Source organism: Bactrocera dorsalis, chromosome 5, assembly GCF_023373825.1.
Source record: "Bactrocera dorsalis isolate Fly_Bdor chromosome 5, ASM2337382v1, whole genome shotgun sequence".
Lineage (NCBI taxonomy): Eukaryota > Metazoa > Arthropoda > Insecta > Diptera > Tephritidae > Bactrocera > Bactrocera dorsalis.
In genome coordinates this window covers 28,433,036-28,656,083 of record NC_064307.1, presented here as the reverse complement: position 1 = coordinate 28,656,083, position 223,048 = coordinate 28,433,036, and the positions used below count along the sequence as shown (strand labels likewise).

Sequence of the window (223,048 nt, the reverse complement as noted above, 5' to 3'; positions counted from 1 at the left end):
GTATTTGAGAAAAGTTGTGCGAGCAATTTCGATTCGACATTTTATTTCTTTTGAACAATCCCAACTTTCATTGATCTGACAACCAAGGTACTTGAAATTTTTGACTCTTTCTATGGGACTATTATTAATCATGAGGTGTGTGTCATTGTATATGTTTTTCCTACTAATAATCATATACTTCGTCTTGTTTATGTTAATGCGTAGGCCATATTCGTCACTACGTAAGTTAACTCGGTTTACAAGTTCTTGTAATCCCATCAAGCTATCGGCTATAAGTGTTGTGTCATCTGCATAGCGTATATTATTTATGAAAATACCATTCACTTTTACACCTTCATCAATACTGCTTACCGATTCTTGAAATATTACTTCCGAATATATGTTAAATAACAAGGGTGACAGAATGCATCCTTGTCTTACACCTCGTGAAATAGATATTTCTTCGGTTATATCACCATTGATGCTTACATGGGCAGTTTGTTGCCAATAAAGATTTCTTATGCAACGAATCTCTTTGTCATCTATTCCCATAGAATAAAGAATTTCCATAAGTTTATCGTGTTTAATGGTGTCGAAAGCTTTCTCATAATCAATAAAGCATAAAAATACATCTTTTTGGACATCTTTACAGTTTTGAACCAAAACTTGTATACAGAACAATGCCTCGCGTGTTCCAAGACCTTCTCTGAAGCCAAATTGCGTCTTGCCCATTGACTCTTCACATTTCTTATATATTCTGGCGTGAATGACTCTTAGAAATATCTTGAGAGCATGTGACATTAGACTAATTAGTCTGTACTCACTACAATGTTTCGCATTATTTTTCTTAGGTAGTGGTATGAACGTTGATTTTAACCAGTCTTTTGGATATTGGCCATTGTCATAAACTTGGTTAAAAGCTTTACTAATAGAGTCATATTTTTGTCATTTATTAACTTTAAAAATTCAGCTGGAACCTCATCCGGACCTGTTGCTTTGTAATTTTTCATTGATTGTATAGCTCTCTCTATTTCGCCTTTCGTAATATAATTGCCAGTTGGTCTGTGATGGAGATGATGGTTCTGGTTTGATCTACTGTCATCCGAAAAAACGTTTTCAATATATTTCTTCCATATACTTTTCTTTTCATTTATGTTAAATACCACCTCATTGTTTTCATTTATAAGTATTGAGGGCGGATTTTTACGATGAATACCTGCGGCTTCTTTCAATTTTTTGTGTAAATGGAAGGTATCATGTAAAGTTGTAGTCTTTCGATTTCTTGGCATTCATTGTTTATCCAGTTTGTTTTTGCATTACGGATGATCTTCCTTATTTCTCTATTCAGTTGTCTATACATGTCAGTGTTTTTATTTTTATATTCCCGGCGTTTACTTATTAGTTTTAATATGTCATCGGTCATCCAATTATTTTTATTATTTCTTTCTTTCTATTCCAAGAGAGTTTTTTGCTGTAGTACAGATTATCTCTTTTAAATCGCTCCATATTCTTTCTGCACTTCCTGATGGGATATCATTTATTTTGTCATTAATTTCACTTTCAACTAGGCGTTTTACACTTTCGTCTCTCAACTTATCTATATTTAGCTTAATTTTAGGCTTACTTTTTTTAATTACTGCTAGCCTAATACGCAATTTTGCCAATAGCAAGTTGTGATCCGAAGGTACATCCGCTCCTGGATATGTGTTGACCTTTTTTATTGAGGAACGGAAGCGACTATTTATCAGAATGTAATCAATTTGATTTCTGATGATATTATCGGAGGCGTCCGATGGAGATTTCCATGTATAAAGTCTTCTGGGAGGCAGGCTAAATAATGTGTTCGAAATTATTAATTTATAGTAATAAATAAATAAACAAATATGTACTATTTTGGTCTACCACGTTTTGCCATTTTTCCGCTAGAGACATTATTCCATCGGTGTAAAGCTTTCATCAATGTAAATCGAAATTTCGAAATTTCCAGAACGGAAGTGAGCGAACCATTGTTGTGCTCCACGAACTGATACAGCATCGTCTCCGTAAACTTCAAAAATTTCATTAGTGACTTGCGTGGAATTCTTCCCTTTTTTATACAAAAATTTTAAAATATTACGAATTTCTTCATTATTTTCTGTTAAAAAATGAGAGGTGTAACTTTTTTTCAATTTCTCCGAATTCAATTTTTTATGATTAAACGAAGCTTAAAATCTCACGTTTCCAACACTATATGGCATGATACAATGTGATTGGTAGCACTGCAGATATACGACTCTAACGACATCTATTGACAAAATATGAAAAGACTTTTTCGACTACCCAAAATATGTATCCTGTGGATTAATTATATTCCTTTTAATTCCACATAGACCTCAATTACAGTTTGTATTAAAGTCTTACCATAATGAAAAGTCTTTACTGGATGCGAAAGGAATTCGAATTTATTTCATTTTTCATTTTATATAAATATGCCGTTGTTTTCTTGGATGTAAATTTGTCTTCGCTTTCGTGGGTTTAAGATATGTTGCACTGTCCTCAATATGTATTCTATAATAGTTGCTGTAACTTATCGGTGCTGAAATTAATATTTATTAAATTTAAATAGTTTCAGGTGATTTAGTTTCTTGCTACATAAAGCTTGATACTTAATTTTATAAGTAGTTTCCAGATTTCCCAAGGGTAATCAAAACATCAGTTTTTAAATTTTCCATACTTAAAATTGGGAAACTTTTTGAAAACTGTATAAGATACGGACCAATTTTATCTAATTTTTTGATGCAGTAGTCTGTTTTTCTTCTGCTGTCTTATATACTTGTATATATGCATAAATGAAGCATTGAAATTCAGTGTACCCAGGTAGTTGGCCTAATGGAAGACTGACCATTTTTAAATTTTGGTAGTCAGATAGTCAATCAAAAAGTGGATCATATTGCTTAATTTTTTTAAAACAAGATCCACCTTTTGATATTTTGAAATAGTATCGTTAAATGAGCAATGGGTACAACTGCATGTTTATCAGCAATATATTCTTCTTCTTTACTAGCGTAGACACCGCTATCGCGGTTATAGCCGAGTTAACAACAGCGGTTCTTCTCCACCCGGTCTTTCCAACGGAATACTTTCAAACCTGGAGCGTTTTCATCCATAGGATTGTGCGAAAAGCTGTTTGAAGCTGAAGGAGACTATTTTGAATAAAATAAATTGATTTTATCATTTGTTCTGTTTTTTTTAAGTCCTGTTTACTTTGGAACATTGCTTGTATATCAATGTCGTTTTATATCTCAAACAGCTCATCGTTCCATCGACTGCGATATTCGCCGTTGACAATGCGTCCATAAATTTTCCGCAGAACCTTTGTCTCAAAAACTCGTAATGTCGACTCAGCTGATGTTGTCATCATCCATGCTTCTGAACCATATAGCAGGACGGAGATGATAAGGGACTTGTGGAGTTTGGATTTTTTAGTGAGAAAAGACTTTACTTCTCAATTGCCTACTCAGTCCGAAGTAGCACCTGTTGGCAAGAGTTATTCTGCGTTGCATTTCGAGGCTGAAATTGTTGGTGGTGTTAATGCTGGTTTCAAGATAGACGAAATTATATATGACTTCGAAGTTATGACTGTTAACGGTGACGTGGGAGCCAAGTGGAGAGTGCAACGACTGTTTGTTTGATTACTGGTGATATTTCGTCAAGCCCTCGTTCACTACCGGACTCATTCCCTTCGCTTCTTTATCCAGTCTGGAGAAAGCAGAACTAACGGCGCGGTTGTTGAGGCCAATGGTGTCAATATCATCGGCGTACGCCAGCAGTTGTATACTCTTATTGAAGATTGTACCTCTCTATTTAGCTCTGCAGCTCGAATTATTTTCTTCAGGAGTAGATTGAAAAAGTCGCCCTCTGCTCGGAGAGGTCCTTCGCGATCCTGACGAAGCTTTTGATATTACTCAACGTCAGCGTACACATCCGTATTAACTTTGCGGGGATACCAAGTTTAGACATAGCGGCATAGAGGTAGTTCGTTTTCATGCTGTCGAAGGCGGCTTTCAAATCGACGAAGAGGTGGTGTGTGTCGGTCTTGTTTCACGTAAATTCCAATCGTCGGACATGCTCCTTATCAGTTCTTCGCCACATTTTTTGAATAGTTCATCCCGTAATCCGCTTTGTTATTCCTCAGACGGGTAATTGCTATTCGAACTTCTTCATTATCGGCCAATGGAACGTCTGCTCCATCCTCATCGATTGTGGAATTGGGTTTACCCTCTCCTGATGTTAAGCTTTCACTGCCATTCAGCAGGCTGGAGAAGTTTTCCCTCCATAATTTCACTAGATCTCCTCTGGGGGTTCGGTTCTGTTAGTCGCCGCATTTTTTCGTAGAATTTTCGAGCCGATATTTGCCACCGCTTTCTTGGGTTTGAGACATGTTGAAATCGTTCTCAACCGTACTCGTAAGAGTACTGTTAAATCTCTAGTAAAACATATTTTAAACTTTGCTTACAGCTGTTCATAAACAATCTTCATTATTCATCTTTGTACCTTGAGAGCCCCAGTTTCATTACAAGGCTTGGAAGTCAAAGTTTCTTCAGAGCTTTCCACGTACATATGTATTCTTCCATGAAACTGTAATAGGTTATGTAAAGTTTTTTTTGTATTTTAATTGGACAATTCATACAGTTTCAAAATTTTGACAGTGCCGCAGGATATCTAGAGGTTTAATGAATCAAATTACAACATAAAAGCAGCAGCACCAAATACACATTTTTTGTGTTGACTTGTGTAATTGTTTGATGTTTGCCGTAGACTCTTTTTTGATGCACATTGGCGTCACTATCTTTTGTACTTTATATAAGGAATTTTCCAAACCACAAACGAATAATTATGCTTTCTTAACACGCAAGAATATTTTTATCCAATTTTTCAAAATACCAAAATTTCATTCAAAAAATCAATCTCCTGAAACAATTGGCCAAAAGCTTTGAACTTATGCATGTGTCGAATAGTTTTCATCCTATTTGCCCTTTCATAGAAACGATACGAACTTTGGTATTATAGAGGTACAACAAGAACATGTGTGAGGTAATATTTCTAGGAAATGTGTGTATACACATTGCAAAGTAGATGCCACTACATTATAGATTAGTGGAAATATAAACTCTTTAAAATTTCATGCTGAGTCATTTTTTAAAATTATTATCTATGTAGTTAAGGCAATCGAAGATGCCCAAGGCATTGTTGTTCTAATCATAAACGCACTATGCTTACTTCTCAGTGAAATTTCTCCACAGAATCGGTATGCACTATATTTGTATCATCTAGTATATAAATATACTCAATGCATTTTGCTACATAAGCTCATATGTATGTGGGAGTGGAACCTGTGGGTCAAAGGTCCACACGTAGCGGACGTGCCTTTTAAATGCACCTCTGACCAAAACTATTCGAACATATGATCAATTCGAACTACACTCGAACAATATTCGAAATATACGGTCGAGCATAGTAGACAATAGTTGACTAGAACAGTAGAGTCAGAGATAAAGAGATGTTTAACTCCTCTCTCACTGGAAGTGAGAGAACAATTGCTAAACGTCAAAACCTACTGAACTTTGACAGCTAATCGAGTTCAGTAGGTTTTGACGTTTATCAATTGGAAACGAGCGATGGCCAGATTGAAATCTTACCAAAAAAATATGTAAACGGAGGGATTTGTTGCATCGTTTAAGACCACTTATAAAAATGAAAAACAATGAAAATTAAATAAATTTGTGAAATTTAAAGGTATTTGATGAAAGGTTTTGTAATTTGAGGCATCATAGTATTGTTTTCAATGGACAATGATTAAAAACATTTAATGATTGAGAGCTAACAGGATTAAATTCTTTTATTGGGTATTGAAAGGTCAAAATTCAGTACTTGTAATATACATTAAAAAGATTTAAATAGTTTCTCCATATAATAAATAACCACTACATAGTAATTTTTATTCGTACCAAATGTTGGGTGTTTTAATTTAAAATGCCCAAAAATTCTTATTTTGTTCGATCTGGCCATAATGGAAAATGTTATAAAAAACGCTTATTTTGAGGCGCTCTCACACTGGAATAAGTTTAACAACCCTTTATCCCTGGTAGAGTTGAAGATGGCAAGAAGGGCAGACCAGCCGTTGCCTGACAAGTAAATTAAATTGAAATACATATGTATGTATATACGTTAATTTATATTAAAAAGTTTAAATGTAAAGTGAATTAAAAGTAATATTCTAGAATAAGTCGAAATGTGTTAAAATGTGTAAAATTAATGAATTTAATAAATCAAACAATAACTGAAACTACATAATAAGTCGAAATGTGATAAAATGTGTAAAATTAATGAATTTAATAAATCAATGAAAAACTAAAACTACAAATGGGGACTCAACCGAGGTGTGTGAGCCGTGTCTAAAATTAAAAAAAAAAAAAAAAAATAACAGAAAAGTGCTGAAACGATTTACATAAATTCAGTGATGAGTAGTACATACATATATATGCAACATTCCGAGCATGTGTACATAAGTATGTAAGATGTGTAAACGGGGTATGTAAGTTTCCAAGAAGTTCAACATCAATTGGACGATCTTCGGAGAATTTTCAAGTGAAGCGACCGTCGAGGCAAGTAAGTTCCCAAGAAGTTCAACATTCCGAGAATCATGCAACACATCAATTGGACGATCTTCGGAGAATTTTAAAGTGAAACGACCGTTAAGCTAAGTAAGTTTCCAAGAAGTTCAACATCAATTGGACGATCTTCGGAGAATTTTCAAGTGAAGCGACCGTCGAGGCAAGTAAGTTTCCAAGAAGTTCAACATTCCGAGAATCAGGCAACACATCAATTGGACGATCTTCGGAGAATTTTAAAGTGAAGTGACCGTTGAGCTAAATATGTATGTATCACAAAGTACAGTAATCCAAATTTTGAGAAAGGGAGAGAAGCTTTCTGCGAAGTGCGAGGCTGCAAAGATTTAACTAACGGTGGCAAGCAAAAAAATACAATGAGGCAAACAATTCAGAGAAGTAAAGGAATAATGTATGTATGTATGAAATATTGAAGAAATGTTATTAGAGCTAAGTACCAGAAGAAAAAAAAAATGTAAATGACAAAAATGTATGTTTGTATAAATTGGTATACATAAGTTTGTTCATGTAATATTAATGTACATTCCAATAAGAATTAGCTACATTAACAAATACGGTGTAAAACATGGCTGTTAATTTGATTTGTTGATATGTGTGTATATCAGAAGAAGTCAGTAGAAATACTTAAAAGTAAAATTTGCATTTATTAAAATGTTGTAACTTAAAATGAATAGGTATTTAGTTATGTACAATATTGTTTAAGGAATAAGTTATGTTTTAAGATGTATATGTATGTATATCTTTTAGAAATTGTAATCGACCTAACAGGCAAAGACGGTGGACGTGCAGGATATTTTGAGTTTGACAGTGGTAGCTTTGAAGCATAAGTTGCGAGAAATTGGACTGAGTGTTCAAGGTAGGAAATGTGAATTAAGAGATAGGTTGCTATTACATTTCGGACATGTGTCGGAGGATGAAGATGAAAGTGAAAGTGAGTTACGTTCAGTGATAGAAGTGGTAGAGGCACCAACCTCTCACCAAGCCAATATAGTGTCCAATCCGCAGTTCACACTGAGGGATGTGGAAGGAAGTATTTCATTGTTTAATGGTACAGATGAGCTGAGTATTGATAAATGGCTAGAAGAGTTTGAGGATAACGCGGTAATTTTAAATTGGAGTAGTTTACAAGAATTTGTGTTTGCAAAGCAGCTTCTTAGAGGAGCAGCCAAATTGTTTGTGCGTAGCCAGACAGGAATAAGAAGTTTTAGTTCTTTAAAATCAGCGTTAAGAAGTGAGTTCGGTGTGAGACCAACGTCACTCGATATTCAACGCACATTGCAGAATCGTCGTAAGAAAAATAATGAAAGTTTTCGTGAATATTTGTACACTTTGATAGAAATTGCCAAGCCAGTGAATTTAGATGAAGAGAGTCTAATTTTGTATTTTATTGAAGGGATCTCGGATTCGAAATTAAATAAAACAGTTTTATATCAGGCACGAACAATTCAAGAGCTCAAAGAGCAGTTAAGAGTATATGAGAGGGTACATGATTCTCGACAGCCATCAAGCAGAGAGAAATCATGGCACGGCGCATCAATGCCAGTAGAACCAAGGGTCGAAAGAAAGTGCTTTAATTGCGGAAGTGAATCTCATTTGGCCAACGGTTGTGATAAGATAAAGCAGATAAAGTGTTTCAAGTGTGGAGAGATAGGTCATCGTCAATTTGAATGCGATCGTAGAGGCGAGATGCATATTAAAACAGAATCAAAACGCAGCAACGCTTTGACTGTTTGGAGTAAAAGTCAAATTTTTAAACCAATAAAGATGGGTGACTTGATAATTAGTGCTCTAATTGATACGGGAGCTGACGTGTGTTTGATGAGATATGACATGTATAAGCGTGCAGGGATTTCGAAGCTTAGTGATAGTCGTTTGACCCTGGGAGGCATTAAAGGCAGTGAGGTATGTACACTAGGTAGTTTTGAGGCAAATATCGATGTGGATGGGATTAATATCGAAGTAACTTTTCATGTTACTGAGATGAATGATTTGCCATGCAAAGTCATTCTGGGAAATAATATTTTGAAGAGTGTAAATATTTGTTTTAGCGAAAAGGGCGCTGTATTCGGCAAGAAAGAGCTGAAAAGTTTAAGTGATGAAGATAGTTTAGAGACAAGGCATGTATGTCAAAGTAGAAACGAAGACGATAAAGGGTTTAAAGTAAAGAAAGAAGAGGACAACGCAATTGGTAGTAATTTGGCTTTAACCGAATTTGCTGCACTTTGCGAAGCCCTTGAAGAAAAAGATACCAATCCAGAGCCAGCATCAAATCTTGATTTAGGTAATTTGAACGTGAAGATTCAGGCAGTAGATGATACTTCTTTTTACCAAACACCAAGACGTGTTTCATGCGTGGACCAGAAGAGAATAGACAATTGGTTCAGTGAAAGACAAAACAACTCTGAGTATGCTTTTCCAGTTGTTTTGGTTTTAAAAAGAGATGGTACGAAAAGGCTTTGTTGTAGCTTTAGGAAAACAAACAAAAACATGATACGTAACAATTTTCCAGTGGTGACATTTCAAAACTGGTTAAAAAGAATATCTGTAAGATACAAAGAGAAAACAAGCATAGACGGCAGGTATGAAGTTCAGGAGGTGGGCGAGAACGAAGGGCCACGAAATACTGTTACTGTAGCAGAATATATGAAGGGGTGGAACTCTTCATTCGGGGCGAATGACGGTGCAGGACGGCCGATTGTGGGAGTGGAACCTGTGGGTCAAAGGTCCACACGTAGCGGACGTGCCTTTTAAATGCACCTCTGACCAAAACTATTCGAACATATGATCAATTCGAACTACACTCGAACAATATTCGAAATATACGGTCGAGCATAGTAGACAATAGTTGACTAGAACAGTAGAGTTGAAGATGGCAAGAAGGGCAGACCAGCCGTTGCCTGACAAGTAAATTAAATTGAAATACATATGTATGTATATACGTTAATTTATATTAAAAAGTTTAAATGTAAAGTGAATTAAAAGTAAATTCTAGAATAAGTCGAAATGTGTTAAAATGTGTAAAATTAATGAATTTAATAAATCAAACAATAACTGAAACTACATAATAAGTCGAAATGTGTTAAAATGTGTAAAATTAATGAATTTAATAAATCAATGAAAAACTAAAACTACATGTATGTATAGTATATGCTATATATGTGAACATAAACCACCGCTGAGGTATTACTGAAACTAGCTTGCTGTAATAAATTGTGGCATTTATATACGGATATGTGATAAGAACCTTTACGAATTACATCAGAAAATATGCAGTGAATTTATATGTAGACTTATGCAAAGGTACACTCTAACAAATAACAGTAGTAAAAGAAAATGAATAGGTAAACTGAAAATCTGTAGTACTATGAAAGTTAACTCAAACGTTTGTCCATATTTACTTAAATGTTTTCAAAACCTGTTTATAATAATACAATATTTTATAACAGTGCAAGTAATATTAATTCTAACAGAGGATTCTTTCTAATAAAAGTTACCAACATCATATATAGCATACATGTATATAAATAAAATTATATTAGTATAAATAATCAACCAAATTTAGTATGTGGAATTCCCACTTTTATATTACGGTGTAAACTTCCCATATAACACAATTTTAAATTCTACTTTATTCTTTCACTTTCCAGTACAAAAAACATGAAATCATGAATAATATAATGGGGTAAAACTTTGCACGAATAATGCGTTTAGAGTACTACTTGTATATACCACCTTACGGCCAAAAATTGTCCAATTTCGTTTCGGGCCAACGATTTTTAAGACTGATCGTATATCTTTGTCCAGGATATAAAAAGAGAAACATATTCAAATTAGATTTGGAAATAAGTGAAGTATTCTACGAAAATACCATCTCTATAATAAACTTCTGAAAAAGGGTCTAAGGACGGCAAATTATGAGTTTAATAAAATGATATATAATGTATTTGCTCATATGCTTTTCAAATTGATTAGATTTTGTATGACTTTTGTGGGAGGGAAAGAAATTGATTAAAGCGAAATTTCTAGAAATTATATTTATATATTTAAACATCATCCGCAAATTTTTTGGATACGAAACCTGTTATATTCTGCCTTTGGAAAGCAATTTCCCAAAATATCTCGCATTTGCATTTGCCGGACGGCGGGCAGGATGCTAGTCGCAATTTCTGAAACAAAAAATTCAAATAGATTCATAATTTTAAATAACTTATATTCTAGTTAAACTAAAAAAATTCCAAAAATAGTGTAAAATTCTACAATTGTTTAAAAATTGAAAAAAAGTGGTTTTAAAAATATGTTCAAATTTGACTTTTCATAGCTTCTTTTAAATAGAAAATAATTTAATGCCAAAGATAAGAAACTTTGCACCAATTTCATACGACGTTTAGTTTTTTTTTTCTATCCTGCCCGCCAATTAAGAAAAATCGGAAAAATGAAAAACCGACAAACTGCGCGTCTAAGTCTGCCCAAGCGCTCATATTCTCCTCTAGCTTCGGCAATATTTCGAATTCCCATCTATAACTTTGGGGACATATTGTTATATAATTTTAAAAGAGATTTAAGTACAAAAAAATCGATTTTAATTCAGCTTTTAACATTAATTCAGCTTTTAACAGATTAAACAAAATGGATTTTTTTACCTGAAAATTTTGATAAAAATACCCACTATTTTAAAATGCCACAGATAACCGTTTGAAGTACTAATTTTTGGCCATGAGAGTACAACAATTTAGAGTAATAAAATATATAGAACTACGCAATCAAAAGTTTCACACCTAACGGTAAAGTGCTTATGTAAATGTTTGCTAAAGTTCATACGTCATGAGCACACCTTAAAACCCAGGTATTTTCAAAGAAATGATGTAGGATTTAAGTAGTGAGAATTAGATAATTAAATATTAACATACATAACTGCATTATGAACATATAATACGGTTAATTCATTCACGGTTCCGTTACACCTAAAATGAGTAACCATAATATGGCGTGTGTGCATATAAAAGTAATTCAAAGTATGTATATTTCGGGGGTTTCTCCACTACTATGGTTTTTCTCCAATTTCCCTCATAAGGTTTATCTCACTTGGAGGTACATAAGTGCATATATACATACATACGTATTGCTACTTACAGTATACATCATAACAATTCAAAGTTTTTTTTTTGTTGTTTGTGTTTGCTCTGCACGAAACTGATGCTGAACGCTTGGACATTGCAATATGTAGAATATATGCTTTTAAAGCACTCTTGTTTCTTCTCTTCCTATTTTTTACTGGGGTTTCACCGTAAAAGCTTTTTGAACCTACAAACAAACCTGTATCCGTGTATGAGTATATGACCATAGCGTGTTGATTGCTGCTCTTTCTCGCATCTCATTGCTAGCAAACGGGAGAATGGTCAGTAGCTGTTTGATCGCGTAGTAGTTGTAATTGTGCGCTGAGCACTTTCAAAAATCAGTTCATCGGGAACCTCAAAAGCGGGTGCACACTTGACTCGTGTTACTTTCGTGGAAATAAATTATTAAAAAATAATAAAAAAAACAAAACAAACAAATAATAAAAAGAAAATATAATAAAACTGCCACAGATTTGCTCAAAATACAAATTTACCAAAGTCATAAAATATATTTTTGTACAAAAAAAAAAACAAAAAGTGTATTAGCACCGCTATAATACTCGTAGATAGCATATACATAATTTCGCAATTTTTATTAGCGTTCGTTTGAATCTAAAAGAATAAGCATAATAATGGCCACAGGGCAGCAGCCAAATGGATTACTAAACACTAAAACCGGCTTAAAGGGAGAGGTAAATTAATTTATCATTTTCTTTTTCCCTTAAACTATGACTAATAATATTGTGTGTGTGTGTGAAGTCAATAAAGACAATGCATGTGTATGTGTGTTTGTTTGGATTGCCGGTGATCATGCCACTAAATATAAACGCTTTTAATTGGCATTAAGCGTTCATAGTTGTATGTTAACGTTAAATACAGTAATTAATACTGAATTATAGGCATTTTTCTGTATTAAAAATTATTTTTAGTTTACGATATTTGATTATGTAAACCTCAACTAGTAAATTTACAAAGTAAAACATTGTTAAAATTCGAATGGCTTAGTGTTGTAAGTAGTTGCGTGTATATATCAGACACCGCATTAAATACTATTATATTTGTTTAAGATTTGCGAAATTACTTTATAATTATAAAAAATATGTACTATTGTTTGGAAATCGGCCTTTTGTGGTTATGATGTCCACCCCACGCTAATTATCACACCGGAAGCGGTCATGAAATCAAATACTGAAAAAGCTCACCTTATTCAATTATATGGAAAATTGTTATATCATCCTCAGCTTTATCAAGACGCTAGCTCAGATTTATAGGAAACCAATTAAGAGTTCCCACATTAAGATGTAGCGAGTATTAAAACAAAAAAAATATTTCTTAATCAGTACCGACTGATCATGCTGAAAATATTTTTTATAGACATACATAAATATTTTTTATATACATATATACATATGTACATATCTACAGAAGAGTTTTCAGAAACTCTTCATACATATTAACAGCTTATTAATATAGTGTAATATCTCACTCAAATGATCAGGTTAAATGAATATAGGAAACTGTCTTTCCGTAAGCTTTCCTTAGCATGCAACTTGTAATACTCATGTCTAGTTCACATAAATATTTTGAATAAACAATGATCAATTAAAAAATATAAATAAATTTACATCAGGAAGAATTCTGGTTCAAAATCTCCCAATGAACATAATTTCATTATATCGGGTGGGCCATATAAAATTTTAAAATATCAAATATATCGTTATTGGATCGTATATCTTTCTATGATGAAATGGCAAACCTTACTGAAGAGAAATGTCAAAGAGTGGGAAAATTATGGCATCGTTTGCTGTACCTATCGGTCTACTTTTCTAGTGCCATATTAAATATCTATCTGATATATACATATATATACAAAAACAATCAAGAACGATGAGAGATAAGATGATAAACTTCTATACGTTAGGCCATCTAACGTTTTAAATTTGAATTATCTATATTTCGACATTGGAAACGTCAAATACCATTCGGAAAGTGACAGATATTCAGTAAAAAGTCTAAAATTTACGAAATGGGTCGCTATTCATTATTCTACAGTTCGCAGATTGGGCAGAAGATCGTTTGACCGAGGATGGTCAATTTTACCGAAAAATCATCTTTTCGGACGAGACTCATTTCCACCTCGATGGTTACGCTAACAAGCATAATTGTCGCATTTGGGACACAGAAAACCCGCACGTAATCGTCGAGAAGCCAATGCACCCAGCACGAATCACTGTATAGTGCGGATTTTGGTCTGGTGGAATCATCGGCCCATTTTTCTTCGAAAATTAAGAAGGAACCGCCGTTCGCCGTGGTGAGCGATATCGCGCAATGTTAACCGAATTTTTCTTCAAGCAAATTGAAGAGGAAGACTTGGACAGCATTTGGTTCCAGCAGGACGGCGCTACGTGCCATACAGCAAACGGTACACTCAATCTTTTACGCCCTATCTTCGAAATTTAAAATTTTATATGGCCCACCCTATAAAAATGATAGTGATTAACAGAGGGAGCGGTTTAACCAGATTCTAAAAGTGATAGAAGATTGGTATCAATATTGTTGAGATTGTCAAATGATGGCTGATTACTGTTGGTGCTTAAAAAGATATTACTACCTGGAAAATTGTGAGAGAAAAACTACTAAAAGGCGGTTCATTTAAATATATTGTAGCACATGTTTCACAAATTTTTCTCTCCGTTTATTTGAATATTTATATCCTTACTTTTTTTAAAACAAAACATTATAAATATAACTGTTGTTTGGTTTCCTGTTTTTTGATTTTAATAGTGTAAAATGGAAATAAAGATTTCAAAATATATATGAGAAAATCTTACAAAACCATTGATAGTTTCAAGAGCTGTGGGCTCTAATAAATATTCAGAATTTATCTTGTATTTAGGGCAACAAAAGCACTGTAGACCAGTGTAATTTCATGAAGTTTGTATATTAGCTATAAACTTTGTCTCGGACAATAATCCATGCCAAAAAGTTTTCTTGTGTCTTCAGTTTGTATGGCAGCTATAGGGGTCCTATATGCTGTTTCCGATGAGCTACTCATCCTAAGGGAAAATTTAAGATCGGTATCTCAAAAACCGAGTGACCATTTTGTGTTTATACAGACATACAAACACTTGGACATGGTAAAATCGACTCAACTCTTCTGGGTGTTACAAACTGCGGGACAAACTTTACATACCTTGTTCAAAGTATAAAAATGTTAACGAGAATACTGTAAATTAGGCAGAAAAGGACCGTATAAATATACCATATTTGTGAAAAAAGAAAACGCTATTAGTGCAGATATGTGACATTAGAAGATACATCATTTCCCTCCGATCAAAGTCATGCAAATATATCGTATGTTGTGAATTGTGCGTAGAAAGTGCGGTTTCGAGAAGAAAATACACCGTGTCATAATTCAATGAAATGTATGGCGAAATTGCATGATGTGTTCTTTAAATTGGATTTCCATACCGCATATTCTCTGGATTGCTTACTTCTTCGAAAAAAAGGTTTTAAAAAGAGAACTCTTTTTTAGCCCAAAAACAGAATTCCATGAATCACGTTTTTTTGTCATTTGTCTCAGAAATTGTTGCATGTATAAACCCCATTAAACATAATATATGTATGTAACATGTATGTACATTGTACAAGTATATAAGCAAACAAAAAATAATTAAATTATTGAACGATAAATTGAAACGTGTATAATGATTGTTCCGTTATATAATGCTGAACATAACATTGGTTGCTGTTATAATTTCTTATATGGTGTAATATAAGTGCATATACAGACAGCTGTGTTCATTGAACTAGCAGTGCTGCAGATGCGATATACAACTTCTCTGTTTTTACATATTCCCTTTCGTAAGTTGTTCGCTTGCATATAGTTTTTGTAAAATAGAATATAGAGATAAGAAAAAAGAAAAAACCATTAGATTTGCTTAGCTTTTATTAATGTTTTTTGGAATTTTGGTGCATTTTCGCCTGTTCACTTAAAAGCAGATTTTGATTTCCGCCAAAAAGTGCCGAAAAATTTTGTAAATTTGTACAAAGTGAGTTTTATTTGTGCAGTTCACAAGTCTCATAAAGTTGTAAGTTATAACGATTCAAAAACAAAGCATTGAGAATTGTATGAAATCCAACAACAATTTTTTTAAACAAGTGTAAGTGATTTTACGATGCTTTACGACAGGTTGTGAGTACCCCAATTGAGTTATTATTATAACTTAAGCTTACTTTTAACCGTTGAGCTTAAATCTGCACGAAATCCTCAACCTGCCTAAGATGCGGTTTAGAAGACGGGGATTGCTTTAAAACATAAATTATGATATCCTCCCAAAGTTTTCTGTAACTTTGAGATTTGTGATTTGAGCTGGTAATACCATAGCCAATAATATTTTCTTGGCCGAGCCAGTTATTGGCCAATTGCTGACTTTTGGCAAACTCCTACTGGGCTTTCATATGTCTTTGGTTAGGTAAATTCACCTTTCGTGGGTTTCAAAAATTCAAATTTTCATTCCGCAGTCATCATAGAATAATTTATACCGCGAGCCTCCAATTCAACTAAGATTTTATTAGCCTAGAGGATACAAAAGGAGTGTATTTCTTTACTGATACCATACGGCAGTCCTCTAACTTTGCAGATTTCGTAGTTTATGGCATTGTATGTCATCTGGCTAGAATATTTTAAACGAATTTTTATTTCTATATATGTTTTTCCCTCCTTTCTTAGCTCAACAGTAAACTGCCTTTCTTCCCTAAAGCTGAGAGGTCTTGTTAGCATTATAAATAAAAATTTTCCATTTTTATGGTACATTGTAACTTAAATTATAATAATATACCCAAATTAACTCATTTTGTAGAAATTTGCAAATTTTTTCGGCACTTTTCGTTCAAAAAAATCAAAAACTGCAATTTCAGTGAAGAGCCATAAATGCGTGGATATACGCAAAAATATCAAATAAGCATATAAATTAGGCAAATCTAAGGGGATTTTCCTTTTTTCTTAACCTTATATTCTACTTTACAAAAACTACATGCAAGCGATCAACTAATGAAAGGGAATATGCAAAAACAAAAACGTAAAATATTTTGCTTCTGCTGCGCTGCTATTTCAATGAACGCAGCTGTATGGCATATGTATGCATATACAATATGCCAATCCACATATACTGTTATCGAAACAATTTGTAGCATTTGCTTTTATAATCAAAATAGAAATTCCTAAATTCCACTGCTCACCGCTCTACATGCGTGTTTGTAACATAATCATTATTAGTTGGAGAGAAGGTTGATTTTTATTTTATTTTTTTTGTGTCATTTAGTAATATCGCGTGAGGTTGCTTTCATATGGATGTTTATGCAAGTGTAATGTATATGGAACATAATACAACATACTTATATCAATATATTTAAACGAATAGCCATCAAAACGAAATTATTTATTTACCATAGCAATAGAATCTTCTAATTCTGTCCCACTTATGTTATACTACGTATAAAGATTCGGGTCACACAATCTAAGATGCACTTTATTCTTAGTAGAAAATCAAAGATATCATTTATGTTGCTAACTTTTGTAGCAGTAAAGTTTCTGGTGGGAAAATCGAAGTTAAATCTTAAACTGAGTAAATGGTAGAAGAAGTTCTCTCAATTAAAAAACTCCAATAAAAAGGTTTCTCATCTTACCGGCTTTGCCCGATTTGCAGAAGCTATAGCTACTAAAGTGAAATTTTAATTCCATGCGACATGTTCTCCCAGATAAGACTCTTTTTAGAGAGCAGCATAGCTTGGCTGCAGTTAACACAAACAACCATTTTTATTATACCATAGAGCATGAGTGGAGTCTGCGTTAATTTATAGGTTTTCTTTAATATTGTTATTTGAGAAAAATGAGGCCATATATGTAGTTTTAGTTTTTCATTGATTTATTAAATTCATTAATTTTACACATTTTAACACATTTCGACTTATTATGTAGTTTCAGTTATTGTTTGATTTATTAAATTCATTAATTTTACACATTTTAACACATTTCGACTTATTCTAGAATATTACTTTTAATTCACTTTACATTTAAACTTTTTAATATAAATTAACGTATATACATACATATGTATTTCAATTTAATTTACTTGTCAGGCAACGGCTGGTCTGCCCTTCTTGCCATCTTCAACTCTACTGTTCTAGTCAACTATTGTCTACTATGCTCGACCGTATATTTCGAATATTGTTCGAGTGTAGTTCGAATTGATCATATGTTCGAATAGTTTTGGTCAGAGGTGCATTTAAAAGGCACGTCCGCTACGTGTGGACCTTTGACCCACAGGTTCCACTCCCACAATCGGCCGTCCTGCACCGTCATTCGCCCCGAATGAAGAGTTCCACCCCTTCATATATTCTGCTACAGTAACAGTATTTCGTGGCCCTTCGTTCTCGCCCACCTCCTGAACTTCATACCTGCCGTCTATGCTTGTTTTCTCTTTGTATCTTACAGATATTCTTTTTAACCAGTTTTGAAATGTCACCACTGGAAAATTGTTACGTATCATGTTTTTGTTTGTTTTCCTAAAGCTACAACAAAGCCTTTTCGTACCATCTCTTTTTAAAACCAAAACAACTGGAAAAGCATACTCAGAGTTGTTTTGTCTTTCACTGAACCAATTGTCTATTCTCTTCTGGTCCACGCATGAAACACGTCTTGGTGTTTGGTAAAAAGAAGTATCATCTACTGCCTGAATCTTCACGTTCAAATTACCTAAATCAAGATTTGATGCTGGCTCTGGATTGGTATCTTTTTCTTCAAGGGCTTCGCAAAGTGCAGCAAATTCGGTTAAAGCCAAATTACTACCAATTGCGTTGTCCTCTTCTTTCTTTACTTTAAACCCTTTATCGTCTTCGTTTCTACTTTGACATACATGCCTTGTCTCTAAACTATCTTCATCACTTAAACTTTTCAGCTCTTTCTTGCCGAATACAGCGCCCTTTTCGCTAAAACAAATATTTACACTCTTCAAAATATTATTTCCCAGAATGACTTTGCATGGCAAATCATTCATCTCAGTAACATGAAAAGTTACTTCGATATTAATCCCATCCACATCGATATTTGCCTCAAAACTACCTAGTGTACATACCTCACTGCCTTTAATGCCTCCCAGGGTCAAACGACTATCACTAAGCTTCGAAATCCCTGCACGCTTATACATGTCATATCTCATCAAACACACGTCAGCTCCCGTATCAATTAGAGCACTAATTATCAAGTCACCCATCTTTATTGGTTTAAAAATTTGACTTTTACTCCAAACAGTCAAAGCGTTGCTGCGTTTTGATTCTGTTTTAATATGCATCTCGCCTCTACGATCGCATTCAAATTAACGATGACCTATCTCTCCACACTTGAAACACTTTATCTGCTTTATCTTATCACAACCGTTGGCCAAATGAGATTCACTTCCGCAATTAAAGCACTTTCTTTCGACCCTTGGTTCTACTGGCGTTGATGCGCCGTGCCATGATTTCTCTCTGCTTGATGGCTGTCGAGAATCATGTACCCTCTCATATACTCTTAACTGCTCTTTGAGCTCTTGAATTGTTCGTGCCTGATATAAAACTGTTTTATTTAATTTCGAATCCGAGATCCCTTCAATAAAATACAAAATTAGACTCTCTTCATCTAAATTCACTGGCTTGGCAATTTCTATCAAAGTGTACAAATATTCACGAAAACTTTCATTATTTTTCTTACGACGATTCTGCAATGTGCGATGAATATCGAGTGACGTTGGTCTCACACCGAACTCACTTCTTAACGCTGATTTTAAAGAACTAAAACTTCTTATTCCTGTCTGGCTACGCACAAACAATTTGGCTGCTCCTCTAAGAAGCTTCTTTGCAAACACAAATTCTTGTAAACTACTCCAATTTAAAATTACCGCGTTATCCTCAAACTCTTCTAGCCATTTATCAATACTCAGCTCATCTGTACCATTAAACAATGAAATACTTCCTTCCACATCCCTCAGTGTGAACTGCGGATTGGACACTATATTGGCTTGGTGAGAGGTTGGTGCCTCTACCACTTCTATCACTGAACGTAACTCACTTTCACTTTCATCTTCATCCTCCGACACATGTCCGAAATGTAATAGCAACCTATCTCTTAATTCACATTTCCTACCTTGAACACTCAGTCCAATTTCTCGCAACTTATGCTTCAAAGCTACCACTGTCAAACTCAAAATATCCTGCACGTCCATCGTCTTTGCCTGTTAGGTCGATTACAATTTCTAAAAGATATACATACATATACATCTTAAAACATAACTTATTCCTTAAACAATATTGTACATAACTAAATACCTATTCATTTTAAGTTACAACATTTTAATAAATGCAAATTTTACTTTTAAGTATTTCTACTGACTTCTTCTGATATACACACATATCAACAAATCAAATTAACAGCCATGTTTTACACCGTATTTGTTAATGTAGCTAATTCTTATTGGAATGTACATTAATATTACATGAACAAACTTATGTATACCAATTTATACAAACATACATTTTTGTCATTTACATTTTTTTTTTCTTCTGGTACTTAGCTCTAATAACATTTCTTCAATATTTCATACATACATACATTATTCCTTTACTTCTCTGAATTGTTTGCCTCATTGTATTTTTTTGCTTGCCACCGTTAGTTAAATCTTTGCAGCCTCGCACTTCGCAGAAAGCTTCTCTCCCTTTCTCAAAATTTGGATTACTGTACTTTGTGATACATACATATTTAGCTCAACGGTCACTTCACTTTAAAATTCTCCGAAGATCGTCCAATTGATGTGTTGCCTGATTCTCGGAATGTTGAACTTCTTGGAAACTTACTTGCCTCGACGGTCGCTTCACTTGAAAATTCTCCGAAGATCGTCCAATTGATGTTGAACTTCTTGGAAACTTACTTAGCTTAACGGTCGTTTCACTTTAAAATTCTCCGAAGATCGTCCAATTGATGTGTTGCATGATTCTCGGAATGTTGAACTTCTTGGGAACTTACTTGCCTCGACGGTCGCTTCACTTGAAAATTCTCCGAAGATCGTCCAATTGATGTTGAACTTCTTGGAAACTTACATACCCCGTTTACACATCTTACATACTTATGTACACATGCTCGGAATGTTGCATATATATGTATGTACTACTCATCACTGAATTTATGTAAATCGTTTCAGCACTTTTCTGTTATTTTTTTTTTTTTTTTAATTTTAGACACGGCTCACACACGCTCACACCTCGGTTGAGTCCCCATTTGTAGTTTTAGTTTTTCATTGATTTATTAAATTCATTAATTTTACACATTTTAACACATTTCGACTTATTATGTAGTTTCAGTTATTGTTTGATTTATTAAATTCATTAATTTTACACATTTTAACACATTTCGACTTATTCTAGAATATTACTTTTAATTCACTTTACATTTAAACTTTTTAATATAAATTAACGTATATACATACATATGTATTTCAATTTAATTTACTTGTCAGGCAACGGCTGGTCTGCCCTTCTTGCCATCTTCAACTCTACTGTTCTAGTCAACTATTGTCTACTATGCTCGACCGTATATTTCGAATATTGTTCGAGTGTAGTTCGAATTGATCATATGTTCGAATAGTTTTGGTCAGAGGTGCATTTAAAAGGCACGTCCGCTACGTGTGGACCTTTGACCCACAGGTTCCACTCCCACATATATTAAACATCCGACCAGATATTAGGGCACATAATTTTTATTGAACTAATATTGACAATGGTGTTATCAACCGAACATTCCTAGTCTTACTCTTACTTAACAAAAGGAAAACCGAAAATTTATAACACTAGCCTGAGGTTTTTTGAATAATTTATAAACTGATTAAGAACTCATATTAACAGAACACGTAAGCTTCTCTTGATCCTAAATTTTAAAGTAGATCCGAGTAATAGTTTCGAAGATACAGCCTTGAGAACGCTCGAGGATAACTAGGTTAAGTGCACCGTCTTTAAACGCGTTTTTCTCGAAACTGTGCGAGATCTTCATGAAATTTTAAACAGGTCTTTGAGGTATAATTCCTAAAGACTTAGGCGAAGAATTTATTTTTCGATTACAACTAGATGTAAAAAATGTCGCGAAATTTTCATTCATTTTGTAAAAATGTCTGCCAAAAATCGAGTTTTCAGTTGTTTTTCTTCGTCCAAGTTCTAAGCTAAGGTTTTAACTAAAACATGTATTCATTTTCATTTTAGATAATTCAATAAGAAGTTATCCTGCCAACGCGAGCGCATCTTTTTTCCGAGGGGTCACCGGAAATGGCGTCGCAATGGCCGATTCAGAATTTCTGGTGTATGCTTATAACAATAAAAAATTGTGTTAAAATATTTAATTTTTTATATGAAAAAAATATATGTAAGTATATGTAGGTCTTAATGTTGGTGCCTTCAAAATAGTCTCCATTCGATGTTATGCACTTGTGCCAGCGCTTCTTTCAATCGTCGAAACTCTACTCAATTTTGATTTTTGGGATAGCCTTTAGCTCTTTCCGTAATGTGTTTTTAATGATGTTATATGTCATATGTTTGTAAAAGGACGTCCTTTTTACAACGGTACTTTTTATTTTTGGATATTAGAAAAAGTCACAAAGAGCCATGTCTGATATATATTAAGGATGGGGCATCGCTGTTGTACTGTATTTGGTCAAGCATTTGCGAACAAATTCTTTGATCCCTTTTATTTTAACAAACGAAAAACGAAAAGCTCATACTTTTTTACATGTCTAACATTAGCTGCTGCTATAGACAAAGTAATTAACGAAAACAGCTGAATATTGTTTGGTACTACAGGGGCGTATAACATAGTACTAGAAATTTTAACACCTCGTACATATATAAATCATATGCAGACGGAAAAACTTTAATTATATACCCTTTTTTGATTTCAATTTTCTCTTTTGCTAAAAAATTCTATTATAATCGCCATGTCTATTCAAAATTTTTATTACACATACATTCAAAATTCGAAATAATTGCAGGAACTTATTGATATGGATGTTGACCACACGGAGAAGCACTCGCTTAACCATGATTTTATGGACTCGGAACGCAGTGAAATAGATGGAGCAATGCGACATCCAGGTAAATCCGATTATAAAAATTTTAACTAACCAAATATCGAAACGTTACAGTTGTGCACAAATTATTGTATAGAATTACTATTTGAATGCGTAATTATTTAAAGATTTGTAGATTACCCCCAGAAATTACAAATTTCTACCAAAAATTCCCATTAAAAAATCAGAATAGCGAACTACGCAAATATGTAAGTGTTAAATCATGAAATAAATTCAACTGCGCTAGATATTGACACGCTTTGTCAGCTTTTATTTTCAACCAGGTGCATTTGCAGTAATTATTTACTGCATTCATTAAATGAGAATATTAACACACAATACGTTACTGAGTGTTGATATGCTTGGTTGGATCGACGAGTGAGTGCTAGTACTCGCCAATTAGTGTGAAATATAAAAGTCATAGTTAATGAAAATAATGTAATATCATAATGTAATATCATATGCACTTGTATAACGAACTTTAAAATACGGGTTATTCCATTTAGCGATATTACACTTCCAACTAAACGGCCAACTAACTTCTCTGAACCTTAAATATAGCTTCCTTTAGGTAATGAAGGGAGAGATATTTCGCTTATAACAAGCGATGCAGATCATAAATTGACGGGTAAAGACTGCCTTTTGGGAACTCAGAAAATTACCTTAGTTGAATCTGATGTATCGATGCTATCATTTTAAATCCATAATAAACTTGATTAGGCATTTCGTTTATATTTCCTTTAATTCACTTACGCATTGCTGAGCGCGGCGAAAAACCGGCGGCGTAAATGTCAGAGCTCATTAACAATTTTCATAATCGGAATACAGTGAAGCTTTTGATATTACCCCCGGAGTTGACTGTTGTGGTTCACACAACAGCTGATATTACCCAGGCTTACAAAAAATATGTCGATAAACTCAAAATTTTTTGGTATTTAGAGCACATATAATATATGGTGACAATCTGAAAGAACTTGAACACTAGCAAATAGCTTGTTGTATTCTAGAGCTTCAACTCTAATATGATGGATGATAAGGCATGACATTGTGACACAGTACGATCTTCATAAGCGATCCGAACTGTCAAAAGTCATTCCTTTAACTCGTTAATGACGTCGCGAACTGTGGGTTCGATCAAACACACTCCAAAAAGTAAAGGAAATAAATGACGTAATCCATATTTATATCAATATTGCCATATATACCCCGATTCATTGTCATTTGATTCGATAACATCACCTACAAATTTAAATGTTTCCATAAAATCTCTGCTTTCGCAACCCACAGACCACCTATAAGCTATTTAGTAGGTGAATTAATCAAAATATTTTGCAAAAACGTATTACGCATTCATTTAAACACAAAACTATGTTTGTTGTATAAAAATCTTTAATAATGAAATAAATTTTGATAGAGGAACTCGATGCTCTGGAAGAGTTAGCTACCGTGGATGTAAATGCTTATGCTCATAAGAAAACCTTGGCACAGGGTATGATGGATTTAGCATTACTCACAGCAAACGCCAATCAGTTACGCTATGTGGTGGAGACCTATAAAAATCATCCTTATTTCTATCCCAGTTTGGTATTATTGATACTTAGTATTGGCTTCCAAGTAAGTTACTTTTTTATACCACACTTTTAGACACAGTGTGTCTAATTTCGTTTTTTTTCAATCCTTTTAGATAGCCGTGGGCGTTGGTTTGATACTCAACAGTCGTTACAATATTGAAGACAAAAAGGAAGTATGTCATGCGGAGAAAGTTAGCAATTACACAATATGCGGCATTTTTATCATAACTGTGATCAATGTCTTCATCTCTGCGTTTGGTGTGGCGGACGCGCCTGATGGCAAGTAATAGTGGAAACCGCTCCAATCCAATCACCAGGATGCATAAAAGAATGTGATATTCAAGATTATTGTTTGTTTTGTAACGATAAATATCTCATTTTATATAAAAAGTGTATTACATAATTATATTTATGTATATAATATGTATGCAATTATAAATTAACTTAAGTAATCACAAATTACTATAATTGTTTTATAAAAATTGTAAAGTAGCATTTATAAGTATACTTTTTAATTAGACATGATCATTTCTCGAATGCTTTATGCACATCAAACATATGTATATTTGTATATCACATGTATAGAGTATATTCTTAAAATAATTCGAAAGTTGATGTAATACATATTTTTTATATTTTTAAATGGAACATCTTTATTTATTGTTGTTGTTGCTATTCATGTAATCCATGAAATAATATATTAAAACAGTGTGCTTGTGGACCTCCGAAATTTTTTAGATACCTCAAAAATTGTACGTCCATTTAATACTCTTGTTGCTAGAGTTAATAGTTTTTGTCGGAAAAATGTGCGGCGCCGCCCTCTAATAATTTTAATGTACATATCTCAATGAAAATAAGAGAGCGTATTTTACTCATAACAGTGCATATTTGTGCCTAAAATAGATAGAATTGGGCAAAAACTTTACCTAGCCCTCATATAATTACTCCATATGATTGGTGATTGTATGTGAAGAACCTTAATGAAACCCAGAGAACATTTTTTAGTATGTGCTATGAAAATAGTTAATATATAAAATCTGGTCGATGCTGCCCCAACTCCCATATACTATACTTACCTAATCCCTTTCGTTTTTCTAAAAAACCTTATGCCGAATATGTCGATCATTGTATAAGTTATATTAGGTTGAAAAATATCTCCCTTCCGCCTTTTTGTCTTTTGAATTTCGCAGCAATGTATAAAGCGTTACAGAGCTCGTATTTTGACATAACCTACAAAACGACACTATGCATGATTAGTTTGGATACTACGTTCAACAGTTATAGACGTGTAAACATGGAGTTCACTAACGCCGAAATTCGCGCTATTTTAAAGTTTTCCTTCGTTAAAGCTAAATCCGTAACAGGGGGGTATTATAAAGTTGCCGTCTAGGCATGCAAATTAATATAGAGCATTGAATAAAGAGCAAAACAGCATAAAATAGATATTTGACAACCTAATAAATTGGTGATGCTTTTTTGCTCTTTATTCAATGCTTTAAAAAAATTGTTGCAGTGATCGGATTTAGTTCAAATATGCGCTATTTCGTTCGGTAATCTGTTTCCATCTATATGGCAACTTCATAATACCCCCCACATACTCGTAGAAGCCCCCTCCTTATTTGCGAAGAACTCGGACAGCCACTTTTCACAAGCCTTTTTTAAGGTCAACTTTACACCAACAAGGGCGTTCGCCATGGACAGGAACAGGTGGTAATCACTTGGCGCTGTGTCCGGGCTATATGGTGGATGCGATAAAGCCTCCCATTCTCGCGTAGCTTCTGACGAGTCATCAACGAAGTGTGCGGTCTGGCGTTGTCTTGGTGGAACACTACACGCCTCCTGTTGTCCAATTCTGAACGCTCGCCTGCTTCAAGCGGTCCAGTTGTTCGTAGTAGATTGTAGATTTAACGTCTGGCCATATGGGAACAGCTAATAGTGGATGATTCCCTTCTAATCCCACCAAACACACAACAAAACTTTCCTGGCCGTCAATCCCGGCTTGGCCACTGTTTGGGACAATTCAATGGCCTTCGACCACGATCTTTTAACTTGATCGACACGTTAAAGAATGAATTAAGAATTTCAAAATTATGACAGTCTTACTATTTTACGCTCATAGTAGTATTATCAGTATTAGTATTATCATTAGTTCATGTTTTTGTTTTGGGGTATATGTATTATACCATATTCAACATGTTATCAAAAAAAAGACCCTTTGCGATTCGAATTCGTTTATTATAGTATTATGAAATGATCTTCGCGTATCAAACTACAAAACTCAATACATGTTTCTAATTCATTTGTATACAATTGCGTCTTTGGAGAGTTATATTTTTTCAGTTCACGCGCTCGTGATATTCTGTATTGGGCAATGAAATGAAATTGTGTGCCATAAATAAATATTGACTAATATTAAAGATGAGAAGTTAGAATAAGGTGCCGATAATTTGTATTTTGTTTCAATTTGTAAGGTAACGATTATTTTAGAGCTACACAGTTTAGGTTTACCAGACGCTATTATCATAATGTGCGAATCTGACCACACATATATAATTACTACTTACGTAGTACATATATACTACTTATATTTCTTTGTTTTGCAAAACATCCAGCTTTTCTTAAAGAAAACACAGCGCTTATTTGTTCCACATACATATCCATTTACATATATTATACATCTATTTATTAAGGTTTACTGTTGTCCATATTACAAAAAATGTATTAGTTTGCATTCTACTCGGTTAGTTGGTATGTCAATGAAACTACGTGTGTCTAAAGTACTATATATATCTAACAACTAATATCACAATTATTTAATTGATTTCGTGAATGCCAATGAAGTGAAAGTTGTGCGGCTCCAGCAAAAGTGAAGAATCCTATTAATGCTATGCTTTCCTTACGCTTGTTGTAAAGCCACATTACAAGAGTTTCAAACATATTTATTGCTTATCTAATAATTCGAAGTCGCACACCAATGAGAAGTGATCCGACGGATACTGGAAGCTCGGTGTGCGATTTTTGCCAACTTCATCGTCTCGAGGAAACTCCAAGCAATTGCGAACCTACAAAAGAAAAAATATAAAATAATTATGCTGTATATTTTGATAGTTGAGACGAAGTAATTACACACCTTAAACTGCTCGGGCGTGTAGAAAACATAATCGATTGTGTGACATTCTTCGCCATCTTCACGTATTTTCCATGTGGTATATGGCGGTTCACATTGTATTGATTTGATTACTTTATCATCGCACAATTGTACATGCTCTGCGTCAGCTTCTTCCTCTTCCGCCGATCGCGTCTGAGCATCATCACTCGAATCTATATTGGCCTTGTGCTCCTCGGCGCTGTCATTATTACATTCATCGCGTTCGGCTTTGATGTCTGCATAAGCACTGGCCAATTGCAACTGCTTGCCGCTCAAGACTGTCGCATATACAGGCTCTGTAGGTTCAGCATTGAAGTCGCCGCAAATCAAAACGGGTTTTTCACCACAGAACTGTTTCACAAAATGCAATAGATCGCGACCTTGCTCATTGCGTAGTTTTGACAGCAATGAACCGTGACGTGCCTTAAGGTGAGTTGTACAAACGCAAAACTCTTTACCAGTACTTTTCACGGCAAGATTGACGACAATTGCCACTTGATTGCTTTGCACGCGCCACACCTCCAAAATGCGCGTGTCAAAGTTCTTCAATTCAAATTTGTCGCGTCTAAAGAATATGGCGCAACCATCGGGACCGTTGTTCTCCTCAATGTATAAACATGGCGAATCGGGTTTCGGGAAAAATATGCCTTCATAGTTTTGTGTGCCCAAAATTGTTTGTAGAAATTTGAAGTGATCCACTTCCTGTGGGTTGCATAACAAAAAAAGATGTTTGTTTATGAAAGTGTTCAGAAAAAAAGTAAAAACTACAATTAAAACGTAAAAAGTAAAGTCTTACCTGTAAACAAATAATATCTGGATTGTATTGTAGTATCTCTTGTACGATCAGAAATTTGCGATTCTCCCAAGTCAGCGCCTCCTCTGGGCAGCGCACGAAACCGTCATTGTTCTGTCCCAGCGCTACACACCAGCAAAAAAAAATGCAAAATAAGAATATAAATATTTTAAAATTCAAAAATGTTAAAAAATGCATGCGAGTGAATATCTGTGCCTCATGAATTCTTTATGATCTTACACGCGGCTGGCAGACAAAGACAATTTGAATATCCTGTTTAGAACTTACTTTGTGATAAAATATTCCACTGCAAAACGCGTATATGATTGGGTAACGTCGAGGCCACGCTATAATCTGAAAGCGTAGAAAAACAAATGATCATTATCATCACTGAATTCATAAAACAGCTGGACAGTCTCGTAATCGAGAATGTTTGTAAAATGAACTTTGGCATATTTTAAGCAGGATCTCTAATTGTTTGTTGTAGTTACAATGCATATGTAAATATCTAAATAAGTAGATGTCTAAGTAACTAAGCTCTGACAAAAGTTACTTTTAAATCTGAATTAAATGACTGGTACATAAAATTGATATGCACTGATTTCAATGACAAGTTTTATGAATGTTTTTCTAAAAGACATAAGTGATCCAACTCTGGACGTGATCCAATGTGGAACTACTAATTTTTCAAATTCATAATTGTATATTTTTAATTTTTTACTACTAATTTCAATTTTATTTTTTTTTTTTTTGTTCTTTGTCACTACTAATTTTTCAAACTTACAATTTTATAATTTTATATTTTTTTATTCATATAACTTAATCATTGCGCATTTTCATTTTACTCAATTTTCTGCTTAAATGCGGGATTTCAACTCACCTTTGGCTACTGTATTCAACTTCAATGAGCGCAATCCGTCAGTTACGTCACTAGTTAAAGATGGCTTGATAAAGTAACGGGATAGCAATTGTGGCTGATGTATACCCCTCAAATGTTTGACGTGTTTCAACAGCTCCGTGGTATTCAGACCTTTCGGTATCTCTAGGCTGTCATCCTGCGAGTCGACATTGTTGATTTTCGGTGCTGAGTTGAATGAGCCCATCCTAGAAAAGTAAGAAAACAAAAAATATAAATTGACTGGATTCACAAATAGTACGCTGTGATTACAAATCGGTTATTATTCAGTTCAGAGAAAGGACATGTTGAAGGTGAGGGTAAGTTCACAGGTGTGTGTATTTTGTTTATAGCACTCCGGACAACATTTTGCAAAAGCTTTCGCTATAAATGTCAAATTTGTGTATTTTTCTTTGGAAGTTTTATTCAAGGCTTGTCTTCAGACTTAACTACTAGCCCAATATCAAAAGTACATTATCTCGATAAATGCGTAAAGCTATGTCTTTATAATTATGAAATGATTATCAAAATATTTCTAATTTTATTTCTTAAAAACAACAAGATTCTCAAAAACATAAAGATGTTTACAAAAAACCATTTCAATGAGTAAAAGGAAATTCAACAGGCTCTGTTCTATACCTAAAAGCATGATTTACACTCCTCAAACGATGGAAATTGCATAACCTTTCGATTATATTGCATGATCGGTGGTTGGAAGTATTTGAAAATACTTAAATGAAGCTCTTACTCGATAATATTTTTAATTAATTTTTAAAACCTTAATTGGAGTCATGACTAGTATTAGAAGATGCGAGAACCTACTTAAATAAAAATATACGGAATGAATCTAAGATTATCGTCAAGGGAATTATTATTTTTCGGTGTGAAAGCATCACAAAAACGGTATAAGAAGCTTTATTCATACGATCCAATAAAAAGGAGCATTTACATTTTGGAAATTTAATACAATTATATGTAAAAGCAACTAATTCATCAAGCTGAATTTTCCAAAAAATATTCCCATAAAAATTGTTTACTAAAAAGTAGTTACTTCATTAGGTGTGAGATGTTTTGAAAATTTGTTTATTTATGCTAACGTAGACAGAATTAAGACTCGTCTACTAATTTTATAATAATAAATAAATTTATTAATTACAGCTCTTCTTCATTTTATAGGAAACTAATATTTTTATAGTGAATGTTTGAATCATACAAATTAAATGTTTATTTTAATTTTTAAGTATATATCGTGCCCTAAAATGCAAAATAACGTAACCTCTCTTTTTATAAGCTTACAGGCGAAGGAAAAACGATATCATAGAAACCACTCATATTGAAAAAAAAAAATTGAGTTAAGGTTATATATTGGTTATATCTAACAGCGGAAGCTGAAAATTTTATTTTATATACATTCATATATGCAATATGATTTAGTGAATCCTCAGCAATAAAAAACTCAATTTCATTTTTTCGATGATACGTTGTTTAAGTGACGATATGTAAGTATATATTGTATATAAAATGAGTGTGAGTTATTAAAGGACTAAAAATATGGCTTTAAAAAAACAAAAATTTTCTTGGAAATATTTGGTGATATCATTAACTTTATTATTAAATAACTAAATTAATAATAATTTATATTAAGAATATTATTTTTAATTTTATAAAACAATTTATCATTTTGTTTTCAGATTTTTATGCTCACACGATTTCTGAGTAAAAACACGAATCTGTAGAATCTCGCAACGATTACTCGTAAATATTTTGGTTCTTGTGGTTATGACTTGGTAGTGTACGCAATCAGACATGCATAAACTGAATTCATTCAAAAAACATATATAAATAAGTGCATACGTTTGCATATATTTGTACTCACAATGCTTTGCGTAAATATAAAGTTGCCATAAATAAACTATGGTTATGCCTTACGCACATGATAAGCAACGCCTTTCTTCTAAAGAAAGTATAAGTATTACAAATCAAGTTTTGCTTTTAAGAATGAAGTAGCAATTTAAATGAAAGTGCGAGTTTTTTGGTGAATGCTAAATATAAATGACGGATTTACAGTTATAACCCCATATTAAAAAAAACACAAATTAAGTGCATACTGTATAAATGAAAGTTTTCAATATAAATACTTATTTATTTACGGATTATCGTAAGCGATTTTTTATATATATGATGGTACTTGCAAATGTAAATATTTTCTTGGTTTATTAGGTTGCGCATTTAGGAAAACACTGCTGATTAGTTAAGAAAGTTTTAAGATAAGATTTGCTTTTATTTATTATTTATTTTATTTTATTATTTGTTACTGTTAATTAAAAATTTGGATATATAAATTTTTTTTTAAATAAAACAAATTTGATAAAAAATTTAATACACTTTTTATAGCAACTATTACAATTAATTTCATTCCATTGCTTAATACAAGAAATAAATATGGATAAACTGAAATGCAATAAATATCAACGTGGGTTATTTCTGTAAATACGCCAAACCATAGAACATTTTATAATACATTAACTAATTTTTAGCAGTTTATCAAAATTTCTCGCGATAATTTTAAGAGAAAGGTGCCAGTGGTCTAGTGGTGACCCTTATTATATTTCTTTATAGCGAGTTAAAGCTTTAGTTCAAATGAAAAGTAATTATTATTTGTAAGACGCTGTAAAAATAGTTCAACTAAAATATTCTAGATATTATTTAAGCTAAAATATAAATTTGATCTTTTGAATTCGTTTTGAAAGGACATGGAACAAAACTGTATAAAAAATTTATGATCTAAAGGAAAGGATTTTTTTTAATAAAATTTTTATTTCTATTTCCTGAAGTATTGATTATGATATGATATTTTATAAAATTGATCATGAAATCCGAAATTAAAAAATCATCATGGAAATGCATATCATTGCCGAAAAGGAATAACATGATGTTATCTCTTTTTTGTTTGTCGATTTTAAGTGATTGCCCTTTTTCATTTCAAAGTCGCAAGAATAGCTATTATTTACAGTCCCTGTTTTAAACTACTACATTGTTCAATTTTTTTACGACTAAACTAACTAATCTTTTTAATATCACGTTGCCCTCAGTGAGGCTCTCTCACCGTAGTTGTGAGGGTTTTAACAGCCCATTGCCTTATTGGCATCCAGGCAGCAAGACTGGGAACCCTACCTTATGCTATCTTCAGAAGCTGTATAGTATAACTCAACACTATTTTTTGGCTGTCCCGCGTTTGGGAGGTCAAAACTTAAACACTTAGGAACGCATACCTTCTGACATCCCACCAAACTGACGAGAACTAGCCTGTGCAAATTTGTATTAGCTACTAAGCGTTTTGTTAATTTATAAGTTCGAACACAGGAATAACTCTTGTGACTTCACAATTATCACTATATTTTTCTGATTTAATCGTCAGTTTAGATGATGCACAGACAGACAAACCGACGGATATGGCTTAATAGCCTCAGCTCGTCACGCAGGATGATCATTTGTAAATACTTTCTAGAGTATTCCTTCCTTTCATTTTGTTATTTACAAACATAGGGTCAGACTTCATATAACCTGTTCAGGGAATAATATAAAAAAATCATTTGCCCATTTCATTTGTTGACAAATACTTTACTGAATTAAATAGTTATTACCATTCATAACAAATTTCATACTTCATTTCGATTTTTTATGAATCAAAATTTTTTGTATACTTTTCTTTAAACATCACTTAATACACCTTTTTTCAATCGAAATGTCATTGAAGCTTCTAAACTATGGATTTTATAGTGCAATTGTTTTTGATAGTTTATTATACTATATATTTTAACAAAACATTGTGGGCAAAATAAAGTGCTTCAAATAAAAATATATGTACATATATAATATTTTTATTTGTGTATGTATGCATGCATAATAGTTTATAGCTGCAGAATTTTTCAGTAATTCCACAAGCACTAAGAAATTGCCGGCTTCGATTTGTTTTCTCTTCTGCTTAGGCTACAACTTGTCTAATGCCAAAAAAGCAGAGAGGCTAGGCGTATGAGTAATACATGAATGAACAATGTCTGCAAACCTGATTTCGAATACAAAAAACTACTTGGCAGCTCAACCAAGTGGCGTCAATGAGTTGGGAAAATCCCAACCACAATTCAATGCAGGTTTACAAACAATAAAAACAAAATCAAAATAAGAATATAATCAAATAAAACGGCACTTATGCTTTGCCAATGTTTACCCCATTGTGTTCGAGTGCAAATAGCGTGAAATAAAGAATATAAATTACTTTAATTATTTACTTAATAATTTCCTAATTTTCCAACTCAAAATTACCTAGTCAACATTACTTTCTGCAAATATGACTTGCGATCATTTTTGCAGGGCATTTTATTGGCGCGTTTTATATGCATAGCTTCCTCCATTTTCACAAATAGACTGAAAACACGTTCCTTAATTGTTCAAAATTCACTTTTACTTTCAATAAGCCGCACAATTATTACGTTATACTTCAAAAGTTCACGATTTATTAAAAACAATATTTTGCGCATGCGCTTTGTAGCTGAATTGAGTAGAGTTTTTAAACGAAATTCAATGCTTTACTCGTAGTCGGGTAGTTGTTTGTGTTATTTGAATGTTCTTAGACATTTAATCAAACCGTTCTTGAAAGCCGCTTGGATGAAACTGACTCAAATCAAAATGTGACTTATTAGAAACTGGTATTTCAATAAGTATTTAACTGCTATTTTGTTGGGTTCGAAATCGCTTCGATTTTGATTCTCACGTGTGCCAAACAACAATGAGAACACGGTTGACATCTTGTTTCGAGTTTACTTCGGCGTCAAGCTGGACAGAGCGAATGGAGCGCTGCTGTTACGTTTTCTTTTTTCTTTCATTTTCATTTTGATGTTCTTTTAATGCTTTGTTTTTTTTCGTTGTTCTTTTTTTGTAATTTTGTTTGTTTTCATTCCATGTTCTTTTTGTACTCCTTTTTTGTAGCTGTATTTCCATATTCTTTGCATTGTTTCCATAACTTAGGGTGAGTGGTTGTACAGATAAATGGATTTATAAATGGAATACATATATACATGTGATCCTACACACAAACATATGTATGTATGCACGTTAGTATCTTTTTTAAACGCACATATGTATTTCATATTCTCCGGACAAACGCTGGGTCAGCCGCCGGACAGCGACGCTGAGTACTGGACCACATCTAACTCGTTTAGTTATGCATGTATTTCCATATGCATATGTGTACATACACATAAGTGTAGTGTTGTGCAAAAAGATATCAGGCTGTTTGAAACCACACTCTATATATTTTATATCGTCACTTAAAATGTAAAACAACGTATCATCAATAAGTTCAGAAATGAGTTTTTTATGGATTACGATTCATTAGCATAAGCTTTTAAGCTTCCGCTACACAATATATCCAATATATAACCATTTTATAACCAAAACACACATTTTGTTTCAGTATGAGCGGTTTCTATTATATCGAGTTTCCTTCACATTGCATGCGACGTGCCATTTTTTTTATAAATAGCCGCTTAAGATAATATAAAAATACTTCGAAAATTATGTTGTGGTCAAATTTAGTAACATTTTATGAACATTCGCCATTCAAAAAACCTTGCGAACTCCTAAAGCGGACCTGTATTTAATCTTTCCCCCAAATTTTTATAGAAATTTCTCTGCAAAATATACATTTTCTTGGTTATATATATTTATTCTGAGTAACACTTACTTACTATAGTACTTTTATATAATTTTTTTTTTTTTTAATTTTATTTTTTATTTACATTTAAAAATGTCGCAATTATTTTTTATGTGAGGGAAATTTTATACAAATATTGGATAAATGTTCCAAAAATTGTATAGTGTTCAAATAAAAGTTGAATCCAATGTTTCTGTTTATCTAACGAAGGTCAGAAAAGTCATATTTTTAATTATTAAAAGTAAAATTTCGAAATCGATTTTGGAAACCTTCAGTTCTAAACAAAAAAATTAATTAAAAATTTTGCAAAACAAAACTGAAAATCCTTCGTTCAAGACCTGTGTAAAACTTCATGAAGATCGGTTGAGTAGTTCTCGAGAAATCTTGCCAACCGACTTCAAAAACACAGTTTCGAGAAAAATGTATTTAAAGACGGCGCACTTAGCCTAGCTAGCCTCGAGCGCACAAGTTCTCAAGGCTGTATCTCCGAAACTATTACTCGGATCAACTTGAAAATTTACGAAAATATTCTAGAAGCGTTGTAGAATTTAATAAAACAATAAAAAAAATTCGATTTGTTGAAACCTGTAAATTCATTTAAGCCCTGCTCTGGTAACTATTGTTTACAGAAAACAATTTTATTTATATTATTTTTCTCACCACTGTACATATATTTTGTACACATTGACACACATGCATAATATGATCCATGTGGGCGATAACTTTGAACTCAACCACATGCATATATGACTTCACCACACCTCACAGACGACCCCTCTGATCCAGTCCGACTACACGTATAGGTAAGTCACCCACCACTGTCTGCGCTCCGTCCGCCGGCATGAGCTCGCTGAGCGCGTGGCTCACTTTTCACAATGTCCAATACTGTTATAAACCTAAATACATATATATGCAAATATATATATATGTATATCTGGTATACATAATATGTAAATATATTTGTTTAATTATATTCTTCGAATTTGCACCCACTCAGAGTTATTGCAGTCAATTGGTTGTTGTTGTTTCGGAATATGTTTTTGTTTCTGTTCTGATGGTGTACGTCGTCGCCGCATTGGCTCTTTCGCTATAAATATTTACAGTATTGTTTATTTTCATTTTGTCTATAGGCAAAAACAGTACCAACAACAATATATTACACATATATACATACAAATGTATATATTTATATTTATAAGATGCGTCGCGCCAAAATTTTACTCGCGAATTCAAACAAAGCCACTCAAGTCATAGTAATCTGCATGGCATTTACATATGTACATATGTATGTCGGATGTGCATATATGTATGTATGGAGCTTGGCGCAGTCTAATGAAATGCTCGGGATAAATTCGATTTTTAGTTGATTGAGCTTTGGCATCGTTCTTGTAAATATATTGGTGTATATCTGTATGCATGCACATGAATGTTTGTGTGTACAAATGTATGTATGTAACATGCGTGAATACATTATTTTAGCGCAAAAGAGTTGTTGTTAAAAAAATGCTAATCCATTCTTATCAGCCGAATATTATCAGCATTAAAACATTTTCGACTTCTATTCAATATTTGTTGTGGTCGTGGGTGATCGTACGTAGTGGAGGTCGAATGTAGAACATTTTCAAAAACAATGTTGAATTTAAATTATTTTTTGAATGTATATGTATTTGTATGTGCGGATGTTTCAACATTTGTTTTTTTTCTATATGTGCAACAGATTTTGTGACGATGGCTTTTTTTTATTTTAATTTCTAGCAACATTATTTGGTAACAAAATAAACATTTTCTTTTAACCCCACTATATGTGAGTAGTGAATAACTTTGACATTTAGGAATTGTGTATTTGGGAAAACCAAATTCAGCACTTTTATTTGGATTAATGGCTAAATAACGGCGAGTTGTTCAAAATAACAACGCTTTATATCATTCTCATTCAAAAGGGTAGTCTTTTGGTTGAGCCTTGAGATTCATCTTATATGTCTGTTGGCTTTAATAAGAAACATTTACTTATTTAAGGAACAGAAAATTCATATGAGATTTTTAAAACGCCATCCGGTAAGTAAATTTTTCAGCCGTTTGTCCAAAAGGTCTGACCTTGATAGGCATTTCTTGTTAGATTATTTGATTAGTATACCAGAAAATTTTGGAGAAAAGAAAAACTGAAGAAGAGTATGACGAAATCATTACTACACTGCCCGCACTGCTCATTAAGGGGTTACAAGGGTTTACGGGTTTCATAATATCAATTTTATCTTATTAAATTCTACAACACCTCTGGAATATTGTCCTAAATTTTCAAGTTGATCCGAGTAATAGTTTCAGAGATACAGCCTTGAGAACTTCTGCGCTCGAGGTTAGCTAGGCTAAGTGCGCCGTCTTTAAACGTGTTTTTCTCGTAACTGTGTTTTTGATGTCGGTTGACAAGATTTTTCGAGAACTACTTATCCGATCTTCATGAAATTTTACACAGAATTTTGAGATACAATTCTTAAAGACTTGGACGAAGGATTATTTTCGATTGCAACTATTTGAAAAAAAGTCACGAAATTTTAAATTTTTTTAATATCTGCCAAAAATCCAATTTTCAGTTGTTTTTTACTTTATATGATCTTGTAAGGTGTTCTTATGACAATGCGGCGCATTTTTTTTCGAAGGGATCACCGGAAATGGCATCGCAATGGCCGAGTTTAAAATATTTTTTTCCAAAAATTTCAGAATTTCTTTGTTAAAAGTGTATGTTTGTAACAATAAAAAATTCTAATAAAATATTTAATTTTTAATATGAGAAAAAAATTGTTTAAAAAAGGCCTGATGTAATCCCTTACGCTATATTAGTATGATGATTTTGTCATAAGCATTATTTCATCAAAAAAACATTGCAGTGTTCAAATGGATGACAGCTATATGGGATACTTAGTTGTTTGGAGAAGAACACACCTTATTGAATGTGCGATTCCAAAGTCCAGCCAGAGTAAATCACGGACAAAAATTTGAAATATTTATATTACCTCCAAAGAAACTTAAACGACATTCCATTTTTCGGATAGCAATACAGCATCACATAAACGTTAATAGGAGGGAGGCATATGGATACATAGAAGAGGTGTGAATGCCAATTATGCATATCACTGAATTAAGAAATATATTTTATAAAATAGTTTTTGTACCAAAAACAGCAATTGTATGCTCAAAATGGCATGTAATTTTATAGCTGTGTATGTATCTATAAAATATTGAATGAATAAAAGAATTCACAAATCCTATTTAGTTTTATTGTCACAATTTGTAGTCATATACAGAATGTATCATCATTTAAATCTAACAAAAATGGGACTTTTTTCTTAAAAAATACCCGGTTGCCAAGTATGGTGACATATGAGACAGAAAAAAAAATATATATTGTATATTCTCTAGTATTTAAATTCCACGAGAAATTTCACTTTCATCAACAATATTTGTCTCTTGTTGAAACACATTAAGAATTTCATATATTTTTATATATTTATACTGTATGAGCATGAATAACACAAAGGATGACTCAGAAATAATTGATCCAGTTAGCCTTACCTTGGTATGGGCACTGCAACTCGGCGACGCGTGAATGTGCGCAACGTCACAATGAGACGCGATGACTTAAGCAAAAACTCCATATTGCAGTTTATTTGTTACAATAATGCTTGTATATTTGTGTGTGCGTGACAGCTTTTAGGCACAAATTGATTGCGTCAATTAAAAATACTAATTACCGCTGCTTAAATTTTTGGACTTAATGTATATTTTTTTATCCGAAAACATAAATCAACAACATTTTATGGAAATCCGTATTAATTTGGCAACAGTAGTTATCAGTAAATGTGTGCCACGAAATATATTTAATCAATTAACAGCAAAGGCTGACACAATAACTGCTTTATATGTTATACTAGTGATTATTTGATAATTAAAAAGTACTTGTGTGACGTGCTATAGACATTGAGAGTATCATAATGTCAAATAGTTTCAGTTTTAGCAAATGATCCTAGAAGAGAAGAATTGGAAATATAGAAATAATTATATAATAACATTACAAACATTCGTGAAAATATATTACGACTTTAGTGGTTTGCAAGCATGTTGACCCTTTGGACTTGCACTGACAACATTTTAGTTAAATAGTTGCATGGCACAGATAAGCCACACCATATGTGCCGCTTCGTATGTTCGTAGGCTTGAGCGAATGACTTTTAGGCGCGTGCAATTGCCACATACATATTTACATCCGTTCATAAGTGCATGCGCAATTAAGTGAAATATTATATGCCATATTGTTGGACTAATTAACCTTTTGTACATTTGCTCAGGAATGCATGTACTCGTTTGTATAAATATGTATGTTTGCTGTGATTTATTGTAAGCGTGTACCTCATATGCGTGTCAATCACTTTTCATGTAAGATTAACAATTGCTTACTCAGTATTATTATTTAATACTAATACATATTTGTATATTAAAGGATTTCAAACTAGTACGAATAGACTAAAACGATTTGGAATATATTTAAGTCCACTTCAATTACTTTTAAGGGTCACATTTTATTGTATAGTACTTAAAAATTAACTGCTAGTACTTAAAAGTCGAATATGGGTAATGAAGAGGTAATGAGCGACAAAGCATGTACATATGTATGTTGAGTTCACATATTTGAAAAGCAATTAAAATACGGATTTGTGATTCTAAAACTAAATAAATTTTAAAATAATTCTCATTCGAAATCTAAGTTGCATTACATTTTCATTCCTGAAAATAAATATATTTTCTTTAAAGATTTGTAGTTTAGCATTTGTTGGAACTACAGGCCGTATGAGTAACACACCTCCATATTTTAACAATATTGAATGAGCGAAAAATATTGAAAAAATTAATATAATCATTTTGTTTTCTAGATTTATATATGGCTTAACACCTTATTTATCTTAAATATACATATTTCCAAATAAGAAAATTCACTTACAAAAGTGTAAATACAAGTAAATGCTTCCTTGAAAGGAATGCCACCATGTCGTATGAGTAACATCTTTCATTCTAAAAAGTTCTTTTAATTTCTTTCATGACAATTTATATCTCTGAGCGACAGTTAAAAAACTAAACATTAAAAATAAGTTTGTATTCAACCTAAGCATTCATAAAACAATAAAAACTTTATCTTTGGCTGTCACAAAGCTATAATTTCTTTCGCAGTTCTGAAAGCGTAACCAACGCCAAAAGTTTTGCTAGTTCTTTCTCGCCGCATTGGTTAATATAAGCAACTTTCAAGTCGAATTGAAGTTACTTAATAAGGACAAAGTAAGCAAAGGACTGAGTTTGGATGTAACCGAACTTTTTATACTCTTGCTGCTTGTAGGGACCAAAGTCGATCTAATAAATATATAACTCACACACTGAACAACATAAGGTTTGTTAGAAAAACGAAAATTTATATACTGTGTTGTATATAGGAGCAGGGGTAATTCGTATATATATTATAAGACCAACCGGAAGTTTGAAAATTATATATTAGGTATATGGCGTCTGAGGAATGTTGTTATCTATTTTTAGCAATACTACATTTACTACTATTAATACCCGACATACTAATAATATGCTGCCTAAGTTTCATTAAGATATGCTTACCATCGCATATATATATATACAGAGTAAGGTCAGTCGAATGTTCGAAAATCGTGATATTAGTTTTATGGCGGTAGGAATACATTGTTATAACTAAAATACGCTTTCTCGTCTAAGATATCTCACCACTGGACGATATATGCGGAATAAAGTAATCCGGAAGTTCGGAAACCTTTTTATTAGATATATGGTGGTTAACAGATGCATTCACCCATTCCATACATATAGACACATTGTTATCAGGAAAGTGTTTGCTCCAAATTTCAACAACATATCTTACAGATTGATACATATTTTCGATAAAATGTTCAATGTAGGAGCTGGGATTAAAATATTCGATATCTGGGGACTTGAACAGTTGTTGTTCGATTTCGACAATTTTGGTCATAAGGGGGGCTTACTTTGTATGCACTATTCGAATACAATTTTATTCCGTTACATTCAATGGCACCTGATCCGCATACTGGAAAGTGAATGGATTATATGGAATTTAATTGTGTTATATGGGCGGTGCCACTTCCATCGTCTTATTTCTATCTCGACTTCTATAAAGCCCTATCATACTACTTTGAATGTAAAATTTAATGTCTCTGACGTATTTATTCATTGCTTTATCACGCGTTTAGTAGATTTTAACAGTACCGTTATACCCACATCGAACTCAACAAATTTGATCCCACTTCTTTGTCGAAGAACACATGGACTAAGTTTCATTAAAATATCAAGTTATATGTAGTAATCTATGCCAAATTTCATAAAGAAAGTTATTAAATAAAAAAATGTCTTCACAAGAACTTTATTTTCAGGGATCAGTTTGTATATATCAAAGGTTCCAGCGGATCCTTTAGAAGAAAAGGTTGTTTACAAAACTTCAGATTGTTATTCTTATATTGACATAAATCGATTTAGCAGCCGTCACGATGATCGTTTACATAGTAGATACTTTATAGGGTCTACGAAGATTTTTTATTGCTGTTCCAAATTGGTGTGATTCTAACAATGGTTCTCAAGATTGTTTTGTTCTGTTGATCCTCTAATCTTATTAGTGTATTCATTACAATAAGCATTCAAAATCAGTCTAAAAATTTAGTGTGATCTTTCAAATTTTCAAGGCTTCCCTAAAACTGAGATGGAAATCAGAAGCGACAATTACAAAAGATTATGATAAGGATGATTATACATACCTAATTACTACGTTATTATACTTTTTTACTGTGTTATATTATATAAATGTTTTATAAGTAGATAAGGCGGGAATTACCGCAGGAGTGGGGTACCTTTCTTTAGTGCCGTAAAAGATCGCGTGTATCTCGAAAAAGAATATTTTTTTCTTTTGTGCATTCGTAAAATATTTAAAAATATACGCTTTAAATTTTAAAACAGTTAAAAAAATCTATTTTTTAATTGCCAAAAATCGACTTTTATACACTGTAACACTGGATGTGCACGTTAAATCATAGCACACTACATTGTTTTGTTTAAAAATGAAGCAAAACATACTTTCCACAAAGAAAGTCAACACTGAGTTCATCTACTTACACTACTACCAGTAGCATTATCTGTGCAGCCATAATAAAGTATGCCTGAAAAATCTCTAAATGAAGTACATAACAATATAACAAATATACAACTTTATGCAGATACTTGTCAAAAGACAACCTTGTCGTAATTAACCCATTATTTCTGCTCAAAATAATGTGATATGTGCGCAATCGCAATGATATATAATCAATCTAAAATTATGCACGGTAAAAGATACGATTGGGTACTTATGTTTCTACATAAATATTTGTTGTATAAACAGAACAGCGTAAAACATATATACCTACATACATGCATATGGACACTATGAGTGATTTGCGAAACGTTGTAGAAGTTTGTATTTTATATTAAGCGACCTTGAACTTGAGGCTTACTTTTTGTATAATTACTTTATATTTGCACACACATATAAGTACATATTGTGCGTTAAATTTTATCTTCCGGATATTTTTACAATAATTTCAAAAGATTGTTGCTCTCATTGCTGCAGCATAAGCACTTTTGTATACTTAAAAAGCCAATTATTCGAGATATTATTGAATATTGTTGTTGTGTATATACGGAATAGATTTCTTGTTATTGAAATATCACTGCAAACGAGTGACCTTTATAACAAATATTGCTTGTGATCATCAAAAATTACTTTATGCATAAATATAAGTACGCATATAATTGCAAAATAAATACCTACACATACACAATACCTATATCATACAATAATTTTTTGCTGTGCATATTGTACCTTTAATAAATTAAGGTCAGTAGACCTGGTCTATTGAATTATCCGTGAAAAGCAAAAAACAAAACTAAGCTGAGACAGGTCTTTGACCTAAAACAACACATTTTTAAATATTGAAGCAATAGAATACTAAGAGACATACAGAATTTAGACTTATCGAATAGGAATTGTATTTAGTTCGATATGAATGATATGGCCTTTCTAAGAACAATAGTTTCATTAACTTATCTTTCAGCGGGTAAAAATAATACGTACATAAAATAGTTGTTACAAATTCAAGCAAGTAAGAAAACAGAAATCTGCTTCTCACTAAAGGCTTAGAAAAATAAGACTAGGTTTACAAAGGTAATGATATAGACGAAAATAGTAGAATAGTAAAGAAAAAAGTATCAATGCCAGAACTATACGAGTATTAGAAATATAATTTCGCACATGTTCTTTTCTTCCCAAGCAGCTTCTCATTTGTCGGAGCAGCCAATATCAGACCGATCCATATAGGATATATTGTATGTGGCTGATATACAAACTTGTTAATCAGAAAATTGTTCTTATGTAATTTTTTTTTATTTGACGATGCCACGAGACTTTGCTACAATTTCCGAATATACTGCTTAGAGCGGACTACTACAGCATATACATATAGTATATGTATACCATACAAACTGACCGATCATAATCAAGTTCTAGTAAGGCAAACTTTTTTATTTGACTTGATACCTTCAGGTCGATCGAAGACCAATCAACAACAAAATCACTTGAGTGTTTTTTATATCAAACAACGTTGATAGAAAGAACTAGCAACAAGCTTAACAGTCAATGCCTGTTAGCTGACCATCAGTTCATCAAATAATTGGATCTTTTTCAGTATTTCTTTTGTTATGAACTTTATTATTCTGTTAATTAGTTATCAAAATTGAAGCTCATATCATATCATATCTATGAACTGATTTTTAATATTTAGATAAAGAAGAAAAACGGAAAACCATTAATTCTTCGTTAAAAGTACCTCGGAAAGAATTTTGTGTGCGGTTGTCAATGCAATTTCTTCAAAGAGTTAATCTTTAATTTTTTTACAATAAAAGCATATGCAGTAAGTGTTTCAATCAATATATATTGTAACAAAAAAGTACCCGGAAATTGTAATTAAACTCCCAGTTAAATGATATTTTAAAAAAAATATATTATATAGGGTCTACGAAGATTTTGCTAAGTTTTTTTTTACAGCAGCTGCTTAAGTGGGTACATCTCAGTAATACGTTGCGACTTTTACAATGGGTAAAAATATCGAAGAAAGAATTTGTCCGAAATTTTGAATTTCTAACCAAATTTCGTCTGCGGACTCCTTGCGAATGTTAGAAAATGCTTACATTGCTTGAGTTTTATCAAAAACATAAGCATGCGAGTGGTACACCACTTCAAAGACGTTCGAAGAATGTTGAAGACACGCCTAGTCCTGGACTAAGTTCGACCTTTTGAACTGGTGAAAATATTAAAAAATATAGTGCTTGAAAATCGGAAGGCAAGTATTAGAGAGACAGTAGGAGAGCTCGACACCTGTCGCGAGATCGTTCGAATGATTTTTCAAAAAGAATACGATTGTGACCGAATTTAGTGCCAAAAACACAATGAATGCAATAGATCAACCACCGTATTCACCAAATTTCGCTCCGTGTGAATTTTTATTGTTCCCCAAACTGAAATTGTCGCTCCGTGGAAGGCGTTTTCAGTCTATCGAAGAGATAAAACAAAATGCGCTGAAGGAGATGAATGCCATCCCAAAAAGTGCTTATGAAAGGTGTTTCGAGGTTTGAAAAATCGTTGGCATAACTATATTACATCTGTTGGGGATTACTTTGAAAGCGACAAAATAAATATTGATGAATGTATACATAAAAGCATATATTTGAAACAATAAATCGGGAACTGATTCGCAATAGCTAAAGAAGAAAAACTTAAAATAATTATTTCTTCATTAGAAGTACCTCGGAATGAATTTTGACTGAGACTCTAAATGTAATTTCCTCAAAGATTTCAACTTTAGTTTTTTTACAAGGAAAACATCTGTATATGTCATAAAGTTTCCATGAATATATGTATGTCCTCATTATATAAATGTTAAGTAAGTCAGTAGTAAATGTTAGTAGTAGAGAAAATTTAACTATTTTTAATTATTATAGATATTTAGAGCCTGCATCTCGAAAATATCTACCACCCAAAAATTACTCCACTATTTATGATTACTCAAATAGTCATACTATAAAATTAACATAAAACATTATCTTCTCATTGATTAATCAGTTACGTCTCAACTGAAAACTCTACCATATAAAATCTTTCGTTATTTCAGGCCAAAAATTATCGCAGAGCTACATAACATATATATACGTACGCCATACCCAAATGAAAACCGGGTTGCTATCAAAAACTGAAGCCATATTTGTAGATATATCTCAACCGGAGAGACGAAAAGCTGGTATTAATTTTGTGTATGAATTGCCACTTATCGTAACGACGCCTAGTCGTTTAAATGGTTATGTGATAAGTTACTTAAATTACATGGCAATTACCTCACAAGATACAAAAGCAAATCCCGCGGTGGCTCGTAATCGTTTACAATATTCTCCTGTTGTTGCTGTTGTTTTCTGGTAGCCACATTGTCTGCATCGACGATACCAAAATCGTCGTCATTGTCACTGTCACAGTCACAGTCACAGTTGCAGTCACTGTCACTGCCATTTTCGTCGTCGTCATCGTCGTGGTCGCGTTCATCGCCTTCGTTATACACATTTGCGGTATCGTCGCTACGACGCTCGGCGCATACAACGTGATAGTTGTTGTCTTTATCGTTGTTGTTATCAATGCGGCTGTTCACATCGATCGAATGAAACACGTTGTTGTTATTGTTGTTGGAGTGCGTGAATGCGTTATGTGCTGGCGCAAAATTGGCTGGCGGCACACCTTTTTGTTGGCTTTGTTGTTGTCGCTTTTTATGTTGCTCTCCACGTCGTCGATGTCGGTGCTTTTCTTGTTTCGCTTTTTGCTTTTTCGTTAGCGACACACAGCCGTCTTTGTTTGCCACTGCTTCGGCATCGAATGCATGCGCCGTTACATTGCTCGCCAACGCTGCTGCTGCGGCCGCTTTGGCAGCATTCGCATTGGCGTTCGTAATTTCCAGTTGTCGCGCCGCCAGACGTTGTTTCATTTGCACCGTAGAGGTCATTGCTGAGGTCTTTGCCAATGCTTCCGCAATTGCGAATTTCTCACGGAAGTCCTTCAGCATGGCCATCTCATGTTGATCAACGACTGGGCCAGTCGTAGGTTTGTCGTTGTGACAGTGAGTGGGACCACCATCGTAGCGTTCGTCGTCTGGTTTGATCGTGGCGGTTCCATCAGCCAGATCACGTGCTGGCTTGCTTAAATTATTGACAAACTGAATGAATTTGTTCGTATCGTTTCCAGCCTTTTCCTTTATTTCGTCAACAAAACTGGAATCACTGTCCGTATCGTTCGTGTTTGCTGTTAAAATATCCGTGAGAAATTTTTTACGCTGAATGGCAATACATGAGGGCGGGCGCATACTATTCGTAGGCGTCTCTGCTATAGTGGCGGACGTGACTAGCTGATTGGGGAGAGTTATTGATCTTTCTACAACTGCCGCTACTCTATCGACTTCATCTACACCGCCCACCTTCTGTTCATCCATTGAATTGGCACATACTGTATCCACTGAGTGAGTGTGTTGTAGTTGTGGTCTTTGCTGTAGACATGTCTCTTTCACATACTCAGCCAAAGTCTCCTGAGATTTCAAGGCCACCGCGGATGGCGGCTCTAAACCGGCCAAACTCAAACGCAATCGACACTCATCTGTGCATAGCCGACGACACATCTCATTGATGGCCGTGGCGCGTGCGCCCATATCGCCTGGCGCACTATCAGTACACGTCATACAGGGTGTATAGAAAACTGAATTGCCCACTATAGATACGGCATGCTCATTATCTGAGCCATCATCACCATTGCTGCTACACTCTGAGACGAGTAAGTCGTATTCCTTTTCAAGGTTGAGCTCATCACTCGAAGAGTGCGCCTCGTCATTTCTGTTGTCCTTGTCAGCGGCATGGTGATCATACGTCTTGCTTGAGTTAGAATTGGGTTCTAGTTGAAAAAATAGCGGCGGCCGCTCCTCATCCGGTGTACGTCCATCACTCATGTAACTGTTACGCATAGAAGACATGGTAGGTGGCGCAAAATGTAGGAGTAACGATGTGACGGGCATAGCTTTACCCAGTGTGGGTGTACGGCGGTGACCATAACGTTTGGTCCCCTCAGCACCCAGGGTATCTTCCTGTTGCGATTGCATGGTATGTTCCAATTGAGAGTTGACCTCAAGTTAAGAATGTGTGTTAGTATATAAAGTAGCAAAACAAATTTGTTAGAAGTTCTCCATACAATCGATACAGAAATTTTGTATTATGAGTTGATTTGATTTGCTCGTCTTAAGTAATTTATATTTTTAATAATAGTATTTATTTATTTTATTTATTATTCACTGGCTCTTCACATTATTTATGAGTTTCTCTCTAATCCCTTTTTTTTATTTTTATATTTTAAATCCACAAATTCACTCAATACTGTTTATAAATTTATGTTTTAATTAAATAAAAATCTCGTTGATCTTCACTGTTCCTTTAACCGTTTCTAGTTATTTGTCAACTGTATGTCAGCTAAGTTCAGCTTTATTTGGTTCCGCACAATTCAACTCGCGTGTGCACTTTACGTTTAGAACATTGAACTAGTAATCCGAGCAGCAAGCGGCATTTCTTATTTATATTCGCTAGATCGAGGCTAACAGCATTCACAACGTCGGCTAGCAGGCTGGCTAACTAGCTAGCTGTTTGGCTTGGTGGGCTGCTAGTCATTGCACAGTGATGCAAAGTTGCCTGTTGTGTGAAAAAAGTTTTGCACGACTAAAGCTTTTCAGTATTTCAGAGCCAACTCCAATGCAATGAGCACTGTAGATGCTGTCATACTTCTTCTTCTTCTTTATTCGTGTAGACACTGCTTAGGCGGTTATAGCCGAGTTTACAATAGCGCGCCAGTCGTTCTTCCTTTTCGCTATTCCAATTGGAGATTCCAAGTGTGGCTAGGTCCTTCTCCACCTGGTCTTTCCAACGGAGTGGAGGTTTTCTTCTTCCTCTGCTTCCCCCAACGTGTAGAGAGTCGAATATTCTTGGAACTGGAGTGTTTTCATCCATTCGGACGACATGAGCTAACCAGCGTAGCCGCTGTCTCTTAATTCGATGAACGTGGTACATACATATATTTTGTACAGCTCATCGTTACATCGACTGCGGTATTCGACGTTGCCAATGCGCAAAGAATCATACATCTTCTGCAGAACCTTCTTCTCGAAAATTAGTTGTTGTCATCATCCATGACTCTGCAACGTATAACAGGACAGGGAGGATGAGTGACTTGTAAAATTTGGTCTTTGTTCGTCTAGAGAGGTCTTTACTTCTCAATTGTCTACTCAGTTCGAAGTAGCACCTGTTGACAAGAGTTATTCTGAGTTGGATTTTGAGGCTGACATTGTTGTTGGTGTTAAGGCTGGTTCCAAGGCAGATGAAATTATCTACGACTTTGAAGTTATCACTGTCAACAGTGATGTATTAGTTTTGCTCCTTTTTGTGTTGACAAAAGCTGCTTTGAAATCAACGAAGAGATGGTGTGTGTCGATTCTCTTTCCACGGGTTTTTTCAAAGATTTGATGCATGGTGAATATCTGGTTAGTTGTTGATTCTTCAAACCTAGAGCCACACTGAGAAGTTCCAATCAGATTGTTAGATGCTGTCATTAAGTACCATAATTAAGGTGATATAAGTCCGTTACCTCACCTTAAGAGGTCAGAAAATTGGTACTCCTAATCATTGAAAAGATTAATCATAATGAGAAAAACTTCTGTGTAAAATACACTTTTAGGAATTGTTCGTATCCACTTTGTTAGAAAAGAAGTAAAATGCAGGTAATGTGGCAATGTGATTATATTAAATATTTAATTTATTATTATTTTGTCATGTTTCAAAATTGGTTTTCATATTTTTAACTGGATTAGTCTTCGGTTTTGGATTTAAAATTCTTGTAAGTTAGTTTCTAACTGACCCCAAACCTCGGCATTAATATTGATCCAACAATTTTAATCTCCAATTTCTAATAATCCATTTTTATGACAATTTTATACGAAGGTTTGCTACAGTAATCATTTTAAGCTCCTTAATATTGGAAAGTCATTCAAAATTATCCGATTTTTTCATCGAAAATAAATTTAATCATTAGTTAGTTTTAATCATTTAGTGATATTTTTCGCTTTTAAGAAAACTCTAATATTTTATTTTATTCGTGCTCAAAGTGTATGCTGGACCACAGTGCAAGGCGTCGTTGCCATATAAACTTCGTCATTGTTGCAATTATTGCTGCTGTTGTTTTTGTTGTTATTATGTGTTGTCCGAACGCACACATACACTGTCAGCATACTATACAGTTACCTATAGGTAAATATCGCGTCGCTTTATGTCAGACTGTCAAAAAAGCCAGCTGTTGGTAGTGTTTTTGTTGTCAGTTGATTAGTTTGCCAAAAGTGCTATTGAATTTCTTATTGTCATTGTTTTTGTTGGTCAACACTGTAGTTTTTTGCGATTTATCATTACTTCGCTTTGATTGAGTTGTTTGTGTTTTTGTTCATTACTTTGTTGTGACTTTGGCGTAATATCAGTCAAAATAGTAAGCAAAACACTGCAACTAAGGATGAACAAACAATTTTCGCGCTTTCTCAGCGAGTAATTATGAGTTGGTCATTAAGGATACCTAACATCTACGTAAGTGCGGTACAACAAATGTAATTGTATTCTTACCAAACATTCTTATGTTTGTAATACAATTGTTTTTATATTTTTAAACTTGTTTGGGCATTATAAAGTATCTACGAAAAATTGTCATTTAGATACTTACTATAAGCAAAGCATTTGTAGAATTTTTTCGCCGATAAGAACGTTTGCACATATTTATGTAATAAGTTTGATTACGTACATAATTATTGCGAAACTAGTCACATATTAAATCCTTCTTTTTCAAAATGTGCATTCATGCTGCCTTTAACTAACCAAATATCCGGTTCCGTACACACCTATTTCTATTTATTCATATTTGAGAAATCGACTGTGTAAAGATTACAAAACATACATACATACTTTTGCTAAATATGTTTTGTGAAAATTTCTACATAAAGTGTTGAAACGGAACAAATTTCTATTAACTAGAGATATAATAAAATGAACTAGCGAGGGCTAAGTACGAACGGAAAACAACTAAATATTTTTATTTTTGTGTTTTTATGAACATGCATTTATATTTATGTAAAGCCTTAACCTTGTATAAAATAATTCAAATCGGTTTCCGTTGATAACCTCTCTCACAAGCCTAGCAATTTTAAATATTTAAAAAATGAGTACGAACTCAAACTATTTTGACAAAATAATTAACATTACCACATAGCACTTTTATTCGCAGACCTCATCGAATCTTGACTTCCTTAGCAGCAATCTTTCAAGTAATGTATTTCGGATTTGAATGAACCTAGCTTAGAATAGGATAACAATGTGAAGACGGAGCTCAATCGAAAATTAATGCAAATGAGACAATAACGCCTTATGGATAAATATATAATATTATATTACACATTTCACTATAATAACGGGTCATCCAAGTAGATGTACTTTTTTCAATACCCGTTTTTTTGACAGATCACGTGTGAGTCGTGTCAAACTGTCATGTTTATTTTGTTCAGTATTGTTTGGCATTTTACCATGGAAAGACTTAGGCCTTTACAAATAATTCAACTTTATTATAAAACTTCGCGTTTCGCTTCGCGCTTCGCTCAAATTATTGTCAATATACTGAGCGTGATATTCATATCTTGATACCCAGCATTCATTATTGGATAATATTCGACCGAATAGATCACGTCCAGCACAGTGTATATAACAGATGTAGCTGAGAATGTAATCGAAGACTGTGGAGAGTCGATTCGGCGCCGTTCCCAGCAACTCGGACTGACGTATGGAACGACTTAGCGCATTTTACGTCAAGATCATAAGTTGAAAGCGTAAAAAATAAAGTTTGTACAAGAACTGAAGCCCCTCAGTCTTCTCAAGTGACATCACTTCGCTCTTTGAGCTCTTGAAAACTTCCAAGAAGATCCGACGTTTTTGAGCAAAATTTTGTTCAACGACGAGGCCCATTTCTAGCTCAATGACTATGTAAACAAGCAAAATTGCAAATTTGAGACAAAGATTACTGGTGAGATCCGTCAATGCCTGAAATTAAAGCTCGTGATCTCGGTGAAATTTGGTATCAACAAGACGGCGCCACTTCCCACACATCGCATCAATCAATGGATTTATTGTGAAAACACTTCGGTGAGCAGATAATATCACGTTCTGCACCGGTCGATTGACCACCAATATCGGGTGATATCTTTCTTCTGTTAGGATATGTAAAGTCTAGAGTCTATGCAGACAATCCCGCTTCGATTCAGATCTTGGAGCAAAACATTACGTGTGCCATTCGACAGGTGCCAGTCAAAATGTTCGAACGAGTCATCAAAAATTTGGCTCAACGAATGGACTATCTGAGACATAGCTGCGGCCAACATTTGAGAAAGATAATCTTCAAAAATAAATGCCAAATAATGTTCTTTCGAATTTTATTGTTTTTTTTTAAAAAGTAGGAATATTAGTATGATTTGTTTGCCACAGATGGCAGGCTTCTCAAAATAGTTTTTTCGCTGAAATCTCAAAAAGTTTGGAGCAAAACTCGTATATAATAGTTAGAATTTGTTTCATTCTCTGAACCATTTTGTTTACAAATTGTATTTATTTGATTTGTTATTTATCAATTGAACGAGTTATTCAGTCTATGGAAGCTGCACATTAGCAATTGTATTGTAAATATGTACATATTTATAATTATACAAAAAATATGTTGTTTAAGTACGATCGATATTTTATTTATATTCATATTTACTAATTCTTCTTTTTACTTGAGTATTCGCAGTTCAAGGTAAATTTCGTGCAGCACGTGCCATTGTTATTTTTTAACTAATTTCTTAATTAATGATTCTTAATTATACCTACATACTTGTATATTGCGGTAAAGCTGTTTTGAATGTGACAGCAACTATTAAATAATTGATAGCAGTCTAAATATAGTACTAATAGAAATTTCAAGTTATAGATTGGCTTACGATATGATGCGGCACACCCTTTCAAAACGAGGATTAAAAACATCTGTGTACCATATTTTCGCACCACAAACAAGTATGCGGCAATTTTTATAAACCAACATTTGGTCGAGAGCTTAAATGATTTATTGAGCGATATATTTAATATATTTAGATATTTTTAAAGTATGATGAGTTGAGTTGATTAAGCTTCGTCCATTTGTCTGTTTGCAAAAGGCCTCTCTAGTCAGCATGATTGGGATTGTGGAGATTGGAGTGGTTCGTGGCTGCCCGCAGGGTTGCACTCTATGAGTGTTGTGCTTATTCAGATGACCTTCTTCTTCTGCTTGAAGATCTTCAAGCGGTTTGAGTTAGAGCGGGCGGGAGGACAATTTTTACAAATTGTAAATACTTGGAAACACCAAGTGGGGGTGGAAATATCGTTGGAAAAAATAGTGATAATGCTGCTTAAGGATAGATTGTCGCCGGTTCGTCCACATTTTGTCCGGATAAATGGTGCCAGCATTAGGTATATGACGCAAGTCAAAAGGTTTTAGTGTGTCTTTGCTGCGAAATAATAGTATTTCCGACAATGAGGTGGAGAGGGAGGCAGGAGGTGGCAAGACCATGGGTCAAATCCCTGGTCACCAGTTCAGAGCAATATGCAGGCTCAACTGATAGTAGTTTCGGTTACGAAATCTGACCGGATACTTAATTCTGGTACCACGGGAGCAGGAGCCCTAACTAACTGCAGTGGGAATAAGCTCAGATCGAATCAACAACCTTTAAAAGGAGAGTTCTGTTGTCATTTCATGTTTTGTTTTCGGTCTGGAAAATCAAAAACCGAAACAAGTAACGAAATTCAGCTGAGCGAATCAAAAAAAAGTATAAATTGTTAAACTGCTCCTGAAAAGGTATATGACCGTTTTGTTCATTTTTCTGTTGCTAACTCACGGTTAAATGGCATAAAGTCTTAAGGCAAATAAACGATCCGTATAAAATAAGACCACATTTCTCTTATTATAAATTTTAATTATTTTAATAATCTATCGTCTAAATATTATTGCAATTAAAGCATATTAATTATTGGTCTGAACTCAATGTACTAGCTAAATTAAGTAAATATTTATAAAATTTATCAAGACATATTGTGGAACTGTTTCAAGTCATACATACATACGTACATATTTATATGAAAATTGGACATTAATTTACGGTAGGCGCTGCAAGCTAATAAGCCTTGGCTATTTTTATATTCTCTCGTTTCTCTTACACTAAACCTGCTAATAAATATTTTACATGCCTTCCTACGTATTAAAAGCATAACACACCCACACGCCTACATATATATTTTCTAAGCTGTCGTGATTTATAGCATTAATATGTAGTAAACGGCATTTCAGTTGCATTTCAGCGATTGGCATTCTCGAAACACTCAAGTGCACTTTCACATATTCGTAAATAAAACTAATTTATTTCCGGCAAACAATTACATTTACCCCCAAAACAAAAACAAAGCAAAATGTAATAAAGCACGAGCAAAATGCAATTGAAATGCATATGACTACACCTAATGTCTGATCAAGTTATCTGCATTTGCGAGTATATAAATATATTTACTAAAATAGATAATAAGGGTATTCACAATGAACTCGTTAATTAGGTAAAAAGCCAAGAGTTAAGTATCCAAAATATTCAGCAATATTTGATTAAACTATTATTATGTGGTTGATTTTAAAGTAGAACTCTATATGGAGCGCAGATAATTGGATGTACATTAGACAAAAAATCAAACGGAAATTATAAATAAATTCCCCGGGTGAATGATATTTCGAAAAAAAAAGTATTTTGCTAGGACTGTGCTTAATTACTATGCGAAATAGGAGCGCGTTCCATGTACCAATTTGTTTACAGTAGCTGCTGAAGACGGTACATCTCAGTGCTGCTTTGTGATTTTTACAATGAATAAACATATCGAACAAAGAATTTGTCTCAAACATTGTAGTTTTATCAAAAACCAAAATTTTCGAGTGGTACAAAGACTTCAAAGACGGTCGATAGATCGTTGAAGACATGCGTTCTGGACGACCCCCTTCAACTGATGAAAATATTAAACAAGTGAAAGATATGGTGCTTGAAAAACGTCAGGCAAGTGTTAGAGAGGTGGCAAGAGAGCTCCATATCTCTCGCGAGTTCGTTTGAATTATTTTAGCGGATATTTTGGGTATGAAACACGTTCTTGCTCGAGTCGTCTCGATAAAAGGGAATTTTTTTCAAGAAGAATACCGTAAAGAGGTCTCTTTGGACAGGGTTGATAGTGCGAATTCCGAGTCCACATTCATGGAGAGGATTATAATAGGTCAACAATCATCGAAATGTAGAGAAAAGAATGACTCGAAACCAAAAAAACACCTCAAAGCTGTTCAAAAACGAAGGGAATCCTGATTGTTTTTTTCCAATATTCATAGTTTGCCGTTCCGGATATACAGACGGTCAATAAGAATTCTAATTTGCCATATTGAAGCGTGAGAACATCCGTCGAAAACGGCCGGAGCGGAAGGCCATCCCAAAAATTGCTTATGAAAAGTGTTTCGAGGACTGGAAAAATTGTTGGCATAACTGTATTACATCTGGTGGGGATTAGTTTGAAGGCCACAAAATAAATATCGATGAATTAAAACAAGGAAATTGGTTGGCATATGAACTCAAGTCAAAAGACGCTGCAAGACCGAATGCTGTTGGAACGCTAAAAAGGAAGTCGTTTTTGATCGGATTGTCGCTGGATATGGAAAATATATCCATTATGACAATCTTAAAAGCAAAAAATCATATATTAAATCTGATCAACCAGTCAAAACAACGGCAAAGCCCAATATCCTTGTCGCCAAAGTAATGCTCTGTATTTCGTTGGGTTGGATCGTGCATTATTATAAGTTTTTAAAACCGGGAGAAACCATTAATGAAAGCTACCTACAATAACTTATCAAAGCAGAATAAGCGGCTAGACAGGCAAAAAATGTCTATAATAACAACGTTCGATCTAATGTTGCAGAGTGGTTAAAAACTATTTGGAAAACAGCGGCTGGGAAGTTTTGCCTCACTCATCTTATAGCCCTTGCTTTCCATTTTCCCTTCTTGTTACCATTTTCTCCGGTCCACGTAGTATGCGGATTAGTCAGAACAGCATATCAAACACTGCATTTATTCAGATTGATTATAGAGTATAGATATGTACTTCTTATATATGTAAGAAAAATTGGCAGCTTCTGACAACTGAACTAAACTTACTAACTGATGGGTAATCATCTTACATGAAGCCAGTCATAAATCTAATCGTACTTATGCTTTTATGAAATACATATGTACATATATAAACGTGTTTATACTCATAAGCCGTTTATTCATGTTTACTCTTTCAAATTCGCTTTAATTCGCCTATCTTTCTTATCATAAGCATTTCATTCTAAAGGTTTTCTGCACTTAGATACAAATTTTTTTTATACTTGTAAACTGCTTTTTTTACATAAAATTAAAAAACAATTCATTTAAGTGTCACCTTAGTGGTAGAAACGAGTAAAATCTTAACTGATTCTGCCTAGAAGTATGCCACACAATATTTCTTGTTTCAAATAAAAAACAATATACATACAATATAAGTTTGTATGTATATGTATAAATGTGCTATTGTAAATATACAAAAAACAAATAAATTTATAAGAAATCCATTTCGCATAGTTACAACAAATACATACATGTACATAATATAGTTCAGACAGACGCTCACTGATATATATATTAAGCTGTGTATATACATCCATAAATGTATGTATGAGCAATGAAAAAACAAGTGTTTTAAGAAATAAGTACTTTGAAATGCAGATAAAACGCTAATACTTCCATCTGACAAACTTAGCTGCTGATAAGCGGTACATACACACCTATGAATATATGTACATATATGTATGTATGTCAAAATGACTGAATACCATTCAAACCTTTTGTATATTTTATTTATGTACGGTATAAATTTATTTTATTTTACTAAAATATCAACATGAATACATTCATATATATAATAGTATGCAAGATCAACTTCTTTTAAGTAAAATACGTCAAATAAAGTAGCTGTTTTGTTTGAAAAAAAGACATATGTGACCTTCTGAATTATGGTGGCTGTTATCAGTTACCGCTACTGCTTTCACAAAATTTATTTATGTACGTTTGTTTTCAGAAACACTCACCGTGCCAGACGCTTATCGATCTTTTGGCCAATTCGCTGTTGCATGTCTCCCAGCGCGTAAGCAAAAATAAAAGCATTACAAGTACACTTATGTACATATGTATGTATATGTATTGGCGCATATAAAAATAGTCATACTATTTCATACTGTTGAACAATTGCAAAATATATACATATGTACATACATATACATATATAATTTCACATGCAGTATCTGTTATTTTATGATTTTCGAACTTTTGCGTATTTCTTTAGTTTTTTCACAAACGCACTTTTTCGTTGCCAACAGACCGACTTTTGCTTTGCTAAGTTTGTACACAACGCGGCGAGTTTTTCATTGAACTTGTCTGCTTGGTGTGTCTGAGAGGAAGCAGAAACTATGGGAAATCACAGCCATTGCGTTTGATTTCGTGATCTAATTATAAACAATAAGACAAGAAGAAGATATGCATATAAATATAGGCAATGTAGCCACATCGGTGAGAATTTACGAAATTTGGTGCTTTTTTTGTATATTTGTTTTGGCTGTAGTGCAATAAAGAAATATACAATTTCTTTTTGTTTAGTATTTGCTCCATGCTTCATTAGAATAGATAATTACTATATGGCCATATAGCTCATAGCTTACTCTGTTAAGAGCAAGTACGACGGGTAATTTAACCAACTGCCTAATACATATTGTATAAATGGCGAAACTACCTGCATGTCCTGTTATATCTCGGAATAATGTTCTACTATTTATGGTTTCCGAAACGAATTATTTTGCTATTTTAAGGCATCCTCTCAAGCTCTAAAGGCTGAAAGTACCTAAAACAAATATTCTCGAACTTCCTGCTAACTTTCTGGCAGGTAAATCTTTCGGTAAATCTGCAAGGTTACTTAATGAAACTTATCGAGCTTTCTTTTTAAGATCATAGTATATTACAATTTCCTATCTCTACCTCCCATATAACCAATAAAGGGATTTCAAACGTCAAATTTGGCTTTAAAGCGTATATATTGGTCAATATGTAAGATATCTTAGTAAAATTAGGTGAAGTAAATATTGGCTTGATCACAGTTTAATATAGAAAATATGTGAAATCGATCTACAAATTACCCCAGCTACCACTTACTAAATAGACCGTGGTTTGCCAACATCTGAAAATATTTCCAAAGTTTTGAAGCTAGCAAATTGCGAGGGTAAAAAATGTTCGGTTACAGACGAATTTATTACTTTCTCCTTGTTATTCAATTTATTTTTACATTCTCTGTAAAGTTTCCTTCTGGGTTTATTTTAAAAAATGGCAATCACCAACTTCAGAAGGGTCATAAGTCTTTCGCAAAACCAATTTTCATACACTTGAGGTAACACTCGTCGGTAGTTATAAAATTCATAAAGAATGTATAGTGATTTATGGGGAGAATATTTTGGGTAGTAAAGATAGGTCCTGACTTCTTAATATTATGCCCAGACTAAACTATTAAAAGTTGTTTTTCCATTATTATTATTAGATTGGCTTTTGACAAATTGGTCAGTTTTTATGAGTGTTATTTTATTATCTAACGGTACACAGAATTATGAAGATATTTTCTAATTCAATGCATAGAGAATTCTTAAACATCATGCGGTCGTTTCAACAGACGTTTTATTAATTTTTAATACAATATAACGGATTATCCAAGTAGAGGTACTTTTTACAATTGCCGTTTTTACGACACGCATTTGTCGTGTCAAGCTGTTATCTTATTTTTACAGAACTGTTTGGTATTTAAGCATGGGAATGGACAAATTGTTCAACTTTATAGAGTGTATACGAAGACTGTGGAGAATCGATCCGGCGCCGTTCATAGCAACTCGGACTGACGTATGGAACGTTTTGGCACATTTTACGTCGAAATCTCAAATTAACAGTAAAAATGCCATATATGAGACGAAGAGCAACCTAAAGATTTTCAAGAGCTGGTATTTTATCCAGAAAGAACAACGGTTTGGTATGGGTGAGAACGTAACCGTCAATTGCGCCATGATAACCAACTATTTGATGGCCTTAAATTGAAGGTCTTGATCTCGGCGACAGATTGGATCAATCAATGGATTTATTGAAAGAACACTGCGCTGAGCAGATAATTTCACGTTTTGAGCCGGTCGATTGGCCAACAAGATTGTGTGATATCACTCCGTGAGCCTTTTTCCTGTGGGAATGTGTAAAGTCTAAAGTCTATGCGGACCGTCCCGCTTCTCTTCAGCCCTTGTGTAAATGTCATTCGCCGGTTACCAGTCGAAATGCTCGAAAATTGGACTCAATGGATGGATCATCTGAGACGTAGTCGCGGTCAACATTTTAAAGCGATAATCCACAAAAAATTAATACCAAAGAATTTTCTTTCGAATGATAATAAATATTTTCCACTAATTTGAAATGGAAGTACTTAAATGTTATAGTTAACAATTCTCTTCATGTAACGATCTATGAATTTGAAGATGGTGAATCCAACACACAACTGGCGTACAAACAAATTGAAATAAATATTGTATATCTCTTCATTTAAAATTAACTAGATAACTCTGAAGCTGCTAACGAATGAACATTTTTTGACATTTAGCCCCCGGATTGCTCAAAATTACCGAACCGGACCTAAAATTTCATGGAATCGATCGAAGATAGGTGTTTCGTAGAAAATTAAGCTTATTTACCTAAATGTTGTGATAATTATTTAAACTTTCCTTAATTCAAAACAATTCCAGCTCACTTTAGGAATATGCGGTCATACAGATTGTAGAATTGCCAACCACACTGAGGCGAAGCTATTATCTTATGAATAGAAAATCCATAAGTAGCGAGTAGTTTATATATGTACGTATATAAGGAAATTATGTAGCTTTGTTCTGCATACCATGTTGCTGCGTTGCATATACATAACTAACATTAATACATACATATGTATATGGATTTATATGTAAATTATATGTAAACAAATTCAACACGCTCGCCCACTATCAGTCGTAAATGGGTTCATTATGATGTTATGCTTACCATTTCCATGGATTGATTTCAAAGTGCACTTGTTTCGAAACAAGTAAACAAAACCAGCGCGAATTTCTTGAAACCGGATAGAATCGCTTTTATGCGCTTAGAAGCACTTTTTCTGGAGATTTCACTTTAATTGTATAAGCTGATACAGCAGATGTTTTCACAGATTCTAATGATTAGCACGTTATTAAGCAAATGGATGCACAAATTGTGAAATCCTTTGAAAAAAAGTCCCTTTTTCTTATTAGGAGCGCTGCACAGTTACACTTTTGCTTGTGATACACTCTTTGGAGGAAATACTTTTTTCACTAAAGGCACACATGACAAACAATTTGCAAACACTATATGAAGAGTAATTTTAGGGATCCAACAACCGAATAGCACCGGACTAATGGCGAAACTAAAGTGTACAACAGCGTTGTGGTAAACCTTGTGAGATCACTATGCGCACTCAATTCGAAATCAACTAAGCTCTAATGAAAACATTGCAATCACTTTTATACATAATACAAGCTATATACACACATACATCATGCAGAACATACATATAGCGCGACACGCTTGTCGGCGTTCTCTGATAAGGATAATCAAGTATAAATACTCGCTTTAAAGGAACGAAAGCAAAAAGCGCAAATGAGAGGCATTGTGCTGACAACAGCAATACTGATGGTACCGAGATTTTATTATATAAGTAAACAGAGCGTAAAATGATTGAGGCGCTTCTGGCAAAGCTCCCGCTGGTTTTTTTTTCTACAGATGTACATCTGTACTTACTACAAAGTGATGTGCGCTGGTTTACTCACACCAATTTACCCTTTGTTGGCAATCGCCGCGAGCATTCTCAGGCACATGCACATACGGGGTGGGTGGGATTAGCCCGCATATGAACTCTAGTCATGCACTTTATTTAAGTATGGTAAAGGGGACCTATAACTGCATAAGTGGGGTCTACGCCAATAAAAAAGAAGAAGAAATAGGCCTAACATCTATTTAGAGTAGGACAACAATCATTATATGGTAGGCATTTTTTCAAGCAAAGATCCGTAAATTTTAGCAAATACACCAAGAACTGCAAACATTGAATATTGTGAGAGAAAGCTTACCCCAACTTAATGTTGCCAGGTTGAGTAAAAATTCTTGTTATTTCGGTTATGTTGATCCGACCGTCTTGGGATCAGTTGTCGTGGTTAAATCTTCTGGTCCGTACATTAGAAAGAATATGACGAGATTTTACCGTAAGGGCTAATCCACGCAGAAATTGCAAGGCTAATTTTATTTAAGTAATTTTTCACGAAGGAAGAAGAATTTCTATGAATAAAACATAGTTACACCGTTTATAACTAAGACTGTATCGATTTCTTTTATTCGTTTCTGATTCAAATAGCAAAATATCTCCTAAAATATCGAAAAGTCTCATTTAAAAAAATCAACCTATGAAAGTTATAATGGAAAAATAGAGAATGGTATTATAAAGTAAAATATAAAAAATGTTTGAACTATACAGGTCATGAAAGAAAATAAATAGTTTCATCAAAACAAATACATATGTATGTATACTGCCAATAGTATTGTACCTACCAGATTTTGGTGCTATTATTATCTTTTTTATTTTTATAGGAAGGAAGGAATCGTCGGAGATCCTATAAAGCATATATAGTAAACAATCAGTCTGACTAACTGTGTCGATTTGGACATGTCTCTCTATCTGTCTGTATATTTCTTATATATTTCTTATTATATTTCGATTAGCGAGTAAGAATATATTTTAAAAATAAAATAGTTACTAATTTATCGAACCGCCCTAGTATATATATGTAAATTTCTATATTAATTTGCCAGACACGCCAGTTGGGGTTCTACGATTGTATGTACGTCATGTTATATTTAAACAGCAGCACGATAGACTGATCGATTAAGTGATTCAGTAAATCATTGATTTTGAAGAAAATTTATAAGTAAGTAAGGCATGGAGATTTATGGTGTTACGGTGTCACAGAAAAAGATTAGTGTTACCAAAAACATAGATAAGTATATATGTATGTATATACCACAGTTGAAATATTAATTTTTCCGAAAAATGACTAAATCCTTATAATTCAAGAAGAAGTATGGAACTGAAATAATACATATGTATAAAATACTTTAATTAAGATCCAAATTCACCCAGAGACCTTCTGAACTTTGTACGACGTATAGTTTAGTTTTTTAGTTAGGAAAAGAAAACGTTTGGGAACTTGAAAATGAAAGCACCTATCATTCAATTACTCTTCACCAAATTACCTGGTTATCTTAAGTAGTAAAAATCGAATACTTAGACGGTTAATAATTTTAACTAAATAACGTGTTGCTTCAATATTGATTTGGAAATTGAATTCACAATGCATATGTAAATGAAACTTGAAAGAGCTTTTAAACCCTTTAACTTTTTAAACTCGCTTCTATCCTTTCCAGTTAACAATTTTATTGACTTGACATTTATAGAGAACCTTTTATTCAGCACAATTGAAACGATTGAAACTGCCAGTGAATCATTTTCGTTGGGTATAGAAATTCTATATGTGTTAAAATAATATTCTTTGTTGTTACGCAGATAACTTTCAGGGCTGCGTTTGCAGTCTTCGGCTACATACATATATTATCTTACAATATATATGTACATATGTATATATTTTATATGAATTTGTGTTATCAGTGGCAACATAGTTCATAGACTTAGATTATTGTGTATGTCCCCTGCGCGATTTCATTACCTTTATGTTTCTACATTTGGAGGTATTGGTATATAATGTTTACACGCAATTAACCAGACGGTCAAGTGAGTTCGCCGCTAGTATATACTAAGTATACTAGTATATGTAAGTATATATGAGCATATGAATATTTGTGCAGCACCTATGCACTTACAATGTTATTGACACGCGCACGCTTTCTATAGTATGTATTTTGGTTTCGGTTCTCGATGCTGTGGTATTTAGTGGAAAAGAATGTTCGCCTATAAAATTTGTGCAGATGTTAAAAAGAATAACCAACAGAGGCTTAGATTAGATTTGGGTGCAAAATTGCAAAACTCATGTGCGAAACGGTAGATCGGAAGTACACAAAATTCATATTGGCACCCGATAGAAGGGACTGTGATGACATGATGGGAATAGTAACAGGTCACTCTCTGGTGGCGACACATGCCTACAGGTGGGGGCTGATATATTGAGAGGCAGGAAATGCCTAGAGCAGAGCACCAGGGCAAGACTACGCTGTAAGAATCAAGGGTAGCCACTGTATGATACATTAGCTCCTCCAATCCATCGATAGTGCGGCCACAGAGTCTGTTAAAATTCGCGTCAAGGCATCTTAAATGATGACCACTCCTCTAGAACTTAGCAACTGAACTCCGCTTATGAAACAAGTTTCCGATGACTTTGTGGCCGTGCGTTTTGCTACTAAAATACTCGTGTTCGTGATGAAGTAGACTTTCCGTTATTGTGACAAAATTTAATGAAACTAATTGTTAATTTTTTTTCATGACAAAAATCGCCAGACAAACTTTTCGCGTCGTAAACAAACACCTGCCAAACGCGCTCGAATTAGATATTCATATGAACATAAAGTAAGTTGTGAAAGTATTTAGGAAAATAATTTCTATCGAATTTGTTTAAATGCACTAGTTCGGGTCAAATTTCATCACATTGTATTAGCCGGTGTTCATCAATTTTAACCACAACAACAGTATTACCATAACCAATCTTCCTCTTCTTTATTGGCGTAGACACCACTTACGCGGTTATAGCCGAGTTTACCATAACCAATAATAAGTTTATACAAATCATAAATTTAACACACCTCTTATCTAATAATAAATTGCAATTAATGATGTCTGTAATTGCGTAACACTAAGTTAAGTTCTTACAAATCCCACAAGTATTGGTTTTCTAAAGATAATCTAAATTACGAACTATCACGTGATCATTATTAAGAATTTACCCATTTACTTCCAATTTACTTGTGCTTAAGGTATGTATGTACGTATATATACTGAATATATATATAATTGGAAACATATTTACATATAGTACATATGAACTACCATATTTATTTAGGTACAGAATTCATATGTATTGTTTTATTCCAAATTTGTCATCACTCACTTTTTCTCGGTGTGTTATAATCACATCTGAGTCTGCTTCCATTTCTGATAACATTCCTCTACAACGATTCAGTACGCTCTACTGGGGTGCGATAGGATCAGCTTTTATTGAATTTCGTATTAATTAAATTTTTTTTGCGGTATTTATCGGTGTGAACAGGTTTCTGGCGGTAACCGCCTACTGTAAACTATCTTCTAAAATGACTAATGTGATGAAAATATTCATTCATGAATATTACAAATCCATAAAGTTAGGAAACTCTTTACGTTTTGTGACAGCGAATTCTTAATACTAACAGGTTTTCACTGGATATGCTCTTAATATGAGTGATAGAACACTATTTGAGCCTTATTGTATGTGGCACTGAAACGTGGTCCGCTCTATACTATTCCATATAGAAAACAGGTTTAAACTTTAAGATAATAACTCCATAATTCAGCCACTTATGGTGGACATTGCAGAATACATCGTTCATTCAGAAGTTGATTTCTAAAGTGATCCCTTTTAGAAAAACCATTAGAGGACAGATGGTGTTTCCGGTGTTTCCAACACACAACAGGTCTTCCTCTACTTCAAAGACTACCAATCAAATATCTTTAGATCAGACCCCTTCAGATGATACCTAACTTATGTAGTTCAGAGTTAATATGGTTTTATGGCAGTTTCTATTAGCAGGGAATGTGCCAAAATATTTTCGCGCTAGAACTAGAAGAATACTACCAGCGATCAAACAAGAGAAGTCTTATACTTTTCTGAACTTCGGTTTAATTCATATTATTTAACAAGCAAGGAAGGAGCTAAGTTCGAGTGTAACTGAACATTTCATACTCTTGCAACTTGCCAAGATCAAAGCTAGTGAAAAGACTAACTTAGTTGTTGGAAAAACTGTATATTAAAAATATTGCGATAGAGCTCAACATTCATCTTTAGATGAAATCGTAAATGCGTTCCAATCAAATTTGTATCTTCTTAACTTACTTTATAGACCTAGACTAAATTAGTTTCATACCTATATACCTACATACCAACGGAAATAATATCGAAATAATCATCAAATAAGACATAACTGACAGGAGTGAAATAAACTAGATGTTTGAAAACCTGGTATTAGTTATATCTAATCCCTTCTAGAACAAGCTTTTATCCGATGTTACTCATTTTAGGCACAAAAAGACACGCTCTTTTAATATTATTAAGGCTGGGGGCTTGAAAAGTTTTGTTCCGATATGAACAATTTCTGATCATAAGGTGGCACAACTCGAAAGCACTATTCGTGCAAAGTTTTATTCGGACGCATTGATTGGTTCTTGATTTGTATACCGAAAAGTAATCGTTTGCATAGGCGGACAGACGGACGGACAGACATATGGACAGAAAAGCATACATACAGTCATTCGGATTTCAATTCGTTTTGTTTTTTTTTGATTATTTAGATATATATAACCCAATATCGTACTATATTAATTTTAGGTGATACAAACAACCATTAGGCGAACAAAACTATACACTCCATATTAACATGCAAGAGATCAAAATTGGCTTAGTTAAATGAAAGGAACGGAAATAAAGGGGGTCTTCGCAACTATGTAGACAAAACAGAGACTCACTGTGATATAATAAATTATAAATTTTGGCCTCAGTAAAAAACGACGAACTGCCTTAGACTTAACTCTGTTATAAATAACTATGTATGCATATGGAAGCTTAAAAAAGTCTATCAAAATAAAACGAGTGAAAATGTATTTAATAAATAGTCTTACTTTGTTATTACTGTAGAAATAAAATATACATTAATTGTGCAATTTTATTTTACTGCAGCATTCAGGGGTTAAGCATGCTGATAGCCCATGCATCACCTTGTTGTCAGAGTAAAATTGCACATGCGTACGGAGAACTTCACTGGAGAGCTTTGCTGCAATAGCAAACACCAATAAAACTTGAGAGAATAAAAGGGCTCTCAATTAACTTTGCAGCATTTTAAATGAGAATTACTGCTACTCATAAAGAGGGAACGGAGCACAGCTGTAAATTAGTGGAGCAAAATGGTATCATTTGTTTATATTTTGTGTCAGGAATTGGAAACAGTAATTTTTTGTCCACATTTTTTACTTAACTAACAAATTAACTTACTTAACACCATTTGCAAGTCATCACATTTATTGAAAGTATATTTTTTTCATAAGTATGACATACATATGTATACATGTACATGCATATATACATATATAGCTCTATATTTCGACCTTTAATCAAAAGTCCAGCAGCAGCAAATATTAGCTGAGAAATGTGCATGTTATACGTGCTATCATTGGGTATCTTTTAGGTTATTATTTTGTTTTACTCTCTATAATTTTTTTGTTTGTAACTATTATGTTGGAAAAGTAAACAAATGATCGAAAGTATAGCAAGTATGTAATAATATACTTTTATTCCATACGATAGGGTGTCCCGTTTTCTACCGAAGCATTTTTACTTTTATATTGGGTTGTCAAAAAAGTCTTGCGGTATTTTCGTAGTTGGCGCTGAAAGCGCGTAGTTCTAGTTTTATTCGTCGCATCGGGTCATGCTATTACCTGTTTGGAAGCTCATTTCACGAGCTAACACGTGTTTGATTGATTGTCGTTTCTTTTAAGTCGTTCGTGAGTTATAGCGTCGCAAACATGGAGCAAAATAAAGAGAAAATACGGCATATTTTACAGTACTACTACGATAAAGGCAAAAATGCATCTCAAGCCGCCAATAAAATTTGTGCAGTTTATGGACCCGATACAGTTTCCATTTCAACGATGGTTTCAACGTTTTCGTTCTGGTGTAGAGGTGGTCGAAGATGCGCCACGCTCCGGAAGGCCTGTCGTCGAAAATTGCGATAAAATCGCTGAATTGGTCGAAAGAGACCGGCATAGTAGCAGCCGTAGCATCGGTCAAGAGCTGGGCATGAGTCATCAAAAATTCATTTCAATTTCAATAAAAAAAAAAAAATTCAATAAAAATACCGCAGGACTTTTTTGACAACCAATATATGTTGTATATATGTTATAGGGGTTTCGACGTTTCCTTCTGGGTGTTACAAAATTCGTGGCAATTTTAATATGCTCTGTTCAGGGTGTAAAAAAATATAGAGTTTATTTGCTTTCGAGGTGCCAAGTAACAACTTCGATTGTTTTCTTTTGAGGATTAGAATGACAATAAATTCAACTAAGTAGACCAACTGACAAATTACCATAGAAGAAAAGCTTTATTTACTATGCACTGTATTTTCATGAGGTAGTAAACAAAGCACACCCACCCACACACACACACAACTTAATCTTAATCTTATTGTCTTAAGTGACATATACTCTCTTACTCTTACTCTCTCATAAATTCAACGCGAAAATTTTGTTGCTTCATTTATACATACATAATTATTTTTGTACAACTAACGAATCGAAGGAAGTTTTAAGAAGATACGTATGTCACACAGATAAGGCCCACCCTTATGTGCATTCCATAATAATACACGCGTTGTTTTGTCGATATACTTTTACAACGTTGGCGCACAGTATGTTTGTGTGTTTGCATATTGAACAGGCAAAACTTTCTACTGCAAACACCAACGTCTTAATGAAATTAGGTAATATGCAAATGAGGACGAATAATGACTGACAGAGTGGTGAATGCTGAGTGCCGCTATGTCAAAATCAAACGATGAAAGCTGAAAACTTATCGAAGAAACCTACACACACACATTTATATTGAGTATTATAATAAATTTAATATTTTTATTGAAATTTATTTTATTTTTTCACAACTCACATGAATTTTTTGAAGATTTTGTAAAGTGCCACCACGTAATGGACAATCGTCGAGATCAGGAACATATTGCAGCCACATTCGAAGCCGCGTGCTTAGGCCAATTGATTTAATTTCCGTTGCCCCTATGCACTTGCACTCAATTAGCTTAATATATTTTGCTACACTTGCACTGAAAACATGTGCATATTATTACAGAAACAATTTTCAATGCTTTTAGGCGTCGGCAGCACTTTCCACGTGACACTTATCACTCACTAATCAATTCGGTTGTATGTTTCGTCACACTATTACTTCACAAATTGTATTCATCCGATTCATAATTAGCGAAATTGAGAAAATGGTTGGAAAAATCAATTAAAAATGTTATAAGCAATCACAGGCAGCTGTTACGCGACGTGATGCGTTACAATGCTTCCGATATTTGGCAATGTTTGTGCAGAACTGTCATCAATGTCATTTCCGTAATAAGGCGACAGTAGCAAGCTGATGTAAAGTAAGACGTCGAGTAACGCGCGAACACTAACCACGCCAGAGACATGCAAGAGCGAACTGCTTTCTCCGGCTGAAACACTATACCATACATCGCTTCTTATTACAACTAATGCATTGCATTGTTGGTAATTTTTATTAGCGTCTTTGATTGGTTGAGTGCGTTTGGCGTCTATGATGACGTTAGCTCCAGTGAGTGCAAGAAAGTGAATTCACAACTACAAATTTGCGCTTTTTCAACTTCTTCGCTTTTGTTTTTTATTTCTTTGTATTATATTTAGCGTCTATAGAGAGCGGTTAAAACTAAAAAAAAAATAAAAATAAAAATTATGATCGACAACAAAGAAAAGAAATTTCGGCGGTACCTGATAGATGATTACTTACAATAATTCATTATTCATTATAATTACCTATAATAATTCAATAGATGATAAGAGGTAGATTTTTAAAGAATTTCTTGTGTGCAAGTCCGTTATAAACTAAAATTCCGCTTCTAGTTCTCAGCGAATTGGCCAACTGCTCCGCTGACGTCATGGTTGCTGGTTTTTGGAAGGGTTTTCAATTACAATGGTAGCAATATATTGAGAAGTTTTTGTTTACAAATGATTTCAAGTTAATAGCCTCACACCTAGCGTGGTTCAATCACCGCTTGTGAGTAATTGTGAGAGGAATTTGCAAAAAAGTCAAATCAAAGTGACAGAAAGGAGCGATTTTATTTAGAAAGATCAAGATACTAAGGCATTTAAAAAAAGTATATTACACCTACTTTTGACTTTTCCGCACTGAACGGGAGATAATGAGTTTGCACGAGGTTTGAAACACTCGAAAGAAAACGTTGGAGACTTTAAAAAGAATATATACATATAAATGATGAATATAGGATATAGCGCCATACTAGCTGATCGAACAAAATGCAGTCCTCGTGTGGAAAACTTCTTTAGATGACAAGATATCTTCGGTCGAAATTAAAGTTTTTTTATTTGTTATGTACGCTTGAAGCCTTCCGATGTCTTATGTTCTGTAAGCAGTGAAGTATCCATGAAACTAACATGGCCTGGTTAATTGATCCTAAAAATTTCTACTATCTTTAAACCAAAAATACTCAGAGCTGACAGTTTGAATTTTTTTATATTTTGAAATAGACCTTCTTAACCGTATTCTCTAAACGTCAGCTGATAGTGCTTTGGGAAGAGACAAAGAAATACCATTTTCAACATATGTACATACATATGTTAGATAGCAAATGGACGATGGGCCATTACTAACGCAAAAAAAGGTATAGTTATGGGACTCAAAACATGCAAAGCCGTCGAATTCATTCATACCAAATCGTGTTTGAAACAGAATCATCTGTCAGCAACATAAAGAGATTATATTAGATTATAGTTTATTGTCTTAAGGGGGTATTCTGGTCTAGATGCATGAATTTTAGGCATTTTTTAAACTAAGATAAAAAAAATGAAAAAAATTTTTTCTGTCCATTTTTTATATGTCTTTTATTAACATTTTATTAATATAAAAAAAATGCAAGAAAAAAACCAAAACTCGTCGAGATACGGGCCGGTGAAGTGGGGGCTTCAAAAAAACGGTGCGTCCTGGTTGACGTGATTTCAACCCTTGTAGAGATCTAAAACACAAAAAACAAGAAGATTCTCCATTAGTAAGGATGTCGTTATCGGGTTGACCATTTTCCAAAAAAAAAAGAACTTGAGATATCTTGTCAACCACCTCAAAAAAAGTAATTTCGAGAAAAACGCGTTTAAAGTTTAGGAGACAATTCTAGTGAACACTGACGCCACGCCACAAAATCGGCTGTATCTCCGAAAATAAGTCGAATTTTGAAAAATCCTTCCAAGGTTATATTTTTGAAAATTTTGATTTTCAAAATATGCAAAAAAAATCGATTTTTGCAAAATCCAAGACCAGAATACCCCCTTAAGAATTATACAATTTTTTACGCAATATACAGCAAACTTGATGTCCTATAAAAAAATAATTGAGAACTTACGCTAACAAACCACACTATGTTCACAAATCACCTAAAACCTATTCATCATACACCACAAACCCTTGTAGACTTTTCTTTAGATGAGAATAAAATTTCAGATTCTACAAACTAACAGGGTCTGTTAAGTCGCTAAACAGTGCTTTTACATTTGCGCTTAAATGTATGCTTTATTTTAATACTTATAGAAAAGCATAGATATTAATCAATAGCATATTATTGATGTTAGGTCCTCAAATAATCCAGTTAATTTGAGTACCGCCATTGCTATGAGTCATTATAAAACACATGCGTACTCCAATCCACAGAAACATTGTAAGATCCAATTAAAATACTTTTAATTCAATTCAAATTAAACGAGAAACATTTCATACCTTGAAAAAAATAATTAAATTATTTTTTCTTTAGGCTTGGAAAATTTATTAAGGGGGTATTCTACTCTAGAATTTTGGAAAATTAAGAACAAATCCTCCAAAGGATTTTTAAAAATTAAAATTATTTTAAGAGCTACAGTTACTTTAGTGACTACTACTACTACTTTTTCCCACACGGTACCGGCATTATCTCAAGTTCTATACAACCGATATACTTAAAATATTGTGTGAACCTTCTTTATATAATCCTTTACCCTTTATCTGTATATAATCCTTAATCCTTTGTTTTTAATATTAAAAAAAAATCAGGAATTTCAAAAAAAAAAGCGTAAAAAATGATTTTTATTTTCAGGCAGTCGCCATTTTTTTCGTGTTCCCTGAGGTAGGGACTATAACAGCATCCTTACTGATTAAGAATTTTTTTTGATTTTTTTTCAGACCACCAGGAGAGTCAGGATCAATGCCACCAGGATACGCCATTTTTTTACACCTGTCTCTCCCACCCCACTCTAATTATTTTAATTTTTAATATTTTTTTTTAAATTTTTTTTTCTGTATTCTTAAGATATTAATAAAAACACCATAAAAAAATGGATAGTAAAAATATTTTTGGTTTTTTTTTTTAAATAAAATTCAAAAAACTGCCCAAAATTTGATTTCTAGAGTAGAATACCCCCTCAAATATTGCCATAGAAACTATACTCATCCTAAAAATATGATGCATTATTTTGGCGCAATGGATGTATTCCTGGGCTATCTTGGTTACTTATAGATTCTTTCCCAGCTATAAAACTATTTTATTGACATAGATATGTGTTAAAATAGTACCGTTGTTGTTATTATTTTCAGACAATGAAACGCTGCACCAAACAAAAATTGTTATTAATTATTGTGGTGGACATTTATTTAAGCTGTTCTTTCAGTTTTTTGGTACAATTTCACAGCAATTTAATAAATACAAGATTCATACATATATATAGATATATTTATATAAATACATACATAGTATATGTACATTTGTACACACATACATATATGGCGATAAGGCAACACGTATTTGATTATAATCATTTATTTATAAAAAACAGAACATTTATAAAAATAACAGTAAAAAAATTGTACAATTCAAGTACTTTGCCTATCCACACTCTTTACAGTTATTGTACATGAATTTTTAATGAGTATATACATACATTAAACTTTTTACTAAAGAATTCTATTTATATAAAATGCATATATAAATAATTATATCACACTTTAGAAGCGATGAAAGCAATTCAATTGACAACAAAAACGTTTTTTTTTTAAATTCATATGTTCGCTGTAGTTTAGAAATATATTATTTTTTAATTCACTTTTTGTTTTTACTTTGGTTTAAAGGTGACTAGTACGTCATATTATATCCAAAAATTTGTATTTTTTACATTCGAATAAAATATTATTGAGATAAGTTTCAAATTTAATATCAAAGAACACCAAATGGCGTGTATGGTTTGATTGTTTTAAACTTTTTCATTTTTTATTTTTTAAAGCCGTATTGTTTAGAACATGCCCGGACGGTCGGTTTCATTATTTGCTTGCTTTTCAAAGAACATGGCATCCTGAAATAAGTAAACAAAATGTTTTATTTTAATTATGAATAAGCAGTAATTCAAGTTTCGACGAAAATATTTATATTTATGTATGTATAATAAAACTATATATTTGGAATAAGCATATTGGATGCTAGCTGAATACTCTGTCTGCAAGCAACTAATAGTTGTAACATTTATTCATATAGAGGTATATACACATAAATAAATACACACGTACATTTATTAGCCAACTACTGTTTATACATTTTCTAATAATTAATTGTTTTTTTTATTTTACCTCAGTTCTCAAATTCTTCGACGCACACGATTTATCAGTTTCAAACGATAAAACTTAACGCTATATCGCTATTCCGTATAATATATATGTATATACACAAATATGAAATTGGTATGCTCTAGTAATCGGGTCCAACCGAAAAGCAAACGAATACTTACAATAAGGAAAGTGGCACCCAAAAGCACAGCCTTCATGCGCACATCCAAGTCCATCGGAAAGGTAATACCAAAGAAATCTGCATCGGTGAATATTTCGCGCGCTAAACCAGACCATTGTTTTGAAATCTTCCCCACAGCCTCGCCGGTTAAAGAAACCACCTATAATGTTAATGAAAATTTTTATATTGAATAATAATGAATGTTACCAGCAAATCGAAAATTTTAATTTTTACCTTAAATTCCACATCGCCGCACATTGAAAACGTGCAAATAGGTCCTTCGATGCGTAACACAGTATCGCCAATATGATTTTTAATACGAAATGATGGCGAACAAATGGACCATTCTTGCTCGATGGTGCCAATTACATTGCCCGGCGGTGCGGATACTTCCATTGTTTGTAGGCAACAGGGAAAACAACATGCCGAGCAGGCTAATGGGCGATACATATGGATGACTTCATTACGGAAATTATCAAAAACTTTCATATCAAAAGGACGTGCGGGGCCACACATATTACGCGTGCAGCAGTCGTTGTCCTCTACAGCGTAATAGACTTTTTGGCCGAGCGCATTTTTTATGGAGAATTTATTATTGGTTTCGAAGCCGGTGAAAGCTTCAAGTAGTTCGACTTTTTGTTTAACCAAAAGCTGGTCGACCATCGTAAGGTACTCCAAGCCGCGTGGACAATTCGGTATTCCGGCGGGTATACTCATCCAGTCGCCTGAAAATAGAAGCAATGTTGAATTTATTTTTAAGATTTGAATATTCATCAAAGGACAATCAAATAAGAACGGTATCGTCTATTCGGACAAGAAAGGATCACTATCCATTTAAGGATAGTCGAGTCGTAGCAAATAAATCTGATTATATTAACACCAACAGCAATCTCAGCCTCGAAATCCAGCGCAGAATAAATCTTCCCAACAGGTGCTACTTCGGACTGAGTAGGTAATTAAGAAATAAAGTCCTCTCTCGACGAAAAGAGACAAAACTCTATAAGTCACTCATTAAGACCGTCCTGATATATGACGACGTTGCGAGTTTTCTAGAGAAAGGTTCCGCGGAATATTTATGGTCCTTTGCGCATTGGCAATGGCGAGTACCGCAGTCTATGGAACGATGAGCTGTAGGAGTTATAAGACGATATTGATATAATTCAGCGAATTAAGAGACAACGGTTACGGTGGCAAGGTCATGCCGATGAAATGGGCGAAAACGCTCCAGATCTGAAAGTATTCGACGCAATAGCGGCCAGCGAAGCAGAGGAAGACCTCCACTACGTTGGAAAGACCAGGTGGAGAAGGACCTGGCTTCGCTTGGAATCTCTAATTGGCGCCAAATTGCGAAAAGAAGAAACGACTTGCGCGTTAAAGTTAACTCGGCTATAACTGCGTAAGAGGAGTCTAAGCCAGTAAGGAAGAGGAAGAAGATATCCGATCAAGCATTATCCGCAACAAAATATCGCAAAATTATTTGCAAATTATTTTATACATAAACGCATGGCTATGTTTCACCACCACCACTCAAACCACCAGTATTACCCATCTTCTCGCTTATATTGGGTAGTCGAAAAAGTATTTTCGTATTTTGTAAATATATGTCTTTGCAGTCGTATATCTCCAGTGCTACCAATCACATTGTATCATACCATACAGTGTTGGAAAGGTGAATCGGGGAAGTAGGAAAAAGTGTGAAAACAGTGAAGAAATTCGCTACATTTTGAAATTTGTGTATAAAAAAGGGAAGAATGCCACGCAAGCCATCAATGAAATTTGTGAAGTTTACGGAAACGATGCTGTATCAGTTCGTGGAGAACAACAATGGTTCGTCCGCTTTCGTTCTGGAAGTTTCGATTTAAAAAAAAAATAGATAGTTGAAGTTTGATTAGAAATACGAAAAAACTTTATCGATTACCCAAAATATTACTAATACTCATCAGAAAAGAGACTAGAATTAGAACAGTAAATAAAATGGGAGGAACTGAGACTGAATGGGTGAGAACGTATATAACTTCGTTCGCACAGGAAGACTTCGCAAACTTGTAGTTTATAGGTGGGGGAACGACGAGGGAAAACGAAGGGACCTGGAAGGAAAACACGCTTTTTCATGTTGTGTGTAACGGTTTACTGATAAGTAATTCGGCATTCCTTTTCAGTTGGAAAACATATTCAAAGTTCTGATGGAATTTGAACCGGACTGGACCACTGATTTAAGAATAAAAGACATATCATTACTACTAAAGCTATAGATTTATGATGTATGGTTTCAAGAAAGTCTTCTATTGAACTTTGCTATGGACCACAGAACAGATGGAACTCTCAATCTTCGAAGGCAAAGAAATTGAGCTCTTGGAGTCAATGGTTATATAGATTCAATAGGCGCCATCGATTGCAGTTAGTATGGGGGAGGATAGATCCAACTTCGGAACAAGTCAAGCCAATGACGAAAACTCTAAAAACTTATGCTACTGGATAGGAGTTTATAAATAAACAACATGTTGTCTTGATATTAGCTCCAAGCCTTTTGCCGACGAATTTAAATTTGGTTCTTTAAAACACAGACTACAAATTTAAGCATTCGTTTTCAAATTAAATTAAACGATTAACTGAATGCAGTAGTATAATAATATAACAATGTTAATCTAGCAAGTGTGATAAGTTTAGTAGTACGAGTGCATTGTTATTCTTACGTAAGTAAATATGTATGCAATGTAAACAAAAATGAAAGCATTACCATTTGAATAAAATAAAAGTATGCCAATTAAGCGACAACAATAGAACATCACTTGATCACTTGAGTGTACTGTATTATATGTATGTACATATGTGTGTATATATGTAAGGTACAGGCACATACGATCAATTGTGCTAGAACTTGGTTAGATTTCAAAGTCAACAGTAATTTAATTAGTTTCGTATTCGGCTTTCGTCATATGTGTGTAATAGTTATCATTCTTAGATATTTGTCTGATTTGATCTGTTAACCCACCGAACACCATTTTGATCATATCAAATCTTTCGATGAAAAGCTTTAGAATGCAACAATCTGAGAAAAGAACAACGGTTCCGATTCCGACAAATGAGCAGTTTCTTGGTGAGAAAAGGCCGTGCGAAAAGTTTTTAGTCGATATCTCAAAAACTGAAGGACTTGTATAACCATGCCCTTCCTCTTCCTGACTTCAGATTACCCGTAAAATATTTTTCCTTTCATTTTTATTATTTTATTTTTCTTTTCCAATGAATTTCAACAAGTTATGATTTTTTTTCGCTTTTTACCATTTTCACTGGTCTATTGATCATTTACAATGATAAAGTCTCAACAATTTCTCCCTTGACTTTGAAATTAATGAACGTGTGGCTTTAATCTAAAAACCAAATCGTGTCTACCGAAACATATTTTTCGCTTAACAAAAATAAATTGTGCAAAAGCATTTCCTATCCACTGATTGTATCTTATCGACTAGCGCATTCGAAGAGAACAATCAAGAAATTGTACAGATATAATTAATGCAAAATCATTGTTTTGATAAGACAGGTGTTCTGTTTAAAACACTACAATAACCGATTATAAATTGATAAGCAACCGTTCTACCTAAAAACAGAAAAAAAAATCAAATACTTAGGGGACTTACTCACAACTGTTAATTGTTTAAATATTGATGAGAAGCAAGAGTAATTAAATAGTTAAAGAAACATAATTGGCATATAAATTTCATTTACCACTAAGAAAACTGGACACATTTACTGTTTTTGTATTCAAAATATTCCCGATATTGTTTCTTATATCTTTATTCCGAGATTCAATCATTTAAAGTTGTGTCGATAGCACAAAAACAACAATTTGTGAAAAAAATTGGAATTTGTCAAAATCAGCTGTTTTCTTTTGTACCTACATTTTTTTTTTATTAAAAAATAAATTTTTCAAAAAATTCAACCAATGAAAGTGCATTTTTGAGTAATAACTGAATACGAAAATACCAGATTGATCACTCCCAATACGGTTTTATTTATCGTTTCTATTTTAGTATTTGAATTTTAAAATTTTAACGAATAGCTGGCAACGGGTTAAAATTAATATTATTCAAACAATATTTGTGTGTATTTATCCAGTATGTACAACGAAAACATCACTTTAATGCCTTTAAAAGCCATCAACATACAGACATACAGAAGTACTACGACAACCGTTTGAAAGATAAATGTCTTTGTTCTTAATTTATAACGTCATAAAAGCATTTTAGTGATAAGCAGTCCTTAGATAATTGTTTTAAGTAGCACACTTGCAACTGAAGATTAATGAAGATAAGTATCCTTAGACTTAGGTTCAGGGTTTATTGAAATGTGTGTGCATTTGTTATGTGCACAGGTCTTTATTTAGATTCAGAAACTTTTATCTCTTGTTTTTTCATGCACTTGCTCTCACCTCTTATCCTCATCGCTTAGGAAAAATTCATATCCTTTCTGTTTTGCAGATTTATTAAAACGCAACGAGCGGCGAAATTTCTTTGCCAAAGGTTTGTTTGTCTCACGCTCAACAATAACCTTTAAATGTCCACTGCGTCTGCGCAGATAATCGTATTTCTCATACAAACTATGCCAAATGATACGCAGCACATTGGCACCTACATCAACGATACCGTTACTATTCGAGTTGCCAGTGTTAGGCACGTTTTGAGAAGCTGCAGCTGGACCATGCAACTCAACCGTGGAAGCATACAAATTTTTAACCGTTCGAGATTCACACATTATGTTTGACTAGCGTTCGTTGTGATGACTACACTTGCTTTGACACTCTTTAATTAGTATAAAGGTCAAATTGTACATTAAAATTTTGTTGTGATTATGTTAACGCATGGTATTGTCTAGCTGGACCGCCGCCGTCACACTAAATGTCTGTGGACGAATTTTCAGCCGACGAAGGCATAACAACCATCACAAGCGCTTATGACTGACGGCTATGCGCGCGTTTATCACTTAATTTGCTCAATTAAAGAACTTAGTGATAAGATGTGAAGGTATTCATACGGCAGAATTTACAACGCGCAATGTAAACATAACACATATGACTTTATTATTTTATAGAGTATGCTATTTGTGCGGAAAGGCTGGAGGTTGCGGTGAAAGGTGAGCGGCGATTTAAATTGTAATTACTAAAACTGATGGTTGTATACTAATTTCAACAATTGTAAAAATTTGTAATTGTTCTACGTGTGGAATGTGAGGGAGGGGAGGACTTTTACCGCCATTGCATTTTAGGCATACTTTGTTTTTTCTTAGCAAAGTAGGTCAATGCTCTGCTTGACTAGCACACGGGTTGGTGTTTTTATGTAAAATTTACACACACTCAATTCGAACTCAAAATATGCATGAAAAATGCAGCTTCTTTATTGATTTGTCTTACTGTGGCTCTTCATTTAATGTACACAATACCAGGTCATTGACTATGTGCATGACGAGACTATCACATATTTCTTAGCCCGTCTTATCGCGAGAAGAAACAAGTGAGAGCCTTTCAATAATGACTTCAATGGTCAATGATGATTAAATATATGTTATGCATATAAATGTATTTGATTACATATTAAGAAACTTGGAATAGTACTTTCAAATGTCTATACCTACATTCATAGATAGTAACTGTCAATCGACCATTGTACCCTAGCTATCTCTACGGTTATTCCAAAATTGTAATATGTTTTTAAATACATAATTACAAATATGTATGTATGTATATATATATATATATATATATACGAAATGAGATGCTATATTTATTTGAAACACTCGGGACAGAAGAAAAAATATTTAATTCCAATGTATGTGCGATGAGAACAATTAATATTGTTTTCCTGGATCATATACAGGTATGGAATATTTTATAAACTAGGCTAGTGGAAACCTAGATACTATTTTATAGTCTTAATTCCGAAAACAAAACAAAAAACAGGTTTCCATATATTTTGTAAACGATTTGTAAAATAAGAAGACTTTATACAAGAACTTATTTTTTTTTTTTTTAACAGCCCTTGGTCGGATAAAATCCGAGTCATTTCCGGTGCGTAGAACCGGCTGTCGTGGGAATTGCTTGATTTTTGTCATACACTTCGTATGGCAACTATATACTTTAGTGGCCGATATCGGCGTTTCCAACAACTGAACAACTTCTTGGGGAGAAAAGAAGGTGTGCAAAATTTCAGCTCGATATTTGAAAAACTGAGAGACTAGTCTGCGTTTATACATACTTATAGAAGTAAATTGAGTCAGCTCGTCGTGTTGAGGCTGATCATTTATACATACATATGTATGTATGTATGTATGTTTTATAGTGTCTCAGACGTTTCCTTCTGGATGCTACAAACTTCGTGGCAAACATAATGTTGTTGCTGTTCATGGTATAAAATTTAGTATGTATGTATCCAAATCGTGATATACAATTTTAAATATATCGAATGAATATACATACATATGTACATATATAATCATTATCTTATTATAATCATTTTGACATTACAATATAAAAGGAGCCGATATTTGTGCATAATATTTAAACGACAGTTATAAAATACAGTCAAATTAAATTACTAGATTTTACACTCCGTCGTGCCTTATTTGAATTTTGTACAACAACAAAGTAACTTATATTTGAATATTCTACTATGTGTTCTCTCAAGTGGGATCAGTGGCTTTAATAGATAAGTTTCTTTGTTTTGAAATTAACATTCAGTTCTTTCAATATGTCACCCATAGCAAAGGCATTGAGTAGTTCTATGAGTCAAAAATAAAATACGTGACGTCAGCATATTTTTGCAGTGTCTAAAAGCTTATGAGATTAGTGAGATTTTAACATTGTAATAATAAGAACTCTTAAATAACAGTTAAGTAAGCAGACTTAAAAATATAAATGTTGTGTAATATGTTGTGGTTTTATATATATGAAACATACTTTCAGTTGAAATAAAAAAGTTTGTAAATGTGTACCAAAACCACTTTCGAAAATGCGAGCATTGCTTCAATCAAATTGTTATTAGTAAAACATATGTATGTAAGCACTCACCAGCTGGTCCCATTGGTTGTCCCGGTGGCCCCATCGGTTGCGCTGGTGGTGGCATTCCTGGTTGCGTTACTATTGGACCTTGTGGCCCATAACCTGGTCCTGGTTGAAAGCCTCCACCGCCATTGAACTGCGGCTGTGGATTGGGCATGCCGCCATAAGGTGGTTGCTGACCGCCATAAGACGGTTGTTGACCACCATAAGGTGGCTGTTGTCCGCCATAAGGAGGTTGTTGTCCACCATATTGGGATTGTTGACCACCGTAATTCGGTGGAGCCTCACCGTAGGGAGGCATTTGAGGAACGGGCGTATAACCACTTTGCGGCTGTCCTGGCACAAAACCCTTATCAAACAAAGAAGGCAACATTAATAATTAGTATAATAATCTTAATCAATCTTATATGTATAAATGTGAAGATTCTGTGTAAAAGAACAAAACAAATAATGATTTCACAACCGGGGGCGTTCATCAAAATATATATGTATAATCGTAAATCTTACAATAAATACTGGCAACATTTAAGATAAAAATTTTATTATTTTATTAAAACTAGTTCTTATCTGTTATATAATATATATCCACGTAATCACATGGCCGCACACTAAGGTGAAGTTTCTTTCAAAATTTTAAATTATTTTGGGATCATATATTCATATAAATCTAATACAGTCAACGCTCAAATTAGAACCACTTTGTTATACCCTGAACAGGGTATATTAAGTTTGTCACGTAGTTTGTAACACCCAGAAGAAAGCGTCGGAGACCCTATAAAGTATATATTGTATATAAATGATCAGTGTGTTGAGCTGAGTCGATTTAGGCATGTCCGTCTGTCTGTCTGTCCGTCCGTCCGTCTTTGAAATTATGCAAACGACATTTTTTCTTCAAGAAGCTGCTCATTTGTCGGAAATGCCTATATCGGACCACTATAACATATAGGTGCCATACAAACTGAACGATCGGAATCAAGTTCTTGTATGGAAAACTTTCACATTTGACAATGTATTTTTACCAGATTTGGTATATATTATTTTCTAAGGCAACAATGTAATCTTCGAAGAAATTATTTAGATCGGCTTACTATAACTATATCTGCCATGCAAACCGAACGATCGGAATCAATGGCTTGTATGGAAAACTTTCGCATTTGAAGCGGTATTTTCACGAAATTTGGTATAGATTATTTTCTAAGGCAACAATGAAATCTCCGAAAAAATTTTTCAGATCGGATTACTATAGCATACAGCTTCCATACAAACTTAACACATAGTTACTAAAAGAAATGCACCTGTGAAGGGTATATTAGCTTACGTTTTTTCTATTTTACGTTTTTCGTTTTTTCTTGTTTTATTTAATTATTAAATTGTGTACTTTTGTTCACTATTAATAAAAGTCAAAAATTCAGCACAATGCATATCACATGATCATGTTCAATTAAAAATAGCAAACACATGCTTGTATCTTAAGATTTTAATTAGTGAAAATCCTAATTGGTGAGCGTTAACTATTTATACCAAATGCATTTTTTTAATTTACATACATAAAATATATTTATCAATTATTTCGAAATAACATAACAACTGGAGAAAAAAAAATGCCTATTTAAATTAATAAACGTATTTATTTCGGTAATAAAAGGCACATTTTATGCTTTATACTATGTTATAGCATACTTTTCAGAAACAGAATGTCTTCATATAGTGGAATTTACTTTAGGATTAATAAAATAAAAAAATATGAAAAAACGTTAACTTTAGCTGCACCGAAGACATGATACATTTCTAATAGTATATTCGGGTATAAAAAAGATCTTTATTGATTGTGATAGGTCAGTTTGAATGGCGCCAGTCTATTATAGCCGTCCTGAACAATATGTTCTTGAAGGTATCTTGTCTAATAAAATAGCTTTTTATAAATACAAGGGCTGAATTTTGATCGGCTGATTGTTCGCGACTTCGCATTTAATCAATTTTAAATCATAACGTTTTCGGGTAATAAGACTTACTTTCCACAGGTTTTCGATTGAATGCACAATTAAGAAGATAGTACTACTAGTCTTTTAGAGAACAATAATATTTTCTGATTCGCGTCGCTTCACAAAATATTATGCTTTTTCATAACAGCCTTGCAAATCAAGTTTTTGTGTTATTTTACTAGATTTCTGAATCTCACTTCATTACTTGCAAAATTTGTATTTGTCTCCAAGCTACAATGTGAATATATTTTTTTTTGAAGTAAGAAGAGTAAGGATTCGGATTCAAAGGTGAAACGAAATAACTGTACAAAAAATACTTCTTCATTATAGCAGGACTAATTTTTATTATTTTCCTAATATGCGGCTTTATGTCATGAATAGCCTTCTGTTATTTTTTCTAACACGACTGTATACATTTTCTTTTCACAGAATTGCATTATTCATCTTGAAACTGACTCAAGTTTAGTACCAAAATAGCTGCCAAGCCCAATGCAGACTAATATTTGATAATTTTTTTTATAAATCTGTATCAAAAATTTAAGTATAACTAATAAGCCACATACATATGGGAACGCCCCGTTTTGAAATTATGCCAGTGCGTTACTTACATATGCTCCCGGTGCTGACGGTTGATACCCTTCCGCTTGAGGCATGTTAGGAACATTTCCTTCTGGTGGATATCCAGCTCCAAATCCCGGTGGTACATATCCGCCCTTATTTATATTACTCATTGGCATTGACATTGTGCGTTGAACAACTGACTAACAAGAAAATTTTTTCAATTGGGCTTTCTCTGGCAAACTCTCCCACTTTTTAATGAGACACAAACAATTTTTGTACCTAAAATGGTATTGGTTATTTCGTCATCGTTTTGATATGTAAACAAAAAATGTTTCAAACTACTAACGATACTACGTTCCAGCCTAAGTAAATGTTATACTCGTATCACTGCACAATAAGTAATTAATTCTTCCAAAATTAGGATAATATTTATTTCCAATGCAAATAAAAAACACTTGCTAGATGGAGAAGTGTTTTACTTTGAATAGTGTTGCCAGCCGAAATCATTTATACCGCCAATGGGTATTCACAACTCAGGTAAAATTACGTATTTCATGAAAAGTTTATATGACGAAATTGAAGAAATGTTAACTGCTTTTATGAGAATCAAAAATTCTCTTCTCCAGTGTAAAGTAAAACACAAACAACACAATTTCTAATTTATTGCAACTTTTATTATCATTTGTCAAGTGATTGCATAAGTAGCATCATTATCAATATTTCAAATATTTGCAATATAAATATAGCATTAACCTTATTATTTAGATTGTAATTGTAAATATTAAAAAAATATATTTTCAAATAGTGTAAAAAAGGCTTTTCTCGGTGTCTTATTTGTGAGCAGGTGAGTTTGTAAGTACTTCGTTAGCATTAAGATGAAGAAAAGCATAAAAGTGGACGCTTTATGGAAGAAATAATGTTAATGTGCGCGTTGAGTATACGTATTTTGTATAAGTCCTTTATATTGAAGCAATATATGCTGTACTGGCTAAGCTCAAATTATCATTTTTAGCAGTTTCTTAATATTCAAAATGCACCATGTCCTGTAAAATAAAAGAATTACATTAAAAACAATAAGCAATAAGAATTATGACAGATTTGAAGTACAATGAGAAAAGTTGCGGCCAAAATAACTGCCTTCATTCGCACATCTAACTCGATTGGAAATTTCACTCCAAAATAATCAGCATCAGTAAACATTTCCTTGTTAATACCTGTCCACTGCTTTGAAATTTTTCCAATCTTATCTCCATTCATAGCAAAAATCTAAAAAACAAGAAAAAAATGTTAACTTTATAATATTAATTTACTCTTTACAAGAAGTCATAAAGAACCTAATTTTTGGGGTCCGATTTGAATTTCTTCGGAGATTGTACAAATGTTTTAAAGAATTCAAGCCAAATTTCATTAGAATATCTAGTCAAATAAAAAAAAAGGTTTCCAATCAAGGATATACTTTTGTTAATTCAATTTGCATGGAAGCTTATAATACAGATGTTTGAAATCGGGGATTATGACAAATGAGCAGCTATTTGTGAAGAATAGGACGTGTACAAAATCATAACAATCTGAGGTGCAAGGTAGCGTATTTACAGATAGACGAACATGGTTCGACTCAGCTCTTCGAAATGATCATTAACATATACAAAAATGTTTATAGGGTTTTCGTGGCAAACTTTCTATCCTGTTCTGGTTAAAAAAAAAACATTATGTGCTGATCCTGATAAATTATTGTTTTTTATATATTTTCATAGATATGCATTTATTTTTAGATTGCTTAGAAACTTTAAATTACTTACATCAAACTCCACATTCGCACAGCATTTGAAAGTGCAGCGCGGCCCACGCACACGCAATACATTTTCACCATAAGCATTTTTAATTAAATATAATGGACGTAATAGTGACCATTCTTGTTCCACACTGCCAATAACCGTTCCGGGTGGCGAAGACACTTCTAATGTTTGCAGACAACATGGAAAGCAACAGGATTCGCAACGTAGTGGTCTATATATATGCAGCACTTCATTTTGAAAGTTGTCAAGAATTTGAATATCGAAAGGCCGACAAGAACCGCACAAGTTTCTGGTCAAACAGTGTGTATCTTCCACAGCCAGGTAGACATTTTCGCCAGCAGAATTCTTTATTTTTGATTTGTTTTTCATTTCACAGCCAAAGAATACTTCAACCAAATCCACTTGTTGCTTTATAAGCAACTGGTCCACGGCTGTTAGATACTCTAGACCAGTTGGACAGTTAGGTATGCCAATAGGAATGCTCATCCAAGCTTCTATTGGTAAGGAATCAATAAACTGTTAGTAGACCTACTTCAATAAAATTCCGTACTTAGTTATGAAAAAAAGTTACCTGCTGGTGACATAGTGGCTCGTGGTTGTCTCACGATTGGTGGAGCATCTTGAGGCACCCCTTCGTAGTCCCGATTTTTTTGCATTCTGAATGTTGATTATATTTTTTTGTGGATGAAGTAATCGTAAGCGATTTAAATATTAATTTTCTTGGGTGTTCAGCATTCACAAGGTTCTACGTTTTTTCAAAACTTTTCTTATCGAAGTTATAAGTTTAGTTTTATGCCGATTTAAATAGCACTGATTAACGGTTTTCGTTATTGTTTTAATAAATTTTAAACAATTCGTTCAAAATTAAAATAACTAAATAAAAATGCGTAACAGACACTCCTTAAACAAAAAAGGGAAAATTAAACCACAACAACAATTCAATAGGCAGGAAGAATGATAGAAACTCTTGATAAAAACTTAAGTTAAATGCGAAAGGGTGTACTGAAAAGGGAACATATTTTTAGTTTTGTTAAAAAAGTTTTAACTATAATAAGATGTTTCTGCACAAATTACAAATTGATTACGACCTGCAGTTTATAACTCTTTTTAATTATATATACATTAGTTTTATTATTTTGTGAAATAAATATAAAAAATGGCTTAATGAGTTGGTGTAGATCATGACAAATAATGCAACCTTGTGTTTTTTGCCGGTTGCACTGTGCCAATCTTTATCTCGTTGTTTTTTACTTTATTATTACATTTTATAAAGTGAGTGACGCTAAAATATTTATAGTTTCAAACAAAACATTTAAAAATCTGTAAACTAGACAATAACCTTTGAACAAAGTGTGTATTTCAGATTTATAATTTCTTAAAAACTAATTAACAATGCTATTTATAATGCAGTTTCCCTTTGTTATTGTTCCCTTATTTGCTTCCGTCATCAAAGTATTAGTTACCTCTCTTTTTTCCTTTAATGTGTAAAAAACAATTTTAACTGATAAGTTGTTATTACGTTAAATAAGCCGGCATCAATCAAGAATTTTATCAACAATACACGCATGAGTACTATAATATAAGCATATATATGGTGACCACGCATAAGTTCGATTAGATATCACCATTCAGTGGCTAAAAAGTGTTTGCGTGGCTTTATACATACGTGTTAATACTGTTACAAATTAGTATTTACAGATTTCGGATGCTACCACACACAATGTTGTCGAAACTTTGTATTCTTATACTGTGTGCAGTATTAACAGCGGGTAATAAATATGCCGAAAGTGGACAATGCCATTCGTTTGCTGGAGGCTCTGTTTATCCTTCCGAAGGACCTCGTGGTGACCACAAGTTGCAAACCACTAAAGCTGTCAGTACGTATTATGAATATATTTGTTTTTGATATATTTATAGTGTGTTTACTCTCTTTGTAGTATCTAAGGCAGCTCCCACTTTTGAAGGAACGGCTGTTGTGAAAGGAGAATTTGTCAAATTATCACTTTCCCAATATCATGGAAAATATTTAGTACTTCTGTTTTATCCACTTGACTTGTGAGTGAAAATTTATATTCACTATCCATCAAATTGCATAAACGAATACATTTTTATTTTCAGCACCTTTGTGTGTCCCACTGAAATTATAGCGTTTTCTGATCGCATCGAAGAATTCCGGAAGATAAATGCTGAAGTCGTGGCGATTAGTGTAGATTCACATTTTACACATTTGGCTTGGATAAACACACCCCGAAAAGAAGGTGGTCTTGGATATGTAAAAATTCCACTGCTTTCGGATTTAACGCATAAGATTAGCAGGGATTATGGAGTTTATTTAGAAGATTTAGGTCACACACTACGTGGTCTATTTATCATTGATCATCGTGGAATCTTGCGGCAAATTACTATGAATGACTTGCCAGTGGGACGTTCAGTAGATGAGACACTTCGTCTGGTACAAGCATTCCAATATACCGATACACATGGAGAAGTTTGTCCGGCTGGTTGGAAGCCTGGTGCAGAAACAGTAATAAAATAAAATTACACATATCCATAGTTATAAACTAACATATTTTATTTTCAGATTGTTCCAAATCCCAAAGAGAAAACGAAATATTTTGAGAAGATTAACAAAACTCCATAATATTGTAAATTCTTTGCTTCCCAATTCAATTTTTTGATACCAAAATAAATATGTATATTTCAAATTTTCACTAATGCCGTTTCGAACTTTTACTACTACTTCCCCCACTTTTAGAACCTTCTCCTCTTTTACGTTTGTTAAGCGGATTTCTAGGATCATATGCATCGTACCAATCATCACCCTTAGTGGACGCATCCTTCGCCAATATGGGTGTCGCTTCCTCGAACTTTAATGTGTGCGCCAACCAATCGTCGCCCTGAATTTCTTTCTCTATGGTTCCATCATCTAAAGACTCATTAGTTTCACTCGATTCAGATTGCTTCTGTTTAAGTGCATCCAATTTATTTCGGAATTTCGATAGTAAGCTTAAAGTAAAATCCTCTCGGCTGGCACCCTTTTTTGGTATTTTTGATTTCAAGCCACTGTATTTCACTTTTTCATCGACAAAATTTTTTATGAATTCATTATCTTCAGCGGAGTTAACACTTAGTTGGTCAGTTTTACTCTTCTCCGTTTTTTTATCACCCAAATTTTCTCTTTGACGTTTTTCAGTTTGATATTGTTTCTTCAGGTTTTGAATTTCTTGTCGAATTTCATTTCTAAAAAGTATTAACGTTTTATTTTAAAATAATTGTAAAAATGTTGAAATATAATTTGTGTGTACCTCTTCAATTCGCTTTTTATTTTTTGCTCCTGCTCTTGTGTCAACAAAACGTCTTCATCAGAGTCAGACATTTCCTCTTTTATTTCAGCTGCCTCCGTTTTAATTACTTTTTTAGCCTCATTTGTCTTTAGCTGCAATTTATCTTTGATTCGCTGCCGACGCTCCTCTATATCATCATCATCCACTGGTTCTTTTTTGACACATGCTAGTCTTCGTTCCTCTTCCAGCATGTCTTCATCATCTGACCTCACGTTGGTATCTTCGATACGTAAAGCATCCTTGCTAAGTTTGGGGTCATCTACCACATCGTGCATTGATTTTGCCTTTCCGGCATTTTTTTGTACAAATTGATTAGTTTCTTCTTCATCTTCCTCTGCTTCTTCACCAAATGAAAGCAACCCAAAATTTCTGTAAAGAAAGCGGTTTAGAAAACAATTTCACGCCATATAAGAACTTAATTTAATTACTTGACTCCCTTTTCACGTTTTTTAGTCTTTTCTTTTTTAATTTCTTTTGCTACTTTTCGTGGCACTATATCGTCAAAAGGATTGCTTAATATTTCAGCGCCTAATATTCTTTGAGGATACATGGGACGTTCATTATGATCCACTAAACCCTCCTCCAGTTTTAGCATATTGTACAAAGTATCACCTGTCACCTTGCCGAAAAGTGTGTTTTTGTTTTGAAGCTCCGGTGTGGCGGCCAAAGTGAAGAAAAACTGTGAGCCATTATCATCTTTATCGGCATTTGCCATTCCAACAAGTCCACGCCGCGCATAACGTAGACGAGAATGAAATTCATCCTTAAATGTGTGACCGTAAATGGATTCTCCACCAGTTCCATCGCCATTGGGATCACCACCTTGTACAATGAAACCTTTGACTACGCGATGAAAAATTGTGCCAGTGTAGTATCCTTCCATACAAAGTTGTATAAAGTTGCGACATGCTTTGGGACATTCTCGAGACCATAATTCTATATCTATGTCGCCAGCGGTAGTCTTGAGGAGAACCTATGAATGAAAATTAATTTAATGACCATATTGATATAAAAAAATATCTTACCTTTCCTGAAGTCGGTGGTTCCTGAATATAAATATTACTCATTGTTAAATCGTTTGTTTATAGTTTGATTTTATTATTTATAAGTTCTGATAAATATTAGTTATTCACAATAGTGAAATAGCGATACCATTCCCAGCTGTTATATTCTGACGTTAAGGTGTCCACGCAGTCTTAAAAGTTTCATAGAACTTTTTTAGTTGCGCATCTTTATAATCCAAGTAATAATCTTTAACTATTATGTAAAAATTAAGAAATTTTATTAAAGTAATCACTGTGATACAATAATTAAACTATTATATTTGTTTCTAATAAAGCAAATTTAATTTTCCATAAAAAAATATAACTTACTGGTCGATTTGCCTTTTGCAAGGACTTTGTTAATATACATATGTATGTAAATACAACCCTGCATATCAGCTGTTTATAAACAAAACAGAAGTATTTAATATTTAAGCGTCAAACACGATTTCCTAAAGAAGAGAGAATTCTCAATAATATTACCTTGTTTGGCTAATTATATTATATTTTGGGCACCAAACTGTTTTGAACGATGTCTGACGAGGCCAAAGAAGGCGAAGAATTCACATTGGAAGCAGATTCTGAACTGCGTTTTGAAATAGAAGACAAGGATGCGAAAGTTTTCGTTACAGTGGGTTTAAAAAATTATAACAATTTTCATAATATAAATGTGCAATTTTTAGCTCATTTCTGGTTTTGCCGAAATGTTTGGTACTGAATTGGTTAAGAAGAAAAAATACGAGTTTCTAACTGGCGCGAAAGTGGCAATCTTTACCTATCATGGTTGCGTATTAAATGTAAATGGCAAAACTGATGTTAGTTACATTTCGAAGGAGACGCCAATGGTACAATACTTAAACTGTCATGCGGCCTTAGAGCAAATGCGTGCTAGCGCTGAAGAAAAGGATGAACGTGGACCGATTGCAATGATTGTAGGACCATTAGACGTCGGAAAGAGCACACTGTGTCGCATTTTTCTTAACTATGCTGTGCGACTTGGAAGACGTCCACTATACGCTGATATTGACGTCGGACAAGGATCTATTTCTATACCAGGTACTATTGCTACAATACTCATTGAACGTCCGGCCAGTATTGAAGAGGGCTTTTCTCAGACTGCACCCCTAGTGTATCACTTCGGTCATAAAGGCCCAGGTAGCAATAATGTACTATATAAAGCGACAGTATCGAAAATGGCAGAAGTAACTCTGGAATCCATGAATGTCAACAAACGAAGTAAGTAAATGTAAATTTTGTCCGGTAACATATCTACATGTACATATTTTTAGCGAAACATTCCGGCATGATAATAAACACCTGTGGATGGGTAAAGGGTGACGGCTACGCTCACTTATTGCACACAGCACAGGCTTTCGAAGTCAACGCTATCTTTGTATTGGACCAGGAGCGTTTGTATAATGAGCTTTTGAGAGATATGCCTTCGTTTGTGCGTGTCGTGTTGCTGCCAAAAAGTGGTGGTGTGGTAGAACGAAGTCGAGATTTGCGTAGTGAACAGCGCGACCTACGTATTAAGGAATACTTTTACGGCCATCGAACACCTTTCTATCCATTTTCATTTGAGGTGAAATTTCAAGATTTGAAGCTGTACAAAATTGGCGCTCCGCCGTTGCCAGATTCCTGTATGCCTATTGGTATGAAAGCGGAAGACAATAAAACCAAGGTTGTGGCAGTAACGCCCAGCCCCTCATTGCTACATCATATATTAGCGATTAGTTTTGCTGAATCGACCGACGAAGACGTGATTGGAACTAATGTGGCTGGTTTTGTTTGTGTGTAAGTACTCCAAATAATTGAACTCCAATAATTGAAACATAATTGGAGACTTTTTTCAATCATTTCAGTACTGATGTGGATATGGATAGACAGACTATAACTGTTCTTTCACCACAACCACGGCCACTACCTAATACCGTGATGCTATTATCGGAACTGCAATTTATGGACATTGTCTGAAACCATTAACTAAAATTTGTTGCAAATTGAATTATTTTATCAATAAATAAAATATATATTTTTTCATTGAAATAAAAAGGTTGTATTTGCATATGTAATTATTCAAATATTTTACAAATCTTTTTTGCAAGTTCAGCTTATGTATTTATGAAGTGGGTGGCTTTTGTACCTTAGCAAGTTCTGCTTTGAACTTCGCTATGGTTTCACGTGCTAGTTTTAACTTGTCCTTTAGAGAGTTTATTTCACTTTTTACTTTTCCCTTTACATCAATTATATTTTCCAAGGTTTTCTCTTTCTTCGTTTCAACTAGAGAAGACAAAAATTAATATTTTCAAAAAAATACAGATTATAACACTTACAGTCGGTATCGTGTGTGTATGATCCACTTGTTAATGGTTGCACGTTCATAAGAAAATGTTGCATTAGCTGTGTGGGCTCTTGGAAAACGATTTCCTCGTACGACTCGGATACCAAATGCACATTAGCAGCGCCCATCCGTTTGGTATTGTCCAAATTTGTGCTCGATAGCTCACCATCAACCACAGGGCTTTGGAATAGCTTTAATATATGATAGCAAGTTACCGGCCTTTCTGTAGGATCGTGGAAATATATTTTGATGACTACTTCAAATTCACCCCAACCGGTTTCGGTAATTTCATAAGGCGGTTTCGTTACAATTCGATTTGGATTGGCATAACTTTCGTGTAATTTAAAGTGAACTTTTTTCACGTAAACTGACATATCCTCATTGTGATACGGCTTTACATATACTTTCCATTGATGTGTGTGCCCATCTTCGTTCTTTTTGCCAAAGGATCGTGCAATATTACCATATACAATTGGCTTAACTATAACCAAACCTTTTACGCGACCGCCTGAATCTGGGCCAAAATCCGTGGGTATATTAAGGCTGTTCATGTTTAGACTGCGCTTTAATTGACAATTTTACATTTAGTTAAAATTTCTTGTGTTTACCTATTTAGACAACTGTTTTTATTGAATTCGCTTTTACTTGTCAAACTGTGACACAAAACAAAATTGATGTATAAACAAAGAAATAAAATATGTTGACATTCGTGTATGTTTGACGGCACACAACCCTGTGTTGGGCTGCTCCCAAATTTGAGAGTGCGTATATCTTCTTCAACTTAATTTTTTTAAACTTAATTACAGCAATAAAGAATAATGATAGTCGTATTCAAAAACTTTCAGATATTTTCGAATTTCCCTAGGGGCAGTTTAATATAAAATATCTAAATAAAACTGTTTAGTGCAACCCTGTGTTGCAATGCTGCCAACATTTTCTTTCTTTTGTATGATATTAAACACTATTCTTATTGGAATGTCAAGTTAGACAAGAGAGCTATTTGAAGAGATCTCAAACTCTTGCATTCAAATTCGATTCGAACGTGGAGTTGTGTAGAACAATATTTTGTTGCAGCGGTGTGACGGTTTTTATTATTTAGTGTAATACACATATTGTGCTATAAGAATTCTTCAAGATATTATAGAAATCCATTTTTTAAGGAAAAAATAATTATACACATGCTTGGGTTGGGTTCTTTACCCTAAATAAATATCGGTGCGCGAGTGCTGTAAATTGTGCTGGTGTGTCAAGCTAGTGCTCCGCTGGGCAGCAGAAGTAAATTTCACTGCCAACAGCTCAAAGAAATTTGTTAAAAAGTGGTTATCAGGTGGACGCCTAACAAGTGCAAAATTTGTTTCATGCATTCACCAATGTACTAAATGAATTCTAGCTGAAATCTCTATATTTAATTATATTATACAATAATGAATGCCTTTGATTTGACGAGAGCGCTGCTTTGTTGTGGAATTTTTTTCATAAGCTGCAACATACGGAATGTTACTGCAGGTAATTATAGAATTGGAGAAAAGGCATTTGTTTTATTTCTGGGGTTTTGTTTTCAAACTTATAGGAAAAAATATGTGGAAAAATAGTTATAAAATTAAAGCACTGACATTTATAATTTTTTTGGGTGTGACTCCACATTGAGATCGTAATGGCGATGTCTCATCATTCGTTGCTCTTGCTGTGGTTAATTGAACATGGCTATTTACGCTCACATATATTGTTGGTAATAAATTATTTGTCCATACTCGCTCAAAGCCGTTTACGTGTGATCAACGCGGAGAGCGTATTAAAGCTGAACTTGTCCGCTCTAGCGCTAGATAGCTTACGAACTAGGTAGTCAAAACAGAGAGTATAAAAGTACCACCCATATTTTGATGAAGGGGGAAAGGGGATATCAAGTTTTATTGGTTGTTCTCGTTTTTGTTTTTAAATATTATGTATAAAAGCTAATGACCGCTGATTCATAAATCTGCCTTAACTAAAAATTTCATAATAAACATGATCCTGTAACTTTTTTATTGAGAATATTTAAAATATTTAATTAAGTACATAAATTTGCATGTACATATGAACGTAGTGATTGCAATAATTTGCTGCTGGATATGTATACACTTTACCAAGGACAAATCGGCACCGGCGTTTTATGACATACTGCCGGAACATTTAATGCGCATGCGAAATATTTCGGTCAAAGGTTCAGCACCACGTCAAACACGTGAATTTAATGTTGGTATTACAGGCTTTGCTATTCTGAGACCATTTATGTACATATTTAAAAAAACGTCTGCAATGCTCCAGACAAGCTCCTTTGATTTTACATGTGGGAGGGTTCGTAGAAGCTAATGGTGACTTCGATTAAACAACTATTGGCATATTTGCAAACTCCTAGACAACAACATAATTGATCAAGCAATAGTCAAACATTTACATATAATATTATGTATAGTACAGATGTTCATAGATATTCATGAATAATAGTTTTAAATGGAAATCGGGATAATCCATTTCATGTATATAGTTACATATGTTATGAATTAAACTTCATTACAAATGTTTGATCTTTGTTAAAACCATGTTATTTTATTTTAAAATTTTATATTAATTCTGTTTTGCTATTCTTATTGCGAATATCATGCATACATATGTATGTAATATATAGGAAGCGTAATAAAATAAGTAAAGAAAGCTTAAACCCCACATATGTACATATAAGAATTGTTGCATTATACTTTTGTTGGTCGCACTTGAGTAGTGGCACTTAGCCAGGATAAGGCAACACGAACATAAAACAAGCCAAGCAGTATACACAGGCGACGGCGACAGCCAGATTGTCTGCACTACTCAAAAAAGGGTGGTTTATTTTGCAAACGAAGGTAGGGTGTTGTTAGTCTTGTTTACATAAATATGAGTAAGTGGAAGTGTGTATATAATATGTTTGGGAAGTGTTCATGAGCAAGATAATGCCCATGGTAAGGTACATGCCCAAGTATATTTATAAATTATAATATTTAAAGAAGCTTTGTATCACGTTTCTGTTTACTTGTCAAAATCAAAAGTTTACTGGCTTGTATGTAGGCTGTCGACCACGAGAGTAGGTAGTTGCTTTAGAAAATTACACAACTTAACAAAAATGTATGCAACAAGAATACCAATAATTGGTTCCTCCTATTTTTATACAAGAAAAGAAATGTGAGAGCTTGTTCCAATTTTTTAATTAAAATAAAATAGCAGAAATGAAAACTTAATTACAAGAACTGACAACTTCAGCTGGATGAGTGCCAGAAAAGAAAACCTTGTGTTTAGGAATGTGGGTCACATTATAAGCAAAACAAACAATAAATTTATAAATTAAAAATACATAGTTAAAACTTATATTTGTTGCGTTATTTCTTAGATGTAAAATTTAAAATTTTGCTTGTTTTCAGATTCCTACAATGACTACTTCTCTGATTACGATTGTAATCAACCACTTATGGAGCATGCTGTTCTAACGGCCACTTCATCTTTGAACGATAGAGGTCCGGAAAAGGCGCGCCTTAATGGTAAGTGTTGATGAAATGTTGCTTGCTGCTTGTTTGATATATGAAAAGATTAATTCTATAATTTATACATGTACATACGTATGTATGTATGACCATTTATCAGACACCTTGCTAGGGGGTTTGTCGATTTATAAATTTGTTTTTTCACACACTCTTTTATTTTCATTAAGAATTCCACTATTTTTTCTAAACAAAAAGCTGTACGGTAAAATGTGCTTTCAATAAACTCATAGACTAAATATACATATGTACATACATACGTATGCTTGCATTGGCTGTAAAACAGCAAATAATTTTTATTTTTATCATATAATTTATTATGAATCATAAAATATTGTGAAAGCGAGTTCGTGTGTTCAAAATTATACTGAACTAAAGTATCATACAATAATTTATACATTTAAGTACAGTGGCGAAGTTTCTGTGTGAGCGGATAATGGAAACATACTTTTGCTTTTTTTAGTAAATGGAACAAATATTTTTGTTTTATACGAAATTTATCTTTTTAAATCTGCTGTTTATAGTTTATTTATTAAATAGCTTACCACAAACAAGTGTCTATTCGACACGATGTTATAGTGTTTTGAAATTTATTACTTCAGTATTGTACGCAATTCTATATTTCAAAAACCATTTATTGATATCGCATTTTAATATTATTTATTTTTAGTTTTACTACTAAGCGTACCTGGTTCTTTTAAATGAAATCAACTTATTAGTTGTGTGCATCATATATATTACATACATAAGTATATATTCTGAATTTTATTTTATTTTATTTATTGTATTAGTATTTTGTTTTCATAAGTAATTATTAACCACCATTAAACCATATTTTGCTTCATACGAAGTAGCTTTTTAGCACAATCTGCCCTCACTACGGTATGTTTACATTTTTTATCGCTTTGCGCTTCAGAGGTTGGTAGCACTGCATGTGCTCATTTCGCTCTCTTACACATGTTATTACTCATTGAGTTTTGTTTTGTGCACATTTTGACATTTCAACAGTTTCCAATTGGAATCAACTTGTTTGTGATGTATTATTTGTAAATTTGATTTTAATAAAGAAAATTAAATAAAATTTCTATAAAATAGTTTACAAAAGTTTAAGACAATGATGCAACATAAATGTACTCGTTGGGCCGTTGATTTGGCTAGCTGGAGTCCAACATTACCGCAACTAGCACAGGCGGTCGCTGTCATACAGCCTGAGGAACGAGATCGATTGATGAAATTCGTATTTCTTGATGATTTCCTTTCCTCCCTAGTTGGTCGCCTGTTAATGCGAAAATTCGTCAGTGTCTATAGTGATGTCGACTATAAGGATGTGCGATTTGCACGTGATGTACGTGGAAAGCCTTACTGGTTACAAACAGAAGATAAATGCCGCAATCAACTATCGTTCAATGTATCACACCAGGGGAAATTTGTAGTGCTTGCAGGCATTTCTGCCGAAAGTGACATAGAAACACCTGCAACTACCGCCACTTCAAAAGTGGGAGTTGGCGTTGATGTTATGAAAATTGAATATAGCGGAGGCAAAAATCTAGCTGAATTCTTTCGTATAATGCAACGCAAATTCTCTGACAGTGAATGGCGCTATATACGTCACCCACAGCATAATGAGGCCGACCAAGTGAAGGCGTTTATGCGTCATTGGTGTCTCAAAGAGGCGTATGTTAAAGAACTTGGTGTGGGCATAACTGTTGATTTGCAAAAGATAAGTTTCTCTGTGGATACTACGCATGAGTTGGATGTTGCGGCTTCACCATTAGCCGGTACAACATTACGCCGCAATGATTTACCCGAAAATGATTTCTACTTTGAAGAGCATTTGCTAGATCCAAAGTATTGTGCAGCAATTGCGTTTAAAAATTATAAGCCAGTACTGGGAAAATTTGAACTTGTAAAAATTGAAGACCTTTTGGTGGCGACAGAAAAAGCAACAGACGCTGAGATAGTAGAATACTGTAGAGAAGTTTTAAAAAAAGAACTGAAGCGATAGTTCCTGCTTGTATTTATACCACAAGATAGTTTTAGGCATAAAAGTGTTTTTGTATTGCTGATGTATGTACATGTGTGAATAAAAATATATTTTTTATATTAATTGCTTTTATTGTAACGTGAATTATTTTAGCTGCATTTACTTACATACATACATATATAATAATCAGCGGCATTATAATTTGTTTGGTATTTTACTTATTTTCGTTTGATGTTGAACACTTTAAAATTTTATATAATCTTTGTATAGTAAGATTCGCTGTTGAACAAAATTTTATATAGAAATTCATTAGCCCGATAAAAACGTTATCTGCATTATCCCTCTCATGTTTATTTCTTATAGCATAAAAGTGCACCATATGCATGTGCTTCGTTCTGAAAAATATGTTCGGATTTTGTAGCGTTGCTTTCCACAATAATCTATATCAAATATCTTGAGACAATTTGTTAAATAAACAAGTTTTTCGTATTTGGACTTGATTTTGGCTGATAGTTTCGATAGTTGATATGTAGCGTTTTGTAGCGACAGAAAACATTCCTGAAGTAATTTCAAGGAATGGTGCCGAGTTAGCAGTTATTGTCCGGATAATAATCCGGGTCCGTTCCGGTTACTTAGACCCGAATGTTGTGGGAACGGTATGGTAGTGGTAAATTTACACCAATATTCGTAAAAAAAATTTCACAAATAAATGAGTTTATAATATAAGAACGTGATTTTGATAGATCACTTTGTACGGCAGTTTAATCTCATAGTGTTGGATCGATATCATCAGTTTCGAAAAAAATGAGCAGCTCTTGAGGAAAAAACGTGGGGAAAGTTTTAGATCAATATCTCAAAAACTGAGAGACTATTCCGCATATGTATGTATGTATATACAAATACGCAGACAGACAGACGGACATTTATACTTTTTGGGACTCCAATGTCTCCTTCGGTGTTTACACACTCGGTGGCAAATTAAATTTTCCCTGTTCAGGGTTTAAATATAAGTTTTAAAAGAACAAATCTCTCTATACATTAAATCATGAGAATATACAAACATGTAAAATATGTATATGAAAAATGTACCCTAACCTCAAATTATCAAAACCACTAACTACTTACAGCAATTATTCAGCTAACCCAAAACTATTTCATGAAACTTAATGAAGCGGAAAATCCTTAAAACAAATTCTACGAATTCTTGCTGTGATATGGAACAAAAAAAAAATTATCCCACATTTTAGCGGTCCTTCAAGCTCATACTAGCTCTCACCTGCCGTTTGCGGTAAGCGATCAGTTCAAATCATATTCAATGAACTTTAAACATTTAAATGCAACACGGAACCCTTTCAATTGCAATTTTGCTTTCGGCCGCTGCACCATTTATTATTTATTTTAATTGTTGTTGTTGTAAGTATACACGGAACGACCACAGTGCCCCGTGCCGTCGTTGCCTCTTTGCATTACGAATTTCTGTCCTTGTGCTAGCTTTACCCTTTATTCACGGTAAGTGGGCATGTGAATGTACCATTTACATTTGTCTCCCCTAGTTGTGTGAAAATTTACAGCATTTTAGTGTTCCTTGTAAGCATTGAATTGCTAGCTGGCAAGCATATTTGTTATGCCGCATGACCATTTAGTTTTGGCACTGCTGTCAAGCCCGAAAAGGAAATATCAGCAATTCAAACCTGAGCGACCTTTCCAAATAAAATTGTAAGTACAAGAATATAAGTATGTACATATATACATACATAAGTAAGTATGTAGTTACTGTATATACACGTATTTCGATGCTGTGCCATATTGCAATGGCAATTTCGTGTCCTTTCCAAGAGCACTGCAGCAGAAACCAAAGCGATAACAAGAAAAAACTGAAAAGAATGATTTCATTTTCAAATATTGTACTATCCCCCTAGTTGGCAGGCATCCTATAAGGGTAGTTTGCTTGTTTCACGACCCTTTTAGTTGCTATTGTGTTCAGTTGTAGCAAATTTGGGTGATTTTGATAATCATTTCAATTAGTTTTCTATTTTATTTTCACTCCTCTTGCTGCTTTCTTCTTTAGCCTGTCACCTATTCAATTTAAAATTTATTGTCTTTTCACAACTCGTCCGTAAGTCTGGTCGTGCTAGCATTTGGCACCGCAATTTCCGACTCCTACAATAACTGTTGTTGTTTGTTGCGTAGCGCGTGCTGCATTGGATACACTCCCTGCTTCCTAAAATCCATTTGTTGCCATTTCAATTGTAGTTTCTGCTTGGGCTATTTGTGTGCCTTCAGTCGTCATTGTCATTAGGTTTTGCCTTTTAATATTTAGGGATTTCGCGTTCTTATTGTGCGAGTGTTTGTATGTGCCGCCTCCCTTTGGTTAATTCATCGTTTCGGCGTTCACGTGTTTCCATTTGTGCGACACAATCGTTAGAACGTTTTTGATAATGCGGGGGTGTCACGCTTACAAATCAATCGATACACTGGTTTGCTCTGGGTAAACAAAACTGGTAACTAACTAATTGTGCATGACTTTATGTCATTCAGTTGAAAGTAGGATACAGTTTACAAAGTCATTCAACTGTTTGTGATTTATTATTGCCAGGGTATTTTTGTAACGTTTGACTTGATACGGCAAATGATCCTGGCTGTAGTGCCGATATTTAACTGTATATTTTACTCTTTACCTTCTCTCTTCGATTTATTTAAAGAGTTATATCCACTTGCAAATCAGAAAAAAAAGTTTTTATTTGTGAATTTTTTTTTTGAGAGGCATTTTATTTAATTAATAAATAAAAATAATGCATATTTATAAAATTTAATATACTTAATCCAGCCATAAATTCTGTTACAAGTTCAGGCCCTTTATATAGATGAAGATTTTTAGACCCTCCACAGGAGCAGAATCTTGCTAGAAGATTCAATATTTTTCAACCAAGAGAGTTTTGCTTAGCTACTTTACTCCGCCTTCTAAAACATGCTCCTGGTACACTTTTATCCAGTTTTAACCTACAGAAGTGAAGACGTGTACCACCTTTCAAGATATGGACTTTTTTTGTACTTTTTGTATGCATAATAAACTTTGTTTCAGAATTTATGGTAAGACTAAGTACTCTAATAATTGGCGATTCATTTTGAAAACTTATGGATTCCCTTGATCTAAAAGTCGATCTCCAGGAGGGCTTCCGTAAAGGCTATCTCTCGGACCTTCCTCGCTTCCTTGCTGTACAGAACTTAAAACTCTCCGCACTAAATATGAAGCGATCATATTCACAAACTGGACTTAGGAGTTCAGATTTGACCTTAATATTGCTGTCGATGGCATTAATATTCCTTCACTCCTCATAAGAATGCGATTATCGCCAAAGTACCAATATGGTCGCCTGAAACGCAGACGAGGAAGCTTCACAGAAGCTTGTCAGAACACTGCACTCCGAACCTTGACAGGATGTCTTTTGATGTCACCCATCCAACACTTGCATATTGAGGCTCGTATGATCCCAGTTAAGGAGCATAATGAACTCTTTTACAAACGGTTCCTGCTGTGGTGCTTTCTTAGAAATCATCCCTGCAGTCACCTACTTGGATTGGAATCGCCTCCTAGGAGTATCAAGAGGTCATTGATCGACTACGTCGACGACATCAAACAGTACGCCGACCAGACTTCGGAGGCAACTAACTTCCGACAAGCACTGACTGCCATTCACAGTGGAGCCATTAACACCTTTATCGACTCCCTCTCAGTGAATGGCGCACTTGTAGTGAAACTAACACCTATTGCAGACAAAAAGCTAGAGTTGCCGCGAGAAACGAGAGTGACCCTTGCGCGACTTCGTTCTGGATACTATAGCAGGTTAAAATCCTACTTATCCAGAATAAACACCGTTCATATCCAGTATATGTCCTGCGTGAAATAAGTTTCCGCATGACTATGGTCACCTCTTTGTTTGCCCCACCAACCCCACTCATCTGACACCCCTCTTCCTTCCTCTCTTTGGTCCGATCCCATCGAAACAGCACTTGGGCCCTCCGTTGGATGACGTCGACGACAACTTAGCTAATCCTTACTACATAATTTGGTACCCGTTACAACAACAACATGGAGCTCTGTCGACAAGTTTGAACCCAAACCAAAGCTGTGCTTGATAAGTGGGTATAAAGGGACATGCAACCCTTTTACAGGAAAAAAACTAAGTTGGACCAATATTTTGGTGATTTAATTTAGTTTTGAGCAGTGAAACTATTCTATTTCTCTAATAGAAGTTTAATAACATTTTGTTGCAGTTGTTGTTGCAAAATTTTTAGAGAAGAAATAAACTATTTGTAATCAAAGTCATCTTACGATAGTTCCAGCAAACAAGCTGTTGCGACGGGGTGGGACCAAAGAGAAAAATACGTTAGCTGTGCTTTACTTTCTTGTACCTTTTTACTTCCAATTAGTTAATCTAGTATGTAAATATTAATTATTAAATATATTTTAGCTTACTTATTTAATTTTTCTAGAAATCGTAAAATATTATTTTATATAGTGTTATCTAAAAAAATCGTAATTTCTTTATATCTTCAGTTTATCTACCATTTCAATTTAGAGTTTTATCGTTTGTCTTAATTTTCGTAGTTAATATTTTTATTTACCATTTTTTTTTTTTTGACTACTTCCCTACAATCACGCCCGCATATGTATGTATGAATACATATACTTTTGTATAGCCGGTACTTCGTGGTCGGCGAAAAATTCCGATTTCGATCAACGTCTTATCATCGATTTGGGTTATGTGAGAAATGTGACACACATCGCGCTGCAAGGACGACCGCACAGCGATGAGTATGTCACCGAATATTCAATTAGTTATGGCATATCTGATTTGGAGTTTGCCGACTATAAAGAACCAGGTGGCAACATTAAGGTAAGCCCCACATTAATAGTCAACAACACACCCGCATTTGTACTTACATACATACATACATACCAACATATATTGAAAATGGTTTATTAAAAAGGTGAATGGCTTCAAAAAACTGCGCATAAAAGTAATTAAAGATAACAAAAATGCGTCAAACTTATTATTAGGGAAAATATGCATGACATATGTTAAAAGGAATTGCATTCCAATTCGAAATATGACACAAGACTGACATATGCAACGCCGCTGTAAGTCGCTGCATTTACATATTTGCAGTGGCTTACTGCAAAATGGTGCTTGGGCGCACTCAGCAGGACTTACCACCACTTTTTGCTCACACGCATTTCCTCTTTTTATGTAACGGTAATATTGTGCTAATCCGTAGTTATGCTGCTAATGCGCTTATTGTAATTATTCGCTTTGGATTTTGTATAGTATTTTCTTTTTTAGATTTCTGTAGTGTTTATCTATACTTTTGTTGTAAATTATAAAAAAAAAAAACATTTTTTGGTGCTTTTAACATTTTGTGAAATATTTTTATTTTGATTATTCATTAATTTTTTTTTCATGGTGTGCGTGAGATTAGTGTTTGTATGGTGTGTGTTTAACAAATTATCAAAAAAGTTAACATCCAATCATAAACAATGTAATTTCAATATAAAGGGTGCATAGAGCGGCATTGTAGCGTTGCAAGAAAATAAAAATTGACTTTTGAAAGACAATAAAAATGTCAAATTGTCGTATTTTATCACAAAAAAAAAAATAATAATAAAAAAACGCAACTCAACGCAGGTGAGAACTCGCTGCACCCTTTATACCCCTAAGCTTATAGTTATATACCACACTGTCTCACTAACCCCAACACACTTTCTTCCATTTATATTAACATTTAAACACACAAAATGCTGCGTAAATAACAAATAACACCTTAAAAACTAAAGGCGACTCCGCTTGGACACCGATCGAGAATACTTACAATCACTTTCTAACACTCGATCTGGGTGAAGCACGCAAGACACGCAAAATCGCCACAATGGGCCGTAAGCATACGCAAGAATTTGTTACCGAGTATATTGTGCAGTATTCGGATGATGGCGAATACTGGCGCTCGTATGTGAATCCATCGAATGAGCCGCAGGTAAAGTACGAGTATTTACAAATGATGATAGAAGATGTTTGTGGATAGTACTAGATCAGATAAATACCTTAGAATTGTCGTATTGTCTTGTCCCATTGTTCAATCCTGTTTTTGAAGTAATGATTTTGTTTTTTTTAACAAATTATTTTATTTCGTTACAAATTTTCTATAACTTAAATAAATTATCCAAAAAAGAAAATCACTAGTTTACAAAAATGTTCAACTAAGTTCAAGCTGTCCGTGCGGAAAACGGAAGTCTAAGCGTTTTAAATCTTTAAAACATTATTAACCCCGTTCTTTAAAATTTTTAACCTCACATTTCAAATGAGGCAATAAGTAATTTATAAAGTAGTTGAGCAAAAATATCACCTTATTTAGCATTTTATTTCTCTTAAGGAGTTGCATGGATTTTCTCGGGTAAAAAAAAATGTTTTCAAAAAATTTTTTCAAATATAAAAATTAAATATTTGATTAAAATTTTTTATTGTTACAAATACACACTATTAGCAAAAAAAATCTGAAATTTTTGGAAAAACATATTTTAAACTCGGCCATTTCCGGTGACCTCTTGGAAAAAATATGCGTCCGCGTTGGCAGTATAACTCTATGGGAAAGTGAAAAATAACGTTTTTTAGTCAAAAACCTAGAACTTCGAATTTACACGAAGGAAAAAAACTGAAAATTGGATTTTTGACAAATATTTTTACAAAAAAATTAAAATTTCAGTGGAAATTTTGCAATTTTTTCTTTTTTTTTTTTGAATAGTTGTAATAAAAAATCCTTCGTCCATATCTTTAAAAATTGTATTTCAAAGATCTGTGTAAAATTTCATGAAGATTGGTTGAGTAGTTCTCGAGAAATCTTCTTAAGCGACTTCAAAAACACAGTTTCAACAATATACTCCTAGAACAATTGTCAATTAAATTCTAATCCTTCCGCTTATGCATTCAATCACTGTTTTGAGAATGGGTTTAAAACGATCTTTGCAGCTCTGACATTTTTTTCGTTCCTTTTTCCTTTCGAAACAACTCCTTATAGATTATACTTTTAAAAACTTAAATTATGTAGATCAGGTATATACATATAATATAATATTTTATTGTCGGTTATCAAGGAAGCTAATATCTTTCAGAGACCACATAGCGTTATTATCATAGGTTGATATTTTGCTTTGGGGTGTTTTTTCATATTTTTCGAATCGTCATTTTTTTATATTAGATACATTTTTTTATTATGCAAATGTAAACTGCTAAAAAATACTTACCAAATAACTTATCATTTCTTTTAAAAACGAAGTTCCAAAATATTTTTTTTCTTAGTTTCTATTACTGAAAAACTGTATATTTGTTTAAAAAACACAATTGTCATGGTAAACTCAATTAACTAGAAAGTTATTAAAAGACTACTCCAACAAAAAATAAAAATAAATTATTTTTAAATTGGTTTTGTATTTCTTTAATAAGTTCGCTTCGTAAAGATCGCTTTCTGGAAAGAATATAACTTTAATTCGGTCCCAATTTATTTATACATTTTTTATTTGTTTTTTTTTTTTATAAAAATTTAAATTTTCATTTTAACTATTAACTGTTTTTATTTTATTTATTTTTTTTATGCATTTGTTTATTTTTTTAATTTAATTTTGTATTAACTTATTTTTTTTATTATAATTTTTATTTGTTCATTTGAACATTTTTATTTGTGCTTTTATTTGATCTATAGTACTTACATATGTATGTATTTTGTATTTGTGATTCTTCCTTTGTATATTTGTGTGCTTTGTCAAACACATTTTATATCATTCCCAACTAATACAGTCGGTGAAAGTTGACTAAAATCAACACTCTGCATGTCCTTACACTCTTCTCGGTTTTGGTGATTATGTTTTGAATGTTATTTGTATCATTAATTTTGAGGTTATATTTATTACACAAAACATAAATGCACCCACAGATGTTCAAGGGTAACTCCGATGGCAATTCCATACACTACAATGTGTTCGAGGTGCCCATAATTGCGCAGTGGGTGCGCATCAATCCAACACGCTGGCACGATCGCATTTCAATGCGTGTGGAACTCTACGGTTGCGATTATGGTGAGTCTGACAGACATGATATTTGCTTTACAACATCAAAATCTAAAATTTTTTTAATTTCAACAATTTGCTCATTTTAGTTGCGGAGAACCTGTACTTCAACGGCACCGGCCTAGTCACCTACGATCTGCAGTATGAGCCAGTAGCGTCCACACGTGAATCCATACGTTTCCGTTTCAAAACCGCTTTCGCCAATGGTCTGCTTATGTACTCACGTGGCACACAGGGCGACTATTTCGCTTTGCAGCTGAAGGATAATAAAATGATATTGAATCTGGATTTGGGCAGCAGTTTGATGACTTCGCTCTCTGTGGGCAGTCTGTTGGACGACAATGTGTGGCACGATGTGGTGATTTCGCGCAACCGCCGTGACATTATATTCTCGGTGGATCGTGTCATAGTACGTGGCCGCATTAAGGGCGAATTCACGCGCCTGAATTTGAATCGTGCGGTAAGTAGTGAGGTTATGTTTACTTTTTTGTTTTTAATTATGAAATAAAATTGTTTACTACTTTTAGCTCTACCTCGGTGGTGTACCCAATATTCAAGAAGGCATTATTGTAACGCAAAATTTCACCGGCTGCATGGAAAATATATTCATTAATTCGACGAATTTCGTACGCGCGATGAAGGACAGTTTCGAATATGGCGACGCGTACCGTTATACAAAATACCACACCGTTTACGCCTGCCCCTCGCCACCCATTTACCCGGTTACGTTCACCACACGCGGCTCCTATGTACGCATCAAGGGCTATGAAGCGCAAAGCACAATGAATGTTTCCTTCTTTTTCCGCACTTACGAAGATAGAGGCATAATGCTGCATCATGATTTCGCCTCGGGCGGCTATGTGCGTGTGTTCTTGGAATTTGGCAAGGTGAAAATCGATATGAAACTGGCGGATAAGCCACGCATCATACTGGACAACTACGATGAACAATTCAACGACGGCAAATGGCATTCGTTTGTGTTGACAATGGGGCGTAATCGTTTGGTGCTTGACATCGACCAACGGCCGATGACCACCACGAAGAACATACAAATATCGACGGGCAAAGTTTACTACATAGCTGGCGGTGTGGATAAGAATGGTTTTGTGGGTTGCATGCGTATGATATTGGTTGATGGCAATTATAAGTTACCCAAGGATTGGGTGCAGGGCGAAGAGGTGTGTTGCGGTGACGAGGTGGTAGTGGACGCCTGCCAAATGATTGATCGTTGCAATCCAAATCCATGCCAGCACAGTGGCGTTTGCCACCAGAATTCGATGGAGTTCTTCTGCGACTGTGCCAACACAGGCTATGCGGGCGCTGTGTGTCATACATGTAAGCTTATGAAGTCCTTTATACGCAGTGTTTGCAAATAATTGTATATTTTTTGCAGCTAACAATCCACTATCGTGCCAGGCCTACAAGAATGTGGGTCACGTGAATCAGCGCGTTAATTTGAAGATTGATGTTGACGGCAGTGGTCCGTTGGAACCCTTCCCCGTTACTTGCGAGTTCTATTGTAAGCACAAATGAAACTTTTTTTTTATATTTTTGAAGTGTACTCATACTTTTTGTTAACCGTTTCGCCTTTCATAGCCGATGGTCGCGTCATTACTACACTCAGTCATAGTCAAGAGCACACAACCACTGTGGATGGCTTCCAAGAGCCAGGCTCATTCGAACAGAATATCATGTATGATGCCAATATGCTGCAAATCGAGGCGCTGCTGAATCGCTCACACACCTGCTGGCAACGTTTGAGCTACTCATGCCGTTCATCGCGTCTCTTCAATTCGCCATGTTAGTACACGCTTTTTTTTTGTCAAATAACTGTTGCTAAAACTAAACAATTTCCCACATACTACTTACAGCTGAAGCGGGCAATTTCCGTCCCTTCTCTTGGTGGGTTTCGCGCCACAATCAACCCATGGACTATTGGGCTGGCGCACTGCCCGGTTCGCGTAAATGTGAGTGCGGCATTTTGGGCAAATGTCACGATCCAACAAAGTGGTGCAACTGCGATTCAAATAGTCTCGAATGGACTGAGGATGGCGGCGACATACGTGAAAAGGAACATTTGCCGGTGCGCGCGGTGAAATTCGGCGACACTGGCACACCGCTCGACGAGAAACAAGGTCGTTACACTTTGGGTTCGCTGCGTTGCGAAGGCGATGATCTCTTCACCAATGTGGTGACATTCCGCATTGCCGATGCCACCATTAATTTGCCACCATTCGATATGGGTCATTCGGGTGATATTTACTTGGAGTTCAAGACGACACAAGAAAACGCTGTACTCTTCCATGCAACTGGACCGACTGATTATATCAAATTGAGCATAAACGGTGGCAACAAATTGCAGTTCCAATATCAAGCGGGCAGCGGACCTCTTGGCGTCAATGTCGGCACAAGCTATCATTTGAACGACAATCAGTGGCACACAGTGAGCGTGGAGCGCAATCGGTGCGTAGCTCTCAACTGCTTTTACCTTCATTTATCTAATAAATAATGAAATATTTTGTAAAACTCAACAGCAAGGAAGCGCGTCTCGTCGTTGATGGCTCCATCAAAGCGGAGGTGCGTGAGCCACCTGGTCCCGTACGCGCCTTACATCTCACTTCCGATTTGGTAATTGGCGCCACGACCGAGTATCGTGACGGCTATGTGGGTTGCATACGCGCTTTGTTGCTCAACGGTAAAATGGTGGATCTGAAACAGTATGCCCTGCGTGGTCTGTATGGCGTGAGCGCCGACTGTGTGGGCCGTTGCGAGTCCAGTCCCTGTCTAAATAATGGCACGTGTATCGAACGTTACGATGGCTACTCGTGCGACTGCCGTTGGAGCGCATTCAAGGGCCCAATATGTGCTGATGGTAAACTTACAAATTTGCCTCGTTTATATTAAGTAGCGCTTGTTAAACTTGTTTTGTTTTTGTTTGCTTAGAAATTGGCGTCAACTTGCGTACAAGCTCTATTATACGCTATGAGTTTGAGGGCTCCTTCCGTTCGACGATTGCTGAAAATATACGCGTTGGATTTACAACAACAATACCCAAAGGTTTTCTTCTCGGTTTGTCGTCAAATTTGACTGGTGAATATTTGACAATACAAATATCGAATTCAGGTGGGTGTAAAGGGTTTTTTTTGAAAAGCCGTCACTTTTATTGATTTTCGCATGCTAAACACAGAATTTGCCTTTGCAGGTCATTTGCGTTGTGTTTTCGATTTCGGCTTTGAGCGTCAGGAGATTATTTTCCCCAAGAAACATTTCGGTTTGGGTCAATACCACGATGTGCGGTTCTCACGTAAAAATGGCGGCTCCACGGTGGTGCTCACAGTGGACAACTACGAGCCAGTCGAATATAATTTCGATATAAAAGCCAGCGCGGATGCGCAATTCAACAACATACAATACATGTATATAGGCAAAAATGAGTCGATGACAGACGGTTTTGTGGGTTGTGTGTCACGTGTGCAATTCGATGATATCTACCCGCTGAAACTGATGTTCCAACAGAATCCACCAGCAAACGTCAAATCACTGGGCAGTAAGTATACCAAATAAACTCCTTTTGAATTTTGTAAATAATAATTATTCCTGCTTTTCCTTCTTTTTTCTCCGCAGCTCAATTGACTGAAGACTTTTGCGGCGTGGAACCCGTTACACATCCGCCCATTGAAATCGAAACGCGTCCACCACCACTTGTCGATGAGGATAAATTGCGTAAGGCGTATGGCGGCTTCTCTATTATACTAGGCTGTGAGTTCTCACAAACATTTGTCTCTAAAAAAAAAAACAATTTTACTTTCATACTTCGCTTTCGTTACAGTCATTTTGGTTATACTGCTGCTGCTATTGCTGCTCATGATCTTCTTAATTGGCCGTTACCTGCACCGCCATAAAGGCGATTATCTGACGCACGAAGATGAGGGCGCCAACAACGCCGATGACCCGGACGAGGCCGTGTTGCACTCGAGAACAGGCCATCAAGTGACAAAACGGAAAGAGTGGTTCATATAGTTCGGCATGCAGCACATAGGCAATTGGAGCACGTAGTCGACGCGGTAGCTACAACTCTACACAGCCTGCTGCAACCTTGCAATCACAACTATACAACGCACGTAAGCGTACGCACCCACACACACACAAACTGACACGTATGAAAAAGAGAAACTGTTTAATGTGGTTTTCAAAAGCAAATCGATGAATTAGCATAGCGTAAAATGTATTTTACACATAATAATTATGTAATTATATTAAGCATGACATGACAAACGACGACGCAGACGTTTAGCCATAGAGAAGTATAACGGAATGCGTGTGAAAATTGAAAACGAAAGTAAGTAGTTGTAGCAGTTCATAAAAAAAACTTTGGCTGAAACAAAAGTAATATTCTTTAAGTGAATAGAGACTCTTTTAACGGTACACGAAAATCAATATATGACGATCAAAAGTAAATCACAGTAAATTAAGCGAAATTAAAGTGTAAACAATTCTTATTGGACGTTGCGTGTCACACTGCCAATTTTAAAAATAAGCAAAGACCAGTTGGAAGTGGTTCAACTCGCAGCAGGATCTTAGACGTCGCGGCATTCCTAAAAAGTCAAGTGTACTTATCTACACAAAGTGAAACAAAAAACAAAAGGCATACACCATATACAAATATTGCCAAAAATGTAGACCCACTTACTTTTGCTTCCAACTGGATGTTTGAATAATAAATTTTTTGTCGTAATTTGTTTTGCTGAATTTTTTGTATTATGCTCGCTTGCTAACTTTTAGTTCGTCGTTTGGTTTTATGTTCACATCGTATTTCTTAATGTTTTTTTTTTACAAAATAACCTTTTATAGGTTAGTTTTTGAAAAAAAAACTCAAAATATAGGCATCTCTCAAAAGTAAATTTATACCGTCCATTTTCTTTATTTTAAGTTTTTTAGTAATCTAATTTTTTAAATTTAATTTGCGTGAAAAAAATATTATTAAGCAAACAACAACAACAAGTTAAGTTGACGTACCGAATCTCTACAGTTTTTATATGTAAGCGCTTTGAATTTTTTTATATTTGTTTATTAATGCTTTCGCTGTTATATGAAGGCTTTTGTGCTTTAAGTAAGAAATTTAATTTCACAAATGTCTTTTAAGTAATAAAATTATTAGCTTGCGCTTTTCCACTTTTTCCGGATGACTTTGCAGTGTGTGTTGTAAAATTAGTACTGTCATTTATAACGGCAATTTATGAAACGCATTAAATAACGCATTTGATTTGAATTGTTGTTATACCCATACATTCCATTAAATCCTAAACAACTTTCACATCGACATGAGTTCTAAGTATTCATACATACTTAAAAAATTATCCTTACATTTTACGATGAAGAAAAAACGAAGTCATGAATTTTTTTCAAATGTATTTTTTAATTATTTTTTTTAAATGTATTTTTTAAATTTTTTTTCGAGTGTACTTTACAACTTAACAAATACATAATTAAATTTTTTTTTTTCAAATATATAAATTTTTTTTTTCAAATGTATTTTTAAAAATTTTTTTCAAATGTATTTTTTAATTTTTTTTTGAATGTACTTTACAACTTAACAAACAAATATATATTTTTTTTTTCAAATATATTTAATTTTTTTTTTTTCAAAAGTATTTTAAAAAATTTTTTTCAAATGTATTTAAATTTTTTTTTTCAAAATATTTTTTCAAAATTATTTTAAATGTAGTTTTTCAAATTTATTTTTAATTTTTTTTCAAAATATATTTTTTAAAAATTTTTAATCATTATATAGAAAATATCTGTATTCGCGTTGTGTCTAGGAAAGAGAAATAAATTGTGAATCAAAAAATTTAAATGGCAACACTAATATAATTACTTGTACAAAATTTTTAAAAATGTAAAATAACACAAAAATAAAAAACAACATTGATAATTGTGCGCCTAATTATTTGGAATAAATATATATTACTACTCTTACAAAATATTTTGTAAAAACTTGTAATCTGAAATTGCTGGGGTTCCAAACAAATTGTGTAAATTGTCTATAAAATTTGATTTGAAACAATAAAATAATTAAGCCTAAAAAACTATTATGAAATTCAGCTATGCATTTAGGCACAAAAAATAAGTTGTAAAAAAATTACAACGTACATATGAAGTAACAACAACGTATTAGAAGTATGCATATGTTCATAGATCATACTAAGTTATGAAATAGTTATTAATTTTTAATAAATTTTCATTAATACACACACAATAAATGCATTCCTTTTATTTAAACTTAATAAAACATGTCATAGATTCGGGTTTTTTGTAGGAATGGTTTAAAAACATCTAAGTGGCACAGGCTGCCAGTATATGCATGGAACACCGGATTTTAAACATCAAAGTGATGTGGAACGATCTTCATGGAACTCTCTGGACCATAAATCTTCCGCAGAACCTTTCTATCGAAAACTCGTAACGTCGTCTCATACCTCTGCACCATATAGCAGGACAGAGATGATAAATGACTTGCTGAATTTGACCTTTGTTCATCGAGAGAAGACTTTTCTTCTCAATTGCCTACTCAGTGCGCACCTGTTGGCAAAAGTTGGGAGGTTGAGGGAGGGTGGGGATTGATTGATCATAATTTGCTTCAAATTATAGTTACCTTAATCCCTCCCCTCGCGATATGAGAGTGCATTGCGTTGTTGGCGTACCACTGGTATTGACTGGAATCAACTCTGTTAGGGAAGTGGTGCTGGATATATCCCTTAGAATGTTTGCAGAGTTGGAGATGGACGAGCATATTGCTCGTCTTTATGAGGTAGTTTGGGGGGTAAATAATAGGGTTCTTAGGAGGTGTAAAAGTTTTATAGTTAGGAAAATTAAGTGGTGGGCGGGTTAATTAACCTTGAAGAGGAGGACTGTCAGGTGATTGTTGTGAAAGTTTCAACGCGCCCCACGGTCCAATTCTGAAAGGCTGTCCTAGCTTAGGTACGAATTTAGTGGTGCGTTGAGGGAGTATAAAAATATGTTACTTAAAATTAAAGAAGAAGATTGGAGAAGTTTTGTTAGAGAGAATAGGAACGATATCTGTGGTATAGGAACTGGCGGAAATTCTGTTATCGTCGTGGAGAGAGTGTCCTGTGGTTCTGCTAGGTGCGTTCTTTCCCAGGTCGGAGGTAAAGACACCTCAAGCACAATAGGTACCTGTCCATCCATTAAATAATGGGGACTTACTTTTCGGACAGAAAGACTTCTATAGTTGGCATGAATGAGTTCTATCAGTGGTCTATATATTTGCAATCTCCTCTGGATGCAGTTTTGCATCAGTACTTTCGGCAACGAGATCTGATCTGATTTTGGTAACACGAGGATTAGGACCCTTGGAGTTCGCTTCAAGCTACTCATGCGGATTGTCCCCTCAGGGAGTATTTTGGTGGTTGTGGTTAAAACCCGAATTGAATGTGAATTTGCGTTACAACCGGGTGCCGGACCCAAAGTATGACTCTACCAAAGTGGTTAGTGTGTCCATTTCACACTGCCAATTGGTACTGAAAATGCCTAGTATTTTCAGGGCGCTGATCAACGCATTGATTTGATCCGCTGCGCTTTTGAGCACCGTGTCGTCAATCAACGTTAAACACACGTTGTCCCAGTGACGTACGAACCAAGTCGCGAAAGCGTACTGGACTCCAAGTTTTGGAGATATCAGTCTAAAATTTGGCAATCATCTTTTAGTTCTCAAGAAGCTGTTAATTTGTCGGAACCACGGATATTGGGGCTTTATAGGACATAGTTGTCATACAAGCTGATCCATCAAAATTCTTCTATGGAAAACTTTTTTATTTGGCAAATTATCTACACGAAATTGAGCATAGATTATTGTCCAAGATAATCTCCGAATAAATTATTCAGATCGAATATCTATGGTACAGATAGCTGCCATACGAACTGACCGATCAAAATTAATACAATTACAGGGTTTGTCCGGAAAACAGTTGGACAGAGTCGATTTAAAAAAATTTATTGAACCAATCGTTAGAATTCTTTAAAAATCTTCAAAACAGGCTCCTTCTGCGCTGATGCAGCGCTGCCAGCGCAATTTCCCAGCATTGAAGACGTCACGGAAAGCATTCTCCGGAGTAGATTTGAGAGTTGCAAGATGCTTGAAATCCCTCTGTCGTCTGAAAATGCTTGCCTTTCATCGGCAAGGAAACATAAAAGTCCGGGGGGTTACATCTGGGTTGCAGGGCGGCTGCGGAAGTGTTGTGATGTCGGCCTTGTTTAGGTAACTGTTCACAAGACTACCTGAGCCGGGGCGTTGTCGTGGTGCAACTTGCAATCGGCTGCGATGTCTTGTCGGATCCGATTGACCCTACATTTGAGTCTCTTGAGGACTTCCACGTAAAACTTGGCGATGACGATTTGTCCAGGAGGAACAAATTCATGGTGGACGATGTCTTTGGTGTCAAAGAAGACAATGTGTATAGTTTTCACTTTGAATTGGCTCGTTCCTCCGGTCTTCATCAGCGATCTCTTCCCGGCCTTCTAAAAAGGCCTGGTGCCACCGAAACACACCACATATGGGTAAGCTTGCTTGATCATATCAAACGTCTCTGTCGCAGATTTACCGATTTTCACGCAGAATTGAATCGCGTACCTCTGCTCTAAAGAACGCTGCATTTTCGGCTTGCACCACTCACAGAAACGCGTCGCGAAAATGTATGTCCTGACTCTCCAGGTGCTCGGAAACAACTGACAGCCGTTTGTTAACTAGGAACGTCCTTCACCGAATCGAGTCGGTGCGCACACGCTGCCACGTACAGTCGTGGCTGAAGAAAATCAGTCCTATAACTTTCCGGACAAACCTTGTATCTTCATAAATTTTTTTTTTACTTATTAAGTAACCTTAAATCGACTTGAAAGTTGTTTAAATAAAACAAGGTGACTAGGAAGAACCAGGACAAAAATTTTCTTTTTGGATGCAAACCGTTTACGTTGTCAGATGAAGTTATTCATATAGATGCTATAAGAAATATACCGGTGGTAATATCCTTCATGCTACCGAAGTTCAAATATTTTCTTGTTTTATTGTTTTTACTTACCTAATGTACCAATGGTATTTTCTTTTTATAAATAAATGATTACCATTTAATCAAGAATATTGATTTTTAATCACTATAAGATCGTACACTATACCCGTAAAAAAAGGGGAAATAAATTAAAAATAACCAAAAGCAATTTGAATTAAAAAAATCTTTGGTTTGTTGAGCTTAATGCTTCTCGTAGCCTACTCTTCATGATATTATATACACATATATTATTTACTACTCATAAGCTAATTTTATATATTGTATAAAATTGTTTATACTTACTACTCGTTGAATTTAATTAGAACAAAAGTCGTTCGCTACAGATCAATTAAACCCAAATTTATTTCGGAATTTATGTTTAAAATATCTAACTTTGTATGTAAGTATCTATGTTATTAACGTTTATTGTTTTTTTCATATTGTTCATAGTCAATTATTGTGCTAATTATTTAAATTATTTCTATTATGTAACAATATCATACATAAATATCGTTTTTTGTTGCACACTACATATGGTTGTTGGTATGCACTTATTTTGAGTTATTACTAAGTATAATATTTCAATATAATTGTTTCACTACACATAAAAACTAATTTTGATTCTCTAAATCCTAGGGAGCTAACCATCTTGTGTGTCAATGTAAATCTAAGTCAATAAATTAGAAATATAATAATATATATAAATTTGGTTTTTCGTGGTAAGACTCTTCTAACATGTGTTTAATTATTTTTACCAATTCTTATTATTTATATTGTATATATACTTTGTATATTTGTATATGTATATGTTTAGTATATATGTATATGTGTTTGGAGATATATGTTTTATTATTTAATTTTAATTTTTTACAGTACATATTTCTCTTTGTGTGCGTTATGCACGATTTATCGTTATGTTTGTATAAAAAATGTAAAAAAACATCGTAAAATTAACAAAATCTACGCTCTAATTTCCACTGTGAATAAATATGCAAATTTGAAAGGCTAAACCAACTTTTTCCCTTGATACAATTTTTTTGTAATTAAATGTATGTATTTATGTTATTAGTGTCTGTGTCAGTGTCTGTATTCACATGAGGTCTTCTAATCAATGCACATATCCCAATTTATGAAATTTTTATTTGATTAGAGAAAGGTTAATATTTTTGGTAATTTATCGCTACAAAATTAAATTACTTCCCCAGTTATTTAGTATGTATTTATTCATAAATTATTAAATTTGCGTTATTTTATTAATTTTCAGATATATTATATTCACATACAAATATGAGTATTTTATTTATCTGTAGTGTTTATAAATTACCCACAGTTAGACTAATACTAAAAAATAATATTGAAACTAAATGAAGACAAAAATGAAAAAATTTCCAATGAAATTGTTTTGGTTCGAAGTTAATAGTAATCAGTCACTTCTCCTCACACTTGGCGATAGATAAATAATTTATTACTGTTCACAGGTATACTTTCAACCTTTAATTATATTCATATTTTTTGCTTAATTCCTCGAAAGCAATATCATTAGACTCTCTTTTCACTCAACTACTTATGTACTTTTGCCAAAAGTAGCAGTAATTAACGCCCTGATCTGCTTTGTTCTACCCTTGGTTAGCTGGAAACATTGCTTGGTCTAAAAGTCCAAAGTGCTAACCATCGAGAGAACTAAGACTTCCTAACAATTTGATTGATATGACATATAGTGCTGTGGTCAAAAATTGTAGGACTTTTTAATTTAAAATTTGAGTACGAGTATTATGGGTCACTTGCGCGAGGCTATTCGTTAAAACTATATAGAAATATGGGCCGATAACTCATGGTTTTTGCACCACGATTACGCACCGTCGCATACTGCATTGATTCTTCGTGAGTTTTTCGCCAAACTGTCAACCGGCCATCTTATTCGCCTGATTTAGCTCCGTGTGGCTTCTGGCTTTTCAGCAATTTAAGCATTTTAACTAGTGTTTCGAGGAATGAAAAAAACGTTGGCACAAGTGTACTGGGACCAAGGGGGGTTACTTTGAAGGGGACGATATATTTTGAAGTATAAATTCAAAGTTTTAAAATTACGAACAAAGACTTACTATTTTTTACTCATAGTAGTACCAGGTTGTTCAATAAGTTTTGTAGTTTGATAAGAGAGGGCGTTGCTACTAGCCATCTTTTGTTTTGTTGGTACACACTTTATATGAACGTATGTGAAGTTTCATTTCAATCTGTCAATTCATTCTTTGTTTACAAGCCATTTAGTGTCGCCGTGTCACAGTATTTTTTACAATGGAAAAAATTGAATATCGTGCAGTGATAAATTTCTTATTTTTGGAAGGTATAGCACCAAAAGAAATTCATGAACGAATGTTAAAAGTGTATAATGATTATTTTCCTACATTTTGAGCAGTAGAAAGATGGGTTGCTGAATTTAAACGTGGTCGTATAAGCCTTGAAGACGATGCACGTCAAGGACGTCAAAAAAGTGCATCAACGCCAGAAATCTTAGCCAAAATACAGGATACGGTTTTGAAAGACCGTCGATTGACTAAGAGAGATTTAGTAGAGGGTCTATACATTTCAATAGGCAGTGTGAGCGATATCTTCAGTGAAATTTTGAGTTTTAGAAAGTTGTGTGCACAATGGGTGCCGCATTTGCTAACAATGGAACAAAAACATATTCGAATGCGACTTTCTCAGCCACGTTTGGAGTGTTTTAAAGAGGATAAGGTGGATTTTGTGCGTCGATTCATCACTATGAATGAGACATGGGTCTATCACCAAGATCCTGAATCAAATTAAGAGGCTAAAGAGTGGTGTGAACCTGGTTGTTAGGCTTCGAAACGAGTTCATGTTCTGTAATCGGCCAAGAAGGTTATGACATCAGTTTTTTGGGATGCGAGAGGAATTTTGTTTGTGGATTACTTAAAAACTGGTAAAACAATAAAATTTTGAATATTATCGCAACCTTTTGGACCTGTTGAAGAAAAAAATTTGTGAAAAAAGACTCGGTTTGCAGAAGAAAAAATCCTTTTTGATCAGGACAATGCTACGTTTCAGAATAGCATATTGACAATGGCTAAAGTCCATGAATTAAAGTTCGAATTGTTGTAGCATCCACCGTATACACCAGATTTGGCCTTCAGCGATTTCCATGTGTTTCCAGAGCTCAAAAAATGTATGCGTGGCAAGCGTTTTTCATCAAATGAAAAGGTCATAACGGCTGTTGAAGCGTATTTTGCAGACCTTCCGGATTCTCACTTCAGGGAGGGGGTCCACAGAATGGAGGAGCGTTGAAGCAAGTGTATTAATGTTCAGGGATGTTATACTGAATAATAAAGTGTATTTTGAATCATAAAATTGTGTTTTCTTATCAAACGACAAAACTTATTGAAAATCTGGAATCACTAAGCTCTAGAGTAAATAAGTTGCTGTACTACTTCTGAACTAAAGTTCTTTTTTATCACTGTAAATCATTAGAATTTTATTATTATAGTATTAAATACATTGAACTTACAATTTGTTAACAAAAAAAAATATTTTTTAAATGTTTTCTCTCTTTTCAATCGTATTTTTCGTGCTACCAGGAAAATATTATAAATTCAGACTAGAGTTGTAATTTTTTTTTTAAGTTTGGAACTTTAGGCTTCAGATATGAATTGGAATTACCCCCAAATACCAAAATGTATCCGAAAAACGGCATTTTTTGCGATTAAGAGATTTTCTCAATTCCACTCGCATTGATGTTATTGGCATCGTCAAATGCAATATGTATGATAGGGTAGACCAAATTGTGCAAATGATTTTCTGTGTATGCTTTTTTTCCAAATTCATGGAAATCGCTACGCGAAAGCCAATAAAATAGAAATTAATTTGAAATAATATGGAGAGATTATGGGCAAACTTATGTCAGTAAAACTTTATTTTAAACTTTATTTTTAAAATATTTCATGTCTTCTTGCTTTTAGAATGTTATTTAACTATTTATTTCTTTATGGATAATTATATATATACATATGTATTTTGATATTCTTTATATGCATGTTTGTAGCAATATGTCGATATGTGCTCAATTCTTAAATTTCGTCTGCTTAAATTTGAATTGGTTTTTTGTAACTTTATATTTATTTATACGAAGATTCAATTAATTCAACACTTTATTGTAGATTATTTGCATAAAGTTATGATCTGATTGATAAAACATATTTCACGTTTTCATATTTCAGTTCAAGTTATATTATTTGCATTAAAAAGTTTCCTCAAGTTTGTAAGATTCTTTAGATTATTTAGTTTCATCTGAGAGTTTTCAATACTGTTCGGTTTGTTTTTGTGTTTTTGTATTACACGGTGTAGATGTTATTGAAATAAAAATGTTTTGCCATTGAAATCAATACTAACAAGCAAATAAAAATTGTAAATGTGACAGTGAAAGAATTTGAGTATTTCTAAAGAGTGTCAGCGGAAGTATTCTTTGCAAAATATGAAACGAATTAGACACTCAGTAAGTGTAGGCTGAGAACGTATTGAAAATAAGTGTAATTCAAATGCTCTAGTAATAAGGTAAGATTTTTTTTAGTTTTAGGCGTTCTCTAATTTTTGATTGCTGTTATCAATTGTTATCATGTGATAGACTATGTTATAAATACACTGTATTTCTTAGTGAGATTCCTTTAACAATCGGAAAATAAGGTTAAAACTACCGGCTGTAAGAATAATAAGCCAAGAAATTTGTAGATTTCCACCTCCAAGCTCCGATATCTTTCTAAAAATTGTCTGAATTTTTAAATACATTGGGACAAAAAAAGCACCCGGAAATTGTAATTAAATGCCCCGGGTAAATGATATTTCAAAAAATGTATTTTGCCAAGTTGGTAGGACTGTCCTTAATTACTATGCCAAATATGAGCGCGATCTGTCAACCAGTTTGTTTACAGCAGCTGCTTAAGTCGATACACCTCAGTAGTGCGTTGCGATTTTTACAATGGATAAAACTATCGAACGAAGAATTTGTCTTAAATTTGGTATTTCTAACCAAATTTAGTGTACGCAATTATTGAAAATGTAACAAAAGGCTTACGCTTATTCAGTTTTATTAAAAACACAAGCATACGAGTGGTACAAGGCCTTGAAAGATGGTCGAGAGATTGTTGAAGAGATGCCTCATTCTGAACGACTTTCGACCCCAAAAGTGATCTTTTGGCTGATGCCCAGAGTAAACTAAAATTAAAGAGGGAACACCTCTCCAGCCTACTGAGTGGCAGTGAAAGCATAACAACAGGAGATGATGAACCCGATTCCCCAATCGATGACGGTGGAACGGACGTTCCATTGCTCGACCATGAAAAAGTTCGAATAGCAATTACCTCCCTGAATAACGACAAAGTGGAAGGAGCTCTCCGAGCCAACCGAGGTTTCAGACAAAGCGACTCCCTGTCGTGCGTCTATATCAATCTACTTTTAGAAAAAATAATTGGAGCTGCAGGACTGAATCGAAAAGGCACAATACAAGTATTTTATAAGAGTGTACAAGTGCTGGCGTATGCCGAGGATATTGATATCATTGGCCTCAACAACCGTGCGGTTAGTTCTGCTTTCACCAGGGCAAGACGAGATATCTCCTGTCATCGAACAAACAGCCGTCACACTCGCTCCTTGGCTACCACGCCACTATTGATTTCGAAGTCGCAAATAATTTTGTATATCTTGGAACCAGTATTAACACCAACAACAGCCTCCAAATCTAGAGCAGAATAACTCTTGTCAACATGTGCTACTTCGGACTGAGTAGGCAATTGAAAAGTAAACCCCTCTCGCAACGAAAAGATCAAACTGTACGAGTCACTCATCATTCGCGTTCTGATATATGGTACAGAGGCATGGACGATGACAACGTCTGATAAGTCGACGTTACGAATTTTCGAGAGAAAGGTTCTGCGAAATATTTATGGTCCTTTGCGCATTGGCAACGGTATTCGATAGACGACATGGACATGGTTCAGAGCATTAAAAGACAGTGTCGTCCGAATGTATGAAAATACTCTAGCTCTGAAAGTATTCGACGTAGTACCCGCCGGGGGAAGCAGAGGAAGACTTCCACTTCGTTGGAGAGATCAGGTAGAGAAGAACCTGGCACTTGGTATCTCGAATTTCAAGAAGAAGAAGGATATGGTGTGCTGCTTGCGTAAGATAAGTATTAAAGAAATGGTAAAATAGCTCGACATATCTCGCGAGACCGTTCGAATTATTTTTGTGGATATTTTGGATATGAAACGCGTTCTTGGTCGACTTGTCCCGTTAAAGTTGATTTTTTTTCAAAAAAAGTACAATTGTGACCGAATTTAAAGCCAAAAAAGAAATGAATATCATCGATCAAACACTGTATTCTCCAGATTTGGGTCAGTGTTGTTTTTTTTTTGTCCCCCAAACTGAAACAGCCGTTTTGTGGAAATCGTTTTAGTCAATCGAAGAGATAAAACAAAAGTTACTGAAGGAGCTAAAGGCCATCCCAAAAACTGTTTAAAAAAGGGTTTCGAAGACTGGAAAAATCCTTGACATAAGTGAATTTCATATAGTGCAGATTACTTTGAAGACGACAAAATAAATATTGATGAATAATTAAATATTTTTAATAATTACCGGGTACTTTTTTGTCACAATGTATACAGACCAAACAACATACGTTTTGGACAGTGTCTTCATCTGTTGTTATAAAATCAATTGTATTAGAATTAAACAATATTTATGCATTATTAATGACGGAAGTTTCACTTCTTCTATCAGTCATCGGCTTTTCGTCTCCTTGTCGCGCTCTATATTGGGCACTGTAGGCTCAAGAAATACTAGTTCAACATTGGCATAGTCTCTTGCGTAAGTTGCCGGTTTTGCGACATGGAACAAGAAGCTCCAGAACACCTGATTCTAGTTTGCTTAGCAATTTGTAGAAACAGGTTCAAGGCCCTAGGATCTGTCTACGTGGACAGGGATCACATCACCTCCATTAAGCCCAGAAAGCTCCTGGAATTATTCAGGCCGCGGCATTTATGTGACCATATGTGATATAGGAGAGGACGCAATAGATCATGCGTCGCTGTGCAAAAACTCGATTATTTTCTATCTTTCTATCAGTCAAGTATTGTAGAAAATATTCTACCAGAAGAATATCGATCTTTTCTATTAAAGTTAAGTGTTTTGTTGATGAGATTGGTTTGAAATCGGATGTTGTTTCATTAAGCTAGCTTTTAGCATCACGTTTCTATAAGGCTAGTTTTCTTGCCAAACTTTCATACTCTCTATGGAAGACTCAGAAGCGTTAGAAAACTTAATACGTATACAATTCTGATCTGTGGAAAGTGTGGCTGCGAAAGAAGAAGCACGGATCTGCTTAAAGGCTGGAACATCTCCCATGTATTTTCTTTCGACAACATCATAAACCACTATAAAATAACGATTTCTTGTTCTTGTAAAATTAAAAATAATTATGTAGCCAAACTCGCCATCTATATATGATATTGAGAGTAATATTGATAATCGTACTATTTGAACTTTGGACTACATATTTTTTCGATGATGCAAACTCGAAGTTTATTGAAGAAAACTCGTTGCTTTCTTTATTCGAAGTAGAAAATGTAAATACTTTTGATTTTACAAAAGATAACATTAAAGGTAAAAGTAGGCGAATTTTAGAAATTATCTAATAAAATACGACTCAATATTTTCTCTGGTATGCATAGGTATAAAATTGCCTGAAGCTCTTTGAATCACAACTGATGGTTTGTTTGGTTCTATTATAGCAATATACCAAATTTTTGGAAGAATAATAATTAAAACGATAACAGGATCCCTGACGAGTGTCGAGTGTTGCTGTAAATTAAAAATGTTAGGCGGGCTGTTCTAAATAGTCCAATAGGGCTTATGGGTTTCAATTTTTGGCATACAATAATAAAAAAAAATATTTAGGAAGTGGTTTTGAACATAAATTATATTATAAATGTATTTCTTTAACTGCATATATGTATCACTATTGATGTGTAATATTACATACATATGAACCTACTTACATATAATGAGTAGGTACGTTTCTACTTGTGTTATGAGTCTTTTGAGTGTTATCTACGGTGTACAAAGTTGTGCTATGATATGACTCCATTTTAATATTTGTTCTCTAAATATATAAAATTTTTGAAACTAAGTATTCCTAATATAGAATATAAGTCTAATATTGTAGATTTCGTTAATTATAATTGTTAGCTATTCCATTTAATACCTTATACATCTATAATCATTCCGTCAAATATATTTAAAAACTGAGTAGCTGAATTGTGACATTGGCACACGGAATATTTGTTATTCTTTTAATTGGGGATGTTTTTTACGTGGCTGAAAGCATGCCCGACGATTGCAACCTATGTAAGTGTGCTCTGCCCAAACCACAAAAAGGGGGATCCCACAATTTGCGCCAACTGCCTCGGGATAAGCATGTAAGGTTCTATTGAGCGTATTGTGCGAAAGATTAAAGCCCACCGTCAACAAAGTCATTGGATCTTATCATTGTGGCTTCAGGTCTGGAAAATCAACAACTACCATAGATTCACACACCAACTCTTCGTCGATTTCAAAGCTACTTTTGAAAGCACGAAAAGGAACTGCCTTTATGCTGCTATGTCTGAATTTGATATATTATTTTTAGTGAAGCAAATTTTCTTATTGTGAAAAAAATGGATAAAAAGTAATTTCGTGTGTTTATAAAATATTATTACTTTTTGAAGGGAAAAAACACAGTTGGAGCAAAACCTTGGCTTGATTACAAGTTTCCTTACACTGCACCAAGAAAATCAAACATCAGGAATTGGTATGCTAAGTTTAGAAGTGGTGAAAAGCGCACCGAAGACGGAGAAGGCAGTGTATGCTCAAAAGAAGTTGTTATCGACGAAAACATCCAAAAAGTCCAATTCGTATTTTGGAAGATCGTCAAATGAAATTGTTCGATACAGCAGGCACACTAAATTTATCAATTGAATCATATCATTCACGAATGTTTGGGTATGAGAAAGCTCTGTACAAAATGGATGCCACGTGAACTCACTTTTCACCAAAAAGAAAGACGAGTTGATGATTCGGAGCAGTGACTGGAGATGTTAAATGTTATTAAAACCACATTTTTGCGCCGATATGTGATAATGAATGAAACATGGCTCCATTATTTCACTCCGAAGTTCATTCGGCAGACATCCAAGTGGACTGTACACGACGAACCCGTGACAAAGCGTGGAAAAACTCAACCTCGAATGAGACGGCTATGGTGTCTGTATTTTTGGATGCGCATGGGATAACTTTTATTAACTACATATGTACCTTAAAAAAAGAAGAACAATCAACAGCGACTGTTACATAGCGTTATTGGACCACTTGAAGGACAAAATCGCTAAAAACGTCATCTTTTGAGGAAAAAGGAAGTGCTGTGAAGGAAGGCAATGTATCGTGTCACTAGCCAGTGAAAAGAATAGGAAAAATCCATGAATTAGGCTTCGAATTGTTTCCGCATTCACCGTATTCTCCAGATATGGTCCTTTGGAACTATTTTCTGTCCTCAGATCACAAAAGAATGCTCACTGGTAAGATATTTTCGTCGACAGAAGAGGAGATTGCCGAAACTTAGGCCTATTTTGAAGCAAAAGAAGTTATGGAAGCTTTAGACGAGTAATTATCAATCTGTGTAGCCTAGCGTTGAGATGGAGCACAAGTACTCTCTTATTGATCACCACCTCGGCGTAATTGCTCCCTTTAGACTAACGCGTTGTTGAGAGTATACTTAACGAATTAGATGCAGGGGAGCAGCTCATTATAGATGATCTCCTACCAATACGCCCAAGTACTTAGCCAAGCCTTCTTGGCCGTGCATTTTGGCTTGACGTGATTAAATCACAAAATCCGTTTTAGATAGTGATAGATTTTGTTACAATTTGCATATGGGATGCATTAACTCATGTTTAACCTTACTTAAATGGTTTCAAACTGATTTTGCAATCGAAACAGTGTTTATATGTATGTTGGCCTAGAGCGTTTTTTCATCAGTATTTTTAACAATTAGCCATCTAGAGCGTAGCATAACTTTGATATCAGAACTACCGAACGGAGTCCAGAAACCAAAATTGCACTTGGTGGGCTGTTATAGTATCAGGAATGTAAAAACTATTCACATTTTCAGTCGACAGGGTTGCGTTTTCGTCATATCGTAGGAACACTGTAAACTATGGCATTTTCTCCTTGCTCTTGTCCGTTTTTGACACGTGCTCAGAAAATACGGAATCAAGCGACCACAAAACTGACAATGATGATGGAACGGACGTTCCATTGCCCGACCATGAAGAAGTTCAAATAGCAATTACCCATCTGAAAAACAACAAAGCGGCTCGGCCCGATGGAATTCCGGTAAAGCTATTCAAATACGCCGGCGTCAGCATGCATCAGCTTCTTTGTAGAAAATGGCCGAACGAAAGGAATTTAAGTGTGCTCAATCCACAAAAAAGGATACTTCACAATCTGCGGCGAATACCGTGGGATAAGCCTCCTCAATTGCCTCCCCTAGCGAGCGTATTGTTTGAAAGATTAAAGCCCACAGTCAACAAACTGATTGGACCTTATCCGTGCGGCTTCAGGCCAGGAAAATCAATAACTGACCAGATATTCACCAATCGTCAAATTTTGGAAAATACCCGTGAAAAGAGGATCGACACACACTACCTTTTCGCCGATTTTGGAGCTGCTTTTGATAGCACGAAAAGGAGCTGCCTCTTTGCCGCTATGTCTGAATTTGGTATGCCCGCAAAACTAATACGGCTGTGTAAACTGACGTTGAGCAACACCAAAAGCTCCGTCAGGATCAGGAAGGACCTCTTCGAGCCGTTCAATACCAAACGAGGTTTCAGAGAAGGCGACTCCCTTTCATGCGTCTTCTTCTATCTACTGCTGGAGAAAATAAGTGGAGCTGCAGAGCTAAATAGAGAAGCTACAATCTTCTATAAGAGTGTACAGCTGCTGGCATACGCCGATTCAATATCATGGGCCTCAACAACCGCGCCCTCATTTCTGGTTTTTGCAGACTGGATAAGGATGTAGAGTTGAGCTATATAAAGGTAAGAAAAGACAGAGTGTGTGACTGCGGATGCATGTAATAATTGCTATATTTTCAAGAAATGAAATTCAGTGTTTAAAAATATTTGACAAAATGCATATGTATACGTATGTGAATGACAGCTAAACACCCTCTCTTTTCTAATATTAAATATTGTTTAGGTTCCTAAGGAACCTAAATAATAATCACTACAGGTATGAAATTGAAATAAATATGATTAAATTTGTTAAAATCTAAGGATAAAAAATACAGTTATCACAAGGTTAGAGAGGGGAAAACTTTGTTCTTTGGTCTACACTAATATATGTAAATATATATATATCTATGTATATATATATATATGTAAGTAAATAAGTACGTATTGTATATATTTTGTTTGTATTTGTTGCTAAAACTAACTACATCTAGACTTACACGCCAACGTTTAGTTTCAGCAAAAAGTGTGTCACCGCAAGCTTAGAACTCTTCAGCGGCATCCACCACAACAAACGCGTGCAGTTCAATTCAACACTTGGTTGTTGTTGCTGTAACTCAGACAGACGTATATATGTATAGTATATACATTATTTACCTTACACATTGAAGTATAGTCGAGCCATCAGATTCATGCGTCTCGTTGCGCGCGCTTCCTCCTCACTATTCATCATCTGCAGGTATTGGAAAATTCTATCTCACAAAATCGTACAGACAACAAAGAGCGCCAGCACGAAGAATAACATCGCCACAATGTCTTTGTGCAGATTGCGGTCACGGTAAAAGGGACGCGTTGTGTACGATTCCTTGCGCGTCTTGCGGAAGAGCCACAATGGTATGATTAATTGCAGTATATCTGGCACCATAAAGCCGATATCTCGTACTATTTGATGTGCATAACCTTCGCCACGCACCACATTCATGAAGAACTGGTCGAAACTGCTGGCTGTGATGTGGAGTATGGCAATGCCAACAATGCAGAATACTTTCTTCGATGTGACCGTGTTAGTAGCGTTCGCGAGATGCATGACCAGCAAGGAAGATATCAATTCGGTTACCTGTAATAACATGTGAAAGGCAGAAATTACAGTTAATGCAAATGTTATTAGGTACAAATATATTATTGGTATTAGGTTGTTTTCTTATCGACTCCTATCTGTCCGTATAGTTTAGTTTTTTGTTGAAACTAAATCGACTCTTTGTGTTGTTCATGAATACTTCTCCAGTCGTCATCCCCTTCCTGAACCTAGTATATGAACGATTTTTTAACCGAGCGATTTTTGTGAATTAGATAGAGAAGCGAGGAAAGAGCATGTAATGAAATATCTCACGTCATCCAAAAAACGACCTGGCTAACAAAGCTCGGTAAAGCGAAGTCTGTACATAAGGAAGCGCTTACTGAGAGACCATTTATCAGGAGCGCAACATGCTTATTGTAGAGGAAAGTCGGTGGATACTGCCCCTCATACTATCGTGTCATGGCTTGACGAAGCCATTAGAGTTAAGGAATTCGTTGTTGGGACATTCCTTGATATTTTCGGATTTCTTAATTGCTGTAGGATTTCTTAACTCCAATAAAACGGAATGGGGCTACGCACGAGCTTGACGAAATGTGAGTAGGGGAACCCGACAAGGTGTAGTTTTCTCTCCTTTTCTATGAATCGTGGTAGTTAACGACCTGCTTAAAAAACTTGAAGATCGTGGCTGCCGGAAGTAGCGCTTATGGTCAAAGAAAAGTTCCTCAGTACCATGTACGAGTTGGCGCAGGGGTATCTCAGCGTCGTAAGAAAATTGTCACGACATCAACCCACATAAAATCGAGATGGTTTTATTTACTTTTATTTTTAGAAGGTACGTTTTATTTAATTGAAGATAAAAGATCCCGTGGCGCTTATCCTGGATAGGAAGCTTTCATGGAAGCCGAATATCGAAGATAGTGCAAAAAAGGCGTCATGGCTCATCAGCATGTGTGGTGCACTACGGACCACTACAACCATGGCACTTAACGCCATCTTGCATATATTGCCCGTAGACATTTTCGAAAGGTGTATGGCTGCGAAAGTTGCTATCGGTCTCAGAGAATCTGGGTTCTTAAAAGAACACGCCCGAACTATGGCGGCTTCTTCTATGCTAATATACGGCGAGAGATTAATGGGTGGGAAGAAGTTGTTGGAGGAGAGGTGTAGTGTGCTTCCTTACGGATGGGTTGAGGCTTCGGGGAAAGGCTGGTGGAAGGATTTAGTGACAGGAGCTCTCTATCAACTCCAGCTTCCGACTTCCTGAGTATTACAGTATTTTCCAAGCCGAGGTCGCAGCCATTAAGGCAGCAGTAGATTTATTGCTCTGGAGTGTAGCCTCCTTCAGAGAAGCTCAGATAGCAGAGCGGCGATACTAGCTTTGAACTCATTAACAGTGCGTTTAAGGTTGCTTTTGTGATAAGATTGGTATAGGTGCCAGGCCACAGCGGAATCGCAGGAAATTGTAAAGCTGATGAGCTAGCAAGGAAAGGCACCCTAGAACCGAACCCCCTGCCAAACTCACATAGGCGATTACCGAACCAAATGGGAAGTAATAAAGAAAAAGTAAAAATAAGAAGAAAAAAATTGTTACAATAAATTATATTCAAGATCCTATGTTATTTATTTATTTTACACATCAGTGGGAATATATTTCAAATTGCAGCGAATCTATAATGCGGTGAAATTTGAACTCGATTTTAGCCTTCTAACAATATAAATGTAACAAAGCGCAAAAACCCAAGTCGAAAAATAGTTATGAATGAATAAAAAAGCTTAACCGTTTTTCCTAAAATCTTGAAATTCCACTTTGGTCTGTTTTTTTGCTCTAAATTAAACGCTTTTTATCCAAAATATCATAAGCAGTTCATAAGCTGGTAAGCCAAGTGAGTTATCGGTTTCGAAAAAAGTTTGGCTAGTGCAACTTTGGCTTTCAGAAAGTTTGGGTTTTCTTTTACATTTTTCTCTGTTATGCTGCCAAGAAGAAAAATATGTGATGATTTCATTTCAAATGTATGTGGGCAGAAAAACTTTCTGTAGGTACGATGGAAAATGTGAAAAGACAATTTTCGTTGAACTTTTATATTAGTCAAAAAGAAAAGGACTCGCTGGAAAAATGGTGCTTATCTTACTTTTCTAATATATTCAAAAACTCAAATATTTATATATGTATATGTGGTCCGAAAAGTTCTTAGACTATAAAAGAGAAAATGGTGATTTATTTTTCCACAAAAATGTATTTGTCGATGTAGATCATACTTTGTTAATCCTAAGAAACCCTGGTTAACACTTTTCTGTGCTGTGGGACAATCTTCGCGTTCTTCGACACATATTCGCCAATATCACATTGTGGTTTTTGTCGTGAAATTTGCTATCTTGGAATCTGATTTTAGGGCATCTGATCGTGGAACGTTCAAAAAAGAAATTCCATTAAATTTTAAGTACGGAATCAAATTCCTGGTGCCGAAACGTTTAGAATATTGGAAAGGGACTCCGGTGATAATTGCTTGTCGCGAGCAAGTGTCTTTGATTTTGGTACAAATTGATCAAAGAAGGCCCAGAACGCGTTGATGACGAACCATTCTCGTCGGTCATCAACATCAACAGATGATCAATCGTCAATAAAATAAAAGAATTGGTGCTTGAGAATAAACAATTAATAATTAGAGATTTGACTGGCTTTTTTGGAATATTGAAAAAATCAGTCAAAACCATTTTAAAGATAATTTGAGCCTAAGAAATGTAAAAGCTCGATTAGTTCCAAAATCACCAAATTTTTTCGAAAAACAGCGTCGCGTTAACGTCCTTGAAATAATTCTTTCCGACTACCAAGATGTCATGAAACGTATTATTACTGGCGAAGAGCCTTGAATCTATGTTTACGACCAGGAAACAGACGATCAATCGGCCAAATAGCGTGGCAAAGGTGTGCCGAAGCCTAAAACCTCGTGAAAGTATATGGTATTTGACATTTGGATTGAGTGTTTCAAATTTAAAGCGTTTCTGCAAGCTATCTAGCATACAGGAAAATACGAAAAGTTACTTACTGACTATAGATCAATAATTTTTTTAACTTTTTGGAGAAGCATTTATAAACGATGTAGTTTTCGCCTAAACTTCAAAATCCGATTGTCTTAAACGATCGATTGTGACATTTTGTCATAAATATAACGGAACATTGTTAACCTGACAGCGCTGGTCATCAGGCTCATAATAATGTTTTGATAGAGTACAGAGAGTATTGAGGCCTTATGTTCCACCTAGGAACTACGGGAAAATATATGTAGAGAGTATCAGGATCCAGGAACTATAAGATTAACTCCTCTATAGAAGAGTTCAGACTTTAACTGGTGTAGTTACTTTTAGCTATTGGCTCACCGATTCCGACAATTGTTGACAAAAACAATTCAATCAAACTTTTAAAAAAAAATATGGTTAATCAAATCTCAAGCATTCTAATGACAGATAATATTAAAGCTTTTCAAACCGCAACATCAAAGCAAATTTATGTATCTGAGATATACACAATACAACAATCTAATATAAACCCAACCAAAAGTGAATTTTTATGAAATATTACACACAGTTTTCCTCGTCATATTTATTGGCTCTTTACCTTGGCTATGCATTTTATTAACTTTAATTAATATCGTCGAATACAAGTACAGCATAAGGTGAGCGTTTAATTAAGTGCTTCATATTTATAGCACTTATTTATTGGTAAAGCTAATTATGGTAGTAATGTACACACCTGTCTATATATGTAAATGAAATGCAATGCACTTATATGTACAACTATGCACATATGTATGTGTGTGTGTTTGATTATGTGTCAGCCTTTGGAAAATCGTTTGTGTAGAAAATATGTGTAATTAGTTTACATTCAACGAGCCACTTTGCGCGTAAGTAGAGAAACGTGTGTACAGTAATGATCCAATTAACAGGTACGAAGGCAATGAACAATAGATCCTTTGTTTTAGTGCGACGAATGAGTTACAGATAGTAGTGTGTAAAACCAAATATTTGTATAAGGATATATAAAATTTGTATACAAAGATTAGCCCATATATTTTAAGACTTTAGTTTTCTTAATTTTATTGATTGCTATGGTAGATGATGCGAACAAATTTTAAAATTTAACTGCTAAGCAACAGACAAAAATTATTGGCTATTTGGTTTAAAAGATTTACTTACTATTTAAAGGTGTGGTTCACAACTGTCTTTAGATGGTCTGGCCTGAAAAGTTATGGTCCGCGTCTGACAATTGTTAGTGCAGAGATGGCATACCTTAAAACAATATGTTGCAAAGGTAATGAATTTTATCAAATTTGCTATCTTTGTCCATATTTGGGCGGTCCATATTTCTTCAAAAATGATGCCGGTGAGAACGTAACCGTCAATGAAATTGAAGCTTGTGACCTCGGCGACATTTAGTTTCAACAAGAGACCGCTACTTCAATCAATGAATTTATTGAGAGAACACCTCGGTTACGTTTTGGGCTACTGAGACATAGCCGCGGTCAACATTTGAAAGGGATAACCTTCAAAAAATAAATGACAAAGAATGTTCTTTCGTATGATAATAAACATTCCCCATTATATTTGAAATTTCTGCGTTTATTATTTAAAAAAGTAGAGAACCTCGAAATGGATCACTCTTAGTATATGTTAGTTGGGTTCGTTCGTGGTCAGATTTCTCATGTGTTCGTAATGAAGCTGTTAATAATGTCCAATATTACGAATATACGTTTACTTTTGTTAAGATATTGATACAATTGGTATAAAGTACACCCGAAGTTTGAAAGGTCTGAGCCGAGTAGGCCTTTGTGACATTTACTACTTTGGCCATATAAAGGAGCGCAAATTCGGTGTGGGATTCAAGGTGGGAAAGAGACTCCGTCGTCGAGTTCTGGCATTCACTTCGGTGGATGAACGTATAGCCACAATCCGAGTCAAAGTGAAGTTTTTGAATATATCGCTCATTTCCGCCCACGCGCCGACGGAAGAGAAGGACTATGACATCGTGGCGGGGGCAGCTCTCATAAGATCTCTTCGTCGATTTCAAAATAACTTTTGAGAGCACTTTAAAGAGCTGCCACGATGTCTAAATTTGATATCCCCGCAAAATTAATTCGGCTGTGTAAACTCACGTTGAGCAATGCCAAAGTTTTCGTCAGGATCATAAAGGACTTCTCCGAACCGTTCGATATCAAACGAGATTTTAGAGAAGGAGACTCCCTATTGTGTGACTTCTTCAATCTACAGCTGGAGAAAATAACTTGAAATGCAGAGCAAAATACAGAAGGCATAATCTTCTAAAAGAGTGCAGTTCTGTTACCTCCTGCTTGGACAAAGAAGTGAAGCAAATTGGTCTTGTAGTGAATTGCAGTCATAACTTTGAAGTCAAAGATAATTTCGTCTATCTTGGAACCACCATCAACACCAACAACAATATCAGCCTGGAAATCTAAGCAGAATAACTCTTGCCAACAGGTACGACCTGAGTAGGAAATTAAGAAGTAGAGTCCCCTCTTGGCTAACAAACATTAAACTCTACAATCGGTGTCTACGTCAGTAAAGAAGAAGAAGAAGTTATAGGGTAAGTAGGTATTAAAGTTGGAGGTTAAAGGCTAATATTTTATTAACTTATTTCGTTTTTTAACCCGATTAATTGGTTGTTTTGGCATACAAACAACTGCATCACCTGCGAATTTAATCTCTTTCTTCTCCTCAGGTAAATTTGTACACGATTATCTAAGGCTTTGAGATCTTAGTACACATTAAATTCAAAGCACTATGCTAAACACTTAAAATTTGACTCTCTCCACCCGCGTTTCGAATTAAATTTCTTCAAATCGAGTGAAAATTGACACATTTAGCTCCTGCAGTGACATATTTACTTAGCATTTGAGAGCGAGCGCTAAAAGTGGTTCAGTCATTGCCTTCAGAGATTATTATTACTTACAGCAATAGACTCACACACACACACACACACACACCTACACACACAAACGCCCACATGCATATGCATAACTGTAGAGGACTTACCGTAAAAAATAGCTGATGGTTCCATTGCTGGTAATAGTCATCGTTGTAGTAATTTATGTACGCCCACCAGGCATAATAGTGTGAAAATATCGACAGCGAGAAGAGCAACAACATCGAGTAGCGACAACGTTGTTGCAATATCAACGCAATCAACTGTTTAATGCATTCATAAAGCGCAATAACAGCGAATACAGTGAGCAGCCACATTTTGAATGAATTTTGTGTGACATTGAAGTAGAGATGCTTGTACGATGCAACACCCGACTCGTAGGGCCCTTTGAATATAGTGTCCCAGCAGGAGCATGTACAAAAGTGCTTATCAACGTAGCGCGAGTAATTTTCCCAAAAGTAGGCCAACACCAACATGTGTGCGGGCGGTATAAGAGCGGGTGCCAAACTGCCACAGGCGGCGGGCAACCATTTCGTATCGAACATTTTTATGCCTTCCCCTCTCGGTTACCTTCTCTATGTGTAGTTCAAATATTTTAAGAGTGTCGCTGTGGTTGGCGCACCCACTTCGATGTTGGCAATAGGTTCCTAAGTTTCGAGTGTTGATCGGGTAGCGACTGCCTTAAGTGGTTGAGCTGGTGGCGCGAGCTCACTTAAATCGGCGTAGAATGCATTAAAAAGCCAGTTACAAGCATTATTTAAATTTATTTCTGTGCGATTGCGTAGCTGTTGTCTGCTGGGCTGCTGTGCTGCCTGTTGTTGCTCCTTTTGGTAATGATGATGGATGTGTTGCACTTGTTGAAGACGAACTGTTGACATTGGCGTGATTGACGGTGGTGCAGATTTTCTACTAGATATGATGATTGCTGTCGACAGTCACGCACTCGGCGTCATTACCCAGCCTCTCACTTACTCATATGCACATATATGTACATCCATACAGTAATGCGGTATTTGTATCTTCATGCGTGTCTTCTTGGCGGGTAATTCCTGCGTAGTCGCACGTTTTGGATTTGCCTTTATGAATATTTCATATTGCCAATGGCTTAAACGGATTTGCTCATTTAAACACTTGGAATATTTGCCATCTATGTATGTATATGATAGGGTTCTTTATTCCTTATGTATGTAACTGCTGAGTAGGTATATGTCTTTGTACGTTATTTACTAATTCCATTTTTGTTTATCACTGTGAGAAAAAAATTGAAAAAGGGTTTAAAACTATCTGATTTTATTTTCATGAGCATTTTAAGAAAGCGTTGGAATCACTTATAATGTCTTTGGCGTGTGACAACTCTCATTTAAAACTCTTCGCTAATGACAAATGCTTACTTTCCTCATTTAGCGAATATGAGGCCCTTTCAATCTCAGGCGATTTGATAGCCTACGTATTAATATATGAAACAACTTAATGAAATGTAATGAGCATTTTTGTTTGCAATGGGATTTATTCTAATAAAATAAGAAAGATCTAAGTTCGGACCCGCACATTATAAATTCTCGGTATTTGTTCAAAGGATCAGGATCAAAGTCGAAGCCGTATGTCAGTAATAATGCGCCGAATATTCTCTTCGCGGACATCTGAATAGATAAGCGACTTCACAAAACCCCCCAAAAAATAGTCTAGCGGTGTTAAATCACACGTTCTTCGCCAAGCTTAAAGCCCACGATGTGAGATAATGCGTTTACCAAAATTTTCTTTGTGTAAATTGACTGGTTCGTTGGCTGTATGGCATGTAGTGCCGCCTTGTTGGGACCAAAGGTCGTCCACATCAAAATCGATTCAATTCAGACACGAAAAAATATTTGATCCTTGCTCCATTGACTCTAACATTATGTCCGGCTTCATAGTTGAAGATGGATAGACCAGTGAATCCCTCTTCAAATGAAGCACACCAAACAAATTTTTGAGGATATAACCGCTTCTCAACATACTCAAAATGGAATCATCTTGAAAAAAATCCAAAACTTTCCATACCTTTGTGATGTTTTCGGCGCATATTTCAAACAAAGGTTTTTGCTTTAAGTTAGTGTCTAGAAATTAAAGCAGCTTATGAGATCAAATCGGTACTGGTGCAAATGCGTATAGCACGGCTGAACAGCGTATCAGTTTGTAAACCGTATTCACCTGATCTGGGTACCGAAGCATACAGAGATATCGACAATGAGTTCGCCGATGAACTCGCCTCTCTGCTGTGGCTTCTAGCATGCTTGGACCCGAATCTTGTATTGTGGTGGGGCCCCCCACTATAAAGGAGTCGCATGGAGGAGAGAATGTGTAGAGAAAGTAATTGCCAGCAAGCAACATGTATGCGCCCCGCCAAGCTGCTAACGGGAGGCTACAACCGAGGTTTAAAGAAATGATTAACTTTCCCAGAAATAAATTCCGCATATTAATCGCATTCTTACCAGATTCTCCAGGCACAAGAAGCTTTATCCGACGTGGGCATTGCCGGTTTTTTGCGACATGGAACTAGAAATTCCTGAGCACTAGTTCTAGATTCACAGCAATCTGTAGATGTAAGCTCAAAGCAGAAAGGCACCCAGAAATTGTAATAATATTCCTGTAGACACAAGTTCAAGACCCTTGGATCCATACATTATATATGTATAAGCATCACATCACCTCAATAGCGTCCAGCAAGTTTCTGGAAATTATCAGAGTGCTTATGCTTAAATTTTATTCTATTCTACTTGTATAGAATGAACTTCTTTGTTACTATAAACGACTGGGAAAATAGCACAATCCCATTTATTACTTTCATTTCAAACTTGTGATAACTGAAATTTATTCAGCATATAACAATTTTATTTAGGTAGCACAAAGCCTTCGACGTTTGTATTATGATCAGATGGATAAGGCAGGGAGAAATAGTAATGTTAAAATCAGTATTCCTATTAACCTATCGCCAGCAGAATGATTCCTTGTATATATAGACTTTCTATTAAACAACGCCACACTTCATCACTTGTTCACGAGTTTCTGTTGTTAAGTTCTTCAAATTTGTGTTGTAAATAGATTGCTTGAATTCACTGAAAACACTTTCGCTTTTCATATTTTTGTCTCTTTATCGACTTGACTTTTCATTCACTTAGTAGTAAATAATCATCAAAAACACTGAGTTCATCATACAAAACAGTTTTCTTTAGTTCGACTTTAACCATTTTTGCTCGTGTTTTGTGAGACAACACCGTTTTGGAATAAAATTCCGTTGCCTCTTTGAAAAATAAATTATCCTTGAGAAATTTTTTCGGAAAAATTCCTATTTTCTTAAGAATATTAATTGTACACACCAAATTCGTACAACTTTAAACTAGAGTGTCACTCAATATGAGATTGCCAACTAATTTATCTGCTATGACAATCGGAAATCATCGAATATGTTTAATGCTTTAATGCACAAATTAATATTAAAATTGGCGGATTCAATAACAACGATATTATCAGCTTAACTGAAGCACTAAATTCTTTAGTTTTTATTCATCGATTGTTTACAATCCACCCCATTGAATCAGGTCTATCTGCCTTCACTTTAAAAAGTACATATACTTCACTCATACTCGCAACCAAATAAATATGGAAGTTATGAAAATAATTAAGCCAAGCGCAAGGCATTTCACGTTTTATTTGTTTTTCTTTAGCTTTTTAATGCTGCCAGTATAATACCGGAAAAATTGCTGAATTTGGCCCTGCAACACTTTGGCTGAAAGTGATAAAATTCATAAATTTTAAATCCTCATCCGTGCAGTTGTGCTCGTGCAGTGGAATTGTATTTGATGAGTTCGGAAAAAGTTTGAAGCGAATTGAATAAAGTAAAAGTACTTTTTCAATATTAAGTATATATCAAAAGTGTAGGTAGGCAGTAGGCTTTATTTTTACGAGGTTAGTTTGATAAGTTAGTACATTTTTGTAATACGAAATTAAAACTGTAAGTGAGTGTAAGTGACACCTTATTTTTTCCGCTCTTTTGACATTTCTCTTTACTAAGGTTTGCCATTTCACCATAGAAAAATATACGATCCAACAATGGATCGAAATTATTAAAATCTACTACTGAATTTCGGAGTCAGTGGCCTCAACTTTAAAAGCGCTTCAACTTTAAAAGCGCTACGTCCATTTATGGTCGTCATAATCGTCCTGTCAGATAAACAATTGAGCGTCTAGTGGAAATATTTGAATCCACAGGCACAGTACAAAATCTTCCCGTGCTAGTGAAACATAGGAGTGCTCGGGTGTTGAGAATATTATTGAAAACTCAAATCAGTCTCCCGCACGTCCTTCTCAAGTGTTCGGCATCTCTGTGACGTCATTGTGCCGAATTTTCCGAAAAGGTCTTGGTCAACATCCTTACAAGATCGAATTGCTGTAGAACTGAATCCGCTTGACCACCAGAATCGTCGTATGTTCGTGAACAGGGCTGAGCAAAAACTTGAAAATGATTTTCGCCAAAATATCTTCTTCAGCGATGAGGTCATTTCTGGTTGAATGGCTTCGTCAATACGCAAAATATGTATTACTGGTCACGTAGCAATCCACACGAACTCGATGAGCCATCATTGCATCTCGAAAAAATTACGGTTTGGTACGGTTTAGGGGCCGGCGACGTCATTGGGCCTCTTCTGTGATGATCAAGACTTTGAATGGGAATCGCTACCGCTCAATGCTAACCGAATAGTTTTGACCCGAATTGGATGACAAGGACTTGGACAGTATGTGGTTCCAACGACGGGTAAATGAAATCGAGTTCAATACATAATGTATTAATTTACTAAAAAAAATAAGACTTTTGTAGTGCTCTCATTGAAAAACCTGTTATAAGCAAGTTAAATGTGGTCTAGCAGAACGTGGGAACTGATTTCGATTATTTTTAGTATTGAATCGCATATACTTATAATAATACATACATCTCAAATATTGTCTGATAAATATCTATATTTACGATATGTGGGATTTAGGAAAAAATATGCATCGATTTAATTAATTTTCGGCCTATATTACATAGTTTACGAACCGAAATTCATATTTAGAGTTCATATAGGAGTAAGAAGTAAGAATGGATTGACTTAGATTATTTTATGTTCAAGGCTGCTTAATGTAAATTTTATTACGATGGTATATTGAGTTCCCATAAAATATAAATATAAAAGATTCGGTGGACGGGCTGAGCTTAGCTCCGTCTCTTGGTCCGTCTGTATATACACGAATTAGTCCCTCAGTTTTCGAGACATTGATCTTAAATTTTTCACACGTCCTTTTCTAAACAATCGGAATAAATTGCTTGTATGAAAAACTTTTGTATTTTTGGCGGATATTATAACTTTGATCCAACCGAAGTTAACATTTTTTCTTGTCCTAACAAAAATTCGGTGATTTTGTAAAACTACCCTTGTTCTTTGTTTATAACATAAATGCCATAAGTGCCAATGATATATACGTTCGTTGAAAATTTGGCAATAAGTTTTTACTGTTGAAACTTCGTTCCAAATGCTTTTGAGTAGCATTTTCAGTTGCCAAGTACACATGTATACACTATATATATAGAACACATATATATAGTATACCGTAAGTCCAGGAAAGACTTATTTGATTAAGTAGTCGTAAGGAGTTAGTTGCACTTGCAGTTGAAAAGTTATCACTTTACCCTGTGAATTTCAAGCAGTGAGCTAACTCAACTTGCACGTTTTCATCAAACTGTGAATACTGATATTTTTAAGACTATTCAACGGAGATGTGAGCGAAAGTATTTGCAATTATTATTATTGTTGTTCCAAAATCTCCAGTATCCGAATTCCATAGAGCAGGAGTAATTTGATGGTATTTCAACCAAATTTCGATGATGAACGGGCGATTTTCAACAATTTTGGTGGAATAAACGTCGAAATTGATTACCCTTTAGTTACTCTTTAATTATATAGTTATTTCTTCACCATAAATTAAGGATATTATTAAATGACGAAAATTTCAAAAAGCAACGAAACCTTGAGCTTTTGTATATTTGCTGGGTATTCATCGCGGAAATATAAAAATATATAAAGTATTTTGGACTAATTATTCTTTTTTATTGCCTTTTAGTTAGCAAACTCTCCACACCCATAATCAAACACACTTTCAGCAACATGGGTATGTATGTACATATATACAAATGTATATTACGGTGTTCCATCGGTAATTACATAAGATTGCGTGCAAATTGGTTATATTTATTAGCATACTTTCACACTAACGGCACATTTATCCACTTAATTTGCATACTCGCCTGCCTATCGAAATGTTTAATCAGTCGAGTATATGGAATTAGGCATGGACGAAAGACTCCTGCGTGCAGCAGTAAGGGGTATAACGAAATCACGCCAACCGGATATGAAGCAAACTGAATAATCTACGCAACGCGCTAAAATATTTCAACGTCTGCTAAGCTTTTATTGCAAGCAACAATGATTACTTAGGCGTGTACATAGTTCTCTCCCAATGGAATGCCCAACCAAGCATATAATTTGGGCTTTAGCCCTTCTGTTTGCATTCCTACACATTCAAAGTATATAAAATACTTATGAATGCAAGTACATATATAAGTACTTATCAGTAGTTTAAGTATCGTATTTTCTTGTTTCCACTTCATTCTTGGCTCCTGTGGCATATTCTTGGCATATTTTCAGCGTGCAACATGGTTGAACGTCTCGTCCACGCCACTTGTTGGCACTTGTTTAGTTTTGGATACATGCATGTACACTCGCTTGTACTAAAATAGCCCAATTAAATTTTCTGTCTAATTATAATTCAACAAAACGATGTGCAAATACACAACCATATATATGTATGTATATGTATATATAAACATGTGTATGTACATGTACATAAATGTGCATGCGTGCGTGGAATTTGAGTTGCATGCAACTTTCTAAAGCACACTTCAAACAGGTAGGGATAGCAGTACAAAAAATAAGTTTTTATTTTAGCTTATAATTTCTAGAGTACCAAAATTTTTTCCCAAATAAGGCTTGTTGACATATTAGAAAATCAACAAAATAAAAGTTCAAAATTTTTAACCTTGCTTTTGCTAACTCTTTAATAGCTTCGGAGCATGTTACGTACATGTTTTACAGGTATTTGGATGGTTTTCTCACTTTAAAACTTGTATTCATTTAACGAAATCTTTTCATTCAACGTAGTACACAATATACTATGTAGTTTGGAAATGAGGTTATAGTAGTCCGATATTGGCAGTTCCTACAAACGGAAACATGAATCCAAGGGCCTTAATCCTCCGTCTACAAACTGCTGTGCAGTCGATTAGAAGATGTTCTGGTGTTTCAGGCTCCCTGGTTGGTGTAAAATGCGACCAGTAGCCTGAATTTATCCCTAGGGAGGTTAATTGCAAATTTATTGGGAAGAAAGGGACGAGTGCAAAACTTCAGATCAATATTGTAAAAACTGATTTTTCAGACGGACAGACGGTCATCGCTATATCAACCCAGCTCGTCACGCCGATCACTTTTATATAAGACGTTTTCTAATAGGGATGGCATAACTTGATGATAGCGAAACGTTAGTTTTGAGATATAGTCCAGTCAAATTAAAGCAAAGGATATGCGAAAAATGGAGTGTCGAAACAACAAACATGTTTTTTGGCAAAAAAGTAAGGAAAAATAATGGCCCTCAAAATGCCATTAATCGAAAACCCTACAAGTGTCCTAACTAAGCACTAAATTAAGATATAAAGCTATAATTTGGCACAAGGAATTTCCTTACCTAGGGGTACCTGTGGGAAAAAGACTTTGAAAAGTGGCCCCGCCCTCTAATAAATTAAATTTTTTTCTCTTAAACCAGTCAAGCTGCAACATCCAAATTTGCAGGAATAATGTCGTTAGTGTGTACCACCTTATGATCGAAGCTTGCCCAAATCCAATCTAAACTGTATAAGAATATGTAGACCCCTATATCTATAGTTGACTGTTTACCATCCAAAAATATTGGACAATGTGCAAGATTTAAAATTCAAATTCAGAGAGAATTCCTTCCTCATAGTAGTATCTCTGTATCTCTCTAAAATGTGTATAATTAAGTTTCCCTTTATATTTAAGGATTTGTCAATACTAATTTTGCAATCTAGAAATTCACACTTTTTTCCTAAAATTTGACATTTTTGATGATATGCATACTAGAACGTTATTGTTGTTGCTTACAGTATCTTAAAATATTCTTCGCGACCCAAAAATAGACTTTAATCGTGAACATTTTCTCGCGGGGATTAACTCGTAAATAGCGCATACTCGTAGATAAACTTAATTCATTATTGATGAAGAAGCTCCATTAAGGACAAGTAGTTACCGATCATTGTAGATCACTCCTAGACAAATTGCGGGTAGGTCGTTCAACATCAGTTGTTGTTCCGGAAACTAAATATGCTGTGCGCAAACTGATATTACAAGATCGTCATGTGACCTATCGTGAGATTGAGACATCATCATTGACCGTAAAAAATATTTGTTCTCAAAAAAAGGCTCGTGTCCCTTGGTTAAGAGAAATGTTATCAAAATACGTTTGCGCTGCTTCGAAAACGTATATACTATATACTGTTGTAAGTATTTAAAATGCATTTCACAAATTATTGACGCCTTTTTGCATGACTTTTCCTACAGGGTATGTCTGATGAATTACGTAAATATATATGTGCTTGTCAGTTGTCTGGTAGCTACTATAAACAATGTCAAGAATTTGGCGGGTCAGCGATTAATTATGCGCCTGCTATCCCAGCAACGGCTATACACATGCTATATGTAGGTATGTATATATAATACATTCGATTCACTTTATATCTATGCCTAACTGAGCATTTATTTATAAATAAAAAATTATACATTTTTATGTATGTACCTATGTGCATAAAAGAAAACAAATATTCGACACTACTTCTGGTTATGTGTACTTATGTACATACAGTATACGTGGGTGTGTATGGGTGTGGCATTTGCAATTTATTAAGCTGTGCGTATTGACGTCATAGTTGCTTTATTTTGTTTATTTCGCTTTCTAGTTTATTAAAAATATTTATTTATTTTTAGTTTTGATATCATTTTTATTTCTTTTACAATAGTTTATAGCCAGCAGTGCATATTTGTTTATTTTTTGAGGAGTTTATTTGATGCTTACTCGTAAATACATACAATTGGATGTTTATACGCTCTTTGAATGAAATTAATAAAGTATAGATTTGAAAACAATTTATAAATGAAAATATGTATATTATTAAATCACTGCTATCATTTTGCAATACTTTCAATTATATCCTAAGGATGATTGTACATATAATTCATACATATATAAAAAACCAAATAACCCGATGCCTACTGTGATTTTTCGTACCAAATTACAGTTATTTGTCCAAATTTATAAATTAGTTACAGACGAACAACCGGATATCAAGAATTCAAATCGTCTCGTCATCTTGATTATCTTGATATTCATAACACTAGATCTATCTATACTAGTGTTAGATGTAAAAACAACAGTTAGGTGAATAAAACATTATACTCTGTTACTACATGTAAGAGAATACAATTTACAACAACATACCCCACGAAGGCCAAAACCTACTAACTAATCAAGGGAGTGAGCTCTCCTGCTCTGGAGAATAAACCTGACGGACTTTCATTTTGGAGTGACAGATCGGTGAAAAACTCCTAGAATAACACTTGTAACTCTGAGTGAAACTCAGGCGAAATAGTAATTTGGGATAGCGTACAGTTAATCCTTCCATGAACAAAAAATTCATCATATGTACATACTTGTATGTATGAATATTCCGCTGGTAATTAATTAATAATTATAACCCATCTCCGCTGAAATTTGGTTCATATTTTCTATACTAACTTTTTGAATTTTCTTTATGAATGTCTTGTAGCGCTTCTTGGTGAAAAGTAATTAGAAAAGAGGTTATTTATTTATAGAATTTTAATTTTCATTAACTTTTCAGAGTCATTCCCTTCTTTGTGATTTAGAATATTGCATCGACGTCGAGGCAAATATTATCTTGCGAGCGAAATTCATTAAGAATCAATTTTGGAAACTTTAAACTAATCTTAAAGAAAGACTAGATTTGTGTGTAACTGAACAAGGCACAAGGTCTAAACAATGCTCTAGTATGATTTTATTTAATGTCATTGACTTAAAATTCAATATCAATAAAATATCTAATATTGTATATTGGTCACAAGGAAAGGTCTGGACTGTTTGCATTTAATTTGGGGATTAAACTGAAGTATGCTTGACTCCATGAATACAAGTGCACGCAAGTGAGGAAAGTTCTCTGAGCGTCATTCACTTGAGAATGGCCAGAAACGATGCATTTACTTATGGTTCAAGCATCTCACGACTTCCGATCCGCCTCTGACGAAGTATCCTCTGGGAGGCGAGCTAAAGTGAGAAGGCGAAACTTCCCTCCTCAAAGTAGTGGGCTGAGTTTGGGGCCCGCCACGTAAAAAAAACACCCCCAATGAAAGGACACAACAGCATCGGATGAGATTATTGATGACGATCACTGTAATCGTATTAAGGATTAGTCGGGCTCTAAATATGGTTATCTGTAGTACTAGATTTCAGCACAGGAAAAACATCAAGCTATCTAGCTGTCTCCGGGTGGCAAATAGCCACAAACTAGATTGATCTTGTTGTCATAGACGGTGTCTTAGATGTGCGTTTGCCCCGAGGTCCTAGCACTGACTCAGACCACTATCTTGTTGTAGCGAAGATACGGACTTGCCTCTGTGTAGCAAGAAACGCACGTAAACAAACATGAGGGAGGTTGCTCTTTGAAAGCACTCACCAGAAAATCGTTATAAGGGAATTATAGACGGCATTTCATGTTCCTTACGTACGGTTGCACACGAAACCATCGGCCGAAATGCGTGATGACGAAGAGCTTGACAAGCTGGCCGACAGAGGTAATGCTCGAAAATTCTACGAAAAGATGTGGCGACTAACAGAAGGTTTCAAGTCCGGAGTATACTTTTATTGAACCCGCAATGGTGATCGCGTGACTCATGCCCAAAGAACTATAAAATTATACAGAGAACACTTCTCCAACTTGCTGAATGACAGTGACAGCATAACACCAGGAGAAGGTGAATCCGATTTCCCAATCGATGACGATGGAGCGGAAGTTTCGTTGCCCGGCCGTGAAGAAGTTCGAATAGCAATTACCCGTCTGAAGAACAACAAGGCGACGGGGATCGATGGAGTCTCATAGATAGCTCATTCAAATACTGCGGCGAAGAACTGATAAGGAGCATGCATTAGTTTTTTCACAGAATATGGTCGGAAGAAAGCATGCCTGGCGATTGGAATTTAAGTGTGCTATGCCCAATCCACAAAAAGGACCCAACAAGCTGCGTCAGCTACTATGGGATAAGCCACCTCAACATCGCATATAACGTTCTATCGAGCAAACTGTGTATCAACGAACTGATTGGATCAAAGTAGCTTTAGGACTGAAAAATCAACAACTGACCAGATATTCAAAACTTGGAAAATACCTGTGAAAAGAGGATGCACACACACCACCTCTTTGTCGAAAAGGAGCTACCTTTACATCGCTATGTCTGAATTCGGTATGTTTAAACTTACTTTGAGCAATACTAAAAATTCCGTCAGGATTGGGACGGACCTCTCCGATCCGTTCGATACCAAATGAGGTTTTAGACAAGGCGACTCCCTATCGTGCACCTTTTTTAATTTACTGATGGAGAAAATAATTTAAGCTAAATAGAGAAGGTACAATCTTCTAAAAGAGTGTAGAACTATTCTGCTTTATCCATAAAAAAGTAAAGCAAATAGGTCTGGTAGTGATCGATGGCAAGACGAAGTACCTCCTTTCATCAAACAAACAATCGTCGCACTCGCGACTAGGCTCCTACGTCACTGACATTCATAACTTTGAAGTCGTAGATAATTTCGTCTATCTTGGAACCAGTGTTACCAGCAACAACAATGTCAGCATCGAAATCAAACACAGAATAACTCTTGCCAACAGGTGTCACTTTAGACTGAGTAGGGAATTGAAAAGTAAAGTTCTCTCCCGAACAACAAAGACCATTCACTAAACGTCCGTCATCATTCCCGTCCTGCTATATGGTGCGGAGACAATAGGCAATGACTTCATCTGATGAGTTGGCCGTACGAGTATTTGAGCGAAAAGTTTTGCAGAAGATTTATGGTCCGAATATGTAGGACGAATACCGATCAAATCATAGAAAACATCGAGTTATACCGGCATGTAGCATCTCGTGACATCGCCCAGAAAATGGGAGTTAGTCACCAAACCATTTTAAGCCATCTGCAGAAGGCTGGATACACAAAAAAGTTTGATGTTTGGGTGCTGCATGATGTGACGAAAAAACAACCTTCTAGACCGAATCAACGCCTGCGATATGCTGCTGAAACGGAACGAACTCGACCCATTTTTGAAGCGTATGGTGACTGGCTATGAAAAAAGGATCACATACGACAATATTAAGCGAAAATGGTCGTGGTCGGACGCCGGTGAATCGTTCCAAACAGTGGCCAAGCCGGGATTGACGGTCAGGAAGGTTTTGCTGTGTGTTTGTTGGGATTGGAAGCGAATCATCCACTATGAGCTTCTCCCATATGGCGAGAGGATTAACATAGTCTGTTTTGATATTTGCGTAGTGTAGAGTTGTGGTGTATAGCATCCTGTGTGCATAGGTGGGATGGCTGCGTGAGTGTTGTATGTTCGTGTGTATCGATTCGTTGAAAGTCAATTCTCCAAAGCATTGATCACTTATTGACTAATAAAAGGAAGCGGAATTAACGCCGTAGAGAAATATCATTAGAAGAATCACTTCAGTGATAAATTCAAAACGTTTGGCCTCACTCTTAGCCGTGCTTATGCCGCATTTTTTAGTGTCATAACTCAAAATAGTATATCGAATATTCTGAGTTACGACATGCCAGTTTGAAAGCCTAATAATTCAAAAGCATAGAAGAGACGCTTTTATATGTCAGAATGCCGACTTCAATTTCTAAATTGTCCTTCATAGTTTTAAGAACCATTCGACTATATTTCTAGTTTCTTTTTATGGTATGGGCATAAGTGAGTTCTTTTGTTATTTGTTGAACCATTGGTAAATTCTTTTCAAGTACATCTTTACTTAGTTAAATTTGCATATCGAAGGGAAAATATGTATGCCTAAGGAAAATAGTACAACAAGTGTAGAAGCGATTTGGTATCTGAAAGCTCGCCGTAATATCCTGCCAACGGAACTTGTTTTACCATTTTTTAAACATGTAGAAGTGTACATACCAGTACATATTGTATTTATACAAACACATACATATAAATAAATTTATATACATGTACGTATGTATATATGGTACATAAGTTGGTACGTATGTAAATGCACATTCGCTAAGGTAAGTTTCTTGCTGGTGAAGCGAAAATCATTACGCGCCAGCGGCTTCCGGCAACTTTGTAAACTTTTAACGGTACAATCACACACAATGGTATGCACACCTATTCACGCAAATTCATGCACCCGCATGTATGTGTGTTAAAGTTTTTACTTTAGGAAATGTTCGCTGGTTTCAGAGCTTTCTCTTTAAACTACCGCTCCATTCAGACGCCCTTTTTGGCTGGCAAATACATTTCAGTTCGCGTCTGCTCTATTTTTCACGCTTTTATTCAACCCGTTATTGTTTTCGTTTATTTTTTAAGAATTCTTCTTTTTCTACCAAGCTTTGCACTTGCAATATCTGACAGTTAAATTGCAGGCGCGGCTGAATTTTTTTCCTTTTCTTTTTGTAATTTTACATGCAAACACACCCGGCAGGAAATGCAATACCATTGCAAACGTTAAGGGCTGAAACTAACGCCAATTTTATACCCTGAACAAGCAATATTAAGTTTGTCACGAAGTTTATTGCACCTAGAAGGAAATCTCGGAGATTTCGATATAGCCATGTCTCTCTTTATGTCTGTCTGTATATATAGGAAATAACATAGCTTTTGAGTTTCTGAGATATCGATTTGAAATTTTGCATGCCTTCCTTTCTTCCCAATAAGGTGCTCATTTGTCGGAAGTGTCGAATTTAAGATATATTTTCCAGCAATTTGTCATGGGTTATTGTGTAAGGCTATGGCGCAAAATCCGAAGGAGTTTTCCATATCGGACAATTATAACATATAGCTGCTATACAAACTCAAAGATCGAAATGAAGTTCTTGTAAGGAATCTTTTGTAATTTGTGGTGTAACCGAAGTTAACGTTTTTTATTTTATTTTGGTTATATATTTAGTGGAAACTTTTCCAGTCTACTGTATATTAGAAAATATTTGTTAGAGATATGAGTGCCAGAGGCCAAATAATCATGGTAATTTATTTAGTAACGTTTTCCAACACTTTGAAATTTGGAACAAACTTGTTTTTATGTTCATTTTACGTCAACTGACTCAGTGAAATGGCATCCTGATGTCTGTTATTGAAAAATAGATGATGACTGGCTATACAGATTTCAGACTTTAATATCTCAGTATTTTCTAGGGTTTTGGAAAAGCAAGGACCACTCACGAGCTCAAGCCATAGATTTTATATCGAACGGCTCGGGGAGGTCCTTATCGAAATTTAGACCATTAGCTCTCTCACCCAACTTGTTAAGCTCTTCGTAATTACGCATTTCTACCTCTCTCCTTCTTTGTTTGCAAATGCGTTCTCTCTTTAACTCTCGGTATCTTACCCATTCCGCACGTGTTGTGGTCGATTGTAACGTTACGTGGTAGGCAGTCTGCTTTCTCTCCTCTGCGACAAGGAACAGCTGTAAGTAAGGAGCTTGAATTGCCGTCCTACAGTTCCCTTATACCCAGTAGCTGATGAGTGCTCTCAGAGTGCAGGAGTGCAAGCCGAGTAGGAAATCGTTCGGCTGTCTGTTGTGGTTGCAATATAGAGGCGGGTGCGTATCTTGGCTACAACAAGATAGTGGTCCGAATCAAAGCTAGGACCCCGGAGCATATAATACGGAGCATCCATACACTGCAGACGTATCTTCCGTTTATCACAACATGATTGAACCGGTTGGTGGCTAGATCCGGAGACAGCCAGGTAAGTTGATTATTTTTTCTATGCTGGAATATAGTACTACAGATAACCATATTTCAGGCCCCGGCGAGGTCAACCAATCTCAATCCATTTGGGGATGTTTCATCATAGTTGCTCAATTTACCGACCGTTGTGCCGAAGATACCTTCTTTGCTCATCCTGGCGTTAAAGTTGCTAAGCATGATTTTGATATCATGGCGGGGGCAGCTCTTATAGGTACGCTCCAAGCGCTCATAGAAGACATCTTTGAAGTGTGGCTAGACGTTGATTCACTGTTGTGACTGCCAGAATACGGCGACGGAGTCCCAACACGAACTCCACACCCAATTTTCGCTCCTCTATATGGTCACTGTAGTAAATGGCACAAGGTCTTAGTCGTCTCAATCCATGTCTCGACTATTGCACTTCTTTGACGGCGTTGATGTCAGCTTGTACTCTTACGAGGACATCAATCAGCTGGGCAGCGGCACCTTCCCAATTAAGGAACCGGACATGCCGGGTGCATGCATTTTAATCGTAAATACGTTTGCAGTGGTCGTCGTCACAAGGGGGTCTCGCTTCCGAGGCTGTAGCATCATTTCCATGGGGAAAATGCTTTTGTAGGGTTATTTGAAGTCATTGGTCTTTAGTAATAAACCAGATTCTCTTCAGCTTTAGAAACCTACATTGAACGTGCTATTCATGGCAAACGTTTTGATTTAGTGGAAAAAGTTCTTGAAAATTAGGTTAGCATTCGTTGCTGTAAAAGTAGTGGTGGAGGCCATTTGAATGATATTAAATTCAGTACCTCAGCACCGCATTTCCAAAAGGGGATGTTTGTATGCAAGCTGTTGTGTGCAGTTACTCGTGAGCATTTATCGGTCATATTTCACACAAAGTTTCACTTAAAGCAGCCACATGACATGTTTTTAACTTCCCTTTATGTAGGTTGTGTACTTCTGTGCATGTTTCTTATGTGGGCGTCCAGTTCTAGTGATATGGAATTTATTATACAGTTTTGGTATGAGAAAAAGAAGCGCGAGCTTTTATGGTGTGCTACATGCGTCTAGACGTCGTTGTCATGTCTCCAGGGAGACTAAATAGCGTTATTAAGCACATATAATAGAATATATAAATGTTGTAGAAAGAAGTGAATGCAGAAAGCAAAAGTTCACTTTCATGGTGATAAATCGTAAGGGTCCATTTATAGCAGAGAATTAATAAGTTATTGTGCTGCAATTTTCAGATTTTGCTACGGAGATTTGTATTACTTATTGATTGTGAAGTTATTCTAACTCTAAATAGTATCCTTAAATGGTTGATAGACTTTCACACGCAGTGTTTCTCATAAGAGATCATATATATTATATATAGCCTTGGCACGCTCTCCAATTATTAAAATAAAATTTGAATATTTTATCGGTTTGGGAATTGGCCGAAAAAGAGCTGACTCGAGTTAACTTTCTTTAAAAAAATATAATAAAATTGAATACCTATGATGATGATGAGCCTCCCATGCATGATCCGGCAGATATTCATTGGATTTTGCAACAAGGCAAATGTGAATGAAAAAATCTGTAAATAATTCCAAGTAAGAGAAAACAAAACATACGCTGAATGCTGTAAGTGAGGCATGCCGTACTATTTCCCAGTAAGAAAATAAAGCAAAAACCGCAATTTTTGGTTAGGCATAACCGATGCTGAGCAACAAAGTTGTGCGACCAGCGTAAAGTCCTGAATGACACAATTCCGCGTCACACGAATTTACATAAATTGTTGTTGGTCTATGCCTAAGGTAGGCAAAAATTGAAGTTATTCCACGACCACGTCATTTTTGTTTTTATAATAAAGCAAAACTACTGATCCAAACACGTACGTGTAGAAGGTTTGATGTGAGTGCACCGGCGCGTATGAGTGATTTATGTACGAGTACGCTCATTCATTCGCAGCTGAATGTTCATCATACGCCCTGGCGTGTGCGCCGGTGTTAGAGACGGCTCATTATTTTTAATTTAATGTACGACTTTTTAGTACGCCTCGGAAAAAATGCAAAAAATGCGAAAATTGTATTTTTTTTGATTTTCATTTTTTGGACGTTGATAAAATTAAATTTCTTTTCGTGAAATTTCTGAATGATTTTTAATATATCTTAATAAGAATTTGAATTACTCATTTTGGCAACTGCATTGACAGCTGGGTTATACGTTTTGGGCAATGTAAATGGATATTAAATGGTTATGGGTTGGGTTTTAAGTAAAACCGTTTTTTCTAGATCTACCTTTCAGCTTCTAATTTCTTAAGGATTACACATAGTCTGCTCGTTTAAAAGCCGTTATTTTTGGTATTTTTTGTAAAGAAAACTGCCGCAAGAAAAATTTTAAAATAATTGTTTCGAGTATAACAAGCTCTGTAATTTTTATTGAGATAACTCAAATATTGGCCGATATATGCGATACAAAGTCAACGGAAGTTCGAAAATATTAAGTATATGCGGCTAAGGGAAGTATTGGCCTGATTCAACCTATTTTTGACGTACAGAAGGATTATCTCTTAATTTCAGTTATATATACATATACATAACACATTGATGGACATTTTCGATCTCAAGTCAATAGTCAATATAGGTATAGGTATAAATATTCGGTACCTAGGGGCTTGAACAGTTTTTGTTGGATTTGAATAATTTTTGGTTATAAGCTGCCACACATAAAAGACATTATTCGTGCAAAGTTGTATCCCGTTATATGAATTACTTCTTGGTTTGTGTACTGGAAAGTAAAGGAATCAAGTGGAATTTAAAATTGTGCTGTATGGGAAGCAGGCGTGGTTCTTGTCCGATTTCGCTCCTTTTTACAACGTCACATAGAAATATGAAAAAATACCACATGCCAAATTTTGTCGAAATCGGTCAGTCGGGTGCCGAAATATGGGATTTCACCAAAAAGTAGGCGGTGCCACGCCCATTGTCCATATGTCTGTGGTTCTGGCGCATTTATTTATTGATTTATCGCGCTATTAGTAGTTTTGAATAGTACCGTTATATGAGGAGTAAAAGGGGTTTTCATCCGATTTGGTCCATTTTCACACTATAGGTAGGACTTTTTGTAGAATTCGTACTGAGCAAATTTGGTTGTTGTAGTTTTAGTGGTTTAGGAGATATATACATTAAACTTATTAGAGGGCGGGGCCAAGCCCACTTTTTCAAACATTTTTTTCACACAGGTGCCTCTAACTACTGCGATACCTTTTGCCAAATATGAGTTTTACTACTTTATCCGGTGCTTAGTTATGGTACTATATATGTTTTCGGTTAATGGCAATTTGTGGGCGTGGCAGTGGTCCGATTACGCTCATCTACGAATTCACATTTTGTTTTGTAAGAAATCTGCATACCAAGTTCCATCACCATATCTAAATTTTTACTCAAGTTACAGCTTGCACGGACGGACGGACGGACAGACAGTCTGTCAACCGGATTTCAACTTTTCTCGTCAACCTGATCATTTATATATTATATTTATATAAACCTATATCTTTCCACTCCTAACAAAAAAGACTTAGCAGTTTTCTCGGGGTTAACAATTTCTTGCAATTACTTTACAGCCAGATAACCAAACAAGTTCAATTACAAGCTTGCTTATTAGCTTGATGCATTAAAGCGAAATACCCTGTGACTAGACTGGAACCCATAATTAGCGAGCTCAAGAAAATTATTGCCGTTTTTTTTATTTAGTGTGGAGTGAATATTTTCCTTTCTGAAATAATGCACTGGTGAGTAGCCACCTATGACCTTGATGCCTGCAATATCCGTTAAAAAGGTACTGTAATAGGCTGCTAGAATGAAGCACAAGTTTATGGAGAGATTCTGTTAGACCTAAACTAAGAATTTACCTTTGATACATTCTTTGATGTTATATAACGGGTGATTTTTTTGAGGTTAGGATTTTCATGCATTAGTATTTGACAGATCACGTGGGATTTCAGACATGGTGTCAAAGAGAAAGATGCTCAGTATGCTTTGACATTTCATCATGAATAGACTTACTAACGAGCAACGCTTGCAAATCATTGAATTTTATTACCAAAATCAGTGTTCGGTTCGAAATGTGTTTATCGACAAATTTTGTTCAGCGATGAGGCTCATTTCTGGTTGAATGGCTACGTAAATAAGCAAAATTGCCGCATTTGGGGTGAAGAGCAACCAGAAGCCGTTCAAGAACTGCCCATGCATCCCGAAAAATGCACTGTTTGGTGTGGTTTGTACGCTGGTGGAATCATTGGACCGTATTTTTTCAAAGATGCTGTTGGACGCAACGTTACGGTGAATGGCGATCGCTATCGTTCGATGCTAACAAACTTTTTGTTGCCAAAAATGGAAGAACTGAACTTGGTTGACATGTGGTTTCAACAAGATGGCGCTACATGCCACACAGCTCGCGATTCTATGGCCATTTTGAGGGAAAACTTCGGACAACAATTCATCTCAAGAAATGGACCCGTAAGTTGGCCACCAAGATCATGCGATTTAACGCCTTTAGACTATTTTTGTGGGGCTACGTCAAGTCTAAAGTCTACAGAAATAAGCCAGCAACTATTCCAGCTTTGGAAGACAACATTTCCGAAGAAATTCGGGCTATTCCGGCCGAAATGCTCGAAAAAGTTGCCCAAAATTGGACTTTCCGAATGGACCACCTAAGACGCAGCCGCGGTCAACATTTAAATGAAATTATCTTCAAAAAGTAAATGTCATGAACCAATCTAACGTTTCAAATAAAGAACCGATGAGATTTTGCAAATTTTATGCGTTTTTTTTTAAAAAAAGTTATCAAGCTCTTAAAAAATCACCCTTTACTATAACCAAGCTTTACAACTTTAAAGCTATACTCTCGAATAATGTTAAAATCCATAAAATGAATCCATTACAGAAATTTAAAATTTTAACATTTCTTTTAAATTCTGTTCGATAAACTGAATTTATGCTTACTGTCCTTAAAGGCGGATGGAACTTACTCAGAACTGAGAAAATATTTTTGGGTTGCTAAAATGGATTTCAAACCTGTTCAATCCGTAGTATCCATCACTAAAAATTGTTATTTATAATAAACACTTTCTAAGTCTAAATTTGCTCATTCTCCTCAGTTTTATTGCCATGTCAATAAGCTATCAATATCTTCCTCAATGCTAATCCCTAAATATTTGTTCAATATGAACTATGCGTCGGTATTGCGAATAGCTAACGGTATCATAGCACAGTTCTCATATGTAAACAACATATTTATTTTGCAGCACGTGCAAGCAATCATGCAACCTAAGCCCTTCCATTAGAGTATTTTGCGAGTGAAGTATCTGCAGACACCTAAAAAATCAAATGACAATATCGCAAAATCAGCAAACAACAATAAACATGCAAGTAAAATTCGAAAATCGAAATCGAATTTTAATTTATGCAGACTGTTATAAAACAAGAAAAACCTTAACTTCGGCTGCACTGAAGCTATAATACATTTCTCAGGTGCAGTTTTTATAGCATAAAAGAGTATAAAAGAAGTTTGTTCTGCTATAGTGGTCCGATCTAAATAATATAGTCGAAGAAGCTATGGTTAATAATATGTGTAAATTTTTGTGAAGATATCTTGTCAAATAAACAAATTTCCCTTACAAAATCTTGCGCTCGATCTGTAAGCTTGTATGGGAGCTATGTTTATACCATAGATATCCGGTATCGGCGGTTCCGACAAATGCGCAGCTTCTCGGTGAGAAAAGAACTAGTTCATGTAAAGGGTGAACCATTTTGAGGTTCGCTACTTTTTTAAAGAAAAAAAACAAAGAAAATACAAATTAAAGGGGAAATGTTTATTATCATTAAAAAAAAAAATCTTTTTTTGGCATTTATTTTTTGAAGATTATCTCATTCAAATGTTGGCCGCGGCTATGTCTCAGATCGTCCATCCGTTGAGTTCATTTTTTTATGCCTCGGTCAAACTGACACGCGTTGTGTTTTGCTCCCTGGCCTGAATCGAAGCGGTCAAATGGTGTGATATCACACGATCTTGGTAGCCAATCGAACGACACAAAACGTGAAATTATCTTCTCACCGAAGTGTTTTCTCAATAAATACATTGATTGATGCGATATGTGGAAAATGACGTCCTATCGTTTATTTTTTTGGCTGGATGAAATGGCAGCTCTTGAATCTCTTCAGGCTGTTCTTCGTTCCAAATCCGGCTATTTTTCTTGTTTACATACCCATTGAGCCAGAAATGGGCGGTTTCAGTTTCTGCACAAGCTGTATTTTGTATGCTGTGAACGCCGGCGAATCGACTCTCCACGGTTTTCGTGTAGGGTTATAAGTTGAGCGAAGCGCGCGAAACACATTCTTTACAGAATATGAATTTTCGTAATAATTTTGAACGATTTGTAAGCGTGGTTCAAGCGTAAGGCTTTCCACGATGTAATGCCAAGCAATACTGAACACAAATAGTCAGAGGTGTTGTGAAATCGGGATATGATTCAAGAACGAATTAATTAATTTTATTTTTGTAAGGGAAAACATAAGAACAAAACACAAAATACCAAAATAATTGAATTTGTGGAAAAAAGCCAGACATCATAAGAGGATTTGCAAAACGCAACAAACCGCTTATAGATTCATTATGGCAGGAATTAACGAAATCCCTTAATGTTGCAGATTCTTCACATAAATATGTTACGGATGGAAACACACTTATTTTTTTACATTATAACTAAGTGGAAAAGCAAAATTAAGAGAAAACTCACAACAAACTGCCAAAATGACATACTTAACATTACTAATCCCCGTTGGTAAGCCCCCTCTGCTACTTTCATTGAAATCATAGTTTTTCTTGGCCAAAAACTTCATTTTATTTTTTTCCTTTTGCTGGTGTCCATTTCACCTGCACTTATATATATAACGTGAGATACATACAGACACTAAAGCTATATATTAATAATGAATTTATTTTTACTATATCTAATATGACCTAAAAAATCCTTGAGTTAAGGGGGGAGCCTGCTTTAGAAGCTTCAAAAAATCGATTTTGTTTTTGCTTAAATCTCTTCAAAAATAATCTAAGAATATGTCCTAAAAGCTTTAGATTGGAATTCGAAATATTTTTGAAGTTAGAAGGAAAATAGTGACCGAGCGTCTAGCAGATATATTAGCGTTTGGGCAGAAAGCGATTACTTTGACGCGCGATTTCTCGGTTTTTCATTTTTATGATTTTTCTTAATTCGCGGCCAGATAGAAAAAAAACTAAACGTCGTATGGAATTGGGACAATTTGTAAAATTTTACACTTTTTTGGAATTTTTTTGGTTTATATAGAAGATAAATTATTAAAAAAATTTTTTGTTTCCGATAGAAATTGCGACCTGCATCCTGCCCGGCGTCCGACAGATGCACATGCGAGATGCATCGGGCAATTGCTTCCTAAAGGCAGAATATCAAAGATTTTGTATCCAAAAAATTTTTGAATGATGTTTAGATATATAACTATAACCCCTAGAAATTTCGCTTTAATCACTTATTTCTTTCCCCTCCCGAAAAAATCCTCAAAAAAATCGATTTTTGAAGCCTCTAAACCAGGCTCCCCCTTAAGTGGATAATATTCCCTTAGCCAAGAATGACTAGAACAAAAGGTACTCATAATCTCTTCGATAGATTCTTTTCTTCATGGATTTCACAAAGTAACGTAAGCGCCAGTGAATTCTATTTTTCAAACTGATGAAACCCAAACAACAACTAAGCAGGAATAATGCCGTCGATTTGCAAGGGGTTATAGGAATACTGTAATGAGTTAAAATAATCTAGCTCGAGCCACATCATTGATCAGATATTCACCATGCGGTAAATCTTGGAAAAGACCCGTTATCGACACATACCACGTCTTCGTCGATTTCAAAACTGCTTTTGACAGCACGAAGAACTGCATTTATGCCGCTATGTCTGAATTTGGTAACTCCGCAAAACTAATACGGATGTGTAAACTAAAGTTGAGCAATACCAAAAGCTCTGTCAGCATCGGGAAGGACCTCTCCGAGCCGTTCGATACCAAACAAGATTCTTCAATCCACTTCTGGAAAATATAATTTGAGGAGGAGATCTGAATATAGAAGACAATCTTTCATTAGAGTGTTTTGTATCATTAGCCTCAATAACCGTTCTGTTAGTTTTACTTTCTCTAGAATTAATAAGGAAGCGAAGCAAAAGAGTGTGGTAGTGAACGAGGGACAACACAAAATACCTTTTAAAATCAAGCAAACAGTCGCACTCCCGACAAGGCTCTCTATTGACAATCATAACTTCAAAATCGTAGATAATTTCGTCTATCTTGAAACCAGCATCAACATCAACAACAATATCGGCATATATACAGAATCACTCTTACCAACAGATGTTACTTCGGACTGAGCAGTCAACTGATAAGTAAAGTTCTCTCTCGACGAAAAAAGACTAAACTCAATAATTTACTCCTCATCCGCGTCCTACCATACGGTGCAGAGGCATGGACGATGACAACATCTGATGAGTCGACGTTGCGAGTTTTCGAGAGAAAAGTTCTGCGAAAGATTTATGGTCCTTTGCGCATTGGCAGCGGCGATCGAACGATGAGCTGTACGAGGTATACGACGGCATTGATCCATTGGTGTAACCGAAGTGAACGTTTTTTGCTGTTTTCTTTTAAAAGTATACCTTTTTCCGTTACGGCCACCCGATTAGCATGAAAACAACCGAAGTTGGTTGCTTGTACCAAAAAATGAGATTTTTTTTTCGAAATTTGGAAACTAAATTGGGTATTACCAATCAGAAAGTAAGATATTATCAAACTACGAAAAATAAAGGCAAATAACAGTTCCAAAAAGAAAATTTCACTTTGGCCACTGCTTAACAAAGGTGACCTCCAAAAATCGCCTTCACCTTTCAAATGCTTTATACAAATAATTTTATTTTATTTTCTCTAAAATCTAGACGCAACACCGTTCCACTATTCAATTACTTCTCTTACTTAATAAATATTTAATATGCGTCAGCAGCGTGAAACAATACCAGGAATTGAAGGAAGAAGAGGAAAGCATGTAATGCGAACAATTTATTTTATTTCCTTCAACTACGCAACATCAACATTCACTTATGACGGTAATCACTTCCGTACAGCTTGAATTAGCGAAAACGGCGAAGTATTTATTTTTATAACTGTTTATATTTTCAATGCAGGATACAAACAGAGTCGCACTACAAATATGAGCTTAGAAACAGCAATATTTAGGTGAATCTAACGGCAATGAAATATTTGTTTAGTCAATATTGACATAGCGAGCGGAAAGGTGACTGCTGGCTGGTTTAACCATCATTGTTGCTATACGAGAAATAGCAGTACAGTTACTATGCACATATTTGTTGGTATTAGAGGGAGCGACTGTTGCGTGGGATATTTATGCGTTGCCTAAGTGCAGTTGCAACCATAAAGTTTATGGTACTATGACAATGGTGAATGGGAAACTTAGTGTAGGTGTATGTGTATATATAAGTTGGTAGCAATATGCGAAAATATAATGAAGTTCTTGTTGATAATTTGCAATAAAGTATTCAAGGTATAAAAGGGTGTTGGTATATAATATTTTTATAACAATATAAAATATTTGTAATATATATTTGCAGTATAAATGATATTTCACAAAAATGTATTTTGCTAAGTTGGTGGCACTATCTCTCATTTTTATGCCAAATATGAGCACGATCTGTGAACCAGTGTATTTACAGCAGCTGCTTAAGTCGGTACACCTCAGTAGTGGGTTGCGATTTTTACAATGGATAAAAATATCGAAAGAATTTTCGTGGTATAAAGCCTTCAAAGACGGTCGAGAGATCGTTGAAGACATGCCTCGTTCTGGACAACCTTCGACCTATTTAACTGATGAAAATATTAAAATAAGTGAAGGACATGATGCTTGAATAACGTCACGCAAGTATTAGAGAGAGGGCAAGAGAGCTTAACATCTCTCGAGAGTCCGTTTGAAGATAGTTTGATATGCAAACAAGGCAACAATCCTCGGAATGGAGGGAAAAAAACGAGTCGAAATAAAAAAACCACGCCAAAACCGCTCAAAAATCAATGTGTGGCTCGTTGTTTTTTTGATATTCGTGATTTCGTGTATCATAATTTTTTCCGAAGGAGCAGATGGTCAATAAGGAGTTCTATTTGGTCATACTGAGGCGTTTTCGTTAGAACACGGCCGGAATTGTGGTAGAACAATTCATAAATTTTACACAATGATAATGCACCGTTGCATTGAGCCACGATTGTGACCGAATTTAAAGCCAAAAACGCAATGAATACCATCGATCAACCACGGTATTCACCACATTTGGCTTGGTGTGATATTTTCATGTTCCCCAAACTGAAATTGCTGCTCCGTGGAACACGTTTTCAATCGTTCGAAGAGATAAAACGAAATTCGCTAAAGAAGCTGAAGGCCATCTCAGAAAGTGCTTTTGAAAAGTGTCTTGAGAACTGGAACATTCGTTGGCATGAGTGTATTATATCTGGTGGGGATTACTTTGAAGATGACAAAATAAATATTGATGAATAATTAAATATTTTCTGTTTTATTTAGCATATCCGGGTACTTTTTGCCAAGATGTATTAGGTAAATTTAAAGAAAATATTGGGATCAGAAGCCTAAATTGTTAGAAATTAGAGGTTTGATGGAAAGTTGAGGTACCTTGAAGAGACTTGAAATACAAGTTGTTAATGTTATTCGAAAATACGTCAAAAGTAATATTTTGATGGATGAAAGTGTGAAATGTTGTTCTACTGGTGTTCGTAATTGGAGGTAGTCAATGACTCTAATAGGTTTTATGTACATACAATGGAATAAGAATATGAAGCTAACTCAGTAAGCACAAGTAATTTTGTTATCTTATGCTACAGTGAAGTTGAATTAGAACTCAGTCACCATGACGATATGAAAGGCTTACGATACTATGTAAGTAATCGTCAACAATCTCTTCCAGATAATCCAATTTGAATACTAGTTTATTTAATTTCCCTCAACGAAAATATCGAAACTAAAATTTGAAACAAGCAATGCTTATATATACAAGTCTGTATGAGATATCTTAATAAATCGTTATGGCTGTTGATACTTATACCGATTTATAATCCTATTTTCTTTTTTGATGAAATAAATTTCCTTTAACCGTAATAAAATAATTGCCGTCACTCTCGACTTTCTCAAATAATTTACAAAAATTTTACGGTTATCTAAAGTTTGTCCGTTAGCTCTCTCTTACAAAGATTTGTTAGTACAGGGCATATTAAGTTTGCCTAAAAGTTTGTAATATACCGAAGGAAACGTTGGAGATCCTGTAAAGTGTATACATTAGAGCGGGTCGATCTTTCTATAAAATTGCGTACGCGACAAATGTTAAACGGATCATTCTAAACATCTTTGACCAGGAGAATATGGGTCTAAAACTGGTTTCGATTTAGCGAAGTATAAAATTTCTGAATAATCGGTTGTATGATCATTAGAATATCAATATGCACCTATTTATTAAATTTCGTTAGCATATCTCAAAAAATTACAAGAAAATTTTTATGATCCCTAAAAAACGAAACAAAGTGCATCAAGGTATACAAATTGCTCGATCAAAATGCAGCTTTTCTATGGAAAACTTCTATATGCAGAGATATCTTCACGAAATTTGGTATGGATTGTTTTTCCAAGCAAGTGTGCAATCTCCGAAGACATTGTTTTGATCGGACCGAATATTAGGAATATTGTCCTAAATTTTCAAGTGGATCCGAGTAATAGTTTCGGAGATTGAGAACTTATTCGCTCAAAACGCATTTTTTCTCGAAACTATGTTTTTGAAGTCGGTTGGCAAGATTTCTCGAGAACTACTCAACCGATTTTCATGAAACTTAACACAGGTCTTTGAGACCTGGACGAAGAATTTTTTTCGATTACAACTATTTCAAAAAAAATATCACGAAATTTTCATTTCTTTATAAAAATGCTTGCCAAAATCCAATTTTCAGTTTTTTTTGTCCTTCGCTCAAGTTCTAAGTAAAGATTTTAACTAAAATACGTATTTTTTCATTTTTGACGATCCTATGGGTGGATTAAGCTGAAGTTAAGATGCGGGCGCATCTTTTTTGGAGGCGTCACCGGAAACGGGATCGCAATGGCCGAGCTTAAAATATTTTTTTTTCTAAAAATGTCAAAATTTCTTTATTAATAGTGTATGTTTGTAACAATAAAAAATTCTAATAAATAATTTCATTTTGTTTTTATGAGAAAAAATTGTTGAAAAAGGGCTAACCGAGGAAACCCATATAACCCATAAAACCCCTTTACTTATAATACTTTTTAGTTTTTTAGTAAATTTAATTTAGTTTTTATAAAATATTATTGATTACACTTTAATATCACATTATTATGGAATATTTGAAAACTAAATATTTTTTTTTTTATATTTCTTTAAGCATAAATTACATTTAATGCTTTCTTCTCGTTTCTTAAAGTAATTTGCTTTGTGTTTTTCAGCAAATCTAGTGATGCAACGGGAAAGTGAAATTATGAGAGTGTTGCAACTTTATATACATACATTGACACAGAGATATCACATAAAACACACAAATGTATATATACATATATATGTATGCATATATACAAATATATATCTAAACATCTAAGTAAACAATTTGCCCCAACACTGCACAACTTTTTATGACTTTTCACAGCTTCTTTTCATAAGTAAAAAGTCGATTTGCTCAAAATGAGATAATCTTTATATTTATTCTAATCTTTTTAATCACCAAAAACCACTTTCACTAATTGCAGATGCAGAGCAAAAGATACAATTCGTTTTTTATGTCATTTGCATTGTATTTTTCTCTCCTTTACATTTTCTTTGCTCATATGTTGTACTTTGTAGCTTCGAATATTCAATATGCAGTATGCACTGTGTCTACATAACGGTGTGTATGCATGTGTGCGTGTGTCAAATTTTGCATTTTCATAAGCGGATGCTTCGTACGCTGCTCATTTTGCCTAGCGTGCGATTCCCACAGCTGCTTTCATCTTTCGTCCTTCGCTTGCACTTCACATCACACCGACACATGCACATATATGTGTATGTGTGTGCATCACTGTAATCACAACACCAACACAAACAAGTAATTTATTTTTTTTTTAATACGTTTCTCTACTCTACTCCTTATGCGCTGCTTCTTCATTTAAGTAATGCTTTTCATTTAGTTAAAATATTTAATTTAATTATTTATTTACATTCTTTTTTTGTGTGGCTTTACTTTTCCTATCGAGATTTTCACAATTTTAACTTATCCCAGCAATTTGTCTCACATTAAATTCAATAAAAAAATATAATTTTCTTTGACTTGAAGCTGGCTGGCAAAAAATGTTGTATACATTTTACAAGAGCAACGCAGAGACTAGCCGAAAATGTTGTGCATTGCCAACGACGATAACGACGACGTCGACGAGCCAAACAGCTCCCACGAACGTAATCAACGAGCGCGCATACGAGCCAATTTGCAGCGACGACGAGCTAACCGCTTGTATGGAGCAGACACAGAAGCAGTGGAGAAAACTGAGGTGATTTTTGGCTTTGCTGCGATTTTGATTGTTGCTGTGGTGGCTGTGAGCACTGCTAAAGCGTTAAGTAGTGCGCACAGTGGGCCATTTTTGTGCAATGTAGTTAACTTTTGGCGTAAAAAATTCAGCGGTACGCCATCTGCCCAATAACATAAAAACGGCCAATGGACTCAAAATTTTTATCATGACAGGTATTTGTTCGTTTGTTATTCTTCTTTTTTATAGGCGAATTTACAACAGCGCGCCACTCGTTCTTCCTTTTTATTGTTTGGCGTTATTTAGAGACCGAAGTGTAGCTAAGTCCTTCTCCACCTGGTCTTTGTAACGGAGTGGAGTTCTTCCTCGTCCTCAGCGTCCTCGGTGGGTACTGTGTCCAATACTCTCAGAACTGGAGTGATTTCATCCATTCGGACGACATGATCTATTTAGCGTAGCCGCTGTCTCTTAATAAGCTGAATGATAAGCTGAAGCTCAATGTCGTCATATATCTCATACAGCTCATCGTTCTATCGAATGCGATATTCGCCGTTAACAATGCGCAAAGGATCATAAATCTTCCGCAGGATGTTTCCCTCGTAACCTCGTAATGCAACTCATCAGATGTTGCCATCATCCATGCCTCTGCATCATATAACAGGACGAGAATGATGAGTGACTTGAAGAATTTGGTCTTTGTTCGTCAAGAAACGTCTTTACTGCTGTCAATAGTGCCTTGGCTCCCATAAGTCACGAGTGCAACGACTTTTTGATTGATGACGGGATATTGAAATCCCGATGTTTTTTCTCGACATTATTTATAGAGACCGAAAGATGCCAAGGACGAAGAGCTTACCAATGAAGTTCGTTTATCACGAATTTTTAGTTCTCCAAACGGATCCTATAGAAGATCATCATTTAAAACTTTCTGTTATTAGACTATACAAAAAGAGAATATTTAAAATGGCTGGTAAAGGCTATTACAGCAATGCGTGCTGTATAAAAAAACTTATACCTTTCGCGTTATTTTTGAAGACACAAAAGTTTAAGTGCAGTTACTAGGTCCATGCGGAGTGGGCATGTTTTAGGATGCCTGCGTTTGACAGGTTTAGTTTATCAGACTCTGTGGCCCCACTATCGACACCTCTAAAAAAATAGTCCCAGAATGACAAGATGGTCGAGTATGGTATTTAATTATAGTGATCTTCAACGATAAATAGAGAGCACTATAAGTTGAATGCAGTTATCGTATGCCCGAATAAGTTTCTAGTATTACGACATAAAACCGAGGCTTAGGCCATATTTAATGTCACACCCGCCTCCTTACCGTCAGGAGTGCGGTTTTACATTCACTATACAAATAAGTTCTGGATCAACTTTCTGTTCAGTGGGGGGCTTATCGTAGTGTGGTGTACTATGAATTTCTTCACCGGACGAACTGTCAACCGCCAGATTTGGATCCGTGCGACTACAACAAAAGAGGTCAATGCAGGGACACCGGGGACGATTGAGGAGATAAAAGCTTAATAGAGGATGATCTTGAAGTTTTTGCGCAAAAATACTAATCCTACTGTTTGGAGGGCTGTAAAAAGCGTTAGAAAAGTACGTTTTATCGGATTGGGATTATTTTGAAGTGGGGAGAATAAATAGAGAATTTACATTTTATAACAAATTCACCTTACTTTTTGATAACAAATATGTCCAATTCTGACCAGTATTAGTTGAAATAATGATAAGATGCGAAATAGTCCCACTGTCTGAGAGGTGCGCACGATGGATCTCTCATTGTAGGTGCGTTGTCATAGTTGTTGCTGGCGTTGCTTGTTTTGTTGTCATTGAGCTGTTTTCGCACAAAAATACTGGGAAAATTACCGGTATTCGTGAGAGGAGAGCGCATAATTTTGTTGTAAGCTTTTGTTTGTTTTCGTCTGTGTTTGCTTGGCTGGTTGGTGGGTGGTTGTTTGACTTCTTATTTTGCTTGGTGATTTGGACATTGTTTTTTTGTTTTTCCAGCTTTAGTCTTCAGCGCGGAATTACAAAATTTATTTGGTTGCTTTTTGCCGGCATTGTCTCGTCATTGTTCGTGTGCGTTTAACGAGTGCATTCTTATACATACATATACGTATGTAAATAAACACTTGCAGGAGAATGCAAAACAAATTCATTTAATTGTTGCTGCTCTAAACTATTTATTGCCCTAAATCTCTGAAAGAAATGTGCAGCGATCTAATTAAATCTCGAATGGACAGTGAATAAATAAACAGATATAAATAAGTGTTTGAAATAGAAATGGACTATTAAGAAAAACGCAAATTAATTGCGAAAAACTAACGAAAATTAGTAAAATGTTATCATGCTATGTCGCAAGAAAGTTATTTTTTGGAAAATGGGAACGGCATCACCCTACTTTAGGCTCTTTACACATCTCAGCACTAAATAAACCATTTTGTTCTCATAACATTTCCCTGATATTCCTATATTAGGGATTTAAAGTGAACGAAATCGGACAACAAATATGCATATTTTCCATAGAACACAATTAAAAATCTGATTCTTTCACTTTCCCCTACACAACTCTAGCTCCAACGAAGAAAAAAATGAGTTAAAACTTTGCACATGCAGTGACTTTAACGTTCGCCTTCTCATGACTAAAAATTGTCTATGTCGGAATATAACTGTTTAAACCCCTAGATACCGAATATGTGGACCTCAATGTGTATGGTTAACTTTTTACTAAAAATGAGCGATATCCATGAAATATTAATATGAATATATCAATGAAACTCGAATAGAATATTTTCTTGATAATACTATATTGCCTATTTCAATACTACCCTTAGCGTTCATGAACTTATCTAATATAAAGAAATTCAATCTTCCAGTTGACTTTATACCGCATGTATCGGTCAATATGTAAGTTATCGAATTCGGAGAGAAAATTTTTCCAATAGCAGGATATCATTTCTCCCTAGATAAAATCTCTCTAAATGAAAATCTTTTATCTCCCATAAAAGCAATATAAGGCTTTTCAAACATCTTGTGGACTTTATATATTATGATAAATATATGGGCTTATCTTATTTAAGAAAATAGGGTGAAGACTACCCCTAGTTTCCATATATCAAATACATATAAGCGGTTTAAGCTTCAGGTTGGTTTTATACCTTATAACTTTTAATATTTAAGGTACAAGGTTTTCCCATAAGAGTGATAAGCTTTCTATTAAAAAAACACACAACAAGAAAAAACGTTAACTTCGGTTGCACCTTCACAGGTGCATTTCTGTTAGTAACTATGTGTTCAGTTTGTATGAAAGCTATATGCTATAGCAATCCGATCTGAACAATTTCTTCGGAGATTACATTGTTGCCTTAAAAAATAATCTATACCAAATTTCGTGAATATATCTGGTCAAATGTGAAAGTTTTCCATACAAGAACTTGATTCCGATCGTTCAGTTTGTATGGCAGCTATATGTTATAGTGGTCCGATATCGGCAGTTCCGACAAGTGAGCAGCTTCTTGAAGAGAAAATGACGTTTGCAATATTTCAAAACGATATCTTAAAAACTGAGGGACTAGTTTGTATATATACAGACAGACGGACAGACAGACGGACATGGCTAAATCGACTCAGCTCGACATACTGATCATTTATATATATACTTTATAGGGTCTCCGACCCTTCCTTCTGGGTGTTACAAACATCGTGACAAACTTAATATATCCTGTTCAGGGTATAAAAATTGTAGGAAATTCCAATGTTTTTTTATTTATTGTGAAGTACAATCGATACAATATAGTTCTTACTATAACAACATTCAAATGGTCCCCATTACTTCTTCGAATTGGATTAACCCAATTTTCGAGCATCTTTTCCATTTTGTTATGAATAACACGTTCAATATTGACTAAAGCTTGAAGAGAGTTTGGCTTATTGCCAAAGAGGAAGTCTAATGGTGTTAAATTACAATTTCTTGGAGGCCATTAGATGTGACAAGTCCTTAAAATAATCGAATCTCCAAACTTTTCTCGCAATAATTCGGTTTTTGCACATACTGTGTGTTACGTTTCCCGGTTTATTTGGAACCATATGTTGTCGAAGTCATCTTTCTCCAATTGTGGCTATAAAAAGTTGGTTATTATCTATCTGTACGGCTCTCCATTGCCAGTAATGGTATCCCCAGTTCCATTTCGATAGAAGTACAGACCTATGGTTCCACCAGACCAAAAATCACTCCAAACTGTCAATTTGGTTAAATGTAATGATTATTCATGAAGAAATTATGGAGTTATTTCAATTGTTCCTAAAACCGGTTCAGTTACCACGACACTAAAAAGCCTACAACGTCGGAAATAATATGAATTTTGAAAACTCCAATTAGAGAGATATTATTGAATATCTAAACTATCGGAATATGAGAGTATAAAAACTCGTTGTTTTTACAATTTCTAGACTAGAATACTCCTTGAATACCGAAAATGTGTGAAATCGGTCCAGAAAGTACCCCAGCCTCTTAAAAATCACGAAAAAACGCGTTTTTTCAAATTGATATTGTATTATCCCTACAAATAAGCATTTTTTGACCGTTTTCCACGACGGAATATCTTCTGCCATCAAACAAATAGTCGTCGCACTTGCGACTTTGCTCCCACGACACTGTTGATAGTCATAACTTCGAAGTCATAGATGTTTTCGATCATCTTGGAAACAGTATTAACACCAACAACAACATCAGCCTCGAAATCCAGCACAGAATAACTCTTGCCAACAGGAGTTACTTTGGACTGAGTAGGCAATTGAGAAGTAAAATCCTTTTTTAACAAACAAAGACCAAATTCCACACGTCTCTCAATATTCCCGTCCTGCTATATGGTACAGATGCATGTACGATGACAACATCTGATAAGGCGGGGTTACGAGTTTTCGAGAGAAAAGTTCTGCGGAAGATTTATGCCCCTTTGTGCATTGGCAACAGCGAATACCGCCGTAATCGATGGAACGATGAGCTGTAAGATCTCTTATATAACGACATTGACATAGTTCAGCGAATTAAAAGACAGCGGCTACGCTGGCTAGGTCATGTTGTCCGGATGGACGAAAACACTCCAGCTCTGAAAGTATTCGACGCAGTGTACACCGGAGGAAGCATAGGAAGAGGAAAACCTTCACTTCATTGGATAAACAGGTGGAGAAGGACCTGGCTATACTTGAAATAGTTGTCAAACAGCGAAAAGGAAGAACGACTGGCGCGCTGTTGTTAGCTCTGCTTTAACCTTGTAAATGGTGGCTACGTCAATAAAGAAGAAGCTAGTGTGTCAGTCAATCCTTAAAACTTTACCTTTCAAGCCAAATGTTATGTATATATGACACCTTTTGTCAAATTTGTTCTGCATTAGATTGATAAAAAATTTATATACAAGTATTAGGTGAAGAAGAAGTAGTAAGAAACTGACTAATTTAGGATCTTTTAATCATTATAGTGATTTTGACCGCTTTATTAGCTAGAGTTTCAACAACGAACAAGACCTGATCAAACAATTTTATACGGGTCGCAGAATTGCTATCTTATTTTTGCTGTTTTAAACGATGTCTCTTAACTTAAACCAAGCCACTACAAGTAATCCCTGACAAATTTATAATAATAGAATGTGTACGTACACTCTTGACATATACTGTTATGCTCTCTACTAAGCTTCGCAACAATTTTCATGCAATAGATTTTTTTCTTGCTATTGTTGATGTGGGAATTGGTGATGAATGAAGGTGTTAAAGGTGAAGAGTGAAGTGAACAGAAGGTGAACAGAAGGCGAACATGAAGAAACCCATGGACTAGTTATTGTTATTCAGTGTGAGCTGATGTAACATTGCTATTGTTGTTGGCGTTTTTGTACAATTTGTACAGATTTGCAAAATTTATAATGTACCTGTTGGTCGAGGTGACAGATGTGACGCTTATGCAATTTGTATGCATTTGCAGGCAACACAGACGCACACACACATACATATATAGCCTGTGCACTTGCGAGCGAATATGCAAGTATGCATAGCAAATGTAATTAGAATAATAAAGCTAATAATAGGATGAAATAGTTTATTGAATCGCTTCAAAGATTTTATTGTAAAGTTGGAAGACAATTTGGTGCTGAGGAACGCTTTTAGGAATATTAATATTTTTTTATAGAATCTTATGTAAGGGTTCGGGATCGAAAGATGACGGCTGGGTAACTGTTAAGTTACTGGGTGGAAATGAAAAAGCGGGAAAGAGTAGGTTGTACGGTTATGGTTACGGTTATATCTGATATCGGTAATTCCAACAAATGAGCAGAATAAGATTTTACAAATTTCAAATCGAATCTTAACAAGTAAGGAAGGTTAAGTTCGGATACAACCGAACAATTTCGACTCTTGCAACTTGCAATAATCAAAGCCTGGGAAGTTCTTTAAGGTGTAAAACCAATCACATAGAGTAAAGTCAGTTGGGTTTTCGAAAATCCTGCTATTAGTTATATAGGGGTTAGGCCAAGTTTTCGCTCAAATTTATCTATTTTAGGCACAAAGTATGAGTAAAATACGCTCTCTTTTTTTCATTGAGATAATTTACGTATTGTTCGATATGCATATGCGGTACAAAGTCACCCGGAAGTTCAAAGATCATTGTATAAAATATATGGGGGCTAGGGAGTATTGGTCCCATTCAACCCATTTTTGACATATAGACATACCCCTTAATTTCAGTTATATACACATACATCACAAATTGCCCCTACATTTTCGATCAAAAGTCAACTATAGGTACCGAGGTCTAAATATTCGGTGCCTGGGGTCTTGATCAGTTTTTATTGGATTTAAATAATTTTTGGTCATAAGATGGCACACACAAAAGACTTTATTCGTGCAAGTTTTATCCCGTTATATGAATTGCCACGTAAGTGTATTGGAAACTTAACGAATCAAGTGGAATTTAAAATTGTGTATGTGAGAAGTAGGCGTGGTTGTTGTCCGATTTCGTCTATTTGCACATTGTGACATAAGAATATAAGAAGAATGTCACTAAATTTAGTCGAAATCCATTTGGTCGAATCCCGACATATGGGATTACACCAAAAAGTGGGCGGTGCCAGGCCCATTTTCCAATTTTCACACCGTCTCCTATAAGGCTCTCTCATACCATACCATACATATCTCAGTGGTAATATTTAATGTCTCTGGCGTATTTAGTTATTGATTTATCACGCTTTTAGTAGTTTCTAACGGTAGATGGGGAGTGAGCAGGGTTATCCTCCGATTTCATCCTTTTTAAAACTTTGGTTGTTGTAACTTAAGTGATTTAAGAGATATGTATATAAAACTCGTTAAAAGGCGGCGCCGCGTCCAATACTCTGTACTAGTTGCAAGAGTATAGTTTACGTTTATACATTGTGATCAAAAAGTATCCGGAAATACAAAAGTGCACTTATACGAACGATTTTTTTAGACCTGGAAACACTTTTTCTAAGCCATTTTTTGGAATAAACTTCGGCTCATATCATGAAAATACATATACGATTCATATTACAACACTTTAATTAGTTTGAAACTAGTCCGTACCATACTAATTCATATCCTTAAGCTAAGTGTATATATTGAGAGCCGGTACTATAACATTTAACAAGCGAATTATAAAGGATAATACAGATACATAGTCATCATTACCAACGCAATCGCTGAGAAGCCGCAGAATTTCTCCTCGGTAAGCTGATGTTGCCGCTCGAACGCCCTCGGGGTATTAAACAATTGAAATGTGCCAACAAGCAGATAGTAGTCGTAGATAATGTAATTGCTACAACAAAGTACAACAAAAATAAAGATTTTACTTGGCATCTTCAATTGCAATTATTTACTACTCCACTTAAACGACTCAGGTTGCGCCTGATGATTGCATTCTCAATGAAGCATAAAATTTCAGTTGTTCAAATCGTTTTAAAATAAATCAACGGAGATCAAATGAACTCTTTAATGATGCAGACTTATATTTACATACAAACATACTGCGATTGCAATTTTCGTATATGTTTACTGTAAGATGCACACAAGTTTACTGGCAATTAGGGTGATTTATTTTGATCGGTGCGGTTTCTAATTTTCGAATGGTAGACGCCGCGAAAACTGCTTTGGTTTGATTCACAAACTGTGAAGAGTGAATTGAGTTTTATTTATTTTTGTTTAACACAGTTCTAATTTCTTTATCGTAAGTAATGTCTTCCTCATTCGGTCCAAACTCAAAACTTTTCCAATTTATATCTGAGTTCTCTCCAACTAAGCTGGGGTAATCCGTAAACGTTATACCCTTTCGCTTATTAGGCGTCGATTTATGCCACTTCGAAGGAAACCTGGTGTGATATTTTCCTCCAGTACGTTTATCAAGTTTCGAAAAAAAGTTTCTAAAGCTATATACATACTATGTACTTATGTTCGTCAGAATTTTTCTTTTTCAAAAACATGTATAATAGTTTTATTCAAAGTATTGCCCATCAAATGCTATAATTCCCATTTTTCTGGCAATTTCTGCATTCCATATCAAAAAATTATGAACAAAAAAATTGGACATGGTACCAATATTTTTTTTCACCAAAATTTACGAACACATTTTTCGATTTATTAAGTGACAGATATACTATACTTTGTATACTCTTGCAACATGTTGCTACACAAAGTGTATTCAACAAAGTGAACTAAGTATATGACATTTAATTTTTCTTTACGCTTATTTGACATGAATGTTGTCATTGACTTAACCCTTACATTTATTCAAAAATTCAAATTCGGAAATTCAAAAGTAAGCAAATTTCAAAACGAAAAACAATATTTTTTTAAATAACTGAATAAAATGCCGAATACTTGTTGCCTATGCAAATCAACTCATGGAAGCAACTTACCAATGTTTTGTGCTCCAACTGACAAATCGCAACGGAAGGAATGGGAAAAAGTATGTGGCGTACAACTCAGTTTGTCATCGAGAATATGTGGGCTACATTTTAAGGCGGAGGAAATAAAAGAATCTCCCCTTAAAAGAAGACGACTAAGCCCCGATGCAGTACTATCATTAAACTTACTTCCCAATCTTCAAGAAAAAAAGTAAGAAACCCTCATATTTTGATAAATAGAAATTTTACGTTTTTACTATTGATTAGGTCTCAAGACAAACTTGTTTGCGCGAAAATGAAAGAACTATATGAAAGAATTATATTAACTATTATAATTTAAAGAGTCGCATAAACATCTGTATCATACTTCATGTTGAGTGAAAAATTCATATGAATACCTCTTATATGCTCCGCTTGAGAAGAGGTGTAAGGTTGGAGTCACCGTGTAAGGTTGTAGTCAGTTGAAAACTTTAAACGCGTTTTCTGGCGAATCGAATTTTTTGACTTATGCCGGTCTTGCAGCAAATGAGCGATATATAGTTACAATAAAATTTGTGAATAATGTTGCATTTATACACGTATGTAATTGTTTGTAAAATAAATATGAATTCATTATAACGTTGAGAGCAAATAAATTGGTTGTCTCTATTCCTATTACGTTTATATTTATCATATATATCTATGTAAAGCAAGTGGCTTCATATTGTTCAAGATCAAAAAAAAAAAAACACACGGGTTAATATAAACAAATACATACCAACAAATATACATACAAACAAATAATTACCATTTTATTGTCAAATAAGCGTAAGTCAAATACTTAGTTCACTTTGTTGAATACACTTTGGTTGCTACATAGTACAATAGTTTTGTTCACCCAATGGTTGTACATAGGCTGCTATATATATTTCTGGACTAGGCAACACTAAGTGTTGCCAGGTGCAATCTGACATTTCCATTGGAAAGTTTGACATTTTTTAGCCTAACATCACTCAGAACGTTTTGTCATTTAATCGTGAATTGTTTTATTTACAGGGAATTAAAAAATTAATCTCCATTAATTCCATTTTAACTCGTGAACATTTTCGTGCGATCATTTTTTACAACTTTCGACGTGGATTATCACGACAAGAGTGCATCGATGAACTAAATCTTTGTATGGCTATGAAGCACCATCCTATACCACTGTGAAAAACTGGTACAACGAATTCAATCGTAGCCGACGCTCGTTCAAAGACGAATTCCGTGAAGGTCGTCCAAAAACTGCCGTTGTGCCAGAAAACATCGATGCAAGACCGTCATGTAACATACCTTCAGATAGAGGCATGCCTATGCATTTCTCCCACCAGCATACATTCGATATTGCATGAACACCTGGCCGTAAAAAAGATTTGTTCTCGTTGGATCCCGCACAATTTGACAATCGCTCAAAAAAAGGCTCGTGTGGATTGGTGTAAAGAAATGCTGAAAAAATACGATCGCGGTGCTACAAAAGACGTTAATAAGATCGTCACAGGTGACGAATCATGGATCTATGCGTATGAGCCCGAAATAAAACAGCAATCGACGTGGGTCGTGTGGGTCTTCCAAGACGAGCCAAATCCAACGAAAAAAAAACCCATTTTCGTTGATAAATATGCCTATTTTCATTATTAGAAATATAAATATTTATAGGAGCCCTCGTACAAGGCCTGAATCTAAGCGTGATTGACCGCATAGACATAGCGATGTCGCTTGGGAAGATCGAGCGGCTTCAGTTCTTGAACAAGCTTGTTTTGTACGCTTTCAATTTGAATTGTCGACGTAAATTGCACCAAGCTGTACCATACAGCAGTCCGAATTGCTGTGAACGGCGCCGAATCCACTCTCCGCGGTCTTCGTGTACACTCTCAGCTACGGCTGCTTATTTTCTTGACTCCATACTGAACGTGGTCTATTCGGTCAAATATTATCCAATTATGAATGTTGGGTGTGGGTGTTGCGAATAGTGCGCTCGATAGGGCGATTATGTGGACCATGCGAGTAAGTTAAGCGTAGCGCGCGAAACACTCCTTTATAGAACGTGAATTTTACATATGTAATATAAGTAGTTGAACGTTTTGTAAACATTGGTCAGGAGTAAGTCTTTACACCAATAAATGCCAAACAATACTAAACAACACGTGTCATGACTCACGTGTGATTTGCCAAAGAAAGGCTATTGAAAAAAGTACTTCTATTTGGAAAATAATTTAGAATTCAACCCACCCTAATGTGGCAAATTCATGTCTGTGCACTTGCATATGCATAAATAAAGGATTGTGCTTGATCTTTTCCACTCAACAGCATTTACTTAAGTAAATTGTGGTAATAGCAGGGTAATTAAGGTTTATTGACGAATGCTGGTATATAGTATATAAAATAATGACTGCGTGCTGAAATTTATAGCATATACATATACGCATGTTCACTATTTGAAAGTACCAACATACTTACACGTATCCTTAAGTATGTCTTCCTTTATGGAGCATATCAGAAAGAATTTCAAGTGAATACGGGTAATAATATGAATTTCGTATAAAGTCAAAGCAAACACAAAAGTATGTCTTCGGTATAGCCGAAATTAAAACGTTTAATATTTCATTTATTAATTTATATGTATATATATATTTTTTTGCTTTACTTTACATTACTTATGTACATTACACTTACTTTGGTGAATTTACTGACATTTTCATTAAACTTGAATTCAGCCATTCAACGAATTCTTAAATTAAAAGAAACTTACATGCTTTTGTACTTACGCATTAATTTCGCGTTTAAAAGGTACATGATTTTACGTATATTTAAGTTAAAACACAGATATGTTAGTGTGATAATGTCAATTGTAGTAGTTATTCTCAAATAAAATACATTTCATTTCAACTCTTTTGAATTTGTTTAACTCTTAATTCTTATTTGTTTACTTGCTTACAGTAGTTCATTGTAGAGTTATCAGGAGTTCTCTTACGTGGTAGATTTAGAGCTTCTGAGCTGATTGCTCGGTACTAGACATCTTGCCAAAAAATACGAGCCTAATATTTATTATCTTAAAATTCCATTTGTTCAAAACATTTTATTTTATATGAATCTCAACAATATAAAAAATACTGCAAATGAATTAATAATTAAAATAAAATAAACTGATTTTTTTGTTTCTTCTGACTTGGTATTAAAGAAGAAACCAAATCGAAAGCTTTTTTTTACTAAGATGATCTCAGACAGTGGCCGCTTCCGGTAAGTGAATATTAAATAATATTGTTTCGAAAATTCCAACGAAGCACAATTCAGTACACAATACTTGTTGGCCCGTTTTTTAAGCATTACATTGACATTGATGGACCACATAAATTTATGTTAAAGATCTGACTAAACACAATAAAATAGTCAGAATAATACTTTTCAAAAAACGTCAGAGCTAAAGACAGCAGATATCACAAACCTCTATGTGTAAAGAGTGAAAGAAAGAGACAGCTAATATCCCTCTATGTGTAAAGAGAAAAAAGATTCATAGTACTATCGCTGGGTATTAAAGTATGTAAATAGACAACCGAAGAGAACACAAGAACTATGTATGAACTCGGCTGGGGACACGAATAACGTTTATTAACAAGCTTCTCTAACTAAGGGCCGAACCAGCACCTCACATGACTTTAGGGAGCTGACTGTTGAGGAGCTCGTTTAACATCGGGCTCAATTTTTTGGGCCTATTTTTGATGATAGATGGCAAGAACACTATACATTATATAAAATGTTTCCTTTTTTACTTATTCTTAAACTTGAATATACAAAAAATACCTAGTAGAATTTTCGATTAAGATTTCTGTCTCAGAACTACAATAACAAATATAAAAAAATTAATGTTTCTAGGTCCAGTTATGACTAGCCGGATGGAATATTTGAGAATCTAACAAAGTGGCATTAGTTAAAAACAAAGTGAATTCTATAACCATGTTTTTAAGAGAAATAGGACAAAAATTGAAAAATAAATTTCTAATATATTCTTATATTTTAAAGTTTTGTCGGAATTATACCAAAACATAGAACAAAAACACAAATTTTGTGATAACGTGCATAAAGTAGACTGAGGGACGTGAATAGTCACCACTGGATCAGGTTTGCGGCTTGACATCTCGGACCAACACGCTTTTCTTTTTAGAATATGTTTTTAGTTATACGAGTATCTAGCCTAAAAAATTGCAAAAAACATACAATTTGACAAATTGAAAAATTGCAAAAGTAGATGACCTCCTTAACTTGCGGGAGTTCAGTTTGGCTCTCCCAGTTTTCGCCGGGTCATCAAAGATGCGCACACATCTAGCCTTGTCCAGATGGAAAACGAAGCCTTTTCTGTTGATCAGTTCTGGCCAGGTTGGAGCAACTCATAGTGGATTATTCATTTCCAATCCCACCAAACTCTCAGCATAACCTTTCGAAGCGTCAATCTTGGCTTTGCTACCATTTGTTAAGCTTCACCACGCGAGGATCATGATCTTTTTCGCACATTATTGTTGTATTGGATCCACTTTTCGTCTCCTGTTACCATTCGCTTCAGAAATGGTTCGATTTCATTTCTTTTCAGCAAAGAATCCCAGATGTTAATTGGGTTCATTAAATTTGTCACAGACAGTTCATGTGGTACCCAAACATCGAGCTTCTTTTTGTAGCCAGCCTTTTTTAAATGTGTCAAAACCGTTTGATGATGAATGTTAAGTTCCTTAGCGATGGCAGGACTGCTTATGTGACGGTCCTGGTCCACCTTTTCCATAACTTCATCGACTTTTTCAACGATAGGTCGAGCAGTGCGAGGTGCATCCTTCACATCGAAATTTTCAGAACGGAAGCGAGCGAACCATTGTTGTGCTGCACGAACTGATACAGCACCGTCTCCGTAAACTTCAAAAATTTTATACAAGAATTTCAAAATTTTTGAATAATTGTAACTTTTCTTTCAACTTCCCCGAATTTAATTTGATTTTTAATTTAATCTATTGACAAAATACGAAAAGAGTTTTTTCGACTACCTAATATATCCACAGAGTGGAAAGCTTTAAGCAATGCAATTCATATTGGCATTGCATTTTTTTATGGAAATCGTCGGGTACTATTAGTTAAGCCAACATATTGTTAACATATAATCTTGAGATGATACTTTTGGCCCAAATACTTTAAACTAACCTTTACAAAAGCTTCTAAAATACTTTTTGATACGCCATTGAGGTTCAAGCTTTTAGGAAGATACACAAAATTTGTCTCACTTGAGTCTGTCATCTGAATATCATTTCATTATCATCGATAGTTAGTCAATAATAATAGTAAAAATAGTCTGCCTCTGGAACCAAAGGGACCTTGTGCCTTTAAATACACCTTAAACGCATGTTAACCTAATATTCATTGAACAACTTTAATACACATCAGTCCTCTCTTTTCCAAAAAAAAAAAGAAAAATTCTGGCTTAACTACCACTTCAGGTACATCTACTATGTTACGACTTATCTTGCCTTAATAGCAAGAGCGACGGGCGATGTGTGCATATTCTAGAGCTAAAATCAAATTAATTAATTTAATTATGGTAGGGTTTCTCCGTAAGTTCGATTACGCTTAGCATACCTTTAATTTTGGTTCATTTAAGAAGGTGAATTTACTCCTCATAAATTAATTTTAATTGGCCACCAAATAGAGATTTCTCTTTCCTTCAAGAGTTGAAGTTCAGTTTAACGTACACCTGACATTCTCTAACAATCGACTGTTGAATTCCAAATAAAATTTCACATTCAAGTAAAATTGAATTGACTTTCGGTAATTTATAATTAATAGCAATTACTTTTCATCAATTAGGCGCATATAATCGCATATTTAAAAATTAATATTTATTGCTTCTCAAGTTCACTTTACGCGCAGGCGTCTGACTCTACAAATAAGCGCATAATTATTGTATAGACTGTACAGATATTACATTACAATGACTAACAATGCGACACTCTCATTGATTTCACTGCAATTTATTTGCATTTTCATTTTTATTTTTCAATATCTTATTTAATTTGTCATCTGATTTTCTGCATTCGTTAATTTCTTCTTTCATGACATGACAAGAAAACAATTACAACAAAGCGCACAGCAAAGCATAAAGCAAATATTCTTACAACGGCACATTTTACATACACTTACACACATTTTACTATATACACGTAACACTGACGTGTATAAATTGCGGCTCAGAGCTATTAGTCTGATGTTTTCCTCTTCATTTCCCTTCGGTCAGCATTTACCTTTGTTTGCTTGTATTCGTGGAAGTGTAACTTGCGTTTTTTATTTCATTTTTATTTTATTTTAATTTTTTGTTTTAATATTGTTCCGTTGCCTTTGTTCGGCTTTGCCACCATTTCCATTCTTCTGTTGTCCTTAATTACGATTAACTTAACATTACAAATACTCGTAAATATATTTATATGTGGCTTCGTAGAATAATGGTTATAAAAGTAAAGTAATGAATGGCTTTTTTGCTCTTACATTATCCTTTGATTTTGCGTACCCATGCACTTAGCGCTTCTACAGTAGCGTCAATAATTATTGGGACAGACTTAAAAATAAAAAAAAAACTTTCTATTCCAAGCTAATGCGTAAGTATTGGGTCATTCACTAAGTAAAATCGTTTGAGGACAGCAGCTGGTGTTATTGATTTTAACGCAGCCAACTTTACGCTTAACGGTTATATATTTGAATAGCCGATATACATAGTAGTATGGCTTGTTGGTAAAAATATTTTTTGAATGTTTTGGAATAGTTTTTGTTCGAAGGTGGACGATCGAAAACGGCATTTTCGGTTTTTACTATCAAAAGAGTAAAATTAAGGTTCAAGCAAAGCGAAAATAATGTGATGATTACGGAGAAGATGTGTTGACCGAATGCCAATGTCAAAATTGATTTCCAAAATTTCGTTTCAGCAATTTCGAGATACTGGAAGACACGAGTTTTCGGGAGAAATGTTTTGTGGAGGATGAAAACACTTCACCTCTGAGAGTATTTGACGCACTGTCCGCCGGGGGAAGCAGAGGAGGAAGACCTCCACTTCGTTGGAAAGACCAGGTGGAGAAGGACCTGGCTACACTTGGCCAAAAATGACAAAATTTGTCTAACGTCTCCGTTCACTAGCACGTAAAATGTCTAAGATTAATTTCGAAGCTTGACATATGGGGTTTCATTTGTCGTATTAACGACTATGACTTGCGTCAAACGTCAAAGATGTGATACATTTTAGAGCGCATTGTTACTGGCGACGAAAATTCGGTTTTATACAAAAATGTAAAGCTCAAGAGATCAAGTTCTAAAAAGGTGTAACCAGCTCTAATTACTTCGAAAGTCCATAATCTCCAAAAAAAAGGTTATGTTGCCTCTTTGGTGGAATTTCAATCGTACCGTTTTTTTGAGCTTTTGCTCAAACAGAAGAGACCAGAATTGATCAATAGAAAGGGTGTAGTCTTCCATCTTGATAATGCGAGACCTCATAAGCTTAATGCTTTTTGCAACTTGAATGGGAACTGATACCATACCTACCAAGTTTGGAAAAGATACTTGCGACCATGGGATTATAACTTCTTCCGACCTCTGCAAATTGTTTTGGATTGGAGAACATTCACCTCATATCAGGATGTAAAAAACCATGTGGAGCAGTGTTTTGCCAGCAAGGCTCAAAAATTATGTGAGCATGGAATCAATTTAGAGCTCGAAAGATGAAAAAAAGTATTGAATCTAAATGGAGGCTTTATAATTTCATAAAATGGTAAAACTGTATAACAATAAAAAGCGTGGTTAAATTGCTCGAAAAAAAACGAAATTACTTAGTGAACAAAACAAAATAAATTTGTTTTGATTTGCTTTTGGCAATCTTTTTCAATCGCCCAAAATTTTTCATGGCCGATTCAGTTGTTTATTCTACAAACATTTTACTATAATTGAAGGCGTTAGTAATACTACTTGTTTCTTGACTTTTCACATATAAAGTTACAGAATCAGCTCATAGAAACTAAACAATAAATTTTTCAACAAGGGGAGTTTGTTTATGTTTCATCATCTTAAGAGCCTGTGGTAAGGTCTCAGAGGTAACGCAATATGAAGTCTAAAGTCATAAAATCTTATTGTAAGCACTGTATTATAATATTATTTGAATTTCTGAAATTCCTGCTATAAATTCAAAAACATTTCACCTAATAATCGGTCAAGTTGCCAAACACACACAGCTCCAAATGACAGCAGAATGGTTCGGAAGAGGTAAGGTAATCTCTTCTCCCAAGGAATAGCATTACCAAAGCGTTAACTTTAGTAGGAAGCTCAGAAGGAAGACTGAACCGAACGATTCCGCTCTCGAGCTACTGCTTAGGGACAGTATCTTGCTCTGCAAGGATGAAGCAGTGGATAGGTAGAAGCATTGGCAACAACTCCTGAGCATGCGTCATGGCAAGTTGCTAATGGGTGGTTATAACCTTAAGAGGTTTAAATACAAGTACGTAATTAACCTCCCAAGGGAAAAACTTAGGCTACTTGTCGCCTTCTACACTGGTCATTGTAAGCTCAAGAAACACCTATATAATATGAACTTGTGCGAATTTCACATATAGTGAATAAACACCATGCATTTTTTTATTTCCTAACTTAGTTAAAACAATTACCAAACTGCTGCGGTAAATGTGACCTTCACATTGGTTGAAAACAAATACATATGTATAACATATTACAAATCTGTTAGGTTTTGTTTGATCAAAGGACTCACGATTAAAAAAAAAGAACTTTAACAAAATGGCAGACTTTGAAAAAATTTCAAATTTTACTAAGAAAGGATATGAGGTTTTATCCGCCGAAATTACATGTTTAATAATTTATACATACAATTTTCTTGAAGTTCGTTGATAAGATAAATTGTAGTTTTGAGACTGAGACGCATTTAATGATAAACCCTTAGACTTGTATGAAATACTGATTTAATCTAAAAGTATAGACTATCAAAATATACAAAAATTAAAAAAATGCGAATGAAGGCTGTAATCACACACAAATATAATATTAATTTCTTAAATATAAATTAAGGCTTCTGACATAATCAATCTCATAATTTAATATGTTAAATAAGCTAGATCGCATATAAAAATTTCTACATACATTGTTTTTTTGTGATTTAAATTATATATCAATCATTTGGTGTCACTTATAGACCAAAAAAATTCAGTTTGCTTCCTTATCCCTATTTAATTGCCCACCACTGTACGCATTTCTATATCAGCATATTGCTGCCCATTAACAATGGTACACCGGTATACCGTTACATCGTTACACAGGTAAATATTTTCCTTTTGGCATAATTATCTTTTATCATTTTCAGTTGGAGGATGCGTCGAATGCCCAAAACGCAAAACGATTTCAAACAATGATCACACAGCGAACTTTGTTCTACCAACTACATGAAAAAAGTTGTATTTTCGATATGATTTAGGTAGAATGTATGTAGAGTATTTATGCGTATATATTTATAAGCAAACAATAATCACTATGCATTATGTAGTTTCAAATTAGACTAAGTACTCATGACTCTTCTTATTCAATGCAATATTTTTAATATTAAATTTTATGCCGTTAACAATAAATTAGTTACATGACATTAATAATAAGTAGTAGAAACTACAAATTCGTTCATTTTCGATAGCAGGTACTTCATTTCGTACATTACAAGCATGCATTCCTATTTGAATATAGTTACTAGCATTACAAACCTACGTGGTCCTACGCTTAACATTAAAAAAGTTTTTCTTAAGTTATACATCATTACAAGGTCGAACGAGTTGGACCCAATGGCTACAACTGTCAGAAACATCATAATGGCCCAGCGAAAATCTAAAAAAATCTTAGAATTTTTTTTTTATTTTTATTATGGATGGTAATGGGAAATAAACTCGTCTATTTCTAACAACAGTTGATCGGACACTGGTTACAATTTTTCAGACAACAAGGCGCACACTACATTCTTACGAACATATTATCAAAAGCTTTACAATAAGAGGGTCAATAATAGTATAATATAATAATAAGATATATGCCTTTTATTATAGAGACTGTGTGAAGGGGGTCCTCGGATTAACACCTTATCCTTATATATCCTGCATAGATTCTAGCCTGTAAAACTCCTTGCGTCTCAGTGCTCACCTAGCCTCAATATTTTGGAAAAAAATTGCGACAATCAATTTTCACATCCATAGACAGGGACAGGTGGTAATCGCCTGGCAGCAAGCCCAAATTAGAAGGTGGAAGGATATTGCAACCAAACAACCAAAGCTTCTGGCGAGTCAGAATCGATATATGCAGCCTGGATTTTGATTGATGAAAGCCAATTCAACCCAAGCCAAACACACACTGCTCCAAATGACACCAGAAGGGTTTGGCAGAACAGCGGATGAAGGAATTAAGTGGTGTAATATCAATGGTTCTTCTCTCAAGTGACATCATTACCAAAAGGATAAACTTCATTAAGAAGTTCAAGGTTCCCTTTAGCAGCAAGGATGAAAGGAATAACTCCACTCTCGAGCTACTGCTTAGGGACGTCGAACGCACCAAATTCTCCATACTTATGAGAAGTTTTTCCGAGCATTATTCAAGCAGAAGTCTTTGCCATAAGTCGAAAGTATAACCAGCGACAGTCAAGCGGCACTTGATGTAGTCTCTGCCTATAAGATCCAATCGCTACTTGTGCAGGAGTGTAGAGAACGGCTGAATAATCTAGCGGAGTGTAACCAAGTGCACCTCGTCTTGGTGCCAGTCACAAAAGTATAGCCATGAGCCAGTTCATTCCTCGGTCTCTCGGCCTCTCCGATTAACATGGTAGGACGCGAGGAAGGCTTCGTGGTGGGTCCTTATACCATACACGAGCTGTTCTCACCTATTTATCTCATCTTATCTTAGTTTTCACCAGTGTAGTCTTATCTTATCTTAGTCGATTAAGCAAACCCTTCCTGAAAATATATCCTGCCTTGGCAATGATTCCGAAAGGGATCGATTTCTTGCGATTCGGATCGATTGGAATTTGGTTCATGAGGTTTTTTTCATTACCTCTTCTCATTTACATCGAGCTTCTTTTTATATCCAGCCTTATTTAAATGGTACCAAACGGTTTTTGTACAATGTTTAGCTTTGGGGCAGTCAAAAGAGTGCTTACATGGCGGTCGGACTTGATTTCCATTATTTTATCGATATTCTCGACGACTGCTCTTCTAGAGCGTGGTGTATCTTTGACATCGGAATTACAATATCAGGTCCATATTCACATTTCAGATGCTTTTTTTTTACTAGACCTTATACTTATATCCTCTAATGACGGTAGGGTTTGTCGTTATTTTGTACAGCAAGGGCATGTACTTAGCTTTTAAACTTATGTTTAGACAGATCTCATCTGAAAACCTGAAACCTACTATGAAAAGGTGCTATCAAGTGAGATACCTATGAGAATACATCTTTCACCAAAAGTTTCTTAAATGGTTTATTAATATCATATAGAACCTTAGGTTAAGTTAGTTAATCTGGTAGGCCAGTTTTAGGGTGTCTGTGGGTGTTTAGTTCAGTTACTGAATCCATGAATCCATCTTAAGAATGCCTTCACCTGAATAGAATTTCTTCTGACTCTGTGGCCTTACTATCGATACATCCTCCAGTGTTTCATACCGTGGGATCCTATATGATTAAAGTGTAGTTTTGCCAATACGGGACAAGTGCACAGAAGTGAAGTAGAGATGCTCTATTGTTTCCCCAATATCTTGCTTTAGACATTCCCAGCAGTCTTCTAGATCTGTCAGCCCATTCTGCAGGCGTGTGTCGCCATCAGACCGGTTAGTATTCCGATCATCTTCCTATAGTCTTTTCCATTGAGTGGATGAAGCAATCCTATTTATTTTGACTTTGTATCTTGTTGTCATCTTGTTTGTAACATAGATCATGAAAATAATTATATTGCCTAGACACATCAAAACAAATCTTCTAATATGTAATATGGTAACACCTTACGCAACGACTGGAGGCTTTCTATATCTAAGTATTTTTATACTTAAACTAATACGAGTATAGGACTGAATGATAAATTATGTTCATTGATCATCAATCACACTGTTGTCAAACTTATTTATGAGGACTTTTTATGACGTCTACTAACCTAATAGTCTCATCTGTCTTTAATAATTACGAGAGCTTCATCGTTCATTATGGTAAGTATGAATTAAATTTAATAGCGCTACTATTTCCCTAATTTAGCCTGAAAATCTCTTAAAAATACGTTCCTTATATCCAAATAAATTCCATGAATGATTTAACTGAGATTTTCTAATTTATCCATAGAATTTTCTACAAGAACCAACAGATTCTTATACAACATACGTTTATATAGCATATACTCAGGTGGTTCTGTAGTTCTTTAGCCTAACGTAAACCGTGGTTACAGAGTACCAGCTCAGTGTACCTTACTTCTATTTAAACTAGTTTATTATCTGAGGCTAAGAATGCATACATACGTAAACTGCGCGTTCATAAATCACATTTTACCTACACACCTTCCAACATACATATAGCTACATACGAGTATTCATATACTTAATAAACTAACGGGTTTTTCTGTGTATAACAGTATTATTCTGCGACTATAACAACTGACCTATTTACATTTAAAAATATGTGCCACCTTCTATTAAAAACGGCTTTGCTCTATGCCGTCACTAAAATTTCCCGGTATTGAAAAGTCATAATCCTCATCGTTCTCCTCTGTCACTTCCTGCAGAGCCTGCAAATTATTTTGCTTTTTCGCATTTTCAATGCTGCGATTTCGCACGTCCACATCGCTGATAACTCGTAAACGGCGCGTTGACGAACGTGTCAGATATGAGGAGCGCGTCGTCGAGCTGCGTCGCAAGTGGCCACGTCCCAGCCACAGACGTCGGAATTCCATGCGAAACCGCGGATGTGTCGCCGCATAGAAGTACGGATCAATGCAGGCGGCAGTCTTGCAGAAGAGTGCCGGTATCATGGAACCCAGTGGGGTTAGATATTTTTGCTTGCCAAAAACGCCCATCATAGCAACGATGGAGTACGGTGTCCAGGCTAGAAACCACAAACCGATTATGCCCACCACTATAAGCGCCAATTTTTGTTCAGTCTTATTTTTGTCTTTGCTGGATTGTATACGATTGGCGGCGAACACCACTTTCAGTATGTAGAAGTATGAGAAACAAATGATGCCGAATGGCACACACCAAGCGGCTACAAAGAATGAGAACATAAATATGCGCGGTCCCACACCTTTGTCCAGATAATCAAAACTACAAGTGGTGAGGAAACCTTCCGGCACATACACAGATAGGCCAATATCTAGCGCTGGCACAATGGAGAAGGCAAAACTGTAAATCCAAATTATTGTGATTATATACGCGGAACGCACTTTGGCCGTCTTGCGCAGCGGGTCGAGCGGATGTACGACTACATTGTACCGATCGAGTGCTATGGCAGTTAGAGTCCCTATTGATGCGGTGCCACTGAGACCGCCAACGAAGCCGTAAATGCGACAACCTGTCAAGAGAAAGAGAGCGGAAATGACAATGATTTCAATTAACATCTCAATGTAATTATGTTTTCGATTAATATATCGAATCGGCCTAATCATATATTATATTTTAAGTATATCTGAAAACTTCTATTATCTAATTAAAAATATTTTTTATATTGCACACTTACCAATATCACCAAGTGCTGGACCCTGCTTAAAATTATTAAAGATCGCAATGGGACATTTCATTAACATGAGAAGATCACTCACAGCCAAATTGATGACCAATGTGTTGGCCGGTGTGCGTAATGATTTGCAGCTGAAAAACAAAAAGATGAAAGATGTTGGAAACTAGTATTGGTTATGAAAATATTAGAAATGAAATAGTATACATATGTATGTATATACAATATTAAGTTTGTCCCCAAAGTTTTAACGCTCAGAAAGAAATTTCAGAGATACCAAAAGGTATATATTACTATGAGTAAAAAATAGTAAGACTTTGTCCATAATATTATATTAAACTTCTTAATTTATTCTTCAAAGTCTATGTCGCCACGCTCAAAGTAATCCCTTGATAATTATAATTGAAGGAAACAGTCAACATAACCTTGACTTTTGACGTGATTTTGAAAGTATTGTGCTTTCAATTTTCTTAGACCCAAATGATCTTTCAAATTGATTATTGATTATACCAACGATGCTATTAAGATCTCAATAGTCGATTCTCAAGCACCAATTCTTTTATTTTATTGAATTGTTGATAATCAGTTGATGTTGATGGCCATACTGAACGTGGTTCGTAGTCAATGCGTTCTCGATCCTCTTTGAATAATTTGTACCAATCAAAAACACTTGCTAAAGTATGTATTATAGCTTCGGAGCAGCTAATGATTTAGTCTACGTAAACCATTATAGCAGTTTTGAACCATACTATTTTTTGAGAGGTGGGCATGTCTTTATCTAAATTTCAACGGGCATAGCTGATACAATTTGAACGCTTTATGTAATCACATACAGATGTTCCAGCAAAGCGCTAAGTGGCGACTGATTATCGCTCGAGCTGTTAGAAGGCTACGACAAGGAGCTGAAAATACGCTTGTTCTTTCTACTAAGCATTTGGTAGGAAGAATGGCCAATGATTCAAATATGAGCACAATCTACGCTAATTATTGTATATAAGATAAAGTTTTGTTGAAGACCTAAGCCAATTGTAAATAAACTGACTGGACCTTATCAGTGTTGGCAAATCCATCACAGGCCAAGTTTCATAATACGTCAAGTACTGGGGAAGATCTTCAAAAACAGATCGACACCCGCTTTCGACAGCACTGACAGAAGCAGTCTATTTCACGCCATAACTAAATTTGGTATCCCTGCGAAACTCATAAGGCAGTGGTACTGTCTACTTTTAAAGTACAATGCTACTGGAGTACGTAGATGATATTGACAAGCGCAGTCTCTTTTAGCTCGGAAAATGAGTCTTGTGGTGAATGAATGCAAGACAAAGAACCTGGAGGTCACATCCAAAGCTTGCTCGTGTCTGGGAAACTAGTCACTGTTGGCAGTTATTTTAAAAGTTGAAGACTTTTTACTTCTCGAAACCAGCATAATTACATCAATAATCTTAGGCTGGAGATCAAGTACAGAATAACCCTTGGCAACTGGTGCTAGTTTAGGATCGGTAGGCAATTTAAAAGCAGGTCCCTCTCTTAACGAACAAAAATTAAGCTCTATAAGTTTCATATTATTCGCGACCTATTATACGGCGCGGAAACATGGTCGTTGACGTAACGAGATGAAAAAGCACTTGGAGCCTAATTTTTGGAGCCGTCTCCGTGAGCGATATATATCGAAGAAGATTGAACCACGAACTTTGTGAGTTCTACAGCGGCATGGATATATTTAAGCGCATAAAAATGCAATAAAGGTGATGCTCCAGTGAAAAGCTCTTTCGATTCGAAACCCATGGATGGACAGCAGACGTCGCCAACGCATACAATGGACCAAGTGGATAGCAACAACGATGGTATGCGGCTACAACAGGCTAATAAAAACTGTACAAGCATGGTTAGATAGAAAACATGGAGAAACGAGTTTCTGCGTGACACACTTTTTGACGGGACACGGTGTTTCAGAAAATATCTCAACAAATATGGTTATGACGGCGGGACGAATTGCTCCTTCTGCGACAACAGCGGATGAGAAGGAGAGAACCGATCTGGAGATAGTGACAACAGAACGAGTGACACTGGAAACAAAGTGCAGTTTATGACTGAATCGATAGCGTGAGAGCGTGGTTTACTATAGTTCTAAAAGATCTACGAAGAAAAGAGTGGCAACGGAGCGAAATGAGAAGAATGAGTGAGGAGTAGACCAGAATGGCGTGACTGACGAGCCGAATGGCTACGCTTGGCTTCACGATGTACTGCCTAACGTGGCACATAACAAGCAATGTCGATGAAATTAAGGCCTTAGTACGTATCGTGTTAGTAGTAGTAGTAGTGTTGCAGCGACCAATATGAATCGTGCATACCGTCCGGAAAAAAGATGGTATCTTTCGAAGATTCCCCCTCCAAACTCAAAAAAAAAAGTGCATAGCGACATGACTGCACATGGGATGTGCGACTGGCGTCACATCTCAAAAGATAAAGGCAACTGGCGAAGGTTTGTGTTCTCGACCCAGATATGTCTGCACTTGATTAAGAAAATGAAAAAAAAAATATATTTTGTCTTTATTCATAATATAGAATACCAACTATTTTTAGTTCTCAAATGCGAGTATATATGTAGTATCAAGGTATTACAATAACATTCGGCATCGACTGACCTATTCCGTTTAATCCTGACTATAAACCTTCGATGCGTTTACACGTTAAAATATAAGAGAAAATATAGAGGCTTTGGATAATTTATAACATACATATATGATACAAACTCTTAGTTGGTAAATAAGTATTATACTTGTACTTTCAGAGGTAAACAGGTATTCCGAAAACATTATTTATCTTAACTCAGAGTCTACATTCGGGCTCTACTTGGAAATTTAAGAAATTTTACACACTGCAATCCGCCACCTTCTATTTACCCTTCGCTCATTCATATTCTCCCTGTAAGACAAAGCTGAGTACGAATGTGAATAGCTGAAACCACTTGTGAGATATTACTTTTACATACCGTATATACCATTGATATTCGTATTAAAGGGAAATATGCAGCTAATTACATGGAAATAGTTATAGTCATAGCTATCTTGTGGGTAATGTCAACCAATGCAAAGCGGAATGTTAAGGCTTGATGTACAAGTTTATATTTGATGTAATTTAGTTGGAATAAAAGCTTAGAATTCTCAGAATATGACATGAGTGACTACTAACTACAGGTCTCTCTTTATTTCAACAAACGAACTCGAAAATATTATGACTGATAATATATTTGAAAGGGAAAATTTTTGAATAATTACAGACTGAGGAGGAAAACCCCAACCAAACAATACATGCCAAGGCTTCTTTACTAATATAGGAAAAAAATGTATTGACTTGGTATGTAAGCGCGCCCAGTTTAAATGGGTCAGTCCGAGTCAATTTTGATCAGATGGTAAAGAGCCCTCAAGTTGTGTTAAGGTTACTTAGCTATATAATAAAGTAAAATATCTTTAATGAGAACTTTTATCTTGACTTTGATCGGGCTATTTAAATGGCAGCTTCATGCTATAGTGGTTCGAGCTGAACTATTTCTTCGTTGTCTTGGATAACAATCTACCATATGTCAAATTTCGTGAAAATACGAGTACATTGTCAAATGAAAGATTTTGCGTAGAAAGACCAGATTCTGATTGGTCACTTTGTATGTAGCCATCCATATAGCTATAGTGGTCCGATATCAGCGGTTCGGACCAATGAGCAGCATCTTGGGAGAAAAAGTCCTACACAAAATTTCTGAGCAATATCTCAAAAACTTAAGGACTATATCACGATTATGTACAGATGGACAGATAAGCAGGCATGGCCAAATTGACTTGTCACGCTGATCATTTATATATAGGTATTCCTTACAGGGACTCCGACGCTCTCTTCTAGGTTTTACAAACTTTGTGCCAAACTCTATATTGTCTATTCACGGTATAAAATCTTTTGTTTCTCAATTTATTAATTTCAATATCAGCAGGTTATATTTGGCATCCCTTTTTATGCCAAATTCCTCTATTGTGCAAACGACAGCAAATATGCCATTGTCCACCGTAACATTACATACATACATATATATATACATATGTAAATTGCATATTCAGCACTTTACCAAACCTCGTTCGTAGGCAATCAGTTTGGGATATGTACATAACTGTCACAATTTCACCTCGACATTTCATAGTCATGCCTCATTAAAGCCCTTACACACATAGTGATGACATTTATTCTCTCTGGCATTAAGGTGTGAATGGTATGTGTGCTTTCGAAACGAACTGAACAGTGTTTGCAAGTCAACTAGCATAATTTTCCAGGAAAAGACTTTACTATTCAGTTGCCTGATTGTTTTGGGAGGAGATATCCAAATGTTATGCTCAGTCATTGTTCGGGTTATAGGCTTGAAAAGGACAAGCTAAGATTTTACTACACAAATAACTGGCTGAACGCCAATGATTTTGCATTGTTTCACTTTTACTGATATTGACATCTCTCAGTTCCGTGGCAGATCCAATAGATATATCGATCGTCTGTTCATTCGTTATGTCCATAAGTATATCTATTCCAGTGGTAGAGGTACGCGCGAGGTCGGCGGCAGCAGCTTTGCGACTTTCCCGAAACCGTTTCGCTCGCTCGGCGCTGGACATTGGGGTACCTATGCGTAGCCTATAGCCCCCTATTTGTATCGATAGCTGTAATTTATATTTCTGGCTGGCTCTTGCACGAGCTAAGGCCGACATATCAAAACAGTTAACGCAGTATGCCTACCCCTCCGCCCCGCTCGGCCCCGATACGAACTCAATGTCATAACAGCGAGCTGACAATATAAGCGAAATATTCACACCACATTTTTGTTTCTAAGAATAATAGTTTTTTAATGATTAAGGTACGATGATATAGACCTTTTCGTTACGGTCCACTTTTTAAACCTGGTACCCATCTGTTTCGGCGCGATTTTAAAGACGTTTCACGACAAGAATCGCTTGCTTCTTTCTCATACGGTCTCGAAGGGACTGCCAGATAGTTGTTGCAATCATGAAAAATCACAAACTGTTGGTATCACATGCAAGCCGGATGGGCATAAGTGTTGACGATACAGGTAAAAATTGCAGGGAAGTTGATATGAGAGTGATGCTGGAACACCACCTATGCCTGTGTTCAGCACTATCTCGAACTCATCTTAAGTATCTAGGAGCTTCGAAGTTCAAAGGACTAGACAAAGTATCAAACGTATGTAGATATCCGGTCGCTCATAAAGTTCGCTGAAAGCGTTGACGTCCGGTATGACGAATACTTCACTTCAAATTAAACTGAACCTCTATCTGACATTACTAAAAACGAATAGGTCGCCCAGTATGGTTAGGTCATAACATAACATTTAATAATTAGATTTTATCACACCAAAAAAAATAAAAATTCTTAATTCTTCCAACATGATGCTACAGAGTTTTGTTCACTTAACGGTTGCATGTGTCATCTAAAAATAATCGAGATAGATATGGGGTTATGTATATATAAATGATCAGGATGACGAGACGAGTTGAAATCCGGGTGGCTGTCTGTCTATCCGTTCGTCCATGTAAGCTGTAACTTGAGTAAAAATAGATATATCTTGATGAAACTTTTTATTCGCGTTCCTTGGATAAAAAAAGTACGAGTTCGCAGATGGGTGTAATCGGACCACTGCCAAGGCCGATTCCTGGTTTGTGGCAAGTGGTATCAAGCTCGTGTGCCTTCCAAATGGTTTACTTTTGAGAATGTTTGCTAGCTTCACTCGATAATGCACCTACGTAAATCTGCCTTTTGACGGTTAGGCCTAACTAAAAGCATGTGTCTTGACTCAGAAAATGTTTTACAAGTTCCTACTGAATTATTTGTAAGAACTATTTTCTCTAATGAATTGCTTTTTTAGGATATAATATTTTTTATGTGAATTTTTATAATTGCTGGGCTGCTGGGTATTTTATGTGTGTATACATGTGTATGTGTGCGCCTAGACTTACCGTACAAACATAAATATGACCAGTGAATTGCCAAGGCAACCGATGCTTGATATGATGATATAGATTATGGCCATAATGTAGTAGGTGCGGGTACTTGGCGGTTCGAATTGCAACCAAAATGGATTTATTCTCTCTATATACGAGACATCATAGTCGCCATGGTAACGTCTTAGCGCAGGATAAGCAGAACTGCAATTGTAAAGAAAGTAATCAAATTAAAACTGTTGTTGTAAATAAGATTTTGGTATAAATTTATATGTTTCTGTTGGAAGATTTGTACTAGGGTGGTAACACGAAAGTTGTTTACTAAGTCAGAACCTTTCTAAAAACCGAAGTCACTGCTGCTGTCAAAAGGTCTCAAAGTACAAAAATAGAGACTTTGACATAACTGATAAGTTAGTCAAAATAATGCAGAACTAAAACTTTGTTAACTCTTAAATCTTTTTAATATTACAGTTAAAAGTTTCAAGGTTGAGTTTAGTTTCGAATAGAATTATATATGAAGTAGATGTGGCTTATCAGAACCATAGGCGTTTATTCTATACCAGAGATGTACTTTCGGTACAAAACAATTTCTGTTTCACTGAAATCGAGAAGCAGGTTGCAGTGTTGCTTTATGGCTGGATATGATTCTGCTATTATTTCCGGGTTGATGAGATTATACATTTTAAGTTCGAAGCTCTGCGCGTCTATAGGGGTTTCATGTTCAGTTGTAACACGTTTAATAGATTCGAAAATTCATAAGACGCTTACAAGTCGACAAAGCGCTTTTATCTCAGTTTCGGCTATGTCTTCTGGTTCGCCGAAGGCAAGATTTCCCAGGTGTTTCAAAGGCTGGACAATTGAAGACTGATGACGATTACATTTTTTAATATTGGTCGAAAGTTGAGATTAATTCCAAATAAATTAGTGGTGACAGGTCTCATTTCAAACAATTTGGTCACCAGATTTTGAATACCAATTTTTTTTTATTTGTGAGGCAACTTTGAACGCTCACAGACGTCTTTCACAATTAAACTAAATTTTATTTTTTTTTATTTGGTATACTATCGTATTTTCAACACTTCTTTCGCATAGCTGAATTTCTGCAGAAAATTTAAAATGTTACATAAAAGAACTCGCAATTCTAACGAAACAAATTGGTATCTCGTCTCTTACACCGTATTTTAGTGAACAATGTCACGTTTATTTTATATACACTTCGACGAATGTCTGGCTGGTGCTTAAACGTCAAAAATATATATATGTATGTACAGGGTGCGTCATCGTTTATGTAAATATTGCATATTTTTATTGGACGAATAAGTTGGTTAGACATTTATTGGAAGGAGGATGGAGTCATGTGTAGAAGTTCACGCAAATGAGGAAAGTTCTCTGATCGCCATTCACGTGGGAGTGGCCAGAAACGATTCTTTTACATATGGCTCAAGCAGTTCAATTCTTCCGGTTCTAGACAAAGTATCGTCTGGGTAGCCAAAAAACATTCGTTTGAAGGCGAGCTAAAGTAAGAAGGTGAATCATCCCTCCTCAGAGTTGGGTGCTGGGTTTGGGACCCGCCAAGTAACAGAAGACCCCCAATAAAAAGAACACAACGGCCTCGGATGAGAGACCCCCTTTTGATGCCAACCACGGCAAACGCGTTAAGGATTACGATTTTAGTTCACGTCCTAGATCCCTTATTGGGGAGGCGTCGCTGTCGCTGGTTGATGTCCTCGCAAGAGTAAAAGCTGACATCACTGTCATCCAAGAAGTGAGATGGACGTAGCAAGGACTGAGACGAGTAGGTCTTCAGTGGCCATATAAACGAGCGCAAATTCGGTATGGGATTTGTGGTGCGAGAGAGACTCCGTCGGAAAGTCCTGGCATTCACGCTTGTGAATGATGATGATGAATGATGATGATAATGACAGAATGTTGCCGAGAATGTGCAGGGCATTTTATTGTGAATAGACACGGAATGTTTCCACATTTAGCAGAATGATTTGAACTTGTTTCCGACGTTCAGTACTCACTAAGATCTGCAGATCAGAATACTACTGACATCAATTTTTTGACTTGTTTGAAAATGTAAATTGTACGCTATTATTTTAAGGAAATTTAAACGTACTGGCCAAAATCACCGCTATATGGGTTGATATTCTCGAAAAAGTCTTGGAAAGATAAATAAACACTTGATTAGTTCAAATATAATAGCAGGGGTTTTAATAGTTCTTCGGCCGCTATAGGTGTCGCTGCATCCTGTATTATGTATTTCCCGCAGAAACCGCAAAGATATTTTTCACGTTAATCTGCAAAACATCCATTTATATTTTTCTGTGGAAGTCTATCAGCATTCTTTTGAAGTTCGGTGGTGACTCACATACCATACTCGTATGCCTCCAACTACTACCCTACACTATATGATAACCTAGTATGTGTGCACAGCGAAGCCGCAGTCGAATATATAATACATTATATACATACATACATATTTATGACGGATTAACTCGTATCGACAGCCGGTTTTGACGGCGAGATTTGCGATTGTCATAACTACGCACTAATACCGTTAGTTGTTAAAGACGTGATATGACAAGCCAGGCATGGGTTAAGATGTGCATTATGTTTATATGGAATAGCTAAGATGTTAACGAATATGTTGAAATATTAAGAGTCGCATAGAACACGCAGTTGGTGAATTATGCTGCTTGTGGTCTTATGGACTCTGGCTTTAAATTAGTAATATATTGGATATAATGGAAAAGAGAAGTTGAAGTCTATCAATTTTACTAGTGTAAAATTCTGGTGGTGAGTACTTTCAGACGATGAAATTTTTTATTTTCTCTTTTCTCTTCTAGTTTTCAAAATGCCTCCGAGAAGCAACTGTAGTAGAAAACTCCTTTTTTTAACTTTGGCTGTCACGTCGATGTGAGCTTTTTAAAAATTGTCACCGAATCTAATGGCGGAGAAAACGATTTAAGTTATATTCGTGTATACATTTCACCAATTATTGGCAAATATCATAGAAAGAAAAACTAAAAAATGTAAAAAATTAAAATCTAGTTTAAAAAAACTAAAAAACACGCTTTTAAAGCATAGCAAACGAAAAAGGTGGAACAAAGCTAAGGAAGGGCTCTAAGTTCGGGTGTCACCGAAACATATTTTATTACTCCTCGCATGGAATAAAGTGATAATTGAGATTGCCATTATCCGCCATTTACATTATTTTTATACTCTCCGCAAACAAAGTTGCTAAAGAGAGTATTAAATGTTTGTGTTCCACATAAACGGGTGTTTGTAAAGTTCCTAAAACTAAAAGGAGTGTAGATATAGGGGTTTATATATACCAAAGTGATCAGGGTGACGAGTAGAGTTGAAATCCGGATGTCATGTCCTCTGTCCGTGTCGTCCGGCTTGTCCGTCCGTCCGTCCTGTCCGTGCAAGCTGTAACTTGAGTTAAAAATAGAGTATCATGATGAAACTGGAAAATGGTACACGTATTTTCTTGGCTCCATAAGAAGGTAAAGTTCGAAGAGGGGGCAAAATCGGTCCACTGCCAAGACCACAAAATGGCTGAAAACCGAAAAACCTATAAAAAGTCAATAACTAAGCAATAAATAAATAAAGATAGTAAAATGAAATGTGGGCACAAATGGATCACATTAGGGAGGGGCATATTTGGACGTAATTTTTTTGAGAAAAAGTGGGCGGGCCCGCCCCCCCCCTACGTAAGTTTTTTGTACATATCTCGAGAAAACTTACCATAAGCCATGTCAACCAAAAACTCTATGGAGCTCATTTCGTTCAGGCATTTCCCATATACAAGTTCGAAATATGGAAGAAATCGGATAATAACCACGCCCACCTTCACATACAAAGATCACATTGTTGTTTATGTTGAAAAATCAATAAAAGTGCGTTAAAACCGGACTAACAAAACACGTCAGAAACACAAAAATTTTACAGAAGAATAGCAGAAAGGAAGCTGCACCCCAGGCTTTTTTTAAAAATTGAAAATTGGGCTTGGGCGTCGCCCACTTAGGACCCAAAAACCAATAACATATATCAAGGGAAACTACTCGACAGATATCAATGAAATTCGGGTATATAATACTCTCTTAACATATATATGACATATATCGAAATATGGGGGAAATCGGATTCAAAAACCAACGCCTTTTTCCAAATATAACGCTATTTTTGAATGCCATCTGAATGTACCTTCCTCTGTTATAATACAATCTATGTATACAATTAGGAACCTTTCCCCCCCTTCAAAATAAAAAAATATTGTAAATGACGGATAATGAAATATCAATCTCAAGTATCGACTTTATCATGCGAGAGTAGTTATAAAATGTTCGGTGGACACACGAACCTATAGCCCCTTCCTTACTTGTTTTATTTTGGTTCCCTATTGTCTACATATATTGTATCATACAGAGAAAGGCATCAGGGCATCAGGAGAATTCATAAATAGCGTTATATTGGAAAAAAAAGGCGTGGTTGTTGAACCGATTTCCCCCATATTTCGTATATGTATATATATATGTTTAAGGATAGTAGTATGATATACCGAATTTCATTGGAAATCCTGTCGAGTAGTTCCTGAGATATGGTTTTTGGTCAATTAAGTGGGCGACGTCCAAGGCCCATTTTCAATTATTTAAAAAAAGGCTGGGTTGAAGCTTCCTTCTGCATTTCTTACGACTGTAAAATTTTGTGCGTTTCTGACGTGTGTTTGTTAGTGCAGGTTTTAACGCACTTTTAGTGATTATCCAACATAACCTTTGTATGGGAGGGTGGGAGCCTGGGGTTTATTATCCGCTTTATTCCATGTTTCGAAAACTGTATATGGAAAATGCATGAAAGAAATGACTCCATAGAGTTTTAGTTGACACCTGGCCTATCGGTAGTTTCCGAGATATGTACAAAAAAACTTAGTAGGGGGCGGCGGCCACGCCACTTTTCCAAAAAAATTTACGTCCAAATTTATGCCCTCCTCAGTGATTCCTTTGTGCCAAATTTCATTTTAATATCTTGTATTTATTGCTTAGTTATGACTTTTTATTAGGTTTTCGGTGCCGGCAATTTTCCGGCCTTTTTTTTGTGGCGCGTGGACAGTGGACCGATTTTGCCCAAGCTTCTAACTTTAACCTTCTTTATGGAGCCAAGGGAAATAAGGTTACCATAGTTTCAGTCATGATAATCTCAATTTCTAATAAAGTTCACAGCTTGCGCGGACGGGACGGACGGACGGGACAGACGGACGGACGGACGGACAGGACAGGACATCCGGATCTTGCAACTCTACTCGTCACCCTGGAATCACTCTTGGTATATATAAACCCCAATATCTAACTTCTTTTTAGTTTTTAGGGGACTTACAAACAAACCGTTAATGTGCCCCTCCAAAAACTATAATACTTCTCTGTAGCAACTTTGTTGCGAGAGTATAAAAATAAGTTTCTTTGTAATTAAACAACATAATACATAAAGGAAAAAATTTCCTGCATATTGTGAATAATAGCGTTGGAGCGCGATAATATGAAAAATATGTCATAAAGTACCCCACGCTTTTCTCACAATAATGCAGGAATTTTTCCTTCATTATTATTGTTAGTTTATACAAAGAATTATTTTTCACTTTTTAGTTTGATATGCTTTAAAAGCGTGTTTTTTAGTTTTTTTAAACTATATTTATTTAAATGGTTCAAAACCGTTTGATAATGAATGTTAAGTTCCTTAGCGATGGCATGACTGCTTATGTGACTGGTCAATCTTTTTCATCATTTCAGCGATAGGTCGACCAGAGCGAGGTGCAGCTTTCACACCGAAATTTCCAGAACGGAAGCGAGCGAACCATTGTTGTGCTACACGAACTGATACAGCATCGTCTCTGTAAACTTCACAAATTTCATTGATGGCTTGCGTGGCATTCTTCCTTTTTTTTACAAAAATTTTAAAATACAAGTACGAGTACATATGTATATCAAATTTCTTTATTATTTTCACTCATTTTTTGAAAGTTGTAACTTTTTCCATTATGAGATTGGTAGCAGTGGGGATATATGATTACAATAGACAACATACGAAAAGACTTTTTTGACTATCCATATATATATATTTATATATATATATATAACTCTATATCTAGCTCGACTATTTTTGTGTGATACAAACATTGGTGGAGGATGGAGCCATGGCTAAAAGAGAGGAAAGTTCTTTGAGCGCCATTCACTTGAGAGTGGCCAGAAACGATTTCTTTTACATATGCCTCAAGCAGCTAACGTTTTCTGGTCTTAGACCAAGTATCCTCTTGGTAGCCAAAAGACATACGTTTGAAGGCGAGCTAAAGTGAGAAGTCGTGGGTTGCGCGCTGGGTTTGGGATCCGCCGTGTATAAAAACACCCCCTATTGAAAAGTTCAAAACATCACCGGATGAGAGACCATGAGGAAGGTGCCGCCTCCCAGTTGGTTGATGTCCTCGTAAGAGTAAAGGCTGACATCACTTACTCGTTTCACCATCCAAGAAGTGCCATGGACGGGTTAAACGAGTATGTCCTTGTGGCATTTACTACATACATACAAAGAAACGAAAATTCGGTGTGGGATTCGTGGTGGGAGAGAGACTCCGTCACCGAGTACTGGCATTCACCACGTGGAGGAACGGCTAGCCACAATCTCCATCAAAGCGAAGTTCTTCACCACATCTCTGATTTGCATCCGCGCCTAGATGGAAGAGGAGAACGACATGACCAAAGATGTATATTATAAGCGCTTGGAGCACACCTATGAGAGCTGCCCCGCCCCGATGTCAAAATCGTGCTTGGTAACTTTAACGTCAGGATGAGCAAAAGAAAAATCCTTAGCACAACGGTGGCTAAATTCAGCCTCCATGATGAAACATCCTCAAATGAGTTTTGGCTGATCGACTTCGCTGGACCCCGAAATATGGTTAGATTTCAGCATAAGAAAATTCATAAAACTACCTGGCTGTCTCCGTATCGAAAAGTCACAAACCAGATCCATCATTATGTGATGTGACGGAAGGCATTTCTCCAGTGTTTTAGACGTGTTTACGCTCCGAGTTACTAGAGTTGACTCGGAAGAAAAGCTGGTACGATGAGGACTGCTGTGCACGAAAAAGAACTGCCTCTATGCTGCTTTGCTTGAATTTGATATTCCCGCAAAGCTAATAACGCTATGTAAACTGACCTTGAATAATACCAAAAAGATCTCACGTCAGGATCAGGGTTAGAACTTGATTCTGAGACGTTCGATATAGCAAAGGACGTTTCTAGCTGATGATGTCCGGACGGTACAGGAAAAACGGGGTTTTTGTTCTCGAAAGAAGGTGGTGCGCAAGGTTTAGGAACCCTTGTGCACTGGCAACGGGGTATGTTCGCTGCAGTACTCGCCGGGGAGAGCAGAGGAAGGCCTCCACCCCCTTGGAAAAACTAGATGAAGAAGAACCCGGCTGCACTTGGAATCTCCAATTGGCGGCAAACAGTGAAAAGGAATAACTCGGCTATAACCGCGTAAGCGGTTTCTCCGCCATTAAAGAAGAGGACAATGTTGGCACTTTATAGGTTTTCGGCGTTTGTGAGGGTGGCAAGGGCCCAATTATTTACGTACATCTACGAACTTCCTTAATTTTTTGCTAAGAAACGCGGATAAAAAAGTTTCATCAAGTTTTCTCAATTTTTATTCAAGTTACTGCTTGTACGGATAGACGGACGGTCAGACAGACAGTCACCCGGATTTTAACTCGCCTCGTCATCCTTAAGGGGGTATTCTACACTAGATTTTTGAAAAATTCCTTTTTTCATATATTTAAAGTTGAGACCCTTAAGAACATATCCTCCAAAGGATTTTTAAAAACTAAAATTATTTTGAGAGCTACAGTTACTTTAGTGACGCAGTTCCCAGCCCGGTTCGGCCGCCCCCCAGACGTAGATTGTCTGGACATTTCGATTGACACACTTTTCTAAAACGCGTTTCTCTCGAAACTACCATTTTTTCCACCACGATAGCGGCATTATCTCACAGTTCTGTACAACACGATTCAATATTAATCATTATCGTTCTCCTACACAGCAGAATCGTCGTGTCAAAATTTTTGTTTTTAATATTTCAAAAAAACTCAGGAATTTCAAAAAAAAGCGTAAAAAATGAGGTGTGCAAAACAAGATCAATAACTTCAAAACTGGGGTACTAGTTCATGGCTAACTGTCCAAAAGTCTAAAATTATGTACACTAACTTGTTAAAACACCCTGTTTCATCCCATCGCAATACATTAGCTAAGTTGGTTTTGTGCGTCCCCAACATTGTCTGTCTGTCAACACTCTTCAACTGCGAAAAACTCAAGAGAGCATCTTCCAATTTGTCTAAGTTCATGTCATGCTTGCACATTTGCCCACAGTTGTGTGCATACATACACATACATATCTAGATAGGTGTGCATGTGTCTTTCTACTTACCTCAGCGTTTCATTTGCCAAATCCATTTCAATTAAATCGACTTTGTCAGTCGCTGATTGATTCAACGTCGGCCAACTAACGCCATCGACTGACCAGTTATTGTTTGTGCTGTTGTTGTCAAAGCCGTCAACATTGCCGGCGGGCGGCAACAGATTGTTGGGTATATTCGCCAGCGCCATGGAAGCGGAGGTTGAGGCTATTGTTGTTGCAACGGACATAATGGCACGTCCAGTTTGACTGCCAAAGTTATCGTTATTATTATTTGTGGTGCCGTTATTGTTGTTGTTGTTGTAGCTGTTGTTACTCTCAATCATTGGCGCCGTGTAGGAAATGCTCGGAGCGTTGTTGGAGTTGTTGCTGCCACCGTTGTTGTTGTTGTTGTTTAAACTGTTGCTCGCACGCTTGTTAATGCCGCTGCGGCGACGATTGCTATTCCGGACACGCCACGCGGCTACCATTTCAGCAATGTTGCATATACTCGCAGTATGTGCCCCGAGCAACACGTCCAAGGCAATTATGTTGGTGCTTATTTTGCTTATGAGAATGTCAAAGTTGATGTGGCAGCAGCTGCTGTTGGCGTTGACGGCAGCGCTTGTATGCAGTTGCACTCGTTTATGTTGTTGCTCGTGTTGTTGCTGTTGCTTTTGTTGTTGTTGTGTCTGTGCGCTATTAATTATCAACACTTTGTTTTCGTCGATTTTCCTTGCCACCTTGCTCCGCCTTTGTTGCTGGCGCTCTCTTTGTTGTTTATGCTCCGAATTATCAACAACAACAATTGCTGCTTTATCAACGGAATTTATTTGTACTATATACTTGGCTGCTTGCGTTGGCATGCAATTGCTGCTGGTGTCCTTATTATTATTATCGTTGTTGTAGTGTTTGTTGTCGCTTTTGTTGTTTTTGTAGCTGCCTTCGCCGCTGCTAAAAATGCAATCACCAACTGCTGCTGCTTCTGCTATTCTGCTGCTGTTGTTGTTGTTGCTGCTCCTGCCCATTTCAACACCACTTTCGAATTTGTTGCTTTAATCACTCGTCGTTAAACGCTACAATTGCCGTCTTTGTTGTTGTTTTTTTCTAGCAAGTGCTGCTTGGTTATTGTATAACTTTTCGAGGTTTTCCTCGCTTTTATTTTTGAAATTTCGGCTGCCTCACTGTGGCTGTTTACGCCGGCTGTTGCCAGCTGCGCTTGAAGCTGGCGTTTTTTCCAACCGACAACCGTCTAACGGTAACACGTACACTTCACTGCACACATTGAAATTTCTCCGGTGTTCGGCTGAAATATTGGCTTCGCTATTTGTCGGCCTAATCGGATTGGTTAGTGTGTGGGTTGGCCGACCACGCGCACACTTATGCATATATACACTTGTTTTTGTTTGTTTGTAATATTCTTCTTCTGAAGTTTTTAGCTTTCTTGAAGTTCCTTGTTTATTTTGCTCGCGGTTATGAAGATTCCTTGGCAGCTGCAATTTGGCAAAAGCGAAAAAATAAATAAATATAAATTTCTACTGAATTTTTAACTAATTATGTTATGTAACGGTATCAATTGGCATTGCCTTTTCGTTATTTTACATAGGTCTTAATTAGTTTAATTGGCAAAATGTCGCTGCAATTATATTGATGGAAGTGCATGTACAAATATAAAAATACCTATAAAGAAATTAAGAAACTGAGAAAAGGTACTTTAAGCTTACAGAAAAACACCGCAAAACGTAAAGTTCTTAAGTTGGCAAAAAATTGAATCTTTGTTCATAAAAAAGTATTGTATACATTCCCTTCTTGCAGATTATACGCAAAGTTCCTTGTAGACCTCGAGGCTTGGCAACCCTAGTGTTGCGATATGCAATCAGCTGGATTGCCGGCCGAGCCATTCAAATAAAGCGGTGAAGTACTGATAAGGAGCATGCATATGCTTCTTTGTAGAATATGGTCTGGCGAAAGCATGCTCGATGATTGGAATTTAAGTGTGCTCTGCCCAATCCACAAAAAGGAAAATCCCAAACTCTGCCTCAATTACAAGGGGATAAGCCTATCCGGATTCAGAGGTGAAAATGGGAGAAACTTCGAGCCCCGTAAAAGAAAATACTGCAAAATTGCATTGATATTTGTATAATTTTGCATATAGCTAGCGTAATGTTGTAGTTATAAATATGTTTGGGTAAGGACAATATATTGAATTGGATTCAGAGTTATAATATTTGATATTATTCATCTTGAAATGAGTAATTTGTTTTTGTATTATATCCACAAAAAAAGAGAGGAATTCACAAGAAATACGAAACCTATCAAGGATTTCTTCTGACGCATTGATGCGGTTGGGATGCCAAGCACCAAATTTAATATTACAAATTGCTAAGCATTGTTCTCTTATATTCTCTGAGCCTATATACGAACAAATTTGCTTTCATATGAGACGGGCGTTCACATTATAAACAAAATCAAAGCAGCGATACTCCTCCCAACCGTGTGCAAATTTAAATTTATAATTTGGATTTTTTGCCTATGTGATATTCTATCTATAACTCATTTGCTAAGCGTGATAGATGAGCTGCTTGTAGCGTTCCGAAATCCAAGACAAAAAACTGAGGAACATTTTTGATCCATTTATTCAAACACGAAAAAAATGGTGGTAGAACTGAAAGTTGACGAAGAAAAACCAAGAATCTGCGGCTGACTAATCAAACGCGAAAATTTCTGTGTGAGAACTTGCGAAGATTTATACTACAATCGGCGAAGACACGCGATTCTAGAGAAGTGTTGGATGGATTTCAACTGAGTTTGCTACTTCCAGAAAGAGTATGTGCTTTGAAAACAAAATAAATGGAAAATCTTATTGATTGCTTGGTATGTAGATTTAAAGGCCTTTTGAATAATGACAACGTCGTTTTGAATCTCAAAGGTGAACTTGATCTATGACAAAAACCCTTGAGGCCAAAAGAAAAAGGTCAAAAGACAACGATGAATAACTGCGATGTAGCCCTTTATCCCATAATTCAATGTTTTCTTCGCATATTCTGCACACTTCCTGAGACGAAATCGACCTTTGAACGCTCTTTTTCGACACCTCTGCGCATGACAACGTGGGTGGGGTTGAACATGCTTCAAGATGGATTGATCGGCATGGCGTTGCCGCACACGCATCATGACATTGACATTGTCACTGCAGAAGAAGTTCTTGAAAGATTCTCAAAACTTGGCCCACATCGTTTTGTTTAGTGCATTTTTTCTATTCAATACATGAACTGACTACAGTATTATTAATTGCAATATAGTATGTCACCCGCACGTTTACGATTTATGTGTTTTTTCGATTAGGTTTCGACATCTATATGTCTGGTGCACTAGAACTTTTTAACGATTGTCCTGTGAGAATTTTATGACATTTCATTGATTTGAAATGAAGTTATTGCGTTTTAAGTGTCAGCATGTTTGTTTTATCGGTGCGAAAATGAGCTTCGAACAAAGATCCAACATTAAATTTTGTTTTAAAATTGGTAAAACTTTTACCGAAACGTGTCAATTGATCAAACAAGTTTATGGCGATGATTGCCTATCCCGTAGCAGAGTGCACGAGTGGTTTCAAGGTTTTCAAAGTGGTCGTGAGGACATAAATGACGATCAACATGTGGGCCAATAAAAATCCGTGATCACCGGAAATTCAATCGAAACTGTGATGAATTCATCAAAAATCAGCCGAAATCATCATTGAAATTCATTTCATGAACATTTTGACCGAATATTTGGGCTTACGAACCAAAAATTGTTCTCATCATCAAAAATCACATTTTAACCATTAACCACTCCCCTTATTCACCTGATATGGCACCGTGCGACTTTTTCCTTTTCGGAAAAATGCTTTTGCCGATTGAAAGGAAAACGTTCAGACATACAGGCCATTCAAAACGCTTGCACCGGCATACTGGCGGCCATACCGGCCAACGAGCTAAAACACTCGTTCGGCATGCTTTTGGACCATGCAAAAAACTGTATATCTTGATTCGTTTTAGGTGATACAAACAACCGTTAAATGAACAAAACTAATGTATTCTGTAGCAACATGTTCCAAGAATATAATAGTGAGATAAGAAGGAGCGAGTTTCCATTATTTCGAAGTTGGTAGTATTTTTTGCAAACGCTCTTTGAGTTTTCAGTTTTCGCTCTAAAAATAAGAATTCAACGTAAACAAGCTCTTTATTTTCAATTGAAACCATGTTTAAATCATATTTCACTTCCCATATATATGTATGGTACATATTTATATCATTGGCTCATTTTGATATCTTGCATTAAGCAGGTAAAATTTGTATTTGGAAAATGTGATTTGCAGGCAGAACACGTCTCGTGAATTAAAAATGGTATCTTGAAGATGTATTTAGGAACTTTTGAGGAATCTTATTGGAAAGAGTTTACAGGCCACATGAGAAAATCAGGTATGTATAAGTATTACCCACTTTAAAATCAATACCTTTCAATTCGAAGGTGTAATATGAATCGATAAGTGCTCATGATGTTTTTGCTATGGTGTTTGCGAATTAATCATTTAATTTAAAGTGATACCGTTAACCATTAAAGTTATGTCCTTCGCTTATTATAAACAGTAATATTAAAGGCTAGGGCAGTACATTCGGTGCATTGGACCAATTTCATAAAACCCATCAAATGTTTTTTTTTTCAAAAAGTCACTGATTTAACCAGTACCCCATATTGCTCACAGTATCTATATTAAATCTAAAAGTAGTATTTCTAAAAATTGCATTGTCTCTTTATCCAATAGTAGTTAGTGAAATCAGCGTCGTTGCACACACGCGTGCACGTAAATTGAAAAAAAAAAAAAATATGGAGCAAAATAATTGTAATGGTAAGCGCCCTTGGGTGTGCAATGGCAAATTTCCGACTGCATTGTCAGCAAAAAAGAATTTCATAAAATGCATCTGCCATATGGGAATGTCCTATTACATTTGTATATATGGACATACATACATACATATGTACGTATATCGAATGTTAAAAATATTTGTATGGATTTATTCATACATATGTTGAGCGGTTGATTTTTAAAAATGTTCTACTATGTTTTTATGGTTGTCTATTATTACAGATTCGTCGAAAACATGCTAGGATATCCGTCCTAAACGATGTGCTATTAAAACATTCAATATGCAGAGAGTGCAGTTACATAAATACCATGGGTATAGTTCGCAGTAGTCGGGAGTTCGTATATGTATAAGTATGATTGACTTACAGCTAAGTAAAAAGTCGCATTTATTTATATTACTATATAAAAAGACTGATTACTTGATGAATATGGGATGGTTTTGAATTTAAAGTGGATTTAAAATAATGAATATTTTTTAGCAGTAAAAAGAAAAGCAGAATTATTGACGCGCTATTTCAAGAGTTTTTTCGAAGTGTGGATGAAGCAGTATTCCTAAAATTCACCACAACTTTCACTGCCCATAGATATTGATATTAAGAGAACATTCATCATAAGAGTGGGAAAGCAAGAAAATAAATTTCATTGCTAAACAATCTAGGTTAGGTTAGGTTATATGGCTGATACCAAAGAGAGGATCGCACTTGGATTGATGAAAGAGATCTAAAAGTTATATTATTGTTCATATTATGAATTTATTCTTAAAAGTATTAAATATTTTAATCAAATAATCTCATGTTGGCAAAAAAAAAATATTTTTTAATTATGAGAAGGATTATGCTCATCTTTTTTCAAACTCCTTGGCAAAAGTCTGCGAAAGGTTTTAAAGTTTTACTAAAAAATAGATGTGGATATACCCATATTATGTACCAAGAATTACAGTTTCTTAAATGTTCTGTTTTACTCGAAAATTACCTAGTCAATCATAAAGTACTAAATTATGACGAAATTATTCAAAATATGCTGACAATTTTCAAACTCTAAGAGCAATTATTTGATTAAATTTACAGACAATTTAGCAAATTATTTTGATTCATTGTTTCTGTATTTTTATACTCTCGCAACAAAGTTGCTAAAGAGAGTATTATAGTTTTGTTCACATAACGGTTGTTTGTAAGTCCTAAAACTAAAAGAGGGTTATGTATACCAAAGTGATCAGGGTGACGAGTAGATTTGAAATCCGGATGTCTGTCTGTCCGTCCGTCCGTCCGTCTGTCCGTGCAAGCTGTAACTTGAGTAAAAATTGAGATATCATGATGAAACTTGGTACACGTATTTCTTGGCTCCGTAAGAAGATTAAGTTCGAAGATGGGAAAAATCGGCCCACTGCCACGCCCACAAAATGGCGAAAACCGAAAACCTATAAAGTGTCATAACTAAGCCACAAATAAAGATATTAAAGTGAAATTTGGCACAAAAGATCGCATTAGAGAGGGGCATATTTGGACGAAATTTTTTTGGAAAAGTGGGCGTGGCCCCGCCCCCTGCTAAGTTTTTTGTACATATCTCGGAAACTACTATAGCTATGTCAACCAAACTCTATAGAGTCGTTTTCTTCAGACATTTCCACATACAGTTCAAAAATTGAAGAAATCGGATAATAACCACGCCCACCTCCCATACAAAGGTTATGTTAAAAATCACTAAAAGTGCGTTAACCGACTAACAGAAAACGTCAGAAACACTAAATTTTACGGAAGAAATGGCAGAGGGAAGCTGCACCCAGGCTTTTAATAAAAATTGAAAATGGGCGTGGCGTCGCCCACTTATGGACCAAAACCCATATCTCAGGAACTACTCGACCGATTTCAATGAAATTCGGTATATAATATTTTCTTAGCACCCTGATGACATGTACGAAATATGGGTGAAATCGGTTCACAACCACGCCTTCTTCCAATATAACGCTATTTTAATTCCATCTGATGCCTTCTCTGTATAATACAATATATACATTAGGAACCAAAATAAAAAAAATATGTAAATGACGGATAATGAAATCTCGATTATCACTTTATCATGCGAGAGTATAAAATGTTTGGTGACACCCGAACTTAGCCCTTCCTTACTTGTTTAAATTTGGAATGGAAATAATGGACCAGTGTCTAAAGCCTTCGAAAATGACTAAAACAGAAAAAAAATTATAATAGGATGAAACCCATCGGAAACGAAATATAAAACCACAACATTAAGGGCAAAATAATTTACTGGCGATCTGAGGTCGGGAAAAAGCGTGGCTGCATTTTTAAGATTTAAAACGTATTTACTTTATTCTCGGCCCGTAGTTTAGCCATATTGTAGGTAATAAAAATAATAGAATCTTTGTATAAAGCCCGCAAAACAGACCCCAGTAAACAGCTTAAAAACCATTCAAAACTGATTTTTTAAATTCATCTACCTACTATTTCATAATAGCAGTAGTAAAAAAACAACAGTTTTGAAACATTTGTTGGTTTCTTTTTTATGCATTTACTGAGAAAACCATCACAGCAAAGTGTATTTTTTTAATCCAATCAGAAAGTAGAAACTTTCATTAATATAATGTCTACCGACTTTTTAAAAAAAATAATATTTTACCTGAGATTAACTGAGTTTATTCATTCTAAGCAGAAATGGGTATCGTTATAAAAACATACTAGTATGTCAATTTTATTAATAGAACTCACATGCTGACCGATATATGATGTATACAGTCACCCGGAAGTTCGAAAAACTTTATATTAAGTATATGGAGACTAAGGAAAATTTTCACCCGATTCAACGCGTTTGTAGCACACAGATATAATATATATTATCTGGACAGGATTCTATCTAAATTTCAATTATTTATCTCACATACTAAATTAATTCGAAATCGGTTTGGCCGGGTTCTGAGATATGGGATATGGTGCCATGCCCATCGTCTAATTTTCACACCTTTTCCCTCTCATACTACCTTGGAGCGAAAATTTAATGACTCTGGCGCATTTAGTAGTTTTTAACAGTACAGTTATAAGGGGAGTGAGCAAGGTTATCTTCCGATTTTTTCCATTTTCACACTGTCGTTAGGAGTTCTTATAATATTTGCGCTAACCAAATGTGTTTATTGTAGGTTTAGTTGTTTAGCAGATATGTACATTAAACTTATTAGAGCGAGAGGCCACCCCCACTGTTTTAAAACTTTTCACTTACAGGTGTTCCTTGCTACTGCGATCCCCTATGCCAAATTAGAGATCTTATCTTAATTTAGTTCTTAGTTATGGAACTTTATATGGTTTCGGTTAATGACGTTTTGTGCAAATGGCAGTATTTCGATTACGCCCATCTAAGAACTCGTAAATTTTTTGTTGTGCCAAGGAGGTATCTCAATTTTTACTCAAGTTTCAACATCTATGTAGACAGCCAAGCTGTAAGCGCATATCGGCCAGAATTGTCTTGGGAAAGGTGGCAGCAGTGGAAAGTGTTGGCACAAGCAAGCAACTTCACTTCTACTGGGTGCCAGACCACAAATGCATCGAGGGCAATGAAATGGTGAAGAAGATTGCCAAGAATGGTGTATGACTAACAACCGACAATGTGATTAACCCGATGGAATGAACTACCAGGGTGCAAAACTGCAAAAGTCATGTGCAAACTGGTAGATCGGAAGTACAAAAACTCCTTTTGGCACTCGATGAAAGAGACTGTAGGAACATGATCGGAATACTATGTGGGAGACTGACAGATCGAGAAGACTGCAGGAAATGTCTAGAGCACCAGGGAAACAATGGCAAACAGACGGACTGACAAACCCTTTATCTATATCGATTGGTTTTAGATGAACAAAAGTATTGTACTCTTTAGCAACATATTTCAAGAGTATTAAAACGCAGTTTGTTTGGGACATAAGAGTGTAAGTATCCACTAAACTTCGTGGAAGAAATAAATATTTTCTATAAGACATATACAATATAAGAAACTGGGATATTTGAGTTTTTATTATAAATTTTTAGGTAATGTGGAAAAACTCTTTTAATAAATAACGAAATCGCGCAGACATTTTTGTACTTTGTTCTGAAATTTTTCGTGAACGTAAAAATTCAAAAAAGGGGTATTGTGCTCAACTCTCTCTTATATACAGAAGAAGTTGTAGGGTTAAGTCTCGATTGGTTTCAATGTCGAAGGCACCATAGGTTCATAATTTTAACTGAAGATGAAGCCAATATTATCGTTCATAATATACAACGATGTTAGTAAATTATTGGCGGATGTCAATATAAATCGCTTTAGTGATAAATCATTGTCGATGTACGATGAAAGAAGGCGTGAGATGAGTGAAAACTTTACATACAAGTATTACTCGAATAAACTTTTTTTAGAAATGCATTCTAGAGCTGTTGTAATTAAGTAAACTTAACAGGACTTGAAGCTTGTTTATATGAAACAACGTGGCTATGGGAACCAGAAAATGTTTGCCGTTGAATGATAATCGTTGGCCGGTTTTTTCGGAATTTGGCAAGTCTAGCATTGCAATCTTGCAACTTATAACTTTGTCGTAAACTTTGATAATGACTAATATTTATTACCATAACAACCGTGCATGGACGAATTTAAATCAATTTTTGCATTGAAGCTGCATCAAGGAGCGATGTTTATTGATGGTATAGTGAATCCAAGGCGAATTTCGCGATGGTCGTCAAAAATCAGTTCTTGTTCCGGAAACTATTGATGTTGTGCGCAAACTGATGTTGCAAGATCGTTATGAGAGCTATCTTGACTACTACAGATATTAGTGGAACCAGCATGCATTCAATATTGTGTGAACATTTCTTAAAAAAAAATAGTGTTTACGTCGGATCCCACAGACGTATATGTAACTTTGCAATGGTTCATAAAAAGGCTTGTATCGATTGGTCAAGAGAAATGAAAAAAAAAACGAGTTAAGTTACAGTTCTTTCCTGTTTTGGTCCCGTTTTTGTTCAACCTACGAAGCTTTTGAATACATTCTCGGGAGTTTTAGTGCGTTAGAAGAATATCTTACGAAAAATTAATACTCATAATATTTATTGGAACTGATTTAATAAGATTTCTACTTTAGAAAGTTATTGTAAATCGCCTGCACTATTAAAGAGTAATGCAAACGATTTAGCTATGACTTCTATTAGAGGTCGCTATATTATGATTTATGTACATTCTCTGAATTTAAGCGACTGCAAATTTCATTTCCCTCTTTAAAATTCCACTGCAAAAAGTGTTTTATTTTCAATGCCCGTCAGCAATTTCAACAAAAAGTTAAACGCTGCTATTAAATTTACAAAATTGTTACGTGAATTACATGCGCTTTCCGCTCTGACCCGCGCTCATGACTAGCGAAAGTTGAGTTGCTTGATTTTACACTTAAACTTTTTTTCCTGACTTCCCTAGTTCCATGCAGCGAAAGTTTGCCGCCGACTGTCTCTATGTAACTAAGGCGCTTGCGCACGTGTGTAATAAGTCTAATTACATATAATATGCACTACACTGCGAGTATCTGCGTATATAATATACATTTGTTCTCATATAAATGTGTGTGGCAGCTGATAACAGGCAATGGGTTCTGAGAAGCTCTAAATTGTCGCAGTCTTGCGGTTCTCTAGCAAATGGAAACCACAATTTTACAACTACAAGCATGAGAAATTTTCTTAATGTCCTTTTTTCATAAATCGAACTTTTTTTGTTGACATACTCGTGGTTCATACTCGTACAATACACATAATAAAATAATATTTGTTCCACTCATCAAACAAAATATACTCGATATTTGGTCATGGCTCTCATGGCAAGTTTGCTTTAAGTTTTGCTTCGGACATGTAAAAAAGACACTTGCATCTGAATATAGTACTATACATATATATGGATATAACACGTTTGGAGACTCTTAGTTATTTGTTGTTTAGTAGAAGAATATATCCTGAAAAGTCAAAAATATTATTGTTAATATAAATAGATCCTGTTTTGTATGTTTCATTTAAGCCATGAAATAGCAAGGAGCACGCCCCTTTTAGGTGAAATCACATGTCTCGAGATCCGCCCTACCAAGCCCAACCAAATTTGGTACGTGAAATCGGGCTACAGCTACGTCTACTTCCAATATAACACAATTTTAAATTACATTTGATTCCTTCACTTTTTAATATACTAATAAAAAATAAATTAAAATGTCCAAACATCTTTTCACGGATAGTGTGTTTGTGGTATGCCACCTTATGGTTAAAAATTATCTGAATCGAACCAAAAATATGCAAGTCCATAGATGACGAATTTATGAACTCCAGTGCTTAGTGTTGACTTTTTATGAATTAAAATTTGGAGAGAATACTTTCCTGTTAGCAGGTGGTACACTTGAGTTGAATCGGGTCAATACTTCCCTTAGCCCCCATTTATCTAATATAGTATAATATAAAGGTATGTAAACAAGCCAAATTGCCGCAGTTGAGACGAAGAGCAATCTGAGAAGTTTCAAAAGCTGCCATTTCGTCTAGAAAAAAAAAACGGTTTGGTGTGGTTTATGGGACGGTAATGCCAATGAGAACGTAACCGTCAAGGACGACCTATATCGCGCCACGATAACCGTTTATTTCATGCCTGAAAGTGAAGCTCTTGATCTCGGCGACATTTGGTTTCAACAAGACGTCGCCACTTCCCACACATCGCATTAATGGATTTATTAAAAGAACACTTCGGTGAGCAGATAATTTCATGTTTCGTTATGGTCGATCACCCCGTTAAATTTTTCCCTATAGAGATATGTTAAGTCTAAAATCCATGCGAACAATCCCGCTTTGATTCAGTCCTTGAAACAAATCATCACGCATGTCATTCGCTAGTTACCAGTCGAAATGCTCGATCGAATCATCGAAAATTGGACTCCAAGAATGAACCATCTGAGATTGAAAAAATAAATGTAAAATAATGTTCTTTCGAATGATAATAACTAAACACTCCTCATTAAATTTGAAGTTCCTATGTTTGTTCTTTAAAAAAGTGGTGAATCTCGAAATGGATCACCCTATATAAGTTAGCTCTTTTCTACTCATTCAAAATATTTATTGAAATACAAAAAAATATTTTTTGTATATTTAAAATTTGTCTATTGACAATTAATTACTATAGTTTACAGTTAACCCTATACATATGTAGTACATGAATGCAGACACATTTTGCAATCACTTTTTCTATTTGCTATTTCAGTGATATTGGTCTAAATATTGTAGATATAAGTTTTGTGTGACGTGCATTAGCTAACGATTTGCTCATTGCTGGATACAAAATATCATATGAAAATATTGAGAAAAACTGCAATGCAAATATAAAATCAAATGCGTGGGTATGCACACAGACAGATTGTAATTTGCATGCCCTATTGGAATTAGTTCGCATTCACAATGAAAAGACTGTCCTAAGGGTATACAACCTTTCGAAATTTTACACTATTTTTTTTAAGAGACAACATGTGGAAGTGGAATTCTGAGCCTGTCAAATGTTTAGATACACCTTACATAATCCAACTTATCTTACTTCACAGATTTTAGATAGAATATTTGTATCGATGGTCTGAGTAGAAGCTAACAAACATAGTGTGGAACTTTAAGAGAAAAACCGTTCCTAAAATGCAGGGCTATCAGTCTATCTAACCCCTCAATAAATTCTTAGATTACATGTTAAGAGACATGTTTTAAGTAAATGATAAATTTTTCGGTTGTCTCTTGCTGACAACTAATTTATGAGAGGCCTATGATATTGGTATGACACTAATACATATTTTTACTTCTTATCTAGGTTATTGCATTTCCTTGCGGGTACATCGAAATATCTATAAACACATATACATATATCTACATATATAAGTTTAACCAATAAATAAAAAAGTTTCACTGCACTCGTTGAAATTCCATAGGAACTCACAATTCAGTATGACAAGCTCGAGTATTATAAATATGAAGTTATTATAAAATATTTGGGAGCATGTATTTCGTGTTCGTGTGGGAAAACTCAAATTACTAAGCGTGCTTGAATTACCGATGAAAATATAAGGACCCTCAGGCTTCTGTATACATTTCAGGACATTTGTTTACGCATACTAAAATAACGTGATCAAAAAAAAAAAACATAAACGTGTATGCTGCGCTTCATTCATCACAATGTTTTTGTTAGACTGAGGCTAAATGCAGCCGAAATTCAGAAAATTTGTGAGAATCGGAAACCCTTAAATACCTCACTTGTATTATTTTTAACAAATCTAAAGGCTGTTTTTCAATAACATAATATGGCTATAATTTAACATTAACTGGTCAGGAATTAATAAAGAAACCGATTTCAGGGCGATTATTTCGACTGAATACTGAACGCAGCATGATGCGTCGCGGACCATTATTTTGGTGCAAAATTTGCTCTATTTGCAAAGTTCCGGTGTAAGTCTGTTCAATATTAAATAACAAGCAGAACTAAGAATATGAGTAAATCAAGTTCTAACGGGTGATTTTTTTGAGGTTAGGATTTTCATGCATTAGTATTTGACAGATCACGTGGGATTTCAGACATGGTGTCAAAGAGAAAGATGCTCAGTATGCTTTGACATTTCATCATGAATAGACTTACTAACGAGCAACGCTTGCAAATCATTGAATTTTATTACCAAAATCAGTGTTCGGTTCGAAATGTGTTTCGCGCGCGTGTTTTGTTCAGCGATGAGGCTCATTTCTGGTTGAATGGCTACGTAAATAAGCAAAATTGCCGCATTTGGGGTGAAGAGCAACCAGAAGCCGTTCAAGAACTGCCCATGCATCCCGAAAAATGCACTGTTTGGTGTGGTTTGTACGCTGGTGGAATCATTGGACCGTATTTTTTCAAAGATGCTGTTGGACGCAACGTTACGGTGAATGGCGATCGCTATCGTTCGATGCTAACAAACTTTTTGTTGCCAAAAATGGAAGAACTGAACTTGGTTGACATGTGGTTTCAACAAGATGGCGCTACATGCCACACAGCTCGCGATTCTATGGCCATTTTTGAGGGAAAACTTCGGACAACAATTCATCTCAAGAAATGGACCCGTAAGTTGGCCACCAAGATCATGCGATTTAACGCCTTTAGACTATTTTTTGTGGGGCTACGTCAAGTCTAAAGTCTACAGAAATAAGCCAGCAACTATTCCAGCTTTGGAAGACAACATTTCCGAAGAAATTCGGGCTATTCCGGCCGAAATGCTCGAAAAAGTTGCCCAAAATTGGACTTTCCGAATGGACCACCTAAGACGCAGCCGCGGTCAACATTTAAATGAAATTATCTTCAAAAAGTAAATGTCATGAACCAATCTAACGTTTCAAATAAAGAACCGATGAGATTTTGCAAATTTTATGCGTTTGTTTTTAAAAAAAAGTTATCAAGCTCTTAAAAAATCACCCTTTAGCTGTCAAAAGTTGTAAAAAGAACCCACTACTAAGTTCGAATCTTTCTTTGTTTGGCTTTCAAGGCGGCCAAGAACTGATAAGGAGCATGCATCAGCTTCTTCGAAGAATACGGTCGGAAACTTTTCCTTCGTTGCGACCTTTTTAATCTACTCTTGGAGAAAATACATAATTCGAGTTGCAGAACTAAATACAGAAGGTATTGATATTATTGGCCTCAGCAACCGGGCCAATAGTTCTGCTTTTTCCAGAGTGGATAAAGAAGAAAAGCAAATGGGTCCGGTAATGAACGACGACAAGACGAAATATAATATCTTCTGTTATCAAACGAACAGTGCTCGCACTCGCGATTAGGCTCCCACGTCACTGTTGACAGTCATAACTTCGATGTCGTATAAAATATTGTCTATCTTGGAACCAGTATTAACATCAACCACAACGTCAGCCTTAAAATTCATCCCTCCATTTTCTCGAAACTATTTTGATAGTACTATTTGTCCTCTTTTTCATTTAACGAAAAATCTGTACAGGTAGTATTCTTATGAGATCTGAGAACAGGAAATAGTTACTGGGAGCAAGATCTGGATAATACGGTGGATGCGGAAGCAGTTCGAAGCCGAATTAATGGATTTCGCCATCGTTTTCACCGACTTGTGGCCCAGTGCATTGTTTTAGTGAAGCAGCGGTGCTTTTTCGGCGATTTCTATTTCCAACTTGATGTTAACTGAATCTACTTCTAATGGTTTCTGAGTTTTATGGGAATATTTTTGAAATGTTTTCGAAAGCATGACATCGCAGCGAGGAATATGTTACGTAACAACGTTTTTCTTGTAAGAAGAAAACTGAGATTGAACAGAGTTTTATGTAGCTTGTTTGTTTCCAACGCTACAATGCTAATGGTCCTACTTGTATATTATGCTAGGTTAGAAAAGCCGCCGTAGATTTGATCAGGCATTTTAAGCTCAGCCATTGACGATATTCGAGACCCTTTTGTTTAGACTCTTACTATCTTCATCTGACATACGATTGAATGAGTAACTTTCTTTAGACTGGTAGTAAATGGCTAAAAATTTCAAGCACTGTACTCCCAGAATCTGTAAAATTTCTAATTCAATGACTGCGGCGCCAATCTGCATTTTATTGCTAACTTAGTATTCAGTCATGAGCGCGTTCCATATTTAGTAGCTTTATGTGCAAAATTTGAAATTCTTCCGCTAAAACAAACAATAAATAAGAGTGAATTTTTGATATCAAAATGCAAGACATTTCGTCAAGTTTTTGAGTACTGCTTGTGGGTTTTCACTCACAATTTATTCTGTCAACAATTCTCCGATTCATGTGTTTAAGTTCACATTATGCCGTTGGTTGTGTTATCTGAAGCGCCGAAGAAGCTGTGTGTACATGTAGCTCTGTCTGTGGCTTTGCCCTGCAATTTGTGGCAATCAAAATGGTAGTCAAGTAGGAGTTATCCAAACCAACCAGTTGACGCAAGAAACTGCAATTCATACATTTATGTATGTGTCTCAGTGAGGATTTTCCTTTTGTGTATTTTTCCTGAGTGCACGAACTCATACAAGTTAGTGAGTAGTAACGGGTCACACGAAAAGTACCCGGCCTGACTTATAGATGGCTCCACTAGTTGAAGCAAAAACTTGGCTTCATGACGACAAAGATCATTGATTGGTGAGCTAAGTTTAAACGTGGTGAAATGAGCACCGAAGACGGTGAATGCAGTAAACGCGTAAAAGAGGTTGTTACCGACGAAGTTCAGAAAATAATTGTGGGTGTAAAATATACCGCAAAGTGAAGTTGTTGAATATATCAGGCACTCTAAAGATATCAACTGAACCGCATCCATCATATTCACCATATCTGTCCTAATTATTTCCTGTTTTAAGATTTCAAAAGAATGCTCCCTGTGTAGCAGTTTTCGTCGAATGAAGAGGTGACCACCGAAACTGTGGCTTCTTTTGAAGCAAAATATAAATCGTTGGACAAAAATGGTACCGAAAAGTTTTATAGCCGCTGTAATTAGTGAGTCACCCTTGAAGGAAACTGTCTTGAATTAAAGTTGTCCAAAAAAAAAAAGAACAAGTTTTGCCAAAAACATGTGTTTTACTATGGTAGGCCGGGAACTCTTCAATTGGCCTGTTAAAGACAGTAAATGCAATAATCTATATTCAATATATGGTCAGTCCAATACATGATAGTCAAGTGGTTGTAAGAGCACTCCACCGATAATAAGGATAATCTCACGATCGGCGGTTATTACCGTGGGAAAAACGTTTTTCATATATTTATTTTCTAGAGAATTTCACCTAACGGTTGTACGTATCTCCTAAAACTAATCGAGCTAGCATTACTAACAGCGGGAAATAAGCATGCGACAAGCGCTGGAACACCCCGTTTGCTTCTGTGCAGCCTTATTTAGATCTTGTACTAGATATCTGAGAGTTTCGCCGGTCGAGAGACTAGATGAAATATCAAAATTACATATCAAGTTCGTAAAAAGCGTTGACTTCCTGTCGGGTATACATAACCGGAACGGTTCTAGATTTTTATCCCACCAGGAACTGTCAAAGCGGCTGCATTTCTTGAAATTTATTGCAGCAATGATTTCTGTGGCTATAACAATAACAACGAATACTTCAGCTCAAGTCCAACTGAAAAGTAAATAATGAAACAAAACTCCGGTCCATTAGCTTTTTAAAAGGACAAGAGTTACTGAGTTTGAAGGAATCGTAGAATGAGTAAAATCTTTTACAGGAACATACAAATGAAGTGGAAGGCGACAATTCAGCAAAGTAATATACTTTAAAAGAAGATTAATAGTTTTTCAAGCTCTTGAAGGATGGCGTATAATGCTGCTTAGTCTGTTGAGTCTGCCTTGAATATGGCACATGATGTCAATTAGTTCATCATCAAAATTAAAAATATTCAATGTTTCAACTTGATCTGACATGAAACAGTTCAAGAAAACAATGTGGGTTGTTTGGTCAGAGATCACAGAAGGCAATGACTGAGTTTAAACAAATGTAACATACTCCAATTTCATTGTACCAAGCTAGTCTTCTTAGTGCATTAAAAAAAACTTTACTCGGGACACTATACCGATGGAATAACAGTATTAATTTTTTACATATACGTATATTAAGTCCGTAATTCACAAGAATATAGCTATATTTTTTTGAGACTTCCTTCCGCCAGTTCCTCTTACTTACGTAAATGAAGTAAATTTACTGCCAAGATCTTTTACAGCGTTTTTTTTATGATCTTTAATGGGGTCTTGTGACTGAAGAAATTAAAGATCTGTCTATTTATCCAGAAAAAACAATGGCTTGGTGTGGTTCGTGGGTCGAAGGAATAGTCAAAGTTTCTTCAAAAATTATGCCGATGAGAACGTAACCGTCAATGGCGACCGTTATCCCGCCATGATAACCGATTAGTTGGTAACTGAAATTGAAGCTCTTGATCTCGGCGACATTTGATTTCATCAAAACGGCGCCACTTCTTATACATCAAATCAACTAATGAATTAATTGAGGGAACAATCCGGTGAACAAATAATTCTCAGTTTGGTCCGGTCGATCGGCCACCAAGATCGTGTAATATCACACCATTCGAATTTTTCCAGTGGGGATATGTAAAGTCTAAAGCTGACAATCCCGCTTCGATTCAGGCCTTGGAGGAAAACATAACACATGTTATTCGCCAGTTACCAGTGGAAATGCTCGAACGTGTCATCAAAAATTGAACCCAATCTCTTGTTTGCCATCCATCTCTATAAGGTTTGACTGTATGAAGTTCTACACGTTTAATCTGCAAACTTTGCTGTTTAAAAAACGTTCAGTAAAATTAATTACACTCAACACGAAATAAATTAACTGTTTTGATAAGCACAATAAGTTTAGAGGTTAACTCATGTACACCGATGACTGCTCAGGTAAAGCAGCTAACTATCAAGGAAAGGAGGTGTTGATGAGCTTTAAGTATTCATATGAACTGATCACACAACCTTTGTGACACCCAAAGCGTTGCACATATGATTAAATAAATTTACATAAATACATACACATGTACATACGTGAATACTTCATAAACGTTAGATATGCATGCACTTGTGTAGTATGTAAGTATTAGGTCATTCGGCATTTTTAACACGTTTTGCCCTCATATTGTTAGGATTATTGATTTATTACTTGCTCAAAGCGCGTCGGCCATAAGACACGAGAGGCACTTATCATTGCGACAAGGCTAGGAAATTGCACTTATAGTCCGCTTGACTTGACCAAGTTGCTGAAGCACTTCAGCAGGTTACATTGCAACCATATATTGCACAGATAAATGGTTTCTTCTATATGAGAGTGTTGCTATGCCCATGCATATGTGTGTGTGAGTGTGGCTGGTGTGTACGTGAGTAGGCCTTTGTCGCCATTGCTCGTGCAATTTAGGTCCAGCGAATGCTGACGACATGTATATTGCCGCCACCAAATGCAAAAACAAAAAAAGCGAAACTCAAATAAAAGAAACAATAAATGTAAGGTGTGGCTAAGAGCGGTCGCAATGCCATTTGTCTTTTTATAAGTTAACCAGTTCCTTTGGTTTTTGAGATAATTATCTGAAAAGTCGCACATGTTCTTTCCTCTCTATGAAGCTGCTTTTTGTCGGAACCGTGAATATCGGCACACTATAGCATATATTTGTTATACAAACTTAATAATCGAAATCAAGTCAATGTGTGGAAAATTTTTTGATTTGAAGAGACCGTTTCACCGAATTTGGTATGGATTATTGTCTGAAGAAGTGGTACCGCAGAAATTGTTCAGATCTAGTCACCAAAGCATATAGCTGCCATACAAACTGATACCAAAAAAATCACATTTTTGTTCTTTTTTTTTGTATTTGTGAAGGGATTAAAATTATTTTTGCGAGTAACTGTAGTACTGTCGTCACAGTATCGGTATGGTCACTAAAAACCCCTCTTATAGGGAACCGCCGCCAACCCATAGTGGCGTTCCATTTTTCTCATTAAGAGATTTACATTTGCGCACCTGCAACAAGGTGCTTGAGGCGTATTTCTGGATAGTCCCCCAGTTTTTTTGAATAACGTAATCACAGATGACGAGTCATGGATCTTTGAGTATGATCCCGAGGCAAAGAGGCAATCTTCCGAGTGGTATACGCCGGCGTCTCATCACTCAAAAAGGGAAGAATGAGCAAATCCACATCATCCACCCTGAATTTGTTCTTTCTAGTCAAACCGTCAACGCCAAGTTTTACTCAAACGAAGGGTCAACCGGGTCCGTCAAAACATCGCAGCCAATTGGAAGTTGCACCACGACATCGCCCCGGCTCACACCGCCTTTCTTGTGAACAGCTACCTAACCAAGGCCGACATCCCAACGCTTCCGCAGTCCCCCTACAGCCAAGATATGCCACCGGACTTTTTTTGTTTCCTTGCTTGAAAAAGCGGATAAAAGGCAAGAATTTTGAGACGACAGAGGGGATCCAAATAGTATGCACCTAGGCTCGCATCAATGCTTGGAAATTGCGCTGGCATCGCTGCATCAATGCAGAAGGAGCCTATTTTGAAAGTTGTTAAAGAATTGTAACGATTGGTTATTCCTATTACTTTCCGAACAAACAAACCCTGTACTTTAAATGAATCGCGACTCTTATTCTTCCATCTTTGTCGCCATGCGAGTATCGTCTGTTTTTTTGTTCGGTCAATTGCGCTGTTGTTATTTTCATCTGCTTTCGTTTGATTCCAAACCTTTTTTCTGTCGTGCGCAGAAAGTTAAGGAGACATTTCCATTGCATCACCTGACAAAATTCAGTAAGCTCCTACAACTCTGAGGGCTGCAATGCGGAGCACTCTGGCCAATACCATACGCCGGTTTTTCTTTCTTAGCACCTCTGCCCAATTCTCTGCTCCGTATAGTAAGACGCTGGTGGTTGTTGACATTAAGAGCTTTCCCTTTTCTTTTTCCCTCCATGTTGGTCATTAATCTGCTAAGATAGGTGATCATTTTCGTTACCTTTCCTGCGGCATGCTGGATTTGTATCCAGAAGGTTAATTTGTGGTCCACTCTTACGCCTATGCACTTGCTGGTTAGGATATACCTACGGTGCAACCGAAGTTAATGTTTGTTCTTATTTATTTTGTTGATTTGATATGAATTTAATTGTAGCTGCTTCAACACTCATTGCCTACTTCTGTATTGATTTATATCCACGAAAGGCTAAAAGGAGATTGATAGAGTCGATGTTGCAACACGTTGCGTCTCTAACGATATGAGCTGTCAAACTTTGAGAGTTATTATAAACAAAGTCATAAATCATAACATACATATGCATGTATGCATGTGAACTAGAAGATTGAATTCAAATTAATTACGTTTCCCATAAGAAGAGTTCACATATATTTGAAATATATGGAACATTGAAAGGACATTAAAATACAGGTTGTCCCTTATTGGTTGTTCTGACGGTTGATTTCTTGAAAAACAACTGGCAAATGCTTTGTTTTAATGGTATGGTTGCAACATGTCCGGTTATTTCAAACAAACAAGTAACCATTTGGTTTCGTGCAAAAACTTTTTTTGGATTCGCCTAATCTGGAAACACCCATTCAGACGACTGCCAATTACTTTTGAGCTCATACGCATAAACCCACGAATCACCCACCTGCCATAATGCCATAGACGTGTTTAGAAATACCGCTATCGTATTTTCTTTTTTAATTTCTCTCGATCAATCGACACGGGCTTTTATTTTAAGCTTAATGCTCCTAGAATAATTATAAAGTCCTTCTTCAAACTCCATACTTCGGACGTAATAAAGTTTTAACAAGTACTGATCGCCATTCACAGTAGAGCCATAAAACCTTCACCGATTCCCTCTCAGTGAATAGCGTACTTGGAGTTAAACCACCACCCATTACAGACGAAGAGTTCGAGTTGCCGCGAGAATCGAGACCTACCCTTGCACAGCTTCTTTCTGGATAATGTAGCAGATTAAACTCCTACTTATACAGAGTCGACCCTGACATATCAAACATATGTCCGGCGTGCAAGGAGTCCGCACATGTCTCTAACCACCTCTTTGCATACCTTGCTAACCCCATACATCTGATAGTGGAAACTTTAAAATTTCTCACGTTTTCCAAGGATTTGAATATTCTGACATTATTGCTTTGTATTATACATTGAAATTGATTCTCCTCAAAATTTTTTGTTGCATGTATAGATAGAGGAACAGGAGCTAAAAGAGTTGTATCAGTTTAACAAAATCATTTTACCATTAAGTGCAACAGAGTATACCATAAGAACAGTGTATATGCATGTTGTTCAAAGCGGAACAAGGAATGGTGGTAAATAATTCAGAGTCACCAGTGTAACTACAGAACTACATATTTACGAGTGTTCAAGATTTATTCGACAATATATGTGTGTATAAAGACATATTTGTATGTAAATACTCATATATGCCTGTCTGTAAATGTGCCAAGCCTTCTACAATTGTCACTACTTCGGTTGGGCCAGCGCTTTTCGCGTTTGTCACGCCGTCTACTTATTCCCTTTGTTCTTGAACGCCTCTTGCTTTTATCTCCTGCACTGCTTTGCCTTCTGTTTCTGCTCCATCTGAGTCAGATGTTGTTTTCATGGTCCTTGCAGCCGCCAGCCGTTAGTTTAGTTGCATTCATTTGGCGCAATTGTGCAGCAATAGGTTTATGTAATCGCATCGCAATTTCGGGCACGTATACGCCCCGACGTCCGCTTAAGCATAAACAGATGGGCGAATAATGCAATAGCGCATTAAACCGTCTTACCTTTTCGCAATTTCTGTCTGTATGTGGTGAAAATCGCAGCGCTGCAGCAGCACATTCATTTAAGGCGTGAGGATTTAGTAACTAGCATTAAGACTGCCCTTATTTACAGATGAAAACGAAGTCGCCGTGCATGATTTCCTGCTTTCTTTGTTTTTTTTGTATAATTGGCAGAAAATTTTATTTTACAACCTGGTTGAAAGGATCGATAAAATGTTAAACTGTGCGAATGTGCAAGATGGCTGAAATTAGTTTAAAATTTAACAAATGTCAAAAGTGAAGTCGGGAACTTTGTGGAATTTTGATATATAATAAATGGTTTCTTCTATATTCTTATATAACTGTAGGACGGCATTTCATGATCCTCACGAAAGCATTGGTTGTCGGAAAGCTTGAAAGAACAGCCAGTACGATGAAGACTGTCGTATTGCAGTGGAGATAAAGCGGGCAGTCTAACTCGCAACATTGCGGCCGCCCACAACACGAGTGCGGTGTTTCGATATATACCGAAAGATGAAGAGGAAGCCAGACGCATATGAAGACAATAAAAGAATTAGGCCGAAATGTGTAAGAATGCATAACTTGAGAAACTGCCCGACAGGGGTACTGCTCGAATAGATCCGACGACCAACGGAAGGTTTCAAGACCGGAGCATACACTTGTAGGACCCAAAGTGGTGATCTAGTGGCTGATGCTCAGAGTATACTGAAGTTGTGGAGGGAACACTTCTCCAGAAGGGAATAACCTCTCCGAACCGTTCGATACCAAATCAGATTTCAGACAAGAAGACTCCTTATCATGTGACTTCATTAATATATTGCTGGAGAAAAAATTCGAGCTGCAGAACTTAATCGAGCAGGTACAATCTTCTCCAAGAGTGCAGTGTTTCGATAACTCTGACGACCACATGTTCTGGGTTTTTTTCACTTCAACATCTAATTCTTCAGCCAGAAGACGTCACGGAAGGCATTCCCCGGAATAGCCTTAACAGCCGAGGTGCATGCTGCTTGGATACCCTCTGTCGTCTCAAAAGAAAAGGAAGATTGCCTCTTTGTCTCGGGATTATACTCAAAGATCTATGACTCATCACCTGTGATTACGTTATTCAAAAATTGAGAAACACTTTCACACATGTTCAAATTTTCTTTGCACACTTCCACTCGCCGCAATTTCTGGTCGTTAGTGAGCACTTTTGGTACCATCTTCGCGCACACTTTGCGCATATTCAAGTGCTCCGGCACAATGTCAGGAACCACAGATTTTAATAAATTTAACATTTGGGCAATTAAACGAATACTTAGTCGACAATTGATAGTAAATTTACAAGACATCTTATTAAAAGCCATAGAGAAAACCAATTTTCGCCCTATATCTTGTACACTTTTGACACAATTTGCAAAATAAATTTTGTAAAAAAATTTGTTGAAGTATTTTTCTGAATTGATTGAATTTTTCTGCGAAGATTGTTTTGCCGCCCCCAAGACGTTGCGCCCGGGGCGACGGCCCTCCTTTTGTCAGTTGCGTTGTAAATAATTGATTTAGAGTAAATATTGAGTGCACTAATTTTTTTAATTTCCTTCTTATTAACAAAAACATCTGTTTTAAGTTGAGAATTAAAAAGGAAATTAAAAAAAGCGTGTTGTCCTAAAAACACAAAAAAAGGTCATAAGACGAAAATAACATTTTAATTAATTTTATTTGGAAAACGTTGATATTGAGGTATGGATGTGATTAATTATTGCCAATTTATAAAATAGAGCAAATCAACAGGCGCAGGACTTCATATTGGAGAAAAATTTTTGAAAAATTACACAATTATGACTAATTCGTGTAGCTTTTCTGTAATAAGCAGAACTCAAATATCGTCGCTGAATCATCATCATTTAACGTTGATGTATTCTATTGATATAATTAAAGGCTTACCTTCAACAGTATTGACTCCACTTCCTACACCATTTACCCCATCTGAGCCAGCGCAACATCTAGAGGCTTCCATCGAGTTAGTGTAAGAGCCACCACTTATCTTAGAACTATCAACTCCCCGCCCTCAACGAGTTCTTGGCCAAAAATTTAAAACTCTCGCGATAAGAAGCAGTCTAAGTGAACTTTATTGAATATTCAAAAAAAATAAAAAATATTTTTATGTAATGCGCCTGAGCATTGAACAACGAAAAGTTGATAATAAAAAAATAGGGCTTTAATTTGTTGGGCTTTTAAAGTTGGCTCAGGCTCTCGAACTAAAAAGGCTTGAGTTAAAAAAAAAGAACGACTTGCTATCTTAGAGCTTATCGAGAGACTAAAGTATAAATACAAATAAATTATTTATTATTCGAATTAAATGAATAAATAGTCAGTTGACAAGCTATACAAATTAAGAAACTGCTAAATACAAACATTGAAAGACATTATTGCACATTTTGAAAGTGATAATAAAGTTAAAGAGTGCTAAATAGTGGATTTTTTTTCTAATAAGATTGTCAATAGCGATTTTAGCAATTTTATGATATTATATAAAGGTGAACCTTAGTACGCTATTCATAAATCTATGTAAATTTCCTTGCGACCTATCATGAAGTTGGAAGAAGTCTTCTACTCGTAAGTACTTCAAACCAATCATTTTTTACCCAACAAATTAATTGCAATGGATTGCTGTAATAACGGGTGATCCAAGCAGAGGTACTTTTGCCAATGGCCTTGTTTTGACAGATCACGTGTGAGCCGTGTCAAGCTGTCTTGTTATTTTTGTTCAGTATTGTTTGATTTTTCATCATTGAAAGACTTACTACGCCTGAAAAACATTTAAAAACCGTTCAACTTTATTACGAAAAATCACGTTCTGCAAAGAATGTGTTTCGCGCACATCTTTCAACTTATGGTCAACTTAACTCGAGACGCAGTGAAGAAAACAAGCAGCCGTAGTTCAGAGTGTAAGCTAAGACCATGGAGAGTCGATTCGGCGTCACTGGAAGCAACTCGGACTGACGTATGAAAGTACTTGGCGCATTTTACGTTGAGATCTCAAATTGAAAGCGTACAAAATACAGCTTGTGCTAGAACTGAAATCGCACGAACTTCCCGAGCGACATCGCATCGTTCTATGGGCTTTTGAAAAGTTTCAAAAAAGATCGGACGTTTTCGAGCCTAATTTTGTTCAGCCCATGGGACGAAGAACAACCTAAAGAGATTCCAAAACTGTCATTTTATCCAGAAAAAACAATGGTTTGCTGTGGTTTGTGGGCCGGTGAAATGAGCGGTCCACATTTCTTCAAAAACATAGCCGATGGAAACTTAACCGTCAATGGCGATCGATAACCGACTATTTGATGCCTGAAATTGAAGCTTGTGATCTCGGCGCCACTTTCTGCACATTGCATCTATCAATAGATTTATTGAGAGAACATTTCAGTGAGTATATAATTTGACTTTGTGGGCCGGTCGATTGACTACCGAAATCTTGTGATATCAAACTCTTAGACTTTTTCCTGTGGGGATATGTAAAATCTAAAGTCTATATGGGAAATCCCGCTTCAATTCAGGTCTTGGAGCGAAACATCACGCGTGCCATTAGCCGAGTCATCGAAAATTGGACTCAACGGATGGATGTAGCAACGGCCAATATTTTTAAGGGATAATCTTCAAAAAATAACTACCAAAGAATGTTCTTCTGAATGATATTAAACATTTCGTACTAAATTTGTAGTTTCTTTGTTTGTTGGTTAAAAAAGTAGGAAACCTCGAAATGGGTCACCCTTTGTAACAAAGGAAAATACAATGTTCGGAGCGC

At 35.3% G+C, this 223,048-nt stretch overlaps 12 protein-coding genes and 1 long non-coding RNA gene across 29 annotated transcripts; 6 read left to right on the top strand and 7 right to left on the bottom strand.

Moving 5' to 3' along the window:
* Positions 1–12,076: 12,076 nt before the first annotated feature.
* On the top strand, positions 12,077–25,124 carry LOC105225033 (ninjurin-A). The gene is made up of 4 exons (XM_011203337.4): positions 12,077–12,453; positions 22,828–22,930; positions 24,320–24,519; positions 24,590–25,124. The coding sequence occupies exons 1-4, from the start codon at positions 12,394–12,396 to the stop codon at positions 24,761–24,763; spliced, it is 537 nt and encodes a 178-aa protein (XP_011201639.1). The 5' UTR covers positions 12,077–12,393; the 3' UTR covers positions 24,764–25,124.
* Positions 25,125–27,112: 1,988 nt separating this feature from the next.
* Positions 27,113–67,976, bottom strand: LOC105225034 (nocturnin). 7 transcript variants are annotated; one of them, XM_049459354.1, is made up of 8 exons: positions 59,484–59,958; positions 38,593–39,043; positions 31,189–31,266; positions 29,298–29,521; positions 28,706–28,771; positions 28,421–28,542; positions 27,607–28,326; positions 27,113–27,538 (listed from the first exon to the last, which is right to left on the bottom strand). In XM_049459354.1, the coding sequence occupies exons 2-8, from the start codon at positions 38,673–38,675 to the stop codon at positions 27,416–27,418; spliced, it is 1,416 nt and encodes a 471-aa protein (XP_049315311.1). In that variant the 5' UTR covers positions 38,676–39,043; positions 59,484–59,958; the 3' UTR covers positions 27,113–27,415. The 7 variants fall into 7 exon arrangements, with proteins under 7 accessions (XP_049315311.1, XP_019845358.2, XP_019845359.2 ...); XM_019989799.3 differs by lacking the exon at positions 31,189–31,266 and having other exon boundaries at positions 59,484–59,957; XM_019989800.3 differs by lacking the exons at positions 31,189–31,266; positions 38,593–39,043; positions 59,484–59,958 and adding an exon at positions 67,418–67,976.
* Positions 67,977–71,161: 3,185 nt separating this feature from the next.
* On the bottom strand, positions 71,162–82,422 carry LOC105225035 (phospholipid scramblase 1). 3 transcript variants are annotated; one of them, XM_011203339.4, is made up of 6 exons: positions 82,252–82,422; positions 81,953–82,184; positions 79,372–79,711; positions 72,549–73,039; positions 72,316–72,474; positions 71,162–71,886 (listed from the first exon to the last, which is right to left on the bottom strand). In XM_011203339.4, the coding sequence occupies exons 2-6, from the start codon at positions 82,085–82,087 to the stop codon at positions 71,827–71,829; spliced, it is 1,185 nt and encodes a 394-aa protein (XP_011201641.2). In that variant the 5' UTR covers positions 82,088–82,184; positions 82,252–82,422; the 3' UTR covers positions 71,162–71,826. The 3 variants fall into 3 exon arrangements, with proteins under 3 accessions (XP_011201641.2, XP_049315403.1, XP_049315402.1); XM_049459446.1 differs by lacking the exons at positions 79,372–79,711; positions 81,953–82,184; positions 82,252–82,422 and adding an exon at positions 76,741–77,224 and having other exon boundaries at positions 72,549–73,026; XM_049459445.1 differs by lacking the exons at positions 79,372–79,711; positions 81,953–82,184; positions 82,252–82,422 and adding an exon at positions 76,741–77,210.
* LOC105225038 (peroxiredoxin-2) lies at positions 77,365–86,412 on the top strand. 3 transcript variants are annotated; one of them, XM_049459447.1, is made up of 5 exons: positions 77,365–77,441; positions 85,391–85,578; positions 85,639–85,756; positions 85,820–86,225; positions 86,283–86,412. In XM_049459447.1, the coding sequence occupies exons 1-5, from the start codon at positions 77,380–77,382 to the stop codon at positions 86,340–86,342; spliced, it is 834 nt and encodes a 277-aa protein (XP_049315404.1). In that variant the 5' UTR covers positions 77,365–77,379; the 3' UTR covers positions 86,343–86,412. The 3 variants fall into 3 exon arrangements, with proteins under 3 accessions (XP_049315404.1, XP_011201648.2, XP_011201647.2); XM_011203346.4 differs by lacking the exon at positions 77,365–77,441 and adding an exon at positions 84,921–85,051 and having other exon boundaries at positions 85,400–85,578; XM_011203345.4 differs by lacking the exon at positions 77,365–77,441 and adding an exon at positions 84,921–85,051.
* LOC105225036 (phospholipid scramblase 2) lies at positions 82,558–84,654 on the bottom strand. Of its 2 annotated transcripts, none has more exons than XM_049459448.1 (4): positions 84,273–84,654; positions 83,705–84,217; positions 83,013–83,171; positions 82,558–82,948 (listed from the first exon to the last, which is right to left on the bottom strand). In XM_049459448.1, the coding sequence occupies exons 2-4, from the start codon at positions 84,185–84,187 to the stop codon at positions 82,925–82,927; spliced, it is 666 nt and encodes a 221-aa protein (XP_049315405.1). In that variant the 5' UTR covers positions 84,188–84,217; positions 84,273–84,654; the 3' UTR covers positions 82,558–82,924. The 2 variants fall into 2 exon arrangements, with proteins under 2 accessions (XP_049315405.1, XP_011201644.1); XM_011203342.2 differs by having other exon boundaries at positions 83,705–84,195.
* LOC105225037 (spliceosome-associated protein CWC27 homolog) lies at positions 85,391–88,219 on the bottom strand. The gene is made up of 4 exons (XM_011203344.4): positions 88,071–88,219; positions 87,474–88,018; positions 87,007–87,414; positions 85,391–86,941 (listed from the first exon to the last, which is right to left on the bottom strand). Exons 1-4 carry the CDS (start codon positions 88,110–88,112, stop codon positions 86,413–86,415), a joined length of 1,524 nt encoding a protein of 507 aa, XP_011201646.2. The 5' UTR covers positions 88,113–88,219; the 3' UTR covers positions 85,391–86,412.
* A 281-nt stretch (positions 88,220–88,500) lies between these two features.
* LOC105225039 (protein CLP1 homolog) lies at positions 88,501–90,160 on the top strand. Its single transcript, XM_011203348.4, has 4 exons — positions 88,501–88,719; positions 88,772–89,324; positions 89,378–89,882; positions 89,951–90,160. The coding sequence occupies exons 1-4, from the start codon at positions 88,621–88,623 to the stop codon at positions 90,060–90,062; spliced, it is 1,269 nt and encodes a 422-aa protein (XP_011201650.1). The 5' UTR covers positions 88,501–88,620; the 3' UTR covers positions 90,063–90,160.
* LOC105225040 (YEATS domain-containing protein 4) lies at positions 90,118–91,093 on the bottom strand. The gene is made up of 2 exons (XM_011203350.4): positions 90,422–91,093; positions 90,118–90,368 (listed from the first exon to the last, which is right to left on the bottom strand). The coding sequence occupies exons 1-2, from the start codon at positions 90,978–90,980 to the stop codon at positions 90,208–90,210; spliced, it is 720 nt and encodes a 239-aa protein (XP_011201652.1). The 5' UTR covers positions 90,981–91,093; the 3' UTR covers positions 90,118–90,207.
* A 355-nt stretch (positions 91,094–91,448) lies between these two features.
* LOC105225042 (neurexin-4) lies at positions 91,449–110,337 on the top strand. Of its 3 annotated transcripts, none has more exons than XM_011203353.4 (14): positions 91,449–91,935; positions 93,861–93,977; positions 101,798–101,994; positions 103,945–104,086; positions 104,167–104,537; positions 104,605–105,412; positions 105,471–105,596; positions 105,674–105,877; positions 105,949–106,540; positions 106,612–106,949; positions 107,021–107,200; positions 107,280–107,624; positions 107,702–107,836; positions 107,907–110,337. In XM_011203353.4, the coding sequence occupies exons 1-14, from the start codon at positions 91,854–91,856 to the stop codon at positions 108,095–108,097; spliced, it is 3,828 nt and encodes a 1,275-aa protein (XP_011201655.2). In that variant the 5' UTR covers positions 91,449–91,853; the 3' UTR covers positions 108,098–110,337. The 3 variants fall into 3 exon arrangements, with proteins under 3 accessions (XP_011201655.2, XP_049315399.1, XP_049315400.1); XM_049459442.1 differs by lacking the exon at positions 101,798–101,994 and adding an exon at positions 100,663–100,859; XM_049459443.1 differs by lacking the exons at positions 91,449–91,935; positions 93,861–93,977 and adding an exon at positions 100,719–100,859.
* Positions 94,699–96,084, top strand: LOC105225041 (L-aminoadipate-semialdehyde dehydrogenase-phosphopantetheinyl transferase). The gene has a single exon (XM_011203351.4). It carries the CDS (start codon positions 95,092–95,094, stop codon positions 95,980–95,982), a length of 891 nt encoding a protein of 296 aa, XP_011201653.2. The 5' UTR covers positions 94,699–95,091; the 3' UTR covers positions 95,983–96,084.
* A 3,341-nt stretch (positions 110,338–113,678) lies between the features above and the next one.
* LOC105225043 (uncharacterized) lies at positions 113,679–159,884 on the bottom strand. Of its 4 annotated transcripts, XR_003845705.2 has the most exons (4): positions 159,659–159,878; positions 131,308–132,445; positions 124,847–125,301; positions 113,679–124,794 (listed from the first exon to the last, which is right to left on the bottom strand). XR_003845705.2 is itself a non-coding variant. In XM_049459440.1 (3 exons), the coding sequence occupies exons 2-3, from the start codon at positions 131,740–131,742 to the stop codon at positions 124,942–124,944; spliced, it is 795 nt and encodes a 264-aa protein (XP_049315397.1). In that variant the 5' UTR covers positions 131,743–132,445; positions 159,734–159,884; the 3' UTR covers positions 113,679–124,941. The 4 variants fall into 4 exon arrangements, 3 of the variants coding, with proteins under 3 accessions (XP_049315397.1, XP_011201656.1, XP_049315396.1); XM_049459440.1 differs by having other exon boundaries at positions 113,679–125,301; positions 159,734–159,884; XM_011203354.4 differs by having other exon boundaries at positions 113,679–125,301.
* A 9,054-nt stretch (positions 159,885–168,938) lies between these two features.
* Positions 168,939–169,521, top strand: LOC125779043 (uncharacterized). The gene is made up of 2 exons (XR_007423089.1): positions 168,939–169,078; positions 169,135–169,521. It is a non-coding gene; the product is annotated as an uncharacterized LOC125779043 (long non-coding RNA).
* A 10,991-nt stretch (positions 169,522–180,512) lies between these two features.
* LOC105225060 (neuropeptide SIFamide receptor) lies at positions 180,513–198,327 on the bottom strand. The gene is made up of 4 exons (XM_011203379.3): positions 197,103–198,327; positions 188,640–188,828; positions 182,641–182,771; positions 180,513–182,475 (listed from the first exon to the last, which is right to left on the bottom strand). The coding sequence occupies exons 1-4, from the start codon at positions 198,095–198,097 to the stop codon at positions 181,601–181,603; spliced, it is 2,190 nt and encodes a 729-aa protein (XP_011201681.3). The 5' UTR covers positions 198,098–198,327; the 3' UTR covers positions 180,513–181,600.
* Positions 198,328–223,048: the final 24,721 nt, after the last annotated feature.

Excerpts from the sequence above, each read along its gene's own strand:
- LOC105225033 (XM_011203337.4), top strand. The coding sequence starts at position 12,394 with ATGGCCACAGGGCAGCAGCCAAATGGATTACTAAACACTAAAACCGGC. Across the intron at positions 22,931-24,319 it reads TGGAGCAATGCGACATCCAG|AGGAACTCGATGCTCTGGAA; the intron begins GTAAATCCGATT and ends AAATTTTGATAG. Across the intron at positions 24,520-24,589 it reads TACTTAGTATTGGCTTCCAA|ATAGCCGTGGGCGTTGGTTT; the intron begins GTAAGTTACTTT and ends CAATCCTTTTAG.
- LOC105225034 (XM_011203338.4), bottom strand. The coding sequence starts at position 47,312 with ATGCAATCGCAACAGGAAGATACCCTGGGTGCTGAGGGGACCAAACGT. Across the intron at positions 29,522-45,519 it reads TTGCTTTTGTATCTTGTGAG|GATGGGCTCATTCAACTCAG; the intron begins GTAATTGCCATG and ends TTACTTTTCTAG. Across the intron at positions 28,327-28,420 it reads CAGATATTATTTGTTTACAG|GAAGTGGATCACTTCAAATT; the intron begins GTAAGACTTTAC and ends TGCAACCCACAG.
- LOC105225038 (XM_049459447.1), top strand. The coding sequence starts at position 77,380 with ATGACTTTATTATTTTATAGAGTATGCTATTTGTGCGGAAAGGCTGGA. Across the intron at positions 77,442-85,390 it reads GCTGGAGGTTGCGGTGAAAG|TATTTACAGATTTCGGATGC; the intron begins GTGAGCGGCGAT and ends GTTACAAATTAG. Across the intron at positions 85,579-85,638 it reads GCAAACCACTAAAGCTGTCA|TATCTAAGGCAGCTCCCACT; the intron begins GTACGTATTATG and ends CTCTCTTTGTAG.
- LOC105225035 (XM_011203339.4), bottom strand. The coding sequence starts at position 82,087 with ATGTCAATGCCAATGAGTAATATAAATAAGGGCGGATATGTACCACCG. Across the intron at positions 73,040-79,371 it reads ACAACCAATGGGACCAGCTG|GCGACTGGATGAGTATACCC; the intron begins GTGAGTGCTTAC and ends TTCTATTTTCAG. Across the intron at positions 72,475-72,548 it reads GCGGCGATGTGGAATTTAAG|GTGGTTTCTTTAACCGGCGA; the intron begins GTAAAAATTAAA and ends TTAACATTATAG.
- LOC105225036 (XM_011203342.2), bottom strand. The coding sequence starts at position 84,357 with ATGCAAAAAAATCGGGACTACGAAGGGGTGCCTCAAGATGCTCCACCA. Across the intron at positions 84,196-84,272 it reads AGCCACTATGTCACCAGCAG|AAGCTTGGATGAGCATTCCT; the intron begins GTAACTTTTTTT and ends CCTTACCAATAG. Across the intron at positions 83,172-83,704 it reads GTGCGAATGTGGAGTTTGAT|ATTTTTGCTATGAATGGAGA; the intron begins GTAAGTAATTTA and ends CTTGTTTTTTAG.
- LOC105225037 (XM_011203344.4), bottom strand. The coding sequence starts at position 88,112 with ATGAGTAATATTTATATTCAGGAACCACCGACTTCAGGAAAG. Across the intron at positions 87,415-87,473 it reads AAACGTGAAAAGGGAGTCAA|AAATTTTGGGTTGCTTTCAT; the intron begins GTAATTAAATTA and ends CTTTCTTTACAG. Across the intron at positions 86,942-87,006 it reads ATAAAAAGCGAATTGAAGAG|AAATGAAATTCGACAAGAAA; the intron begins GTACACACAAAT and ends AATACTTTTTAG.
- LOC105225039 (XM_011203348.4), top strand. The coding sequence starts at position 88,621 with ATGTCTGACGAGGCCAAAGAAGGCGAAGAATTCACATTGGAAGCAGAT. Across the intron at positions 88,720-88,771 it reads ATGCGAAAGTTTTCGTTACA|CTCATTTCTGGTTTTGCCGA; the intron begins GTGGGTTTAAAA and ends TGCAATTTTTAG. Across the intron at positions 89,883-89,950 it reads GTGGCTGGTTTTGTTTGTGT|TACTGATGTGGATATGGATA; the intron begins GTAAGTACTCCA and ends CAATCATTTCAG.
- LOC105225040 (XM_011203350.4), bottom strand. The coding sequence starts at position 90,980 with ATGAACAGCCTTAATATACCCACGGATTTTGGCCCAGATTCAGGCGGT. Across the intron at positions 90,369-90,421 it reads ATACACACACGATACCGACT|TTGAAACGAAGAAAGAGAAA; the intron begins GTAAGTGTTATA and ends TGTCTTCTCTAG.
- LOC105225042 (XM_011203353.4), top strand. The coding sequence starts at position 91,854 with ATGAATGCCTTTGATTTGACGAGAGCGCTGCTTTGTTGTGGAATTTTT. Across the intron at positions 104,538-104,604 it reads GCCTGAATTTGAATCGTGCG|CTCTACCTCGGTGGTGTACC; the intron begins GTAAGTAGTGAG and ends TACTACTTTTAG. Across the intron at positions 106,541-106,611 it reads GTGAGCGTGGAGCGCAATCG|CAAGGAAGCGCGTCTCGTCG; the intron begins GTGCGTAGCTCT and ends AAAACTCAACAG.
- LOC105225041 (XM_011203351.4), top strand. The coding sequence starts at position 95,092 with ATGATGCAACATAAATGTACTCGTTGGGCCGTTGATTTGGCTAGCTGG.
- LOC105225043 (XM_049459440.1), bottom strand. The coding sequence starts at position 131,742 with ATGTTCGATACGAAATGGTTGCCCGCCGCCTGTGGCAGTTTGGCACCC. Across the intron at positions 125,302-131,307 it reads ACCATCAGCTATTTTTTACG|GTAACCGAATTGATATCTTC; the intron begins GTAAGTCCTCTA and ends ATGTTATTACAG.
- LOC105225060 (XM_011203379.3), bottom strand. The coding sequence starts at position 198,097 with ATGGGCAGGAGCAGCAACAACAACAACAGCAGCAGAATAGCAGAAGCA. Across the intron at positions 188,829-197,102 it reads TTGGCAAATGAAACGCTGAG|TTCTGCTTATCCTGCGCTAA; the intron begins GTAAGTAGAAAG and ends TTACAATTGCAG. Across the intron at positions 182,476-182,640 it reads TCCAGCACTTGGTGATATTG|GTTGTCGCATTTACGGCTTC; the intron begins GTAAGTGTGCAA and ends TTCTCTTGACAG.